Below are 288,358 nucleotides of genomic sequence, written 5' to 3'. Positions count from 1 at the left end.
TTTTTTACCATTATCTTTGAGGTACAAACAAAAATTACAACGAGTTACTAAGGAATGCAAAAAAAAATTCATTTTCGAAAAAGTGGGTGCTAACTTCACGGACACGTTATTTTGGTATGAACTTGTTTCGTGAATCAAAATTTACAAACTGTGAAGACCCACAACAGAAATCTACTAGATAATCATTGATGGGGGTTCATTCAACCCGATTATTGGATCAACACAACCTTATTGAGATTTTATACTGGGGAATTTCTAAAACATCACTGGATAGTAAATGATTCCTCGGATTGTTTTATTGATTAATGTGTCCCAGAATCCTGCAATTAGCCGAACGTGCTGTGAAACACCAGGAAATCAAAGTGAACTAAAAGAAGATTTCCGAATGATTATTTCTGGTGAAAGTGAAAGAGGTATTTTTATATCTAATAGGACCAATTAACCGTAAAAGACTGTATCGTGTTGTTGCTCATTGTCTTATCATAAAATTGGTGTTATTAGGTACATGTAATCTTATATACGATTGTAGACTCGCTGATTCTACTTTTAGTAGAAAAACTTCACAAGTACAATACAATACAAAATCTCTGCATTTCACAATGAAATTCATTAAAATTCACAAGAAAACGAAATGAATTCCACCCCTACTTCACCATTTAGTAGGGTTCCAGGTCCAGCAACATCCGAGAGAGTTCAACATTTTTAAAATCTTTTCTGAAGAATAAATAACAGGCGCTGGTAGCAGAAACCGATTTTTTCGGTTATTTTAAGGTAGTGACAACAGACCTCTCTGAATTGAGATTTTTGCAAGATAATATAAAATATATTCAAGCACAATATGACAAAAATTCGACAATTGCAACCTTTTTTATATACTTATGTACAATTCCGTGATCTCTAAGGAAGTATTTGCCTCATGAATGGGAGATTTAATTTTTCTGATTATAGAATTTTAAACCTAGTGTTAGGATCATTGTGAGGTGGTCTACAAATAGCCATTAGTTTTAGATATTCTTTTAACATTTGTAAAGTTGATAACTTAGGTCTTTAAAGTTATCAGTTTCATTATATGAAAGTTAACGTTCCTTTCAACCGTTCCGCCACCTCTAGAGTATTTGCAATCGAAAAAAGTGACATATAATTCTACAGGGTGTTAGTGAAGTGAAACTTCAATAGTTGATTCTGCTTAAGGAATAATGACATTGATGTGTTAAATGTTTCACTGACTATTTATTGTTCTGGAACCGGTCGAGATATGCGAATGTATAGGGTGTTTTTCTTCGAGGTATATAACTTTAAGTTGGCATTACTGTTCAAATTGGCGATTTAACAACTGTTGTGTGATTTATTCTCAGTTTGGTTTGGCAATTCATCATGAATAGACTCACTCCTGAACAACGCTTGCAAATAGTGCAATTTTATTTCGAAAATAATGGTTCTATGCGGAATACGTATCGCGCACTACGTCCATTTTATTTTGTTTAGCGATAAGGCGCACTTCTGGTAGAATTGCTACGTCAACAAAGAAAACTGCCGCGTTTGGAGCTAATCCTCAAATGTATGTCGAAACACCGTTACATCCAGAAAAACCTGCAAAAAAAGTGTCTTGTTTGAGAGAATACAAAAGAATTCGAAGTTAATCAGTTTTCAGCGAATAACGGGAGTTGTAATTTTTAGAATATTCCGTGGAAAATGCAGGAACATCCAATTTCTCAGTTTGAACGAACAAGCATAGTATCCCTAAATCAAGAAGCTTTGTCGAACCACCAGAATATTCCACGGACTTCTGTAGGGGCATAGTGGCTCTTTTCCTGGAAACTGGCAACGTTACCCGGAGACCGGTGCCTGGTTGACCCAGAGTAACTTCTGCAAGGAAAGAACATTATATCGCAAATTCTACTCGAAGGAATTGAACGGTATCTGTAACAGCCCTTCGAAGTCGTTTTTTGAGGACCTATAGAAGGGAAGTCGCAACCAGTACTATAAGGAGATGGTTGCATTCCCCAAATTCAAGGGCAAGAAGACCACCAAGAGTACCTCGGCTATCACCTGGCCATAGAGCTACCCGTCGGCAATGGACAAAACACCACCAAGATTGGATTTTATCACAATGGCACAACGTACTCTTTTCGGACGAGTCAAAATTCGTTTTACAGTGTGATAATCGATGAGAAAGGGTTTGGAGAGGTCCAGGCAGACTACAGCGACTCAATTTCACCCAAGAAGTTGTACCCTTTCAAGGCAAATCAATAATGTGCTGGGAGGGTATAATGTTCGATCGCTGTACCCCTCTTATTATCGTTTAGCTACAATGACTGGTGCCATCTACGTAGAAAATATCATTGACCCAATTATTCTTCCTCTGAGCAATGAATTTTAGGTTATTCCATTTATCAGGATGATAACGCCCAACCACACCGTACTCGAAGGGTTCACAACATTCGTCAAGAGAACAATAGCCTGAGAATGAACTGGCCAGCAAACTCACCAGACATGAATCCAATTGAGCACGTATGTGATTGCTTACGGAGAGTAATATCCAATCGCCAAAACCCACCTTTAACTTATCAGGAATTGAGTTTAGTCGTTCAGGAAGAATAGAACGACATGCTTGAAAATATAATTAATGACTTCATTCGTGAGATGCATAGGCGTATTGGTCAGTTGATTGAAAGAAGAGGTGGTAATACCATAGTATAAGGAATCCTTATACTGAAGGGTGTTTTTTTAGAGCTATAGAACTTTAAATTGCAATAAAACAACGATGGATTATTCGATTGACATGAATTTTATTTATCCGCAAGATAATCTTGTGGCATTACATTTTGAATATGATTTCTGGCATATGACCGCCACGGCTGGCTCGGATGTGGTGCAATCTGGACGTCCAATTTTCGATGACTTTTCCCAACATTTGTGGCCGTATATCGGCAATAACACGGCGAATGTTGTCTTCCAAATGGTCAAGGGTTTGTATCTTATCCGTATAGACCAATGACTTTACATAGCCCCAAGAAAATAGTCTAGCGGTGTTAAATCACAAGATCTTGGAGGCCAATTCACAGGTCCAAAACGTGAAATTAGGCGGTCACCAAACGTGTCTTTCAATAAATCGATTGTGGCACGAGCTGTGTGACATGTTGCGCCGTCTTGTTGGAATCACAGCTCCTGGACATCATGGTTGTTCAATTCAGGAATGAAAAAATTAGTAATCATGGCGCTATACCGATCATCATTGACTGTAACGTTCTGGCCATCATCATCATTTTTGAAGAAGTATACGGACCAATGATTCCACCAGCCCATAGAGCGCACAAAACAGTCAGTTTTTCTGGATGTAACGGTGTTTCGACATACACTTGAGGATTAGCTTCACTCCAAATGCGGCAGTTTTGTTTGTTGACGTAGCCATTCAACCAGAAGTGCGCTTCATCGCTAAACAAAATAAAATGGACGTAGTGCGCTATACGTATTCCGCACAGAACCATTATTTTCGAAATAAAATTGCACTATTTGAAAGCGTTATTCAGGCGTTGTTCATGATGAATTGCCAAACCAAACTGAGAATAAATCACTTGACAGCTGTTGAATCGATCGCCATCTTGAACAGTAATGCCATTTTAAAGTTATATACCTCGAAAAAAGAAACTCGTTTTGATTAAATTATAATACGTACTATTGAATTTGGATTCAGTTATGGAATAACTCTAATTGGTCGAAATTAAATAATCGATAAATTTAGATTTTTTCTCATATTGTCTCATCCTGCATAAAGCAAAGAATAACAAACAAATATTTTTATCGAATATATTTCAGTTGAAATAGAGGAATATTTGACTCATTTTCAGAACATAGATTGTTTAGTTCTTGAGAAACCTAGGGGGGAAAGGCTTTTGACGATGTGTGTATTACTCATCATGTGTATCTAAAAAACTGATCATAGTAAAGCAAATATTGTTTGACATTATAATAGTGAACTCGAACTAAAAGTAATGACAAAATTTTAGAAAATTCTTCGGACGACTTTTTCAATTACAGGGTGAATTCTGAAATAAACATTTTGAATAATTTCTATTCACCTCGTATCTAACAATTATTAGTATTAAAAACCAGTCTGAAATTATTGCTTTATGAGTAAGCAATATTTTTCGCTCAAAAGAGTTTCATCCACGATGTTTTCCTACGAGAAATGCTACTCTTTGAAGAAATGCCATTTTCCAACTTCGACACCCTGTATCTCGAAAACTAGTCATATGATTGAATAGAATCTTTAGAATTTCTTGTTCAGGAGATCATATTCTACAACATACGAAAAATTCACAAAAATTAACCTACTAGAGCTTCACAAAATATACCTAGGAATTGAGCTCAATTCATCAAAGTGAATCTCAGCACTTCAAGACCATCAACTAGAGATAATTTCCCACTTCTCAATTGATGTCTCCTATGATGACGGAATTTGGCATACATCCAGCCGATCGTTACTTTGATTTTTTTTTGTAAGTAAACGGGTTTTACTTTTGTACGACCGCTATTTTTCGGTCGACTACGTCACTCCAATGCGGCAATTACAGCTGAAGAAATTGGTAATCGTTGGGAAATGATTCATGATTGGTACGATCGAGTGAATATCTATTTCCAAGAATATTTCGTTTCGCTGTTATTAAAACCTAAAATTGGGGCGTATCTTTATGCAATCTAGCGAATAATGATATTTGTTCACTTCATATTTCTGCATTAATAAAGAAATTTACACATTCCTTTCTGGAGAATTCGTTGAAAATTGTATAACTTCGAAAATTAATATTTGGAATAATCCGAGACAAATTTCATCATTATGAATGAGAAAATAGTATCGTGAAGTCTAGAGCTTATTTGTTATGGTCCAAAGCCTAATTCAATATAAGTAATTCAGTATTTAAATAAAAAACTTTTTGGTCCTACGTCTAATCTAATTTAGGATTATCAAATGAGAAAAAGTTGATTACTTATCTATTTATTTATTTGGGTATACTCACAAAATTTAAATGAAATCTGGATGAATGAACTCTTAGAGAAAATTTGTTCTAAAAAAATTATGAAAAAACATTATTATTAATGTAGGATCCAGTTATTGTTCCCTGTAAATAATTGCGATGGTCAACCGGATGCTTGGAGACCTATTAGTTTCTTCGAGTGTCGAGGGCATGACACTTTCAATGAATTTACAGGGAACGAATTGTTATTGTACATATAATATAAAAGGGATGTGTAATTCTTCGGGGTGAAGATATGTCGTGGAGTTGTAAATCTTGAAGAGATTCATTGGGGGGTTGAGAAATTTCGAAGACAACACGGTTGTACCAGATGTGTCTCATCTGTGTATCAGGTTCTAGTCCTTCGAGAATATTCGATTTCCAGGAATCCGCGAAGATCTTTGTGGGCGGTACGGCAAAGCTCTTATTGGACTAGGGAATGGTACTTTCCCCTAAGGGTGTGGTCAAGCAGAAAGAAGGGAGGTCGATATTCGAGACAGGGTAGTTCCAATCGGCGGAGAGAGTTCAAATTAAGCCGAAGACGAAAAAAGTTCAAGGCAAGTCTAAGACGAGTCAAGTTCGGTCGGTCAACTTAAGACGTAAGACGAAAATACGTTTCGCGGACTAGATTAAGACGAGTCGCGAACAAGTTAAAGACGAGTTGCGAACAAGTTAAAGACGAGACGACCGAAAACTTGAAGTACGACGAAGACGTGATAATCCAAGATGTTTCGAGTAATTAAAACTAGAGTTAAAGACGAAATTCAGTACCCTAGTGAGAAACTTGTAATTAAGACGTAATTAAGATCTTCTCAATACTGAGTTTGTACTGTATAATTGTGGCTTTGTATATAGATGTAAATAATTCAAAAGAGTTTAATTATTACAAATCCAACAAAGTCACGGAAAAAAAGACGAAAGGCCAGGTAATCGAATCATACCTCTAGACGATCGATCAACCAAGCCTACATTAATGGAAGCAAATTTGGAAATCATTTGAAAAAAATAGGGGAGATAGCTGCTGATTGCAGAGGGTGAAGTTTGGGATTCCAGAATTGAAACCTTCGAAGCACAAATTGACTTGTTTTATGAAATTTATGATCCCACGTCTCTTTTAGAGTTGTAGGGGGGTGAATATTTCATTGAAACACCCTCTATCTTGAATGATCACTCGAATATTAATGGCGAATTCAAGCATGAACGAATCATTTCAACACGTCATCTAGATAAACTAACCGACAACAATTATATCATATTAATTTATATTCCATATATAGGAATGTAGTCTCAAAGAGCTCAAGAGGCGCGTAAATTATTCAAGGTTCAGAAGCACTGGGCGCCCAAGGAATAATTGGACGTTCTGCTATTTCCCAAGGTGAATCAAACCCTTTTTTTATGTTTCGATCTATCGTTTTCATAGGTCTCGTGATAAGACGTATAATGATTGGTTTTACGAATAAATATATTTGATTGAAAGATACTCCTGATAAAAAAGAAAGCTAGATAACAGGTATTCCAAAAAAGGACTTAATATAGACAGTGTTCCTCCCGTTTCTTGCGATTCCTTACAGAGCAGTATCACAACTTCAGGAACTTAGGTACAGTATCTATTGAAATTTAATTGAGATTTATCTAATACTGTATTCAGTAAAAATTGAACAGGTATTTGTTTTGTTTAAATATAGTTATAGAAATTTTGAATTCAATAAAAGATAACGGCATACTTCTATCTCCTCATACTTCTATATTTTTTCATGAAGTTTCATTAATAATTTCTAGAAATTTAAAAAGTTGAAATTTTTAGCTATTGTTTTTTAATGAGTTTTTCACCTACAACTGCGATAGGCATCTTGATAAATTTGCTGATCATAGATTGTAGTTGCTGTTCCTATGAAACATGAGAAACTAAAGAAAAATGAGGGATTTCTTGGATAATTTTAAAAGAAAATTGTCACTTAAATATGGGCCTGCAAATTCTTTGTTTTCCAGATACAGGGTGTTCCTTGTAGTCCTACTTTTTTGTGGTGATAATATCAATTTTTGAATCTTTATTAATTTTCCCTAATATTTGATAAAGGAATACAAGAACGTAATAATTTATAATAAAAAAAAACTTGTGAGGAATGTTGACAATGCTTTGATTTTTCTCAGAAGTTTACTTCTACCAACGAATATCTTTATAATAATTCGGATATTCCTAAGGATTACTAGCGAAATGTTTGAATTTTTTTCTAAAAATCGGTAGCAGATACGATAAAACTACAGAAACCAAAAAGTGAAGTATACTAGACCGAAGTTTTTTTACATTTTTCTAAACAACTTTAAAAATATCACTCTGCAAATTTGCACTCGAAATTAACATGTTGAGAACTTTAAATTAGAATATCTATGTTGAATTTTTCATGAAAAGAAGGCGCTATGAGGAAAAAAACTTGAAAAAAATAAAATTCAACACCTTGGATCTCGAAAACAAAGAGTTTTTGGAACCATTTGTATACAACTTTTTTTTTCTAAAAATGATCCAAGGAATTTAACCTTTTCCTTCATTATTTAGGAACACCCTGTATATTCAGACTTTATCAAGATAAGTTCATTTAATCAAATGAAGATCACTTTTTTTGGGTGCAGAGAATTTGGAAATCAATAGTAACACTTTTTTGAATGAATAAGAGAATAACAATGAATGAACCTTCACTATCTGATATATCTTTTTATACCAAATTCTCGGAATGTTAAAGCCAACCAAAAGGGAAGTAAATTGAATAATTAAATCAACTTAAAGACAGACATACGTTGAGTCATTTTTGGATTTTCAAATACAGTATTTCCTCATCGGTGTTTTATATTTCGAAATATAAATACCGTAGGCTAACGGAAGTAAGTCTACTGATTTTATGAATGTAATGACACAAATGGCTCTTGAATTTCATATATCCAATAAGTATTCTCAATATTTAGAATTCTTGTATCCAAAACTATGTAAGTTAGAATGCCGGTAAAAAAATTTTTCGTTACTTCTTACTATCCAATGCAATACTACTTATATATTGAAAGATATAAAAATAATTTGTGCAATAAGGGACCATGATTTTCTACAAACTATTTTTCTGAAGCCTCCTAAACAATATCTCTCTGAGGGAAATTACTTTTTATCATGCTGGTGAACCACTTCATTTATCATTTACCAAATCAGGAATAATTTGATGTTTTTTCTGGTCTTTACAATTGCTTCTTCTATCAGAATGATGTGTGCAATGGTCGATTAACTGGAATGAGGAAGTTATATTTCGGTATTTTCCAAATGGTTTAATCTGATGTCAGTATTGAAAAGATATTGAGAACCAGTTTGTCTTTATCACACTATTGGAGCAGGGAATACACATCATACGTGCACTTTTGAATGCAGATATTGGTACTAACAAAATATTAGTAAAAGAATTAAATTTGGATATTTCTTTTGATATCAGTTGCGAAGCTTGCGAGAACAAGTTATGTGAATAATTATACAGAAAAATATGATATTTAGTATCAAGACATCGAAAGTATTTTACAATTGATTTGAATTGATAACAAAAATGTTTCCAAACAGAAATTATTGATTTCAAATTTCTAATCAAATACACCGAAATTGTTTTCTTGTAGACAGCGTGCCAAAAAAGGAACTCAATAAGTCTCTAATTCTTGTTCGCAGAGATATTAAGCACCCGTTGTTTTATTTTCAAATTCGAAATAAGTCACGCTTTGCATTATTATATTAGGATGGTGATATATAAAATATGAAAGGCCTTTCGAATATAAAGGGTGTTTTTTTTAGAGCTATAGAACTTTAAATTGCAATAAAACAACGATGGATTATTCGATTGACATGAATTTTATTTATCCGCAAGATAATCTTGTGGCATTACATTTTAAATATGATTTCTGGCATATGACCGCCACGGCTGGCTCGGATGTAGTCCAATCTGAACGTCCAATTTTCGATGACTTTCTCCAACATTTGTGGCCGTATATTGGCAATAACTCGACGAATGTTGTCTTCCAAAGGTCAAGTTTGTGATAGCTGAAAAGTATTAAATAGTCACCAGTGTTGTTTAGTATGGGAAAAAAACGGCTCATTAGCCTGTTTGAGCACTACTGTAAGCACTGGCTCGTTGGTCTAGGGGTATGATTTCCGCTTAGGGTGCGGGAGGTCCCGGGTTCAAATCCCGGACGAGCCCATGTTATTTTTATGCTAAACAGCACCAATTCCTTAGTTATTTCATAAGTTGCCAAGTTGTGGCTTATCCGCATAGACCAATGACTTTACATAGTGCCACAGAAAGTAGTCTAGCGGTGTTAAATCACAAGATCTTGGCGACCAATTCACAGGTCCAAAACGTTAAATTAGGCGGTCACCAAACGTGTCTTTCAATTAATCGATTGTGGCACGAGCTGTGTGACATGTTGCGCCGTCTTGTTGGAACCACAGCTCTTGGACATCATGGTTGTTCAATTCAGGAATGGAAAAATTAGTAATCATGGTTCTATACCAATCACCATTAACTGTAACGTTCTGGCCATCATCGTTTTTGAAGAAGTACGGACCAATGATTCCACCAGCCCATAAAGCGCACAAACAGTCAGTTTTTCTGAATGTAATGGTGTTTCGACATACACTTGAGGATTAGCTTCACTCCAAATGCGGCAGTTTTGTTTGATGACGTAACCATTCATATCATTTTGTCGACGATAAAATGGACGTAGTGCGCGATACGTATTCCGCACAGAACCATTATTTTCGAAATAAAATTGCACTATTTGCAAGAGTTGTTCAAGCGTGAGTCTATTCATGATGAATTGCCAAACCAAACTGAGAATAAATCACTTGACAGCTGTTAAATCAGTCGCCATCTTGAACAGTAATGCCAACTTAAAGTTATATACCTGGAAAAAAACACCGTTTACATTCAGTGGGTGTGACTGAAAAAAAATTCATTGAATTATTAGGAAGAAATAAACAATTTTTGATTGAAGAATACTGCAATCAGACTATAATTCTTGTACAAATAATTATTGGGAAAAATCCTCCCACCCGTCAATCCCTATTTTCAAAATTAAGTGAATCAATGCATTTTTGAATATTGTATATTTGAAAACGATCTTACTTATAACCCCTCTGTATATCATCTCTACAGAATTTCGAATGATATATTATTTTGTAGTCGTCGAAATTGAATTTTCAAATTCTACACAATCCAAAACTGTAGAAATTCGAAAGGGGTCAAAATTTCTCTTGGACTAAGTGTCCTTTGAGATATCTAAATGTGTACGTTCGTACACTTTTCAAAGATATTCTCGAAAAAATAAGAGGTAAGCATGCCATTTTGTTCGATAATTAGTTGCTATTATCGCAAACTTCAATGATTTATGTTATAAATTTCCGTGTTTCACGAATTGCTGAAGCCTCAAACTTACGAATCAATCTTTCATTTTACTCTTTTTGGTAGGTTGATAGGATGAGGAAATACTAAAAACCACATTGCCAATGTACGATGCAAAAGAGGAGAAAATAACCTCCCATATTGAGTAGTTGAAAGTAAAAATATTCTTGGATTACCTGCTTCGAAATCGATTACATACGAACGACGAATTATGTTTCATATTGTTGTTTGCGTAATATGATTGTTCCACGATTTATTGTACCGACTTGCATGATAGTCGATTTTAGCGCTGTTGAATCGGAAAATTGAATGTGAAATTGATTAATATCTATTCTGACCCACCAGGATGTTGTTGTGGATATTCAGTGATAAGTAGTTGCACGGCATCAAATTTGATTTCAACGGTTTACTTTTAGAGCATTTAAAAATTTGACATAACACAAAGTGATTTGATACCAATGAGCAAAACGAAAACTGGAAGAAATAAGCATCAAATTGAGACGACTGGAAAATATATATGTCAAAAAAATATTATACACACACAAAGAACGGATTTCAAAAGTATAGAAATTAAAATATTTACAAAAATTGGAATATAATGAGTTCTACCCCAATCTCTATCTCATTGCGCTATGTTATATGAAAATGATCGTTTGAATAATTCACTAAAATGAATAGGTGGCGTCAAGGTGCCCTTGAAACGAATCCTTTTTTTTTTCATTGTATAGGTACGAAGGGGTCTTAATGTCGATAATTTTCATGAACAAAGCAGTAAGGTGCAAAAGTCTTCTATTCTTCATGTTGAGCCAGTTGACGATGCGAAATATGTAACTGATTCTTGCATATTTCTTTACACCAAAAATCAGGCGTCAAGGTGTCCCTGAAACGAATGCTCAAATTTTCGATGTCAGAACGATAAGTAATTTTATTGTATATGTACAAAGGGCTCTTAGTGTTGATAATTTTCATGGACAAAGCAATAGAATGCAAAAGTCTTCTATTCTTCATGTTGAGCCAGTTGACGATGCGAAGTGTGTAACTGATTCTTTCATATTTCTTTATACCAAAAATCAGACGTAGGCATGAAATTTGCAATTTATTAATTTAAACAGATTGTTTTTAACTTTTATTCAAATTTTCTGATGTTGAAATAGACTTACCTCGAACGATGATGCCTGAAAAAAATTATGTAGAGAGTAGCCAAGAATGTCGTTTTTGTATAAGAAAGAAATGGCTCACGTACTTGTTTGAGTACTACTGTAAGTACTGGCTCGTTGGTCTAGGGTAGGGTTGCCATAAATGTTGGATCGTCGACCGGGACAAGTGACACAAAAATGGGTTGAAGTACCATACAAAAATTCAAAACTCATCTGATATATATGAATTTAATAATTACACGAGGTCTCTAATATTTTCATCAAAAGAATCTATAAACAAACAAAAAATATAAACTCGAAACAAAAACAACATTAAATCACAACAAAAACAACATTAAGTCTCAAAAATAAACAACATTAAGTCACAACAATAATCAACTTCCCTCTTTTTATTATTTTTTAGTATTTTTCAGAAGTTTTGGCCTTCTCAAGTAATTCTTTTTCTTTTCTTACATAATTATAAAATTCTATGCATGTCATTTCATAATTATAAACACATTGAATGATGCTTTCCACTGTGCTTACACTTAATGCATTTCTTTCTTTTGTCCACTGTGCAGATATCATCGAAAACACCCGTTCCACATGAGCATTGTGTCCCGGAATTGCAAAAATATACTGGCACATTTTGATGAGATTTGCCTTTCTTTCCTGCTCTTCTGTTTCATTGAAAAATGATAACCATTTATCATGCATGTTTTTCACTTTCCACTCATCGGACATTTTTTCATCAATGAAAGATTTCAAATACATAAATTCTTCATAAATGGAATCTTCAAGGATAATACCCTTTTCATTCAAATACTCAACAGTTTCTGCAACTAGATTCCATTGAGGAAGATCATCCAACACCATCCATGCAAATGAATCAAATTTTGACATGGGCTGAGTCCACTGTTCAAGATATCGGGCAGCCGTGGTAAAAAAATCACTAACTTCACTGTCAAATTTGAGTAATTGCGTTTTATTAATCGTACCATCATTCTTAAGTTTATTATATACTTGTCTAGTTTGATTTCCCAAAAATTTATTCAATAATCTTTCATTTAATTCTTTTTTCGTATCTTCTAAAACAATTTTTACTTCAATCACAGTAATCGATGATTTTTCAATCCTTTTGATTTGTTTTTCTATCAGAAATGCTTGACTATGTACAAATAGAGTGAAAAGTTCTGAAAAAGGATCATCAAAAAAGTCAGTTATAGCTTTTGGGGCCCTTTCTTCAGCTGCGAAAAATTCTTTCAATGGCACCCACAGCTTTAGCAAACGTTCGATAGCTGGAAGTAGTGAAAGCCATCGACTTCTAGAATGAGAGAGTATATTGCTATAACTTATTTCTGCAAATTCACAAAAACCCTTCAGTCGTTCAACCCTCACAGTAAAGATCGAAAAATATTTGTAAATTTTGAGAACAATGGACTCCACATCAATGGACATCATATCGGCTGCAGTGGAAGCAGTATTGTGGAGTATATGTGCTGGACAACCAATACCTTCGATGTCTTTGGACAAAATTTCTTTCAATTTAAAAAAAACATTATTCACTCCTCTCCTTTCTTTTCCTCCAAAGTTAGTATTCGTGTTATCCGCGCTAAAAGCGACAATATTTTTCAAGGAAATATTAAGATTCTCTAAAGATTGAATACAAAATGAAGTTATTGTATCAGATGATTCATTTGGCAATGTGTCTTATTTCAATAATTTAATTTTTAATCCTTCAGTTGCTGAAAAATAATGTATTAGCAACGGGAACATTTTTTCGGCTTTATGGTTACTGGAATCAGTTGAGATTCCATAAAAAGGAATGTTTACAATTTCTTTCTTTATTTGCTCAATGGAGTGTGGAGCCAAAATATTTTTAATTATTGCTGTAGCCTTGGTTCTGGCAGTTGACTGTTTTGCGGCAATATTCGAATCGGGATACATGACAGCATTCAGTTTTGTTGTACAATCCAACGAACTAAATGATTGGTGGTGCTTCACAACCTTATAAGCAGTGGTTAGTTCGGCAGCGCATATCAGAGTATCTTCGGTCGAATTTTGTTTGATCATAAAAGACGATATATTTTTAGACGTTGATGCAACTGACAACCTGGACTTATGATTTTTGCTTTGAATATGATCTTTCACACTCGACTTACCCCCATGACTGACGGATATGTAAAGTCCGCAAATTGAACACAAAGCTTCATGATCGTTTCTTCCTTTTTTAATGAATGACCACTCTTTAGTGTATTCATCGGAAAAACTACACTTTCTTTTAGGCATAATGTCTTTTGAATGAACTATTTCGATTATCACTGATTGATTATAATATATACGTAAAACTATGCAGCGCATGTGCAATACGACTGAGAAGTGAATACTGACTGTTCGCCACGCCGGCGCTTGGTGTGTAGTCTGGGCGCTGGGATACATAGGGGAGGTGAGTGGGGAAGATAGGGGCACTACTACAGGCGGACTGCGGTTGGTTGACATTCCTTACAGACTACAACTGCGTAGACCACGACCATTGGACTACCGCGAAGGCGTCGGCAAAGGCCTCTTACCTAATATGTGTAAGGAAATATGAATCTCGATAACGACCAAATTATTGACCGGGACAATTGAGTAACTGACCGGGACACCGGGACACAATGCTTCAAACCGGGACATGTCCCGGTGTACCGGGACGTATGGCAGCCCTAGTCTAGGGGTATGATTTCCGCTTAGGGTGCGGGAGGTCCCGGGTTCAAATCCCGGACGAGCCCAATATATTTTTATGCGAAACAGTCGTTACCAAAGCCTTAAAGTACTGCATAATCATGTTGTCAATTGAAATAGTTTATTTTTCAGTTTTTCAATCTGTTATTCAAATTTCCTAATGTTGAAATAGACTTACCTTGAACGATGATGCCTGAAAAAAATTATATAGAGTAGCCAAGAATGTCGTTTTTGTATAAGAAAGAAATGGCTCACGTACTTGTTTGAGTACTACTGTAAGTACTGGCTCGTTGGTCTAGGGGTATGATTTCCGCTTAGGGTGCGGGAGGTCCCGGGTTCAAATCCCGGACGAGCCCAATATATTTTTATGCGAAACAGTCGTTACCAAAGCCTTAAAGTACTTCATAATCATGTTGTTAATTGAAATAGTTTATTTCTCACTATTTCAAACTGTTATTCAAATTTTCTAATGTTGAAATAGTCTTCCCTTGAACTATGTTCAAGTTTAAGAACAAATCCTCAAAAGATATTTATGGCTTTTCGGTGAGATTACTCAAGGAGACGATTGACTATTTGGTGGACCCACTCACACATCTGATGAATGCTTGTCTTGAGCAAGGATATTTCCCGGATGAATGTAAACTGGCAAGGGTATTACCTGTGCATAAGAAAGGAGAAAAAAATGTATATGAAAATTATAGGCCCATATCTATACTGCCAGCCATTTCTAAGGTTCTCGAGTCCCTAATCAAAACAAGATTACTCTCGTTCTTGGAGGAGAGCATGTTGCTTTCAGGTCAGCAACATGGCTTCAGGAAGGGAAGATCCACGATGACGGCCATGATCCAGGTGACAGAGTTCATTATGGACGCACTAGACAGCACAGATGAAGTGATGTTAACCTGCATGGATTTGAGTAAAGCATTTGATTGCGTGGAACACCAAAAACTCTTATCCAAGTTGAAGTATGTTGCGGTCCGAGGGCCAGCTCTTGGTCTGATAAAATCTTAGGCCCAGTTTCACCAAACAGCACTTGATCCCAGATTGATTAAACTCCGCTTGTTACTAAAGCAGGCTTAACAGTGTTTTCTGTTTCACCATGCATCAACCCGTCCAAAGATGATCGCGATTAACCAAATCGCGATTAAATAGTCAGACCATTTGGCAACGTTGTGAACAAAGAGTTATAATAGTGTTCTGTATCGTATTAGCAGTGATGACCACCATTGACGCTAGGTGTCAGGTGTCATTCATTCATAACTCATAACATTTCAAAACATTTGTCATCTTGTAAACAAAAAACAAAGTTAATTTTTGCCGAAAATGTCGAGTGATGTGCTTCGAAATGTCGGAAACTTGCAGAAGTTAAAAAGAAATTATCCCATTTCACAAAACCACACATTCTGAAAAAAAAACTATATAAGTAATTTTATTAACTTATTTATTTTTATTAACAAGTTTAACTGCTTCTTAAATAATATTTCAATCAAACATATGAATAAATTATTATTTGCAATAAATTTCATAAAACACAAAAACAAAGTTTATTTTAAATGGGAAATATTGAGCCTCAGCCTATACATATAGTCATATTTTGATAAAATTTACCCAAAAATTAGAAATTTCCGGAAAAATAATTACATAGACAGGAGTTCCATACTGATAAATAATTATTAATCTCAACTTGAAAGGTTATAATTAAGATGCATAGGTATTCTATGCATCTTAGTTATAATCCTCCAAAAATGGCCGATTAGTGCTAAATCGCGATTGGTCGATTAAATGGCGCTTTGGAGTGTGGTGAAACGCTACATTACATTAATCGTGATCTAAGGCCTCACTTAAGAGCTAAGTCAAGATTAAAGCATTTGGTGAAACTGGGCCTTACTTACACGAGCGTTACCAAATAGTGGACCTTGATGGCAAAATATCTTCCAAATGTAGAGTCACCCAAGGAGTTCCCCAGGGATCGGTGCTTGGACCAATTTTATTTGCCCTTTACATCGATGACTTGGTACATAATGTTGTGGTGGATGACATAGTGCTCTTTGCGGATGATGTCTCCTTTCTAAATAGAGATAAAGTGGAAGGTTTACTTCAGGCGAAATCTAAAAAATCCATAGATGATGCTGTTGGGTGGTTCATATACAACAGTATGAGTGTGAATGCTGATAAAACGAGAGAGCTCGTAATTACAACCAAACGATGGAACAAAGAAGTATATCCCTGCTTGGATTATCAATCAGCGGAAACCTAGGTTGGGATCAGCATGTGAACGAATTGTCTGGCAAACTTTCGACAGCACTCTCAATTAGAAACATAAAGAACTTTCTCACAGAATGACCTATGGCATCATTCTTTGGGGGGCGTCCTCGGAAGCAGGAAGGACATTCCTGAAACAGAAAAAGGCTATCAGAATAGTAGCAGGGGAAGGTCGGATGACAAGCTGTAGACCATTTTTAAAAAAATATGGTATACTTACTGTTCCGTGCTGTTACATCATGGAGTGCCTCTTATATGTGCATGGGAGTGGAAACAGATTCCAGAAACACTTGAGCGTTGACGGTCACATCACGCGAATCAAGGACAAATATGTACTTTCTTTACATAGACTGGAGAAAACGAGAAACATGCACATATATAACAGCCTAAAACTCTATAACAAACTACCGGATAGCCTGACATCACTACATTATAATACCTTCAAGAAAAAAATAAAGAGCTTGCTTGAAGAAAATGTATTCTACTCGATGGATGAGTTTCTGTCCCATAAATTCTAGTCATTCCTATGAAAAAATTGTTTATTTTGTCGTTGATTATATCAATTGTGAAATTTGTAACGTGTGAACATGTACTTTTATTATTTATTTATTATATAATTTATTATATACATTTATTTTGACAGCATCTGTAAATACTTGAGATGAATATATCTATCTATCTATCTATCTATGATGCCTGAAAAGAATTAAGTAGACTAGCCAAGAATATCGTTTTTGTATAAGAAAGAAATGGCTCACATACTTGTTTGAGTACTGCTGTAAGTACTGGCTCGTTGGTCTAGGGGTATGATTTCCGCTTAGGGTGCGGGAGGTCCCGGGTTCAAATCCCGGACGAGCCCACTATATTTTTATGCAAAATGGTACCATATCCTTATTTCATTTTACAACCGTGTTGTCGAGATTGACATTAGATAGATCAATAATTCTTTTTGAAATTCTATCTCTTATACTCTTATTACCATTTTCTAATACATATATCTATATAAACTGAAAACTCTATATTACTGAAAACTCTAGAGGATGTGGGGATAAGAGGCATAGCACAAGATCTTTTCAGAAGCTATCTACTAAATAGGCGGCAAAGAGTGAAAATTGGTGACGGTGTGAGTTATGAAAAAACTATTGAATGTGGTGTACCTCAGGGAACGGTCCTAGGACCAATACTGTTCAATATTTACCTCAATAATCTATTTTTATTAAATACCCACTCAAAAGTTATTAGCTTTGCCGATGATACAGTCATATTCTGCGAAGACGACGACTGGTTCCATCTAAAAAATAACCTAGAGAACGACCTGAGCAAAATAAAGGAGTGGTTTGACTATAGATTGCTATCAATAAATTTTGAGAAAACATCCTATCTACCATTCAGTAGTTATGATATATCCCTGCCAGAGTATGACAGAGAAATATCCGGAATGGCCGTCGTCAAGCCTGCAAAAAAAGTTAAATACCTCGGCATTATTCTAGACAACCACTTAAGATGGGACCAACATCTTGTAAAAAAGCTACGATGCATTCTGTACAGGTGCAAGACAATAATCAATATATTAAACAATGAACAAAAAGTAATTTTGTACAAAAGTTTGGTAGAGTATCATTTGAAATACGGCATAATTGGTTGTGGAGGAGTCTCTAAAATGCATCTGCGTTCCCTTGAGGTAATTCAAAGACGTTTTTTAAGATGTATTCTGCAGAGGAGATACGACTATCCTAGCAACCTGCTATACTCGGAGACTGAAATATTTTACCCAAGACAACTATTCTTCAGTGTTGCTACAGTTCAATATATTTAAGTACAAAAATGAATTAATCACCTACAGTCACAACTTTAAGACCGCCATAAAGAAAGTATTGTAATACCAGTCATGCACAAGTCGGTCGGCCAAAGGAACTATAATTATTTGGGTCCCAAACTTTTTAGCAGTCTACCAGATGCACTAAAATGTGAGCTCAACCTCAGAAAACTTAAGAATAAACTTAAACGTTATGTTCGACATGCTTCCCGTTCTGAAATACCCGAGATGATCGATAACTGAAAGTGCCTTTTTCTCATATATGGATTGAAACAGTAATTTTATATTTTGTCGTCTTTTGTCTGCTTCGGGATATTTGATTTTATCATGTGATAATTGTATGCTCCGATGTATTTTAATGCTTTTTATATTTATATATTTTGTAATTTTATATGCTCGTATTTAGTCTTGCGTTTTGTGTGTTTACTATTGAAATTTTTGTTCATGTGTATCCTTTTTGGTTTTTTATATCTCTGATCACACTATATGCTAAGTTATATATATTCTTACACACAAGCAGACGTGCTCTGCTTCGTAAGTATGTTCATTTATTCACCATTCAAAGAATGTAATTAATTCAAGATGTATACTTCAATTGAATAAATGATATATTATTATTATTATTATTATATTATATGGATTGAAATAGACATACCTTGAGGCTTAAAAGGATTAAATAGTCAACAGTCCTGTGGTGGGATTCTGTAGCAGCAAAGCGAAGCGAAAACGTGACGAAACGACAGTTTTGCTCGGTTCGGTATTCTGTAAAGGGATTCGGCAATAGTCGTGTTTGCCGAAGCAAAGAACGACCTCATGACGATAACGAAACATTTAAGGGTTCGTTGTCATTACGAAAAGTCCGACGACGTTTTTGATTGGTTTACTTTCACCACGTGACCAAGTCTTAAGCGTCATATTATGACACTTGAATGATTTCGATTTCGAGGTTATAATTTTGAATGTTTTGCTTCACAATATCACAATTCTTAATATTAAGTTTGAAATTCATTCTATTAATTATTGAAAAATTGCGTTATGAAAGTTATCTTCAAGAAAAGAACACACACATTTCTCAAAAAATTTCCCTTTATTTTGGGTCTTCTCAGAATCATTAGGGAATTTAATTCTTCCTTGGAATACATGGTTAATCAATTTAGTCACTTCACTAACACAACGACTGACCATGGGTTGACTTACTGCTAGCAAATATTCTTGTAATATTCTTGTAATATTCTTGTAATATTCTTGGTAATTTCCACTGGCAAAAAATCTCAGAGTTATCAATATTTGCTGTTCAAATGGCGTTCTCGTGTTCCTCCAATAATTATCCATAAATGGTTTCAATTCATCGAATAGAACGTGAACTAAATGTTTCGACAAACGGAAAACGTCTATGAATCTCTCATCCGTTAAGTTAAATGGATCACTTCTATCTCGAAGAAATCTATTCTCCTCTCTTGTAAGAGTTAGACGAACTCTTCTTGAGATTTCCTCGTCGATGATCAGAATCATTGAAAACATGATGAATATTTCTTTATACCTATACACACTATTAGTTGACTCCCCGAACTTATTTTGTAGTATGGGTAGGTTTTGTAACTGGAATAAGAATGAAGGTTTTAAATTATAATCCATTGAACGAGGTTCCATTTCGAATTTCTTCCAGTGCTCAAATAAGACTTTTTGTAATACTCAATATTTGCATTCAGGTGCTGTATTCAATTAGCTAATTCATTCTTAATGATAAACTAAACAGTTTAAAATGGTATGAAACCCTTTGTTAAGTAACTTCCAATGAGAGTCATAAATCAAAATATAATTTCTGACAATACTCAAGTTAAATACTGTGGATTATTCAAAAGACATTACAGCTAGAGTCCATAAAAGGGACTCTTATCTCATTGCTCTTATTACAGATTATCTCAGGTACCTCATATGTCAAAACCTGCAGAATCCTACAGTAGCTTGAATATCTACTTATTTGCAACGTTGCCAATGTTCCTTCGTGTAAAGTCGGTAAGCTCCGACAACGAAACTAAAAGCGTAAAGATAACGAAACGATAAAGAAAAAGACGCTTACAGAATACCGCATTCGCTTCGCTTAGCTTCGCTTCGTAACGTTATCGCTTTCGTTTGCTATGATAACGAAAGTTACAGAATCCTACCCCTGTTTAGTATGGAACAGAAACGGCTCATCAGCTTGTTTGAGTACCACTGTAAGCACTGGCTCGTTGGTCTAGGGGTATGATTTCCGCTTAGGGTGCGGGAGGTCCCGGGTTCAAATCCCGGACGAGCCCAATATATTTTTATGCGAAACGGTACCAAATCCTTCTTTCATTTTATAACCGTGTTGTCGAGATTGACATTAGATAGATCAATGATTCTTTTTGAAATTCTATCTCTTATACTCTTATTACCATTTTCTAATACATATATCTATATTAAATCTTCTCAGATAACATCCACCCCCAGTCTCAATGAACAATGTGCCCATACCAAAAACAAATTCGGTCAAATACCTCGGTATGCATATTGACCAAAAATTAACCTGGAAACACCATATAATGAAAAAAAGAAACAAATGGAAATCAAAATGAAAGAATTGCAATGGCTAATTGGAAATAAATCTAGACTTTCCATTGAAAACAAGATCTTCCTGTATAAGTGTGTCATCAAACATCAAACCAAAGACGTATGGAATTGAACTTTGGGGCTGTGCGTAATGTCAAATATTGACATTATACAAAGATGTCAGTCAAAAATTCTTCGACAGATGGTCGGTGCTCCTTGGTTTGTTACACACCATAACACAAGGATCTAAACATCCCAAATATCCAAGAGACAATCCGAAGCAGATCTGAAACCTACCATCAGAAATTAGAAGCCCACCAAATTGATCTGATGCAACCTATGCTGATTCCTATAAACAACAAACGATTAAAGAAAATATGGCCAATCGAATTAACAAGTTTGACCAGGTGATGCTAAGGGGCATCAACCTGCAACAGTCTTTTTAATCAATTTTTTTGTTTTATTTTTTTTATTACTCTTTTAATTTTTTCACCACTTTAGCTTATAGATTTTTCTTTTTATTGTATCTGATTGCTGAATGAAGAATTCTAAAAAAAAATATATTTATATCTATATTATTATATGGATTGGAATAGACATATCTTGAGGCTGAAAAGAATTAAGTAGTCAACAGTCCTGTTTAGTATGGGACGGAAACGGCTCATTAGCTTGTTTGAGTACTACTGTTAGCACTGGCTCGTTGGTCTAGGGGTATGATTTCCGCTTAGGGTGCGGGAGGTCCCGGGTTCAAATCCCGGACGAGCCCATGTTATTTTTATGCGGAACATTACCAAATCCTTAGTTAATCCATAAGTTGACAAGTTACAAAATTTATTTTCATCTTCTATCTGTTATTCTTCTTTTCTATGGTTGAAATAGACTCTTACCTACTTTGAACGATAAAATATTTGAATTTTTTTTCGACACAGTATCGTTAATGCTCCATTAAAGCTTCATTTTCAAATTGTATGGAAATAGACCAAAAAAGTGTTAATGACCCAACATATGTTTTTTCTTATGAAACGCTTTCTTTTATCAAATTTTTAGAATGAGTATTTGGAATAAATGAACCCAAGTTTGTTCAAAGTTTCATTTGCTTAAATAAAACTTACCGGTTTTGGGGATTTTTCGATTTTTCATAAATTGAGGTTCTCGAGAAACCTAATAACTTCGAAATAAATCAATTTGAATGAGATATTTGAAGGGAATACTAGAAGAACGGAGGTAAGTGGGTACTGACTTTTCGATAATCATTGATGACTCTACTGACGATACTTTGCTGACTCATTCAAACGTTGATGTCGAGCTCATTTCGAATTGCACATCATATATTTTATTTTCTTAGTTGTTACATGAGCTTTTAAAGATAAAATTTTTGATGAAGAAATAAAATACAGGGGGTATCGTTTGGAATGATCCCGATATGAACGTTTGAATCAATGAATGGTCTCACTTTGAACACCCAGTAGATATCTTAATTATCTCAAACTTGGGCACATTTATCCCATGCTTTCTAATAATACCATGAAAAGAGGGCGTTCAATCAAGAAAAATAATATAATTGGTCATTTAAACCCTTTTGGTGAACCGTTCCGCATAAAAACAATTAGGGCTCGTCCGGGATTTGAACCCGGGACCTCCCGCACCCTAAGCGGAAATCATACCCCTACACCAACGAGCCAGTGCTTACAGTAGTACTCAAACAAGCTAATGAGCCATTTCTTGTCCCATACTGAATAACACTGACTTCTCAATCTCAATTTCACCCATCATCGTTCAAGGTAAATCAATTGAAATCTTATATTAGATTGATGGAATTGATTGGAATGGAAGCCTGGACAATAAAACAGGATATTAGTAATCGCTTGGAGGCCTTCGAAATGTGGACATACACGAGAATACTCAAAATAAGGTGGATAGACAAAGTATCAAATAAAGAAGTGCTCAAAAGAATGGGTAAAGAGAGAGAAATACTGAACGGGGTGAAGATTGGAAAGTTGCAGTATCTGGGTCATGTGCTGAGAGGGGAGAAATATACCTTATTGCAGATACAGGGAAATATACAGGGAAGAAGGAACATTGGAAGAAGGCAAATCTGCTGTTTAAACAACTTGAGACAATGGTACAAGTGCAGTTCTGTTGAGTTGTTTAGGGCTGCAGTGTCAAAGATGAAGGTAGCCGTTTTGATAGCCAACCTTCTGAGAGGAGATGGCACCTGAAGAAGAAGAAGAAGATTAGATTGATATATTAGAAAATGGGAATAAGAGATAAAATTTGAAAATAAATTATTAATCTAACTGACTGCATAAGCAGTCCTTGACGAAATCCCTTTAAAAAAATTATCAATATTAACAGCGCGGTTATGAAATAAAAAAAGGATTTGGTTCCGTTCCGCACAAAAATTATATGGGCTCGTCCGGGATTTGAACCCGGGACCTCCCGCACCCTAAGCGGAAATCATACCCCTAGACCAACGAGCCAGTGCTAACATTGGTACTCAAACAAGCAAATGAGCCATTTCTCGTCCCATACTAAATAACACTGACTACTCAATCCTTTTCACCCATCATCGTTCAAGGTAAGTCTATTTAAATCTCAAATTAGAGAGATATATTAGAAAATGGAAATAACAGATAGAATTTATGAATAAATTATTGATCTAACTGACGGCATTAGCAGTCCTTGACGAAATTCATTTAAAAAAAATAATCAATATTGACAGCGCGGTTATGAAATAAATTAAAGGATTTGGTTTCGTTCCGCACAAAAATAATATGGGCTCGTCCGGGATTTGAACCCGGGACCTCCCGCACCCTAAGCGGAAATCATACCCCTAGACCAACGAGGCAGTACTTACGGTAGTACTCCAACAAATAGATGAGCCATTTTTTTCCTATACGAAAAAAAAATGTTGACTAGTCTACTTAATTCCTTTTAGGCATTATCGTTCAAGCTTAGTCCATTTCAACTTTAGAAAATTTGAATGACAGTTTGAAAAAGTTGAAAAAATAGTCAAATTAAAACGACACTTTGGGCTAACAAATCCTTTCCAGGCATCATTATTCAAGGTTAATCTTTTCCAGAGTAGGTAACAGATAAAAGTTAAAAATAATGGTAATGGTAATTTTTTACTTTATCCCATACTGCTCTGAACGAAATTTTTCCAGACTTGCCAAACAAACTCTGATCACCTTTTAAAAAAAAAATAAATAAATAAACAAATATCCACTTAGAAGCTCCCATCAAAATCATTTCAACCTAACCTAACGTTTTTTTTAAATGTAGGGAAATCCATCCAACAAATCTCGACAAGTGTGAATCTGCTGCCGGCACCTGTTGGGCAGTGTGAGGCGCTCCATAAGGGCATACTCATTAAAATCCTCCATTACACCTCCGCTGAACCCGTAGAGAAAGGTTCCAACCTTCCTCTAACGCGTTCCGCCTCAGTGCAGCCGACTCATCCAAGGGTTTGGTACTCTACAGCGGAATTTCCTTCTTGTAATAATAATAATAATAATAATAAAGTTTATTGATCCTTTGTGAGTGTTACAGTATAGGACAGGTCATAATTAATACAATTTCTAATACATAGGTATATAACAATTGACTAAAACAAAGGTATATGTCACTCAACTTTACAAGACCACAATTCCAACGATCCATCGCTAAGATAATCAGCAGTCGAGTAATAACATTTATTCAACAATAATTTTTTCATTAAAATTTTGAATTTTATTTGATTTTCATTCTTGAAAGAGTCTGGTAAATGATTAAAGAGCTTTATGCTCTGATAAGACGGTGAACGTTCAAACCGGGAGGTTCTATGACTAGGTAGAGTTAAAACATTTGTGTTCCTTGTGGAATAACAATGAAAATCAGATAATTTTGTAGCAGAATTAAAATTTTTCTTCATATGAAGTAAGCATTTGAATATGTATATACAAGTCACTGTCATGATTTTATTCTCAATGAAATATGGTCGACAGGAGGATCGAGGATGTATATTGAAGATCATCCTTGTTATTCTCTTCTGACATATCAGAACTCTGTTTAAATCTGATGAGCTTCCCCATGTCAAAATATTATATGCTATGTGAGGATAACTTAGAGAGTAATATACATCTAGAATAGACGTCAGTGGAAACAAATTTTTTATTTTATTTATAGCGAAAAAGGAAGAATTCAACTTTTTGCACACCATGTCAATATGATAAGACCATCTCATTCCATCGTCCATGTAGACTCCCAGAAATTTAGTCCACTCCCTTGATGTCAATGAGATGTCCCCACAAAACACAGAAATGCGCTCTCTGTTCCAAATTTTCAACCCGAAATGAATATGAACAGTTTTTTCAACGTTAACCATTAACTTATTCATTCTACATCAATCAGTGAATAACCTGATTATATATGAGGTCGACTCCGTGAGCTCCTCAGGGCTCCGAGCCGTGACAAGTATCGAGGTATCATCTGCGAATAGTGTAATTTGGTCTGCGTCGATACAGACCGGTAAATCATTTATGAATAGTAAAAATAGCAATGGCCCCAGAACGGAGCCCTGAGGAACCCCCAGAACCACCTCACATTCATCCGAACTAGCACCATTCACTCTGACTTTCACAGTTCGACCAGTCATGTAATTTCTCAACCAATCCAAAAATATACCCATGAATCCCAAATTATAACACTTACTCAACATGAAGGAGAAACACAACGAGTCAAAAGCTCTAGACAGATCAAAAAATAACCCCGCCACACACATACCCTCATCCAGACGTCTGTAGACAATTTCGACAAAAGAATATGCCGCTGTCTCAGTTGAACGTCCCGGTCTGAAGCCATGTTGAGAATCCGTGATTACATTGAATTTATTCAAAAACTCGAGTATTCTGTTGAACACAATCTTCTCAAATATCTTCGAAAAGTTAGTGAGAACTGATATAGGGCGATAATTTGCAATGTCCTGCGGATCACCTCTTTTATGAACAGGAGTGACCATACTTTTCTTTAAACAATCTGGAAACCTTCCCGTAGATACAGATAAATTTATTAAACTAGCAAAATGATCAGAAATGGATTCATTTATAGTCTTTAACAGTCTTGTAGAAATAAAATCTATACCTGTGCTGTTTTTATTGTTCAGCTTGTTAATTACATTCATAACTTCATTCTTCGAAACAGGATGGAAAAAGAAGTTTGAATTCAGCATTTTTGAAGTTGTACTTGATGGAGACAGATGTTTACCAAAGTATTCATGTAGCTTCATTGATGTTATAGTAGAAAAATATTCAGCAAAAGATTTCGCAATTAAAGTTGCATCAGTACACACATTTTCCCCCAGAAGTAAAGAGATTTCAGAATCCTTTGATTTAGTCCTCCCCGTTTCTAAGTTGACCAGATTCCAAACAGTTTTATTCTTTTGACTTGAATTTTCTATTAGTTTCGCATAATAATTGCTTTTTGTGTTATTGAGTATTTGATTATATTCCTTTTTTGCAGATTTATATAATTGCAGGGAATTTAAATTTTTCAAGTTGGAATGTAACCAAAAAAGATTTTTCAAATGATGGCTACTCTCTCTAATTTCAGTCGTTATCCAACCTCTTGAATAATCCTTTTCACCACAGACGCGCTTAAGCGGACAACATTCCTCAAAAACGTATCTGATGGTATTCACAAAAGTCTGAAAACAAACATCAACATCAGACTCACCGTATATATCCGCAAATATTGTATCATGAATTGACATATTGAATGTATTCAAATTATTCTGAGAAATATCCCTTACATATTGTGTTTTATTATCTACTTTTTTCACAGCTGATACGTAATAGTAATCAAGCGAAATTACTTTATGATCGGCAAGATTAGCCTCGAAAACCCGCGTTTTACAGGATTTCAGATCAGTATTTGTCAATATATAATCTATAAATGAACTAGAAGTTCTACCAGAAATATCGGTGAACACTCTAGTCGGTTCAAAGCATGTAATTTTAAAATCGAAACAATTTAGAAAATCAACAAAAGGATTTTTCGTTTTTGAATCAACTTTATTGAAGTCAATGTTAAAGTCTCCACACAAGAACATTGAATCCACTCTATGAATGCACTGTTGTAAGACATACGTGAGTTTATCAAGGAATGGGAGAATATCATTCATTGGTGACCTGTATATACTAAAACCCCTAATTTGAGGTTATTGGCTATAATTTTTACTCCACATATCTCACAATTCATTTCTTCAGATAAATTGGACACATTAAAATCCGATGCTTTTAATCCATTTTTAACATATACTGCCGTGCCTCCGTTTCTGTGTGAAAGACGGCAAAAGTACGCGACTTGTACGTATCCTGGGAGAATCATCAGTTTGATATTCTCCTCTACACACCAATGTTCAACGATACTCAGGATATCAGGCTGTTCTTCCGCCAAGAAAACTTGAAGACTATTAATCTTGTTCGAAATACTCTGAATATTCAATTGTACAATTTTTAGGCTACTAGAATTGAACAAACTATCATTATTGGCTACTAACCCGGTGGTTTGGTCGGTCTGCGTTGAAAAAAATAACGTACACTTGCACGATTTGGCCAATTTGATGCTATAAGGGCCTTTTCGTATTCACTCGCTGGAATTGTGACCTTGAAAGAGGAGTAACTATCCGGAAACCGAGATTTTAATGATTCGCATTTCACTTCATTTGAAAAGTTTTTATTCAAAAATGACAACAAATCCTCCGCCTTAGTGTCCGGTTTTAAATTAGAGACATGAAGAAATTTCATCTTCTCAATTCCCTCCACTTTTGATGATCCAGAGAAATCACCGACCACTAATGGACGATTAAATTTTTGTTTCGGCCTTCTATATTTAACTTCCGTCCACTCATTTACTTTTGAATGTGATTGTTTCGTATTCTCAGATGAATCAACCGCTGCGATCGGTGAAATATTTTTCGTATCTTTGGCAGATGGCATTTTTGTACTCACGTGTTTACCCAGATCTCTCGTTACACCGCTCATATGAGAATTTTCAGTGACAATAATCTTCTCCTTGACAGGTTTTTGTGCGTTTTTGATGGAAACATTTGCACTTTTTTGTTGGAAATTTCGTTGGCTTGTGTTGATTATTGTCGCTGGTGAAGCATTATTTTTATGCTGATCTTTCATCAATAAATTATTTAGATTCTTCAACGATTCAATTGCTATGGCCTGGTTTGCGATAATTGAATCTTTTTGTGTTAGAAGTTCTCTCAAATATTTAACTTCAATTTGTAAAATCTCTGTAGAGTTTTTTCCATTTTCAATATTTATATCACGGATTCCCTCCGAACCCAAACAAATGAGATCACTATGATTACTTTTTTCGCTGAATTTTTTACGAAAAGACAACAACGCATCATTTGTAACATGGTCCGGCAAAGTAGCACTGACCAACAAATCAATCAAATCATTTTTAAGAAGTTTATTCAACTCGTTAATCACGACGTCTGTTATCTCTGACATCTTGAACTCCAAATCACGCTATCCTGCCCTTATGGAGTATGGGATAGGGCAGGAACAATTCGATAAAAGTTGTAGAGACATTCAATAGGTAGCCCAAAAGGCGTGAGGCAACTAGTCACCTATGAGCTCCCTCGTTCTGTGATTTCCCCCTAGGCTCTGATTACAGAATTTAAGCCTGAGGTAGTTCCCCTTGGGGACTTAGTCAGCAAATCTCCTCCCTTAGAACTTATCACCACGTGGAGACACCTCTTTTTCCAGGTCTTGCGACCTTTGAGAACTTGCACAACTAACGCTAACCCTTAGTCCTCATAGCATAGTATAAACCTTAGTGTGTGCAGGGAACTTATAAGGATGGGGTTTCTTGAAAGGAGTTCAGTAGTTTTGGCCTTGAACTATGGGGTGAGCATGGTGCTAACATACTGTTTGTTATCCTCGTTTCCTAAGATTCGAGGGCATTATAGTCATAGTTTCTTCTCGAATAGTGAACCGAGAATTACACTCTAAGTCCCCGTGGAAGCATGAGTAGCCCCTATTCTACCACGTACTCACAGCCAGATGAAGGAATCTTATTGCTTCCTTCTCAGCCTCTTATGTCTCGTTCTGCTAGACCTGTCAATGTTATCTTCCTTCCTTTATGGTCTCTATCTGATCGGTTGCGCTCCTCTATGTACTCTTTGGTGGTCCCAGCCCTCTGCTTCTTTTCTCGGGTGGCTCGTTCTGCTAGAAACTTTCGTTTGGAGGGGTAGAGAATTGAGGGTGTTTTTAGGATTGGGCGAGGTATTGGCAAAAATGTGGTGTTTGAGGGAACATGAGATTGTTGAGGTATGGGGAATGTAGCAGGCTTGGATAAGCCACGTCATATTTTCTAGTCAGTCGTAGTTTCACTATCTACTTTACAGCAGGCAGTTACTGCAAGCTCTCCCACTACGGCAAGGTGCTGACCTTGGGAGATAACTTAACCTAATCTATCCTAAACTAACGTATAGGATAAAGTAAATAATTACCATTATTAATTATTAATTAATAATTAAGATTATTAATCTGGCTAGCAGTAGATGTCGGAATTCATTGAAAAAACTTTCAATTTTGACAATGAGATTCTGAAATAATTCAGGAGACTCTTTCTCACTGAACCTAACCTGATGTTTGGAATATATGGGTCATAGACTCCTTTATCCAGATGTGAAAGTAGCTAAATGTTGGAAATTGGTATTGACTGTCACATTTCATGACCTTTCAGTTGGGGTGTTCCGTTGTGGCAATGTTGGTTAAAAATGTACAGGGTGTACCAATAACTTTGGCGTTGAAAAGAGCAACTCTTTCAATGAGAAGAAGTTAATATAATCATATAATCCTAACAAGCTTCGTTTTCAATATTCAAAATGTTGAAGTTTGCGATAAAATCAGGATTCTACTTATAACTCTAGTATTATCACATACATTGTTATAATTTTTAGGGATTGGAGATAATGAATTGTTCTGCATTAGGTGAGTGACTTCTGCCATAATTATCCAGTGGCGTGAATACAGTTTCGGTTTAAAATCTACACCACTGCCTTTTTCTCGAAAAAATTATTTTATTTCTGAAAGTTTTCCGAGTTTCAATAAAAAAATGATTTTTTGCATAGAATATACCGTCTTCGAGATAATCGGTTACAAAGCAAACACTGTCCAATCCTTCAACCGCAATACTGGGGTGTAGGTGTGGTTGTCGGTTGTATTGAAAAATCGAAGTAAATACCTACTAAAGAAAATGAAAATAAACTACTTTCAATGATCAGTTTTCTTTCAGATGTTCCCAGCATATTTAATCATTCTCAATATCGAATTCAAAATCATAACAAATATTCAACAGAGCGAGCCCTCAATCTCTCACTTCCCATTGTACTTCTTGAATATGTTTTCAGTCTCTTGAAGGTGAAATAAGTTCTTTTCGGTGTGGCTGTCGATACTGGTAACATACAACATAAAATCCATTTCGCAGCTAGAAAAGCCTTCCCTTCGCTAGTGGGTGACAGGTTACTGAAGCACTTTTCATAATAATATGGGAAAAAATGAAAACAAGTGAAGATTTGTAGCAACGGGCGTTCAAAAATCATCACAAAGTGTGCATTTCCTCGAATAAACAATGCATTATTATTTGCATAATGCACGACTTTTTCTAATATTTTCCTGATGACTATGAAGTATGGACTTTGCCTGGTACCCGATTCCGGCTTGACGTCGACTTCTGGGACAGCCCGTATATTAGAAAGCAGGTATTTTAGATAATTTTGGCAAGGAAATTACTTCAAAAAACAAGATACGGTTTTCTAGAAATGTCCAGAGACACTAGCCTCACTTTTTACCAAAAAATTCGAAAGAAACTAAGTTACTTCAAAGTTACATGCAGTAAAGTTATTTAAAAAATTAACTGAGATAGGTACCTACTTTCTTGTTACTCGATAACCAATTATCACATAAAATCGGTCAATTTTTTCTCTCGACTATTTGTGGCTCATTTTCAGTCGATAAAAGATATAAAAATGAACTCACGATTGAAAATGTGTTTATAAAATGTTGAGGTGAATAAATTATTCGCTATCGCAAATTTTTCAAATCGGCATCTTCAATTTTAATGAATAATTACCTCTGTTTTCAATTGACTAGTTCCGGTAATTTTCTTACAGACTGGTATATTTGAAAAGCTGTAAATCTGAAGACCAAGTGTTGCAAAATGGAATGTTTATGAAAAAATTTCAGCGCTTATTTCAGAGAGCATTTAAAACATAGAAGCTTAACAAACATTTCACTTCCACATATCTAGAGCTTGCTAGATCCAAATTGATTTAAGATAACGAACTAATACGTATACATATCAATTTCAAAACCAATACTCAATAACAATCGAGGAGAATTACAGTAAATAACAAGGAATTGTTGTGGCAATTAAAGAAAAAAATCTAAAAATAATTCACATGTCTGAAACCTTATTATCTACGTAGTTTCTAGCGATTCTACCTCCATGCTTTAATACCTTGTTCTCTTCCCCCACCAACGTCACATTCTCTAACTTACCTGTTCTACCTGCAAGTAGCCCGCACGTCAAGCTACGTGGATGACCCAGCGTTGAAATCACCGCTGAATTCCCTTTTCAACAGTTTTCGATCGCCCTTTAAGATCCGTGAACAGAGATTCCGACGAAAAGTACCTGTCCTTTTTTTTCCAATTCCTTGTGAAAAACCTTTGTGTTAGTGCGATCGACTCAGCGTTCAGAACTCGTTGTGTAATTGTGTATCCAGTAGTGTTCTTTGGAATTTAGGTGTGTTTCTTGGCCAAATTCCTTCGATTCGAGCGGATTTTCGTCGATTCCTGCAGAAAAATGGTGTTCAGCTGGTGAGTTTCTCTCTCAGTATTGAATTCGGACGTTCTCAAAGAAATTCTCATATGTGATGCTGTGTGTTTGTAACCTGAATATTTTGTTCGGATAAAAGCTCATGAGGTGTCACGTGAGAACTTTCGTATCCTTTTTAATTGACGATGAACAGTTCAATTCGAAATATTCTCATTACGTAATAATTATAATCATTATTATCTGCCTGTTTCCAATATTGATTATGTTTATTGTTGGTGCCTCTTCATTGAAATCATGGAATAGACTTAACAAAACAAGAATACCTTGTTTCATATACTGCTCAACTTATTAGAAGAAGCAGAAAATGAAGACATAGATACATTTAAAATTTTATAGAATAACTAAAAACAATGCTATTTCACGATGAACATGATTATCATTGAATAGTTTTTGATTCTGTCATCTTTTATATTGTCATTAATTTCATTTGCAGATCGAAGGACGATCTATAATCGCAATGTTTTATGGAAAAATAAAACAATAATACCTATAGAGCGTAAAAAACTTACTTTTTTCTTTAGTAAAAAAAGTTTGAAAAGAAGAAATTTCAAATTTAAAAAAATCTGGATGGCATACAAACCTAATTTCGATTAACATGAAGACTGATAAATAAGGGTAGCCATATTGCCTTTATGAAAATCGAAAATGTGTACTCGCATTTCCTACTTCTATAAATATTGTAAAAATAAGTGATGACACTATTGAAGAATCTGCTGCAAAAATAGTGGAGAATGTATCGCCACAAAATTGGCGAATCATTGAGACTTGCACCAAAAATTATTCAAAAAGAACATTTGCATTTGCATTTGCAACATTTCTCTAAGGAAAAGTGTTGAATATATGTGTCTTTAGGAAGAGAAAACATAAAAGAGACATTTTTTTGTGAGTTTTACTAATGTTTCACAAGTAGGTAAAAACACTTTTGGAGAATTGCCGAACAAAATAGCTGTTTACTTCTTTCGGCGCTTATCAACATGTTTACTGGCCGACACAGGTTCTGATATTAGCGTTATAAACGTCATGTAGGCTGGAACACCTAGCACTGATGTTGCAGAGAGATATGTTGAATATTCATTTAGTTAGGGAAATGGCTTTCCATGTATTTGGCTGAATTTTTGTTGTAGTTCTTGATCAAAAATTTCCATAGTCACCAAGCTCAAACATGAACAGTTTTCGATATATGGAGCTTTGAAAATGTTTTCCATTTTTGGCGGTATTTGCTGATCAATCGAAGCCCTCTTCCTCAGTTATATTAGGCACCACTGCTCCACACTGGTTTGGAAATGAGATACAAATTCCAAGATTTTCCATACATCTTTTCATGTGACAAGATAACCCCTGAATAATTGACACTTTCGGGAAACGTCATATTTTGGGTATTTTTTAAGAAAAAGCCATCATTACTAAATCTGATTGTATAACTCATGTTTTAATAAACCAATAGAATCCGTAAATTTTCCATAGTTACGGCGTATTGATAAGTGAATTTACCCTTAACGACGTAGTATAATCGTTTTGGTGTTTCGCCTCCTGCCATATTGTGATCATTTTCATAGTAACATTCTTAGACGTTTGCCAAAAAATAAAAGTCAGACTCAGAGAAATGTCATTGAATCATCAAAATGGAGTGCTTTGGTTATAATAATTGAAAGTATTCGTGATATAATCGTAACGAATACCAACTCGAGCATAGACAATATATTTCGATTATACGAACCTCTTCACTCGACGTAGTTCGCGAAACACTCGAGCTCTCATAAATCGGTGTATAATCGAATATTGTCTATGCTCTTGTGATAACTTAAGATATCTGATGCTCAATGATGTTAAATTTGTTTTTCAAAATGTTCATGATGAGTCTCATGGAGCTGTAATGAGAAAATCATAACAATACATTCTCAGAGGAAATAATTCTGATACGTTAATCTGACAATAGGGTGCTAAGAATTTTCCTCAGAATGGCTGGAAATGGATGATAGCATCTCACAAAAGAATACGTGAAAATGTCTTTCGTTCTTCATTGTACTTTCCAAGTAAAATAAAAGGATGTTGAGTCGTTTGAAGCATGCTATGAATGGAACTTACAATATTTTACTCCGAATTTTCCAAAATATCTTTTTTGAAGTTCCATTGAAGTTCAAACTTTCAGAAAATTTTCGATGGCATTGTCTAACTGAGGCAGACTATTTCTCAGTCCGGTCCTGTGCGCCAAACATCCAAATTGGGTGCCAACTATTAATGAGAGTTCTCAGATTGATGAGCAAATCATGGAAATCGAAAAATCCATTTTCAAAGCTCCATAGGTATCTCGAAAACTGTCGATTTTTGAGTTGTGTAGCATTTGACATTTTTGATCAGCCCATTAAGAACTAGGTACAATATGCCAAAAATTCAGCCAAATTCACGGAAAGGTATTTTCCTAACTGAATGTGAGGGCTACTTTGAAAATGATTAATGAGAAGATTCTTGTGAATATGTGCGTGGACATTCGAAAAAAGACTAAGTAGATAGATAGATATCAAACATTGCAATTAAGTTACAAACAAATCTGTTCAGTAGTACCAGTGGTCAAAATATTATTCCCAAGGGTATAAAAGACTCACTTTACTCCCGCTTTTGAGGGAGTAGAATAGCTTGTATTAATTAGCCTGCAATCTTTTTCTTATTTGTAAATTTCCTTTTACTATTTGCATTCAAGCTATTTTTTATTTTAGACTAACTCATAATTTGAATGGAAATTTGGTTCTTTCGAACCTTCAGTTGAGAATTTAATTATTTCATTAAAAATAAGAAAAAAAAACAGTTTTCATATCCGTCCATTTGCATCGAATTGCTTACAATAACCGAAAAAAAAACAAAGTACCCATTCTGCCACTTCAAAAATGTTTGTAGATGAAGAAATGCCGTGAATTACGTGATGGTACAATGAGAACAGTTAACCGAGGATGTGAGATCCACCGATAAAGCCGTTTCATGTAATTTCACATCAGTTATGAGAGCTATTCAAGATCAAGAACGGAAATTCACATTTAGAATGCTGATTGCATTGGGAATAGATTGCGATGCTGCTAGAGATTGAATATTTGAAGATGTATGATGATTATGCATTCATTAATATCGACTATTATATAAGGAAGGGTCCAGTATTTTTCTAAAGAGTGGGAATATAAATATATTTTTTTAACGAAAAAAATTATGGAATACGGGTAGCACTAAATCAATTAATTTCCTTGTTTTCATATTCAATATTTCAAGAGCAATAGAATAATAATTGATTCACATTCACACAAGAAGAAGATACTACAATATTCCGATACTCTAGTTGAAGTGATGTTTGAAAATATAATTCAATTCATTACTACTTATGTATGTGTTCGAGGTGTGTGAAAAAAACTAAATTTTCGTCCTTTTTTATTGTCTCATGACAATTATATCTCTTTAAAACTTGGTTTCTTATAGAAGAACTTTATTGATAAACATTATCTAATCCTTCGTGGATAGTGGACATTACAAAGCGTTTTCCAATAAGAGTTTTCATTTTCAATAGCCCGTTATCTGGGCAGCTGTCATCTTTTGACATTTGACAAGTAAAAACTACACCATTACTAAAAATGAAACTATACACGCTTCAACAACACATTAAATTTGTTTAAATTCACAACAAAAATGGTGCAAATTTTGCAGTCACAGTTCTAAAAGTACTTTTGGGTCGAATTGGGTTCAGAATTAAAGAGTATTTACAAAATTTGCAAAGTATCTAACAATATTAGGATTAGCACTTGAAAGACCAGCCTGATATAATTTATATACTAAAAAGAAAACAAGAAAAAGGTCTCTAACCTTGTTCAAGAACAAATGTTCATAATCGCACTGCCATAGTATGACACAGAAATTGAGATTTAAACAGAATGAAATTATCATAATTGCAAAATCAAATCGAAAAATATATGTATGGTTGATACTATGTTCATCATTCTTCTTTCACTTGAAAATTAGTTTTAGTTCGATTATCTTTTAATGTCAAATGTACATAATGACAAAATGAAATGTTTTAGTGAGATATTAACGTGTTTTATGAACCAAACAATTAAGTACCATGTTTGCAGTTGTGTGAAATTTTCAATTAGTTAATTGTATTTGTGGTCGTTCAATGGGAGGAATGTCATTGAATTTTCTAATAAATGAGATAAAGTTGCGACCTGGAGATTGTTGCACAAAACTATTTTATGCACTTGTCACTTTTCAATTTTAAATGTGTGAAAAAAATCATTTGAAAGATGAAACGTTGCAATAGGCTGCTGCATTCTGTACATGAAGAAAATACAGAAAAAAGTAGGAAAATTGATGAAAATTCGAAACCGTTATCCGACTCTCACTACTTTCAAATGATTTCTGGATAATGTGCATGCATATTCGTATTTACGTCAAATCTGAGGTCAAATTCTGTAGGGCATTCATAAGAGATCTTTACATATACACAACTTTTTGAATCCTAAAGGATGAGTAAACAAGCATCTATAAGTTCAGCTCAAGTGTTTATTCACAGGTGATATGGAAAATTCTCTATGAATGGGTCTGGGAATGTGCTTCCTCGTCAATTAAAAAGCAAAATAGTTCTATTTTTATAAAAAAAATTTTTAATTGTTATAAACAATTTTTTATCAATGGAGGATTATGTCTTATGTATTATGTATTCTCAAAGAATAAATGTTTTCACGATTTTTATCATTGTTTCAGACAGTCCACTATAATCATTTCAAGAACCAGCTATGTATATCTATTATCATCAAATTGCTCCTTCGAGCTGGATATACCTGGAACTAGAAAAATTGACTGGGTCACTAGTTACTGTATACAATTTTCAATAATAATTTTTTGTTCTCAATCACTCACCACAAGAACGGAGATTTCTTTGAGAGTTTCTGAATGCATAATCTTTGCTTTGTGCCGAAACATTTTATGAAAGATTTAGGTTTTATGAATCTGAATTATTGATTTCAGAATACGCGTTATTTTAAAGGTAACACATATCAATTAGATAAGAATGAGAAGTTTATAATATCCAAAAAATTTCTTTACATTACTATGCTAATATAGGTAAAGAAAATCAATTTTCGAATAAAACGATTCCATTTATTGCAAAAATCCAGAATTAATTGTTAATTTCATATTTAACGAACGATTTGATCTCGATTTCACAACGCTATCCTCTCTCCATTGTGTTCAAACAGATGTCAGTTCGGTTTCGAAAACCTTTCGAATTTTTATGACGAAGGAGAGTGATATTGTGTCGATATCACGTTCACCAAGGACTGGGGACCTCATGAACTCTCAAAAGTGCAGATTCGGTGACTCAGTGTCGACCTTGCAGAGTGAATTTGTCGGCATGAAACTTCTCGAGTTTCTTGTGAGGGAAAATCTGGGCTTGAAATCAAGGCACAGTACAGGGTGGGCAAATTTCGATGTTTTAGCACTACAACTTTTGAACCAGAGGAGATAGACAAAATCTGATACCCACTTCTCGATCTCTTTTTCTGAGAAACTAACAAGGGTAGTATTCATTTTTGGCCACCTTCTTTTGTTTTCGAGTTATAAGCGAAAATTGGAAAAATGGCGATATCGAAAAACATTTATATCTACTAATCATCAGCTAATACTGATGATAGAGCTCTGAAATTAAAACATCTCACAGGCACTTTTACTTAGAATCCAGTGGCGTGCTCGTATTTTCAAAAGGGTTTTTAATTACGAAGCTATGACTCAAAGTTATGTTTTTTCAAATGGGAACACTAGATTTTTGTGCTATTTTCTGAAAGCTTAATTTTTCCTGATTTCAAAAATATATAACATCGTATGATTCGGATCAATATAAATAATAGAAAATGGCCAAAAACCTCTTTTCACCTAAGAGTCCCAATATTTCTATGGTTTCAACTGTTGATGAACACAGAAAAATTGAGCTTTCTATAACAAGAGCAGTGTCCTTCCGTCAATCTGATTATTTCTATGCTTTTCACTCATTTCTACAAAATTCGAATCTAGATATGTTTTATAAATTTTTTATCTAAAAATTGATTTGAAAATAACGGAGAAACCACAAGATCGAATTTTTCAATCGAAAGAGTTGTATTGAGATGCATGTATCAGGAGATTATTTACATAGGTCTCCAGAATCAATACGCACAAGTACCAATCCATTTTAAACAGCATATGAAACAATGCATATATGATTGAACTCAACATTTTAATTACGAAGGGACAAACAAGAAATAATATTTAACCTAATAATGACAACAATTGCACAACGCACAGTCGACACCTCTTCTCGATATTTCAATAGATGAATATTTGAAACTGTGTTCAAGCTACCTAGGAAAATTTTTCCAAGTTCGTTTATCTTTTCGAAACTATTTGTATAAAATAAATATATAGATTCGAATTTTGTAGAAATAAGTGAAAAGCATAGAAATAATCAGATTGACGGAAGAACACTGCTCTTGTTATAGGAAGGCTCATCAACAGTTGAAACCATAGAAATATTGAGACTCTTAAGTAAAAAAAGGTTTTTGACCATTTCCTGTTATTTATTTTGATACGAATCATATGATGTTATATATTTTTGAAATCAGGAAAAATTAAACTTTCAGAAAATGGCACAAAAATCTAGTGTTGCCATTTAAAAAAACATAACTTTGGGTCATAGCTTCGTAATTAAAAACCCTTTTGAAAATACGAGCACGTCACTGGATTCTACGTAAAAAAGTGCCTGTATAATGTTTTAATTTCAGAGCTCTATCATCAGTATTAGCGGAGATATAAATGTTTTTCGATATCGTCATTTTTCCAATTTTCGCTTATAACTCGAAAACAAAAGAAGGTGGCTAAAAATGAATACTACCCTTGTTAGTTTCTCAAAAAAAGAGATCGAGAAGTGGGTATCAGATTTTGTCTATCTCCTCTGGTTCAAAAGTTGTAGTGCTAAAACATCGAAATTTGCCCACCCTGTACAGGAACTAATGATTTCTCGTTCCAACGTTCAACCTTACTTTGCATTTTAAGGTCCACTTGGAAAATTTACGTATGAAATTAAAGTCGAGGAATAATCTTCAAAAATTAGCTACTGTTCATCAAATTGATGCAAATTGTGGAGATTTATATACCCATCCTTGGTACAGGAAGACGCGTTGCTCCAAATGATCTTATCAAAAAAATCTGGATCTGCATGATGTTTTCCAAAATTTTCCGGCAAAATTGAATTTCGTTGAGGTGAATAATTATGCGAGTAATATTTTCGCAAGTAAATAATTGCCATTGTTCACTAAGTAATGCAGCATAGAAGATTTCTCAACAGAATAGACAAACTTGATTTTGTCAGAAACGTACCCATTTGGATAAAAAAAAAAAATATATATACATATATATTGTCTCCAGATAACAGTCGTACTATAAATATCGTGAATCTATTAAGGGAATTCGACTGATAAGAAGGATTTCAGTTTTACTCTTTATTCATACCAAGCTTTCGGAACTGGTTAGTTCCTTCCTCAGGGTTACTACAATTTTAACAATTAAAATTAAAATTACATATACATGATGGACCACATATACTATGATGGATCACTAGACGAATAAAAATAAGAAGAAAAAGTAAACCAAAGTTGACGCGATGCGATTCTGTGATATGTACCAAAGAAAATAATTAAGTTAGGTTAGACACACTGTTTATACTTCACATCCAATTGACAAAGAAAGATTAATCCAACTGATAGAGTATTTGAGACTAATTTACTTAAAAATTTGCGTTAATTGATGAATTTTAACTTATTAAGGAGACAACCTCAAATTCTGTAAGTGACTGTTTTTAAAGATTTGGGATAGTTCTTTTTGTATATGTAATTTTAATTTTAATTGTTAAAATTGTAGTAACCCTGAGGAAGGAACTAACCAGTTCCGAAAGCTTGGTATGAATAAAGAGTAAAACTGAAATCCTTCTTATCAGTCGAATTCCCTTAATAGATTCACGATATATATATATATATTTTATCATATATTTTTTCTTTGAATAACAAATGACTTGTGTGTACCTCTTTGAAATCACTATAAAATAGACAATTTATTTGTGTAATGTGCAGCAGTAGCTCGGTACATTTTTTTTCCACTACGATGGGCTAAACCTCATGAACAAAATAATCCACTACCATAATTTCCAATAAAAATATTTCTCATAGCCCCCCTTTAAAACGTTCGGAGGATGTTTTTAATGTAAACGTTAAAATCATTCTTCAGCAATATTCTACTGAAAAAATTAACCAGAAAGATGTAAAATTGTAACAACCGTAGCGGCAAAACTATTGAAAGGGGAAAAAATTCATTATTTTCAAAAAAAAAAAAATATCTCGAAAACGGTAAGACTTTTATAATGGGAATTTTGTCATAGCAGGTGGGTTATCCTTTGATCTACATTCTCCCTCGGTTTGACGTGGTCTTCACGGGACACCGTGTATATGTAGGGTTTTTCGATAAGAAATTTCATTTCGATATTGAATATAATATATGAGTATATTTTAACATAAATTAACGGCTGTTTATTTCCTTGTGAAATGGAAGGTAGGTCAATAACAATGGAAAATAATATCAGCTCAATGACTGCCACGGCTACAGTTGCAGTTCCATATCCTTTCCATGAAATTTTCCATCACCAATTCGCACATTTGTGGTCGTAAGTATGTCCTCGATAACGACACGAATTCCATCTTCAAGGTCTTGAATCGGATATGAAGCATTATTATATACCTTATCTTTCACCATGCCCCAAATAAAAAAAAACTGCAAAGATGATAAATCAGAAGAGTTTACAAAATTGGGATTGTTCGTTGCTTGTGTGGCACGTAGCGCCGTCTTATTTCGACGAAAAAAAATCATTAATCATCATAGCGCAATCCATTCACTCTGTGTTACATATATCACTGAAGTATCATAAATTACAAAAATTGATATACTGAATAATGAACGGACATAAACTGAAATTATTCGGCATTTCTTATTTTCATATCATTAAAACACGAATTCCACGTTTACCTCACACCATAATCAGCCATGTGAAGTGGTAAAAATAGCTCATTAGCAATAGTTATTGAATTTTCCACGCAATATACCCAACAATTCCTGAATTGCGTCATAACCCAGAGATGGAGACGCCAAAGTACCATCATTTAATGACTGAATTGAATAATCATCGATAAAAAGATTCACCATGAAAAATTACGCAAAACAACAACATCGTCTGTCACAATCCCGATTGTAGGAATATGTAGCTCATTTATGATGTTTTTGTGGTGAATTTCGTACAATTGATGCTAGAAGAATTGCTACAATAACTAGTAATAAAATGCTGAGAATGTGCTCAGTATAGTAAAATAATTCAACTTAGGTTTTCATTAGAATACGATATTCTTACAAATCTATCTTAATTTTAAAACAAAAAATATGTATATACAGGGTGTAACCTTGAAAGAGTTGTTAGTATCACTCATTTTTCTGTCGTTTGTGTCATATTTACTGATAACCGAAAATCAACAGTTTGCGAGATATTTGAGTTCTTGTTTTTTTTGAAATATTTCTCACCTTACTTTTTTTCGTCAATTTTTCTACGTTGACTAAGTTTGATTTAAATTTTGGATTATTCTCATCAGAAAAAGGTATGATATGTTTGACCAAATGAAAACTATGCTGTATTAGATGTTGATTGAGAATGATAGGTAATGATTTGAAAGTTGGTACATGAAGAAAAAAATAGTAAATTTCTAATATAAATTTGCCTGCAACTTTTGGATTATTTTGAAAACTTTCCAAATTTCGTCTTTATTTCCTAAAAAAGTTTTCGTTAGAATGTAGAGACTAGTTTTGTTTCAGCAGATTTTGATTTGAAAGGAGAAAGAAGCAAAGAAAGGAATGTGCTGAATCAAATATTTTTTTATTGCAATTAAACTCAAAATTACAGTAGACAGTAGAGATAGTTCTCAATCTTCTTGCTGCTTCATCTATTTTAACAGTTCTAGATCCAGATTTCTCGCTTCTCGAAAATAAAACAAAATTATAATCAGATTCGGTCAACGTAGAAAAAATTAAAGTAAGGTGAGAAATCTTTCAGAAATAACAAGAACTCAATATCTTGTAAACTGCTGACTTTTGATTATATGGCTCAAACGACAGCAAATGAGTCGTATTAACACGTCTTCTGAAGTTCACGTCTAATTTGGAAACACCCTGTATTTTTTGAAATATCACGAAAACCATCAGATCCGAAACTATTTGATGCACAAACTCAACTAATCTGCTGATTTTTTGTTCTGTTAACTTCTCTGAAAGAAAAATATTCAGATTGACTGCCAGTAAATTTGGTGAAGCATTAGAAGAAAACAACCTGTGAGAACCTTAATTTGATCAATAACTTTCAGCAGATAAATTCTATTCGATCTAGTTTTATGAAAACTGGGATTGAAAATGAAAAATAAGCAGTATGTTAATTCTTAAAGGAATATCCCCATTATAGGTAAGGCATTTAGTTCTCTTATATGTATGAATACTGGTGATGCTTTCCTAGCTGCATGCTCTGATGGAATAATACTCTTACAAAGGTATATCCTCAGAAGAAAGAAAACAAATTTCTTTCTTCTAAGGATATAGCATGTTCTAGACATAAAGACATTGGGAAATGGAGGATTTTCACGATTATATTCATTTGTGAATGCCTTGAAATGGGTTTCACACCATTTTGATAAGTAAATAAACGTGGAGAATTTCATCTTGAAAAAAAATCCCTAGGATTTTCAGGTCCAGCGGTAATTCATGGTCAATAGTTCCATGGACATATTCATAGAGGAAGTGATGTGCAGAGAGTTTAGTATTTTCAGTATATTCTGTTCATAAGAAAAAGAGGAAAAATTTTGCTTTGGCGAAGAGCTTTTCTTCTCAATATTCAACAAAATTAAATGAAAAATTCACTTTTTCATTCCTGCATGTCAATCTGTTAGGCAACGGCCTCATAAAACACTAAAAAAGATACTACAATTTAAGAAGCTATAAACATCACTTGTAATTACCCGAGGATACTAAAAATGTTCATTTTCTTCAGGTACACTAATGTAACTTTGAAATTGTTTCGCTATTATATTCTTAGGTACGTCATTTACAAACCTTCCTGGTTGCCTTATTTCATTGAAAGCTCCCAGCAAATTTGAGAAATATAAATACTACATCGAATACTTACAGTCACAATATTATTTTTGATACTAAAACAATTATGAACTCAATATCAATTGACGTTTTCGTATCAAATGCAAAAGATCGCAAAGCGAATCTCACTCTACATTGAGATTACTAAAAGAATTTCCGTCACACCTTTTACCTAGAGGTTAAACTCTAGTCTATCTACTTAGCATTGGAATGAACTTCGTCGAGTTTATTCAAAACATTCTTTGAATGACTGATGAATATTCTACGTTATTTCTTTCCACTGAAGAATGCAGCAGACGCCCTAGTTTGAGCATTAATCTTATACATTGTGAAAGACATCAACATAATTTATTCTTGCGTTGAATTGAAATCTCCTACTTATATAGATAGAATCCAAAATTAGATCTAGTGTTCAATATAATAAAGATACAATTTTTCATTTCATTGTGAAATTTTATTTTCGAAAAGTACAATATTATTCAATGTTACTTAGATTGATAGTTACTTAACTTGAAGCTTTAAAACGCAATAATACAGGAATTCAGATACGACTAAAAAATCCTATAACCTTTTTGACAACGTTTGATGGTGCTGCATTGAGTGATAACTTGAAAGTTTGTCATTCGATAGATTGATTTATGATTTTGTCTAAATAATCCAATTTTGATGACTGTTTTTCCCAAAACAATTGGTAATCGCACTTATGCAATTAAAAAATATCCGTTGAAAAATTTTGCAAAAATTATTAGAACAGAGACCAAACTGTAATTTCATCAAAATTTATAAAATGACTCGTAAAGTATTTCCTTCACCGAAAGTTGAAATTATTTTAATATTCCTAAGTTCTACTGATCATTCAATCGTTCTGGCAACACCGCACGTTATTTTTGTCTCTATTTATTTGGGAAAATATTGACAGATCACGAGAATGCCACATGGTGGTGTTCCCTCTTAAGGGTGTGGTCTACATATTTCAAAATTTTCATTCATTTTGATTCTATGCGAAAATTCCTTGATCGATATTTTCATTTTTTAGGAGAAACCTTCGTAAGGCAGTTTGGAATAAATTAACTGATTTTTTTTGCAAACAAATCAATAGTTCTCGATTCAATTCACTTCGGAAATTTAAAAGTTTTTCAATCGTCTCTCAATTATTTAAATGATGAAATTTATTGATATTCTGAATTTTCATTACACGAAAATGTATAATATTTTTTAAAAAACTCTAAATAGGTTGTATGTATTTTTCAACAGAATTTAAAACTTCCGAAATAATTGAGATACGATTGAAAAATGTTCCAAAGTGAGCTGAGCTGATTCCAAAAATGTATCACATGTTGAATCCAATTGGTACCGGGTGGAATAAAATACAATAGATTTGTGTGAGTTCATAAAGTAACGCGTAACATTCTTCATTAGTCGAATTAACAATATTATCAGAAATACTTATTGTGTAGCGGCAATAAACAAATAATGACATTTGACATAAAACTAGAAGACTATGTTTTTTTTTTTAAATTGATAAGAAATAATTTGAAGAACCAAAAATATTTGGAAACAGCTCATTTTTATTAATCTAAAAATGTAACAAACTACAGCGTGTTACTTTCTAACCAGTTGCCGCTAGACAATAAGCATTTTTGATAATATTGTTAACATTTTCTGATTTATTGTTCGAAAAGAGATAAAAACGATACCGATCCAATTCCATAAGAGAATGACAATTACATAACTATTGGATTGGCAATCGATTTTCATCGAAAACCTTGATTTCTTAGACGTAAGATCACGTATATAGTAAAGTCATCTGATTTTATGGCGAGTGAAATCAATTGTGAAATTGATAAAAATATTTACCGCTTTGCGGTAGTTCAATAATTGTTGTATAATAACAAGTACCAATTAAATTTGTAATGATTTTCCTTATTTAAGGTCACGAAAAAACATTCAATATGTCCGTGAGTCTATAAAGAAGTTTTTCATTAATCGAAAGTCCTTGATGAAAATACCCATCTTCTTAGAATATCCTAAACAAATTCGACATTTTGGAATAAAGAATATGAAGAAACATACAGGGTGATTCCGGAGGAGATTTTGGGTGAAGTTTACACCAGTCAAGACAGTTTGGAAACAATGTTTTAGTTTAGCCTCTCATAAGTTTTGTATGTTTATTCAAAATTTGTTTTCATTTATGTTGATTTTTTTAATTTATTTGCATATGAAGTAATTTTCTGAATTAAATGATTTTATTCAGAATATGAGCAAAGGAACCTATATTTCTTAATTCTAAAAACTATTTCGGAACAGATTTTCATCCTTGGACGATAAAGCTTTTCTAACTAGATCAGAATATTCCCGCTGCTTTGGAGCGAAATCACCATATTGCTCTTTTTTTAATTCTGTGACAAAAAACCACCAAAATAATGACTTATTATGGAAGAATCTGAAACGAATAGTGAAGTTCTAGAAACGCAATGTACAAGGTATTTTTTAACCTGCACAAGTTACCTGGAATTACAACCAAACAGTTTATGTTGGGAGTCTTTACCAAGATTTTTCCTCGTCCTGTTTATACATAAAATCAGCCTTTTCTTCTTCATTAGGAAAATGGTTCTCTTAATTTGAAAGAACTTGAAATCAGAATAAATCAGTAATTTTTTGTGTGTCAGTCAGTTTTTTTACAGTTTTTGTGTTCACAGCTGGGCGGACATAATTTGATGTCAGCACAAATTCTTCATACCTTAGTGTGATAAATATTCGCACACATTTAAACCAAATGAACTACTGTTCTCTGGAATTGTTACAAACGTCATTACCAATAAAAATACTGTAGGTACTCTGACAAACTGATATTTTTACCAATAGCATTAAGAACATTCGCATATTTACAATTTTCAACAAGTGGTTAAGAGAGATTAACACCACGTTGTTTTTCGCGTATCAGTCAAACTTTGGTAACCAATCATTTCCCTTCTGGCGCTCCTGCGATGACCAAATTTTGAACGGTATACGAAGTTATATATTCACTTCATCTTCGTTCTTTTGCACTGCAGCACTGTACGATGACTTTCACGAAATTATAATTTAACCTCTTCTGTAATGATTTTCGGTAATTTTGTTTCCACGAATATTCTGAAAATATACCAGTGTACAAAGTACATATCGTCAATTTTTTGTCAAAAATGAAAAGTTACCAAAACTTTTTTTTTTCATTCGCAATTCAAAAATATTAACTTTTTTCCATGAAGATTATTGTTTGAGCAAATCATGTGAAAAGCTTATGAAAATCAGTGATTTGCAAGAAGAAATATCTCTAATTTCATTCTGCACTGAGCAACCACGTCATGGTGTTCCCTCCTAAAAGAAATGGTTGAATTCTGTAATTAATTTGATTACGATGCTCTTATATGTTCTCTGTTTTTTTTATTCCAAATAATTTACAAGTTTTATATTTCCAACGACTGGTTTAGGCTTTCAAACGTCAATATAACACCAAAAAAATGTATTTAGGCTTATCTCGGAGGCGTCTGGTAAGAAATAACCATGTTAATCTATTTTATTGAATTGTGAGCCAAGTTACTGGTGGCTTAACTCGGGTCAGATATTTTCTACTTCGTTATTAACGAGCTGCGGCTCCTTGATCGTTAGCTCATCTCATTCCGTAGATAGCGGAACTTTTGATGGTGAACGAAGCACCTGTTTAGACGAAATCAATCTCGGTCGAGGTGTGTATTTTGCGTTTAGTTATTGTGGAAGTGGAGTGTGGGAATCTTGTTTTTACAGAGGATGTATTCGAACTATGATGGAATTTAATCATTCTTGTTATTTCCATTCGATTGATGAAAGATGATTCTTACCTAATTTCATTGCTCTGTTGAAGTACAAAGTGTTAATATGAAGTTATTAGTCTTCTAGTATTACCTTACGATCATTTCTATGCTTCCACCTTATATCTCAAATTTTAACAAAAAATGATAACAATAATAATAAAGGGTGTTTTTTTTCGAGGTATATAACTTGAAGTTGGTATTACTGTTCAAGATGGCGACCGATTCAACAGCTGTCAAGTGATTTATTTTCAGTTTGGTTTGGCAATTCATCATGAATAGACTCACGCCTGAACAACGGTTGCATATAGTGCAATTTTATTTCGAAAATAATGGTTCTGTGCAGAATACGTATCGCGCACCACGTCCATTTTATCGTCGACAAAATCGTCCATCAGAGCAGTTAATTCGATTAACCATGGAACGTTTTCGCACCACGTTTACTCATATTGATAACTCGCATCCCCAGAGACGCCGTACGGTGCGTACAGAAGAAGCTATTACTGCTGTAGAGCGTAGCATTGAGGAAGACCCGAATGAGTCTATCCGCCATCGAGCACAGGAATTGGATTTGTGTCCATCCACTTTATGGAAGATTTTGCGGAAGGATCTTGGTTTGCGTGCTTACAAAATCCAACTCGTGTAAGAATTGAATCCAAACGATCATCAAGTAAGGCGTAGATTCGTCGAATGGGCCCAAAATGAGATTGCCGTTGTTCCCGATTTTCATAAGCTAATTTTGTTCAGCGATGAAGCGCACTTCTGGTTGAATGGCTAAGTCAACAAACAAAACTGCCGCATTTGGAGTGAAGCTCATCTTCAAGTGTATGTCGAAACACCGTTACATCCAGAAAAACTGACTGTTTGGTGCGCTTTATGGGCTGGTGGAATCATTGGTCCGTACTTCTTCAAAAACGATGATCGCCAGAACGTTACAGTCAATGGTGATCGGTATAGAGCCATGATTACTAACTTTTTTATTCCTGAATTGAACAACCTTGATGTCCAGGAGCTGTGGTTCCAACAAGACGGCGCAACATGTCACACAGCTCGTACCACAATCGATTTATTGAAAGACACGTTTGGAGACCGCCTAATTTCACGTTTTGGACTGTTTATTGGCCTCCAAGATCTTGTGATTTGACACCGCTAGACTACTTTCTGTGGGGCTATGTAAAGTCATTGGTCTATGCGGATAAGTCACAAACCCTTGACCATTTGGAAGACAACATTCACCGTGTTATTGTTGATATACGGCCACAAATGTTGGAAAAAGTCATTGAAAATTGGACGTCCAGATTGGACTACATCCTAGACAGCCGTGGAGGTCATATGCCAGAAATCATATTTAAAATATAATGCCAAAAGATTATCTTGCGGATAAATAAAATTCATGTCAATCGAATAATCCATCGTTGTTTTTTTGCAATTTAAAGTTCTATAGCTCTAAAAAGAACACCCTTTATAATTTGAAAAATTCTTACGAAAGTGTATTGTCGTAGATCCCTCAGCATGTGAAACTTTCAATTAATATACTGCAAAGATTAATGTCAAAGTTGAACAAATAAATGTACTAAAAATATTAGGAAATCACTTTCGAGGAGTCAAAAGCTTTAGAATGCTCGTTGATTCATGCCCCCTTGATACCACATTTACCTTTATACCATTTCTAGCCTACAGAGGCGCAATCGGCGCATAAATTTGATTTTGTATCAAAATATTTCAGCCGAGACTAGGGAAATAGTCGCTACCTGACCCCACTGGTCTGACCAAACGGTCGAGTCAACTCCGGGAATATAGCCGACTTCATGTCCACGTTATTTAAATTTTTTCAATTAACTCTCTTCGTTTCTGAGGTCATACTCAACACGACATTTTGCACGAAACTTGGAATTGTTATTCTATACACTGTGTCCGTGAAGTATGGAACAAATTCATTTTTAGCTAAACAGACCATTTTAAGAAATAATCTTGAAATATGTCGATTTTTGATTTCAAGTTACCGTATTTTAAAATAATAACCTAATATACAGGGTGAATTACTTTCGAGTAATGACATGACCGTCATTTTTTAAAAATCACCCCCATTTTGTCTCAATTTTCCGATTATTCTAGCTGAGCTGATTCCTAAAATGTGTCACATGTTGATTCCAATTGGTACAGGGTGGACTGAAATACAATAGTTTTGTGTATGCTCATAAAGTAACGCGTAACATTCTTCATTAGTTAAATTAACAATATTATCAAAAACAGTTATTGATAGAAATATCAGACATACAATGAATTTTTTTTCGTCTTTCTACTTTGTAATCATTAATGTTCTCAATATAATAATAGAATTGTGAATTTACATGTTGCTAAAAAGTTTTATGTAATGATCTGCTACAACGATTGATTAAAGTCTTGTCGAGAGGAGGACTTCAGAATAAACCCCTAATATTGATATTTTGTTACAGATTTCCGATAATGCCATGCGGTCATCCTAATTTTAGTGCAAAAATATAGAAAATACAAAAATGACTGAAACCACACCCATCTGCAGATGTAGGGTGCTGTACCTTGGCAGCTCGGTACCACAACAAACCAAAGATGGTCTTCAGGGGATCCAAGAACCCCTACAGGAGCTATATCCTGACCAAGGTGCCACAGGAGCTAAAGGAATAGATAGCTGGTTGAGTGTTTGGAGTAACGGAATCCTATTGGAGAACGTTGACGAGAATCACAAAGCTGTTACTAGGTTTTTCCCCATAGAAAGTTTGCACTACTGTGCTGCAGTGAGGTGAGTTTTAGCTAGTTAAAATTTGAATTCTTTGTTTCTTAGGAGGGGCTGCATCCTGAACGCTCCTCTTCCCGCTAGGGAATTAGTAATCTTACAGGAGATAAAGCAATGAAGCTGCCAATAAAGCATCTTTAGAAATTCCCTTCATATCTAAGAAAAACCATATTTTCTCAAGAAATATAACGGCATATATCTCCATGAATTCTGAAATTTTGGTACAACTCTTCGCGTGTAGAAGTATGACACATAACTCCCACATAACGGTGGCAATAATTACAATACCGTCGTTTAAACGTGGCTCTAAACGTTGCCGATAAATTCTAAAGTAAATATAACTGTGGCGGTTAACAGTAACGTCTATAGTAGGTACGTTCATATCCACACATGACTGAGCTGACCGAAGAATAGAAGTGCATTTTTAATATTATTCAAGACTGTCCTATCCGATTGCAATGAATGACGAGAAAGGACGATTAAATAAATAGTAATTCGTCACCCATTAATATTCACTACATTCCAGAAAAGGAATGAGGAAGTTTTTCAAGAGATTGTTTATATTACTACATATCCGAAGCTTATTCGATTTCAAACTGGGTTATCTGATTCGAGTAATGAATTCATTCATTATCTTTCAATGTATTATTGTGATTGGTGGTTATTCGATGCAATAAATTAAGGAAATCATTTTCGAAATAACTCAGGACAATATACATATATTCAATGTTACTTCAGAAATATATACAAAATTATATTTTTTCATTTGAGTTATTTTCAAGAAGAAAAGTCATTAAACATATAATGAAAATGTTGAAGGTTATTTCACGATTCAAAAGATACCTAGTAATTTTTTCGGTGAATCAAGGGGAATCCTGATAGACGAACTACCCTTACGAAGGGTCAAATTATTTGGAGAATACGTCCTAGCCAATATACGAGTATTCAACTTGATGTTTTTAGATTCCAGGCATCTATCTATTCATTAAACTTTTAAATCTTTTTGTTTATACCTCTTTGACGCTTTCTATCTGTGTGGTTTTCATCGGAAAGTAGGCATCTTTTTTTATATTTGAAATTAATATTACTCAATTTATGCCCCTACGTCAGGGTGTTTCGTAATATGTAGGCATCTTAACCACATCTACGACAACGTTGAAGTCAACTAGTCTTATTAGCTTGTTATTTGGATGCCTTGCTTTGTCAAGAATCTTCTTCACCTTTCTCTTCAAGAAATCTATGAGAGTTTCACGTTCTAAATCTCGTCTCTGTGGACTTATTTGTTCCTTACAAACCAAGGAAGCAGTTTATTTTGTCTCTTTATCTTCTTGATATGGCCTTTGACGGCATATCCCCATGTTTCCAATTCATCTGTTAGTTGAGATCTTGCAATTGATTCGATTATTCTCAGTTTCGTACTTTGGTTCATTTGGAATTCATTTTTCCATTTCATCATTTATCCGTTTTAGATCTCTAGTCTCTTTTTCTGAAGGAGAGTAGCACGGCTCTTTTCGTCGTTTATTTGAATTTTCCATTCCATGAACCATTTCTTCATATTTTCCAGTGCTTTTTGCTATTTTCAGTATCCATATCCAACAAATCTCGTCCTTGCATTCAACTCAGGAAATAGGGATCTTGGCTTCAGGACTGCTAATAGGGTGAATAATACACTCAGTTTCAACTGTCAACGTTTCGATCCTATTTGGGATCTTCTTCAGGACTGTAAAAGTATTTATTAAGAATTATTGGACAAATGAACAATCTGGTTACAACAATACGAAAAAAAATACACAAAATCATTTAAAAAACGGTCTTATAGGCCCATACTATACTTCTATATACAATCATCAATAATAGTGAAAGACAAGAAATGACTAGGATTCAGGTGGAATTAGGTTATTTTCTTTTCGATTTTTTATTATATAATTATTAGGAAATGAATCATACTTTTTCCTCCACGGTACGAATAAATATAAAAACTCACCAATTTAGTCATATGTATTACGATGCGGGTGGAGTTGTTGAATTCCATTAGACCTATGTTGAGGTTTTCTATTTCGTCAATAATCTTATTTTTAATAGTTGGTTTTTGCCACGAAACTTATGCGGTTGTTCTCTTTGCTTGGCTGATATGATACTGGTGTTTTGTATTCGAGTATAAATATGTTATCATTGGATTTTCAAACATGTTCTGATGATATTCTTACTGACACGAATTCATTATATTTATTTGATTTCTCTTAATAAATTGTTGTAAATTATACTTAATTTTTGAGTATCTGTTCTAATATTCATTGTGTCATGTATGGAAATGTGTATCATTTCACTGATACATCTTTTATGATAATTGCATTCTTTATCCAAAATTTTCACTTCATCAAAGTCCAAATTATGATTTTCTTGGAAGTGGTGCACAGCTAGAGCGGTTTTCTCATTTTTGTCTATATTCTTTCCCTGGCAATCGTACTTATGTTGACGTATACGATTTTTTAGGTACTGTTTAGTCATGCCCACATACGATAGGTTGCAATCTTTACAAGGAATTTGGTAAACCAAATTAGATGTCATTAATTTCGGAACAGAGTCTTTTAATTTTGTGTATATGTTCTCTAGTTTTGTGAGTGGATAGAAAGCAAGCTTGATGTTAGATGCTTGATTTTTTATCAAATTACCAACTTTTTCCGATAAACCTTCAATGTATGGAAATTTATAATAGATGATTCCATCTTCTTCCCTCCTTTCTGTATTAAAAGACTCTGTTCCGAAATTAATGACATCTAATTTGGTTTACCAAATTCCTTGTAAAGATTGCAACCTATCGTATGTGGGCATGACTAAACAGTACCTAAAAAATCGTATACGTCAACATAAGTACGATTGCCAGGGAAAGAATATAGACAAAAATGAGAAAACCGCTCTAGCTGTGCACCACTTCCAAGAAAATCATAATTTGGACTTTGATGAAGTGAAAATTTTGGATAAAGAATGCAATTATCATAAAAGATGTATCAGTGAAATGATACACATTTCCATACATGACACAATGAATATTAGAACAGATACTCAAAAATTAAGTATAATTTACAACAATTTATTAAGAGAAATCAAATAAATATAATGAATTCGTGTCAGTAAGAATATCATCAGAACATGTTTGAAAATCCAATGATAACATATTTATACTCGAATACAAAACACCAGTATCATATCAGCCAAGCAAAGAGAACAACCGCATAAGTTTCGTGGCAAAAACCAACTATTAAAAATAAGATTATTGACGAAATAGAAAACCTCAACATAGGTCTAATGGAATTCAACAACTCCACCCGCATCGTAATACATATGACTAAATTGGTGAGTTTTTATATTTATTCGTACCGTGGAGGAAAAAGTATGATTCATTTCCTAATAATTATATAATAAAAAATCGAAAAGAAAATAACCTAATTCCACCTGAATCCTAGTCATTTCTTGTCTTTCACTATTATTGATGATTGTATATAGAAGTATAGTATGGGCCTATAAGACCGTTTTTTAAATGATTTTGTGTATTTTTTTTCGTATTGTTGTAACCAGATTGTTCATTTGTCCAATAATTCTTAATAAATACTTTTACAGTCCTGAAGAAGATCCCAAATAGGATCGAAACGTTGACAGTTGAAACTGAGTGTATTATTCACCCTATTAGCAGTCCTGAAGCCAAGATCCCTATTTCCTGAGTATTTTCAGTATATTACGTTTGTTCGCCGATATCTGACTACTATTTCCGTATCATGTGCATATAGAACTAACAGATTTATTGGGTTTTTTGGGATATCGTAGATATAGCTCTTGTAGAATTGAGCCTTGAGGTCTTTCTGCTTTTTCTTGTCTATTGGTAGATAATGGGTCATCTATTTTGACATGAAAATATCTCTCAGGATGATTCTTATTATCCTGCAGGTTTTGGTAGTAAAGCCTGCCATCCTCATCTTGTAGGCTAATCCTTCGTTTCAAACTAGGTCGGAGACTATCAATATTCAGTATTGTTCTGTTCTCATCACTCCAGTTTCTATGATGGTAAGCACTGCTATTCCTTTTTTAGGAATCATCTGTTAGATTAAATTCATTTTGTCCTTACCTGGAGCTTTTCTCTTTTCAAATCCTCAATGACTTCCTTGATCTATCTCTATTGGTGTTATTCAATTTTGAATGGTATTGCAATCCTGTGATTCCAAAACCAATCATTCATTTTCTTCTACTTCTTATAAGTCTTTATTTTCATCGTCTCCTTTATAGTTAATTTTGGCTTCTCTTTCTATTATATCAGCAAGAGCTTCGGCTTTTTCCAGCTCTGAATATGCCATCCATCTTGCTCCGTCTAGTGGTGGAATTACAGTTTTCTCACTCTTGAATCTTTCAGGCCTCCCTTTTTTTCAATTCAAATTTCTTCTTCTAGTTCTTCGGGAGTTTTTATCAGTGGGATTACTGTGATTTTCTCCTGTTGTGTTTCTCTATACATTTGCCAGTGTATGATGTCTTTTGTCCGAAATTCTTCTGTTCAAAGCCCATGTACCAATCTGAGTTTCATTAGATTAAGGTCCGAAGAACCATACTATTCTATTGTGTCTAGCGTAAACTCTTGAGTAATTTTTTAATGGGTACGATATCTAATACGTCTGGAAGCTTATTTCAGGTAAGTTGGAGTTGCAGGTCCTATACTACGACATTTTGCATTTCGGCGTAGGTTATGAGCTCCTTCCCACTTTGGTTTTGTGTTCAGCATCTTTTTCATTTATATCATTTCGATATAGTTTGTATGCTAAAGTTATTTTTATGTGTCCTCGATTGATATAACTAAAAGATTCCGAAGTTAGCTCACGTCTTCTCAAGCCACCATACTTGTTTCAATGAACTCTTCTCAAATAACGTAATTTGTAGACTTTGTTTCAATGTATTCCACACATAAAATTTAGAGGTCAGGGCTTCTGTGTGCCATCTTATCCAATCGTATTTCCCAATAGGTACATACTTTCTCTCGAGAATGTAACCTAGTATATTTCGCTTTTTATGAACTGGACAGTTATCCATTGATGATCAGACATTCTGTATACAACTTCTGCAAATATTTCCTTTTTGTTAATACCATATACGGTGAGTTTCCTAAACATTGTGAACAAATACATTATGTGTTATTCTTTGAGTGATTTGGAGTCGGAAAGGTTTTAGGGGCCTATGTCCAAAAATGATTTGTTTCGAAGATACAAAACCTTATTGTTTTTGCAAGAGTTTGGTAAGACATGAGAAGATCATAGGAGTATCATATGTGGAGGTGATCATTTTCAACAATTGTTGAATTTTGACATCTAATAAAATTCATTGTTAGAAATGGTTCTGAATGTTTGCACCATTTTCATGAAACAGTTAACAGCTTTATTTTTTCCAAGAAAAAAATGGTTTTAAATTTTTGATGGAAAAATGGTGAGTGCTAGCAAAAGAACCCAAGAGATCTGTTTTGATTTTAAAATGTCATTGGCGTACTATTTGTTTCATGAAAAATATGAAAATCAATGCCCGTATGCACGCTATTAAAGTAGAGACATGTGCTTAACATAAATCAAGCACCTTAATGTGATGCCTCTTCTCATCAAATCTAGTTCAAATATCTCGAGCAGTTTCGAAATAATTGTGTAATTTGCTATTTATTTTGGAGACAAAGCATTGCCGGATATTGACCTATAGGACACTTTCGACTACAATTCACTCAGAGAATAATACCTCAACTAAATCTATTCATATTATTTAGGGAGTACCCTATACATGGTCAAAGTTGCCTCTGGCCAATTTTTCTCAAGGTGATTAACCATTTCACATTTTCCTTTCTATACTTTTTGTTGAATATCACCATTTCTACAGGGACCACAGTTGTCCCCGGTTAATTTTTTACAAGGTGATTTCAGATTTCAGTTTTTTATACTGTAACTCTTAATAATAATAGTGCCTTTATTGTAAGAAATATTAATAATACATGACTTAGGGGCGAAGTCCAGCTTAAGCTACTCCACTTTTTCCCAAAATTGAAAAAAAAAAACAAGAAATCGAGAAAAATACCAACAAAAAATGGAAAAAAGAGACAATAATATTGAAACAGCAAAGATAACAACAGTAAACTCATTTCATCTGTTTCCTTAACAACCTTTCCCTCCAAATTTTTCTCAAAGATCTCACATGAAATTTAATAAACATTATGAACTTTCAGTGAATTGTAAGTGAAGGAGCGCTCTATAATGTCTATTCTATACCGTGCTCCAAAAACAATTTTTTAATTTTTTATTTCTTCGTATCTTTTCAAATATTTGGCATGAATGGATTAATCTAGCATTGCAACAGATTTTGCATCAAATGTACGAAAATAATTTTTTAATAGTTGCTCAGTAATTTGTACAATGGCGCTTAAATTTCAGATTTTCGAATTTTATGCATTCTTAAGAATATGGGAATTAGAAGGAAATAAAAAGATTTTTTTTTCATATGATTTCAAAGGTTTATAGTTAACAATAATAATAAGATGAAGACATTTCCTAGATCTAATTACGCGAACAGAGTGTAGTTCTATGATTTTATGATTCATAAATAACGTTTTATTTTCCAACAATATATTTATTATATTTTATGATCATTGTGTGTATGTTCACACAGGAAACCGTAATTTCTTTGAGAGCCCAAAGTCTTTGTATTCTTACGGTGTCTGGAAAATATATAATAAGGAGTCTGTTCGAATGAATCAGGTTGAATTAGGTTCCCAGAAAGAAATGAAAGGAATCACTGAATTCTGCCTTGTGACGTTCTTCGGAAATTAGATATGACTACATTGTATTGGCTCAGAAATATTTTGGATGAATTCAATAATGGTGCGCCATTTTCTGATCGTGTCTTATAAAATATAATATTCCATGTGAATATGCAAGTCTTGAAGAAATGGTTTTTCCTCAAAGATAAAAATTGTCATACTTATGATATCCGTGGATGACTTGAACAGTGCAAACTACACTACAAAATAAATCCGAGAAATATATATATATATTTTTAATATGGTGCTCTGACGTAGTGTGTTCCAAAGTTCTGGCACAAATTTCTTCCTACATTTTGAAAAAAAAACATGGTTTTCAGAATGAATTCAATCAAAAGTTTTATATACAATAAAATTGTCATTTTAAAGAATTTTGAAGTTCTGCGATCTTCAACAATAAGTTTACTGGGTACATCTAAGATCAAGCCTTGGACCGTTCGAATATTAATCTACGAATTTTACTAAAAATTCGCCGTCCCAATCATTTCTCGTTTTCCGCTTCATAGCCTCTATTATTATTCAACTAAATTTGACAGTCACGTTCAGGATGACACTAAGTTAAGTCTGTCTGAAGCATAATATCATCTTGAGCACGATTCTGGCGGATAAAATTAACCAATTCTGTTGAGCAATTGTGGATGTAACTTTGAATGTCTACGGCTTCGCTTTTAAATTGTCCCACATAAGGCCTGGGAATCCCACCACTTGATATCAAGCAACGGACTAAAATTTTGGCAGCAAATTTGTCTTTTTGCTTGAATTTCACATTGTCTGAACAATTTTCTATGTTGTTGGTTTAGAATACGTCGTTCAATTTTGGTATTACTCAGAGTAAATTACTTTTCATCATCCATGGCATCCTTTGCAAAATGAATGCACCTTAAAACACGGCGACATCTTGGTATTCGATGTAACTGATTTGGCATATATGAACATGTGAATAATGGTTCTGATACTGTAACAGCCAATCATGCGCAATTTCCGTTCCGGTAATTTTGATGTCAAAGATGCACGCAGTGGAAGGCCAATTGCCGAAAATGTTGATAAAATCATGGACATTGTCGAGTATTATCATGTAAACACTGTTTCGATTACCAAAGAGCTGAAAATTGCACAAAAAACCGTTTTGAACCATTAGTATAAGGCAGATCTCAAGGAGTAGCTCGATATTTAGGTACCACACGAGTTGATGCAAAAAACCTCATGGACCGAATTTCCATCTTCGAATCGCTACGAAACCGCAACAAAATCCACCCATTTTCGAAGAGGTTGGTGATTAGTAATGAAAAGTAGATCACCTACGACAACGTCAAGCGAAAACGGTCGTGGTCGAAATGCGGTGAGCCGCAGAAAACTGTGACCAAGCTAGGATTGATGACCAGAATGGTTTGCTGTGTTTTTGATGGGACTGGCAGAAAATTATCTTTTATGAGCTGCTCCCCTACACAACTGTTAACTCGGAGCTGTACTGTCAACAATTGCACCGCCTGAAGGAAGCAACCGCTCAGAAGCGGCAAGCTTTGGAATTGGCTTTCCTATAGACCAGAGCATTGGGATCCATCAGGACAACTCCAGGTCACACACGTCTACAATAACTTGGCATAAGCTCCGGGAGCTTGGTTGAGAGGTTCTTATGCATCCACTGTATAGTCCGGACCTGGCAGCAAGTGATAACCATTTGTTACTGTCCATTGCGAACCATGTTGCTGGTGAAATTTCGCTTCAACAGAGGCTTGTGAAAATCGACTGTCTCAATTTTTTTCCAATAGGGATGAGGGCTTCTTTGAGGTAGGCATAATAATATCATCCTCAAAATGGCAACAAGTGATCGAACAAACGGCGCATATTTGACCTTAATCGGATCATTCTAATTATGGTAATTAAATCCATGTTTTTCATGCAAAAACAATGGCTTTCATTTTACTACACCTTATATTTTGGACATTTCTTCCTTCTTCGATATTCTTCACCTCATCTCCTCGATTCTCTGGAAATTGTATGTTTGAAAAAAATCCATGGTAACCTTCCCCATATTCTGCTATTGCAATATTGGAGATATATCGTTCTACTCGAAAATTTCTAATTTTCGAAAATTTGAACTTTATGAGCTTAAGGCATCTGAATAATGAACAAAATTAATAAGACTCTTAATGACAAATAATTGAATGACTGCTCTTTTTAAAGCTGACTCGATGTTTGTAAAATTTGAAGGGGTTATGTATTTTTTCCCCTTGAACGGCTAGTAATAACCAAATTTATTCTATCCTAACTGGAATGCTCTTCCAAAATAAGATTCAAACAGTTTTCTTACGAATTTTCAGGAATTGAGTTAAGTGCTCTCCGCGAATTATTTTAATGGCTCCAATGGCGAAAATGGGTGATTAGAAGTGGTAGGTAATTTGAGTATGTTCGAGTATGCGTATGCAGGGAATACCTACTGTAGTAATTGTTCGATAAGATTTTTGCGTCACAATGATTATCTTGTGGAAAGTTTCGTTATGAAGACGCAAATTCCTTGAGTCATCGAGAAAACGGTCGCATTCGATCGACTCGAATGTACTTAATTCGCGTTCAGCTATAAGTAAGATGGAAGTGGTCGTTCCAAAACTAGGTGACTAGTTTCCTTGTCATACAACTAGAAAACCCACGTTTGATAACCTGTTACAGTGCATTTTATGAATGTGATGATAAAAATGACTCATATATCATCAACGAATTTTGCTCAATTGAGTTTTTAAAATACGATTTTCGAGTACTGAGCAACGCATTTAATTGTCAATCAAACTGCAATTTTCATCACATTTGCCACATGTACTCACTCCAGATGAACCCCATCCAGAAAACAATGACACAGAAGTTGAGTCATATTTAGATATTGCCTGCCAGATGTGTCTTCTAAAAAAACTATTCAATCAATCCCAAGGATGTCTTTCAAGAAATAAGGAAATTAAAAAATAAAAAAGCACCTGGGTTCGATCTGATAACAGCCGAAATTCTAGAACAACTGGCGCAGACTGCTATTATATTTATTACAACTTATCTTCAGTAGATTGAAAAAGATCGTGGACCCAAACAAGCTACTACCCGAATATCAACTAGGTTTCAGAAAGAACCACTCAGCAATACAATAAATACATCGTGTTATGAACATTATATCAACAAGCTTAGAAGACAACAAATATTGTACTGCTGCATTCTTGGATTCATCTCAAACTCGACAAAGTTTGACATAGTGGTCTACTCTTTAAATTGAAAAAACTTCTTCACCAGCAATATTATCTGGTCTTGAAGTCAAATATAACCGAACGATACTTCGCTGTGAAATATGGTGATGCTATATCAAATCCTAATAAAATAAAATCAGGGGTTTCACAAGGAAGTATACTGGGTCCATTGCTGTACCTAATTCTAGAAAGACCAAACACCATATTAGCCTCTTTTGCAGACGCTAACATCTCATGAAAATGCACATATAGCCTCAATAAAAGAAACATATGTCCTTCAGTCAAAATAAATGAAAATTATAAACCAATTGAAACAGAAGTAAAATACCTCGACACCCATCTGGACCAATACCTCACTTGGAAACCACACATCCTAGCCAAAATGACACGAATAAACATGAAAATCTGATTGATGTATTAGCTCTTCTTCTTCAGCTTCCAATATTTTCTATGCTCCTGTATGACCATTTCTCCAAATTTTGCCTTGCTACGTGTGCTACCCACTGCTGCCCCCTAAGCCTAGCCACTTCATCTATGATGTCGGTTACTCCAGTTCTTCTATGTATTTCGGGGTTTGAAATTCTGTCTCCCAACCTCACGTCCAGCATAGTCCTTTCCATGGCTCTTTGAGCTACTCTCAGTTGTTCTGCCACATTTCTCCTCACTGCCATAATCTCTAGACCATAAGTTGTCAATGGTAAAATACAACTATCGTTAGATCTTCATTTTAACTGTACTGGTACATTTTATAATTGAAACTGAGATTGCCGAATGCTGCCCACATTAGCCGTATTGGCTCATAGAAAGAAAATCAAAGTGTCTCTTCTGAAAAGATACTGATCTATAAGCAATTATTATACCTTCATTGACATACGTTATCCAATTCTAGGGAAACCCCAGGAAAAAAAATGAGAGGAGAAATTTTTGTACAAGCTCTTAAACGTACTTCCTATTGACGTGCTTTTCTGGGTGCACTTCATCGAATAAATCTACCGTACGATTCTCGCCTTTGTTAATTTTGAAAAATAAAGGAATCATTTCAAGTATTTCTGCCAAGGGATGAACAATATTTCCTTAATGGTTGATGAAAGTAATAAACAGTAATTATTTTACGATTTTTACGATAATTATCATAACCACAGAATAAACTAAAGAAAATTTTATTAACATGCATAGCATTCTTGACAGAATGACTAGTGATGTAGAAAATTTGAATTTCAATGTCTCGAAGACGAATGGATTGAATAAAAAAAAAATTAATATGCTGAACTCGGAATAAAAAGATCTTTCAAATGAAGTATCACTGACCCCAGTGTTTTAGAACTAAGGGTTGAGAAAATATGGTTGAGAATTTGGTCTTAAAAGTTATCCCCTCGAATCAAAAAATCGTTTCCGAGTATTTTTCCGAAATAAAATCATTCCGTCTGTTACCTCGTCTGTTTAGTTTTCAGAAGCCCACCGTGTTAAAGCCCACCTAGTTAAAATAAATACAAATCATCTTCTGTTCTTTCTGTAGGTGTTGAATGATCTAACGGAAGGACTGTAGACAAATCACTAGGAAATTGTTAATTTCCTTCGGCAGATATCAAAGTCTTACATAAAAGCTATATTTCGTAATATCGAAATGAATTACAGTTTTAATTGGACTCATTCTTCATTTCCTTTTTCCACAAACCGAAGTACCTGCAATAAGAAATAATTGTACTGGATTAGTTGCGAATCTTATAACACGCTATTTGTTGGAGCGCAGGGTGGTACCAGGAAGGAAGAACTGTCATTTCAAATGAGAATCGCCGTTTCACAGTTCAACGAAAAATCCCAGAATGCTGTTAACGTCGTAATTATGATATTAAAAAAAAAACAATAACAAAAAGAATCAATGGATCATTATTTCCTTGTGAAGGGAAATGTATGCCATTAACAATGGAAAACGATAACAGTCAAATGGCCGTTGTAGCATAATATAAGATTAAGACCTAAGTCTTTATGCAAAATAAGGAGAGATATCGTTTGTTTTCACCATTTTCAACATTTTTAGTAATGACGTAGTTTTTACTTGTAGAATTTCAAGACATGGCAGCTTCAAAAGTGACAGTTGCCCAGATAGCGGGCTATTCAAAATTAAATCTTTCATTGTGAAACCCGATATATGGAAATTAAATGGGATTGTACTGAAAGGTTGCAAAGAAAGGCATATAAGACGGTTGATACTCCATACACCTAAGAGCTACCTGAGATGAGTAATATGTTCGAATGCTCCCACCTCCTCATACATATTTCAAGTTGTACACTACCTTTCCCACTAGCTTCCCATCAGATTCATTTTGATTCTGAGCGAAAATCTCTTGTCGATTCTTTCAATTTTTGGCAGAAACCTTCGAATGCCAGTTTAGAATTAATTCACTGAGAGAAATTTATGGTTTTTGTTTTATATCATTTTGAAAATTGAAAGGTTTTTGAATAGTATCTTTATAATTTCAATGATGAATTTCAAAATTTTTGAATTTTTAAAGTTTTTCGAAAAAAATTATACTTTCTCGTGTATTTCAATTTGAAAATTCAAAATATAAATGGAAATATAACCAAATATGAAAAAGACGAATGACAGTTGGATTGAAGCAGTGATTTAGGAAATTTGGTAATTCCGTCTGATGAAAAAATTTTGATATTCACCCTTCAAAGTATTGAAGGGTGTTTTTGTTAGAGCTATAGAACTTTAAATTGCAATAAAACAACGATGGATTATTCGATTGACATGAATTTTATTTATCCGCAAGATAATCTTACATTACATTTTAAATATGATTTCTGGCATATGACCGCCAAGTCTGGCTCGGATGTAGTCCAATCTGGACGTCCAATTTTCGATGACTTTTTCCAACATTTGTAGCCGTATATTGGCAATAACACGGCGAATGTTGTCTTCCAAATGTTCAAGGGTTTGTGGCATATCCGCATAGACCAATGACTTTACATAGCCCCACAGAAAGTAGTCTAGCGGTTTAAATCACAAGATCTTGGAGGCCAATTCACAGGTCCAAAACGTGAAGTTAGGCGGTCACCAAACGTGTCTTTCAATGAATCGATTGTGGCACGAGCTGTGTGACATGTTGCGCCGTCTTGTTGGAACCACAGCTCCTGGACATCATGGTTGTTCAATTCAGGAATGAAAAAGTTAGTAATCATGGCTCTATACTGATCACCATTGACTGTAACGTTCTGGCTATCATCGTTTTTGAAGAAGTACGGACCAATAATTCCACCAGCCCATAAAGCGCACCAAATAGTCAGTTTTTCTGGATAAAACGGTGTTTCGACATACACTTGAGGATTAGCTTCACTACAAATGCGGCAGTTTTGTTTGTTGACGTAAAATAAATAAATGGACGTAGTGCGCGAAACGTATTCCGCACAGAACCATTATTTTCGAAATGAAATGGCACTATTTGCAAGCGTTGTTCAGGCGTGAGTCTATTCATGATGAATTGCCAAACCAAATTGAGAATAAATCACTTAACAGCTGTTAAATCGCTTGCCATCTTGAACAGTAATGCCAACTTAAAGTTATATACCTCGAAAAAAAAACACCTGTTATAAGCAAAAGCTATAAATTTCTGTTGTGAACAAAATCATTGAGGTTATTCTAAGCTGCCAAATTTTTTTTTCAAAAATTGAAAGAATCGATCAAGCGTTTTTCGTACAGAATCCAAATGAATCTCCACTTTAGAGACCTAGTGATGAAGGTTACGCGGAATAGGATGGACTTCTAATCAAAAGATCTTATAAACGGGGTTTAAACTGATATCAGTTATGGCCCATGCAACTTTTAGCTGTCTCACAATAAGCAATCACGTATCCCCAGTCTATTAAATGGAATAAATAACGATGAATTCAAGCCAAATGTAACGGGCAAAAATTATAAAGTCCTGATAATCATGGTAATAGACATCGAGTGAACTTTAGGACTTTCAGCTTCAATAAACATTGACAGGTTCGAAATAAGTATAAAACTCTCTGAAAGTTTGGAGACCAGCTCAATTTGTATTTAATTAATTGCATCGATGCACTCAAGTACAAGTATTCACAACCAAGGTTGTTATTATCTTGAATATATATCTCGAACTGCTCTGACTTTCATCACTACCAGACTCGTCATGATGGTATTATAGCATACAACGACACAATACAAGTAAATATGAAACATCACCTACTTTTGCTGGTATTCAGTTGTTCAATCATTTGTCGAGCGAATTGAAATCGTTAGATGACAAAACATTTGAGAGGAGGATCAGGTTAATATTAATTGCAAAAATGCTCTTAATGCAATGTGGACTTTTTCTCTGACACATTGAATTAGTTGTTCATCAATGATTTATTCGTTGTTCATTTTGCTTTAATTATTTTAATTTAATTTTATAATTATATGTATTTTTATTGTACTTATTCTCATGTTGACATGTCCTTCACATTATACTATTTTGATTGATTTGAATGATTGATTGAATTTTCATAGAATGAGGAATTTATCTGAAATGCATAGATTAGTAGATCGTTGAAATATCGATATGAATCGGAGAAGAAGCGAATGTTTATATTTCTGGGTAATTACGATAAAAGAAACCTTGTGAAGGTCCACTTCTATAGGTAAATCTGTATGCACGACAGATATCACAGAGTCCTCTCTTTTTCCCTTGACCAAATTGTGTACCATTCTAGGAAATATCAATGAATTATTCGTAAATTTAGTCCAAATATAAATAAAACATTTGTCAGATAAAGAAATTGACGGCTAATGATGTTTTAAAAGATAAACTACATATTTTTTCACATTTTAGTTTGCTACCATCGCGTCGACCAGTAGGCGATATGGAATGCGACTACAATCGAGCATATCACTGAGTTCTATTTTTGAATTTTCATCGTGGACATATCTACATGCGAAATAGAATTATTATAAATCGCGTGAATTTTGTTTAAAACGTGTTCAGAAGTCTTCTGGATCTTATATATACCACACCTCAAATAATTGGGATATTCCTCTTTCATGCTTCTTGTGTTCCTGTCTACTACTCGTACTATTACGTCTCTGACCCTGGGAAAAATTAGCTCGAATATTGGAATTATAATACACGCTTGAAGGCCTTCCAAGTCCAAGCAAGAAAGTGCATAGTCTCACCATATATAATGAGAATACCTAGATGAAATTGTTTGTTTCCTTTCCTCAATTACGTCGACTACGTTCGGACAAATCTCCTGAGGGTGTCTAATCATCCGGTATATTTTGATTTATTACTTCTTACAAGGGTTAGTGAATAAGTACGATAAACTTCAAATAGTTATTCTGCATGAAAAATAATGACAGTTTGATAAAAAATGTTTATTAACGACAATAAAAAAGGGGCAATAGAAATAATAATAATAAATTGCCTTTATTTAAGCAAAAATACATATCAAGAGGCGAAGTTTAGCATGGCTACTTTTACTTAACCTCTTTGAAATAAAAACAAAAAAATTTATAAGTAATGGGTGTTTTTTCGAGGTATATAACTTTAAGTTGGCATTACTGTTCAAGATGGCGACCGATTTATCAGCTGTCAAATGATTCATTCTCAGTTTGGTTTGAGAATTCATCATGAATAGACTCACGTCTGAACAACGCTTACAAATAGTGCAATTTTATTTCGAAAATAATGGTTCTGTGTGGAATACGTATCGCGCACTACGTCCATTTAGCGCACTTCTGGTTGAATGGCTACGTCAACAAATATAACTGCCGCATTTGGAGTGAAGCTTATCCTCAAGTGTATGTCGAAATACCGTTACATCCAGGAAAACTGACTGTTTGGTGCGCTTTATGGGCTGGTGGAATCATTGGTCCGTACTTCTTCAAACACGATGATGGCCAGAACAGTCAATGGTGATCGATATAGAGCCATGATTACTAACTTTTTCATTCCTGAATGAACAACCATGATGTCCAGGAGCTGTGGTTCCAACAAGACGGCGCAACATCTCACACAGCTCGTGCCACAATCGATTTATTGAAAGACACGTTTGGTGACCGCCTAATTTCACGTTTTGGACCTGTGAATTGGCCTCCAAGATCTTGTGATTCAACACCGCTAGACTACTTTCTGTGGGGCTATGTAAAGTCATTGATCTATGCGGATAAGCCACAAACCCTTGACCATTTGGAAGACAACATTTACTTGTGATACTACTAATACTTCTTAAACGTTGTACCAAGTAAAATAGCGGAAAAAACCTTTTTTTTCCGCTATTTTCAGTATCTAACAGTCCTCTGCCAGTACTTTAATTTACAAACCACCTGCGAAGGAAAACTCCAAAATTTATTTCATCGTCTATTCACGTCAGAACTCATTAGGAAACATGAAGATGCATATGCCCATGACATCATCAGATATATAGTGACTAACGATGAGTTATAAGGATATATTCCAAGAGCACTGACTTATTCGACGATATAGAGAAAAGTTTATCGGTATGAGTTCCAGTATACTACTTACATACAAGTTCATTGATGGGACAAGCAAATTTTTCATTCAATTTAGAAGACGTGGAGTAAAACATTTTGCTGTTGTTATTTCTCTCAAAGTTAAGATATCGCAATCAATAAAACGAAGGAAATGTTCTGAACAGATGAGTCAACATCTGAGCGTTCGTAAGCATTATCTGCTGTTATTGATTTACTTCACAGGAAGTTTTGAATAAAGCCTTACTTTCCACTTTTGTTATTCGCCCATGTAAAGGGTGTTTTTTTTAGAGCTATATAACTTTAAATTGCAATAAAACAACGATGGATTATTCGATTGACATGAATTTTATTTATCCGCGAGATAATCTTGTGGCATTACATTTTAAATATGATTTCTGGCATATGACCGCCACGGCTGGCTGGTCCAATCTGGACGTCCAATTTTCTATTACTTTTTCCAACATTTGTGGCCGTATATCGGCAATAACACGACGAATATTGTCTTCCAAATGGTCAAGGGTTTGTGGCTTATCCGCATAGACCTATGACTTTAGGTCTTTCAATAAATCGATTGTGGCACGAGCTGTGTGACATGTTGCGCCGTCTTGTTGGAATCACAGCTCCTGGACATCATGGTTGTTCAATTCAGGAATGAAAAAGTTAGTAATCATGGCTCTATACCGATCACCATTGACTGTAACGTTCTGGCCATCATCGTTTTTGAAGAAGCACGGACCAATGATTCCACCAGCCCATAAAGTGCACCAAACAGTCAGTTTTTCTGGCTGTAACGGTGTTTCGACATACACTTGAGGATTAGCTTCACTCCAAATGCGGCAGTTTTGTTTGTTGACGTAGCCATTCAACCAGAAGTGCGCTTCATCGCTAAACAAAATAAAATGGACGTAGTGCGCGATACGTATTCCGCACAGAACCATTATTTTCGAAATAAAATTGCACTATTTGAAAGCGTTGTTCAAGCGTGAGTCTATTCATGATGAATTGCCAAACCAAACTGAGAATAAATCACTTGAAAGTAATGAAGAGTAATGCCAACTTAAAGTTATATACCTCGAAAAAAACACCCTATATATAACAAAAATCGAGGTAACTGAGGACGCCATCTAAACAGTTATGATAGCAAGGAATCATGATGCAATGCAAAAAAATAATTGCTAAAATAAGATGAAATATTCTAGAGATTTTATCGGTTCCCCCAAATTTGCCGATGTGTATGAAAAATCCCTCTTCAAAATAGGCAATCAATATGGAAACAAAATACAAGATTTGTCTACATGCATAGACACTGTTCAAATAATTAGGAACTTGTTATATTCAATTAAAAAATAACACGAGCTAAGCTAAAACCAATTTTGCAGGAAATACCTGGTTTCCGGTTTGGCAACATTGCTTCTTTACTTGGAACGACTTGTACGGAGTTCTAGCGGTACTTGTATTCCAAGGCTGCTTCAGAAGACCACATTCTTGATTGGATAAATATACTATTGAAGGAAAAACAAGTTCGAATACGAATGAGAAAGATTTACTGATTTTTTTTGGTTGAAGTAACCGAGTCGATGCGGAAAACTATTACAGAGCTTATTTCCTGAAAAACGGTGAACAGATAATTTCTTAGTGCCATCACAAAAACTCAGGTACCTATGCTTCAAAATCTGCCGAAAAGTAGTTCAACTTCGTCAACGTTAACTCTTACCGTTATTATTAAAGCAGAATTATTTATTAGGTTATTGGAAACTTTAATTGCTTTTTCATAACCGAAAACAAAGCATTCATGAATTCTAAAAATTTTTCACATTCCACAACTGACAAGCTGAATAGTAGTTAATGGTCTATAAATATTTCAGTGACTTCAACAGTTCATGATGCGCATTTTTATTGAGCATTTAATTCAGTTCATAATTATTTTATGGAAATAGAAAATCCTTCAGAAATAATGAGTTGAGAACATGTTCATCGAATTGGAGAAAATACAGAGTTCTATTTTAGTAGGTGGACAGAGTTCACCAACAATTTTTTTTAATGTAATAATAAGGTAAGATTAAAAACAATATCTGACTTTTTTACCTTCATGAATTTTTCACGGTTAATCAAGTTGGTTTCCTTGAAATTTCAGCAAATATACGATGTGTTTTGCGCATGCGTGAATAATATATTCTCTGGAGATAATATTGAAGGTGAAAAAGTTACTTCAAGGTGCATACACCCCTGCTCTTCCATTCAAACCCTTGCTCTTCCACTCAAACTCTTGCTCTCCCACACCCTAATACCGGGTGTTTTTTTTAGAGCTATAGAACTTTAAATTGCAATAAAACAACGATGGATTATTCGATTGACATCAATTTTATTTATCCGCAAGATAATCTTGTGGCATTACATTTTAAATCACATTTCTGGCATATGACCGCCACGGCTGGCTCGGATGTAGTCCAATCTGGAAGTCCAATTTTCGATGACTTTTTCCAACATTTGTGGCCGTATATCGGCAATAACACGGCGAATGTTGTATTCCAAATGGTCAAGGGTTTCTGGCTTATCCGCATGGACCAATGACTATACATAGCCCCACAGAAAGTATTCTAGCGGTGTTAAATCACAAGATCTTGGAGGCCAATTCACAGGTCCAAAACGTGGAATTTGGCGGTCACAAAACGTGTCTTTCAATAAATCGATTGTGGCACGAGCTGTGAGACATGTTGCGCCGTCTTGTTGAAACCACAGCTCCTGGACATCATGGATGTTCAATTCAGGAATGAAAAAGTTAGTAATCATGGCTCTATACCGATCACCATTGACTGTAACGTTCTGGCCATCATCGTTGTTGAAGAAGTATGGACCAATGATTCCACCAGCCCATAAAGCGCACCAAACAGTCAGTTTTTCTGGATGTAACGGTGTTTCGACATACACTTGAGGATTAGCACCACTCCAAATGCGGTAGTTTTGTTTGTTGACGTAGCCATTCAACCAGAAGTGCGCTTCATCGCTAAACAAAATAAAATGGACGTAGTGCGCGATACGTATTCCGCACAGAACCATTATTTTCGAAATGAAATTGCACTTTTTGCAAGCGTTGTTCAGTCGTAAGTCTATTCACGATGAATTGCCAAACCAAACTGAGAATAAATCACTTGACAGCTGTTAAATCGGTCGCCATCTTGAACAGTTATGTCAACTTAAAGTTATATACCTCGAAAAAAAACACCGTATAGAAACATTTTCGCCTTTTCTGAACAAAATTAGAAATATTTCTTCTTTTAAAAAAGCGATTTTTTTGTGGATTTCACATGATCTCCTTAAACAATAATCTACAAGCTACCAAACATATTTTGCATATTCGTAACTTATGGTACACATCAAATGAAAAGTTTCAACAATCTTCTTTTTTTTTTCCAGATATGTTCTAGTCCCAGAAAAAAATACCTTACATAGTCCCAGCCCGAGATTTCTACCCTTGGATTCACCATTCGCTCGCACGCCAAACGTAACGCACCCCCCACTTTTTGCCGCCATATTGAGGAGGACCACAGGCATCAAAGTACTTGAATGCCATGCCTTCATCTGTAAAAGGGAGGTTGCAGCGAATGCCTTGGTGCGGTGTTGCTTCCATGCTTATGCTGACTCTTCGTATGCCAGACAAGTTGATACTGCTGGTAGTATCTATGGCACGCTGGCATCTGAAGGAATAAGTAATAGAGATAAAGTAAGTTGAAAATTTTTAACAAAATACTAAATATTAATATTGTCTCCCAAAAGAATAATAATAATTCTTCAATATAATGACTGATATCAATCAGAACTCCTCGCGGCTCTATCTCAGGATCCACTCTTCGTAGAGACTTAAGGTAAAAGTTTTTACCATTAATGTGTACAAAAAAACACACTGGAAATTGTTTTGAAGTTCATACCTCTATCGCTAGGGGGCCTAATAGCTATCGTCGAGTAGAAAAATTTATTTTACTCGAAAATGTTCCATATGAAGTTGAAGAAAAAATATCATCACTGTAATCCTTGGAAAATTCTCTATTTTTTCGAATTGTCACTTTCGATTTTACGACATCAAATAAGGGTAGGTGGAAGGGAGAAATCTGACTGATTGAAATGCCTGTAACTTCAGTAACTGCAAGTTTTTTCATGCAAATTTGATGGAATTTCTGTTTCTGTTAAAAAAATCCTATCATTACATTCGAAATTTCGGAGTAAAATGAACAAAACAATGAACTTATGACTTAGCGCCCCCTTTCGAAAGCAGCAAAAACAAATTTATCATGAGTATATTTTGTCCTCCATAAACAAGATATTATCTTTCAGACGAGATATAATTTGCTCAAAAATGTTAAGTCAAACTGAAGTTACAGGCACTTCAATTAGTCAGATTACTCCTTTTCATTTTGATGTCGTAAAATCGAATATGACAATTCAAAAAGATAGAGAATTTTACAAGGATTACAGTGATGATATTTTTTCTTCAACTTCATATGAAAACATTTTCGAGTAAAATTCATTTTTCTACTCGACGATAGCTATTACGCCCCCTAGCGGTAGAGGTATGAACTTGAAAACAATTTCCAGTGTGTTTTCTAGTACACTTCAGTGGTAAAAATCTTTACCGCAACTCTCTACGATGTGAGGATCCTGAGATATAGCCGCTTACCTCGCTTATTTGCCCACTCTGTACAAGACTACTAAAAATATCCCTAATGCCATATTTAACTTAACTTTCTTGGTTTCAGTTGCAGGAATGGAAAGCGAACCGGTCGTCTTCTGGTTCCACAATGACGATAAACACCATAGGAAATAACCAAGAAGAAGAAGAGAGTATATATAATGAAGATGAAAATCACAAAGTTTGGGGAGGATCTCAGGATAATATCGACGGCATTTATGATGTATATAACAATACATCCACTTTGAGCCGGCCGTCAAGACCAAGACAAATCTCACAGCCTGTAGCTGTTCCTCCGCCACCGATAAAAGAAAAGAAGAAGACTAAGGAGAAGAAGAAGAGCTTGAGTAGCTCCAGGGAAGACCTCTACCACCCGCTTATGAATGGAAAGATGCACAATCCTGCTAAAGCTAGCAGTATAGCCGGTAAGACCGATTTGATTAGAAGAATTCTATAAACCAATTGACTTCAGATTAGATTTAGATTGAATTAAGGAGGTTACGTTCATCAGAGCTTCATCTGTGATAACCAATTGACACTTTTTGTGCTATTGGATCCACTCTTTCACATGGAAAGTGAAAAATAATAGCTACCATCAAGTAGCCACCTTTTAACTGACTGAATATTGTCAATCATTCAACCTCTCTAAATGATCTCTAGAGGCATTCGTCATTGTATTTCTTCAGAATTTCCATTCGAATTATTGGGATATTTGAGATATCCCATGTCGATTTGAAAGTATTTGACATATTTTAAAAATTGACTAACTGAAACGACACATTCAACGAAATGATAACAAGATATTCCCTATAGCAAGTGGGAAACAGGGTACAGATACTATTGAAACACATTTAAATACTTCACAACAATCTCTTCTCACTTTGGGACATCAAAGTCATTTGAAACACAAACATTTTGCCTAGACGAAATGTTCTCCCTTCATTAAAAACACCAACTGGGTAAAAAAATCTTGTTTATTGAATTATATCATTCAAATGTAGTCGACAAGTTCGTTAACAATAGCTTTTCTTTTTTGAAGCAATGTAATCCTCATGTACGAACTACCTTATGAAAGGTAGAACATTGTGAGACTCTGACACACAAAACCTAACCTGCTGTTTAGTATATAAGAGTCATAGACTCCTCTATCCTAATCAGAAAGGGGTCATATGACGGGAATTAAGATTACCTGTCACCTTTCACGGACTTTTAGAAAGGATACATTGGCTGAACGAGCCTTTTTAGGGGAAACAGTATATCATTCACTGACGATCATCGAACAATTCGATTTGGAGTATAAGCACGGGACGCCTGTATCTGGTGGAAGATCTACCAGATTCCAGGCAGCTTACATCGTCTTGAAGGTATTTGGTTCCCTAATCGGAGGACTTTCGACCTGGACATGGCAGCAGTGTCATCTGCGTATATAGCTAGAGAACTTCGATCAGACTTCAGGATATCGACTGCAGAATATAAAAGAAAAGACAGCACGCTACCTTGGAAGACTCCAACTTGAATTCATTTTGGTCAGAAGGTATTTTGGAGATTTTTGCTCAGAATGAGCGATTTCGAAAAAAAAAGTTGATCAATTGACAAATCGAAGAATTTTCGCTCCATGAAGTTTAAAAATGAAACCCTCCTACCATACGATGTCGATAGCCTTAGAAATATCGAGAAGAATTTTACCATTTACCTGCTTTCATTCGAAATAGGTCAATGCAAAGTATTCTACGACTCTGAGCAGCTGATCTGTGGTGGAGTTTTTGGGACGATATCAAAACTGTTCGTTTGGGAGAATGCTCTCGAGTCTTATGAAATCAGCCAAGCAGAAATGGATGATACGTTCGGTGATTTTCCCAAATTATAACAAGAGGCTGATAGAACCTTTGACAGTAGAGAATCAAATAAGTCTAATTCATCGTGACTTCCAAACTTTGAGGTCGGTATCTTACTAAATATATTTCCAGCAACAACAACAACAACAACAAATGCTATTTATTGACCAAAAGGCCCATTCACGCTATCGACAGTATTAGTCCTGCAGCTAGGTTTACATTTGGTTTTCAACGGAAATAAAGAAACAATCTCTTACATTTGAATTTATGGTACATGTATACAAATGGCTTTGAAGCATTTACTTTTTAAGGTTCACTTGTATCATAATATAGCATTATAAGTATAAAACGAATAATAATGAAATGAAAATACCTCACAATTGGATATGAACTCAGTTTAGAATTCCTGTACTACATTACTAATTGATTCACTAGGTAGATCCATTCAGGCTAACATTAAAGTCATCAAAGCATTGATTTCCATACTAAATTATAATCATTTCGCAATGTTTACATTTGGTTTTCAACGGAAATAAAGAAACAATCTCTTACATTTGAATTTATGGTACATGTATACAAATGGCTTTGAAGCATTTACTTTTTAAGGTTCACTTGTATCATAATATAGCATTATAAGTATAAAACGAATAATAATGAAATGAAAATACCTCACAATTGGATATGAACTCAGTTTAGAATTCCTGTACTACATTACTAATTGATTCACTAGGTAGATCCATTCAGGCTAACATTAAAGTCATCAAAGCATTGATTTCCATACTAAATTATAATCATTTCGCAATGTTGACTGTTTCTTGTTATTCGACCAACAAAAATTCGTAGATAATTGAACATTAACACAAAAAAAAACATACTTTCATTTCACTTCCAATAATATTCTGATTTAATCAAACACCATCCATCCTAGTGGACATTGTGTGCGCGTTGTAACATTAAAATTGCCCACTTGGTCAAAAATTGTCGAGCTGAGACTCTAAAACAAATGTCTAAGGGCGTTTGGCTTATATGGCAACAAAACTTCTCCACGGGTTTTCACAAATATATTAAAATCAAAATCTACAATAGTTGACTTTTTAACAAAATAAGACAATTTATCTTGAAAAAAATCGAGGTTCACTGTTTCCTCGAACTATCACAATAAATTAAATCAACCCTTTCTAGCAGATGATTTTGCAGCATTTGGAATGCCTGATCTGAACACAAAACTACAAAATTTCAATTTCCATTCACCGAGGTGGCTGTTAAAACGTCAGAAACTAACTTCAGATACAATTCCATCCACAGGTATATTCTCAATTTGAACGAGGATGTATTTCAGGAACAAGAGTGGTTTCATGTATGTACTATTCCAGTTGCAAGGAAGGTTCTTCAATCTCAATGGATGTTCTGTCCTGTAATATCTCAATCTCGAAGTAGATTCTTCTTTGCAATATTTCAATGATTGAATCTTCCAGAAGATCTCCACTCAGTTCTTTCCTACTACGCGTACTCTTCATCGGCCACCAATCGCGTACGACGAATGGACAAATTACCGCGTTTTAGCAAATTCCATCAACTAACATAAATAAGAAGCATGCAGAGTCGTTGCAGAGTGTGTTTGTATTAAAGATAAAACTTCAAATTCCAGGAACCATGATGAAATCATCCCGAGGACCTCCAATGCCTCAACAGCCAATTTATATTATGGCTCCACATCCAGGGACTCTTCCAAACCCTAAGTACCTCAAACAGTACGGCAACACCTTTTCTCACCGACCAAGAGGGAAGATGCTCATACCTGCCCGCCCGGTGCCTCCACCTATGGTACCTTTAGCGCCTGTCATCATACCTACAACCCTCCAAAGGAACAAGAAGAAGTCTAAACATATGGAGGAGCCGATCTATATGCCCAGCACTAGAGCAATGTCTCCGGTAGCCAGCTATCAACCAGTTAATTTTCCTCATGAAGCCTACTTGATGCAGCAGTACGCGACCATGGAGTCACAGAGCAGCAAATCTAAGAAGAAGGACAAGAGTCAGAAAATGAACAAAAAACTGACGCAAAGCATGAATGGATTAGATGATCCTAACCTTGGAGACGAGAGTCCATTCAATACTGGGATCTATAAGAAGAAGGGACATCTTAATGAGAGGGCATTTTCGTATTCCATAAGACAAGAGCACAGGAGTAGGAGTTATGGTTCATTGGCTAATTTGAAATTTGCTACACCGATACCGAATGGGGTCCATGATGTGAGTTTTGCTCTTTAACTTTTCGATTTCCTCAGAATTAGTTATCTTAACATTTGACATAATTCACCTCCCAATCTTACCATCTCACTCGAATACTGATTTCTCAAACTTTTTAAATTTCAATCCAATTTTCAAAATCTACACAGCGCATTTTTAAGTTGAAATTATTTTAGAATAGGATGAATCAGACAGCATTCTGTTTTGAATCTAGAGTAAATCTAGAATGCTGGTTCTGGGCATTTCATAATAATTAAAAGACCATTTTTGAATTGATTTTTCAAGAGTGCTATGTTGCCAATCTGAAATTTCATTTTCCAGGTGGAAGACAGAGAGGATATAAAAAAAGAACGTGAAATAATGCAGATGGTTCAAGATTTAGATCTTTCGGGAGACGAAATTGAGAGATCTGAGGTACCAAGAGGAATGTATGAACCAAGGAATATACCACCTGCACCTGTCCTAGTGACAGCTCCTCAAATGAACGGAATGAATGGTAGGAGTTATAAAAGATGAAGAAAAAGGACGACGGCCTGTCCGAGAGCCAACAGTTAACAATATTCGAGAAAAATCCGTAAGAAGAGGTATTCGGTGATTGACAAAGATAGGTGAATAGCCTGGTGGCTGTATTGCAATGCAACAAGATTAAATTAAACGAAAAAAGAATTTTATATTCAATTTTATCATTTATATGTATATTTTTTTATTCATTACTTTTAAAACGTTTTATCTGAGAAGAAGACGGGGATCATCACAATTTTGATTCTCTTATGATCATTATGATAAGGAAAAGATGTCACCTGTCATTAATATTTTCAATATGATTTAAGATTGTGTATATATTTTAGTTTCATTTACACTAAAATATTTCCTTTATAGGAATTCATTCAATGAGTAATATTTGAATATCCTATTCCACTAGACCATCTTTCTGTATAACACCTAGATTAATTAGTTTTTAGAAATTCAAATTTGTTCTTAAATTTTGCCTTCATATTCACGTAAGAATGAAAAGTTGGGTAACTAAAAAGAATTTCCTCAAGTGCCATTTTAGTTTTTGTTTTTCATTTTGAGGAACCTTTTTATATGTATGCTAATGAAATATTGTTGAGACAGATTTGACGTAGTAATCGCATCATGAAATTGTAACTGTAATTTCATTGACTTGTACATTTTGAAGGTTTATTGATTTATTCAACTGATGTATATAATAAATGATTATTGAAAATTTTTTTTTAACACTTGTTGAATGAGTGAATTTATTTTAGGGTTATAAAGTTCAGCATTACCTATGCTTTGGGAATAACAGTTGGTTTTATCTAAAAAAAAATTTTAACTATGTTCTATCATTCCTGGTAGAATGACCTGAATTAAAAGCGGGTTAGCAGAATGAAGACATATATAATATATTAATTTAATGATGTTTTTGATTTCATGATTGTGTGAGTGGTTGCGAATTTTTTTTAGATTTTATTCGCTTGATTTTTGCTTGAAAAAAAGTACACATCAAGATATATATTCCTTTTAGATAGAACAATTCAAAAACTTATCAACCTCAAACAATAAAATATGTGTAGATGAAATCTCAGTATTAGCAGAGGAAATGTAAACGAGCCATCATACACTTGAACGTGTACAGATGAAAACATAAAAACCACAGCAAATATTCTGTCCCCCAGTATCGGTGTAGTGTCTGATTTGTGTATTTGTTTACAGAATAAGCTGACATTCTCATATTGAAGGGCATCCTTTTCATTCAAACAAAATATTCTACATCCTTTCTTTTCACCAACGGTTAACAACTTTATAATTGAATATGAAAACAAAAATGAAAAGAACCAAAAATGAGTAATAAATGTTAGTTTCCCTTATATTGATTTGAAGTTAGCAAACCATTCTTGAAAAGAATCTGAAACTGAATGGATAGCTTGTAAACCACCATGAAATTCACAAATTGGATAAGTATTCACCAAGTGGTCAATGGTTTCTTCTACACCATACGTCCCCACTCGCATAGTGGGCTAACAATGGAAAGCCATTTGAAGAGTATATACTATATTGCAACGACCATGACCAGTCCTAAGTCTAGTTAAAATACACCAATTTGTCCTAGGAACCTCTGAAACTTTGAATGTCTCAACCTTTGTTGAAGACAATACAAGAAATCCATTCCAAACACCAAATTTCCTTGTCACTTTCATTAGATTGAAGGCAGGTATTAACCCAAAAAGGTTTGCGTGACTTTAATCTGCCACTTCTAGTATCTGGACCAATGAGAACCTGCAACATTTGTACACATTGAATGATATATGAGCCTCAAATCTTTTTGATAATTTCAAATCTCTTAATCCCTTAATTTTTTGAAAATTCGATCGAATGAAACAAAAAACCGCTCCATGGATTGAATTGAAATTCTCTGGGATTTTTGTGATGATATTGATGTGTAAAACGCATACTTAACATTGATGGTTTTTTCGATATTTTCAATTCAGCGCTTGATCATCCAAAAAGCCTCCGAAAGCCCTTTTTTATCAACTTTTCAAATTAATTTAGAGAACGAAATGAAATTCTTCCCGGAAATCCAGTAGCTACCTCTTGTAGAGAATTGATTTAAGATTTCAAAACATCCCTTAAATTTTCTGTGCAATCATTGTATTGATTGTATTGATGGTTAAAGGCAAAAAGGTCCTTTTCAATTCAAAGTTCGATATTTCAGTGAGAAGTGCTCGCATCGAAATTTTGAAAGAAGTATAATAAGCTGAATGAACAAGTTATCTCATCCATATAGTGGTTATGTTGGAAAAAAATTACCAAGTCTGTATGCCAAAAATGAAAACTGAAAAAATTTCACAGAAATTTTAAATTCTGTATTCATCTGGATTGAGCGGTACACGTTGCTTGAAAATTTTTTCGTCATGAGATCTCAAAACTATTAAATCCAAGCTTCAAAAAGTTTTTTCTCGAATTGAGATACGAGTACGAACATTGTTATCGAAAATACATAAAATTTCGAATTTTATTTCGATCCTTTAATTAATTCGACTAGTGTATTCTAATGAATGAATGAACTATAATAAATTTTAGGTGATCTTTAGACATCATTATTTTCTCATGCAGGTGTATTACTACTGTTTGGATTTCGTGATCACATTTATAATTAAATTTTCTTAGTGAGTTAGTTTATCATTTCAACCGTCACTGAAACATCAATAAATCATACTTTGTAGTAGTACGTAGATGGCAATTCAAGGAATCTCTGACTTGGAAACGAGAAAAACTTCTCCTGCACCAAGATGAGAAGGGTAAAAATGTGAATAGTGAAGCTTAAATCGATGCTCGAGGTAAAGGCTGCTGCACACTACTACATTGGCATTAATTATGGGAGCAAGAACCATAAAGGCAAAAATGTAACAAATTATCATAAAATATATTTATGAATAGAAAATATCCCGCTTAGTGATCAGAACTAAGAATACCAATGAATTTTCTGAAATAATTGAATACTGAGGTAAGTATGTGAACAAGGAATTTGATAGAAATGGACAAATTTTCTAGAATTTCGTTTTAATTATTGCATATCGTCATTATTCTTCTGTAGAGTGAAGTTTTCAAATCACGCATTCTACTATTCAAGTTTTTTTTAAATGTGAGAATTTCAATCTTCCATTTGGAACAAAAGTTCATGCTTCAAGGATGAGATATCGCTAATTTATTCACTCAGTAGACGAACTAGTACTAATTCTTTCTCATCTCATATTTCAAACCGTTATTAGAAGCTGTCACCAATCAAAGAAATGAAAAGACTTTTATGCCATTCCTTTTTTTTTGTTATCATCGAATACTTCGAAAATTCTTCACATCAGATGTCCCAAGTGTTCTCAATGTAAATATTCAATGTGACCTCTATATGAAGAATCTATATATTTCGCATTCACGTAATTACCTGCATACAGGTACTGCAATTGCATACAAGAATTCATTACACTCATTTACAAGTGATTGTAACATCCATATGGCGAGAAAATTTTTCAATCTGACATTACAGAAATGGCGAACTGATGAAAGATAATAATCCATTAATGTTCACATTATCACTGAAAACAAAATATGTATAACTCCAAATATGGAAGTTCGCTTCAACCTCGTTTACTTTTCAATATATTAAACAATTGAGGGATGACCTTGGGGGCAATGTGTCAGAGTCATAAGCAAATGTGAAAAAATATCCAATAATTGTTTCTAATCTAGCCTATGAATATCAAATAAGTGGACTGCTTCCATCCCGAAAATGCTTTAAAGCTCAATATCATGAAACTATTCATGTCATCAAATTCTAGCGGAATGGAAAGAACCTATTTAACGTATGTCTCAAAAGTGTAAGCGCAAATTTGTTCATTAAATTTTGCAAACAAGTCGCGTTTTACAGAAAAAAAGAGACGAATCCCAAGTATTTGAGTTTTTCAAATTTCATCATTCAATTTTGGTCGTTTCTGCTATAAAGAATGAATGCCTGACTAACTCGGCATTTTATGCCAAAAGTTAGCCTCTCAGGTAAAATTTTCGATAAAATATCATTTTCAGGTTGACACAATGAGGAAAAGAAATATTGACATTTTAATGAAAAGGGATTTTCATTTCTAGACTTTTCTATTTTATTATTAATATGATTTAAAGTCAATGTGTTAATATTGTTAAATTGAATGTTAGAATTGCTTGCCACTGGCTTCAAAATAAATATGACATCTTTTCAAAAATGATCGCTTTATTTGTCGTGCGCATCCGGAGGCATTAAATTCTTCAACAACAGCATTAATTCTTTCTCAGAATTCTATTTCAATATCAATCGGTTTGTAATACACCTCTTCCTTTATTTATCCACAAAAGAAAAAATCTGATGGATTCAAATCTGGTGACCTAGAAGGCCATAAAATGAGACCAAGGCGCCCGATCTATCTTCGTGGATAATGTTCGTCCAAATAACTTCTAACTTGGTGTGCGTAGTGTGCCGGATAGTCATCATTTTGCAGCCACATAAATCCACGTGTAGCTGAAAGTATTTCTTCTAAAAGATGCGGTAGGTTAGAGTTTCAGGTGCCTATAGTAGCAAAACTAGTCTAAAGAAAAACTTTTGCCTATTGAACTTTCTGTTTCGAATGAATTGGACTAAAACATTGAAAATTTAGCTAATTTGATAGGTGGTCACTTTCCCTACGTAACTCCTGCGGTGTCATTTTTATGAAAGAGATATGGTGCTGCAACCGTAGCCATGGTGGTCATTTGACTGATAATATCAGGTGTGTGAATAAGTCTTTCCCGTTTTTTGTAAGAGATGGTGCCACCAATACTGTGCGAGTATTTAATGGTTACATATGTCATAATCAAAGCTTATTCATCTGTCAACAATTCCACACTAACACATTAGTTGAAATTTCTTCGCATCATAAATTTTTGAAATCGTGAAAATGTCGAAATTTGCTTGATGAAGATTCGTGTCAAACGCAAGAAGAACTTGCTGAAGCATTGGGAGTTGACCGAACAACCATTTCCAAGCGTTTGAAAGCCATGGGAATGATCCAAAAGCAAGGAAATTGGGTGCCGTACGAACTGAAGCTGAGAGACGTCGAACGGCGTTTTTTCACTTGCGAACAGCTGCTTCAGCGACATAAAAGAAAGGGTTTTCTGCATCGTATCGTGACTGGCGATGAAAAGTGGATCCGTTACGATAATCCGAAGCGAAGAAAATCATGGGGACTACCCGGCCATGCATCATCATCGACGGCCAAGCCAAATATTCATGGCGCCAAGCTCATGCTTTGTATATGGTGGGACCAGCTAGGTGTGGTTTACTATGAGCTTCTGAAACCGAATGAAAGGATCACAGGCGAGGTCTATCGACGACAATTGATGCGTTTGAGCCGCGCACTGCGAGAAAAACGGCCACAATACTCCGACAGGCACGACAAAGTTATTTTGCAACATGACAATGCTCGCCCACATGTTGCACAGCCGGTGAAAACATACTTAGAAACGCTCAAATGGGAAGTCCTACCCCACCCGCCGTATAGTCCAGACATTGCTCCGTCTGATTACCATCTCTTCAGATCGATGACGCATGGCCTGGCTGAACAGCACTTCCATTCCTACGAGGAAGCCAAAAAATGGGTGGATGACTGGATAGAGGCCAAACCGGTCGAATTTTTTCGCAACGGGATTCGTATGTTGCCAGAAAGATGGGGAAAAGTTGTAGCTAGCGATGGCCAATACTTTCAATAATTCATTTGTAACCATTTTTTCACAATAAAGGCTCAAAATTTGAAAAAAAACGGGAAAGACTTATTCACACACCTGATAATAATAATAATAATAATAATAATAATTATCGTACAACCACCAGACAATCCAAGAAAAACTGCAAAGATGGAGAGAAAAGCCCCTACATGGACGACATTTCAACGAGGTGAACCAGGAGCATGTCGACATTGAAGCGGCGAACTGTTGGCTCACATCAGGTGCGATGTATCCAGAAACGGAAGGATTTCTTTTAGCCATCCAAGATCAAGTGATCTCAACAAGAAATTACTGCAAGCATATCACAAAGGATCGAACTATTACTGACGATCGATGCCGTTATGGGTGTCCAACGAATGAGACAATCCAACATATCACGGGAGGATGTCAAATGTTTGCAGGAAATGAATATAAAGAGAGACACGATGCAGTAGGAAAAATACTACACTAAGAAATGGCAACTAAATCAACACTAATTCATTATGAAAAAGTGGCATACTACAAGTACCGACCGGAAACCACCCTGGAAAACGAACGCTATAAACTGTACAGGGATCGTACAGTTTTGACTAATAAACAGTCCCTCCTAACAGACCAGATATACTGCTAGTTGATAAACATCAAAAGGCAGCAATACTCATCGACGTAGCAATACTTAATAACAACAACATGCGTTAAAAAGAGGTCGAAAAAATTTCAAAATATAGGGACCCCGAATTTCAGATAAAGCGCCAGTGGGGAATGATATTAACGAGAACTAGTTCAATTATCATCTCAACAACAGGAATAGTACCCAAAAATCTTAAGAGAAATATCAAGCAACTAGGGCTTAGTGAGTATATATGTAATATAATGCAAAACGCTGTTCTTTTAGGTACTGCAAGGACGGTGAGAAAATTCCTAGGATGCGAAGGACAGGTCCAAGGATCGCGTGTAAGAGGACCAGAAGTTCGACGAGAACCAGGGGGACCACAAGGACCGAACACGACCGAGCTCTACCCTTCTGATATTTTAAATATATGGGATTGAGTGAATGTTCCTCTTAGCGAGGAGTGAGAAGCCGACGGCGAGGAGAAATCCTACGCGTATAGGCAAAAGTCGGGATAATAATAATATTGTTAAGGTTCTCTTTAAAATGGAATAAACATAAAAAAATTGATTTCTCTTCAAATATACCGTTTTCTTATATCAAAATGAAACTTCCCATTGGAAAACCCTTTAGGATATACAGTACCTATTTCTATCGTCAATTCAATCGAATTTGGCTAGAATAACTTATATATCAATTCATCGTCAAGGAGCTGAATCGGGATATGTAGTAAGGAGTTTTTTTTCGAACGGTAAAACAGCTGGGCAGTTTTTCATATATGGATATATGTAATACTAGAAAAAAATTCCTTTCTTCGAAGTTATTAGATAAGTAACGATTTCATTGATTGAAATAACACGATACTATATAGACCATTCAAAACGATTTAGACATCTTCATCTATTGAATCGTTGTAAGAACGTGGTATTTTATAAATTGGATAGTAAACAATTGACTATTTTTGTGTTTTTCCTTATAAGAACTATAGATACGGTACCAGCGATATACTTCTTTCTTTTCATCGAACTGCTAACTTGTCCGATATGTGTTCGCACAGACCGTTAATAGATGTCGTTAAAAATTCTAACATGTCCGACTCTTGTTGATACATTCTCAGAACCTACTGGGAATTAATTGTCACTAGAGATCTTATATAGATGCGTAGAGAATTTTAAAACGAATTTTTTTCACAATCAGTTCATTCATTTAACCAAATGTCGGTAATGTTTAATGAGTAGTCTCAAGGGATCGGTAAAAGAAAAAGAATTCTTGTTCAAAATAGATTCTATCTGTCCATTCGGTCCGCCGGCCGCCATGATTATATACGAACGAAATTTGCTAGAGACTTGAAATATTCAAGTTCACTGTCCGAATATCTCGGTTAACTACGGTGAAAAGCAAAATTCGTTTGATGATTCCAGTAATGTACCCATATAAAATGTTATTTTCTCATAAATGGAAAACATAGGTTGATTAAAAGTGAAATATCTTTGTTTCGCAAAATACCTTTGCAAAAAAATAGTTTTATATTATACAAGGAAAGAAGTATTAAATTCAAGCTCGAAACTAAATCTAATAATATTTTTTTGGTATATGATACACTATTTTTATCTGTCACGAGAAAAACAAGGATGTAATATTGAGAAATCATATCATTACAGTATATTTAAGTCAGAAAATTATCGATATGAAATATGAAATTTCAAAATGGTAGGTGGTTGTACGATAAGGCTTTTGACACTATCAACCATGAAATATTATTGGCAATTTTGCGGCACATTGGATATTCTGCCGTGGCTATTGCATTCATTGGGAGTTATCTGGAGGACCGTCAGCAGTATGTAGAAACAGATCGAGGTACGTCTGGGGTGGGAAATGTGGATTGTGGTGTCCCGCAGGGTTCTGTGTTAGGGCCTCTTCTGTTTTTTCGGGACTTGATCTTATATCAGTTTTACTGCCTCAAGTTCCTTTCTACAGCATTGAAAATGAGCTTATCTCTTGATATAATGTTACTTTATTGTATGTTGTGGATAAATAACGATTATTATTAGACATGCGTTACTAAGGGCACCTCTGAAGCAGTGTTGACACCCCCCCCTCCGTCCCCCTGGAGCAAGACCAATACCCTCCCGGAGAAAAAACTATCTCTCAAAATCAAGACGAATTCCTGAGTGACTATCCCCCCTAGATGTTGAAATTCCCCCCTGGAGGAAATTCCCTGGATTCTAAACTGCTCTGAAGTAAACAATGATACCTGTCAATTCATTTCTGTAATTCGATTCACAAACTGCGATCCTACTGGTTCTTTAGTATCTAGATATTTTGAGTACTATCAAGTTGAAAAATGTCTGAATCTGTGTTGCGCATTCCCATTCAAAAAACAAGGTGGTATTGGCACTTTCAGACAAGCCTGTAGATCCATAATAATTAGAGCTTAGGCGCTGAGTACTGTAGATTGCGTCAATATTCAAATCATTCTCCTACTTAGTCCATAAAATACAGGAGTTATCGACAGATCGAGCACTATTGACACACCCTGTATATGCACGCAAAAATTCAAATTGTATTTCGATAATCTTTTTCAATTTTCCATCGTTCTAATTATGTTATCCACTTGGAATTCAGTACGAAGCTTTAAATGGTTATTTTGAATATACACACAAAATTTGAACTTGATTAAGTTCCAGGAATATTCCGTATTCATTTAGTCATTCTCTTGCAATAATCACCTTGAATTTTCTATGATTTTAATGATTTGATAGGCATTTCAAAATTTCGAATGGAGCTTGAAATAGTTATTTCTTATGAACACAGAAAATCACAACTGCGTCATATGCATATTGTGGTCACAAAAATGGGAAATTTTTTCGATATTATGCTTACATTTTTTATGGTTCTGTTTATGCTATACACAAGCAGGGCCGCCACCAGGACCGGCAAACCGAACATTTTGCCGGGGCCGGGGCGCCAAATTGTAGTAGTCAGTTGAAAAAATAAGACATACTTTTTGACACAAAAATGTTTTCTTAGTAGTAAAATCACAAAATTTCCTAGAGCCAATTTTTTTAAAATCAATTAGGCGCTCTCAACTAGATGCCTGCAAAGACAAGCGTATGGCATATTTGAAAAGACAATTGAATAACCTTTATAACAAGAGGTCACGAAACCCCCCTTTCCATTTAAGATTTTAGGGATTGCTGTCATCACGCGACCAGGGTTGAAACAAATTGATTGGAACCAACCATATAAAATGTCCCCCTGAGAATGAAAGTCCACCTCTTTTCGCATTTTTTCTGATTTTGCATGAGGGCAGAGATATTAGGGATGTCCCCCTCTTTCAAATCGTCACACTTTATAGATATACAACTCGATCTGATATGTAATCATGCAAATTTTCAGTATTTAGTATTTCTTCACAAATATTCATTCATCTTTGGAATTATCGTTCTTTTTTCATTGTTATCAAGCTACTGAAAAGTTAAATTTTCTGGGTCGAATTGAAAATGTGGAGTATCAATGTAAATAGCTGTCAATTTTCTCAATTTTTCAATTTTTGGACATTCCAAAACTTAAAGCCTAAAATAGTGAATTACAGGCGCTTTCGAAAAAAAAATAAATTGAAAAATAAATATATAAATATACTATTATGAGATGGGATGAATAAATAATGTACGCTCTACCTGTTACTCAAAATGGAGTGACAAAAAATTTCAAGCGGGAAATTTTTCTTCGAAATATCAAAAAATAAAATAAATGAATACAGTTCGGATTCCTTCAATCGAAACCACAACGTTAACCATAAAAACAGAATGTCGATTTTAAGAACCAGTACGTCTCGTCTTCCTGGAATTCAATACAAATATATTTCGTGATGAAAGTTGGAAGGAAAATTCGAACATCTGTTGCACTCTCAAGCGTAACTCCGGTACACTTGAGCAGAATGAGAATCTTTCACGTGCACTACCTAGTCTTGGTCTGCGAGGTGTCGGAAATAATACAAGGTAGTATATCCACTAAATGGTGAATAGTGAGAATGACAGTTAAGTGCCAGTGGAATTCGCAGGAGTTTGGTGTTTCTATTTGCGCTTTTACGCGCAAATAAAGCGTAAAAAAATTTTGTGAAACATCTTTGGAGAGTGAAAACTTTGAAAACAGTTCTATTTCTTTGAAATAATGCGTGCGTTTAACATTTTCTGATAGTGGTGACTTATGAGATCCGCAAAAGGAATTGATGCATTATTTATTTTTGTGGGTGAGTTATATTTGATCACTCTTACCTTTGAAAAAATTATCAATAACTTCAGACCATACATTTTTGTTTTCCAAATTAGATAAAAATAAATTAGTCATGTAAGAAATACATGAATGACACTTGGTAATAACCTAATGCGGTGAATTTTTTTCGGAATTTTGGAAACCAATTACTGAAGCCGTTGCTAGTTAAACTGTTGCCCTAAGCCTCCGCTAAGGACAGCAGTTTTTAAGGGCGGCAATTCGAAGCTCTACCCAAATTGCCACCTTCAAAAAAGCCAACTCAACAGAATGCAAAAAATTAATATTGGGTATAATCAGGGACTTCTACCAAGAGAGGAAAAAATTGAATGCATCTCTTTGAAAATTTCGATAATTACATAGGGGAAATATTCTTAAAAAAAACAACAATTTCAAATATGTACAAAAACTCGAATTCATTTTAGGACTGGTGAAAAAAATAAACCTTTCTTTTCATATCACTGGCATTATCGTATCCCTCTGTACTCTCATATTTTTGAGTGGTAGAGACATTTTTTCTAGTTCGCTCAATATAACTTCAGCAAAATCACCTTAAGCCGTTTTTCCTAAAGGAACAAATTCTGAAATTTTCTTCCTGATTCTCATTTTTTTTTCGCCAGTATTAGTAAAGTGATACTGTTGTAAAAATTTGAGGTATTGTAAAAAGTTGAAGATGTGAAGAGTCGAAACCGTGTGCGTCGCTCAAGAACGTAGTATTTTGGAGCTCGGAAAATCCAAGAATCCACATCCTCAACTCTTTATTACTGTTTGGTGCGTCTTTTGGGTAGGGGGTGTGATTGGACCTTACTTATTCTGAGGCTGGTGCAACTCTTCCGGTGAATGGGTTGCGCTACCGAGATATGATTAATGCCCCCGTAGCCAGTGGGGGGTTTGGGGTTCAAACCCACCGCCCCCAAAATGTTTAAGATGTCAAAATTTATTAAAACGAAACAAGTTAACAGGAGTATACACTGTGTCCGTAAAATATGGAACAAATTCATTTTTAGCTAAACAGACCATTTTAAGAAATAAACCCTAAACACGTCGATCTTTAATTTTAAAATTTATATATTATAATATATTTTAAAATAATAATCTAATATACAGGGTGAATTACTCTCGAGTAATGACGTCACCGTCATTTTTTTAATGGAACACCCCCATTTCGTCTCAATTTTCCGATTACTCTAGTTGAGCTGATTCCAAAAATGTATCACATGTTGATTCCAATTGGTACAGAGTGGACAAAAATACAATATCTTGTGTGTGCTCATAAAGTAACGCGTAATTTGTTTGGATGTAACACCCTGTAGTTTGTTACATTTTTGTATTAAGAAAAATGAGCTGTTTCCAAACATGTTTGGTACTTGTGGTCTACCAGACATAATATGAAAGAAATGATTTCTTATTTTTATACATTTTAACTACAGGGTGTTACATTAAAACCAGTTGCCGCTAGACAATAAGTATTTTTGATAATATTGTTAATTTAACGAATAAAGAAATGTATTCGATCTAATTTAACATACTACTTCAGATCGTTCACTTTGAAACTTATTTTTTTTTTCAAATCTCGAAAATATTTTTTAATGGAATTTGTAAAGAGTGATTGAAATTATCCCTCTCAGTTTGATTCATTTGTAATCTGAATTAAATTACCTCTACGTTATCTAGTCTATTTGTGCTCACATGTGCCCCTCAAGGGAAAGTTCTTGACGGAACATTGAAAAAATACAAAAAAAATTTAATCTTCTGGCGTTTTCTTCCATCAAGTTTTTTGTCCGATAAACCTGGCTCAAACGATAGTTCAAAATAGGCGTATTTGATATATCTCTGCTAAAACCCAGTTGATGGGGTAGTTTTAATTTCTTCGATTTATTTATTTTTTTTTTGTTTCTGGGGTACAGAATTCGAATCTGAGGTTTGCCACCAAAATTTCATGATAAAACATCGAAAAAAATGCAAAAAAGGTAAAAATTTTCATTTTTTGTCGGTTTTTTGCATATAAACTTTGTACACATTAATTTGAATTTGAATACTCTGTTGTATAAATACTACGACGGTATTTATTTCCTAAATATATTCATAGGAATCGATGTAAAGAAATAAACTGAATTTCAAAAAGTGATTTTGAAAATGCTTTTTTTCTCAAAACCTACTTGAGAAATAAAACTAGTTAAAATAGATGGGTTAGCTCTCATGAAGTTGATATATTCAAAAAGAAAAACAGATGACTTTTTTATAATATGCAAATAAAATCGAATGTTCTCATTCTTTTTTGTTTTATTATATGGTTAAATATATATTTTATGATAAATATGATTATGGTTATGTAAAGCACTTTTATTCGCTTTATTATCTTGAGCCAGTGGCATATACAGAGAAGGAGTTTGATATTTTTGCTATACCATGTAACGGGTGTTTTTTTTCGAGGTATATAACTTTAAGTTGTCATTACTGTTCAAGATGACAACCGATTTAACAGCTGTTGAGTGATTTATTCTTAGTGTGGTTTGGCAATTCATCATGAACAGACTCACGCCTGAACAACAAATAGTGCAATTTTATTTCGAAAATAATGGTTCTGTGCAGAATACGTATTGCCGTTGTTCCCGATTTGCATAAGCGAATTTTGTTTAGCGACGAAGCGAATTCTGGTTGAATGGCTACGTCAACAAACAAAACTGCCACATTTGGAGTGAAGCATATCCTCAAGTGTATGTCGAAACACCGTTACAACCAGAAAAACTGACTGTTTGGTACGTACTTCTTCAAAAACGATGATGACCAGAACGTTACAGTCAATGGTGATCGGTATAGAGCCATGATTACTTACTTTTTCATTCCTGAATTGAACAACCATGATGTCCAGGTTCAGGAGCTGTGGTTGCAACAAGACGGCGCAACTTGTCACACATCTCGTGCCACAATCGATTTATTGAAAGACACGTTTATTAATTTCACGTTTTGGACCTGTGAGTTGGCCTCCAAGATCTTGTGATTTAACACCGCTAGACTACTTTCTGTGGGGCTATGTGAAGTCATTGGTCTATGCGGATAAGCCACAAACCCTTGACCATTTGGAATACAACATTCGCCGTGCTATTGCCGATATACGGCCACAAATGTTGGAAAAAGTCATCGAAAATTGGACGTCCAGATTGGACTACATCCGAGCCAGCCGTAGCGGTCATATGCCAGAAATCATATTTAAAATGTAATGCCACAAGATTATCTTGCGGATAAATAAAATTCATGTCAATCGAATAATCCATCGTTGTTTTATTGCAATTTAAAGTTCTATAGCTCTAAAAAAACACCCTTTACATGTAGGCACAATCCAAATACTCATTTATTCCTATGGAAAAAATTATTATTTCTCCCATTATCCTTTCTGTATACGCCTTTGTCTTAAAAACCCCCTTCCCCCGAAACTGCAACCTGGCTACGCTTGTGGAAAACCCTTTAAATAATGAAATCTTGTGTCGCAATATCTCTCTATACTAAACTAGGGCTGTAAATTTGTGGTTGATAGCTGACATATATTTTCAACTTGAAATGACAAAATGGAGTAAAAACATTCAAACATTGAAAAGGTTACTACAGAACAAGCGCATTAAAACTTCTAGCATCGGTCTGCTGGAATTTCCATCTTCTGAATTCAGAATTATATCATTCAGTCTTCGACTTCACTTCAACGGAAAGTGTTCAGTTCAGTTCAACTGCAGCTATCAAAATATTTATTTGCGTTTTCTAGAAGTGGATCTGAATAAATATGTATTATTCATACTTGGTAATTACCAATGATAACAGTTATAAGATATTAAGAGTAAAATTAAAGTCACTTAAATTTCATCGATTTAACATTCCTTATTTTATGTGATACAAATCTTCAAACGGTGTGGAATTTAATACCTTGCATTGCATCATCTGATTGCAATGAAACTCATTACGAATAACAGTAAAAACGAAGTTCGAAAATACATCGTTTAGTCAACAGAAAGAGTTTCATTTGAATTCTATAAAATTGAAACTTCAGGAGAGAATTATGTAAAATAAGGAAACATATGGTGAATGCAACAAACTGTGAATTGGTATAGTCGAGAATTTTTTTGAACTAACGAATGCAAATCTATAACACACGTTTTGAGCAACTAAATTGAGTTACGAGGGGATTATTTTGGGACTCTTGATTGGATCGTTGAAATATATTTGAGAATTATTCATAGTTAGCTCAATAAAACCACTGCTTTCTTATAGAACTCAATTTCGATAATAAATTGGAGATCAATATTCATTCCTTTCACCGGGTTTCAAAAAAAACTTTTAGGTACCTCCTGAAGATCATCATTAATTCTTTGTTTCTTATTATGGAAATGGTCACATTTTTGTTCACTGAAGTGGCATGATATCCACAGAAAGTTGATGACTATTTTCGGATTATGCACAGTTAACGATTTTTATTATTATTAATTATTTACGTTTAACCTATAGTTCCAAGAGAAGATAATTAACTTGAGGGGAGGAACAATACGCACAACTTTAGAGGCCTGAATTTCGATTTTACATATTTAAGAAAAATAGAAATCTTGGAAATCCTAACCTCCCATACAAATCTCTGAATAATACACTTAGCTGGATTAAATTAAATTTTGACTTGAGTATGGTTTTCTTGCACGGCGACCTTACTGTTTATTGTGCCTAGGTGCAAGGAATATTTTTTTTCTACATTCATGCAAAAAGCAAAACTTTATTGAACTATATTTAGTGGAAAAAGAAGTTCTTCATTGCACTAGTGCAATAAAGTTTTTATTGCACTCATCTGTGATACTACTTCAACGTGCTGTCATCATGACAAACAAATATTTCAACCTGAAGGAATTAACGATGTACAGTTACCAAGTACTAGTACGTTTACAGCAGTAACAAATCAAGAAGTGGATTTAAAAAGTACTTCACTACGAAATATTCATATTGAAAATTGCACCAATTGTTCATTCACTTTCAACATTGAGGGTAAAAATAAAGTTTGAGTTAAATTGTTCGTAACGTATTAGTTCCTGTTTCAATGCAAATCGATATCAATAATAAAGTATTCAAGTTGCGCTTTTCATTTTCCTACACCTAGTGCCGCACCTCAATAAATCATTTTTTGCTTTTTGCATGAACGTAGAAAAAATGTTGTATGCAACTCGTGCAAAAATTGTTTATTGCACTCGACGTGTTGTCCAACTCGACCTAACGGCCTCGTCGGACAATTTCACGTCGAGTGCAATAAACATTCACTTTTTGCACTTGTTGCATAAATAACTATAATCAATTCAATAATGCCATCTTTATCTCTTAAATCAATTTCATTTTCAATATTATTTTTTTCTTTAAAGTCGAAAACTTTTTGTTCTATAATTTGATATGAATTGAAAAGATAAGTACGAGGCTGAGTATTAAGGGAATTTCAATGGAGTTGGTCTAGAGTCTAGGTAAAACCATGTCACAAATCAATGACCGGTTCCTAGATGCAAAAAAGTACTGGAAATGAAGCAATGAAAGGAAGCAATTATTTATTTATTCAATAAACGGTACGAAACCTTTTTAAAAGAAAAAAAAATACAATATTATCTTCTACGATAAAAAAATCATACAATTATGAAAAAAAATTACAGTTTTATCAGGGCCGGCGTTAGGGGTGAAACAGTGAAGCGACTTTTTCAGGCGCCTCTTTTCGATGGGTGGCAATTTAGCCCAGTTTGTGGCCGCCCTTTCAAGTTTCTGAAAAATTATAGTCTTGATATTTAAAAACAACATGAAGTTGGTCCGTTTTGCTGCTTTTATCAACATTCCCTGCAATAAAAATCTCCAAACCGTCTTCACTAAGCCGCCTGTTCAATAAATAACACAACCAATATGAGCAGCATTGCCTATTACCCTAATTGAATGAGGGATGTAATGTATTTCACAAAGACGAAAAACAATACTTCGAATTAAGTGGAAGTTGTTCACACATTCAACATATGGAAAATTCCTACGATTCTGAATTCGAAACTAGTTACTGATAAATGCTAAATGTTTTCAGCGGAACATATGTTTTTAATCCCATTTAGTTTTTGAAGCTTTGCATGCGTTACCGCCCTTTGTATCTTGTGGTGTGATAGGTGATCTTCCATCGATCGTATGTGATCGATTGTGAATGTGAGAATCAGTTATATTACTTACGCATTGTTCATCGGCGCCGGCCCTGAGTGTTTTATAATGGAAACTATTAGGTACAGTTATTACTTTTTTGATTTAATTATAATATATATGTCCTCAACATTCAGTGAAAAGGAAGGATGGAAAAGATTTTGTTTGGATGAAGAAGATGCCCTTCAATATAAATATGTCAGCTTATTCTAACTTCTTCATTATTCCTGGAAAAAATGTATTGTAAGGAATAAAATGCATAAGAAGCAGCTCAGACGGTCTATAATGCATAATCAATAATCATAATGAATTTGATTCTGTAATACAAGAGTCAAGTTATAGGTAGTGGGTTTTTGAGGCACCTTTGGCCGATATCTCATAGTTAGTTGTGATTGTGGAATGGATGTAGAGTTTTTGTTCGATTTTCGTTTCCCCTTCTGGTAATGGTGATGGTGCTGTCTCGTAGCTACAATGATGTTTATAAATTCGAGTGACATGTGACATACGAGCTTATGCTCAGGTCATAAGGTCATCGTAACCTTTATTATGTAATAAAGTTGTAATTTTTTTTATGAATAAACAATTTGAGTTTCGATGAATAATATTCTGTAAACAAATACACAAACCATCAAACCAATCAGTACACCTACAAAGGGAGACAGAGTTTTTGCTGAGGTTTTTATTTGTACTCTTCTACCTCTCATACGCTAGAAATTGAGATGTTCGATGACCCGTTTATATTTCCACTGCTAATACTGAGATTTTATCTACACATGTTCTATTCTATTGTATAAAGTTATCATTTTTATATTGATCTATCTCAAAAGAATATATATTTCCATTTTCTTGTAACAAAGAAATCATTAGATAATTCCTTCAAGTTTATAAAAATTCTTCAACAACTAACTAAACTAACTAAAACCGCTTATTCAAAATGAAAAATTCATGAATGAATAATAAATTTGCAGATTTCAGGAATTTAAGAATAAAATTCGACGTAATAATGTTCGATCTCACAATGAGAGAACATCTAAGACAGTCATTAATATTTTCATTTGAAAACGTCACCATCGTAAATAATCAAAACAGATGTCTCTAACACAGATAATATCAAGATCATAGTGCTACCGTGGTTCCTTCAATTCAAATAAAATCTCTTGCTAGCCTGCCAATATACAAGATTTCTGGTAGGTACCTAGTTAAACAGACCATATAGCATAACATGAAATCTAGGTCACATACAGCATTTTGATTGTTTTAATTCTGAAACTTTCAATAACCACAATGAATTCATGACTTTATATTCACAGCATGAAATTAATTGAGCACTAGAGATGAATAACCGCAGCAGCTTTATTTGAATTTTAAATATTTTGCACATAACAGAATCATCGTAAAATATTGTTTGTAGGTTGAAGTTAACTGAAAAATTAATAGTATTTTTATAGTGAAGATCCCTGGAAACAGAAACAAATCATAAAGCGTTCTGAACTAATTTGAATTCGAAATCAACCTTAGCAAAATAACAAAAAATTTATCTGTAGAACAACCATTTTGGCACTTTCTCATTCAATAAAGACATTCTCAATGAAACATTCATTATCACTCTATACTATACTAGTGTTCCCATCGGTTATAGCATACCTTCCTCTTTATAATGAGGTAAACATATATTGATTTCTCCTAAAATTAACTCCTTCTTAATATCCAAGTGAGACCTCTATACTTCTTAAAGTAAAATATTTAAAGAAAATTTTAGGTACCTATAAAGAGCGATCTACAATAATACCAATAGTATAGAAAACATTAGAACAACGTAGCTTTAATTTTTTTCATTACAAGTCTTTACCTGAGTGAAGAAATAACGGGTGTTTTTTTTTTCGAGGTATATAACTTTAAGTTGGCATTACTGTTCAAGATGGCGACCGATTTAACAGCTGTGAAATGATTTATTCTCAGTTTGGTTTGGCAATTTATCATGAATAGATGAACAACGCTTGCAAATAGTGCAATTTTATTTCGAAAATAATGGTTCTGTGCGGAATACGTATCGCGCACTTCTGGTTGAATGGCAACGTCAACAAACAAAACTGCCGCATTTGGAGTGAAGCTAATCCTCAAGTGTATGTCGAAACACCGTTTCATCCAGAAAAACTGACTGTTTGGTGCGCTTTACGGGCTGGTGGAATCATTGGTCAGTACTTCTTCAAAAACGATGATGGCCAGAACGTCACAGTCAATAGTGATAGGTATAGAGCCATGATTACTAACTTTTTCATTCCTGAATTGAACAAACATGATGTCCAGGAGCTGTGGTTCCAACAAGAAGGCACAACATGTCACACAGCTCGTGCCACAATCGATTTATTGAAAGACACGTTTGGTGATCGCCTAATTTCACGTTTTGAACCTGTGAATTGGCCTCCAAGATCTTGTGATTTAACACCGCTAGACTAATTTCCATTGGGCTATGTAAAGTCATTGGTCTATGCGGATAAGCCACAAACCCTTGAATTGAAATTCTCTAGGATTTTTGTGGTGATATTGAACTGTGAAACTCACGCTCAACATTGATGTTTTTTTTTAATATTTCCAATTCAGCACTTGATTATACAAAAAGCCTCCAAAAGCCCTTTTTTTATCAACTTTTCAAATTAATGTAGAGAACGCAGAAAATTTTTTCCGAAAATACCATAGCTACTTCTTGTAGAGAATGTATTCAAGATTTCAAAACATCCCCTAAATTTTCTGTGCAAACATTGATTGGTGAGATATTGATGGTTAAGGACAAAAAGGTCCTTTTCAATTCAAAGTTCGATATTTCAGAAAGAAATGCTCATATCTAAATTTTGAAAACAAGATATTGAAGCTGAATGTACAAGTTATCTCATCCATATAGTGGTTAAGTTGTAAAAAAAAATTTCAAATCTGTGGGCCAAAAATAGAAACTGAAAAAATATCGCAGAAATTTTATATACTGTATTCATTAGGATTGAGCGCTACACGTTGCTTGAAAAATTTCGTCATCATGAGATCTCTAAACAATAAACTTCAAGTTTCAAAAAGCTTTTTTTCTAATTGAGATACGACCATTGTTATCGAAAATATAGCAATTCGAAAAACCGCTAAAAATTTAGAATTTTGTTTTGATCCTTTAATTTATTCCACAAGTATATTTCCTCAAAGTTATTGGCGAAAATGAAAGTGAATCCAAATAAATAATAGATTAAACAATATTTTTTCCTTACCACACAACTTCATCCAGGTGAGCATGGTGATGGTGGCAATTAGCATACTCGCCGGATACATATTAACGGAAATTGAAATGTTTTGCATAGGTACCTACTTGGAATCATAAATTCAACTATAGATATGATGTACAACCGCTACCTACCACTATAATTTCTATCTCAAAATAAATATCATTGATTTATGTCCAACCTCACTATTTTCAGTACATATAATTAGCGATTGAGTAATGAGAATGCTCATAACTAATTAACCTCAGGGCACAATAAGTTAAAGATAAAACACTAGAGTTGCTTTTAATGCTATTACCTGTAAATTTTTCCATATTATCCAAAAAAAAAAACAGCAGATCAAATTCATATTCTACATCCTTCATACAATTTCTGAAAATCAATATTAGCCCAATAATATAATAAAAACATCAAGTAAATGGAAGGGACAGGATATGCATATAATCGTTCAAAAAATATCTCGTATAGGTAAGGGATGTTTAGAATTATTTCATTCATAAAATTCGGAATCGTCTGAAAGAAAGGAAATATTGAGAGTGAGTAATTTTCTTGTATAGATATATTTCGATAAAATCGTATTACAAAATATAAAAAAAATACTATTGTATAATAACAATCTCAACAATTATTCTTAAAAAAAAACATTTCAGTTCTGAAATATACTGGCCGATTTGTAAGCATTTCTCAAACCTTCTCAGGTATGAAGTAAATCTTGGAAATATCTGCAGTCCACTAAGAGCTTACATACAGGATGGTCCTAAATTGGTAGTACAAGTGAAAATGAGAGATTCATTGAATAATTCTTCGAAAAAATATCCTATAAAGTATACACTTTGTTTTCGAGACACAGGGTGTTTCTTGTAGTCCTACTTTTCTGAGATGATTATACACGAGTGTCGAATCTTGATGAATCATTGCTGAAGATCGGGAAAATAAGCATTTAAACTAATTATTGATTTATTCATCACAGCATGGTAACTGGATTTCGGATATTCCTGAGGATTTCAAGAGAATTATTTGGTTTAGACAGTGCTCCACCAAAAACATTATATCAGCAAAATGTTCTCGAGGAAAACAGCTGGCACTATAATATCACTCTGCAGATCTTCAATCAAAATTGACATATCACGTAATATAAATTCTGAATTTGAATATTCATGCAAAATTTCAGTTTAATATCTTGTAAGGTCCATGTGCTATGATCTTTTGCACCTTGTATCTCCTGAACAAGACATTTGCGGCCCATGAAGAGCTTTCTTCTTAGAATTAATGGAAGAACCTCTCATTTCCGTCAATATTTCCAATTTAGGATCACCCAGTATAGCTTAAACCATCTGCTCCACAAACTGATCAGATTTTTCACATTAAATGCAATCTATGACAAGTTTGAAATTACTTTAGCATTCGTTTCATTACAGTATTCGATACAAAGTTCAGAAAATAAAATTAAATCAGATTCGAGTGGAAACATCATCTTTTTTCTGAAAAATTCATAGATGTACTGGCAAAATTTCTTTTTTCTTGGCGAACAAGGAAAGAAGAAGAACGAATAAAATCAAACATAAAGCAGCAATTATAATACCTAAACCAGTCCAAAATGTTGCTTTCGTTATAACTAAACCCTCATTAGGCATCGAACTAGGGCTCTCCTTTTTGACAGTGGCGTTACTGAAAGTTTTCAATAGTTCATCCAATTTTTTTGAATTTTTCTGATTTTGTGTGATCAACGAGAAAGATACCATATTAAATTTACCTTCACTGATGAGATCAGTGTAATTTTTGGTTCCATCCACACAACAAATATCTCTTATATGTTCCCTTTCTCTACACTTACCCTTTTCAACTTCAATGGCGTTGTTATCGAAGAATCTCAAGGTTTCTATCAAATTCTCACAAAACAAAGAATTTCCATCAATATTTATTATCCTTAAATTTGGAATATGCAATGCCAAAGAGAAATAATCTATTATTTCTATCTTGTTGTTACTCAAATTCAAAGCAGAAAGTGATTCTAACGGAATCAACCTTTTCACATTAAAATTAACAATTTCATTATTGGAGAGATCCAAATGCTGCAAATTATTCAGTCTTGCGAATGTACCCGATCTCAAATAGGACAATTTATTGTTATTGAGTTTAAGTGTTTTCAAAAATGGAAACCATTTGAGGAAGTTGAATGGTATGTCATCCAAAGAGTTACTTCCCAAATTCAAATATTCAATTTCTGTAGTTCTGTAATTTTCTGTTGTTGGTATTAACTTCCTTAGTTTATTATTTGCGATTGAGAAAATTTTTAGTTTCGGAAAATTCAACAATATTCTTATTGGAATGAATTCTATGAAATTATTATCGAGAAGCAGTTCTTGCAGATTAGGACGTTCATTTTCGAAATATTCTTCCCTTATTTCATGTATAGAGTTGCTAGTCAGGTTCAGAACCACCAGGTTTGGAAAATGCTGCAATCCTGACAAATTTCTGATGATGTTATAGGAAACATCCAAGTATACCACGTTTATCAAAGTTGAATCAAGTGAAAAATTCTCGATTTTATTATGGTTCATCACAATTTCTTGCAAATTCCCGAAAACTTTCAACTCTTTAGGTACTGTATGTAGGTGATTATCGTGCACATTGATTTTCATCATCTTTTTACTTTCCGTTTTGAAGAAAGTCAAATTATTTAATCCATTGTGAGACAAGTCAAGAAGTTGAAGATGCTTAGGAAATTTACCTTCACTTTTAAAAATATCTGATTTTTCGAGATTAAGATTCGATAGTTTGAGATATTTCAAAGACTTCAGAGATGACAAGCTATCATCATCTAACACTTGGAGTTCACCAGATATTTGCAATAATTTCAAATGGTGTTTAGGTAGGAGATCCATAACTTTTTTCGTAAGTCTTCCGTTTGCAGGGATTCGTAAGTTAAGTGCACATTTGTTAGAAGTCAGTCTTTTGATGTCACCAACATCCTGGATAATCTTGAGATCAAGTAATGTCCAATTTTCTGAGCCGCATATTTGTTGAACGTCCTCCGTTGTCAAAGTAAATCCAGCCACTGAATGGAGGAAAACTAGGAGCAATTGGGAGATGATGCAGATCCGCATCTGCAAAAAATATTCAGTTATTAGATATTTTAGGTACTTCGTATTATTTAAATTAATCAGGAATTGAAAAAAAAGTTACCGTTTAAAATCATTCAATCGAAAATGAGGCAAGCTGAAACAAAATTTTGCACGAATTGGTTATTATATATATCCTCGAAAATATTAGGTACATAATTATTTTCCAATACCTTCTTGAATTTTTAAACAATAAATATATTCAGAAACAACCCTGAAATCAAATTTCATCATACAATAACAATTATAGTTTGATAACTCATAAAATTTCTAACAGTTTCTTGGAAAAATATCAGATATATTTATATTATGGACAGTGATAGAGACTCAAAAGTACTTACTCCTTCAGAAAAAGGGAGGTAGCAAAAAATATTGATTGTCAGAATATGACGAATGTTTTATTCGCATTGAGAATAATCATTTTGCTGCCTAGGCAGGAAAAGTAATATTTTGCTGATTGATATGTGTCTGCAACATTAATATTTGTTGTCAATCGGCGAAAAAATTAATTTTTTCTATTCGTAGGAAAAACCCTCGCTGCAGGAATAAATTCGTCTATTCGTATGTGAAAAACCTGGTCTTAAATATATCTCCAAAAATTGTGTTTTACTTCAGTGTCGGATCGGTTAAAGGATAATATGACACCTAGATCAGGTGGCAAATATTTATATTCTTATCCAGCAGATTACCTAACCTACTCTCATGACACTCAAGACAAACGATATTGTCATTGGTCATGGATCAGTCATTGAAATTCACTATTAACGATAATCGAAGAAACAATTACTAAATCGAAATATGCATATTCATTAAAAAATAAACAATATCCTGATATCAATGTTCATTTCATTATTCATTATTGTATGTTATCAGGACAATTGTACGTTGAAAATTAATGAGTCATTAATTATATTACACATAGCCATTGGATTTTCATTTCTACATCATCATATCAAATCGAAAATTAGCAACCAAATATATCCTTGCAATAATTTTATTCGCACTTAGGTTTTGGTGTATGTAGAACCTAGAGATTGAATAAAAAATCCGTCGATCCGATGTGTACTTTACAATGAAATTGCTTATAAAATAAAATATTGTGTACTAAAATCTGTTTTTATAGTGTATAGATTATTATCCATGCTTGGGAACTCGATCCATGAAATTTATAGGCTGAAAATCGGAAAATTATGAAGTTTTGACGCTACTTGCTTATTTGTTTGAAAATTAAATTGGAACTTTTGAATAAATAGTTTTATGATCTTTCAAATCTTGCAGCATGATTTAATCAATAAATTTTCAGTTTAATAATTTTTGAAAGCTTTCAATGAAGAATACATGAATATCTATACATATATACAATTTTGTGATCTCCAAGGTTGCACTTGGCGCATAATTGATAGAGCGCTCAAAAGCACCTGACTTCATGTCAGTATTTTTCTCTTGAATTATTGGAATATTATGCTATCATCATATTCAAATTCAAATTCTGCGGTGAACACGACATTTCACATAAAGCCTAATATTGTTATTTTATATTTACTTGCAAAGTCTCGACTGTCGGGTCTGTTTTAACGGAATTATTGAGTAATTTTTTTTTAATATTCAGCCTAATTTTACTGATTGAAAATTCGGTATTCTTCTTCTGCTGAAACTATTAGGAACGCATTTGTCAATTATATTTTCGATGGAAACAAATGATTGAAAACCGCAGTCGAGTACACTACCCCTTTTTTTTTAAAAAACATAGTATGTATGCTATATAGTAGCTATGTACGAACTGTAAATTCAGTTTCTTTTGATGAGGTCAAATATGATCAATTCGCCGACACGTTGCTAAATCGATTTATCGAAAATTCTAAGTAACGAGAGTCTGCTCTATTTACATTTTAAAATGTCTGTTTATGCTAAAGAGAATGTAACAGAATGGAAATCAGTTCCAAGTTATCATGAATATGAAACCAGAAATTCTTAAATTCTTCTTGTGCCAAAACATAAAAAACTTAAATTCGAATGTTCTCATCTATATCAGAGCATTAAATTATAGAATCATTTACCATCCTTTCTAAAGTCACTAAATATCTCGCTAAATATGCATCAATCCAAAAAATAAATTAAAAATATGCTATCATCGAAATGTTTTTATTCAAAAAGAATATTTCTTCGATTCTCAAGTTTTCAGTAGGTACTTAGCATTAGACTTTAATGCTTCGTAATTATTTTCTTTTTGATCGATCCTATACACTTTGTATTATCTCACAGGAAAAATACACTGCGCAAAAAAATTAACGCACATTCTGAAAATCTCAATTTTAATGAAAGTTAACTACATTGACTTATTACTTATTTTTTATGTTCTCTCGGGAAGCTTTTGAACGAAACAAGACACATTAAATGGAAGAAAAATTCAGGATTTCACCGAATCTTATGTGAAAAAAGAGAAATAAAAATAAACAATTTTCAAAATACTGGAATGCTGATAAGTGATTTAATACTTGGTATTTCCACCCCTTGCGTTAATTACAGCTCGGCAACGACGGTTCATACTCAAAATGAGTGATTTTAAAATGTTCTGGTCTAATCCTTTCCAGATTTCTCTGAGTTGGATTCCTGAGTCATTAAGAGTAACTGGATGATTTTCTGAACTTCCCAGCCTTCTATTGAGGTTGTCCCAAACCTGCTCAATCGGATTGAGATCTGGCCATTCCATTCGAGAGACTTCAACCTCTTCAAGGTACTCCTGAACGATGCGCGCACGATGGGATCTGGCATTATCGTCCATAAAAATGAAATTTTCACCAATGTATGGGGCAAATGGCACTACATGCTCTTCAAGAATGTTCCTTATATACCTATCAGCATTCATAGCTCCATTATCCACGACCACTAGGTCTTTGCGAGCAGTCAAAAATATTCCACCCCATACCATAATCGATCCTCCCCCGAAACCAGTAGTATTCAGGAAATTGCACTGAGCATATCTTTCATGTGGGCGTCTGTATACATGGGAACGTCGATCACAATGGTAGAGGTAGAATCTAGACTCATCTGTCAAGAGAACTCTTTCCCAATCAGCCTCTTCCCAATGGATATGCTCTCTCGCAAAATCCAAACGCGCCTTCGATGGGCTGGGGTAAGAGCTGGGCCTGTTGCCGCGACACGAGGCCTTAAATCATATTCTCTGAGGTGATTTCTTATTGTCCTAGTACTAATTTGCACAACATGAGTTTGCACAAGCTGATTTTGAAGGAGGCAAGCGGTTGCAAACCGTTGTCTCAACGAAGAAACTCTCAAGTAACGTTCTTGAATGGCAGTTGTTACCCGTGGTCTACCCTGTCCTGGTCTTCGGACATTCATACCTGTCTCCCTGAATCGCTGCAACATTCTGGACACACTTGTATGGGAAACTCCAAACCTTTCTGCAATTCTTGTGTATGTCCACCCTTCTTCTCGTAAAACTACCGCTTGGGCACATTCCTCTTGGGTCAAATTGCGTGTTTCGCGTTGCATAGCGATCGAGTGTAGAAAATCAAACGAAAGAAAAACTATTGATCACTAGAATTGATCGAGAATAACTGATTTCAGAATGGAGCCAAAACATTCAAAATCTGATAATCTCATCTTTTTTATTCCTGCTGGGGAAAAATATCTGTATTGAAGAAAGACGTTGAAAGTGGATAACATATGCATGCATAATTCTGATAAAAATAATTATCATTGAAAACACCTTCAGTTGTTGAATAAATTTGAGATTTCCATAATGTGCGTCAATTTTTTTGAGCAGTGTAAATTATGTTATTTCATGTTATGTTATATGTGCCCTTGTTGTGATTAAATGAAAGTGCAATCGCTAAAAAACTCAAATTTTCAGTGACAACAGATCGCAACTGGTTGAAATTTTCCGAATAGATGAATGAATTACACAATTCACACATAGTTGAGAAAATTTCTAGGCAGTTAACAGATAATTTATTATAAATGAAATGAAATAAACGAACCCCGAAAAAAGTGTTTTATTTTATATGTTTAGCGCGGGCCATTTTGCGCTTTCGTTGGAACTATGAGGGCCCTTTGGAAGATATTCATGTTCATTCCATCTATTAACTTAAAAAAAAAACGATCCACGAAACTCAAAGCAATAATTCAAGGAAGGATATTTCAATATTGATTTCTCCAAAAATACTTATACATCAAAAAGTAATCATGGAATAAACTATGCGTAATTTTAAGTTCAAATAAAATTTATTATTGATAGGATATTTTCAATTGGAGTTGTAATTTGTAATCCAAATATTTCATTCGAAAAAATTAGTCTTCTACATGATATTGTGTTTCACTGTATCTAGGATGAGATTAAATTGAATTTAAGTTGAATTAAAGGCAATAATACGCTATAGCATTCCTTGTAATTTATAATTCTTGTTTTATATTCTTCGATATATTGTTATTGATAGGTATACAATTGTAATGTTTTCATCTCAAAGGAGCAGGTTTTTTTTTCAATAACATTCTTCAACAATGAGTACAAAAATTTACTCACCGTGTTCAATGTTAAAAACTCACAGTTACTAAAATCAAAATTATCTTCGTTATTATATCTTTCTCAAATCACTTGTGAACCCCCAAAAATAAATATCGAGAAGATATTGCGCGTAGATTCGAATGAGGATAACAATTGAGAATAGCTCGACTCAACAATCATAAGTTTACGTTGGGATCGACGCGGAGTTTGAAGGTTATGTGCTAAATCAGGATAATATCGGGACTGGCGCCCATCCGACTATAACATAGAGGGGAAAATTAACACACCAATAATCAGGTCAGAGGCGTTTCCATCATTTCCTCAACTCGGATCAACAAGTGAATTCCGCTAGAAATTTATCTCCTCCTGGAAACATAGAAACTAAAAGGAGTTTTTTTTAGAGCTATAGAACTTTAAATTGCAATAAAACAACGATGGATTATTCGATTGACATGCATTTTATTTATACGCAAGATAATCTTGTGGCATTACATTTTAAATATGATTTCTGGCATATGACCGCCACGGCTGGCTCGGATGTAGTCCAATCCGGACGTCCAATTTTCGATGACTTTTTCCAACATTTGTGGCCGTATATCTGCAATAACACGGCGAATGTTGTCTTCCAAATGGTCAAGGGTTTGTGGCTTATCCGCATAGACCAATGACTTTACATAGCACCACAGAAAGTAGTTTAGCGGTGTTGAATCACAAGATCTTGGAAGCCAATTCACAGGTCCAAAACGTGAAATTAGGCAGTCACCAAACGTATCTTTCAATAAATCGATTGTGGCACAAGCTGTGTGACATGTTGCGCCGTCTTGTTGGAACCACAGCTCCTGGACATCATGGTTGTTCAATTCAGGAATGAAAAAGTTTGTAATCATGGCTCTATACCTTTCACCATTGACTGTAACGTTCTGGCCATCATCGTTTTTGAAGAAGTACGGACCAATGATTCCACCAGCCCATAAAGCGCACCAAACAGTCAGTTTTTCTGGATGTTACGGTGTTTCGACATATACTTGAGGATTAGCTTCACTCCAAATGCGGCAGTTTTGTTTGTTGACGTAGCCATTTAACCAGAAGTGCGCTTCATCGCTAAACAAAATAAAATGGACGTAGTGCGCGATACGTATTCCGCACAGAACCATTATTTTCGAAATAAAATTGCACTATTTGCAAGCGTTGTTCAGGCGTGAGTCTATTCATGATGAATTGCCAAACCAAACTGAGAATAAATCACTTGACAGCTGTTGAATCGGTCGCCATCTTGAACAGTAATGCTAACTTAAAGTTATATACCTCGAAAAAAACACCCATTATAAGATATAGATTATAGATTCTTACTAAGGAATCCAATCCCGCACCAAAATATCAATCCGCAAATCCACGGGATAAAAATTATCAATCCCGCGGATCCTTGTAATCAACCTATCAAACATGCTCATAAAAAGGTTTTATGCTGTTTAAAACATACTATGTTATAAAAGTGTTTATTTCATGTCAACAGCTGTTAAGTTATGCCGCGGGTAAACTCGAGAAATCTGCCGATAAGTGCTATCTCTCAGTTTTTTCGACTAAAAACCATTTGTTTTTCAAATTGACCGTTTGTGATTGGTAGGAATTAAGTCGAGAATCGGAGTTGTAACAGCTTCGAAGTATGCACCCGTACCCCTATTCCATCTGCATTCAAAAAGGGTCATTCCATGTTTTAATAACTGGTCAAGTGTAGTTCGTACTCGTGCTGGTTCAGCCATAGAAGGAGCCTTTGATTCTGGTACCCACGCAGTAATAATACTATATGTTTCGATTCCTTTTCTAAAGTCAAATGCAATGGATGGTTCACATTTCGTTGCTAGATTAGATAAAGGTACTTTATCTTCATCAGCATAAGTGCCAAAGGTGCTTGCGAGGTCGAATAATCTTTCTGAGTTGCTGGTGATCAAATTCCTTTGTAAACAAAGCTGCTACAAGAACTTAACGCTGTGCTTGAAAGAAGCCCTAATGCTGGAGAAGCCAACTCCACCATAAAATATGTAGGCTTGGTTAATAGATCGTCTAGAGGAATGATTCGATTACTTGGCCTTTGGTCTTCTTTTCCGTGACTTTGTTCGGGTTTGTAATAATTAAACTCTCTTTAATTATTTACATATATTTACACAATTACAGTACAAACACAGTTTATACGGTACTGAATTTCGTCTTTAACTCGAGTGTTAATTACACGAAACGTCTTCGATATGTCACGTCTTCGTCTTATTACAAGTTTCGGTCGTCTCGTCTTTAACTCGTTCGCGGCTCGTCTTATTCTAGTCCACGAACCGTCTTTTCGTCTTACGTCTTAAGTTTCAACCGACTGAACTTACTCCTAACTCGACTTAGGCCTGACTTCAACTTTACCCCGACTTAATTTGAACTGACTCCCGACTTGAACTTACTTCGTCCCCTGACCGCAACTGAATATCCTTCCCTCCTTCCGGCTCGACCACACGCTTAGGGAAAGTACCATTCCCTATCCAATAAGAATTTTGCCGTACCACCCACAAAGATCTTCGCGGATTCCTGGAAATCGAATATTCTCGAAGGACTAGAACCTGATACACAGATGTGACACGTCTGGTACAACCGTGTTGTCTTCGAACTTTCCCAACCCCCCAGTAAATCTCTTCAAAATTTACAACTCCATGACATATCTTCGACACCTCGAAGAATAACACATCCTTTTTACATTATATGTACAATAACAATTCGTTCCCTGTAAATTCATTGAAACTGTCATGCCCTCGACATTTGAAGAAACTAATAGGTCTCCAAGCATCCTGTTGACTATATCAATTATTTACAGGGAACAATAACAGGATGCTACAAATATACCAAGGGTGTTTCTACAAGAATATTAGATCATTCTAGTATTCTCAAAAACTAGCATTACTTTTGAAACAATGGCCAGTAGGTATATATTTCAACCTAGCTTTTTTAACTTTTCAACGAAGTTAAATGAGCTTCTATTACCAGTTGAATAACATGAGCCCTGTCTCATACTGATCATAGAAACGTGGCTGCATCCAGAAAAGCCTAATATCATTGGTAACATTCCTGAAAACTAATCAACGTGTATACATCATTCAGTTTTGACTTGTTGATGATTTAATTTTTGTAGCCTTGTGAAAGGAATCACCTGTTTGGTATTTATGGCCCATACTTAAACTGTTCGAATTTATGATGAGAAAAAACAATTTGAAACTGTAACACCCTCTTGCTCATAAGTTAAGAGGTTTAGGTCATAGAGAGTTGCTTAAGAGAAGCTTTTCCTCTTGAAATCATCATGTTGTCTCTCACAGACAACAATGACATCTACACAAATCATATCTTATATATACCTACCTACATGAAGTTCTGTGGTGTTTAAGGGGGCAATTACTGTTTCTCATCGATGACAAACCTGACTGAACAGATATGTTGCCCATGAGATTAATGAGATTGAAACCAGTTGACAAGCCGACAAAAATTCCTTTAAAAAGTGTTCCCTCTCACCATAAGACTAAGTAGGTGTTGAGTTTTCTGAGGGGGTTTCACCAGTAAAGTTAGCCTAGGCGAACAGAATATGTTTATTCCTGCTTCCATCGACATGAGGAGCAACCAGTAAATTCCAGTAACATTTAAAGGTCTCATATTCAACAAAATGGTAAAAAAAAATTAAAACTTTTGGAACACTCTCAAAATGTCTGAACTTCCTCAAGTTTTGTGGAGCAGTATATTTTTTTGCTGGCTTTAATAATCATAGATTGCATATTTGAGCAACAGAGGGACAAATTTTTTAACTTTATTTACTCATTCGAAATATATTCTGAAAATTTCTTAGATGATTGAAAAATTTTTGATTTTGAGGGTTTAATTTTGTAAATATCATATCAAATAATTTCGCTCGAGTTTATTACTTTATGGAGAATCGGATCTATGATTTTTTGAATTAAATCTCAAATGAAGGAATTCAATTGAGAAATCCATTTCTCAAAACTACGAAATTTGAGTAACTTTGGTTTACCACAATTTCTTAGCCTTGACTGTGTCGGATTTTGTAAAAATTAAAATTGTCATCTTGGGTCAAATCCTTTTACAGAAAGAGAAAGGGTGATAATAATAATGGAAATGGCTAAATGGAATTATAATAAAAAGAATTGTGGATATGCATTATAAAGGTAATAAGTAAGTTTCATTTGTTCGATATTCTATATAGGTGAAACCGATAAATTTTCAGCTATTACATGAGGTGTCAATTAATATTCAAATATCAGTTATTTATTATTCCCATTTCCGCCCAACATGAAATGAAACAAAATTAAATTCTGAAACGTTATAGTGTAATTGTCAATTGAAATGATATAATTCAGTCCAATTAAATATGGATTTTTGACAGGATGTCGATAGATGGCATCTCATTATACCATTCCTCAAAACTTGATTTTCTGGTGAGAGTTAGGCAAAAAAAAAATCGGTTTTGTGAAAGCAGAAAATAACAAGTCTTCTTATAGAATTGTTTCATTGTTCTTACTCTTATTCAAGTGACCTACAATCTTCAAATTGAAAATCACGGCAACTTCACAAAGAAGCTTTATGAATATGAACCTTTTTTGAAATTCATCAAATACTTTCCTTCATAAACTATCGATTACAAATTTTTGAATCTTGATTTAAAAAATCTGCACGTAATATCTTCAAATTCACTGTGGCCTTGAAAATATCAAATTTACCTGCCTTATTATGTAGTCCTTCAAATATTTACAATTTCGTCATTAAGTCGAAGATACATTCCAACGATTTGTTATAATATAACGGTCTCTTCACTACTTGGAGTGAGCAGATGCTCAAACAATTGTTGAGCTTTTGGAATTTCAGAGATCGTATAGCGGTCGCCAAGGATGCGTTCAGACAAATGGATGTAAGTATGTTTCACTTTGCATAAAAAATACCCTGTACTTCTTTATTGCCTTGATATCGACAATGAATTATTAGTTAAATTGAACTTTCACCATGTGGAAGTGAAATTTTTTCGTTTGTAACGCGAGTCTCATTATCAGTTCACAAATAATTTATCAGCAGGAATTTTCGGCAGGAACACCATGACCTACGTACACATATGATATGGATCTCAAACTATTTATAATCAAGTTACAGTACTTTTCCGATCGATAACGATGAAAACCGAAAATAACTTATTATCCGGGAAAATCAAAATATGCGTAGTTGATATGTTTTTTTTATAAGAAACAACCCACGCACAGGTTTATCCTTTTGTGGGGATTCTATATTATTTATCATTAGCTAAAAGACTATTGTGTATCTAAAATTGAAATGGTAAATAATAATAATAATAATAATAAAATGGTTTATTCTGTAAGCTACAGGGTATAAACATATATATATATATATATATATATATATATATATATATATATATATTATCTCTATCTCTTGATATTACTATTCATCCTATAAATATGAGAAGTCTAGTGAAGATCGACTGAGACAGAACCAAGATTATATTAGTGCTCGATCGGTCGATAACTCTTGGAAATTTTGGACTAGGAGAATGATTCTAATTTTGACGAAATAGACAGTACCCACCGCATAAGTTCATATTATTTTTGACTCTACAGTCTGTTCCGAAAATGATGAAACACGATACCGCCCTGTTTTTTGAATGAGCATGTCCAAATTTGATATCATGCTAATAATTTCCGTGAAATTCTGATTTCGAAATACGCCACCCTTCATATGTGGTATTTCTTGACGTAGACGATTTTATTGGCGAATTTCATACATATAATATGATTCAAATGTAAGATCATATGTGAAAACCATTCGAAATAATTGTACGATGGTTCTTATAGAAATTAATTAATAGAAATTAAGGAGTGCGAACTGGACTGGATATTTTCAGCTAAAAAGTGTCATCAATATTTATAGCTCACATGATCTGCTCAGATATCTGAAAACTTTAATAACTTTAATAATTCCTTCTTCTTCTCAATTTAAGCCTAGGGCTTGTATATTCCACTTTAGTCCTAAGTGGATATAGATATCCAGGAGTCTTTCCAGCCTTTAATAATTTCAATATACATAATTGAAATGATATCCAGTCGGATTTGAAAAATTTTTTGCATATGGATGATAAATATTGGTGACATTTTTTCATCTGAAAATATACAGTCCCATAAGGAAAAAGGAATGAGAAATTCTTTTCAAATACTTGAGTTTTTGTAGTCACATAATATCAGCAGATTTATTCCTCGCGAGATTCATCAATAACTATTGGAGTTGTTCCAAAAAAATCATGACTCACCCTCTAAAAACACCCTTCTTGTTATATCAGAAATGTAGTAGTGTAAAAGAAATATGTTTCAACATACATTTATGCAGAAAATTTCAATCTGGTGCCATTCACCGTTTAGAAGTTATGCGGAGATTTTTTTTATTTCAACAAGTTTGGAAGAATATATCTCTCTTAATATAAATAACGGACCATAAGTTATTCACCAAAATATACTTATTTTTCAATTTACTATCACCCCCAGAAAACTCGGTAACCATTTTTAACTCACCCTGTAGATCTACATGCAAAATTTCATTTTCACTAGAATATTCAGTTCAGTGTTTTTTTCAGGTATGTTTCTAGGGTGGCAATGCTTTCCCGGAGCTGTGCTATGTGCACCCGTAAAAAATTCAGGGCGCCTAAATTCAGTTGCGGCATTTTACTCCACAAACACAAAATTCCTACATATGTTGAAAATTCAAAGTGCTAAATGAGAAAGCAATTTCTGCATGTTCGGACGTTAGGAAACTTTGCTCCCCAGGAACTTTGAACAGCCCCCTCGGTGAAAATTTTCTAAAAGAAACGTTTTTTCATTCTACTTGAATTTTATATGGTTCCAGTTGATCTGACGATCACCACGAAACTTTAAATTTGAATTTTTATACAATAAAACGTCTGTTGAGTTCGCTAATTGGCAAACCTGTACAATGCTTCTGAAGTTATAGTCAACTGGACTTTGATTTTCTCAATTACTTAAAAAATTACGATTCAGTCGACTTCAAACTAAAGAAAAATTATTTTTCAAGAATAGCACATGTTAGAAATTGCTTCCTAAGTTTTGCTTAAATATTATGTCAATATATAAAGTATGGATAAAATAAGTACTATAAAAATTCATTTTCCTAGATCCTTCATCACCAAAATCAGATTAGAAATTTCGTTAAATTCGATAGACAAATAATCGAAAAATATCTAGAATGATGATGTTTTATAGAAATTTCATTAATATATCTTCTTAGTAGGATTTATTTTTTCATGTTCTTATTGAAGAATATCGACTGTCCTAGACAAATCCGACGGCAAAAAGTGTTCCAGACCTAGAAATTATACGAAATCTATGAAAAACACACTGATCTGAATTAAAAACCCAAATTCCGAAAACCAGAAATGTGAACCGTTAAAATTGTTTGTTATATCGCTACAATGTCCAAGATTAGGAGAAGGCCGTTTCAAGAAAACGAGTTTGGCATATTTTCGGGGCCGTTTGTCCGAAAGGACCATCTGTTCCTGCTTAATTATAATATCCAATCGGAACTGCATAGAGTTATCGAACAAGTTTAGATATTCACGATTTGATTGCATCGAAATGCTTTCTTGAATTTGAAAACTCTTCGATAACCTTTAGAAAATTCGACCCATAATTTTGATACATAAAAGAAATGTTATTTTGAGACTCAAAAAAAGATATTGATATTTCAATGAAAAGAAAACTCGTTCTATGAGTTTTTTTCTAGACTTTTATTAGCAGTATTTATTTATTATCAATGTGTTGATTTTGTTTAATTAAATGTTAGAATTGCTTGCCACAGGCTCGAATGGAAGCAAACATGATATATTTACAAAAATGATCGCTTCATTGGTCGTGAGCATCCGGAGGCATTCAGTTCTTCAACTACAGCATTAATTATTTCTCAGAGTTCCATTTCAATATCAATCAGTTTGTAATACCCCTCCTCCTTTATTCAACCACTGGTCAGTACTCTTTCGCCAATTTTGTAGTCGTAGCAAATTGGTAATTGGTTTCTTGTAAATGAGATGACATAGCGTTTATTAATATTTAAAAAGAGATCATTCAATGAACAGAATTCTGTTGAAGAATCTAAATTTTTCTGAATGATTAGGCAGTTGTACAATGATATGACCAAAAAAATTAAGATAGTAAGTACTAAAAGCAGTGATGCTTGGCAGCTTGACGTCCTGCTACTATTGGATAGTATTTGAATATAATGTTATAACACAATACTATTTCGAGAATAAAAAATGAAGTAAACCATGTGGGAGTTTAGTTTATATTCATAGAGTAATTTTATAATCAATTTTCAAAAGCAACTTTTGGGTAAATGAAATAATTGATTAAGTTAAGGAGAATACCTATCAGGTATCAGGTTTAGGGATATTCGTCAATTTCATTCTTCCATGTATCATCTGACAATTCTTCCACTGACCAATGAAATGGCTGATTAAAATAACATATAAATTGAATATAAGTTAGTTGTGTCGAACATAATGAACAAACTGCTTCTGTGAATATACATTAAACAGGAAATATGTAGGTAGATGTAAATTCTATACATAAAGTAACTCCGAGCACGACATCAGGTTTCCTCTAGAAACGAAAATTTTTGTGTAACAGATAGTTAATAACGAAACAAAAACATTCGAGAACTGTTAAGAATATGGGTGCTACATTCCCTTATAAGGGGTAGTATTTTTCAATTACAGACTTTGTTAGGAACGTAATTCATTTGTTACAAATATTCATTAACGATTGGGAGCAAAAAAATTGTGATTTTGAGAGGATGTAGGTAACTCCGCATTTCAGGGGTGTTATTTTTCCATTTTAGGTTAGGTTAGGTTAGGAAATTTTTGTATTACGAATAATTACCAACGATGTATTCTCAGAAGCAAAAGAGAAATATGGAATTCATGAAAATCTGTCTCCTAACTCCGCATTTTAGGACTGTTTTTTTACATTGAAGGTACACAAAAAAACTAAATTTTTTTTTTGGGGAAATCGTAAAAAAGTCAGCACTCCAGTGTAATGTGATATTTTTCTACCAGTATCCTTGAGGTACAAACATTTTTGTGTCACAAATAGTTACTAAGGAGTTACTAACGAATGCAACAACAAAATTTCGAAAAAGTGGGTGCTAACTTCATGGACACATAACATTCTCAAAATAAATTTCACATTACCTCTTTCACTATTTTGGCTATTATTCCATTATTGATGGATATTTTGGGGTCAGATAGTAATCGATTCGATCTTCAGAATCAGTTATCGCAACACCCCTCATCCCTATTCACAATCGAGGCGTTGTGCTCATCCTCTTTGGGGGGTTGAAGTTACAAGGATGAAAAAAGCGGAAAAGTTCTTCTCGCTCGAATCAGAAATTGACGGGTCCGAGCGAATTTCCACGAAAATCGAGGTGTTAAGTTTTCGTTGGACCACCCTGTATATTCATTAGCACCTACTTATAATATAATAATAATTTGGCTTTATTAAATAATAGAAGAATACATATCAAGAGGTGAAGTTTATCACAGTTATTTTTACTTAACCTATTGAAAATAAGAACAAAAATTTTTAATAACAAAAAAAGTACAATTCTTGAGAAAAATACGATAAATAGAAAATAAAATTATATTTTGTTGAAATTATAGGTTTATTATGGCTACTCTAGGACACCCTGTAGATTTATTTCTTTGCTCTTCCTCCATCTAAGGGGTTGTCCATTAATCACGTGAGGCTTGAAAGGGGGGGGGAGGGGTTTGATAAAAATCACGGAAATATCAAAAGGGGGAGGGGGGGTGTAGTAAGATATCACGTGTATTTATTTTTCCGTCAAACGCGCGATTTTTTAACAAATATTAAGCGGCACGGCGCGGCGTGTAGTGACCTTGACTACATTAAATATATTCATGTACTAGTACAATACATGTTTTTCCTATGATTACACTTTTCGTTTATTATTATTGTTATGGCAATCAAAAAAAACTTGCAACCTGGTGTAGACATTTTTATTATGGTCCTTAATTTCAGAAGAAAGATTATAGTTTATACCTGTATTTAAATTGAGTTAATATTCAGAAAATTTTAAGATTCGTTGTAGGTACTAAAAATACACGTGATGTTGAGAAGGGGGAGGGAGGGTGGTCTTAAACCTCACTACGTATCACCAATGGGGGAGGGGGGTTTAAAAATGCTAAAAAAAGATCACGTGATTAATGGACAACCCCTAAGGGGCGTTGAGTGATATTTCGCATCCATAGTGTGTTGTGGCTTTTCATTCGTATAACGTTTGGACATTTCTTTTTTTTTTGTTAAAGCAGGGGGAATCCATTTACAGACGAACCTTATCCAAAGGAACAAGTGTGAGGTCCTAACTTATCAAGAGCGAGAATACTCACAAAACCTAACCTGCTGCTTCTTAGGTTTCGGGCATAAAGCCTATAAATCATTTATCTCTTGATCGGATAAATTTCACCTTGCACACTATTGTGCTGGGTTATTTGGGAGTCTTTTTCATTCGGATTGTTTCTTCAATTCTTGATGTATTTTCTTGAGTTTCCTATATATTTAGGTCATCGTTTCGCAATTGATCCCTGGGTCTTTTGCGGTATGTATTCATTCTTCTAGCATCTTCGGCAGGATCGTTATCAATTAATCTTTTCAATTCTTCGTTGGGATGTTCTATCAATTTTTCGAATATTCTTTCGAATTTTTTTTTCATGAAGTCAGTTATTCTGTCCCATTTTAGGTCTCTGTGGATTTGAATGTTTCTAACAAACCAAGGGGCATATATTGCCCATCTTAGATATTTATCTTCCGTTGATTGAATTCTCTTGATGTGGTTCTTTGCCGCGTATCCCCAAGCCACTGAGCCGTACGTGAGTTGGGGTCTGGCAACGGCTTCGATTATCCTGAGTTTGGTGTTTCTGTCCATTCGGCTTCTTCTTCCGATGATTGGGTATAGACGGTTCATCGCTTTGTTGGTTTTATCCACCGCATACTCAACATGTTATTTCCACGTTAGTCCCGTATCCATGATCACACCTTCTTTTTGCTTCTTTTTGCCATTCAACTTCGTTGCCGTCAATTGATAATTTTTCCACCATTTGTAATATTCTCTTTTTTAGTAGGAAAGCTTGACTTTTCTGTCCATTTATTTCAATCTTCCATTTAATGCACCATTTGGTTAATTCATCTGCTGCTTTTTGTAATCTTTGGAGTTTGATATTTGCTCTTCGGTGTTTGACTGCTATTCCTGTGTCATCCGCATAAAGGGCAAGCAAATTTCTCGGATTCCTTGGTATATCGTGTATGTATATATTATACAGGAGAGGTCCTAATACTGATCCTTGTGGGACTCCTGCTTCTAAGTGTCTTAGAGTTGATTTTTCATCTTCTAATTTCTGTAATTTCTGATGGTTCGGCACATCTGTTCGGCCACTGTTCTCATCTTATAGGCTAGTCCTTCACCCCTTCGTGCCATACTCTGTCAAATGCTCTTGTTACATCTAGTAATAACAGTCCAGTAGCTTGTTTGTTTTGAAAGCCTTGGGTGATATACTCTGTTAGTCGGAGAAGTTGTTGTTCAGTTGAATGTTTATCTCTGAATCCGAATTGTTCTGTCGGTAGAATATTCAGATTTTTGGTTTCTTCCTTGAGATTTTTATTAACTCTTTTATTTCTCTAGGGTTCTCTCCTTCTTTGTGTCTTGGTGTTGGTTTGATTACTCTCTTCGTGCTGTCCTCATAAGCCTTCAGTATGTGTTCTTCTAAATCTTTTACTCTATCTTCGAGTTCTTCTGGCGTGTCAATCTGTGGTAGTTTTGTAATTCTCAATTTCAAATTGTTACTGAATTTCTTCCAGTCGTATAATCTCTCGTTTGCAATTTTTCATCATAAGGTTCTGTTCCTAGAATAAATTCGATAGGGTTATGATCAGAAGTTCCATCCTTTATGGTTCTCAGTGTGAAATCCTGTCTCACATTTTTCATTAATACTATGTCAATCACATCCGGTAGCCCTGTACCTTTTGGGAGATATGTCGGTGTTTCAGGTCCGATTACAATTGCTTCATGTTTATCAGCATATTTTTTCAATTTCTTTCCATTCGGGTTCTCTACTCTGCTATTCCATTCAGGTGATTTGCAATTCAGGTCTACTATAATTATCCTCGGGTGTTGTCCTTCTAATAGACTCTGTGCATTTTTTTCAAGTAATTGTACATCTGGCGTTTTATAAGTTGAGATTATACTTATTACCAAAATGTCTAGCGGCGGCTCTGGATATTACTACCCTAAAGCTATAAGAGCAAAAGCTCCCAACGACTAGAATCCGTCCCTGGGTTGTACCTAGTGACTTAAAAAGCACTCTCATCTTAAAACGTAACCAACAACGGTTCATATCGTTTCGAGGAACGATTACAACTTTTACGGCAATCGCGACAGTTTGAGCGTGGAATTAATTGAACTCATCCAGCAGATAGAGGAACGGTGGGAGATGCAGAAATTTTGAATTCAACAGCGCTCAAGACTTCCTCTTGCGATCCGCGGCTCTGCATCGCGCGCTCCGCTCATTTTTTACGACGAAGACGGTTGTGAAGACTTTTTCGCGCGGTGTTTGTTTTTCTGTTAGGGCGGCTTAGATTATTTATGTGTTATGCATGTTAATGAGTGGGTGATGGAAAAAAGTGAGCTTTTGCATATCAATTTCAACTGGTAAGTTCTTCATTTTAGCGGCATGTTACGAATTTGAGCGCACATTAGCAATTAATTTCAGATTTTTTTCAGTAAAATTTTTTTTTATTTTTTTTCTATAGCAAATGTTGTTATAGCAATTTTTTTAAAAACATAAAATATCACTTTAACCGCAAGGGTAGATGAAATGTTTCAACTTTTATTCCTTTGTTTGTTTGTGAGTCATACATGTTGATAAGTCGATAATTAAACGATGCAAGGTCTTCCTTATCGACTTCAATTGATGAGTTTTACTATTTTCACATCTTCCGCAGTTTTTGAGTCAGCAGAAGAAAAAGAAATCATCCTGTTGTTTATTCCTAATAATTTCATGAATTATTAAACTGAACATAACTTTTTTCTTCGTGTGTTTCAATTTAGATCTATACAGATATACAGGGCTTTCCTTAATTTGAAGTACAGGCAGAAATGACAGATTCCTCGGATCATTTCAGAAAATAAAGTCCAACAACAAACGCTGTGTTAGAGATACAGATTGTTAAAATTTGTCCAACTTTTTCTCATGGCATCTTCCCTTCAAACGGTTTTCAACCTAAGTTTGGCAAAGATGCTCCAATTTGAAATTTTCGTAATGTGATATACTAATTTTTAGTGCAAATCTATAGGGTGATATTTTTTCTGGAACAGTGCCCGCTTCTTTCCTCCAGAATTCTTTTTTGATGGACCACTGTTAGTTTAGAAAAATTTAAAAAGAAACTTTGATCCAGTACTACACTTTTTGGTATCCTGTAGTTTTGTCGTATCTGATTTCGAGACAATTATAGATAATTAGTATTACTAATGATAATAAATATAAAGTTTATTCATGATTCAATACATTTACATAAATAAACATGATTACCATAGAGGTAATAATTTATTGCTAAAAAATTACCTGTACTATAGTAATACTCAGGAAAATCCAAATTATTATAAAGATCCAGTTAGTAAGCTGTGATGAATGAATTAATCATAAATTTTTATACTTATTCGCCCAATCTGTCGCGAAAATTAATGAAGTTTCGATAAACTGGTATAACTATTAAAAGAAAGTAGGGCTACAAGAAACTCCTTGTATCTCGAAAACAAGGCTTCAGCGGGCCCATGTTTATAAGACTTTTTTTCATAAAATTAACCAAGGAATGTCACATTTTCCTATATAAACCAATGGAGAAACACCCTGTATATAAATATACTTATTTTAGAATTTTTACAGTGTTTGCTTTCTGCCCAAATGGAGTTTAAGAAAATCTTTTTTTTTTTGAGTCATGCATGTTGATAAGTCGATATTAAACGATGTAAGGTCTTCCTTGCCGACTTCATATTGTTCATGAGTCTTTAAATTTTTGCACCCTTGTCAGTTTGAGAGTTTACAAAAAAGTACGAAATCATCCTGTATTTTATACCTAATCACATATGTTCTTGATTGTTCATGATTAAATTAAAAACAACTTTTTTCATAGTGGGTTTCTATCAAGATAAGTGCAGATATACTGCATTTTATCAGCTTCACACATCAATATTTATGAGGTTTTCCATATCCTCTGAACTTTATTTATTCCTCGATTCATTCTATGCAAATATATATGGCCAAAAATTTTACCATATCAGAGACCCAAATACTCAATACACATATTTTTGCTTTTGACAAAGACTGAAACGAATTTTCCATAAATGCTACTTTACATAATTACAATTATAATTACTCGTGATTGCTTTGCCGTTCGTTAAAAGGCACAATAGACCAAAATATTATTTTTTTCAATTTATATAGGTATGATATTACAAAGTTGAAAAAAAGGAGTTGCAATAAAGAAAAAAATGTATTGGAAATTCAATTTACATTTACGTTAATCGATAGGTTAATGATCTAAGAACGTTACTTATATGTAAGTATAGGTTTTATGTATATGTATAAAAACTTTCAGTACCATCGTCGCCAACCAGATTTTTATCGATGCAAATATTCCAGAAATTAATTCGAAAATAATCTTACGCAACTCACTAATTAGAACGTAAACGTGTAATAATGTGAAAAAAAGATCATCAATAAACCCATTACATGGGTTCGATCAACTTACTTTAATGATTAGAAAATATATATAAAATATTTTCCACGTTCGATGAAAATTATTTGACTCAATCGGTACTTGGTACAAGATAATGAAATTACCAAGAGTCAGTGAATTATTAAATATAAGTTCTGATTTATTGGATTAGACACTAATTTGAAACAAGATCTGAAGTGGTGATCCAAAAATTTTACTTCACTTTAGATTGGTGGTGTAGGATCAAAGGAACAGGAAAATGATACTCTGTTAGTTCGCCAACCTTTTCGAAAAATTTCTTTCCATCCTCAAGGCTCTACAAAATTTACGGAAAACATCATTTGTAACATTGATTAAGGTGTTTACAAAAATAAAGGAAAGATGAGCATTACTAAAAGTTATTGACTAAAAAATATCACAGAAAAGATGGTCTGGTATAATTCAGATATACAAAGAAACATTATATAATTCAAAACATTTTAAGTTTAAAATAAGAATAAAAATAAAAAGTAATATACACATATATAGGTACAAACAAAGTACTTACAAGCTAGACTCATCTTTCCTTTATTTTTGTAAATATAATAATAATATAATTTGTTATATCAATGTTACAAATGATGTTTTCCGTAAATTTTGTAGAGCCTTGAGGATGGAAATAAATTTTTCCAAAACGTCGGCGAACTAACAGAGTATTATTTTCCTGTTTCTCTGATCCTACACCACCAATCTATAGTGAACTAATTTGAAAATGTGTTTCCAACTCATTTTTGCGAATTGGCAACCAAACTAAAAGAGAAAAATTCAACAAAGAGTCCATTATTCCCGGATGGAGTCAATACTGCATATCAAACATGGATTAGATAAGTGCAGATATATAAAATAGGATCTTGTTTGAAGAAGCAGAATAAATGGTATTATAACCATCGAATTGTAATTTATAAAAGGGAACCATAAAAAATATCGAAGTCAATTTCATGACCTCTGAACCAGCTTGGGATAGATGAAATTCTGTCTATGTTAATGTGGCAGAATAAGGATTTGAGGATTCAAAGAAAACAATTCATTTTAGCTATACACGAAATTCTGTTGATTCAGTGAATAAATTAGGAAGTGTATTGAAAATTATATGTGGTGCAACCTAAATTGTAATTGTAATTTTCACTTACCTTAGTTGAGTGACTTTTAATATGTACAGGTTTCTTTAGTATTTTAATAGTTTATGAATTTCATTTTATTTTTGTAATTTTGAGTTTATGGGTGAAAACCTCCACTGTATTCTTTTGTAAATAATAATAATAAAAGGTAATATATAATTGGCTAACACCTGCACTTGGTAATGAATGAAGAAAATACAAAAAGAAAAAGAAGTACGATTTTCAAGTGTGTAATATCATACGATATTAATTACCTATCTGGTTAATGTATCAACAAAAATGCCATCAACATAACCATTGTCAAACAGAAGATTTCCACGTTATTCATAGGAATCATAATCGAAAGTAAACCAAGGGGAATGCATGTCATCAAGGGAGAGTAGCGATATACCGGTTTCACCCTCATTAGGGATCATCAGTACCGCATAACTCAACCCAAGATGACGAACAAACGAAATAGCAGGCTTGATAATTGTCATTCCACCGGTGATAATTGTCGTAATAAAGTTCGACTAATATTTAATTTGATATTATTTCGATTACTTTCATTTCACTGCTCCTATTCGTAAGCGCTCGTTTTCTGAACTAAAATCATTCGAAAGAGATACATCCAATATCTCCGTGACAACAGGTTGGATCGAAACGAGAATATCGAAAAAACTAATATTTCACTGACATCAGATCTGACCTTATGAACGATATCTACTTTGCAAGTAGATGTATAACAGAATTTCGAAAAAAATGAGGAAGGAAAAATAAGAATAGGAGCCTTGTGTACCATCGAAAACTACAAAACAGACAGACCAAGGGCGCAATTGGCACATGAATGAAAGCGCTAAAATGTGCCTGACTTCACGTCAGTGTTTTCCTTCTTTTTCGTAATTCTGCTCAAATTTTCTATAATTGTGACAACCAATTGAATATTTGCAGGAAGGTTGATAATGTTATTCGTTACATGTATACAAGCAAAATTCGAATTGAGGAATCTAGTACATTATACCTATGAAGCTACTTAATTTTTAGTAGTTTTATTGTATAGTGAGCACATCAATAAGAAAAATTATGGAATAAGAAGGAACCTTGCGAAATACTTTCATTTATGAAACTTATTTTATATAAAAACCCAAAATATCAGCTATTGTAAAATGGAAACAGAAATAAAATCACTATAAAACACTAACAAATATAAAATATAAAAAAAATATATAGTTTCTTAATATCATCTAGACATATGAAACATCTTATGGATTTTTCACCTAATCTATTGTGGGTTCTTGTAACAGTCCGAGCAGCTCTGGACAATTGTCTTTCAACAGGAGCTGAAGATGCTGACGTTGATAAAAAATCTTCGGCCATTTTAGTCAAGTTTAGAAAAAAGTTCTTTTGCTTCATCCACCATTCTGAAATACATATATTCAGAACTGTCAGCACGTGGTTCAGTGAAGAATTTGTCTATTTCATAACGCCAATTCATTTGCTCAATTTACAGGAGATTTCTTGAAAAACACTTAGGAGATCGATGTCAAAAACACCTATTTATCCTTTGAAGAAAATTATTTTGTACGAGCGCAGACGAACTTGCAGAAATATATACCGTGCATCTCGTTCATATCAAGCTCAAGTAATACCAATTAGCTTGATATCAGGTCAAGCAATGAATATCTCAAATCAAGTCAAGTTCAACCTAATCAAATTGATCAATTCCGATCAGTGACTCGAATCGCTTAAGAGCTTTCCCAGATCAAAAATGCGAAAAAAACATTTCAAAAGGAGTCAATAACTCAAAAGTTTATTCGGAGTCTAAACAATACATGTATTGCATCGATATATGTTCTTCACTGTAGATGAAAGATCTGGAATCAGAAATATCGCACAAATGTTGATTACCTAACTGTATCGGAATCGCAATTTGGTTCCGATAAAAAATAGAAGAAATGCCTGCTTTCTTCATGGCATTCTACTACTGTTACTCGAGATTTCTAGTGAAGACATATGTCTACCGCTAATAGCTCATTGCCCGGCTATTATTTCAAGTTGCTCCTATGCTACTCTTTGTCTCTTTCTTCCAGATGTCTTGGCTGAGTGTCCTCACGGTCAAATTCGGTGAATAAATGAATAATGATCCTATGATAATACTCTTCACTCTTAATCACTAACGTATTCATATAAATCATAAATGTTGCAGTAGCGGATTTACCATCAAGCTGAATAGGCTGGAGCCTAGAGCGGCAAATTTTAAGGAACTCATCAATTTTTCATTCTGATTTACAAAATTGTAAAAAACTTATTATACACCCACAAAGTACGAATTTCAAAATTGGTGGAAAAATTTTAATATTTAATTGAAATATGTATTGTCCTATATACAGAGTCAAATACCCAATATTTCGAAATCTCTACACGAAAAATTGATAAATGCTTTGTAAAATATACTATAATTATAAGATTTCGTACGATGATATAATTAATGATTTTGCAAAATTAAATTCTCAAAAAAAGGTATCATAAAGCTTTTACAATAATTTTACTCAAACCGTGATACTAACAGGTAATTAAGAAGCGAAATTTATTATATTGTTCTTAAACTGCAAATGTAAAAAGAAATATATATCAACGTTCGCCAAATTCATATTATCTGTGTAAGCAAAATTTTATCTCTACTGAATTTGTATTTTTGAAATGATCAAAAATAAAATATTTTAAACGTCCCTATTCTCAGTATCCCTATCAGTATGTTACCCATTAACGAACTCAACCATGACATTTGAAATCCGAACCTAACCTGAAAATTTAAACTTTCCGGCTCTGAATTGGTTTGACATTTAACTACGGATTAGTCAGTAAGTCAAACCTTATCGTTTGAGACCATTTCCGGCCCAGAATTGGAAAAATATCGACATTGTAACGAAATAAATGGAGTGATATATTTGTAGAACAAGCGCTCCAAAAACACTGCAAATATTGGCCAATAGATTTTTTTTATTCTACATTTCATTCATTTTTCATTGCGAAATACATTTCTATACAAAAAATTATAATGAAAATGCAAATATTGTTTCCGTAATTTCTTTCCTTCGATATTAATGAATCGAGTTATTCGAATATCTCATTGAAATTTTATTATTTTTATTTATTTATCAATTTTCATAACTTAGCAAAGTATCAAAGTCGTTCATTCAAACATCTTTTTGTGACTCATATGTTTACCGCAAATTTCAGAACTTTACTCGTTCTATATAAAAAAAATAAATATTTTTATTGCAGAAATATTTCAAATTTAGCTATTTTCTCGTAGTTTATAGTTGAATGTTGATTGCAATGGCGGATTTAGATACCAGCAGGCTGATTAGGCTGGAGCCTAGACCAGTAGATTTTAGGAATATGGCCTAAATTTTTTATTAAATTTGAAGAAAAAATTATCATTTGAATAATTCCTAAATTATGTAAAAAAAACTCTCATTGTCAATTCTTTTAGTACTCCCTCATTAAATTTGAAATTTTCCTATTGAATTATCCCATAAAATTAAATTTTCTGTTCGACATTCTACGCCAGTTGAATGCCAGGACCGGCAAAGCGGTGGGGTGCAAAATTGTGGGGGCGCAAAATCAGTTAATAAAACAAGACATCTTTTTGACACAAACATATTTTCTCATTGGTAAAACAATAAAATTCCAAACTAATTTGTTATAAATCAAATAGGCGCTCTCAACTATAGTTGAGTAGATATTACATAAAATGTACCTTTAAGAACTACTACTTTTCAATATAAAGCGTCCTACTTTAAAACAATTCAGGACGTCTTTTGATGAAATCGACTAAACGTCCTTTGATAAATCTTACATGTTGAGGATTTTAAGTTAAAAAAGACGATTTCATATGAAATTGAAGTAATACCTGAGACAAATAACATAAGCTCCTTCAAAAATAATTCAGATAAATATATAAATAAGGCAAAGTGTTAGAATATTACTTCATCCGAACAAATTACGAGAGAGACAACCAATCCTACACTTGAAGTTTTACTTCATGTCGTCACGGTGGCGCTGCGAGTCTGCGCGTGGCGAGGCCATCGAGGGCCATCGAGAGAGAAAACAAGAATAGATCTTCGATGATCGAGAGCAAACGACAGGGACATAACCTTAGAGATTCAGTCCTTCGAAACTGCCCTTCTGAACTGTGCTTGCTTAGAGACTTACTAGAGAGTTTGATAATGAACGATTGAAATCATCATCTGTGTATTAGTGAATACTCTGTATTTAAAACCCATATATATCCAACACAAAGCAAGGCGGCGAAATTTTATTTTGCCGGGGCACCAAAATGTCTGGCGGCTGTTTATTCAGTGAAAAATTGTGAAGTTTATTTTTTCAAAAATATCACGGCTTTCTTCGTGTTCAATCTACTAAAGTTATACTAAATTGATAAACGACCTTTGTTGTAGGAAATCTAATTTCTTATAAAAAATTTATCTTTCTCAATTTGTGTTTGGAACGCATCCCTTTCTCACAATCATTCTAATAACAGAAAAAAAGTGATGCAATTTCATTGACAGAAAAATGTAATCAATATGATTGTCGAATTACAGCGGTCACTAGAGGCAGCAAAAATTGAATAACCTGCTGCCGACAAATGTTCGTCACTGATCGATTAAGTTATTCAAAACATAATATCTTAAGAACTGCACTGAATACAGACATGAAACAGAAAATACTAAATGATGAAAAATGCGTTAATACAAAGTATTGGAATCAAAAGTTTTAATTTTTTTTTATTTCGGACGGAATAACCCCAGCTCCATACACTGCAGCGTAATATTTCTTCATGCGAGATAGACATTCGATGAGAAAGGAGAATATAATAAAAAATTCTATGGAATTCATAGTATAGAGCTTGAATTACATCCATTAGTCTTCAAAATACAGAAATTCCAACTGGCTTAATATCTCTCTGGAGCAATTCCGTTAAGAAATAAATCAAATCTAGACTTTATATTCATTGCGCCACAGCCTTTGATTGCTAGACAGAAGCACAACTGACAATATTTCATCAACCAATAAACAAATTGTATGTCATTAGTGCGGCTGCTAACCAATTAGTGTACCACTACTTGCAGAAGTATTGAATAATGCATTTTATATACGACCAGTCTGATTGTCGTTATTTATATCCTCGATTATTTTATTATTGTTCGGAGCAATCCTAAAAAGTTTAAATCTCTACTTTGACATTTGATTTCATTATTCATCATGATAAAACTGTCATAATCTAGTTACGTAACTATGATTTAATACAAATTTGTACCGATGTGAAATGTTCAATAAAACTTTTCTCTGGCGCACGTATAAATGAATATGTATTTATTAGAATGATGACAACTTTCAATCAATTATACCATAAAAGAATGGGATGATGATAATGAATTTTAGTCATGAACCACATCCTCTTCAGACTTCATTGCACCTAATATGTGAGAAAGTTAAATGTTGTAATGAAATAATAGATGAGTATGTTATAATTGTACACGGTGAATTTATTGCCTTTCCACCGAAAAGGTTTATGTTGTGGTGAGTTTCACCAACACCTCTGGGATAAGGTGGTTATAGCACTCATCAAGAATATTAAAAACAGAATTATAATCTATTGTTGCAGCCGAAAAAGTCAAACTATGACATTCAACATTCACTTGACAAATTGGCAATTACTTTCAAATTTTGTTCTATAATATTACATCAGGAAAATAATGAAATATCTCAAAGGTATGCCATTGACAGTTGAAGATTACGGCATGACGATGATACTTCTTGGTTTTTTTTGAATGGATGAGAAAAAGTGATTAAAAATTTATACATTTCTTTGGTTTTGGGGTCTTTAGGAAATTAACTACAGGAAACGCAACATGTCACATAGCTCGTGCCACAATCGATTTATTGAAAGACACGTTTGGTGACCGCCTAATTTCACGTTTTGGACCTGTGAATTGGCCTCCAAGATCTGGTGATTTAACACCTCTAGACTACTTTCTGTGGGGCTGTGTAAAGTCATTGGTCTATGCGGATAAGCCACAAACCCTTGACCATTTGGAAGACAACATATACGGCCACAAATGTTGGAAAAATTCATCGAAAATTGGACGTCCAGATTGGACTACATCCGAGCCAGCCGTGGCATTTATATGCCAGAAATCATATTTGAAATGTAATGCCACAAGATTATCTTGCGGATAAATAAAATTCATGTCAATCGAATAATCCATCGTTGTTCTATTGCAATTTAAAGTTCTATAGCTCTAAAAAAAACACCCTTTATAAGAAACGACTATATTTCAATAGAAATCGATGGATGTTTACTTCATGAATATCGAAAAGCAACATAAAATATTTCATGCAATAATTTCAAATTGGTAATTTCCCAAATATTGCAATCAATGACAACTTTCTAAATTCTATAGCTTTTTTGACTATTATTATCTACTATATTACTATTTTTCTTATCAAATTATTCACTTCTACATATTTTGTTTTATTTTGATTTAATTTTTTTTAAGTTAAATTATGTTTCAAAGTTTATCTGAGGTGATTAAATGTTGTGTACCTGATTTATTGGTTTTGAATCGTTACTACCCCATCCATGAAAGAGAGCTATATCCGCCCTTGTATATTCTCGATAATTTCTCGAATTCCATCATCAAGGTCTTCAATCGATTGTGCGGAGCATTGGCATAGAACTAATCTTTCACGTAGCTCCTTGAAAGCCTAAAGGTGTTAAATCACAAAATCTCAGTGGCCAAGTGTGATCACCCCTTCTTGCAAAATTGAGATTTTTTCGTTGCTTGTGTGGTACATAGCGCCGTCTTATTGCTTCACGACGTTCCAAAAGTGCTTTAGTTTTGCGAAATGTGACTGTAATATTTTCATCATTTTCGTACTGATTTTAATAATTTCAATGTGTTGTTGAAGCGTATATCGTTCCGTTATAAGTAAGGAGTAGCTTTTATTCGAAAATCAAGCTCGTGACAAATTACTTGACTTGATTCGAGATATTTGACTTGATTTGACTCTATATCAAGCTACTCGATATTACTTGAGCTTGATAAGCACGAGTCGCACGACATATATTTCTGCAAGCTCGTACGCGCTTATACAAAATAATCATCATTTCATCACTTTTTTTTATTGATGTGCACAATACCCAATAAAACTGGTGAAAGTAGCTTGATTTTTCAAGTACTCGATAAATAAATATGTATTTGACTTGACCTGACATTGAAAAACTACTACTTGAATTGAACTTGACTTGATTCAAGTCCAGCCAAGTCAAGTAGTTTGAATATCAAGTCAAACTGTGGATCTCTTGTGGTGCATATTCTCTCATAGAGCAAATAAATTAAGGAAAACTTTCGTGGCAATGTTAAAATATGAGGCAATTTCGTAACCATTAAATGAAAGAGATATTACACTCTTGTTAGCGTTACCAGCAGAGTCAACCCAGTATAGCATGTATCTTAATGAAAACGAGACGTGCATCACCTTGAAGGATGATATACAAACGATCTCTTTACATAAATCAAAACCGATGATAAACTCTTCAAAAAGTATAATTAAACACTCTTTACACGGAGATCTTCCGCAGATAAGTGAAAATCACTTAAATAAAATCCATTTCTACGATATCACAGTAGAAGTAGGTCGCCCATCTAGGTCTACCATGGAATGATATGTTTCGACTCGACAGAAGCTTTGGAAGACAGAAGAGAGAATACTTCTTAAGCGGACACTATGGATTAATATTGATGGATTGCCAATGTATTGAATCGAATGAGGAAATTAGTTATTGATTAGCTTTGGTGTCGAATGAATACATGATCTGGACATTTTCAGTTATGATGACTGATTGAATTTAATTGTATTTATAAATCCTTCTTAGGTTATTTGATTGATTTGAGTTATAGGCGATTTGTGTCTGCATTCCAACAATTCCTTCAAACATCAACATCAACTCATGGTTGTTATTGTAATAAATAATTATACAATGATTTAATTGAGGTGGTGGACTAGACAATTTCTTCTTAAGATTCCCTGGTAAAAGAGGAATTTGAAAAATATTGGTGAGAGGATATCGATTTTGTGGTTCCGAAAGTAAACGTAAATAAAAAACACTTCCACATCTCATCTTGTTCCATATCATTAATGCAGGCAAAAAAAAATGGTCGTTGTTGTTCAATCAGTATACGTTCTGCACGTTCAATGGTCAGGTATACATTCATGTGTCAACATTGTAAGAATGGAGATGCAATCCAGATGAAAATACGCTATAGCGTGCCGCAAGGAAGGCCCAAATATTGTGAGCGCCAAGATATGAATAAATTTGGTTCTTCTTCGTCACTTTCACTTACAGTAACAATATTTTTGGTAGAGCGAGCATTTCAATGATGAACCTATGGGCCTTGACATCAGTAACTGATCCAGTCTCTTCAAATTTTTTCACTAGTTTACCAATTTTACGCTCAAATGGACGATTATATTCGGCTGTAATGCATGAAACGTACTTACTACGGACTCTTTTTTTTGCAGTAATTTTCCACAATTTTTACCCGTTCAGAAGTAGATAAACGATCCATAATTTTAAATGGCTGACATTCAATGGCAGTTCTGTTTGACATACGTCATTTAAACAGGGCTGCGAAATCCGAATCACCACATACACATCCCAACACAATCCGGCCATTCAAGCTGTCAACACTATACGTTACGAATACTTTCATCTCTGAAACCATTGTGTAGATTCTGCTCATTCATGGATCTCAACCGTCAAATATTGATAGCCCGGCAGAAAGATCCAAACTGCACAAAAATATTATGTGTTCATACAAATTTGCTGTCGCCGTTTTGCAATAGATGGCTATAGTGGAAAGTGGTAGTCAAAGTAAATAGATCGTAGATGTCATACAAAAAGTTTAGGTATTTGTAAACATAACGCCATCGAAATATTAGTCGATTTGTGTGTGCATCATAAAGTTATTCTCGATTAAACAGTTCAGCTTACGAGACAAATTCTCATCATTTGCGGGAAGTTTTAACTTTTTGCTTTAATATGAAGACATCTGCGGCTGGGGCTCATCGAATACTCTCAAATACCGTTAGTGAGGCCGTTATTATTGGAAGAACGATACTCATGTCAAACCCAACAAGAATTGGCAGGATTATTGAGAGTGGCGCAGAAAACCATTTCTAAGCGTCTGTTATGGGAATCGACGCATTGTGATAGGAGATGAAAAATGGGTTCATTACAATTATCTCAAGCGCAGAAAATCATGGGGATATCTCGGCCATATTTCCACGTCGATGGCCGAACCGAATATTCACGGTTCCAAGGTCATGCTTAGTATTTGGTGAGACCAGCTCGACGTAGTGTATTATGAGTTGTTAAAACCGACTGAAACAATCACAGGCGATAGTTATCGAACACAATTAATGAATTTGAGCCAAACATTGAAAGACAAACGATCGCAATACAATGAGAGACATGATAAAGTGATTTTACAGCATGACAATGCTCAACCCGATGTTGCGAAAGTTGTCAAGACAAACTTGGAAACGTTGAAATGGGAAGTCCTATCTCACCTATCTCACTCGTTTCGATCAATGCCAGACGGCCTGGCTGGCCAGCACTTCCGGTCTTATGAAGAAGTAATGGCCAGCGATGGACAATACTTTGAATTATAAATGTATCACCAGTTTTTTACAATAAAGCCTCGAATTCTGGAAAAACGGCGGAAGCAAATTGTTCGGCTATGTATTTCATCTGCTAGTGGAACAAACATCTTGAAAAACTCGAATATTGAAAATATATACACAAAAAGTCTCTTCCACTAGCACAGGCTCAAAAATAAGATACAAATGAAAAAACATCGAAATAAAAGACCTCAACGAATTCACAACATATTGCATTCAACGTCATGTCTCGAACAAACCAAACAATCATCACGTTCTGTCTATGATTCATTACAATGTTCAATTACATCCAACTCGAACAATATAAAGACTCACTCATAACCAGAATAACAATAATTCATAATAAGGCAAAGTAACAGTAGATGTTCTATCTGAGAGTCTAATTTTCAACAGAACCAGCTGAATGCGTTAACTGTCCGACACGATTCCTGCTGAACAGATGCTCAAAATATTACCTATATACCGGTTACTAAAAGAACTTCGGCAGCAGCTTGTCTTCATGCTGGCGGGGTCTCGTTACTAACGGTTTGGTCCTGATGGTTATGGGCTATCAAGATAAACTCGGGTACGTTCCAAGGTATGAAATGTACTTCTCATTGTTGTAAAAACAAGGAAGGCCTCGAGTGATCGTATGTTGCATGGGAAATGTGTTAGTTCGAGCCATTCGAAACGACCATCTGCGCTTTTGGGTAGGTGAAAAAGATTCCTGAATAGTTATTCAATAAAAGTGCGGGACTGCAGGTGGTATTGATATTCTTGCACGAGTTCAAAAACAAGCCACGAACGTGCGTTAGAATGAGCCTTCTGTGCCAGTATCACACATTATTTTTTATATTTCACTGAATTTTTATTGAAATCAATGGAATATTTCGATAAATATCGTTCAGTGATTCTTGCATTTGAAAATGTTGCTTGGCTGAACTACTTTCTGTATCTCAAACTTGACAGATAATAGATAAATTCGTTATGGGAGAGCAATGATCATAGATGCGCCTTTGAGCGATGGAGCAGTGTAGAGCATTGACTCCAACATTTAAGGGAAAAAAATAAGCTCTAGGTCTCGTGACCACGAGGAAGAGGATAAAGATATTTGAATTTCAACCAATGATAAGGGAAGCCAAATCACGTGATCTGCAAGGGTTCAATGATTCAAAGATCAATTTGTTCAATATGTTCAACCAATCAAAACATCGGTTGGTTGGTTAGGCTTTTGGTCTCTCTCTCTCTCCCTCTCTCGTAGTACCAACAAATAATAATGAATATAATCACAAAATCTTTTTGAAACTGATATATTTCCTAACATATTAGATATGGCAGAAATCTGATTAGCAATAGAATTTGTTACGTTACAATTGCCCACTTGAGCAAAAAAAAAGTCGAGATGAGTCTCAAGACCAATGGTCTTTCTTCCTTGTGATATTTCAATCCCAAGCAAGGGTCGAGAATCCCAACAAAATTTTCGCCGAAAAATCAATTTATAAATCACAAAAACTGTACAAATATCTTCTGTTTCGAATGGGCGAGTCATCAGATAAAATTGGCAGTATCTGTGAAGGCCGGTTAGCATAAGTAGAATGGCGAGTAGTTCAGTAACTAAACGTGTCTGAACAATTAAAATTCAGTCGAGTAATTTAGCAAGTACTTCAGTTGAGTCGGTCCATTCAATCTAAAGGATGTTTTTTTTAGAGCTATAGAACTATAAATTGCAATAAAACAACGATGGATTATTCGATTGACATGAATTTTATTTATCCGCAAGATAATCTTATGGCATTACATTTTAAATATGATTTCTGGCATATGACCGCCACGGCTGGCTCGGATGTAGTCCAATCTGGACGTCCAATTTTCGATGACTTTTTCCAACATTTGTGGCCGTATATCAGCAATAACACGGCGAATGTTGTCTTCCAAATGGTCAAGGGTTTGTGGCTTATCCGCATAGACCAATGACTTCACATAGGCACACAGAAAGTAGTCTAGCGGTGTTAAATCACAAGATCTTGGAGGCCAATTCACAGGTCCAAAACGTGAAATTAGGCCAAAACCAAACGTGTCTTTCAATAAATCGATTGTGGCACGAGCTGTGTAATATATTGCGCCGTCTTGTTGGAACCACAGCTCCTGGACATCATGGTTGTTCAATTCAGGAATGAAAAATTAGTAATCATGGCTCTATACCGATCACCATTGACTGTAACGTTCTGGCCATCATCATTTTTGAAGAAGTACGGGCCAGTAATTCCACCAGCCCATAAAGCGCACCAAACAGTCAGTTATTCTGGATGTAACGGTGTTTCGACATACACTTGAGGATTAACTTCACTCCGCAGTTTTGTTTGTTGACTTAGCCATTCAACCAGAAGTGCGCTTCATCGCTAAACAAAATTCGCTTATGAAAATCGGGAACAACGGGAATCTCATTTTGGGCCCATTCGACGAATCTACGCTTAACTTGATAATCGTTTGGCTTCAATTCTTGCACGAGTTGGATTTGTAAGCACGCAAACCAAGATCCTTCTGCAAAATCCTCCATAAAGTGGACGGACACAGATCCAATTCCTGTGCTCGATGGCGGATAGACTCATTCTTCCACAATGCTACGCTCTACAGCAACAATAGCTTCTTCTGTACGCACCGTACGGCGTCTCTGGGGATGCGAGTTATCAATAAGAGTAAACGTGGTGACGTTCCATAGTTAATCGAATTAACTGCTCTGATGGACAATTTTGTCGACGATAAAATGGACGTAGTGCGCGATACGTATTCCGCACAAAACCATTATTTTCGAAATAAAATTGCACTATTTGCAAGCGTTGTTCCGGCGTGAGTCTATTCATGATGAATTGCCAAATCAAACTGAGAATAAATCACTTGACAGCTGTTGCATTGGTCACCATCTTGAATAGGAATGATAACTTGAAGTTTTATACCTCGAAAAAAAACACCCTTTATTTAGTTACTAAATTACTCGCCACTCGACCAAAATACCTGCCCTAGCCAACCAGCTTTAGTCCCAATTTGCACATGTGAAGTAGCTAAAGCAAGTTACTAAATCAAGTGAAGATTCTACTGAATGCAGCACTTTTTCAAGTACTAAATCAAGCGGTTCGTACGATGCATGTAACTAAATTTCTTTACTTGATTCAGTTTACACTTGTAAATTGTGTCTTAAGTTCATGAGGCATTCAGCTAATATTTTTCCGTGACATGAGACAAATTTACACATATATAGGACAGGTCAGAAATTAAGTAAACAGGAAAAAAAATCACACTCAATATTCAAACCAACTTTAAACAAACTTGAAATATTTTTACCAATATGTACTTCCATTGTTTTTTTGTTAATTTCAGTGAGAATGTGTCCTTTACTAATTTTTCATTTGGAACGTAGGTATTGTAGCAGTACGCTCTATTCTACCAGAAATATTTTCGGAAGTAAAAATAAAATTATAGGCTAAATATACGTTTCATTAGGAATGGTGATTGTTTTTCTCTATCATATAAGATCAAGTCAAAAAATTATACCTATAAGATAAGAATTAAAGGAAATTCCCATGAAATTTTTAGGGTATTATATTAAATAAATATAAACAATAATAACTTATATTTATTAATACAATACTAATACAATTTTCAAAAATACAGTACATGTGCTTATTACATTCAATGCTGAATTGCCCCAATTCCATGATTTTCATAATCATCAGTTGCGTTTCATTAGGAATCATCAATAAGAATGAAAGTAAATAACCCATACTCATAAACAATAATAACCAACATTTATTTATCAAATACAATTTTCAAGAATACAATGCATGTGCTTATTACATCCAATAGTGTATTCACTTTACTTACATCGTATTTTTGAAAACTTTTTAATATATCGAAAATTATGTCTCCAATTCCACTTGAATTTCTCTCAAAGTCTTGTCTTTGGTTTCAGTTATACAGAATTTAACATAGAAAACTCCAAACAAACAGCTCACTGAATAAGCAAGGAATAAAATACCGACATCAAGTTTAGCGAAGGTATAAGCTGAAACCGAAAATAATACCCAATTGGTAATTATACAAGCCGAAGTCCCGGCAGATCTCAAATGTGAAGGAAATATCTCCCCAAGATATACCAGAGGGATCGGATCCAACCCTGAGTTATACAAAATTACAAATGATACCATAGCAACCAGTGGTACCCAGTTAAAACCGATGAAATCTTTCGCGTAGAGAAAGTAAATGCCAAGGATGAAATCGAAAAGGCCTGATCCTAACAAAGAAAATATCAATAAAGATTTTCTAGGGAATTTTGTCGACGTAAAAGTTGTAGCACTTGACGCCAAAACTTGAATGATTCCTACTATTATCGAACACTGTTCTGGAGGTAAAATTCCAGCACTATTCATAAAAATCTGCTGACTGTACGCCATCAAAATACCAATACCTGAAAATTGCTGCAGAACTAGTAGCATGGTCGCCATGACAAAAGGCTTCATGTTCTCCTTAGATCTGAAAACGTCAAAAATTGATGTTTGTGTCTCTTTCGTCAAAGCCTCTTCGATTTCCAACAAATCTTTTTCCACATCTACTCCTTGTAATTTATTCAATATATTCAATGAGGCTTTCTTGCCTTTGGTTTCCAATATGAAATACGGACTTTCAGGGCATCCGAAAGTTATCAAAACAACCGATAACAATGTTATGACCAATATGATTGCGTTGAAAATAGGAACAGGAAGATACCGACCGCTAATGTATGAAAACAGTACTCCTGCCTGCACAGAAGGAGAGTTTATTGCCAAATATGAACCTCTTTTTTTTTCTTGGAAAATAATTTCCGATAGATATGACTGTGCCAATCCACTTATAGGACCTATAGTTATCCCATTCAATATCCTTGCTAAATAATACATCTCCACTGTTTTAGCAAACACCAAAATCCCATTACCTAATACTGATGGAAGTATGCACAATACTAGTGTACTTTTTCTTCCAAAGGTTTCGCAGCTTCTCATAAACAGTAGGGGTGCAAATGCTGCGGTGAAAAATAGAAGAGATCCTATGAGTTCAATCTGTTGGAAAGTTATTGGATGACCTAGAGGACTGTCATCTCCGCTAGCGAGTTTCACCAGAACTGTTGAGGACCATGCCATTGTCATCCCATTGGCAAAGATAGATATGTTCACTGAAAAAGAAACATAATGTAATGGGTGTTTTTTCAAGAGCTTAAGAACTTTGAGACTAATTTTAATTCTCGGTATTTAAATTATTTTTTGGTTGAAAGTTGCCTGCTGCTTACCAAGCCCCTATTGCATTGTCAATAGAGTGTGTTGGAATTTTTTAGTTGACCCAAATAATCGCATGTAGGTGCATTCGTATAAGAACTATAAAGTTTGTTTTATTTTTGTGATTGAAAAGTTGCCAATGTGCGGGGGATCTAAATAATTTTACAAGACAGATGGAATTTTGAAATAATGATTTTTGGTCCGAAAATAAATAAGGCAATATATATATTTAACATTTTTGATTCCTGAAAAAGTACCTCCTCGAACAGGAATTGAACCCGCAACCTCCGAATAACTAGTCCAGTGCTCTCACCAAGTGAGCTACCGAAGAAGCTGAAAGTTCCAATTGCATATCGAGGAACCCCTTCTCCCAGAACCAGATGTTAGTAGAAAATTAATGTTAAAATTGAACTAATTCGGTAATGGTGATTATCACGATTCTATTCGTTTTTTTCTCGTCGGCGACGTCAGCAGGATTCAGGTTTTTTCAATCTTCCGACATCCGAGCAATATCAAACCAGAGATGAATCATTATCATTATATTATAGATAAATTTTCACAATTCGGGAGCGTTTTTCTAGCTATAAACGATTCATGATCAATTGTCAAACCTTACTGAACAGAAATGTTAACACAGTTTGACATTCTTAACTTTCAAACCATAGATAACAAGCATCAAATCTTCGCATAGAACTCAAAAAAACTCACTATAAATTGTGAAAAAAATGTCTCAACACCAGAAAAAGATTGGCATGTTTCAAGAAAGCTTGGCAGAAATATACAAAGTAAGGAAAATGTAGTTGCCATTAGATTCCTTTAGATCAGCTGAGTAATACCTTTTTCAATCACTATATAGGGTGGTCAGATAATAACGGAAGCTTCTCAAGAGCTATGCAAAGTACATTCCGGACACATGAAATGTTATTTTTTATTGATAATAACTAGAATATTTCCGATTTCTGCGTTTACTTCTCTATCAATTCTCCTTCCCTAAAACATCTCAAATAAATCAACGAACGACGTAGAAAATGAAAAATTTGATCTCTCGTCTATTTCCCTCTATCAAGCAGACTGTACGTCTAATAAGTTAAAGTTAGATTTGTCATATCAGATTACTAATTCCCAAAACCGTTGGGAGAAGGGCTTGGCGGAAAAATATTCTGTTAAATCGGATAAAAAGGATATTTTTAAATTTCTTATCTCGGTTATCAGCCTTTTAAAATCATTTATTATGTTATCAAACTTGAGGTATCAACCAATTTTTTACACATTCCAGAACGTGAACTGAAAATCGGAAAAGGATGGAATGATTTTTTTGTTTACTAAACATATTTTCAAAAATCAATATAATAAACCAAATAACATTCAGCAAAATATCGAAAATATTTCTGAAACTACAAATTTTATACATGTGAAATAACGAGTCGAATAAAATAACCATATTTCAACATCATTTCTCAGGATATTTCTAAATAATTATTATAAATATAAAAAAATTGACAACATTGGGTCCCCTCCCTTCACAATGATCTTTATGATATATGTATTTGGTTTATTTTTGTGGAATACGATTCCGATTTCAAAAATGACAAAATATTAATAACCAACCAAAAGAAAATTTGATATAACTAAACCTGTACAAGTTGACTAAACGGTTATCAAATTTGAATAACTAAATTAACATGAAGATAGACGTACGTCTGTGCCTTGTAGTTGAAAAAATTACTGAATTTACCAACTCACCACTTGTATATCTACTTCACAAAATTGCAATTGAGGAACTTCTAACTGAATGAACCTCTAGTAAAATTTCTAAGGGAAAACAATCACAACAGGTAGTCATATATTTCTTTCAAATCGACATTTACAATTGAAAAAAACAACAAATATCTTATTGTGGAGACACAATGTTGTCAATTTTTTGTTATTTATATTGAATTACCTTCATCAAGAAGACTCATTCAACTTTAATAAATATTTATTATTAGATACTCGTAGTGACCTTTGAGAGGATTTTTACCTCTTTTTTCCAATACTAACAACCAATCTATACAATGAAATTGTGTTATCGATTCTTATACAAATCTTTGAAATATTTCAAAATCCACTTTGATTTTACAATCATCCATAAAAAAAAACCTGTATTATATCGCACCTTATTTCTTTCAATTAACAGTTCTTCCGATGAACGAGCGCCCAAAAGCTTAGGACTTATGTATATTTTTTGTCATTATTTACAAATCGATAAACAACTGAATTTGTCGATCAGAGCCGAGTCTTGATTGAAGACTCAAAGAAAAACTTCAACATTCAAATCTAACGAATCTTTATGGTCAGTTTATTCAACCAGGTATTCTTTGTTGATCTTCACTTTCATAAATTAAAATTCTAATTATTTCAGTTTTTTATACATATAATATTCACGGGGAAAATAATTACTTTGCCGGCAAGTTTATTGAAATCAAGTCTCAACCTGGTACGGAATCTTTCGAGGAAATAGTTAGGAAGCACCATGGTAATTTGTGCAATGGCGTTAACTCAACTTCCTTAAAAGGATCGCATGTACCCTATTCTAAACATCTTTCTACTTCATCATAAAAATATTAACTTTTTTAATCGTATTTGCGGAAAACCAACTGAAGATATTGCACGACAACTAGAAATTTATGTGTTCTTATCTTCAATAGAAAAAGTAGTACCGAATCGGTAAATACAACTTGCTGGAATACTAATTCCTACAACTTTCAAAATTTGTCGTCTGCTCTCGGGAAGTTTTATGTATAAACTTATATTTGCATTGTTTTCTTGGTCGATACATTTATTTATTGCCCTTTCAACGATTGTTGAATGACGAATGATGGATTTTGACCATTTTGTGGGTTAATTATTTTGTCCTTCAGATGAAAACAGACCGATAAGAGTGTCCTAATTTATTGATATAGAATTGAATAAATAAGCCAAAATTGGAACAACCTTCAAAGGCTGATTTCATGTCAGTTCTTTCCTCATTCTTTGGTAACTCACTCTTTGGTAAATGATGAAAAATATCAACAACCCCCTTTCTATTCCAATTTCAAAATGAGTTGTATCTAAATATTGAATAGTTATTTATAAAACAAGTGTAGAAGACATTGATAGTTTTCCACGAGATCAAAATTCAAAACCGAATGAACGAGTGTAAGAATGAGCTTTCTGTTCTGTACGAATATAATTAATTATTTCCAATTATTCAAATATCTCTAATAATTTCCGAAAAAACTACTTACAGACCGTTTTTATTAGATTTTTGGTTAATGTTTACAAAATCGCCTCCTCGTATCTCTCACTTTTTTATCATTTTTTCAATGAAAATAAGCATTCTAGAATGATTCTTGATGGTTTTCGATGATGGCAAACTGGTATATATGCAAATTTGTTTAAAAGGGATAGGTAGTGAACAGAAGAGCTGAAAATCTTTGAAAGAACGTTATGAAAATGGTGAATTCTAATCACTTTTATCCTTAGAAATGTCTAAAATGTAAAGACTGATGCATTCGTTCTAGAAAACAATTCAAAAAATTTAATATATTTTTTATTTGAAGAAAAATCGTGGAAATCTGCATAAAAACTTGTTCGCCATAATCAAAAATCATTCCTAACTCAACCTGACCTAACAGATAATAGGTTTGCTTAGGTTATTCAAGTCATTATTATTAAGTTAGGTCATTCTCCAAGAAAATATCTAATAATTTTTTGAATTCAAGAAGAATTGCGAAAATCTGAATAAAAACTGGTTCGCCATCATTAAGAACCATCAAAAATCATTCCTAACTCAACCTAACCTAACAGATAATAGGTTGGGTTAGGTTATTTAGGTTATTATTATTAAGTTAGGTCATTGTCCAAAAAAAAAATATTTTTTTTAATTGGAGAAGAATCGTTGAAACCTGCATGAAAACTAGTTCGGCTCCATGAAGAACCAACAAAAATCATTCATAACCTAACCAAACACATAGTAAATTATGTTAGATAAGGAACGATTTTTTATGGTTTTAAAATTATTAAATGTTTTTTCTTGGACTTTAACTTAACTAAATAATATCTAATAACCTCAATAACCTAACCCAACCTATTATCTGTTTAGGTTAACTAAGTTATGATTTGTGATGGTTTTTAATGATGGTGAACTAGTAATAATGCAGATTTCCATGATTCTTCTTCAAATTAAAAAGAATTATTGAAGGAAAATAATTTTTGAGAATTTTAATTGAATTTGGTAACGAATACTCAGGGTGCCAATCGAATAATTTTTGTATATCAATGTTTCATATAATATTTTGCACATTCGTTGAAATATTCTGCGTGAGAAGAAGAAATAATAATATTGCAAAATTCCAAGTAGTTCTTGTGTTAGTCTGTAAATAAATTAGGATTTTAAAGAATAAGTCAATGTTTTTTGATTAATTTAAATCAACCGTTTTGAATAGTGAAATTAAAAAAAACCTAAAGCTTATTGAAGTCTTGGGATAACATACAATTAGTGTCACTTTACGGACTTATATCTATCTAGAATATTACTTTTTGCAGAAGATGCATATTCAAATTAAATAACTTCCTATTTTAATTTCTTACACTCACCTGCTATGACAATGAAAATTGTATAGTATGAACGAAAAAATCGTGCAAAATATTTCCAGACAGCCATTATCAACTCATCAACTATACAAATTAAACTATAATAAAAGTTGACAGGAAAAATTTTCCCTCATAAGTGAATGTATAAATAGCTGATATTATCTGTACCTAATACTAATTTTAGTACTTTTTAACCTTAACGTCTGTTTTCACATTCCTATCTAGGTTCCCGGGAAAACTCAAATTTAGATTGTGTTTTTTATCAGAACCTTTATTTATTGACCTTTTAACAATATACAGTGAACTCATGATAAATTTGTAATTACTTTTTTATCGGTTGATGATTGAAATTGCCTGATAAGGGTATTGGGTATTTCAAAGTAATGGGTGCTTTTTTCAAAGTATATAACTTTAAGTTCGCATTACTGTTCAAGATAGCGACCGATTTAACAGCTGTCAAGTGATTTATTCTCAGTTTATTGGTTTGGTAATTCATCATGCACTCACGCTTGAACAACGCTTGCAATGGACCCAAAATGAGATTGCCATTGTTCCCGATTTTCATAAGCGAATTTTGTTTAGATATGAAGCGCACTTCTGGTTGAATGGCTACGTCAACAAACAAGACTGCTGCATTTGGAGTGAAGCTTATCCTCAAGTGTATGTCGAAACACCGTTACATCCAGAAAAACTGACTGTTTGGTGCGCTTTATGGGCTGGTGGAATCATTGGTCCGTACTTCTTCAAAAACGATGATGGCCAGAACGTTACAGTCAATGGTGATCGGTAAAGACTGTATAGAGCCATTACTAACTTTTTCATTCCTGAATTGAACCACCATGATGTCCAGTAGCTGTGGTTCCAACAAGACGGCGCAACATGTCACACAACTCGTGCCACAATCGATTTATTGAAAGACACGTTTGGTGACCGCCTAATTTCACGTTTTGGACCTGTGAATTGGCCTCCAAGATCTAGTGATTTAACACCGCTAGACTACTTTCTGTGGGGCTATGTAAAGTCATTGGTCTATGCGAATAAGCCACAAACCCTTGACCATTTGGAAGGCAACATACGCCGTGTTATTGCCGATATACGGCCACAAATGTTGGAAAAAGTCATCGACAATTGGACGTCCAGATTGGACTACATCCGAGCCAGCCGTGGCGGTCATATGCCAGAAATCATATTTAAAATGTAATGCCACAAGATTATCTTGCGGATAAATAAAATTCATTTCAATCGACTAATCCATCGTTGTTTTATTGCAATTTAAAGTTCTATAGCTCTAAAAAAAAGACCCTTTATATACCCATATATAGTTATGTGATCTCCAAGGTCGCATTGAAGATTGAACTGATGAGCTCTCAAACGCTTCTGACTCCACTTCAATGCTTTCCTAAATTTTTAGTTTTACCAAAAATTAGTTAGGGGTAATACGTAATTGTAACGACAAAATATAACGATTCAATTAATTAATTCAATAAGAGTGCAATATTTAGGAGTTCAATGAAACATAGTTTGTGCAACAAAGTATTGTTATAGTCATATTGCAATCTGAATTGATTCAACAAATAGGTAGTATCGAATTAGGAAATTATTGAATACCAACCTAATTTTTAATACTGTTAGATCGACTGTAGAAGAAACTCTATTATAATCTATTGAATTCATAAATCTTCTCAAATCTAACATGAACAGCAAATTTCAGAAATATGTGAATTCAATATCTCCTCGATAATAAGATTTAGGAGATATGTTAAATCATCACGACCATATAAATAGGTAATATATTATAAAGTATTTTTTTATTTGAAGAAAGAACTATTAAATCATCTCAAGTTTGTCGATGAATCGTGAAATAATTTGTAGCTACAGTTTACGTAAGAGAAATTTTTTTCTCATAGTATTATAGGAACGCTTCGAGTTGACAATGCGGAATAATTTACATTATTTCCTTTTAAATCACTTTCTACCTCCATGAAAATGAAAGTTTATCGTTTCTTACATGAAACAAAAGGCCATAAAGCATCACAATGATAAGCATCATAAATTACTGAAGTAAGCGTGAAAACCATATATTTTGGGATGGGACGAAAATCAGTTTAAATTGAACGAGGATCGCACAATGAATTATGAGATATACAGGTAGTTCCTAAATTGGAGTTACAAACGAAAATTATTACAGTTTGAACCTTCTCAAGAAAACATATTTATAAACATGGGCCCGCAAACGCTCTATTTTCGAGATACAGAGGGTGTTAAAGTTTTTTTTCTCATAACAGATTCCCTTCTCAAGAAAAAGGGGGAATCATTTCAAAACCTTAATAACTATACAAGAAAAACTGTCCTGATAAATAATACATTATTTTGTTGAAGATTATACTTTGTTGAAAACATAACAGGTGGATAATTGTTCCACAATTTGCAGTTCAGTAGAATAAACTGGAGTTCTGGAAGTTATTGAAATGAGTATTTATCTTCAGTACCTCGAAATCAGTGTTAATGCTGTTCTATCAAAAATATTATTTCATCAAGTGGATGTGAAAATTTTGTAATAATCATAAAATAATTATAATAAGGATGTAATTTTTCTGCTAAACAGTCATCTTCATTATCTACCATCGCTAAAAATACGTTGTTTCCATTACACAGGGCAAAAATTTTTTTTTCAGTTCAATAGCACTAGCTCCCTCAACGAAACTGAAAGAAGAATATAATACCATCGCTTTGGTCTTGTATAAGATAAAGTATCACGAACGTGATTTGTGTTGACTTAAAAATGGTCAACTTTCTTCTTGGGCAGCAAAGTGGTTATACGAAATATCCGTGTTTTTTGTACCTCTGGGATAGTAGGGTGAAAACAAAACATTGGGTTAGAAAATATTGGTCTCAGAGAGAAAACATGGATGTTGGGGAAAAGAATGTCATTAACGACGCTTTGCTTGAAAGAGAAAAAATCATACTGATTGGGAAAGAGTTCTCTTCACAGATGAGTCTAGATTCTTCCTCTACCATTGTGATCGACGTTCCCTTGTATACAGACGTCCACATAAAAGATATGCTCAGTACACTCTTTTCCAATCAGCCTCTTCCCAATGGATATGCTCTCTCGCATAATCCAAACGCGCCCTTCGATGGGCTGGGGTAAGAGCTGGGCCTCTTGCCGCGACACGAGGCCTCAAATCATATTCTCTGAGGCGATTTCTTATTGTCTGAGTGCTAATTTGCAACTCATGAGTTTGCTCAAGCTGATTTTGAAGGAGGCGAGCGGTTGCAAACCGTTGTCTCAACGAAGAAACTCTCAAGTAACGTTCTTGAATGGCAGTTGTTACCTGTGGTCTACCCTGTCCTGGTCTTCGGACATTCATACCTGTCTCCCTGAATCACTGCAACATTCTGGACACACTTGTATGGGAAACTCCAAAACCTTTCTGCAATTATGTCCACCCTTCTTCTCGCAAAACTACCGCTTGGGCACATTCCTCTTGGGTCAAATTGCGTGTTTCGAGTTGCATAGCGATCGAGTGTAGAAAATCAAACGAAAGAAAAACTATTGATCACTAGAATTGATCGAGAACAACTGATTTCAGAATGGAGCCAATACATTCAAAATCTGATAATCTCATCTTTTTTTATTCCTGCTGGGAAAAAACATCTGTATTAAAGAAAAACGTTTAAAGTGGATAACATATGCATGCATAATTCTAATAAAAATAATTATCATTGAAAACACCTTCAGTTGTAGAATAAATTTGAGATTTCCATAATGTGCGTTAATTCTTTTGCGCAGTGTATTATCATCACATACATAGCCAAGTACATAGCCAAAATATCTACAAAATGTAAAATAATGCTTCTTCATTTTCTTCAAATGAGGCGTAATTTAAAATAACTGTTGAGCTTAATTATTTTAATTATGTTAATAACTCTGATTATATTTGTGGAATAGTGGCTACAGTATTTTCCAGGAAGAAAATGATCCATGGTATTCTCTATGATCTCACTCAGACTAATTTATACATATTTACATGAGCATATAATCTTAAAATACGAGTAGAATATATTCTTCTGACTAAAAAAGTATTTATTGTTTCAGATGATAAATTTTCTATCATGAAGATCTCGGAGACAACCATTCAGTGATGCTTATGTGCACCATGGAGACAGCCATCATTCCCAGACCACCAGCACTTCCTTCCCTTCCTGGATTTACCTCTTCACCCCCTCCACCGCCTCTCCCTGAACCAAATCAACCAAAACCGCCTGAAATTCCTTCAAAGTCACCAACGGGTCCTCCTCCTCCAAAACCTCCTAATTTAACATCACCAGAAATTACTTCTTTCAAACCTCCTCCAACTCCTCCAAAAAATTCGTCTTTCTGCACAAGTACCCAAAATTATTCCAAAACTACTTCAAATTCATCAAAATCCCACGACTATTCGAGTGTGAAAAGTAGCAAAAGTACGGGTTCCAATGGGTTTCGACTTGTGGACGACAACTGTGATTCCGGTAGTGTATACAGTGCTTACAAACAGAAAATCGATCAAATGTTCGATTCCGACTCTAGTTTGAACACTAAAAATAGTGCGCAAGTCAGGATTGACAAGATGTTTTCCGAAGTTCCTAAAGATATCAAGATAGAAGAGGATAGTGTTGGTGTGCACAGTTTCACTGTTGACTATTTAGGTTCGGTACCTCTGAACGATAAGGTGACTAGTCTTGCTGGTCTTCAGGGGCCCTTGAAAGATCTTTATTTCGCTTATAAGAAAATAACTAAACCTAGAAAGATGCTCACTGGGAGATTGGAGATATCTAGTCAGGGACTGAGGGTGCAGTATCAGGGAGAAAAAGGTGAGATATCTTTGAATTTGAAATATACTGAAACTATTGCAATTAGTCAGAAAAACTTGAAAAGGAACACCGCCACGTGGCTCCTCTGTTCAAAACGTAATTAAAGATATTTCTTCTTACAAATCAACGATTTAATGTGGTTTTCACATAATTTCCTTGAACAATAATCTACATTGTAGGAAGTGAATATTTTTAATTTGTGAATGAAAAAAAAATTGGTAACTTTTCGTTTTTCGCAAAAGAATTGATGACATATACAATGTACAAAGCACTTCTATATTTTTAAAATATTCGTAAAAATAACCTACCAAAATACATTTCAAAAGATTTAAAACTCCAATTTCATGAAAAAATATCGACGGTCCCACAGTGCTGCCCTCTACTTTGCTTCGAAAATAGAAAGAAGATGAGTACTTCGTGAACCGTACAAAGTTTGATCATCGCAGGAACGCAAGAGGGAAAATGAAAAGGTACCAAAGTTTGATACTCTGATGATAAGAGGAGTTTGATTTTTTATTTTCTATTGATCTTGGGAATTAGGCATTTCACAAAAGGCTTTGCACAGTATTTTGCATAAAGACTTAAATCTTAAAGCTTTTAAAGTTAAAAAAAGAATTCAAGCCGATCAATCACTAGCAACGTCCAGTGGCGTACCCAGAAATAAGCCTTGGAAGGGATAAAGAAAAAATTTTTCGAATTTTCCTTCTTTTAAAACAATTTTCCAAAGAAATTTGCTTACTTATAATAAGATGGTGATATATAAGGTTGTTACATATAATGGATATTCCTCCTGGGGGGATATATCCCCTTATCCCCCCCTTGGGTACGCCACTGGCAACGTCGTATCTTCGCTGATTGTATTTTTGCAATGCATTCAAGCAAAATGTCTGAAACCAAAAACCTAATATTTTACATAGGCGTACAACAAAAAAAAACTTTGTTTCCGCCGTTTTTTTCCGATATTCGAGGCTTTATTGTGAAAAACTGGTTAAACATTTATGATTCAGAGTATTGTTCATCACTGGCCACTACTTTTTCCCATCTCTCGGGCAGTATACAATTTTTTAGTTCTTCATAACATAAGTGCTGGTCAGCCAGGCCATGTGCCATTGATCGAAACAAGACCGAGGGAGCAACGTCTGGAGAATACGTCGGGTGGGGTAGGACTTCCCATTTCAACGTTCCCAAGTATGACTTGACCACTTTCACTACATGGGGTCTAGCATTATCATGCTGTAAAATCGCTTCATCATGTCTCTCGTTGTATTGCGGCCGTTTGTCTTTCAATTCTCGGCTCAAATGCACTAATTGCGGTTTTCAGTCGGTTTTAACAACTCTTAATACACTACGCCGAGCTGGTTCCACCAAACACTGAGCATGACCTTGGAACCGTGAATATTCGGTTTAGCCGTCGACGTAGAAGCATGGCCCATGATTTTCTGCGCTTGGGATTATCTTAATGAAACCATTTTTCGTCTCCAGTCACGATCCCTTCTTTTTTTATCTAGCTAGCAGCTGTTCACAAGCAAACAAACGCCGTTCAACTTTTCTTGGCTTCAACTCGTACGGCACCCAATTTCCTTGTTTCGGATCATTTCCATGACTCTCAGACGTTTTGAAATGTCTTGTCGCGTCACTCTCAATTATCCTGTCAATTCTTGTTGCATTTGACAGAGTCTTAATCAAGTAATGTCTCCAATTCTGCATCTTCGAAAACATTCTCTCTTCCACTGTCTTCGACTTCAAAATCACCGTTCTTGAAGGGTTGAAACCACTCTCGGCACGTTCTTTCACTAAAAACGATCTCACCATAGGTATTTGAGAGCGTTCGATAAGCCTCAGTCGCAGATTTCTTCATACTAAAGCAGAGAATTGAAACAACTCGCAAATGACGAGAATTTGACTCGTAAGCTGACATGTTCAATCGAGAATAACTTTATGATGCAGACACAAATCGACTAATATTTCCATGGCGTTATGTTAACAAATACCTAAGCTTATTTGTATAATATCTAAGATCTATTTATTGCGACTTTGTCTTTATCACGGTACATTTTGTCAATGTTCAAATCAAAGAAAATAATTTCGAGCGAATTTGTCTTATTAGACAAATTCGCTCAAAAGCAAAAATCACGACATTGATGAAAATTATATGCGCTGCTTTTCAAGAAAAGCTGCTGATTGCAATATAGCATCATAGTTTTATGTTATATCGGGTGTTTTTTTTTCGAGGTATATAACTTTAAGTTGGCATTACTGTTCGAGATGGCGACCGATTTAACAGCTGTCAAGTGATTTATTCTCAGTTTGGTTTGGCAATTCATCATGAATAGACTCACGCCTGAACAACGCTTGCAAATAGTGCAATTTTATTTAGAAAATAATGTGCCGTTATTCCAGATTTTCATAAGCGAATTTTGTTTAGAGATAAAGCGCACCTCTGGTTGAATGGCTCCGTTAACAAACAAAACTGCCGCGTTTGGAGTAAAGCTAATCCTCAAGTGTATGTCGAAACACTGTTACATCCAGAAAAACTGACTGTTTGGTGCGCTTATTGGGCTGGTGGAATCATTGGTCCGTACTTCTTCAAAAACGATGATGGCCAGAACGTTACAGTCAATGGTGATCGGTATAGAGCCATGATTACTAACTTTTTCATTCCTGAATTGAACAACCATGATGTCCAGGAGCTATGGTTCCAACAAGAAACATGTCACACAGCTCGTGCGACAATCGATTTATTGAAATACACGTTTGGTGACCGCCTAATTTCACGTTTTGGACCTGTGAATTGGCCTCCAAGATTTTGTGATTTAACACCGCTAGACTACTTTCTGTGGGGCTATGTAAAGTCATTGGTCTATGCGGATAAGCCACAAACCCTTGACCATTTGGAAGACAACATTCGCCGTGTTATTGCCGATATACGGCCACAAATGTTGGAAAAAGTCATCGAAAATTGGACGTCCAGATTGGACTACATCCGAGCCAGCCTTGGCGGTCATATGCCAGAAATCATATTTAAAATGTAATGCCACAAGATTATCTTGCGAATAAATAAAATTCATGTCAATCGAATAATCCATCGTTGTTTTATTGCAATTTAAAGTTCTATAACTCTGAAAAAAACACCCTTTAGATCAATCCTTAGGCTAATTAAAAACATATCTGGAATTTACTCACCTTACTTCATTCCTAAACATCAAATTCAATATTCTCATAAGTAAAATTGTAATATTCATTGTATTCAACAAAGTTTTTATTTGCATGTCAGGTGACTTGGAGCAGATGAACTCATTTCCTACCATAGCCGTTTGGTCAGCTGTGAAATTTGTGATAAACGACCACGACTCCTCTAGGATATCATATGCTTTTCTTCCCCTCATCACCGATCCAGATAATATCGATAAAAGAACGCTTTTCAGAAATCTGGACATACACGAAGGAAAATACATAAATGTCGATGACCATTCACCTCTATTCGCTGTGGTAATGAGGAAGATCGGCATACATAAGCAACTAGAGTGCCATGGGTGAGTGTGTAAATTGTTAATTGCTACTTTATAAACCTTCTCTGGCCTTCCGGTAGATATGATAACTTTCCTGAGGGTCAAGGATTAAGTATGTTCGATAATTAGGCTTTGTTGTAATATAAGAATGACGTGAAGTATCTACAGGGTGTCCCGTAAAGACCACGTCAAACCGAGGGAGAATGTAGATCAAAGGATAACCCACCTGCTATGACAAAATTCCCATTATAAAAGTCTTACCGTTATCGAGATATTTTTTTTTTGAAAATAATTAATTTTTGCCCCTTTCAATAGTTTTGCCCTTACGGCTGGTATAAACAATTTTCAAAATACTGGAATGCTGATAAGTGATTTATTACTTGGTATTTTCACCCCTTGCGTTAATTACAGCTCGACAACGACGGTTCATACTCAAAATGAGTGATCTTAAAATGTTCTGATCTAATCCTTCCCAGATTTCTCTGAGTTGGATTCCTAAGTCAATAAGAGTAGCTGGATGATTTTCTGTACTTCTCAGCCTTCTTTTGAGGTTGTCCCAAACCTGCTCAATCGGATTGAGATCTGGACTTCTTGCTGGCGCTGGCCATTCCATTCGAGAGACTTCAACCTCTTCAAGGTACTCCTGAACGATGCGCGCACGATGGGGTCTGGCATTATTGTCCATAAAAATGAAATTTTCACCAATGTATGGGGCAAATGGCACTACATGCTCTTCAAGAATGTTCCTTATACACCTACCAGCATTCATAGCTCCATTTTAAACGACCACTAGGTGCGAACAGTCAAAGATATTCCACCCCATACCATGATCGATCCTCCCCCGAAACCAGTAGTATTCAGGAAATTGCACTGAGCATATCTTTCATGTGGACGTCTGTATACAAGGGAACGTCGATCACAATGGTAGAGGCAGAATCTAGACTCATCTGTGAAGAGAACTCTTTCCTAATCAGCATCTTCCCAATGGATATGCTCTCTCGCAAAATCCAAACGCGCCCTTCGATGGGCTGGGGTAAGAGCTGGGCCTCTTGCCGCGACACGAGGCCTTAAATCATATTCTCTGAGGTGATTTCTTATTGTCTGAGTGCTAATTTGCACCCCATGAGTTTGCTCAAGCTGATTTTGAAGGAGGCGAGCGGTTGCAAACCGTTGTCTCAACGAACAAACTCTCAAGTAACGTTCTTGAATGGTAGTTGTTACCCGTGGTCTACCCTGTCCTGGACTTCGGACATTCATACCTGTCTCCCTGAATCGCTGCAACATTCTGGACACACTTGTATGGGAAACTCCAAACCTTTCTGCAATTCTTGTGTATGTCCACCCTTCTTCTCGCAAAACTACCGCTTGGGCACATTCCTCTTGGGTCAACGAAAGAAACACTATTGATCACTAGAATTGATCAACTGATTTCAGAATGGAGCCAATACATTCAAAATCTGATAATCTCAACTTTTTTTTTTCCTGCTGGGAAAAAACATCTGTATTGAAGAAAAACGTTGAAAGTGGATAACATAAGCATGCATAATTCTGATAAAAATAATTATCATTGAGAACACCTTCAGTTGTAGAATAAATTCGAGATTTCCATAATGTGCGTTAATTTTTTTGCGCAGTGTATTTGTTCTCAATAAATTTTTCATTCCAGAATGTGAGATTTTCTAATGAGAGAAAAACGAGCATAAACGAAATTAAAGCCTCAACGTCCATATCTATTGTGAGGAAATGCAGCATTCTTAAGGTAAACCATCCGTTAACCTTCTGTGCAATAACTGACTAGAAAATCGAAGAAAAAGTTGGAAAATTGAACCAATTTTCTTTCCATAGCAGATACGATATCGCGAAATCGCACGAATAACAAGATATTGCCTCAGATGAAAGTACGCCTCAATTGAACCGTTAATGTGCAGATTGTATCATTATTATAGCTCATTTAATGATTGGAGTCAGGTAGATACTCTCTTGATTTTACGGAATTCTTCATACTTCAAGAAAAATTCGTTCACGCACTGATTTCTAACTGATCGCTACTGAATAATCATCGAGTTAAATCATCGTGACTTCCAACCGCTAATATGTACAGTGTGTTCTTCAATCTTCACACAAAGTCTTTCTTAACGTCTTTAAAACTGGACATATGTGTATCGAATGCATTTATCATTAATTTTTATACACTTTCTGTTCGCTCTAGAAAATTATTAGAAAAAAGTAATAAATAATATTTTGTTGAAAGTATTAGGTGTAGATAAAAGAAATCCATTAATTTTCCCAAGTGATGGGTTTAGTTATCTGTATCTTACGATTGGGTTCCACTAGATGGAGTTAGAAAGATGAGATTTCGTACTACAAAAACTTTCGTGACAGTTTTGTGATTAGTTGACTCAGTTTAGTTTCAGCGCGTGTCATAGATAGACAATATCAAAGAGAAAGATTCTATGTATATGGAGAGTAATTATCGAAAATTTCCCTCCACCTTCGGTGTCAGGCTTTCTCCAAAAATGTAAATGAACTCATGCAAAATTATCGGTAATTTTGATCCAGTTGTGCAATTACTTACGAAAATATCAGCTATATTTTACAATTTTTCTTCGCTAAAGACGAAATTGTAAGCCATTCGACTGAAAAAGTAATTAGTGTTAATGGTCCTGATAAAATAACGGCCAATCACGCACAATTTTGGTTTCCTTAATTCCGTTCCGGTAATTTCGATGTCAAAGATGCACCACGCACTTGAAAGCTTATTGTCGATCATAATGTCGATGAAAGTATAGACATTGTCGAGTCCGACTGTTCTGTAAGTCATGTTTCGATTGCCCAAGAGCTAAAGATTGCACAAAGATCCATCCAGAACCATTTGCATAAAGCTGGTCTCAGGAAGACGCTCAATATATGAGTACCACACGAGTTAACGCAAAAAACCTCATAGACCGAATTTCCATCTGCGATCACTGCTGAATTCCAACAAAATTTGGTGACACTTACGACAACGTCAAGCGAAAACGGTCGTGGTCGAAACGCGGTGAGCCGTCGGAAATGATGGCCAAGCTAGAATTGACGGCCAATTCTGCCAATAATTGGATTGTCTAAAAGAAGCTACGCCCAGAAGCGCTAAGTTTTGGCCAATAGGATAGGACAACGCCAGGCCACACACATCGATAGTACCTCGCCAGAAGCTTCAGGAGTTTAGATGAGAGGTTCTTATGCATCCACCTCAAAGTCCGGACCTAGCACTAAGTGATTACTATCTATTCCTGTCTATGGCGAACAATTTTGCTGGTGAGAAATTCGCTTCAGCAGAGGCTTGTTAAAATCGACTGTATCTATGTTTTGTCGATAAAGACGAGGGTTTCTATGAGAGAGGCATAATGATATTACCTTCAAAATGGATATCTTTTTACTACATCCTTTTATCATTCCATTTCTTCATGACATATCAAATTGGAGCTTTTTGTATAGGAAAAAAAGTCAAGGGAACGACGAAATAAGCGTATTATGCGGGAAAGCTTCTTAAACAGGAGCGTATCTCCAAAATTATAAATGTTCTCGCTATAATATACGACCTACAAACATCTGAAGATTGCAATGTTAGTTAACAACGTAGACAGAATGTCAGATCAACAACCGACTAGACCACTGCTAAAAAGTATGGTATTTTCAACAAATCAGTATGAAATAGATAGAAATATAATACACCGGATCCTTTTCAGACAAAGTTTCTTTTAAATTTCGTGATCATCTGAATATGTTTCCTGAACTGAACTTAATTTTCTATTTCCAGTTTCGTTTGCCAAACATCCGAGGATGCGATAGTTATAGCAGCAACTCTATATAAGTCCTTGATGTCTCAAATGAAGGCCAAAGCAAAGAAACCCAAGAACAGAAACGGAGTGACTTGCATGTCGATAGCTTCAAGTGTATACAATGAAAATTGCAGCAATGGACCTCCTGTTAGGCCGCCTAGAAGAAAAAGAAGCACTACCTCTTCCATTATAAGTGACACAGAAATGTCTAATTTAGATGTAAGTACAAAGTGTGTGATCTACCTTAACAAGATAGAAATTCAGTTTCATCACTGAACATCGTAATAGGAGGTAATAATTATTATTGATTTTAATGAACATGCATACCTATAATTATTGCTTGTGTTTAGCCAACTTTCATATGCAAATTGAAATCTTTCGACTTAATTGGGTATCGACATTTCGATATGTCAGTGAAATCTATATTTTTTATATGATTGAGGATTAATTCGTCTGAATAAAGTCATCAATGAGAGATATTAAAATTTCATTTTGATATCTCATCATTCATTTACATGATCTAGAACTGATTCAAAGGTCCACTACAAGTCTTCTGCTTAGGTACAGAGAGTACTTTTCTTCTAAATCCATCTGACTGAATATATCAATTTCAATATTAAATGCTAAATGTTCCTGTGAAGAAATTTGATATATTAGGTACCTATTATGTGTTAGATGAAAAATTGTTTTCAACATTGTGTTATCCCCTGAAAAGTTTATCGAGAGCGAATCGCGCCTTGTGCTTACGCGAATTTAACTTCTTCTTCTTCTTTTCTTCTTCTTCTTCTTCTTCTTATTCTTATTCTTATTCTTATTCTTATTCTTATTCTTATTCTTATTCTTATTCTTATTCTTATTCTTATTCTTATTCTTATTCTTATTCTTATTCTTATTCTTATTCTTATTCTTATTCTTATTCTTATTCTCATTCTCATTCTCATTCTCATTCTCATTCTCATTCTCATTCTCATTCTCATTCTTATTCTTATTCTAGTACTACTTCTACTACTAATACTACTTCTACTACTACTGATACTACTACTACTACTACTTCTACTACTACTACTAGTACTACTACTACTACTGATACTACTACTACTACTACTACTACGACCACCATTATTACTACTACTACTACTACTACTACTACTTCTACTACTTCTACTTCTTCTTCTTTTGAATTTTTCAAAGAAGGTACCATTTTCAAGATAATCGAGTACAAAGCAAATACCATCCACAAAAATTAATTTTTCAAATTTTTCCATTAATGATGAATGAAAATACAAAAATCGGCCTAGTGTATTATAACGCTTGCATTCAATTGAACAATTCAGAAATAAAATTTATCAGACACTTAAACAATTAAAAATATTCACACAAATTTTTTTATTGTTTGAGTGTCTTTGAGAAATGTTTAATTCAATGCCATCTGAAAGCGTTAAAACACTACGTCAAAATTTGAACTTTTATTTATCACTAATTGTTACATTTGAAAAATTAATTTTTGTAGATTTTTATGAATATTATTTGCTTTTTATTCGATTATATCAAAAATGGAACATTCTATGAAAATAATTCAAGAGACCTTTTTTTTATGAAGCTCTGTTGATTTTAGAGATGAATCAATTTTTTCGAAAAAAGACAGTGGTGTTTGGCAGGAAACTTTTGTCAAGACTTCAATACCTAAAAATCAAAACATTGAATGTACCTAATAATACTAGTATAAAGTATAAGTAAAAAACTTACTTTTTCCAAACTTTAACACCCTGTATCTCGAGAACGAAGCTTGTTAGGATATATGTTTATAGGATTTTTTTTCATGACAGTTCTATCCGATGCTAAAATTATTGCACTTGAACCTGGACCACCCTGTATATGGGACAAATCCAAGCACTTCATCATGTTTCATAAATATATCATGGTTGAGTGGATCAGGGAGTCTCCTAGGGACTCACCTGGACTTCGCCATATTTCTTGCTCAACACGTATATCAATTGTATTTTTTGTTTGCTTTTCTTTAATTGATGTAAGTTTAGCTGGAAATAAAGACAATATACATACAAACATACATACATATCTCAATTGATTCAGCAGAAACCATCTGGGAGTAATCGTTCGGGATTATAGCTACCAAAAGATGCATTTTCAAATAAAATTCTTCAGAACAAACTAAACTTGATTTTCGATACCTACTAACGGGTGTTTTTTTTTCGAGGTATATAACTTTAAGTTGGCATTACTGTTCAAAATGGCGACCGATTTAACAGCTGTCAAGTGATTTATTCTCAGTTTGGTTTGGCAATTCTTCATGAATAGACTCACGCCTGAACAACGCTTGCAAATAGTGCAATTTTATTTCGAAAATAATGGTTCTGTGCGGAATACGTATCGCGCACTAAGTCCATTTTATTTTGTTTAGCGATGAAGCGTACTTCTGGCTACGTCAACAAACAAAACTGCCGCATTTAGAGTGGAGCTGATCCTCAAGTATATGTCGAAACACCGTTACATCCAGAAAAACTGACTGTTTGGTGCGCTTTATGGGCTGGTGAAATCATTGGTCCGTACTTCTTCAAAAACGATGATGGCCAGAACGTTACATTCAATGGTGATCGGTATAGAGCCATGATTACTAACTTTTTATTCCTGAATTGAACAACCATGTCCAGGAGCTGTGGTTCCAACAAGACGGCGCAACATGTCACACAGCTCGTGCCACAATCGATTTATTGAAAGACACGTTTGGTGACCACATAATTTCACGTTTTGGACCTATGAATTAGCCTCCAAGATCTTGTGATTTAACACCGCTAGACTACTTTCTGTGAGGCTATGTAAAGTCATTGGTCTATGCGGATAAGCCACAAACCCTTGACCATTTGGAAGACAACATTCGCTGTGTTATTGCCGATATACGACCACAAATGTTAAAAAGGTCATCGAAAATTGGACGTCCAGATTGGACAACATCCGAGCCAGCCGTGGCGGTCATATGGCAGAAATCATATTTAGAATATAATGCCACAAGATTATCTTGCGGATAAATAAAATTCATGTCAATCGAATAATCCATCGTTGTTTTATTGCAATTTAAAGTTCTATAGCTCTAAAAAAAAACACCCTTCACCTATAAAATTTCGCTCACATCAAGAAACACCTTGTACGTCGTATTGCCATCTACTCCAATATCTGGAGACCATGCTCCATAAACCAAAATCAAGCATTTCAGATCAGTAAGACAAATCTATAAAAAGTGCACTCTTTAAGTGTAGTTTTAACCCATTTATCTGCACTGAAAGCTACACTTATTCTCACCATTAATCTGTTAATATCTGCCGCAAATGATATAATAATAAGGCTTTTTCCTCATGAATTGGCACGCGACAATAATAGCAGCTTTCATTGTTGCTTGCATCCATTCCAAAACGCATTTATCATTCGAAGTTAAACGAATAATACTATTTCCGGTCGTGTGTTGTCTACCAGAAGTTTCAATAGCGTACTTTCTGCGGTTCATACATGTTCTCCGTTGTACACCTTAATGTGACTAGTTTTTCGATAGAATTCTCTCAGCACTACTTCTTATCGGTAAACATCCTTTAGTAATCAACGCCGTTGGGTTCAAGTTTTCTTAAGGAACATTACCAGGAGAAATTCCATATACTTCAAGTGAGTTGAGTGTTTATCTGTTTTTAAAGTTTATTCGCATTTTTCGTATTATAATGATTCGTACTTGATGAAAGCTCTTTCATTATCTTTAATAGTTACATAGGGGAACAGCTGTGTTGGTGTCGAGGTTTTTTGAGCTGATTCTATATCAATTTGATGTCCTGAATTCAAATAACGTATTCATTTTTACCTAGGAGCTCAAATTTTCAAGATACACAATTTTAGAGAAATATAAGTTAAATTATTCTAACTCAAATCCGTAAGTGTAGTAAACAAAAGTAGATACGAAATTTTTATTTTAGTTATACACTGCGCCTCCTTCAAAATCAGCTTGAGCAAACTCATGGGGTGCAAATTAGCACTCAGACAATAAGAAATCGCCTCAGAGAATATGATTTAAGGCCTCGTTTCGCGACAAGAGGCCCAGCTCTTACCCCAGCCCATCGAAGGGCGCGTTTGGATTTTGCGAGAGAGCATATCCATTGGGAAGAGGCTGATTGGGAAAGAGTGCACTGAGCATATCTTTCATGTGGACGTCTGTATACAAGGAAACATCGATCACAATGGTAGAGTCAGAATCTAGACTCATCTGTGAAGAGAACTCTTTCCCAATCAGCCTCTTCCCAATGGATATGCTCTCTCGTAAAATCCAAACGCGCCCTTCGATGGGCTGGGGTAAGAGCTGGGCCTCTTGCCGCGACACGAGGCCTTAAATCATATTCTCTGAGACGATTTCTTATTGTCTGAGTGCTAATTTGCACCCCATGAGTTTGCTCAAGCTGATTTTGAAGGAGGCGAGCGGTTGTCTCAACGAAGAAACTCTCAAGTAACGTTCTTGAATGGCAGTTGTTACCCGTGGTCTACCCTGTCCTGGTCTTCGGACATTCATACCTGTCTCTCTGAATCGCTGCAACATTCGGGACACACTTGTATGGGAAACTCCAAACATTTCTGCAATTTTTGTGTATCTCCACCCTTCTTCTCGCAAAACTATCGCTTGGGCACATTCCTCTTGGGTCAAATTGCGTGTTTCGCGTTGCATAGCGATCGAGTGTAGAAAATCAAACGAAAGAAAAACTATTGATCACTAGAATTGATCGAGACCAACTAATTTCAGAATGGAGCCATTACATTCAAAATCTGATAATCTCATCTTTTTTTATTCCTGCTGGGAAAAAACATCTGTATTGAAGAAAAACGTTGAAAGTGGATAACATATGCATGCATAATTCTGATAAAAATAATTATCATTGAGAACACCTTCAGTTGTAGAATAAATTTGAGATTTCCATAATGTGCGTTAATTCTTTTGCGCAGTGTAGAATACAGTGAAGACTCGATCATAATTTTAATGAATATAAACCAAATGTAATCTGATTTGAAGTGTAACAACTCTATATTTTAATTAAAGTACAAAATTAATTCAATCTCAAAAATAATTATTGAACGTACAGTTTGTGCAATTATTGATATTAATTTCTGCTGTTGAAGAAGATGCATAAGAAGCATTAAACATAACTTAAAACATTTTACCTTGTGCAAAAAATAAGTTACATCTGGGACATCACAAAGAAATTTGTTTATTTCATCTCGATTATTATCTCTAGATTTTTTCGATTTGCACGAAAAATACTTGCTTTCAATGATAGTCGATTTTTTAGTCGGAAACTATGACGTAGGATGAGTACCTAATCGTGATTTCTTACAGCAATCTTCAGATACTCAACCGCTGCTGCAATCGGCCACAACAAAGATTCCGAAGAAAAGTACAAAGACGAAGAAAGCGCCCAGTGCTCCTTCGACGAAACAAGAAGACTTAGATGCCATAACTCCCTATGAGGAACCCGTAAAAGTAACCGAAATGCGCAGCCAAAGTGACAACGCCGACAATTCTAACGAAAATGATGAGATCAAGGAGATCAAACCTCCAACATTCACTGGTAAAAAAGTTACATTTTTGTTGGAATTTACCTTCGACTGATTGCATTTTTTTTTCGTTTCAGATAAAATCAGTACGTTCATGAGCCGGGAACAGAAGCAGATCACAGCTGAAATAAAACAGATGATGGGTGGAAACAACGATACCCAGACGGGTTTAAAAAGGCTACAGAGTCTGAGGAGAAAAAACGAAATAGTGAGAAAAAAAGAAAACTCAGGGGATATATTGACCAAAGTCACTATTCCAAGATCTGGCAGTTTTCTCAATGCTGGTGGACTGACCAGATACAAATCTAAAGTGACGAGGTGAGTTTTTATCGCATATACATTTATCTTAAGTTATCTTAATGATGAATATAGTATCAAATATGATTCAAATAGACAACTTCTATAGTTCTCTAATGGAATATGACATTGAGACTAATTCTGATTTTGACGTTCAATGCGCTGGATTTGATTTTTGTGAAGGGAAATATACTTTTTCCTACAACTGCTATGAAAAGTAGCGTATTCTTCATAGCTTACTCAATTTCAGAACTCTGTATTGCTCATACTGTGGGAAATATTATTTCTCACGGCACTTTGCCCACACCTCACTTGGTAGATCAATGAAATTGAGCTTTTGAGTCGTTTCTATGGAAACGCAATAAATTAGCGCATACTGTCAACGAAGGCCATTTTGATTTGAATCAAGTCCATTACTTGAATTATTGAAATTTGTGCAGTTGTAGGAGAAGTATAGTGTGCCACATGTGGAGAAAGTCCTTTTCTCGCTCGTGTGTTTGCGGCACTCGCGTTTCAGGCTCGTGCCACACTCGCGAGAAAAGTTGGACTTTTCCCACTTGTTGCACAATGTACTATTTTTTAATTTGGAACCTTATTGAATAATTGGACTCCTTACTACATTTTTAGTTTTTGCATGAAAGTTGCTCAATAATCCTTCCAGTATGATGAATGAATCCTTGAATTTCAAATCTTAAAGGTCATAAGACCAAATTGAAGAAAAATCACGTCATAAGACTATGAAATTTTGAAATGATGATATTCGATATATTAGGTGTACAACTTTGCTTCCCCCGTTTTGCCATAGATGTTTTTGTAGCGGTAAATGGTAGTCGAAATAAATAGATCGTAAATAAGCTAAAGTATTCGTAAACATAACGCCATCGAAATATTAGTCGATTTGTTTTCGAGACATTGTTTGGAGACATTACTTGATCAAGACTCGTTTGAAACGCAACAAGAACTGGCAGGATCATTGGGATTGACAAACACTTGTTTCGATCAATAGCACACGGCCTGGCTGACAAGCATTTCCGGTCTTATGAAAAAGTAAAAAATTGGATCGATTCGTCAATTGCTTCAAAAGATGACCAGTTTTTTAAACGCGGGATTCGTATGCTGCCCGAAAGATGAGAGGAAGTAGTGGCCAGCGATGGACAATACTTTGAATCATAAATGTATACCCAGTTTTTTACAATAAAGCCTCGAATTTCGGAAAAAAAACGGCGGAAGCGAAGTTGTACGCCTATGTAATATCTTCCAATATCAAGAAGTATAGTATATACCGAGATCGGCAATGATTCTGCTAATTTTCTGATTAGTGATTGAAGTATAACTGAAATTTATTCAGTGATTCAGTTATAAGAAGAAATACTTCCTCATTTTTTGGCAATTTGCAATAAATTTGATCATCAAGTGATACACGAAAATATAAATGAGTTTGGCGATCCTATAGCTTAGAACACTCATGTCTAAACACCGACAAAAAGTGGATGTGTAGATACCTGTTTGTATTCCTTAGGCAAATCTTGGAAGACGAAATGAATCTATTGATTTTAATATATAAAAGAAGTGAATGATTCTAGGGAATAAAGCATATCGAGTAGATAAGAGGAAGATGAACTGGCTAACAAAGCCATTATCACCCTGTTGCAGGAACCTGAATTAAAATTTAATGCTTTCATTAAAATTTCAATCCTCCAGTAGGAGAAGCCTATTGTCTACCTGCACCGTTTAATGGAGGATTAAAATTTTAATGCGACATTAAATTTAATGAACTTTCCTGCAACTGGGTGTTAGTCGCATAATATCCCCCTTAATAACAAAATAAATATTCGTATTCTACAAGAAAGATGGAAAAGAGTTGTAGATAACATAATAATGGCAATACTTTGAATGATTCATTTTTCAACCATTTTTTCACAATAAAGTTGCATTTTCATCGAAAAAACAGCAGGAACTTAGTTGCACACCTTATGCATGTACACTGTACAATAACAAATACGGTTAAGTCATATTCTTCGTAGCCTATATCTTCGAATACTTCAATCTTACAAACTATCATCTAGCTTCATTTCTGATACAACCCTTATTTCATAAAATATTTTATTACATTGTAGAAGAACCCTCTTTTCCAGAGCAAATGGCCAAGCAAGCGGTGGATCACCTATAGGGTTCAACGAGCTCTTCAGTGAGTTTCGTCAGCACGAGGGCCTCCACTCCATGGACGAAATACTTGGAGTAATCATCGACTCCAATGGAATGTCCTTCAACGATCTCAAGCCCATATACAAGGAGTTTCTATTAAAACTATCCGTGACACTAACAAAAGATGAACTGTATCAAAGATCAAAATCCATAATGAGGCGACAGAAGAAAAAAATCCTCAAGAAGACTCAGGTCAAATCTCACCGCTTGAAAATTGGAGGGAAATTTAGAAGACTGAAATTGATACTGCGAAAGAATTTCAGGCTGAGGTTGTGCAGAAAAACGAAGAAACACAAATTGAACATAGAATCTGCCCAAACGAAACTACCGGAGAGTTCTATATCGTCATCTTCCTACGATACTAGGCATTTTACACCTAAAGAAGAAATACAAACCACGAAAAAGCAGGTGCAGAAGAAGAAATCTCATGACTCGAGAGCCAAGAGAGACAGGTTAAGTACATCCGAAGAAAGTGATTTTTTGTCAGTGAGAAGGCCTAAAGCACCGAATGCACTTAACGTTAACCCACATAGAAACTCTTCTAGCGGTTATGTTTCCTGTTCAGATTGTTCATATGACAGTGACAGCTGTACGTGTACTTCAGCAGATAAATGTTACTGTAGTTTGGGAAACAAACAGTACAATAAGAAAAAGTGCAAATCCAAACAAGACAACCTACCTAACGATAATTGTCCCTGTCTCGATGGTACCTTGACATTTTGTGGCTGCGATACAGACAGTTGCACCGAGAGCAACAAATGTTATTGTCCAAGATCCCAGAAAACAACACCCATACTTGAGCAACTCAAACAGAAAGGCATCGTACCCCAACCTGAAAAACATAGAAAATTATGCAAGAAAAGCTCCAACACAAAAAGCACCAAAAGTTTAGAATACCTTCGTTACCCTGGTGATTCTTACTACGATAGACTGAAAACATTGTCAAGACCAATAGACCCCTACTATAGTTATAACTACAGCCAGGGTGGCAACAGAGGACAAAGGTATAGTGAACCTGTACAGTACGACCTATTTTCTAATTATGAAGACTTCCGGAAGTACAAAGGTGTTGGAATGTTTCCTAGAGCTTTGAGCGAATCAGAACGAATTGGATTGCTTAAACAAAGTTCTTCGAGAGCCTACAAGTCAACCAAATATGGATCCAACAAAAGTAAGTACTCCCGGATTGTTTTATTTCTTTTACCTTTCATAATTTCTAAACTTTTGAAGAAGAACATAGCGCATAATGCTCGAATAGTATTAATTATTGTTAGCGTTTTGGAAACAACGCAATGTGTGCAACACCACAATAATCGACAAAATTGACAATATTTCAGCATAACCGTTTTCGTCATTTGTTAAATAAACTTGAATTAACTCTTAGTTCTTAGCCTGTGAGCTCATTATCATGCTCTGAATTAACGCTAATGTAGATTAATATACACTGCGCAAAAAATTAACGCACGTTCTGAAAATCTCAATTTTAATGAAAGTTAACTCTACATTGACTTTATAACTTATTTTTTATGTTCTCTCGGGAAGGTTTTGAACGAAACAAAATACATTAAATGGAAGAAAAATTCAGGATTTCATCGAATCTTATGTGAAAGAAGAGAAATAAACAATTTCAAAATACTGGAATGCTGATAAGTGATTTAATACTTGGTATTTCCACCCCTTGCGTTAATTACAGCTCGGCAACGACGGTTCATACTCAAAATGAGTTATCTTGAAATGATCTGATCTAATACTTCCCAGATTTCTCTGAGTTGGATTCCTAAGTCATTAAGAGTAGCTGGATGATTTTCTGAACTTCTCAGCCTTCTATTGATGTTGTCCCAAACCTGCTCAATCGGATTGAGATCTGGACTTCTTTCTGGCCATTCCATTCGAGAGACTTCAACCTCTTCAAGGTACTCCTGAACGATGCGCGCACGATGGGGTCTGGCATTATCGTCCATAAAAATGAAATTTTCACCAATGTATAGGGCAAATGGCACTACATGCTCTTCAAGAATGTTCCTTATATACCTATCAGCATTCATAGCTCCATTATCAACGACCACTAGGTCTGTGCGAGCAGTCAAAGATATTCCACCTCATACCATAATATATTCCCCCGAAACCAGTAGTATTCAGGAAATTGCACTGAGCATATATTTCATGTGGACGTCTGTATACAAGGGAACGTCGATCACAATGGTAGAGGCAGAATCTAGACTCATCTGTGAAGAGAACTCTTTCCCAATCAGCTTCTTCCCAATGGATATGCTCTCTCGCAAAATCCAAACGCGCCTTCGATGGGCTGGGGTAAGAGCTGGGCCTCTTACCGCGACACGAGGCCTTAAATCATATTCTCTGAGGCGATTTCTTATTGTCTGAGTGCTAATTTGCACCCCAGAGTTTGTTCAAGCTGATTTTGAAGGAGGCGAGCGGTTACAAACCGTTGTCTCAACGAAGAAACTCTCAAGTAACGTTCTTGATTGGCAGTTGTTACCCGTGGTCTACCATGTGCTGGTCTTCGGACATTCATACCTATCTCCCTGAATCACTGCAACATTCTGGATACACTTGTATGGGAAACTCCAAACCTTTCTGCAATTCTTTAGTATGTCCACCCTTCTTCTCGTAAAACTACCGCTTGGGCACATTCCTCTTGGGTCAAATTACGTGTTTCGCGTTGCATAGCGATCGAGTGTAGAAAATCAAACGAAAGAAAAACTATTGATCACTAGAATTTATCGAGAACAACTGATTTCAGAATGGAGCCAATACATTCAAAATCTGATAATCTCATCTTTTTTTATTCCTGCTGGGAAAAAACATCTGTATTGAAGAGAAACGTTGAAAGTGGATTACATATGCTTGCATAATTCTGATAAAAATAATTATCATTGAGAACACCTTCAGTTGTAGAATAAATTTGAGATTTCCATAATGTGCGTTAATTTTTTTGCGCAGTGTAAATAAGGTACGAATATTTGTTCATCGTAAACTATATTTCTCTTCTAGAAGAAATGAAATTACAAGATGCCACCATAGCTTCTTCAGCAACTTGCCACGAAGCTCTGTCAGTCAAGAAAACTGCAGAAATAGCAGCTCTTTTTGCCGACTTGAAGCTGAACCAAACAACGGACTTGAAACACTTGGACAGGTTCGAAAGATCAATGAACCCTGTTGTAGCGTCGAATAACATTTACAATAGTTTCAAAAGCCACGGTTCCGTACCTTGCAGAAACTTAACATACGCTGACATCCAAACTAAAGCACATCATGGACGTATGATACAAAACACTCTGTACAGCAGCGGCAGGAATTTCTACAAATCAACAAACCCGCAGCTGTTCAGCTCAAAAAATGGTTTGTATACTATTCAGAGTCAATCAGATGACTCGAGAAGATCTAGTATCGGTAACAGAAAAGAGGACCCAAGAAATTACCTCCATGGAAATCATCATTATCATATGTTGGATGGTGACATCAATAGCTTAGAGAATTCCCTTGGGTACTTGCCATGACATATTTGGAGCTTTTTATCGAGTGTAAAAAATTGTAAATCAAATGGTGAAAGCTCTTATATAATTGATTTTATTAATTCTGAAATTGTCAATTATTTCTCTCAACTTTCTTCAGAATCCTTCAATAATTTTTGAAGTTGTACACTGTATATTAGTATATTAATAAAATTTGATATCTCATGTATAATAATAATATGTAGTCCGAAGTTTATGTTGAAAATATTTTATGAAGGTTACTTGTATATAAAAATTGGGGTGATTTTTTGGTGATTGGACGGGATTCTTAGAGATTAAATATAACATATTATGTTTACAATATAATCTCTCTATTTGTTGATATTGAAAATTTATTCCATTTTATTGAAGGAGTTCATCGTTCTTTAACAATTAAAAATAGGGAACCTGGTGTTTACTTGCTCGCTTTTCATATTACCATGTTCATTCTTCTAAGACTTCTCTTATCTGTAATCTGTATCTAATCTGTATAATATTACGATTCTTTTATTATATTAGTGATAATTCTACTGTGCAATATTAAATCAAAGATATTTTATTTCAAATTTTGGGACAAGTGCAATTTTTTGTCAATTTTTTCCAATAAAAGTTTACTTTATTTACTTTGTTATGACTATTAAAACCATCACATCCTAAAGAAATACTCGAAAAGAATAATATCCAAAGCAGCCTTGGAAATATGTCATATAATAATTTCTGAAATATATCAGTGCTTTCTCGGGATACCATATATCATCAATTCTTCTGCAAAAAACGAAAAGTTATCAGACTATTTTTTTTATTCATTCTCAAATTGAAAATTTTGAATGGTTACGTCAACAAACAAAACTGCCGCATTTGGAGTGAAGCTAATCCTCTAGTGTATGTCGAAACACCGTTACATACAGAAAAACTGACTGTTTGGTGCGCTTTATGGGCTGGTGGAATCATTGGTCCGTTCTTCTTCAAAAACGATGATGGCCAGAACGTTACAGTCAATGGTGATCGGTATATAGACATGAATAATAACTTTTTCATTCCTGAATTGAACAACCATGATGCCCAGGAGCTGTGGTTCCAACAAGACGGCGCAACATGTCACACAGCTCGTGTCACAATCGATTTATTGAAAGACACGTTTGGCGACCTCCTAATTTCACGTTTTGGACCTGTGAATTGGCCTCCAAGATCTTGTGATTTAACACCGCTAGACTACTTTCTGTGGGGCTATGTAAAGTCATTAGTCTATGCGGATAAGCCACAAACCCTTGACCATCGAAAATTGGACTTCCAGATTGGACTACATACGAGCCAGTCGTGGCGGTCATATGCCAGAAATCATATTCAAAATGAAATGCCACAAGATTATCTTGCGGATAAATAAAATTCATGTCAATCGAATAATCCATCGTTGTTTTATTGCAATTTAAAATTCTATAGCTCTAAAAAAAACACCCTTTACTATGGTAGAAGGGATTCATATTCCAAATTCCTCCAAACTCGATTTGATTAAAGGGACTAAAACAAACATAGTGGTGACAAAAGTAGTCCTATTTTTGATTGGCTCATCCGACATTTTCAGGAAAAATTCTTCTATTTCACCTGATTTTGGGATTTCATTCAAAATATAAGGGCCATTTAGTGAGAAAGTAAGTAAATTTATGGCATCATTGTTATCTGAAACGGATACTTTTGGCCTAGTATCCCTTCAATATCAAACTTTCCTTGTCTGGAGTCTTCTCAGCTAAGGTGGTAAGTAGTATTTTTTATATATGGATGTTTCTTACATTTTCTTATATGATTTGTTATTTGAATTACTCTAAAATCTTCGGTTCTTTAGCTAGTATATGATATCAAAGCCATAACTTCGATGAAAGAAGATGCTATTTTTTTAGATCAAATACATTTTTACAATACCCGATTGTGCTGCAGTAAATAGTATTAATTCTACCAAACAACATCCCTTGATGAAACTTTTTCACGCAGGCCCATCAAGAAGAGCTATTGAAATGAAAAGAGAAAATTGGAAACTCCCAATTTCTGTTCATATCAAGGACGTAGAAATAGGGGGTACTGGGGATAACTGAGCCACCCCCCCAAGGTTTCCAAAATATGAAATAGGATTTTCTCAAAGACGAAGAACGAAAATTTTTCCATAAAATGAACCAATAATATATCTACCTTTCTTTAAAATCGACACGACAGCAAAAAATCGGAACCTTTTACGGTTTATAAGTTTATTTTCGCCTTCAAGATGATTACTTTTATTGCACAACGAGTACGTCTATGTCCGAGGTTTATTATTTTCCTTTATCCACCCGCTTTGTCGGTGTCCCCCTTGCTTTGCCGTGTATGATTTTTGTCACAAAATTTTAATACTGCAGTTATCGAAGAACTGAGCTAGTTATTCGCATCGAAAAATTGTCTATGCTATGTTTTACAATTTAATGTGTTCAATTCAAATTGCAATTTATTTGAGAAAACACCCATTTTAAATTGACTATTCAGGGTGTTCCTTAATTGGAGGTTCAAACGAACAATAATCAAATAAAGTCCTATGACATGATTTATTGGATAATAAATTTTTATAACAGATACAGATACAGATGTTAAAGTTCAAGTTTTTCTTAAGCTGTGATGAATAAAAGTGTTGGTACTTATTCAACCAATCTGTTTAGAATATTTACAAAGGTTTCATAAAATGTTATAAGCATCTCAAGAAAGTAGGAGTACAAGAACACCCTTTATTTATAAAACAAAGCGTTTGTGGGCCAAGCGTATAGGACATTTTATTCTTGAAAATTTTCAAGGAATCTCTCATTTTTCTTCTTACTTACAATTTAAGAACACCCTATATAAGGTAAGAACAATCGAATCGGTAATCAAAAAAATTCTATTATTTCGAGTAACTTGTGGTTCAAACTTCGTTATCAAACCTTTTTTCTCACATTACATGTTGTCGTCAAAAATTTTTTTTTCGATTACCCCCCAAGAAATAAGAAGATCTAGGCCCTTGGTTCATGTGAGGTAGGTATTTATTGAGTTTTATTTTGGTTAACTTTTATTTTAATATTCATAATGAAGTGAAGGTTATTGGAATTGACACATGTTTGTTTGAAGGAATTATATTGATAAAACTACTACTGCTATGAAAAGTAGCGTATTCTTCATAGCTTACTCAATTTCAGAACTCTGTATTGCTCATACTGTGGGAAATATTATTTCTCACGGCACTTTGCCCACACCTCACTTGGTAGATCAATGAAATTGAGCTTTTGAGTCGTTTCTATGGAAACGCAATAAATTAGCGCATACTGTCAACGAAGGCCATTTTGATTTGAATCAAGTCCATTACTTGAATTATTGAAATTTGTGCAGTTGTAGGAGAAGTATAGTGTGCCACATGTGGAAAAAGTCCTTTTCTCGCTCGTGTGTTTGCGGCACTCGCGTTTCAGGCTCGTGCCACACTCGCGAGAAAAGTTGGACTTTTCCCACTTGTTGCACAATGTACTATTTTTTAATTTGGAACCTTATTGAATAATTGGACTCCTTACTACATTTTTAGTTTTTGCATGAAAGTTGCTCAATAATCCTTCCAGTATGATGAATGAATCCTTGAATTTCAAATCTTAAAGGTCATAAGACCAAATTGAAGAAAAATCACGTCATAAGACTATGAAATTTTGAAATGATGATATTCGATATATTAGGTGTACAACTTTGCTTCCCCCGTTTTGCCATAGATGTTTTTGTAGCGGTAAATGGTAGTCGAAATAAATAGATCGTAAATAAGCTAAAGTATTCGTAAACATAACGCCATCGAAATATTAGTCGATTTGTTTTCGAGACATTGTTTGGAGACATTACTTGATCAAGACTCGTTTGAAACGCAACAAGAACTGGCAGGATCATTGGGATTGACAAACACTTGTTTCGATCAATAGCACACGGCCTGGCTGACAAGCATTTCCGGTCTTATGAAAAAGTAAAAAATTGGATCGATTCGTCAATTGCTTCAAAAGATGACCAGTTTTTTAAACGCGGGATTCGTATGCTGCCCGAAAGATGAGAGGAAGTAGTGGCCAGCGATGGACAATACTTTGAATCATAAATGTATACCCAGTTTTTTACAATAAAGCCTCGAATTTCGGAAAAAAAACGGCGGAAGCGAAGTTGTACGCCTATGTAATATCTTCCAATATCAAGAAGTATAGTATATACCGAGATCGGCAATGATTCTGCTAATTTTCTGATTAGTGATTGAAGTATAACTGAAATTTATTCAGTGATTCAGTTATAAGAAGAAATACTTCCTCATTTTTTGGCAATTTGCAATAAATTTGATCATCAAGTGATACACGAAAATATAAATGAGTTTGGCGATCCTATAGCTTAGAACACTCATGTCTAAACACCGACAAAAAGTGGATGTGTAGATACCTGTTTGTATTCCTTAGGCAAATCTTGGAAGACGAAATGAATCTATTGATTTTAATATATAAAAGAAGTGAATGATTCTAGGGAATAAAGCATATCGAGTAGATAAGAGGAAGATGAACTGGCTAACAAAGCCATTATCACCCTGTTGCAGGAACCTGAATTAAAATTTAATGCTTTCATTAAAATTTCAATCCTCCAGTAGGAGAAGCCTATTGTCTACCTGCACCGTTTAATGGAGGATTAAAATTTTAATGCGACATTAAATTTAATGAACTTTCCTGCAACTGGGTGTTAGTCGCATAATATCCCCCTTAATAACAAAATAAATATTCGTATTCTACAAGAAAGATGGAAAAGAGTTGTAGATAACATAATAATGGCAATACTTTGAATGATTCATTTTTCAACCATTTTTTCACAATAAAGTTGCATTTTCATCGAAAAAACAGCAGGAACTTAGTTGCACACCTTATGCATGTACACTGTACAATAACAAATACGGTTAAGTCATATTCTTCGTAGCCTATATCTTCGAATACTTCAATCTTACAAACTATCATCTAGCTTCATTTCTGATACAACCCTTATTTCATAAAATATTTTATTACATTGTAGAAGAACCCTCTTTTCCAGAGCAAATGGCCAAGCAAGCGGTGGATCACCTATAGGGTTCAACGAGCTCTTCAGTGAGTTTCGTCAGCACGAGGGCCTCCACTCCATGGACGAAATACTTGGAGTAATCATCGACTCCAATGGAATGTCCTTCAACGATCTCAAGCCCATATACAAGGAGTTTCTATTAAAACTATCCGTGACACTAACAAAAGATGAACTGTATCAAAGATCAAAATCCATAATGAGGCGACAGAAGAAAAAAATCCTCAAGAAGACTCAGGTCAAATCTCACCGCTTGAAAATTGGAGGGAAATTTAGAAGACTGAAATTGATACTGCGAAAGAATTTCAGGCTGAGGTTGTGCAGAAAAACGAAGAAACACAAATTGAACATAGAATCTGCCCAAACGAAACTACCGGAGAGTTCTATATCGTCATCTTCCTACGATACTAGGCATTTTACACCTAAAGAAGAAATACAAACCACGAAAAAGCAGGTGCAGAAGAAGAAATCTCATGACTCGAGAGCCAAGAGAGACAGGTTAAGTACATCCGAAGAAAGTGATTTTTTGTCAGTGAGAAGGCCTAAAGCACCGAATGCACTTAACGTTAACCCACATAGAAACTCTTCTAGCGGTTATGTTTCCTGTTCAGATTGTTCATATGACAGTGACAGCTGTACGTGTACTTCAGCAGATAAATGTTACTGTAGTTTGGGAAACAAACAGTACAATAAGAAAAAGTGCAAATCCAAACAAGACAACCTACCTAACGATAATTGTCCCTGTCTCGATGGTACCTTGACATTTTGTGGCTGCGATACAGACAGTTGCACCGAGAGCAACAAATGTTATTGTCCAAGATCCCAGAAAACAACACCCATACTTGAGCAACTCAAACAGAAAGGCATCGTACCCCAACCTGAAAAACATAGAAAATTATGCAAGAAAAGCTCCAACACAAAAAGCACCAAAAGTTTAGAATACCTTCGTTACCCTGGTGATTCTTACTACGATAGACTGAAAACATTGTCAAGACCAATAGACCCCTACTATAGTTATAACTACAGCCAGGGTGGCAACAGAGGACAAAGGTATAGTGAACCTGTACAGTACGACCTATTTTCTAATTATGAAGACTTCCGGAAGTACAAAGGTGTTGGAATGTTTCCTAGAGCTTTGAGCGAATCAGAACGAATTGGATTGCTTAAACAAAGTTCTTCGAGAGCCTACAAGTCAACCAAATATGGATCCAACAAAAGTAAGTACTCCCGGATTGTTTTATTTCTTTTACCTTTCATAATTTCTAAACTTTTGAAGAAGAACATAGCGCATAATGCTCGAATAGTATTAATTATTGTTAGCGTTTTGGAAACAACGCAATGTGTGCAACACCACAATAATCGACAAAATTGACAATATTTCAGCATAACCGTTTTCGTCATTTGTTAAATAAACTTGAATTAACTCTTAGTTCTTAGCCTGTGAGCTCATTATCATGCTCTGAATTAACGCTAATGTAGATTAATATACACTGCGCAAAAAATTAACGCACGTTCTGAAAATCTCAATTTTAATGAAAGTTAACTCTACATTGACTTTATAACTTATTTTTTATGTTCTCTCGGGAAGGTTTTGAACGAAACAAAATACATTAAATGGAAGAAAAATTCAGGATTTCATCGAATCTTATGTGAAAGAAGAGAAATAAACAATTTCAAAATACTGGAATGCTGATAAGTGATTTAATACTTGGTATTTCCACCCCTTGCGTTAATTACAGCTCGGCAACGACGGTTCATACTCAAAATGAGTTATCTTGAAATGATCTGATCTAATACTTCCCAGATTTCTCTGAGTTGGATTCCTAAGTCATTAAGAGTAGCTGGATGATTTTCTGAACTTCTCAGCCTTCTATTGATGTTGTCCCAAACCTGCTCAATCGGATTGAGATCTGGACTTCTTTCTGGCCATTCCATTCGAGAGACTTCAACCTCTTCAAGGTACTCCTGAACGATGCGCGCACGATGGGGTCTGGCATTATCGTCCATAAAAATGAAATTTTCACCAATGTATAGGGCAAATGGCACTACATGCTCTTCAAGAATGTTCCTTATATACCTATCAGCATTCATAGCTCCATTATCAACGACCACTAGGTCTGTGCGAGCAGTCAAAGATATTCCACCTCATACCATAATATATTCCCCCGAAACCAGTAGTATTCAGGAAATTGCACTGAGCATATATTTCATGTGGACGTCTGTATACAAGGGAACGTCGATCACAATGGTAGAGGCAGAATCTAGACTCATCTGTGAAGAGAACTCTTTCCCAATCAGCTTCTTCCCAATGGATATGCTCTCTCGCAAAATCCAAACGCGCCTTCGATGGGCTGGGGTAAGAGCTGGGCCTCTTACCGCGACACGAGGCCTTAAATCATATTCTCTGAGGCGATTTCTTATTGTCTGAGTGCTAATTTGCACCCCAGAGTTTGTTCAAGCTGATTTTGAAGGAGGCGAGCGGTTACAAACCGTTGTCTCAACGAAGAAACTCTCAAGTAACGTTCTTGATTGGCAGTTGTTACCCGTGGTCTACCATGTGCTGGTCTTCGGACATTCATACCTATCTCCCTGAATCACTGCAACATTCTGGATACACTTGTATGGGAAACTCCAAACCTTTCTGCAATTCTTTAGTATGTCCACCCTTCTTCTCGTAAAACTACCGCTTGGGCACATTCCTCTTGGGTCAAATTACGTGTTTCGCGTTGCATAGCGATCGAGTGTAGAAAATCAAACGAAAGAAAAACTATTGATCACTAGAATTTATCGAGAACAACTGATTTCAGAATGGAGCCAATACATTCAAAATCTGATAATCTCATCTTTTTTTATTCCTGCTGGGAAAAAACATCTGTATTGAAGAGAAACGTTGAAAGTGGATTACATATGCTTGCATAATTCTGATAAAAATAATTATCATTGAGAACACCTTCAGTTGTAGAATAAATTTGAGATTTCCATAATGTGCGTTAATTTTTTTGCGCAGTGTAAATAAGGTACGAATATTTGTTCATCGTAAACTATATTTCTCTTCTAGAAGAAATGAAATTACAAGATGCCACCATAGCTTCTTCAGCAACTTGCCACGAAGCTCTGTCAGTCAAGAAAACTGCAGAAATAGCAGCTCTTTTTGCCGACTTGAAGCTGAACCAAACAACGGACTTGAAACACTTGGACAGGTTCGAAAGATCAATGAACCCTGTTGTAGCGTCGAATAACATTTACAATAGTTTCAAAAGCCACGGTTCCGTACCTTGCAGAAACTTAACATACGCTGACATCCAAACTAAAGCACATCATGGACGTATGATACAAAACACTCTGTACAGCAGCGGCAGGAATTTCTACAAATCAACAAACCCGCAGCTGTTCAGCTCAAAAAATGGTTTGTATACTATTCAGAGTCAATCAGATGACTCGAGAAGATCTAGTATCGGTAACAGAAAAGAGGACCCAAGAAATTACCTCCATGGAAATCATCATTATCATATGTTGGATGGTGACATCAATAGCTTAGAGAATTCCCTTGGGTACTTGCCATGACATATTTGGAGCTTTTTATCGAGTGTAAAAAATTGTAAATCAAATGGTGAAAGCTCTTATATAATTGATTTTATTAATTCTGAAATTGTCAATTATTTCTCTCAACTTTCTTCAGAATCCTTCAATAATTTTTGAAGTTGTACACTGTATATTAGTATATTAATAAAATTTGATATCTCATGTATAATAATAATATGTAGTCCGAAGTTTATGTTGAAAATATTTTATGAAGGTTACTTGTATATAAAAATTGGGGTGATTTTTTGGTGATTGGACGGGATTCTTAGAGATTAAATATAACATATTATGTTTACAATATAATCTCTCTATTTGTTGATATTGAAAATTTATTCCATTTTATTGAAGGAGTTCATCGTTCTTTAACAATTAAAAATAGGGAACCTGGTGTTTACTTGCTCGCTTTTCATATTACCATGTTCATTCTTCTAAGACTTCTCTTATCTGTAATCTGTATCTAATCTGTATAATATTACGATTCTTTTATTATATTAGTGATAATTCTACTGTGCAATATTAAATCAAAGATATTTTATTTCAAATTTTGGGACAAGTGCAATTTTTTGTCAATTTTTTCCAATAAAAGTTTACTTTATTTACTTTGTTATGACTATTAAAACCATCACATCCTAAAGAAATACTCGAAAAGAATAATATCCAAAGCAGCCTTGGAAATATGTCATATAATAATTTCTGAAATATATCAGTGCTTTCTCGGGATACCATATATCATCAATTCTTCTGCAAAAAACGAAAAGTTATCAGACTATTTTTTTTATTCATTCTCAAATTGAAAATTTTGAATGGTTACGTCAACAAACAAAACTGCCGCATTTGGAGTGAAGCTAATCCTCTAGTGTATGTCGAAACACCGTTACATACAGAAAAACTGACTGTTTGGTGCGCTTTATGGGCTGGTGGAATCATTGGTCCGTTCTTCTTCAAAAACGATGATGGCCAGAACGTTACAGTCAATGGTGATCGGTATATAGACATGAATAATAACTTTTTCATTCCTGAATTGAACAACCATGATGCCCAGGAGCTGTGGTTCCAACAAGACGGCGCAACATGTCACACAGCTCGTGTCACAATCGATTTATTGAAAGACACGTTTGGCGACCTCCTAATTTCACGTTTTGGACCTGTGAATTGGCCTCCAAGATCTTGTGATTTAACACCGCTAGACTACTTTCTGTGGGGCTATGTAAAGTCATTAGTCTATGCGGATAAGCCACAAACCCTTGACCATCGAAAATTGGACTTCCAGATTGGACTACATACGAGCCAGTCGTGGCGGTCATATGCCAGAAATCATATTCAAAATGAAATGCCACAAGATTATCTTGCGGATAAATAAAATTCATGTCAATCGAATAATCCATCGTTGTTTTATTGCAATTTAAAATTCTATAGCTCTAAAAAAAACACCCTTTACTATGGTAGAAGGGATTCATATTCCAAATTCCTCCAAACTCGATTTGATTAAAGGGACTAAAACAAACATAGTGGTGACAAAAGTAGTCCTATTTTTGATTGGCTCATCCGACATTTTCAGGAAAAATTCTTCTATTTCACCTGATTTTGGGATTTCATTCAAAATATAAGGGCCATTTAGTGAGAAAGTAAGTAAATTTATGGCATCATTGTTATCTGAAACGGATACTTTTGGCCTAGTATCCCTTCAATATCAAACTTTCCTTGTCTGGAGTCTTCTCAGCTAAGGTGGTAAGTAGTATTTTTTATATATGGATGTTTCTTACATTTTCTTATATGATTTGTTATTTGAATTACTCTAAAATCTTCGGTTCTTTAGCTAGTATATGATATCAAAGCCATAACTTCGATGAAAGAAGATGCTATTTTTTTAGATCAAATACATTTTTACAATACCCGATTGTGCTGCAGTAAATAGTATTAATTCTACCAAACAACATCCCTTGATGAAACTTTTTCACGCAGGCCCATCAAGAAGAGCTATTGAAATGAAAAGAGAAAATTGGAAACTCCCAATTTCTGTTCATATCAAGGACGTAGAAATAGGGGGTACTGGGGATAACTGAGCCACCCCCCCAAGGTTTCCAAAATATGAAATAGGATTTTCTCAAAGACGAAGAACGAAAATTTTTCCATAAAATGAACCAATAATATATCTACCTTTCTTTAAAATCGACACGACAGCAAAAAATCGGAACCTTTTACGGTTTATAAGTTTATTTTCGCCTTCAAGATGATTACTTTTATTGCACAACGAGTACGTCTATGTCCGAGGTTTATTATTTTCCTTTATCCACCCGCTTTGTCGGTGTCCCCCTTGCTTTGCCGTGTATGATTTTTGTCACAAAATTTTAATACTGCAGTTATCGAAGAACTGAGCTAGTTATTCGCATCGAAAAATTGTCTATGCTATGTTTTACAATTTAATGTGTTCAATTCAAATTGCAATTTATTTGAGAAAACACCCATTTTAAATTGACTATTCAGGGTGTTCCTTAATTGGAGGTTCAAACGAACAATAATCAAATAAAGTCCTATGACATGATTTATTGGATAATAAATTTTTATAACAGATACAGATACAGATGTTAAAGTTCAAGTTTTTCTTAAGCTGTGATGAATAAAAGTGTTGGTACTTATTCAACCAATCTGTTTAGAATATTTACAAAGGTTTCATAAAATGTTATAAGCATCTCAAGAAAGTAGGAGTACAAGAACACCCTTTATTTATAAAACAAAGCGTTTGTGGGCCAAGCGTATAGGACATTTTATTCTTGAAAATTTTCAAGGAATCTCTCATTTTTCTTCTTACTTACAATTTAAGAACACCCTATATAAGGTAAGAACAATCGAATCGGTAATCAAAAAAATTCTATTATTTCGAGTAACTTGTGGTTCAAACTTCGTTATCAAACCTTTTTTCTCACATTACATGTTGTCGTCAAAAATTTTTTTTTCGATTACCCCCCAAGAAATAAGAAGATCTAGGCCCTTGGTTCATGTGAGGTAGGTATTTATTGAGTTTTATTTTGGTTAACTTTTATTTTAATATTCATAATGAAGTGAAGGTTATTGGAATTGACACATGTTTGTTTGAAGGAATTATATTGATAAAACTAAAAAAAATCATTTTCAGTGTTTCTAAACATATATTATGTATTAGATTATCTCCTATATTTACTTTGACTGAGCTCTTACTGTTTTCGACAAGTTTTACTTGATGTTCGTGGAATTTTATATCCTTGATATTATCATCCGCTATAAAATATTCTCGTATAGAAATATCTTATTCAATTCTTCTTGAACAATAAGTCAATATGTCAATATCTTTCTTTATAGCGAACTTGTCAATAACTCTTTCATTAAATTCCGGTACAGAGCGAATAAGTTTTTGCTCTATTGACAAACACCCTAAAGCATTCAGTCGATCCTGTGACATGGTACTCTCCAAAAATGTTTTAATCCTATTCAACGAAGAAACATTTCTTTCTGCCTCTACGGTGGTCATCGGTATTGTGACAAGTATTTGTAACAATTTAATTGTTTCTGTAAAAACCTCCTGAAGGTTATTTTCGAATAAAAAACTGAGGAGCACTGCACATGAGGAAAAACTACGATATTCAATGCTAGAATATAAAATAGATAGCTCTGTCTTTAGCCTTCTTTTTTCGAAAATTGGGTACGACTCCATGGTTCTCACAAAAAATTCTTGTGGAAATGCACAGTCGTACCACTCGAATCTTTCACAAAGGAATAAGTTAACTGCATTCAATTGATTAGTATACGCAAAACGATCTTCTGCCACGTTGATGATGACATCACATACTTCAATCACAGACTCCGTCCAAATGTCTTCATTTAGTTTTCTTCTTTTAGTTTCTATAACGTGTGAATCTTTAGCTTCATTCAAAATATCATAGATTTTAATATTTTTTATGTCGTTTATACACTCCTTGAATTTTCTTAATGATCTACTTATTTCTACAGAATCGATAATACGTTTTTGTAGTTCGTTGTAGAAAATATCCACTTCCAACATTACATAATGGAAAAATGTAAGCCAAAAAATAAACGACTTTTCCTGTAGAAGTCTTCGGATTGCACCTGCTTTGATTTTAATTGCTATTATCACACCAGATGATTCCTCAATTGTCTCCAGACACTCCAGGAGTTCTTCTTTGTTTTCGAAAACTACGTTTACTATCCGACTTTTGAAGTTCCATTTTGAAGATGTGGACTTGGGTTTCACATCAAGAAAAGAAGAAACATGTTGATTCGAGAAGAATTTTTCAATTTCACTTAAATTTCCAAAAAACAAACGGACATCATTATTTCGTGAAGCTGCCTGACTCATTATATAATTCAATTGATCGGCAAAACAGTGCACAAAATGAGCAATGGGATATTTTTCCTTAATTCTAGATTGTATTCCCCGTTTTCCAGTCATTACAGCTGACCCGTCATATGTTTGTGCAACTAATTTATTGGGATTTTCAGCAACTAATGGTTCGATTTCTTTCAAGATTTGGCGACTAAGATCTTCAACTGTTTGGTGTTCGCTCGAAAAAAATCCCCAAAATCTTTCGACTGGTTTACCACACTTGACGTAGCGAAGGATTAAAACCGTGTACAACTTCGATGCAGCATCTGTTGTTTCATAAGCCATTATTCCTAGAAAATCCGTATTTCGTATTTCTGTTGAAATAACTTCTCTATAGACTTCGAAAATACAATCCAACAAGTCTTTTTGAATTTCTTCAGATGACCCTTCAAATACAGTTGATCGATCCAAATGTTCTTTTAAGCTTTTGTCAATTTCTGCCGTATAATTGACGATACCTCTCGTAATGTCTTGAAAAATGTCTGGATTTAAAGAATTTTCACTTTCGTCGTGACTCTGAAGTGCCAGTTCGAATGTACCACAAAATTTAATAGCGTCTATAATTTTGGATAGTAGAAACCTGTTTTTAGCAATTTTTTCATTATGAATTGCGATGTTAGTCCAATATGCAGTGTCCAGCTGTTCTTGAATATTTTCTTTTCCTAATAAAGTCAATTGCATTTGATTTGTGAGATGTTGTTTGGAGATTCCATGCGATCTGGCCTTTTCAGCAATATGCACTAAATCATCAATACCAAATACAGTCCAATGTTCTTCACCACCAAAAAGGACACATACAAAACAATAAAGTCGATTTTTTATTTCACAGCCACATATCCACTCGTATTTCTCATAAATATTTGTATTGAATTTTCTTGTATAGTTTTTTCCACGACTTGAAGAAGACACTTCGAAATTCAAGTTAGGCATAGGTCGTCCATTGCGTTTAATTTCTAGTTGTTCATCAATGCTCATACTGGGAAAGTTCTTATATTTCGAAATCAAATCCATTTTGTCAATCAAAACACGATTTTCACTACTGGTAACCAAGCGAAGCGTGCATCGGATCGGAATGAACGCTGAAACACAATATTCGTTGGAACAATCTAGCCCTCTAGATTCTGGGAATAATAATTCTCAATTGCTATTGGTCGGTTCAAGGTCAAACGCCTCAGGAAGACAGAGCTGTGCCGGATTGCTGACGTAAGGTCAATACAGGAGCGTATCAGGTAGGGATGAATATACATTATACCTTCTATCTAAACTGAATTAGTTTCTCAAGTATCAAATGCCCTGGGTCAGAGGCGTAGGTGATAGCTACCGGAATAACTTCAATAATTTCAATAAACAAGGCTTCAATTACCGTAATTAGAATGATCCGATTTAGGACAAATATGCGTCCTTTTGTTTGATTACTTGCCATTTTTAAGATAATATCATTATGCCTCTGTCATAGAAGCCCTCATCCCAATTTGCAAAAAATTAAGACAGTCGATTTTCACAAGCCTCTGTTGAATTTTTCACCAGCAAAATACGCTCTATTAGTGTGACGTCACACACCGCCATTTTTGGTTCTGCTGTCAGTATTCGGAATTCAAACAAATAAATTGTCATTCAAATTAGTACGGTGTAGGTTGAAGAAATTGGCTTATTTTCATAAATGAGAGTATTTGAGGAACGATTTCGGTATTAATTGATAGACAGAAAGAACGAGGTTAATACCAGTAAGTTTGAATCCTGAATCATTCCCCAGTTTTTGTAAAAAGCCGTGTTTATTAGTTGAACTTCAAGTTCGAACTTACTGGCATTAATCTCGTACCTTCTGTCTATCAATTAATAGTAAAATCGTTCCTTAAATAATCGTATTCATCAAAATAAGCCAATTTCTTTAACGACAACGTACTAATTCGAATGACAATTTGTTTGTTCGGATTCCGAACACTTACAGAAGGACTAAAATGGCGGTGTGTGACGTCATCACTAATAGAGCGTATTGGTCGCCATGGAGAGGAACATATTGAATTCACCTGGTTCCAGGTCCGTACTATTAGGTGGATGCATAAGAACCTCCCAACCAAGCTCCCGGCTAGTCACTATCGATGTGTGTGGCCTGGCGTTGTCCTGATGGAATACAATTCCTCTCCTATTGGCCAAAGCTGGCCGCTTCTGGGCGATTATTCCTTCAGGAGGTCCAACTGTTGATAGTACAGTTCCTAGTTAACAGTTTTACCGTAAGGAAGCAGCTCATATAGTAGATAATTTCCCTCCAATCCCACCAAATACAGAGCAAAACCTTCCTGGACGTCAATCCCATAATCGTTTTCACTTGACGTTGTCGAACCTAACTGGTCCAACTCACGAAACGCACAGCAAAACCGTCTTACCGTCAATTCTAGCTTGGTCAACGTTTTCGACGGCTCACCACGTTTCGACCACGACCGTTTTTGCTTGACGTTGTCGTGAGTGGTCCATTTTTATCACCAGTCACTAACCGCTTCAAAAATGGGTCGATTTTGTTGCGATTCAGCAGGGATTTGTAGATGGAAATTCGGTCCATGAGTTTTTTGCGTTAACTCGTAAAATACCCATACATCGAGCTTCTACTTGAAAACAGCCTTATGCAAATGGTTACAAACGATTTTTTTATGTTTCAGCCTTGCTTTTTCGCCTTTACATTTGTCGGACTACCTTAATCTGAATGATGAAACCATTTAATCATGAAAAATTCCGAATTCATAATGTGTTTAATCCCCAATCGGTCAATAAAATGGAAAATTTTCCCGCAAACACAAATGTGAATCTTCTTATCTCTACAGATCCTAAAGAATGTAACTTCAAATCGAAAAGTCTAGATATGGTATGGATCGAAAATCGAATAGAAATGCATAAGTTTCTGTAGATCAAATAGTGTTGTTTCACGACATCGTCGACATCACTGATCTCAGGAATCTTCGGAAACGGGATGCCACATGTTGTCTACTATTTTTATGCCGGTACTGCTTTTTGAGATCTATTATATCCTTGAATGTTAAAGGCTGTAAATCAAATCCATTTCTCCAAAACAAATCGCTAAGTCCATTAAATTAAAAAATTCTGTTTTGTTCTGAACGATTCTACTACAGTTATTCCTCAGAAGGTTATTTATATCAATCATCATACAATGGACTTTGAAATAATTTCAGTTTACTTACTTACTACCTAATTACATGCCTAGAATATTTTCGAGGCATCATACTTTCGACGGAAACAAAGAACAAAGAATTTGCGAAATTTGAATGGGAATTCATACACAATTAATAATTGTTGGTTATATAATATAGAATAGTTTCCAGACTATTGGTGAAAAGCGGTGACGAACATTTCATAAGCCGATCAAATAATCATTCATAAAGACTGTATACAATGCACTTTCGCGGCTATCTATATCTACTCTCACTACTATCATAATTTATTATCAGAGATTTAGAGTGGCTTTTATTATTATTCCCTATTATCGTTAATCATATAACAATATTTATGCAAAACAAAACCTATCTAACAAATCAGTACTAATTGGTTGTCTTGTCACATTTCTAGTAAATCTACGACGTAGTGATGTGCATTACATTCATTGAAACAAATCCTAATCCTAAAAATGGTGAATATAGGTTAATTATAGCATCAAACCGAGATGAATTTTATAAACGACCATCCAAACAAGCTTTTATCTGTCCTGATACTAAAATTATCGGAGGTACGTTTGAATAGAACATAATAATAATTACATAACATGAATAAGATCCCGTATTAATTAAAGTTAATTCATATTCTTCTCTCCACTTTTTATCGTCAAAAAATGCTATACCTACATTACCCACTTTTCAGTATTCTTCATCAAATAATATAGAAAGGCCAAAATAAAATGGAAATTGCAAAATTTGGCTCAAAAAATAAAAAAAAATTGAATCCAATGTTATATTGAGGTTAGGTTAATAACCTACAGGTAGGGTTGCCCCTGCCTACAACATGTGCTTTTATCTTGTTTGGCTGCGTTTTATTTTTAATGGGCTGAGGATCTCGTATTGTACAAAATGACATCACTTCCATCGAATTTCTGTAACAAGTTGGTCAAAAATTTTATGAATTGTTGAATTTTTGCTCAGATGAAAAATTTCGATTTTAATTTAAAATAACTAATTCAGAACCTAGAAAATCATGCACGTATCGATTCGTTTCGAGAAATATTCATTAATACATTCGATTTACCTAGTTGGATTTTCTACAGCAATAGAATAGGTAGTTGAATAATTTTCAATGTTCATTATTGAAACGTATCACTTCGAGAAAACCTTCAAAATTGAAGCATATCGAGAATATTTTATTTTTTGTTAAAAAAGACACCAGCTTAAATATTTTACAAATAAACTGCAGTTTTACCATGATGATTTGCAGGTAGAGACCTTGAAGAAAATCGAGAAAATGGCATGTGGTTAGGTCTGAGGGTAGATGAAAAAAAGCAAATACTACGCTTCGGTTGCCTATTGAATGTTACAGGCGAGGAAAAGAACGCCAATGTGCAAAGCAGAGGATTTATTGTTCCGAACTACTTAAAAACCAAAGATTCTCCAATACTCTTCTTTGAGAATTTATTGAAAAGCGGTGAATTTAACGCTTTCAATTTGGTCTCTGTAGAATTGAAGTGAGTTATTCAATCAATTTCTTTTCCCTTAATTGAATGTTAGTCTATCTGATAACTGGGTTCTTACATGTTCTATATTGAATTCCTTAAGCATAAATCTTTTTTCACTTAATTTTTGTTGCCACTTATTTGGAACCTTTCATTCGCTTTTCCAATTTTCAGCAAAAAGGAAGTTACCACTTATTTTTTAAGCAACACTCCAAATCAAGTTTGCAAATTTTCGGGAGAACAAACACTTGGTTTTGGTAATTCACCTATTAATCGACCTTTAACCAAAGTCAGAAATGGCCGATATAAATTTAAAGAGATAATACAAACCTCTAAATCAAAGGAAGAACTTAAAAACGCCCTTTTGAAGCTATTGAAATCTAGTGAAAAGTAAGTATAATAATGAGCTCTAAACAGACCCTAATTTTTCTGTTCTGCAGAAATCTACCAGATCCTGAATTACAAAGAAGAGCTCCCCAAGCTTTCGAACAGTTATCATCTATCTATGTAGACATAAAAAAAATGTATGGTACAAGGTAATGACTTGAAAACAATGTTGAGGATTTCTAAGAATTTTGAAAACTGATATTTTCAGAACACATTCCATAATTTTAGTGGATAAAGATTGGAATATAGAATTTCACGAAGATACCATGGATTCGCCTATCAATCCAGAAGATATAATTTGGAAAACTTCTTCGATTAAAAGCAATTTATGAAAATGCTTCTGTTATTAATATTTTTTTCCTATCCAAGACGATACCTTCAAACACATTAGGTCTCAAATATAAACATATCAAATCCAACAAGAGTGAATGAAACTAATTTTGAGCGATTATTTTTATTGGATATTATGTATTTGCAGCCGGTAGCAAATTCCTATACACTTATCACTTTTAGATATTACCATACGGTGATGGTCAAAGATGGCTCTATAATGAAGTTTGAAATGTTCCATCAATGTATCCGTTCGAATAATCGTTCACCTGAAATTTCAGTCGTAAATTATCCAGCTATTTGTTGAAGCGAAAAACGTTGTGAGCATAAAGATAAATGGCTTGATGGAGATTTCTACTAGATTCCGAATAACCTTTCAATTGATACATCCTTATTAATTTATGGGAAGTATTTTGAAACAAAAACAAATAATTTCGCTATTTTCAAATGATCAATGACAGTTCATGTATTGAAAACAAAGAGTTCAGCAGAAAACTTGTATGAAGAACCATCTGTGAGGATTCGTGAAAAATTGTTCCTACAAAAATTTTGTATTTCCATTTGAAATTTCAAAGTTGACCCCCGTACCCCTCACAAGGGGGAATTAAATGGAAGAGTTTCTGACTTAAGTGGACTTCCCCTCAAATCCATCAATTCAAATTCATTTGATATATTTTCCTGCAAGATATTTAATTTTCGAGATTTTTTGAATGTTTCAACTTAAAAAAACCACCCGGTATATTGGGAAAAAAGGACGTGAAATATCTATTAATTTGAGACACTTTTTTACTCTCAACCGTGAATGACAAAGGTGCAATAACTGAAAATACCTTTATAGATTTGATATCTTGAACCGATTTTTACACAAAAAAATGAGATAGAAAATTTTATTTTTGCAGAAAAATATAAAGAATAAAACGTTGAAATTGTTACCATACATTCATCTTATGAATATGAATAAAATCCAGTTTGTTTTTGTGAATCAATTCTAGAGGATCGTTTTTAAAAATATTAAACTAAAAATGATTTATGTTGAAATATTTAAGAAGTCAGTTGAAGTTCAAGCGTGATTTTAGAGTAAAGAATATTCCTATTTTTATGCAGTTTGTTGGGTATATCTGTAATAATCTTCGTAGAATATTTAATAGTACACAATTAGAAACTTGGTAACAATATAGGTACAAGCTTTATTTATGAAATGGCACCATAATTACAAATACAAAATATGAAAATATTATGTAATCACTTTTGAAAACTTTAGATTCTGTTCAATTAGAATCGACATACTAGTTTGAAGCCTTCAAAAATGATAAATTCATACTAAAATTTCTTAAAAAGCACCATGATACTTCAAGATCCCCCACATACTTGTGAAACAAAGATCTAAATAGATAAAATCATAGACTAGGCAAATAATTTCATTAACCTTAACATTTATAATACAAAATTTTCAACAATATGTAATATCAATACATTGAAAAACTTATTATCTTTCAGGGAAATCGCAGACGAACTATTAAGATATTTTTCATTACCTGAAACTGAAAGTTTGACTGCAACTTCCGCAAACTCTTAGAATAAGATCGTCAAGATTCAAATCAAACTTTACATTCTTTGGTGTAACTTAAAAACGAAGAAACCAGATTTTCACAATGCCACCATTTAATAACAATATACACAATATAGAGGCTTGATCACAAACATTGCATCATATATAATAATAGTTATTATTTCACTTTATATTAATATAAAAGTTTCAAAATTTATTGTATTTTTACTATATTTTTATTAAAAGTTATTGATAGTAATACTTTTGCCACTGAATCATCTCACGATAAACCTTAAATATGAGAATATGAACATAAGGTTTCCGACGAATTTAAATAAAGGATTTAAAATAATAACAATCTAACACAGCTGGAATCTTTAACTAGGACTAACTAAAACTAAAAATAGAAACCATAATATGTAATCTCATAACAATAGAAAAAATGGTTAAAATTATGGTGAAACTGAGCAAATTTGTTCGGTATAGCAGGATAATATTTCAAGATCTGGCAACACTAGTTTGATCTTCACTCATCTGTGATTCAAATAACAATTTTTAATATAAATCCATAATTTGTCTTTCCATTTTCTGGTAAAGCTATAGTTCATTTGAAGAAACCTAATCCTTTTTCACAGAAGATTTCATCTCGTATTTCAAAAACTTCCATTTCAACCGATACAAGGTTGAAACCAAGCAATTGACATGAATATCAACTTCCATTCGAATAACAGATGAGGCAATATCAAACTTATGCCGAATGACAAAAATTGACGAAATAGAAAAGGTCAGACATAATCCTCATCAATAACCAACCAATCATTTTGATAAAACAAAGAAGTCAACATCAAACCAAATCGATTAAACTAAAATTCCCTAGATACAACAATAACATTTTGATAATAAATAAACTGTCATAGAGATTTTCAATACTTCCGATAACACAAATCCGTAACGAGAATAAAAATGGATTTAAAGGATCAGTAAACTTAACATACATTTTTGAAAAGAATCTGGCAAATATGCAAGATAATAGTAAGTGCATCAGACACCAGCAGATAGAACTCTAAAGCTGTTGCTAACATTAATGATAAGTGAAAAACAGGTGAACACACTAGTTGCCAAAAAAAAGTTAATTTGAATTTAATTCGACAAAGTTAGCTTGAAATCAGAAAAAATTCACGATTTCTACTGGCAATATAATATTGGGAGAAATTACACAAAATTTATATCAAGAAGTCAAAAGATTATTCACCTACTGGAGCACATTGGTGAGAATATAATATGAACATGTGCATAATAAAATTTTACCGATATCTCCTGGTGTCTATTTTTAACAAAAACCAACCGTTTTTCACGAATAAAAGCGATTTTTTCCCGAATAACATCGCGATAATCATAAGCCTACCTACCTCAAAAAACCATACTTCTACTGAATAGCGCACAGCTGTTTGCGCAGCTCGGATTCGTTCTCATCAAGCTCCACCTCCTGAGGAAAATGGGGCTGTCCATTGCCGACTACTTCGGGCAAGTAGGGCTTATAATCGAGACCCGATCTTTCGTAAAAGAGAATATAAGCGGAACTGGTGTCAATCTTGGGAATTTTAGCATCGCTATAGGCACATTTATACGTGTTTATTGAGGATTTAGAACCGTGCAACGAAGATCTCGATCCCGCCCTTTCTCTACTCAAGCTCAAAGAAACACTATCAGTTCTCGTCAAGTCCACCTCGGAACCTGAAGGCGTGTTCTTTGCCGATATGGGGTTGGCGACATGGGTTCCAACAAGGTTCTCTCGAATTCTCGAGGTTCCCTCATCTAAGCTGTCCGTATCTGCGAACGTTATGTGATTGTCCGATTTCACTGATATCGAATCCAGATCTTTCTCTGCCAGATGTAGATTTCTTCTTCGAGATAAGGGGGTGCAGCCAGTCCGATCTTGCTGTAGGGTCTTCAGCTTACCGGAATTTTCTACGTCCGCCAAAACTTCCCTACAAGAGCTGTCATTGTAACAGTACCAGTTTCCGTTCGGGTTGCATGCGTAGGAGATGTAGTGTCCACTCGTGAGATTACCGGAATGACTCTAAAAATAAAACAAATCCAATCTTTAGTCTGAGACAGACGGGTCTCAAACAATTCCAAAACTCACCACGACTGCATACAGTTGATATTTGAGATCGAAGGGATCCTGCCCCGGTAACATCTTGTGCTGATGATAATCTTTGAGATGCTCATCAATAATCGGCGTTTTCAACAGACTCGTAGATTCCAATCTCGCCCTAACCTTGCTTGTAGTGTTGGCATGCGACCTCATCTTGTGCGCGCCTGCGCCTGTTTTATCGCCATCTCTCGGAAAGGTATTGGATTTAGATGTCGGGTCGTCATCGTTCAGGAGTTTGGAATGTTCGTCTTTCGTCTCCTCCGGAGTCTCCTCTACTATTTTCTCGTTGTTATGGTTTTCAGCGTTCAAACAGTCCTCTAGTTCCTTGTTTTTGCGCTGCTCCAATAGTTGCCTGTGTCTGAGTATTGTCTCTTGCGGTATGGAGGCTAGGTAGGCAGTGGGATCGAAGTTCTTAAAGGAAAAGTTCACCACCTTTTGAGTTTTCACCCATTTGCTATTCACATAATCGAACCTTTTGAGATGAATTATCTGGAAGAAATAATGCAAAACCATTAGATATTCGAATAATATTGATCATTCAATTAATATCTCGAACAGTATTATTGAATGATTCAAGTTGTAAAGCTTGCACAAACATACACACTGTTGATTACAAAGAATATACCCAAAAAAAAATTCATACACTATATAATACTAACAATAATGTGTTTATTTCCAGCAAATATAAGTGTAGTAAATGATTATAACTGTGAGTTAGAAATTTCTGTTTCAAATATTAGGATTTACGATATATCTTGGTTTTTTCAGTAATTTTTATGGTTTATAAGATTCAACATAACAGATTATAGAAATCAATTACCGTTTTAGAGATATAGAGGAGAGTTGGTGTTTTTGAATGGGACACCCTATATTTCTCAACGCGGTTTTTCAGGCGTAAAGTCAAAAAGATAACCGTTACCTGTTTTTCAACATAGTGTTTTTCAATACTCACCAAAATAGGTGGCAGTCTCCAAATTTGTAATTTTTTAGTTGCGGGTTGTTTATCCTGGCAGTTTGAACAATGATATTTAGCCTCCAACCTCTCCTCTGAAGTAAATGCCTTTAAGCAGTAATCCAGGTCAATTGGTTCCGTATGAAGTTTTCTACATACTTGCACACTCTCATCTTCAAGCCACACCTTTTCCCGATTACTCTGATATCTAGGAAATTACAAAATTGTTAGGTATATAATTGCAATTTACATTATTTCATTGAGAAGTACCTCAAATGAAGAGCAGTTGGGTCCCAATCTATAGCAATCCTCATTACATTTTGTCCTCCTTTGCAATAATCAAACAAAAATTCTTCTGTACAAGGCAGAGTGCAACCTCTGCAAAATTGTGTCCAATGACATAAAGCACATATTTGGCCACCTTGCAAAACTGCTTTCAGTGTGAAAGGAAATTCGTATTTCAAAGAATCATCACTGAAAAGAGAAGGAAATATACCAATAGAAACACATTTACAATGTATAAATCTATAGCCTAGAACTGTTATTCATAATACAAGTCCAGAAGGCATTGATATTCTTTTAAGAGTTCAAAAGTCACGAAGTGGCGAGTTTTTGCAGGAACGAGTGTCAGAGTGAACCTTCTGTACGAATATCATACATTATTTTCTTTAATTCACTGACCTTTTATTGAAATTAATGGAATATTTCCATAAATATTGTCTAGTGATTTTTACGTTGAAAAATGTTGGTTGGCAGAACTGTATCACAAATTCGACAGATAATAGATAAATTCGTAACAGGAGGGTCATGAGTACCAACAAATAATAATTAAATAAAACCATGAAATATGAGTGAAACCATAGAGTAATAAACATGTTTCTCTATTTCTGTATCGTAATGAGTTCATTACAGTTCTAAAAAACAGTGCTGTAATGAACTCATTACAGCATCGTTTTCAGATATATTTTTCGTTTTGTGGTTGTCTATGCTGACTTCCAATCCTATCAAATTTCAACAAACGTCAATAATTGTCAATATAATATAATTTGGGGATATAGAGAAATGATTTGCTACATATTCGCAAATTCTCATAATTCAGGTAGTGTTCAATCGATTTCGTCAGACATAATTCACGAATTTAATGTATAATTGTACATTATGTCTAAATTCGAAACATACGATTCATATTCAAATTCCGTAATCTGTCAATTTTCGTAACAGTCACACCAACTGCCAAGATACAATACAAAAGTCACTAGGATATATAATCTGAATTTTTCATTGAATTTCGACAATATTTCGCAAAACTTGACTGAAATAGAGAAAATATCGTCTAATACTCGTTGCAGAAGGCAATTCCAACACTCATGCGTTCCAAAACTCGCTCCTTCGTCGCTCGTTTTCGAATTTCGCATTCGTGTTGGAATAGAAGCCCATTCTGCAACTTGTTTTAGAATATACGATTATTACTCTGAGAGTGAAAATGAAATATTCCCACACGATTTTGTTCTACAAGGTATAGCCAAATGAGTTGATTTCCCACAGAATTAGATAAATACATAATATACTAAATAGATTATGAATTTAATAAATCTTATTACTGAAAATGGAGTTTTTTGAGTTTACAGTGGACATAATATCACACTGAAATTGTAATACCACACTCTAATCCACAGAACCTTTATAAGCGTTCAACAAATCTTTTCGACAATTATTCTCAAATCATCTCACTGTTCTCAACCTCAGAACTGATCTTACTAGAATCTAGTAGAAAGTAGAATGAGTCCGTCATTTTTTATTATTGAATGCGATAATACCAACCAAACAATGAAACGTTTTTGAGGTTTAATTAATAATTTTTTAAAATTGATCACTTACCAATCCATTGCATGATTCGTTTGATCCGACTGGGGCAGAGGACTTAATAACCTAGTCACCTGTTCCCAAACTGTCTCATACATGCTCTTGCATGTACTCCTCGGCCCACATCCTAGCAGTAAGGGTACACCAAATAAACTTGGCTTACTCTTTTGTTGAGATAGAAAATAAGCTTCCTGTCTCACACATTTTCTATGTACAGCGATAAGAAATTTGGGGTATTTAGAGGATGAAGATGATCCCTCTGAAAAACAGAATACAGTGTAGAAGACAAAGTAAATTACAGCAGCAAAGCTGGGATTATATAGCCAGGAAAAAGGAAAACATTTTGGAATAGAAATATTGTCATTATACTCACCAGAAACTGTTGTTGCTGAAGAAATGGAATGGATTGAAATAGAGGAACTTTTGAAATTGAGACCATTGGGCAATTTCCTCAGTTCATTCTTAGATTTTGTCTGAAAAACAACTAAACTTGAGTGAAACGAAAAACAACATATAAAAAATCAATAAAAAAATATACAGAAAATAATACGGACCTCGATTTTATCGACTACCGAATTCAATAATATAATGATAACAAATCTCAAAATTCTATAATTATTTTGGTTCTATAAAAACATTCTCATTGTTAACAATAGCCACTCTGATTCGGCGTAACAAAGCAAAATGTAAAAATGAAAAACAAAGGTCAGTTAAAATAAAAAAAATCAATAAATGAATCTACAAAATCATTTTCTGATGTTAATAAACTACCATACACACAACTTATTTGCCCTAGTTCTAATATAAATGCTATTCATTCCAAATAATATGATTAACACACTATCTGACTTCTAATTCTAAAACACTTAAAAATGTACAACTCCACATATATAAACATCCCTTTAAATCTCCCTACATACAACAAGTAGAACACTGTCAAGTTTAATATTCAAAACAGAATAAGCCCCACGAATATTCTGCAAAAAAAAAGAGAAAGTGTTCATAATCAGTTAGAAGAATTTTATTTAAATTATTCGAAAAATGTATTCATCAGGAACATTTAACTAATCGAAGATAAAAACAGAAGAATTATAACCTATATTTTCATAATTAGTCTTGGTCTTTGTTGATGTTACAGATGAAGAAGTCAAAATATTGTCAATAGTATGATCCTATTCTCTCATCTAAAATCTCATGCGAAAAATAATGATAAATATTTAAAACAGAAATAACAGATAATGAACACTTGCCCTCATTTTATAGTAAAAATTCGGACCCTCCAAAATGTTTATTTACCACTTTATAACCAAGGAGTTCCAGAAAAAACTGATTTTGTTGAGTTTGAAACTATCTCAAACCTGAAATAACTCAGAAAATAATTTATAACACTCTAATAACTACACTTGAATAAATGATTTGTGAAATACTTTGTGGATTTTAAACTGATAATTTTGAAAAATTATATCTTTGATTGAGTTATCATTTCAAGTGTAACTAAAATATCCTCATTGTATAATATTTTTTGTTATACCAAAAATCAGAATATTTATATCCTCATCTCATAACTAAATGAACAAAAACAAATTATTAGGCTAAAACAACCACGTGAAAGCACACGAGGTAGCTTCTGGAACGCGTGCATACCTTAAAGCAAAGAATGTTGGGCATGCAAAGGGCCGAACCACCTCTTACCTCTGGACTATGGGACAGCGGTAGCTCAGAAACTGGCAATTCTGCCTCTGAAAATAAGAATATAAACATAAAGTAATGATAAATAGAACCATAACCTTGAGGAACTGAACGAAGAAAACCTTTACAAATTCAGTAATAGGGTTTAATATTTCTTTTTGTATCCATAAATTCGATACAAATAAGACAATAATTCTGAATATGAATCATTTAAAATTATTTTTATAATAGGAAGAGCATGTTGAGATAAATTCGAATCAATAGTATGCTGCTTAAAAATACAGTGGACTAGACTAGACAAACCAAGTCAAGATGAATTGTGAATGTCAAACTGAAGGCGATAGATGTTTTATCTTTAAATGCTATGGCTGAAAAGCCTTTCAAGAAAAGTTTTCTTGCTTTGTAAAAATTGTCTAATTGAAACAACTGTTATCATTGGGCGCGTTCAGCAGAAAGGTCGGTAGCGTAAGAAGCTCCGCTACTGATAGGTATCAGTTTGGTGACGTTAGTATTCTCTGTTGGACGGGTTGCTCCTTTTCTTGACAGCAATAGGTTCTGTAGGTCCTTCTTGAAGGTTACGTTATGACGAGAGACAATTTTCTGTTATAATATCGATTTTTATTTCCAATTTTACAGCATTATTACTTTTTTATTCTTCAATACATGGGAAACTTATTCAAAGTAAGATTTCAGAATGTTAATAAAGGTATATGTTTCAGTTTCCATTATTGCTATATTTGAAATTTAAATTTCGTCCCAAAATCACTGTCACTAATGTCAGTTACTCAACATGTTACCAAAAAGTAGCATAAAATAAATTCATAAAAAAAAAATGGCGAACGCTCCGTAGCGGAAACTGATAGAATGCGTTCAGCAGAAAATTCATAGGATATTGACAACTGTTCCACAACTGTTGTGCCTGCTGAACGCGCCCATTGATATGAGACAGAAAAACAAATAAATACTTCAAAAGGGAAGAAATTAAAATTAATATATGTTAAGTAAGAAACATTGAAGAAATCTAATCAAGAACAACAAATATATAATATCATTGGAAAAACCAATGACAGCCGAAGACTATCAAAAAGAAATACTAGGATTGAATATAAAGAGAGAAAAAATTGAAAATGCAATGAAAGACGTTCTACATAAAAAAGAACATTAACAAAGATTTAATATAATCTGATGAAAGCTAACAATACACTGAAGTAAATCACAAAACAAGAATCAACAAAAGAGTTATGGCAACAACAATCCAAAGTTGAAACTCCAAAATACAATCAGGGGAAAAACCACTGATCACAGAACAGCTCAATCCAGAAGAAGGCACAATTATTTCAGAAATGCAGAAACTGTTTCAGAACTTGAAAGAAAACTTGAAGCAAAACTTTCTTTTATATTAATTTACTTACCACAAACATATTGCGTTTCATAGGAGAAGCTTTGTACTATTTATTATTGACCTATAGATTTATTTTGTTTAAAAATATTCATTCTGTACAACAAAATTATGTATGATTATGTTTAATTGGTCAATTACCAATGAATTAAGTCTTTAGTAACCAACAAAACAGACAGACTTTTTATAATAACCAATCAAGTAAACAAATATATGGGTATAAAAAGCTGTTTCCAAGATCGTAAGGAATGAGAATTCAGTGGAAGATGTTCTTTTCCTTCTTACTAATATAAATTCTAAATCATACCTGAGTTGCCATCTATGCTATCCTGTTCAGATTCTTCTTTGCAGTCAGGCAGCTCATAAGCATACAGTTCAGTAGCAGTTAAAGTACTTATTTTTGTTTCATCTCCCAATATTTGTTTGATCTGGGAATAAGCTACTTCAGCAAGCAGTAACCTTTCTGGTTCAATATCACAGAGGTCTTTCAATTGTTCCTTGAGCTCCAGATATTTGGCCTCGGAATTCAACCTGAGTCCATATTTAATAGGGGTTTCCCCGCTAAGACGTATCACTGAAATAAAACAGTTTTAGGTTTCTCATAAAACACTCCAGAAGATAGGCAATAGTGAAACTCACCAAGTACTTCACACAAAGTATAACTCTCCATTGGTAACGGTAAACTCAACAAATTGAAAGGATCGAATCGGACTGATTCATGTCCACAGGTTTGACAAGTAACCTGAAACATTCATTTTCTGAAGTGCACTCTTCTAAAATTTCATATTGCAATGAGTCTTAATGTATATTATTAATTAATTTGGATTTTTTATTCATGAAAAAATTTCATTTATCACAGAAAACAAGAAAATGTGTTTTTCAGAAAAAGAAAAAGTTGAATCATTTTATGCCCATTATTCGAAAGAGAAGTTCTAAGTTTTGGAGAGAATAAGTTGTGAAATATTGATTTAATGTAATTGCAGAAAAATCTGCGGCTTTGTTCAAGTATCCAGCTGTATTAATACATAATAATAAATCTGGATTCACCTCTTCGTATATAAATACTCACTTTACTCTTCAGTTGTCCATAAAACAAATCAGTTATTATAGAGTGGTCTCTTGCCAAGTGTTGCTGCCAGGCTTCATCGGCTACAATTTCATCAGGTCTTCCACCTGAATCTTTCAACTCACTGTACAATTTTTTTGGAACCCTGTTCAGATCTTCGTGTAAAGAATCCAGAAGCCACGCTAAAAGCTCCTATAACAATATGTCTCAATAAAAATGAGGACAGCACTGATGTGTAGTCAGGAGCTTTTGAGCTCTCGTCATTCATGCTCCAGTATGGACCTTGAAGACCACAAAACTGTATATCGGTATATTTGTTCTCCATATTAGATTCTTTTTCGATTTTCTGTTTGAATTTGCTATGGTTTTGACGCCTCTCTCAATAAGAAATTCTGCACGAAACTTGGAATTAGTATTCTATGTACAGAGTGTTCCTAAATTGGAGGTACAAAGTAAAATGAGATTCCTTGGATAATTAAAAAAAAAACACAGACCCCCAAACGAAGATACGACAAAACTATAAGAAACCAAAATTGTAGTACTGGACCAAAGTTTCTTTTCACATTTTACCAAACTACCAGTGGTCCACCAAAAAAAAAAGGTCTGAAGGAAAGAAGCAGGCACTGTTCCAGAAAAAATATCAACCTGCATATTTACATTCAAAATTAGCATACCACACGATGGAAACTTTAAATTGAAATATCTATGCCAAAGAAAACCATATCAATAAAAAATCAATGCTTAACACCCTGTGTCAAAACGTTGCGGGCCCAGGTTTATAGGACTTTTTTTTTAATGATTCGTTTTCGCTTGTATGTACCTCCAATTTAGGAACACCCTGTGTACAGGAAAAATTTCGACTTGATGGAACTGTTGTCACTGTTCTTTTCGATATTGTGCTTGAATCTTCTATAGTTCTGATGATGCTATTCAGACAAGTCTACCTTAAAAAGTTTCTAGGTCTTTCCGTTCGAGAGTTATCGTTATCGGACAGAATCGAATTTGAGGAAGGCTTTATAGTGTGAACATCACCTGAACGTCGTGCTCAAAAATTATTATATCTTGGTATGTAACAGTCCGCATATAATTCTGAAACTCAAACACGTATGAAATAACACTTAAAGGACACATTTGGATAATAAATTGATAGTATTCTGTACTCGAAACGGAAGTTAGAAAGAAGATAAACACAGGGAAACCCCCATCACATGTCAGTCCTTGAGAGTCACGTCCATTTTTTGCGGAACTCTATACAAATTAAAGGAGACCATACACCTCCACTAAAAGGAACGTGGTAAAATGAATGAAAATGAACAATTTGGCAAACTTCTGAACGAAATAGTTAACAACAGAACTGAACTGAGAAATGTAATAGAAGCCAGTGAAGCAAGAGTTGTATTGAAAATTGAGTCATTGAAGGAGAAAATTAGATATTTGGAAAGGGAAAATAAAGAATTGAAGAGTAAGGTCGAAACGTTAGAGAGAAAATCGAGAGAAAATGGTATTGTCATATTTGGAATGAAAACAAAGGAGGAGGGGATATCCTTGGAATTTGTTTTCGAGGAAATTCATAGACTACTGGGTGTAGCTATATCGAGGTCGGATGTCAACAATTTTGTTTGGATTAAAAATGCTCGAAACAACCCGATCAAACTCAACTTAGTATCCAACCTAAAGAAACAAGAGATTTTTAGAAACTGCAAGAAGCTGAAGGGTACCCAGATCAGCATTGCGCACGACCTGACGTTTGAACAGAGAGAAGATAACAAACTATTGAGATACCACTTGAAGAATGCTAGGGAAAACACTGGGATAATTAAGTTATATAAGAGGAAATAGATTGTTTGTGGATGGGACCGCCTATACTGCAGAAACATTGAGAGAAAAGAAAGAGGAAGAAACTGCTGAGAAGCAAAACCACAGTGCACCCGCAACACCAGACACCAGGACCCGAAATAAGGAATCTGACTGTGGAATAGAGACGAAAACGCAAATTAAAACACAAAAGAAAATAACAGGCATCCAGCAAATAGAGAACGTACAATTATCAACAAACCAAAATTTGCCCAGGAAACCACTGAAACCGAACCCAAACCCAGGCCAAGCATCCACGGAAAAACTTCAACTTCGCTCAGCAAGCAGAAAATAACTCCACAGACTCATTTACATCTATAAAATTAATTTTTCGTTTTATTGTTGTCGCAAAACTTTACAATCAAATACAATTTACTTTTTTTCTTTATCCTTTGTATTGGTTGGTGATTGAATGGGGTAATAACATAATTCATCTAAGCAATTTGTCTGTCCTACATTTCGAGTATTCTTTCATTTTTCGTGTTGGCGTGATTGTGGCCCCGATGATATTGTGTGTACATACGGTGTCATTATACTGGGTCTTGAATTGGGGAAGCTGACCGGTGATCTACAGTTTGTTGAGTTTTTCGGAGGTAGTTCAACATGGATGATTATATCAGGGACTTCAGAGCAAGTGAGGTGGAAACAATAGTCCTAGAAAATTTTTACGAATGCGATGAGGTGCTCAGGGTTAATCAGAATAGTGATAATTTTAAAATTTTACACAATAACATTAGAAGCGCTTTCAAGAATCTTGGTCAGCTGTTATGCTGCCTCGAACAGTTCTCAGACAAACCAGAATGTATAATCTTGACTGAAACCTGGCAAATAGATGATATAGATATTTTGAATATAGATGGATATAGCTTGGTATACAATTATGGCACTTTTAATCAAAATGATGGAACAATGGTATATATCAGATCATCCTTAGATTATACCTACAAAATTGTTTCTCTTGATGATGGTAACAAATTGATACTTACGACAGTGACATTTCATGACAAGCTGGTCGGGATTCTATCAGGCTATCGATCTCCATCAAACCCACCAGCAGAATTTATACAAAACCTAAGAAGCTACTTAATGAAAGAAAAATTTGATGAAACGCATCACTACATTTTAGCGGGTGATTTTAATATTGACCTTCTTAATGATAATGATGGAGACGCTATGGACTATATTAATACACTGAGCGAGTTTAATTTTGTGTCCACAATAAATGAACACACTCGAGTAACTGAGAACTCAAAATCCTGCCTGGACCATATTTTTCTTCGCACGAGACATGACTTAGAACTGCTTTTGCCTTTTGTCATAAAATCTAGAATAACAGACCATTATTCCGTTCTATTACAAGTTATATTTCCTAATACAAAAACTACCACCACCAAAAACAGGGCAAACACATACAAGAAAATTGATTACAAAAAATTATCCATGAATATGAAAAATACTAATTTCAACCCTGTTTATGACATCACAGATATTGACACAGCAGTGGAAAAATTTATAATGTTGGTTACCACAAAAATTAAAGATTGTAGCTACACGGTGAAAAATAGAGAAAGAAAACGCAAGAGTTGGATAACCCAAGGATTAATCAAATCAATAAATGAGAGAGATAAAATGTATCAAACTCTACGAACAAACTTCAACTACGAGTTGCATCGAAAATATGTGGAATATAAAAACAGACTTAACTTCATTTTAAAGAAAACCAAGAATGATTTCTATAAACAGAAAATTTCTGAAAACGTTAATAATAATAAGGCGATGTGGCACACAATCCAAGAAATAACATCCAGCAAACAAAATAGGACATCAATTAATCAAATAAGAAAAAATGGTCATATTGTCACTGATGGAAAAATAATATCCAATGTATTCAATGAACATTATATTGCAGTAGGCCCAGACCTAGCTAATCGAATTGAAGTGGATCCAAACTATGCCCTCCCTAAAAGGAAATATAATAACTCAAGCTCTTTTTTCCTTTCACCTACTACGCCTACAGAAATAGTGAGAGTCATAGAGGAATTGAAAAACAAAAAGTCTCCGGGAGAAGATGGAATAACTGGTGAAACACTAAAATGTATAGTGAAACATATCTCTGAACCGTTAGCAAATTTAGTGAATAGAAGCCTAGAAAAAGGATATTTTCCTTCTCTGTTTAAGATATCTCTGGTGAAACCAATATTCAAATCCGGTGATCCCCTAGAGGCTATTAATTATAGACCTATCTCACTTGTGACTACATTTGCCAAGATATTTGAGAAACTTCTGAAAGTCAGGTTATGCTCCTACCTAACCAAATTCAATATTTTGTCCAACAAACAATATGGATTTCGAAGTGGTGTTTCCACACAGGATGCCATATTGCACCTAACATCCAAAATGTATAATGCAATGGACACTGATAAGATGGCTTTGAGTGTCTTCATTGATCTTTCGAAAGCGTTCGACACCGTTAGCCATACACTATTGCTAAAATCTTTGGAGGATGTGGGTATCAGAGGCGTTGGTCTACAGTTATTCAAAACATATCTTACAAGACGATATCAGTTGGTACAAATTAATAACATCAGGAGCGAGCAAGAGGAAATTACCTTCGGTGTACCCCAAGGATCCGTGCTGGGACCGATCCTTTTCAACATTTATTTGAATGATCTTTTCTCGGTTCCTACGGCCGGAGAAATTATAGCCTACGCTGATGATACTTGCATCTTCTATGAGGAAAAAAACTGGAAGGTGGTCAAAATACTGGCAGAAAAGGATCTCATTATGATTCAAAAATGGTTCAATAGCAAATTATTAACCATTAACTTCACAAAAACATCGTTCCTTCCCACACATATTGACAGTAGAACATCACCAGATTTCCAAACAATAAATATTCTGAATAACGAATATATAAGTGCTGTTACAGAATTCAAATACCTGGGTGTTGTCTTGGATACAAACCTAAAATGGGATAAACACGTCAAGCATATTATTAAGAAAGTTAGATTTCTGATATTCAAGTTCAGAGTTTTACGAGAGATTCTCAATCCTGAAATGCTACACACTGTCTATATCTCACTTGTCCAGCCCCATCTGATGTATGGTATAGTTGCATGGGGTAATGTTGGTAAAACTACTTTGACCAATCTTGAAGTAGTTCAAAAAAGGATCATCAAAGTAATGTATAAAAAAGATTTTACCTATCCATCGGACAGTCTATTTCGGGAAAGTTCTATAATGGACATACGGCAGCTATACTATTATTTTACAAACATCTACCAACATAAAAATAGATATCAGCTTAAGAATTACGACCATGATTACAACACAAGAAACAAAAATAAAACATACGTACTGAAGAAGACAAAGAAAGCGACTGGCCAAAAATGTTACACTTATCAAGCCCCCAAACTATATAACTCACTACCAGACCATATTAAATGTGAGAATACATTGAAAAATTTCAAAAGTCTACTGAAAAGTTATATTTTTGAAAACTCTAGAGAAATGATTCACAGAATGATAGAATGAATAAGAATATAATGCATGCACTATCCTGGTTGGAAATGTTTACACCTGCTTTGTTCTCATGATGAGCTTTTTGATGGCGCTTCAGTAAATGACCGACTGAATTTTTATATAATTTGCTCCATCAGTTCTGGGCTAAATTATCCCCTCACCGTGTTTTTTATTGAACTTTGGTTTAACTGTTTATTGGTCAGTTCAATAAGTTTAAATAGTTATGTTATTGTTATTTTTATTGGGTATATATTATCATTGTTGTAGTTTTATCGTCTTATATTCATGTATTCATAGGTATGTCACGTACAGGTATGACCTTTAGTGACTTCTTTCTTGGTTTATTTATTGTCTTTACAGATACATTATATTATGAAAGATTTTTGTAGTTTATAATGAATAAACTTATTATTATTATTATTATTATTATTATTATATTATTCGTCAGTCGAATTTCCTCCAATGGAATAATTCCCCGTCATTAACTTTATGAACGGTGTTTGAAAAAATTTTAAGATTCACAAAATGAATATTTAAATTATAAAATGAAAAGTATATATTCCATCTAAAAACTGAGCACCAACTCAAAACTCAGTTTTCTGTACCATTCATTATTAAGAGGGAAACTTTCGATTAACTGGTGATTCTCATTACTTGTCTTCAAAACATTTTATGAACCAGTTATTATTATTATTTGAACTGGGGTGGTTTGGGTTCGGTAAGCCTTCCGGGAACTGCGACCATGCAGATCTTTTGTTCACTTCCCTACTCATTCATAGGTCGTTCAGGGAGGTCGTCAACGACATTAATAAAATTGACAACCTCCTTAGGGGCCTTGGCCGTTACCTCTCTGGTATCAATAACCGGCTTACCCATGTGAATGGTTCTTAGGCCAGCCAGCTCCGGACACTTGCATATCAAGTGTTCGGCTGTTTCTGCTTCCGATCCACAGAGCCTGCAAATCTCGTCTGCTGACTTTCCCATACGGTATAAATGGTGTTTGTACCGACAGTGCCCGGTCAGCAGTCCCTCCATCACCCGAAGCTCGGCTCGCGACAGCTTCAGGAGCTTTTTGGCGTAGGTAGGTGAAATCTTCACGAATTTCTTTGCCTGAACAAGTCTAGGAGTGTTAGTCCAGTGGATTGTCCTGCTGTTCAACTCCCATAACTGAACCGCAGCTTTATATTGGTCTTTTCCTTTCCCACAGAAAGGCTCAGGTCCAGCAGGTGTTAACCTTGATGCACTTTCTGCAAGCTCATCAGCTCTTTCATTTCCTTCAACCCCACAGTGCCCTGGTACCCATAGTAGAGTCACCTTATTTCCTCTGGCCAGTTGCTTTATGGTGTTACGGCAATCCCAAGTCAGCAGAAACCCCTGACAACACGTTTCCAGGAATCTCAGTGTGGTTTGGCTGTCCGTGGTGATGTAGATATGCGCCTCCTTGAGATTCATTTTGAGACACTCCTGGGCGCATATGTAAACAGCCATTATCTCGGTCTGTAGAATCGAGGGTTCACTTCCCAGGGCTTTAGTATGAACCAGATATTTTATACATTAGCTGACGAAGGAACAGACCACCGACTGAGCTAAAGAAGCGTTGCCAATTACTGATACTGGAATAATATCTAGTTTTCTGAAAGCCAAATATTTCAAATAACTCAAATTTGGAAACACTGGCTCAACTCCGAATCAATTCAAAAGTCATCAGCTACTCGTCAAACTAAGCGATGGCAGAATCGTTATACTAGTCGAAATCTAACTGCAAGAGGCATCAGCTTACCTGAGAGTCGTGCTGCCCTCCCCCACCCAAATGCGGCGCATGCTTGGTAACGCAATAACGAAGCTTCAACGGTGCCACACTCCTAGTAGAGCCCGCCCACAGTTCCCTACAAAGCTCGGCATATCTTCTAGCCACCATGCCTTTGGTTCCTAAGGGGTTGGTGCTGTTCAGTTCGCAAAGTTGGGCATCCCTCTGAAAATAGAGGGTCAGAGGTCTTGTGTTGGACACGGCCTGTAACGCGGAATTCATGAAACAAGTGTTGCCCAAGTTGTGGAGTCCGGTGGCACCTGAAACGGTTTCAAAAATAGCGTTATGTGCTTCATTCTTGCTATAATAATATGAGACCGGCAAAATTAGGAGAAAGGACAAAATCTCAATGAAGTCTGTAGTTCATTTTCTCTTCAACTCTTTGGCCGATTTTAGAAATTATTTTGTTGAATTGTGGCTTGATTCTTCGGGAACATAACTGTTCAGATGCAGTCCTCAGCTTCTTTGTTTTTGTTATATACAGGGATGAGAAAAAAAAATTGCCAGTGGATTGTCCTGCTGTTCAACTCCCATAGCTGGACCGCAGCTTTATATTGGTCTTTTCCTAGCCCACAGAAAGGCTCAGGTCCAGCAGGTGTTAACCTTGATGCACTTTTTGAAAGTTCATCAGCTCTTTCATTTCCTTCAACCCCACAGTGCCCTGGTACCCATAGTAGAGTCATCTTATTTCCTCTGGCCAGTTGCTTTATGGTGTTACGGCACTCCCAAGTCAGCAGAGACCCCTGACAGCACGATTCCAGGGATCTCAGAGTAGTTTGGCTGTCTGTGGTGATGTAGATATGCGTCCCCTTGAGGTTCATTTTGAGACACCCCTGGGCGCATACATAAACAGCCATTATCTCGGTCTGTAGAATCGAGGGCTCACTTCCTAGGGCTTTAGAGATCCTCAGTTTAGGTCCATATATCTCAATGTCAGTGCCCTTCAATGTCAATGTATGACATCATACGTCTAATGAGCAAAGTTCTTCTATGCAATAAATATTCCATTGAAACCACGAACACCCAACATCCATTTCAAAATCCTAATATCAATAAACAGGGATTCATAATATGAATAAGTGTATCATTAAAGAATGATTTCATTTTATAGACGAAAAAGTACAATGTATCAATTTTTTTTCAGTGTATTGAAACCATTCAAAGTGCTGTAATTTCTCCCAAAGTTGAGATATCGCTATTGATAAAAGATGAGGCAACATAGGTGTTCATAAACATTATTGTCTGTCAACGAATCACTCCACAGGGTGTTCTGAATAAAAGCCTACTTTTCATTATTTTTGTTAACCCCTGTATATAACAAAAAACAAAGTAACTGAGGACGACATTTGAACAGTAATGTTGTCGAGGAATCAAGCTACAATTCGAAAAATTAATTGCTAAAATCGCAAAAAAAATTGCAAGAAAAAATGAATAACAAACTACGTTGAGTTTTTACCTGTTCCTCTAGTTTTTCCGGTGAGTATTTATTTACTAACTAGTAGCAAAACTAACCTGGTGGTAAAGAAATCGTTGGTCGTCTCTCCGAACTGAGCATTGTCTTTTCCGAATTACCAGCCGCTAAAGCTCCCAGTTCCTCCGGCCAAGTTAAATCTTTATTCCTAACCTCCAAAAGTATCTGATCGCAGTCGACAATTCCCAGATCTTGCAACATGGCATTCTCGTCTTCCAACAAGATTGTCTGGGCGTCTTTGATGTGCCACAACCGCACATCCTCTATCTTGAGGGCCAGACGAGAACATAGGAATTCCATAACTTGACGAATGTTTGCCAGCCTACTGAAGGCTGCCGTGTGCGCTAGATACCTGCGTGGCGAAGTCACAGGTCCTGTGGTTAAGCCCGCCGTACTCAAAGCTGCCGCCCCATAGCCGCCCACAACGGTAGTCCAATTTGACTGACTGTTGATTAATTGTGTGTGGTGTCTTAGTATCTGAAGATTCGGGGGATAAAGCTCGATTTCTACCTCGTGTCTGCCAGATGGTCTTATAACCTGCCTCGGTAGAGGAAGTGGACCCCCATACCATAAAGCCAGTGCTTTCCATAAGGAATCTGGCACTAGTTCAAAGTCTCTATGTTGCACTAACGTAACATCTCTTTTCAGTCTTCCACCTGAAATATATTTTTTTTACGTTATGACACCAACTGAAGTTCCTAAACAAACTGAATCAAACTGGGTATTTCTGACTGAATAGTTCAACCACTTAGCCACTGAGGCATGTGGATGTAGAGAGGTTACATACAGTCACATACTGTTGTATTCAGAGGGGATTGATTTAAAATACATGTACTGATACTATTAGGGTAGGGCTTTGATTCAAAAAAATATTGTATTTAGTACAACAGTGGCAGAAGGTATTTTGAATTTCGTTAAATTTCGGAAATATGAATTTTTCAAAATTGGATTTTATTTTTTCATTAAAATTCATGAATGGTTGTGTTCTCGGACTAGAAGGATCAATGCGGAATAGCAATCTCTGGAATAATATTTTTTATTTGATTCTTGGATTCTGTACAGGTGGGCAAATAAGCGAGGTAAGCGGCTATATCTCAGGATCCACTCACCGTAGAGACTTGCGATAAAAAATTTTACCACTAAAGTGTACAAAAAAACACACTGGAAATTGTTTTGAAGTTTATACCTCTATCGCTAGGGGGCGTAATAGCTACCGACGAGTAGAAAAATGAATTTTAATCGAAAATGTTTCATATGAAGTTGAAGAAAAAATATCATCACTGTAATCCTTGGAAAATTCTCTATCTTTTTGAATTATCACTTTCAATTTTACGACATCAAATGAGGGTAGGTGAAAGGGAGAAATCTGACTGATTGAAACGCCTGTAACTTCAGTTTGGCTCAACATTTTTGAGCAAATTAGATCTCGTGTAAGAGATAATATCTTGTTGGTTGAGGACAAAATATAGTCATGATAAATTTGTTTTTGCTGCTTTCGATAGGTGCGCTAAGTCAGAAGTTCATTGTTTTGTTCATTTTACTGCGAAGTTTTAAATAGGATTTTCTTAACAGAAACAGAAGTTCCATCAAATTTGCATGAAAACACCTGAAGGTCGCAAAGCGATAATTTCATGCGTTCTGAAGTTATGGCCGAAAGAAGATATTCTTCAACTGATGCACTGCGAAAAACCAAAATGTGTCTTTAGGTGCTGACAGAAACAGAAATCCCATCAAATTTGTATGAAAAAACCAAAAGGTCACAAAGCGATAGCTTCAGGCGTTCTGGAGTTCTGGCTGAAAGAAGACACAATATAGTTTTTCAGTGCATCAGTTGAAAAATATCTTCTTTCGGCCATAACTTCAGAACGCCTGAAATTATCGCTCTGCGACCTTCAGGTTTTTTCATGCAAATTTGATGGAATTTCTGATAAGAAAATCCTATCATTACATTTGAAATTTCGGAGTAAAATGAACCAAACAATAAACTTCTGACTTACCGCCGCCTATCGAAAGCAGCAAAAACCAAATTATCATGAGTATATTTTGTCCCCAATCAACAAGATATTATCTCTTACACGAGATCTAATTTGCTCAAAAATGTTGAGCCAAACTGAAGTTACAGGCGTTTCAATCAGTCAGATTTCTCCCTTTCACCTACCCTTATTTGATGTCGTAAAATCGAGAGTGGCAATTCAAAAAAATTGAGAATTTTCCAAGGATTACAGTGATGATATTTTTTTCTTCAACTTCATATGAAACATTTTCGAGTAAAATTCATTTTTCTACTCGACGGTAGCTATTACGCCCCCTAGCGGTAGAGGTATGAACTTCAAAATAATTTCCAGTGTGTTCTCTTGTACACTTTAGTGGTAAATTTTTTTACCGCAAGTCTCTACGATGAGTGGATCCTGAGATATAGCCGCTTACCTCGCTTATTTGCCCACCCTGTACAGTCCACATCATAAACTGTGAAGACATCAGGGTGTATTTTTATTCTAGAATAATTCTAATATTGGAATAAACAGAAGTAAAGAATGAATTTCAAAATTTAGAGAATTTTATCAAATTGAACAATTCAATAGCGTGATTTTTGCTTGTAGAACGATATGAAACAACTTTACCTTCTCCTGTGAGTGTTGTAACCTTCACTGAAGGTTCCACTACCAAATTAGAATTATCAATTGGTCCCGGAGTGCTCTGGCTCCTCTTTGATCCAGTTCCAGAACTGCTGGACACTCCAGAACTGGAAACTGACGCTAAACTACAGCTATAAAAAAATCGCCATTTAATGACAATACAACATTCTTCGATATCGCATCCAACATACCTATCACCCCTACTCAACAAATCACCCATCGATTCCATACTGTTAGAGTTGAATTCGTTCGATGTCGAGGTGTAGTCAGTACAATTACTGATCAGGCTCTCATCGCAAACGATGCCCTCTTCGATCGGTATCCGCGACGTATCCAATCGACAGCTACAGTGATCGATGTTTGTTTTAGGGTTGTTTGTATAATTTTGCCAGTTCAGCCACCATTCTGAAGATATTAGGTACCAGAATTGACCCACGTGGAATCCTCGCCTTTCCTCACGTTTTAACCATCCCATAACTGTGGCAAAAAAGATGGGGATGATATAAAAAGATTCACCAATGATATTTTCGAAGAATTTTCTCAAGATGATGCGTTAAGTTAGTAGCTTAATACATAGTTAGTTAGTAGTTTAATAGCTTACTGAATTTCAAAACTATGTATTGCTCATACTGTGAGAAATATTAGTCCACACGGCACTTTGCCCACACCACAATTGATAGACCAATGAAATCAGGCTTTTGAAAAGTCGTTTCTATGGAAACGCAAGAGGTACTGTCAATGAAGACCATTCTCAATTGAATCAGGTACATTACTTGTATTATTTAAATTTGTGCAGTTGTAGGAAAAGTATAGTATGCAACAGGTGGAGACAGTCCTTTTCTCATTTGTGGGTTTTCTCACAAACTTGCACATGCATGAGAAAAGTTGAACTTTCCTACTAGTTGTACTTTTAGTACATTATCATTTCTAGTTGAATTGTGGTAGTTGGAAACATTTTCTGTTATTATGCTTTGAATGAATGTAGGATCCAGTTATTGTTCCCTGTGAATAATTGAGATGGTCAACAGGATGCTTGGAGACCTATTAGTTTCTTCAAGTGTCGAGGGCATGACAGTTTCAATGAATTTACAGGGAACGAATTGTTATTGTATATACAATGGAAAAAGGATGAGTAATTCTTCGAGGTGTCGAACATATGTCATGGAGTTGTAAATCTTGAAGAGATTTACTACTAGGGGGTTGGGAAAGTTCGAGAACAAGACGGTTATACCAGATGTGTCACATCTGTGTATCAGGTTCCAGTCCTTCGAGAATATTCGATTTCCAGGAATCCGCGAAGAGCTTTGTGGGCGGTACGGCAAAACTCTTATTGGACTAGGGGATGGTACTTTCCCTAAGGGTGTGGTCAAGCCGGAAAGAGGGAAGGATATTCAGAGTGGACGGGATAAGTTGCGGTCAGAGGACGAAGTAAGTTCAAGTCGAGAGTCAGTTCAAGTTAAGTCGAAGACGAGTAAAGTTCAAGTTCGGTCTAAGTCGAAGTAAGAGTAAATTCAGTCGGTCAACTTAAGACGTAAGACGAAAAGACGGTTCGCGGACAAAATTTAGACGAGTCGCAAACGAATTAAAGACGAGACGACCGAAACTTGTAATAAGACAAAGACGTGAAATATCGAAGACGACTCGAGTAATTAACATTAGAGTTAAAGACGAAATTGAGTACCGTAGTGAGAAACTTGTAATTAAGACGTAATTAGGATCTTCTCAATACTGAGTTTGTACTGTATAATTGTGACTTTGTTAATAGATGTAAATAATTAAAAAGAGTAAAATTATAACAAATCCAACAAAGTCACGGAGAAAAAGACGAAAGGCCAGGTAATCGAATCATACCTCTAGACGATCGATTAACCAAGCCTACATGAATGAATTTGAATTCTCGTTCAACAATGGTAGCATTTAAAGTTCTGTAGTTTCCCTCAAAATCAAGATATCGCAACGGAATACCTACAAAGAGTAATTGTTCAGAAAAGATGAGGCAACACTTGAGTGTTTGTAAACATTCACGTCTGTCAGCGATTTACTCCACAGAGCTTTTAATTTTTTTTTTTGTTTACCCCTGTATATAACAAGAAAACAAAGTAACTATCTGAACAGTCATGTTCCAAAAAAAATCAAGCTACGGTTCAAACAAATAATTGCTAAAATGGGCCAAAGGATTCTAAAGAAAATGAACTACTTCGTTGAGATTTTGTTAGTCCCCCTAATTTTGCCGGAGTGTATAATCAAAAATTTCGTTAAATGATAAAATCAGAGTTTTGAAACTAGTTAAGCCAAATACTTACCATGCTACCAGATTATTTCAAAGGAGGCACCTACCTATTTCGTTCTCATGATGCCGGCAGTTAGGTTTCAATCCCAACGATACATGACACACTTGAAATAATAGCTCCAACAGAGGAGCAACCAACGTGTTGTCCTCCACACTCCAGACCAAGAATTCTTCCTGACTCAGTCCTCCGAATTGATCTAGTCTTTTGCTGAGAGAATTCAGCGTCCTCTCGTGTACATTGTTTCTATTTGAACCATCTATCTCGCCAATGAGAGAAGTGTCAGAGGTAATTTTGTCCAGGGAGGATGTTGAGGATTTCGAGTGTAGGTTACTTTCACAAGCGATATAAATCAAGGTTTGTATCATGTGCTTCAGTTCCTCTGAATCAAGATAGCAGTCTCGGTCCATGTCAAATATTTTGAAACAAACTAGAGAGAAATAAAAATAGTAAGATACTTTCTCTGATGTAAGTGAACATTTTTCACTTACACTTCATGCGTTCTGCAAGAGGTCCTCTACAAGCAGCTGATATACCACAACAGAGCTCTTTAAAATCGATATGTCCATCTCTGTTGACATCCAAAGCTAAGAATAACCTAAAATAACATAATGACATCAATTATCGTTCTTTAAATAACTGAAAAGGTCTCGACTTACCCTTCACAAGCTGTATGAGGTACTGGCGGACACACCAGAGACCTAATGCAATTGATATCTAGATGTCCTGTAGGTGACGAACTCTGCAATGCCCAGAAGCACTTTTCCAATTCACAAATATCTTGCTCCTCCAAATGTGTCACCCCAGCCAATGTTTGATAGAAAGTGGGGGTTTCAACCTCTGAACTCAATGATACACACGGATTTGACAATAACCTAAAACAAAAATAACTAATATTTTCTAATTTTAACCTAATATAACCCATGATAAATAATTATCACAATTGTTTATATTTAGGCCATATAAGGGAAAAATTCAATGATTCTTTTCGGTACAGGCATCTTCATCTAAAAATTTAGTGACAATTTTGAAGGTTTTTTTTAGTGTTTGTTCCAATAGTTTTCGTTTTCTCAACTAAAATACAAAATTTCTTACCATCTTGAAAGTATTGTTGCTTCTTTATTATACTGAATCCAGGCCCGAAAATGATCGAAGCCAACTCTATCCTGTCCAAAACCAAATAAAGATACAATTGTTCTATCGAGAGCCAGATTTGGCTTATTGGAAGGCTCACAAGGTAGAGTCCCTTCGGTTTGAAGAGCAGCTTGGAACTCACTACGGAGGATGTGGGTTCCTGAATCATTGCAGTATAAAGACCAGAGAAACCTAGAGGCGAGAAAAAACAGAGGTCAAGATATTTTCAATGAAATTAAAATATTGTAGTACAAGTACAATAATTGAATTATCAAAACCTTTTTTTCATAAATCAATGCAGTTAAGCTGAAAAATCATAGATGAATCTCATCCAGAAACATTTCTTTTTATCATACCCAACAATTTTTTCATCACAGTAGGTAATAGACTGTTACTTTAGTTTCAATTTTATTATTGCTCATTGCTTTTTGATAGCAGTAGTTGATGAAAACAATTTATTGAATGACAGGTGGAAAAAAAATTTTCAAACTGACCACAATTATTTTTCTCAAATTCCAATAATACATTTACAATGTCTTTCTCGATAAAGGAGCAATACAATACAACAATTGTATTGATAATTATATTGGATAATTTCAAGAAAAAAAGTCCTATAAACATGGGCTCACAAACACTTTGTTTTCAAGATACAGGGTGTTTCTTGTAATTTTTTTTGTGATGATCATACCAGTTTATCGAATCTCTATTGATCTGCATTACAGATTTCTTAAATAAGTACCAAAACTTAAAATTAATTTAGTCATCATATCTTACTAACTGAATCTTTACAATAATTTGGATTTTCCTGAGGATTACTAGAGAATTGTTTGAAATTTTTTTCTCAAAGAACTAAAAAAACCAAAAAGTGTAGTACTGGATCAATGTTTTTTTTTACATTTTTCTAAACTACCTGTGATCCACCACTGGTTGTGGCGGAAAGAATCGGGCATTTTTTCAAAAAAAATATTACCCTGTAGATTTTCATTCAAAATTAGCATACAACATGATAAAAACTTAAAATTGGAATATCGATATCAAATTTAAGTTTAATAACTTGTGAAGGGAAGGTGTTATGAGAAAAAAACTTGGAATAAATTAAACTTGAACACTCTATATTGAAAACAAAGCATTTGGGGGGACCATGTTCATAGAAATTTTTTTTCTTAATAATTCGAAGAATTCCTCCTGTTCTTTTGTACCTCCAATTCAGAAACGCCTGTATAACAGAGCAATAGAAAGGTATCTGTTGACTCATTAATTAATGAAAAATAGAGTAACAGAACACAAAAAAGTATATATATTTTTTTATTCATGTCTGCCAATCTGCATATACATGTTAATCTCCAAAACCACTACCCGGATTTGATTAAACATTTAACAGTTAGATTAAAAATTTAATAACCTTTCACACGGAGGAAGTCACAGATTTAAACTATTAATTAATAAAAAGAATAACACATTCACATAAATGTCAAAACATGGATGATAGAACATCCCATTACTATAATTCATATAAATACATAATAACTGTTTTCTCAAACCAAACAACCTTCAATTCTTAAAAGTTTCTTCTACATGATAAGTGAATCAAAATAATTATATGGCCATTATACTGAAAAGTGGATTTTGAGAAATAATTGTTGAAGAAGTGACATACTGAATTTCCTTCAGATCACCATTTCCAATCAAAAAAAAAATTTTTTATTTGAATTTCTGCAGTATTTTTAATTCCCTAAAAAGAATGTAAAACCCAAAAATGAATGATAATTTTAAATCTCACTCAAAATTGCTGAATGAAATTGATCCAGAATTATCCAGTATTATAAAGTATATAAAAATGAATTATATGGATAGGTAAGAAACCGAATTAAAATGAAAAGTTGTAATTGTTTTCATTATCTAACCACTTTTTCATCACCCCGTGTTTTAATTTTGAGATTTCACATGCTTTTTAGTTCAAAGAATTAAAATTATGATTTAGGAAAAAAAAGAATACTGTAATTTACTGAAAATTTAGATATCAACTCAGATACATAATTATTATTATTCAGGAAACAATTTTTTTGTACATTTTAAGGAATAAATTAACACATTCTGAATAATAAAATGAAATAATGAGAATTATAGTGAACTTCAATTGAAAAATAAATATTGGAATTGTCAAATTCAGATAAATTAACTAACTTATATAGAATTGTATATAAATATATTTATGAAAAACATGATCTTCAATGAGAAGCTGACGCCCTTTTGCTGGTCTCCCCATATTAAATTAACTAACAACATTCTGTACTCAATTAACACAATAGTGGATGAATACTCAATTGTGGTGAAATGAATTGAATATAATATTTCCCACAATAATAGCTAATATAAACCATCAAATATAAAACTGCAACAAACTGAATGACAAAAACTTACTTAATTTTTTCATCTTGTGTGCCTTTAGTTAGAAGAACCAGCCCACATATTAAGTCTTTCAAAGCAATACCCCTAGGTCCCCCTCCACAAGCTGTATATAACCATTCTCCAATGGTACTTGGTACCCCATCCCCAAGAACATTCTGGGTAAAGGCTGATTTACTTAAATACTGACTTCCTCCAGTTAATCTCTTGAATGCTTCACATATCCTTTTGAATTCAACATCTGACACTGAAAATGTGGAGCATTTTGATAATTAATTCAATTATTATCTCAATTCTTATATTCCTTATCAACTTTGGAATTGTTTCAAACTATAAATAATACAAGTTTGTTTATATACCTTATTAAATATACCTTGAAATTGCATCTGTTTATTTACCTACTTGGATAGAGGTATTAAGATCAAGATCACAAATGAAAAGCGAAATAACAGACATTTAATAAGATCATAATTAATTTCTATGTTATCAATCTTCATAAGTTAGTCACTTGAATTGAGAACAATTAAAATTATTGAGTTGAACAACGATAATTCCTTATCCAGAAACGTATTAAATAAATGAGGAAGTAGGATCATGAAGAGAGGGTGTTATAAAGGGGAGATAGCTCTTATAATAACGACAATTACATGATTAATTAAATAATAAAGAAATTGTTTATTATTTACGTGTATGCAATATCACATGACATAATACAAAAACTGTCAAAAGGTTAATCAATTTCTTATAATCAAAGTACATACTTCGTTTAGCTGCATCTTCGTAGCTCAAACATAATCTTTTAGAATCTTTAGCACCCATTTTTAAGAAATTCTGGTATTCCCTGACATGTTATCAGATTTAATCACTAGAAAAATCAATTCATGAACGTAACAACATTCGCAATTGGAAACAAATTTTCAGATTGGATGAATGACGTTTGACAAATTGCATCTGACAAAGGACACTTGATTTTTTCTACTCCTTTCGTCCTTGCAACCATAGAAGTAATTTATGTTTGAACTACTAATTTTAAAAATTATGCAATCAAATTAATCTATTAAAGAGAATTATATGAGTATAGAATAAAGTAGATCTAATATCTTTTAAAATATATGAATTTCATGTTTTAAATTTCATTCGTCATTGCTGTGCAATTATTAATAGAACACTATTTTGTAGTTTCCCAGCTGACGACACTGTCAATAGTGTCAATGTCAATTGTGTTTCGTAATAATTTGCAGAGGTAATAGGTAATTGCAAAGTGAATTATCCCTATCGAATTTTCCATTGAATTCCAACGAAAATGAGTTTGGGAAGTTCTGTTTACAACTTGGTCTTCAAGAGGACATCCACTTTCGCATTGGCCTGTGCTGTATCTGTACTCTTCTTTGAGAGAACCTTTGATCTAGCTTCTGAAACAATTTATGATAAGGTCAATGAAGGGGTAAGGACATTCCGACAATTTTTTAAATTTATTATTTACCATAATGGCGTTATTTGTATAGAGTATAACTATTAAATGTATTCCTCATTTCAGAAACTATGGAAGGACATCAAGCACCGATATGAGAAGTGAATGAACTTTGAATTATTTGATGCATTAATGTATATAACTTAATAATAATAGATGAAATCACAATAGTAGAAAATATGTTTTTTAGTTTTCACTGAAATTTTTGCCTATTACGAATATAATAAATTGAATTTTGGCAATAAAAAATGTGGAAATTGAATATCCTTCAATTCGAACTGCTCTCGTTAAGAGCAAAGTCTTCTAATTAGAGAATCAATTATCAAATTAAAAATGAAAAAGTAAAGATGCCGTGATTATCACATTAATATTATAGTAGTTTTGTGGAATTAGGTCAACAAAACAGATAGAAATAATATAGGCTTAGAATAAGGAATTTTGTTGTCTAGCCCTACTCATCCTAAAACTTTCATAATTGCTAAGTATTTTCAGTATTCTTCAGAATTGTAGGGCAAATGTTCCATGTTTTCATGCTACCACAAATTCATTTTCCAAGAAAAATTAGTGCTCGGTAATTCCAATAAGTGCTTCAAAACTCTGTAGAACTCGAGAGCACTTTTGAGGTTTACTAAGAGCTAAGCCTTTTTGGAAAATACTTAAAGCTGGTTCAAAGTAGTGCTTTCAGGAGCTCTCAGCAGGGGGATGTGGAACTGCTCTGCTCAATACATCCATGACTATAAAACTGAGTTGCGATTTGGATATAAAATAACAAAATAAAGTTTCATACAAAATTTCAAGCTGATTGTCAATATTTCCTTAATTACATAACTAATCGGGTTGAGATTTTGCGAGTATTTGTGGGTAGCTTCATCAGATCCATAGAAAATTCAAGCTAATATCTAAAAACAAACCTAACATTCCTGTAACAATTGATCCGAACAAGTTAAAATTTTAAGTGTATATTATTCACTTATACAGGGTGTTATCAAGTTGAAGGATTCCTTAGATAATTTTAAGAAAAAAAGGTCTTATTAATATGTTCCGCAAATCCTTTGTTTTCGAGATACAGGGTTTTTTTTACAGACATTCTTTTTATACAATTATACGCGTTTATCGAATACATTTTTAGAGATAAATATATTATAACCGTGACGACCGGTGGCTAGAATTAGTGAAATACTTCTTATTTTAATTTTTCGATCTGGCAACGTAGCGGTTTCGAAGGTCTCTAGGTCATATACCTATTCTACATGTTTACCCCTTCTAATTGGTCTATAGTTATTGATTATGGATCTAACACCAGACTTGTAACAAGGGTTTGATTGTAATACATTTCTACTTCCAAGTAAAGATGCCAAAAGCCTAAGATTTATTACAATTGGGACAGTTCCCGTTGAAATTATTCCCTACTGACGCTATATCTGAAACTCGAAGTCCCTATTTTGAATGTTTAAATTTTTTCAACCTTTTTTGGACACATATGTTGTTATTTGGTATTTCTACGTCGATGAGTATTGTTGTCTTCTGATTTGAAATCCACCTGTGATATGTTGGATAGGATTCTAAGTTGGATTATTTCCTTTATTGGACATATAGGTATATCGGCATCGATCTTAATCAGCTCAACGCTAGAGTCAAGGATACTCTCAGAAAGGTCCGAAATGATCGTCGGGAAGAGAAACTAATTCCTCTTTCCAAAGAAGACAACAGTGTTTGGCAAATGACATAAGCACTGCGTTCAGATAAGAAGCCAACCCCACCGATTCACGGTCTACAAGGAATGGTATGGTACGTATATAGTACGTATGGTACGTATATAGTCCAAAAGAAATGCGCACAGCTACCACGGCAGCGCTGGAGGTCATACTTGACTTGCCTCCCTTACACCTACATGTGAGGAAATGCAGCCTGCTTGAAGTAATAAGAATTTCTATTAATGGGAAGCTCCTTCCTGGAAACTGGGTTGGACATATGAGGATACTGAATCAATTAGATTCAAACCTCCTCGCAAAACCATCCGATATTATGCCAATCACCTACGATTTTGAAACGCCCCGTCCTAGTGCAATAAGTCTCGTAAATCGTCTGGACAAAAAGTCATCCATATGGTTCACAGATGGATCAAAAGCAGAGAAGGGCACCGGCATTGGGATATATGGACCTAAACTGAGTTTCTCCAAAGCCCTGGGAAGTGAACTCTCGATTCTACAGACCGAGATAATGGCAGTTTATGTATGCGCCCAGGAGTGTCTCAAAATGAACCTCAAGGGGGCGCATATCTACATCACCACGGACAGCCAAACCACGCTGAGATCCCTGGAATCGTGTTGTCAGGGGTCTCTGCTGACTTGGGAGTGCCGTAACACCATTAAGCAACTGGCCAGAGGAAATAAGGTGACTCTACTATGGGTACCAGGGCACTGTGGGGTTGAAGGAAATGGAAGAGCTGATGAGGTTGCAACAAGTGCATCAAGGTTAACACCTGCTGGGCCTGAGCCTTTCTATGGGATAGGAAAAGACCAATATAAAGCTGCGGTCCAGATATGGGAGTTGAACAGCAGGACAATCCACTGGACTAACACTCCTAGACTTGTTCAGGCAAAGCCAAAAAGCCCCTGAAGTTGTCGTGAGCCGAGCTTCGGGTGATGGTGAGACTGCTGACGGGGCACTGTCGGTACAAACATCATTTGTACCGTATGGGAAAATCAGCAGACGAGATTTGCAGGCTCTGTGATCGGAAGCAGAAACAGCTGAAGTGTCCGGAGCTGGCTGGGCTAAGAACCATTCACATGGGTAAGCCGGTTCTGGATACCAGAGAGGTAACGGCCAAGGCCCCTAAGGAGGTTGTCAATTTTATTAACGTCGTTGACGACCTCCCTGGGTTTCTATGAATGAGTAGGGTAGTGAACAAAAGATCTGCATGGTCGTAGTCCTGAAGAAAAGGCTGAAGCTTTCGCAGATAACCTCGAAAGCCAAAATGTAGCCCTAATTACAATTATGCGGATTTAGACCACATCGGGGACGTCAACCTGAGTCAAAGTCAGAAGTGACGTCAAAGTGAGAAGAGACTTGAAAAAGAAAGCGACGAAAGCTATTAGTTTCGCAACCGTTCAGAAAATTCAGGGACCCTGTAATGTCAAGCAAAGTGAAAACGGTAGCAGGACCAGACGGCATCACTAACTTGACGCGGTGAAACCTCCCTCGAAAAGCCTTAGTAGCACTGACGAATATAGTCAATGCTATTCTACGACAAAGGCACTCATCGAAGGAACAAAAGAAAGCCTACGTGGTTTCAATCAACGAGGCCGGCAAATACGCCAAATTCCCGCAGAACTACAGTCCGATCTGTCTTTTCTCGTGCATAGGGAGATTACGGAAGCGGTCATTTTGAAAAGATTGAAGGCAATAACTTAAGAAAAGAAGATCATACAGTTGGAACAGTTCAGTTTTCAAAGCCAACATTCCACTGTGCAACAAGTGCTCCTAGTTGTAGAACGAATTACGTATGGATTTAACCGCAAACAAGTCACAGGGGCTGTGTTCTTGGATAAAGCCAAAGCGTTTGATGAAGTATGGCAAAATGGACTGCTATACAACCTCCTTGCGGCATGGTTTCCTACTCTCCATGATTCAACTTGTAGTCTATTACCTGCTTTCTTGCAAGCTTTGAGCAAAAGTTGACAGAGTACTGACTTCAGAGAGGTATCTTTCAGTCGGAGTGCCACAAGGATCTCTACTGTCTCCATTATTGTTTACATTATATGTATCCAGCATGCCGAAAATGGAGAAAAGTTTAATCTTGGTTTGCCCGATGGAAAATTGAAGTAAACCCTGAGAAGAGCGAAGCGGTTTTTTTCAGCCAAAAGAAAAAAGATCCCCAAGGACACGTCGTAATGTTCGGTAGGAGGAGCGAATGGAAAAACTAGGTGCACCATGGTTTGTCAGCAACATACGGATACATGAAGACCTCTAAATACCATTCCTAGACGACCATCTAATAGACCTAAGTGGGAAGACCTTCAATAAAGTTAAAAATCACGCTAATCCCCTTATAAGGAAGGATTGTTACTATGACGAAAAAGCCCTAAGGAAACTCAAGATGCCAATGATGGCACTTCCCTAGGATGGTAGGAAGTGTGTGTTAAGGCAAACATCGTCTGGCACTAGGAGTTTAGCGGCGTCAAGCGAATCATAAAGAGCCCAAAGAATCTGCCTGGGAAATTATTCTCCTAATTGTAATCTGCTAATCCTAACATGTTGATCGGACACCAGCGATCAACATCAACACGATATAAATTTACCCAACTTCCTCCATGTTTGTTTGCAGTTCTGTGACATTATAAGCTTATATTTCTCAATTATGTTACTTCATTTGAATTCTCATTTTTTATATTAATTAGGATATACAAAAATTTGCATTATAGATATTATGCAATTTCACACACATTCAAGTTAAATAGTTCTAAAGTTACTTGAGTAGTTCAAACTTATTCAAGAAAGAGCAAAGAGGCAACTTTCATGTTTCATAGAAAAATATATTAGTTTGTTTATGTTTTTGTTTTGTAATTGTTTTATTTTTATCATATTTTGATTCAATGATAATTTGGAAAAATAACTAAATAATGAGAGATGCATTGAGATGTCGCATTTGCTTATTAAAAAATGAACCTCTTCTTTATTTGAATGATAAAGGTTGCAAATTAATCTCCAAATTAGAAACTGTTATCCCTGAATTGGTAAAGTATTTATACATACTACATGTATTGTAGCATTTCTAATTCAGAATTTTTAGCTGTGGCATGAAAGTTTTTGCATATGTGAGGAATGTTCTAAAGAATTAGATGTTGCTTTCAGTTTTAAAACAAAATGCTTACAATCTTATGAGAAAATCGTATCTGAGGCTGAATGTAATGAAACCAATGAAGCAGAGACAGATGAAAACAAAGTTGATGAAATAATTGATCCCCCTTCTCCTCTTTCTGAATCAAGGGAAGATGATGTTGATTACAAAATAGAAAGTGTTAAGCAAATAAGAAAAGCTAAAACAAAAATCAAGCAAAAGAAATTAAAAAATGAAATTCCCAAGCAGACCAGAACCAGAACTACATTTTATACATGTCAAGAATGTGGAATTGAATGTAATAGTACAAAAAAATTTATTAAACACTGTGAAGATACTCACGATATGGTCAAAAAGGATATCAAACCTTATTCATGTCCAAAATGTGATAAAAGATTCAAGACTTCTACTAACCTTAAACAACATTTAAAGTATCACAAGGGTACACGTTCTGAAATTTGTACATACTGTGGCAAAGGATTTATAACAAAACCTGATCTTTTTGTTCATGAAAAAATTCACTTCAATCAGAAAACATATTCTTGTGAATTTTGCAACAAAAGTTTTAATACTCATAAAAATTTGGGCACTCATAAACTTATTGTGCATACTGATCCTAGTTTGTGGAATTATGTTTGTAGTTTCTGTAATAAACGATTTCCTCAAAAATCAAATATGACTGCTCATGTAAGACGCCATAAAGGTGAGAAATTATTTGAATGTCATTTGTGTCCGAAAAAATTCTGTGAAAATGGCACATTGAAGAAACATATCTTGACTCATTCCAATGTTAGAAATAATAGATGCAGTGAATGTGGAAAAGAGTATAGGGAAAGAAGAGTAATGGAGCTTCATAAAGCAAAAGTCCATGGTATAGGTGATATCGTCGTCCCTGTTAGAATTAAGAAATATATTTGTCATATTTGTTCAAAGGCATATTATGATAAGAATAAATTAACAAGACATTTATATACCCATACTGGAGAAAAACCGTTCCGTTGTGAATTTTGTGATAAAGCATTTACTGATAAAAGCTATTTAGCTAATCATATTAAAAATACTCATATAAATAAGTCTGTTACAACTGTTCCCATTCCAGTTCAAGTTTGACATTCAGCTTAATATTTTCTTATTTATAACATTTTTGTAATCTCAAATATTTATTTCGAATAAATCATTATTCAGTTTTTGTTGTTAGTATTTTTCAATATTTTTGTAAGAAAAAGTTTGAACATCCTGTTATGTTTAGTTAGCTCTTCGAGGAATGCAGAATAATCTATTCATGTGTTTTCTAAGAATTACAAAGTTTATAATATAAGCTTTCAGTTTTTTAGTGGATTATTACTAAATGCTCAATAATTTGAATATTAACTCAAAGGCTTCAAAAATTGGTAAATCCAGTAAAAGGAGCAGCTAAAAATTACCATCTAACATGAAATTTATAACTCTCTTAATAGAGATTATGGCAAGGAAAGGTTATATCTACTAAATTTTTCTCATTATCATCATCCTGGAGGGAACTATATTCCAAAATGAGAAAATATGGATGCCTTCAGCCATCAATACTTGATAACAACAAGCCACAACTTCTTAATTGTGGCTTATTTGTTGTTCTTCTAATTTTTTTTATATAAATTACTCAGCTACTATTGAAAGAACATATGGAACTAGAATTTTATAATTGTTGAAATTTTATTTATCAAACAAATGAAAATAGTAATTTGATATAAAAGTGATTCTCAATTAATAATTCCTTTCTTCTGGTTTTTTATAAGGAAATTGTATATATTCAAAAATTTCTTCTTCGGAATTAATTGGTACAGCTTCTCCAGGAGTGCCTGAAAAGGAATAATAATTCATTTCATCAATTTCATTTGGTCATTCAAGATTTCAGTATTTTTTTGTAAGAAAAAAAACTTAATTTTAGTTCACTAAACTGAGGAAAGAGCTGAGCTACTGAGTTGTTAGAACCAACTGAATTATAGTCATAATCAAAAGTAACCTATTTTGTTCAGCAGTAGAATCCTATATTCCGAATTACCCAAATTAAATATGCATTTTAAAAAAATTTTTATTACCTAAAGCACCAATAGGTCTAACACAATATTCATTAATTGTATGTCCATGTTCTAATGCATGAGCTCTCATAGCCTTATTAAACATATCAGATCCTGTAAAATATAAAACTCCACAATAATACTGATCCTGTGGAAGTAATCGAATATCCAATCTTCTAGTTATAGAGTCTGGATGTAGTCTGCATGCCCCCTAAATACATATGTTTTTCAATAAATCATTATGATTTTATAATATCAGATTTCTATTTTATTATCCACAATATTGAACCATTAGAATGATTCAACTAAAAAAAATTTATCAAAACCTTAATAATTAATCAGTAACAAGATCATTTTTTTTATCCAACATTAATCTGTAAGCCTAAGGATTGAATTAAAAAATTCATTGTGTCATCACATTGATTTACTCAATTTAAAAATCTTTGCCCTATCTGCACGAACATAAATGTACATGTTTTCTTGATATAACATACCACTAATTTGAACTCTACAAGCAACATCTTATTTAGTCAATTAATTCATTCAAGAAGAGAATACTGAGAATGTGCATACCATAAATTTTGTTTCTCCTAAAGATAATGTGTCAGTAACAAGGCCACATTCTTTGAGAGTGTCGATTATTTTATGAAGAAGACTACTTGGTCCATTTTTGTCATTTTTTTTTCTTTTTTTATTGTAAGAATAAGAAGGATGTGTAATAAGAGTATCTATGTCACCACTCTCTTGTTTTCCTCTTCTGAAAAAGAGTTTTTGCTGAATTTTAAATACATAAACAACTACAGGCCAATAACGCTACTGCCAACAATCGGAAAATTATTTGAAAAAACCGTGAAATTCAAACTATCTGAAGCAATTGCAGGGCGCATTCCTATTCACCAGTTTGGTTTCAGAGAGCACTGCTCTACCCTCCATCCACTTACAATTTTGTCATCAAATGTACAAACTGCCAAACTGAACAACCTGAAATCCGCTGCTTTGTTTTTAGATATCCAAAAGGCGTTTGACAGTGTATGGTACAAGGGGTTACTCTACAAGCTGTACAAACTCGATGTACCCACATATATGATTGAAATCATAAAGGAATTCCTCACTGCCAGAAAGTTAAGGGTAAAAATAGGGAACAACAAATCTCAAACGTTCACCATCGAAAAAGGTCTTCCTCAGGGTTCACCACTGTCACCTCTTCTGTATAAAATCTACTGCCATGATATGCCCGCTTCAATCGTTGACTTCCACCAATACGTTCTCCAGTTCGCTGACGATACAGCCTTAGTTGCCCACAAACGAACCCTACCACAAGTTATTAATGCTCTACAAGAATTAATAGAGGCTACAATTGAATGGCTGAAGAAATGGAAACTACAATTGAACCCCCTTAAGACTGAGTTAATAATATTCAATCATAAAATTACGAGTTATTCGCCAAGCATCACAATCTTCCAGCACAACATACAGCCTAAAGCTAACCTAAAATATCTAGGATTTCAATTGGATCAAAAGCTGAATTTCAAATACCACAGTAATTCAGTTAAAAAAAGGGTAATTTCCAGAGCTGAAATATTCCGCAGTCTTACCTACAAGGATAAGGGCATTAACAGACAGACTGCAGCCATTATCTACAAAAGTATATGCAGACCTCTTATGGATTATGGGCACAACCTTTACTTGGGCTGCAGGAGACCAACCATTAGACCACTTGAAACGGCAGAAACAACAGCAATGAGAAAAATAACCAAAATTCGCCATCCAAATAATCCGTTACACAATCCTCCAAACCCATTGCTGTATAAGTTGCTTAAGGTTGAGCCTATAGCAGACAGAATCAGGAAGCTGTCCATGAAATTTGCCCAAAGGCCGAACAACTGGGAAATCCTGGAACCACATTTAATCCAACGAAACCAGCATTCCATGCCCAGAGCAAAATATCCTCTAAAGACCATCAGAGAACATCTTGAGGAGTTCAGAGACAGTCCTGCCCACTGAAGATGCCAATCAATGATTACCACTTCGAAATCTAGTTGATTCACCACTATAAGATAATGTTTTTTTTTTTTTTTTGCTTTCCGTCCAAATGTTAAATCTCCAAAATATTTATCTACAAACATTGTTTAATCTCATATTTTTCTCATATTGTAAATTTACCTGGCTGTAGGACTAATACTGTCGATGGCCATTTGGCCCTTGGGTCAATAAATTGCGTTTATTATTATTATTAAATACATATTCCACTTATTGATAATCTTATGACATTAAATTATATATTATCATGAAATCTGCTTGTTAAAAAAAAATCATTTTTTATTTTAAATTATGAATACTATTTACTTAATGGTTAATCTAATACTTAAATATGAAAATAAGTAGGTTTTAATAAAATTGACACCATGCTAATTGAATGACATCATAACGAGATTCCTTGAATTTCGTTTCTTCATAGATTGTACCAATGAACAACTCATAAGTTAATAATCAATAATGATGTATTAACTCCACATTCAATATAAATAAGTATTAATTAAAAACATTCATTATAAGCAAAATAATGAAAGGACACTATGATCACACAAAAATGAAAACTGAATTTGATGTGTTAATACACGAATTCTGGAAATATTTATTGAAAATCATTTCTCGCACATACCTGTAACTTCCACAAATAGTTATTACAATATTTTCATCAAGTTTTAAAATATGTTTTCTTATGATAGCTTCAATCTGTTGAATTTCTTCCCTCGGAATTTTCTTCTGAAAGTCTTCATAATACCTTGGAGATAGAAATTGTTATAATTAATCAATTTAATTAAAATTTTCTTACTTCAAACCTATCTGCTGGTGATGGTTCAATTTATCTAGATTTTGTCGCAACTCATCAATTGTTGTTATACCTTCATCATATAAACTTTGAGCTTTAACTGGACCTATTCCTGATACATTAGCAAGTACATTTATGGCTTGACTTCTACCATCTTTATGTATCTAGAATAAAAAAATACTAAGAACCTTGTGAAGCATAAAAAAGAAAGTTTACGTTCTCCAATTTCTCTAATTTCCCAGTTTCATAATATTCATCAATTTTTTTTGCAATTTTAACACCAATGCCCTTCAGTTTTGAAGCTTCAGCACCAGAGTTTACTCTTTTAGAATGGGATGCTAAAACTGCAGCGGCTTTTTTATATGCTTCATATTTGAAAATATTTCTATTAGTATTTTTTTCATATTCTGCCAACTCTTAAAAAGATAAATATATTATTCTGAATGGAAGAAGGGATTTTAAAATAATAGCTTACCCAGCAAAATACCACAAATTTCTTTATTATAGTTAAATCCGTTTCCTACAGCATCAACGTTTAATTTTTTATTGTTCATAATGAAATTAAAAGTACAGCATTTAAAAAATTTAAAAACACATGAAGGTTTTTGACAGCTTTGTCCTTGAAATTTAGTTGAAAAGTAGTTCAAATGGATCTGACATAAAAGTGAGGTTAATTTGTGCATTTAGAGGTTAAGATTTTACATGTTTATTTTCATTTGAATTTTATGTTAATTTAATTTGTTTAATTTCCTGATCAAATTGAGTTCAATTTCATTCTCAAATTACGTAAGACTTTCGAACAAAATTACCAAGTCTTATCAGATTCCCGAAATAGAATGCTAGAAAATGTTCAAGAATTTGAGAAGATTGATTTCGAATAATATATACCTTATATTGGGGTTTTTGATTGGTGTTTACATGCAATTATCTTATTTCAATATAAAATACGTTTGCGAAAGTGAAATACAGAATATAGTTGAGAGTAAAGCAGTTCCACAAACAGAGAAAATCATTTCCAAACCATTTGTTTTGAATGTTACAAAGACAAACTCTACAGATGGCAAGAAAAAAAAGAAACTAATAAGACCAAGATATTACTCCACTGAGTTAGGAATACGTGAGAAAATATTTGTTGGAATATTTACAACAGAAGAAAAAGTGAATACTCAAGCTATTCATATAAATAGAACTGTTGCCCACTTAGTAGACAAAATTAAATTTTTCATCACTGCCCAATATAAATTGAAATCAAAATTTAACCTTACCGGATTAGTGGGTTTCACAGATACAAGATCCAAATATAGGCCTTTTCAAATATTTAAATATATAGGAGATAACTTTGGACAGGAATTTGATTATTATTTATTGGCTAATGATTATACTTATTTGAATATACATCGTATTAAAGATATAGTAAATGCTATAAGCGTTAGCATGAATGTATATATGGGAACAAAAGAAGAAGATAGTAGTTTTTGTAGTCTAGGTAGGTTCCTTTTTATTTTACTATGTTTTTTCAACATACCAAGTTTTATTTTTTAGAGGCTGGAATAATCATTAGTAATTCGGTTCTAAAATCAGTAAGAGAAAAGTTAGACTGGTGTGTCCTCAATGCTGTATCAGATAGTCACAGTGAAAATATTGGAAGATGCATTTACAATAGTATTGGACTCAATTGCCAAGAAGCTGTTCAGGTAAACATTTCAAATACTTATTTTCAGAACAAGTGCTACTTATCTTGGAAAATATTTTCCCTGAAAATTTCTTGTTACACAATTTCACTTGTTGAAAATAATTCCAAATATCATCTCATATTCCAGAGTCAGAAATTAACAGCATTTAGAATAAAGCATTTTAATCTGGATAAATCTCTTTACAATTTGTCTCAGAGGAAAGATTTTAACAGTGCAGCTACCGTTTATCCCGTCCTACAAGAAAAAGACTTCTATACATTGAATGTTTATTTTTTAAAGGTTTGTCAATTTTATTTCGTTATAATAATAAATAATTAATATAATACAGTTTTAATTCCTGAATTAAAATTGTAGCAAAGATTAACTGGACTAGAAGAGGTGGAAAAGGAATTATCAGAAGGTTTAATAGAATCATGGCCCCCAGGACACAAACCAAGGTCTAAACCCGCAACAAGATTTGACCTTCCACGCCAATTATACTTCAACTCAACTCATGTGTTCTTTCCTGATGACTTTATAACAATTCGAAAACATGAAAAAGATGAATTAATAGATATTAATGTAAGTTGGGATTTTGACAGAAAAGGAGTTACTACACTGAATGTTCATGTTGTTATTACATATGAGCTCTTTTTCAGGATGTTCTGAATAATGTTATAAATAAAGCAACAAACGATAATAAGAACCTTACATTCAAAAGATTAATGAATGGTTATAAAACCTTTGATGCCAATAGAGGAATGGATTATATACTAGATCTAGAATTTATTGATGAACACTCATTCAGGCCGTTAAAAAAGAGGTTATATAAAAAGAAAATTGAATTGAAAAATGCAGTGATTTTTTATTTGTTTTTACAGATATCATGTTTGCAAGCCTCTAAGTAAAGTTGAATATGTGCAAGTTCCTTATGTAACTGAAAATAAGCGAGTTACTATTTTCCTGATTATTCAAGAACATGAAGTCAGAGAAGCAAAAGCATTTTTAAATGATTTCCTCAGTTTAATGAATGATAAGAAAGATGAAAATTTTCTCATGTTAGTACTTTTCTACCAAAACAACTCAATGAGTCAAGGGAAGAATGATGTTTTTGTTGAAATAAAAAATTTTGTGAAAAAAACATCGGCGATGTTCAAAGATGAAGTTAATGTGGCATGGGTGTCAATTAGATTACCAAACTTAGTTTATACTACAAATATTGAGGCAAAATCTCTGAATTTTGTTGCTGTGGATCTTGCCTTGAAAAAAGTTGGAGCTAACAATCTAATACTAATATTGGATTCTTTCTGTAATATTAATAAAGACTTTTTGAACAGGGTGAGTAAAGATTTTCTTTCATCTTTTTTATATTTATCGATGAATAAATATATTACATTTAGTAAAAACAAATAAATTTTTATAGGTACGAATGAATACTATTGAAAAATTCCAAGTATTCAGTCCGATTCCATTCAGACAATATAATCCAAAGACTAGTGATTATTTAAAATTAGAGGTGAACAAAAATGCAGGACACTTTGATAGAGAAGAGTATAAATTTATATCGTTTTATGGAAGAGACTATGTGGAAGGTAAACATACCTCTTGTTTATTCTTTGTAGTTACTTCATATTCAACTTTTTGAGCTTGTTCTCATCGCTCTATCATTTCTTCACAATGTCTGTAATTTTCAAATTTTCTGGAAATGATCTGAAACGATGATCGACTCACTCCTGATGAACCCTTCTATAATTTGATTATGTCCAGTTGGCTGTAAACATGATAATCTTGTAACTAGAAACAGAGAAAATTCTAGAAAAATATGAAAAAAAAAATGTATCCAACAAATACGTGATATCAAAACCGACGGAAAAGAGAATTTGAGTGTAGATATGAAATGAAACTATTAATTAATAGTGAGTTTCAATATTTCTGTGATATCAGATCAGATGGGTTTGAGATTTTACATGGAATAATCATTTCAAGCATCATGCAAAATTTCGTGTTAATAGCGTCATCAAAACTAAAAAAAAAAATTCAAGCAGGTTATCCAAAACAAAAGTGGGGAAATCACTGATTTGATATCAAGAGCTTTAGAGTGCTCTCTCAGTCATGTACCAATTAAGCGCTTGAAGATCACAAATACCTTCATACAGTGCTGTGTTTCCAAGGTAATAATTGACATATTAATAAAAGAGCGCTCAAAAGCTCCTGACATCACTTGTCTGATCCTCATTTGCCTTTTTCAGTTCTTTTATTTTCAATTTCTTTTTAGCTAGAAAAAAATATCAACAGAAAATGCCAATAATTAGAACTGATACAGAAATAGCAACAGTTCTGAAAGATCCATTCAAAAGCCGAGGAAATTTACTTGAAATGTTTGTGGAAACTATGAAGAGCCTCAGACATATGAGAGCAACCGATATGAACCTATTAATTCGATATCATGAAGAGTTAGACCAAGAAAAATGCAATAAGTTCATAGGAAGTAAAAGTCAACTAGCCAAGTTGTTGTTGAGGATGAAAACTAAGATTTCTTTGCTCCAGTGAGGCACATCTGTAATGATTCTTATGTTAATACTCAAAATAGTATTGAAAGACTATTTCTTCATTTTTTCAAAATATCAGGAAATATCAAAAGAAACTATTACAATTGACAAAATTTGTTATTAATAATTTTTTTAATCAACAATTTTATTCTAAAGCTGTTGTCAACATTATTAATTATATTTGTTGTGTGTTATACAATTTTTTTCACTTCCTTAGATAAATTGAAATTTTAGTCATAAATGAAGATTAATTTAAATTTATATTTTGAAGTAAAAAACATGACATTTTTTTATACGTTGTTTGAATTTTTGATGAAATCCATATTTGAAATCATGGTGATAACTCGAATTTCAAACCATCTTATTTGTCATTTTTTGTTTTAAAATTTTTCATAATACTATTGAATGATTCATCAGCAAAAATGAAAAAAAAGCAAAGTTAAAAAAATTACATCAATTAATTTCATTGTGCAATCATTTCTTATAACAGGGAATAAATTAAATGAAAATTCTCTACTTTTCCTCTTTGTTGATGTGTTTCATGAAAATATTCTGTTTTTCAATATTATTATTTCACTCATTTCTGAATAATGTATCGAATTACAATATTAGTAAGGAACAAAAAAAATATTCATTCAGATGCAAACAATTCAAGATGAAGTGTATAATCCTAAATTCAAATTGTAAAGAAACAAATAAGCACAAATTATTAAAAGAAAGCAAAGTATTTATTTTCACAATGCAGAAAGTATTGTGAAAATCAATACTTTGCTTTCTTTCAATAACTTGTTCTTATTTGTTTCCATTGACTAAGAAAGGATTATTTTTGCAGATGTATCTTATTTTACATTGAATAAATTCTATTTTAGTTTCTAGTCGAAAGCTTAAGGTTGTGTGGCAAAAGTGAGAAAAACTACATGACAGCTCAAGAGAAAATGAAATGTTTTAATTTCTGAGATTAACAGTATTGCTCAAGACAATATTTTAATAGTTATGTTTTAAAAATATTATGAATTTTAACTAGTTATCAATGTTTTAGTTCCTAGACTTGGAAGATGATTTGGTTAAACTCTTGGAGTAACTAATACCATATTTTATTGTCAGATTTCTCTTATACCCTGGAAAATTTTATTTTATTTTCAGTATTCAACTGACTGCTCTCAAATTGTCGAAATATTCAATTTTAATATCTATTCAGTGTGATATTTTTGAAATGTTTTTTTCCTGAAATTTTACATCAAAATGATGAATGACTCCATTATTGAATCTTCAATTATTTTTCTGTTGTAAAATTGTTATTCTAGCTTTTCAATTTTTAGGGAAGTAGAATCAGAGTGATAAATGTTGCATTTTGCCATTATTGTGCCTTATCAATGACATTTTCAATATTGTTATGTGCTTTAAAGTATAAATGTCCAATAAATGTTTCCATATTATTGTTGACCCTTTAGTTATTTGTATCACCTAAGTACCATTCAAGAATAGGGGGGGGGGAGACAAGATTTTTGGGAGGGAATAAAAAATTCAAAGGATAATGGGAAATATTAAATGTATCCATGAATATTTTCCAAAAGTAGCTAGTGTTTGTAATAAAAAATATTTTTTTTTAACATATAAAAAAAATTTTCATGAAACACTTATACACAATGTATAATGCGATATTTTAGGGGGACCAGTAAAGTTAGGGGAGATCGGTCCCCCTTTATCGTTGCCACTGACATTCAGAGGTTTTTTATTTCAATTTTCCTTAACCCCTGTGAGGAAAATGTGGACCATACCTAATTGTCAAAACTGATTTATTTCTCTTGAAAAATTTCATCACAACATCTTCAATATTGTCTTAATATTTTCTTGGTGATCAACTGAAAATGTTTCATGAAACATTCGTTGATTTGAAGTTCCTGGCTATGTCTGAAATTGCTTTTTAAAACGTTACATAATATGGCTTTCAGGTAATGAAGAAAACAATATTTTGATTGAAAATATTCTAATTTATAGATACAATAACAAAATATCAGTAAATATATTTAGCAGCATTAAATAAATATGGGCCAGATCAATTGTCCATATCTGAAGAAGATAAGGCACAAAGAAATGAGGAATAAATTTTTCAATATAACACAAGTTGTTCCTTAACAAATAATCTCAATTGATGACCATAAAAAACAATACTATTTTTCATAGTATACAAAAGTACATATCCCTGAAACAGAAAATCTGTAATTAGACTATAATAAAAACATATTTATTCTATTTTTCCAAATACAGACTATCCTAACCAAAATAAGGTGGATCTATACAAAATTCCCTTGAAAGAAATTCAGAATATTTCTTACAGGTTTTCAATCGGAATCAGATCCGGACTCAGAAAGGCACAGATCTTCCTTGAGCAAGCGGCTTGTTGGCACTGAATTGAATTTTGGCGCGGTGGAGTTCTGGATTCCATTGCAATGACCATTATTTCTATCGTTGCTTGTGAGATTTCTTTCAAGGACAGTAGAATTAGCCTCATCTTCTGAATCACTGTCTCCATCACTGCTTGATGATGAACTGTCACTGATCTCTCCGATTTCATCTGGTGTTATGTGGAAAGTTGAAGGTTTTTCTATTGGTATGCTAGAATTGTTTTGTTGGGAAGATGTTGTATTCATATGAGTGGAATTGTGGTGAGAGTTACTGACAGGTAAACGAGGTTCAGGGAATTCATCAAGACCTATCATTGGCAAACTTGCAGATGCACTAGTGTGATTGCTGTGAAAAAAAAGTTTGTTTATTTTGAGTTTTCTTGAATCAGAAGATGAAATTGTTAAATATTTTGGACTGTCCATCACCAGATATTTCAATAATTTTGTAGTGAAATTATCTATTTCGGTGAACAAAATCAAATATGAAAATATTCAATTATATTAATCACAATTAATACATAAAACCTAAATTTATTACTTACTCATTATTAAAGTTGCGTAATTCATCTTTGGGACTTTTGTTTTGCTGATTTGGAGATGGATAACGAGGACTGGACTGAAGTGGCGAGTGTTTAGGAATTAAATTTGTGATTGGTCTATCAGGTCTTCTACTTCCACTGGTCACTTTAGTTTTGCTTGAAACACGCTGCCCAACTGGCGGTGTTTGTGATCTTGCAGCAAGACTCGAGGAACTGTTACGTTCATTGGAATTAACACCTAACCTCTCTGTGGAATGATAGAAGGAAAATATAAATCATCTAATTATGTATAGCAGACAGTTAATAATAATAACAAGATTAAGTGAGAACCAATTCAATAAACATATTATATTAGAACTAACCTGATGGATGAGGTACTTTAGAGGATTCATTACGTGTTTTTTTAACTTGTATGTTACAAGATAATCGTTCTAAAGTTACTTCGCCGGTTCTTTTATCTATTATTAAGACACATTCTTTTGTATATGGCCTTTGTGATCCTTTGAATACTGTCTGAGGAACTCCTGATCCATCTAGAATAGTAAGTTGATAAATATTCCATTGAGCTATTTTTAATATCCTTGTGAATCATGGAGATTATTCTTTAAATAACCAAAGAGCACATGGTATCAAAATTGTAAAAATGAAAGTTAGATGTACTCAGGAATATTTTAAACAAAATTTATCGCAATATCCATATTAAACAGTGAATTAAGCCTATACAAAATTTAATACATACTCAAACCTCATATTGAGCAGAACCAATATTCGATTGCAATTAAACATTTATTTTCCAACTCACCTAGGTGGGGAACAGTAACTGCGACTTGATGATTGTTTCCTACATCTACTGTAGCAATTTTATTTTTGTCAACTGATGCAGGCTTAAAGTCATCTAGAAAATAATTTACCAATAATTAATATCAATATGCAAGGTCCTCTAGTTGCCATATAACTTACATTTTATTGTATGAAATGCCGTCGACTTTGGATTTGTAAAACTTTGACCAATCTTTAATTCTCTTACTTCATTTCCAATTTTGATACCTAATTTTTCTGCCATATTTCAATCTTATCCTTAAGTTTTTGGTTATCAGTGAATCTGCGAAATATTTTTAATTTAATAAGTCCTGTTCCTACATATCGATCACAAACTCCTAATTCATTTCATAGTCATTTCAGATTAGCAATTATGGGAAAATATTCAAATGACTTCGTAACATATGAGAACTTGAAAACACGTATTGAAAAGTAGTAAATTATTGACCTACTTCTCGATGAATTTGACACTTTGACGGATACAAAGAGCAAGGGGAAAGCAACTGGGTTTACATTCGAACTACTAAAGCTATAAAAGTCAAATTAGTGCTAATGTACTTTCACCTTCATTTACCTTGTATTCAATTTAAACGATTGAATCGAATCACTATATTGAACAATATCTATCATTCTTCGAAACAATATTCAAAACTCAACAATATCAAAATATTTCAAGCAAACAGTTATTAGTATTCTGTGCGTGATATCACAGAACACTAATATATGATCTTTTTTCATTCCATGAAGAAAAATTTTGGAGCATTAGCCAGAATTTTGGAACATTAGCCAGCATGCGGTTGGCACTCTAATACTAATGTTTATTTTATTATTCAAAGTTATAAGTATATCCTTCAAATAACTTATAACAAAGAAAACATTTTTTTAGTGATGATTTAAAAATGAAGAGACGAATTCAATGACAGAATATTTCACTTAAAAGAAGTGCCCTCTGAGAACAAGGTATGAACTAAAGATCAACCGCGAAAAATTAGAAACGCGGCACCATTCCCAGTTTTAAAAACAATTTCAATTTCAAATTTATTTTTCGAAGAGCTGTTATTTTCAATGATAATTTGACAAATTATCGTAAACGATGCCAGGCATGCCAGGGATCAGCACCTTCATGCCTGATATACCGACATGTGGAATCTGATGTCTGTGGCAGTGCTGCCAACCCTACCTAAATTTAGGTAGATCTACCTAAATTCGAACTAATCTACCTATCTACCTTTTTTGAGCTCGATCTACCTTAATTCAGCTCCGCGCGAACTTTACGGTTTTAGATCAACGAAAAACCGTTTTACCGGTAACGTGACTATGAAAAAAATTTATTCCTTATTAACGATTTCACATCTTAATTTTTACGCACGCCATTGGATACGAAGATCTCCGGAGATCAGTGGCGGAGTTTCAGAAACATACAGATGCAAAGAAAGGACCGAAATTGGTAATAAACTGATAAATAACGATGGCTGCGCCTCAATACGCACTTGCTTGATAGAAAAATAGCGATAGTAAATATGGTTGCATGTACGTAGGAAAAATAGATAGGTTCGTATTGCTCGCAGATTAATTGAATCGATCATTATGCTTAAAAAAAAAACCAGAATAAAATAAGATCGTCGAAAGGAATGAGATGAGACCCTCTGAATGCATCGAAGGCTGCTGTCGGGAAGCAATAAAAGACCCTTTTGGGTGTTAAAATAATAAAAGTTTTGGACAACAAGCGTTTTCTTGCAAATTATCCACATCTGTTGAAATGAAATATTTGAAAGACTATTTATTCTTTCGTGTTCAAGTAGTAAAGAGAACAACTTTCTTTAAAGCAGGCTGCTTTAGTAGAATTTCTGAATCGGGATATTGCGATTTTGACGAAACAGAAAAGGTGTCGTTTTGTATAGGTAAGTTTTTTGCTGAATTTATCGAAAATATGAGTGCCAGTGATAGTGGAGGCGAAGGAACAAGTCGTGGTCCATTACCGAAGAAAAGAAAGTATTACCAGACCTATAAGAGTGATTGGGAAAAATTATCATTATTTTATATATATTTGAATTTTAATTTTAAATTATTACATAAATATATTTCTTTGTTTTTCAAATTTTTCTTATTATGTGAATTCTTATATTTTTTTATTAATTCATCAATATTTATCATTAATAAAGTATAATTCTATGGACTCAGTTCTTTCAAAACTCCTAAAAAAAAAGAAGAAAATAATCTACCTAAATTTGGCAACATCTACCTAAATTTCGAACCTCTATCTACCTTTATTTGAGCTCAGTGGGTTGGCAGCACTGGTCTGTGGTCATGTCTCGCGAGCAGAGGACACATGCCGGGGGATTTGGCTTAACTGCATGAACCAAGTGTATGAAAGACACAATAAAGACTTTCCCCAAGACAAGGTGGAACAGCGTATGCCGAAGCCTGCATGGCTAGTGGAAGGATCTAGTTCTGAATATGCAAACTCCAGATACCAGGCGAACTCTGATTTAATTGGCATTCCAGGAGCATGCGGAGCTCTGCCAGGGCTCAGCCCTCGGGAGCTCCCAAGGCTCCTGGACAAGGTGGTCCCACCTATAGCCAGGTTACTGCTGGTCTGAAGGTGGGTATAATGGATAGGAAGTATCCAGAGGTGATTTTGGAAATGGACCAATTGAAGGCCACCAAAAATTCGATCATGGAGCAAATCATTGCGCTGGGAAAAGAGGACGCTATAAAGCCTACGTTCCAGCAATTGCACATGAGGCCAGTCTGGCTTGGTCTGACATGCTCTGATAAAGCCACTGTTGAGTGGCTCAGAAGCATACAGCCAAAACTAAAACCCTGGAAGGGAGCTGATCTGAGTATCGCTGAAGAGGCAGAACTGCCTCACCCGGAGATCCTGGTCGGCTATCTCCTAGACAGTCAGGATCTCTCCACCGAGGAAGTTTACAAGGTGGTTGAGAACCAGAACGCAGGGTTCAAAACCTCTAGCTGGAGAGTCATTCGAAGGGGACCATCAGGACCCATGCTCGAGTTTTTCATCTCGGCTGTTAGAGCATCGGTCGAGAGACTTAAAGCACAGAATTGGCGAATAAACTATCTATTCGGCCAAACAAATCTTCGCCTTAAGGGACCAAAGGCAACGATCGAGAGTAGAGAAGCACCTCAGGCCTGAACCTCTAGTCCGGCGCTGAAAAGGCCTAAAGGGGAGGTAACGGAGAAGGTGGTGAAGCCTCCAGGCAATGAAGAGGCCTCAAAACCAACCACCAGCTCTGGGAGGAGAGCTGTTCTTCGAAGGCGTGAGGAGGGGGGGGGTCCGACGGGGTAAAACCTGCGGTTCCCTCCGAAGAGCCTAGCGGACATCCAACCTCATAAGGGGCAGATGTCTGACATGCCTTCAGATGAACCTCCAGCACTCGAAGGCAGCCTCTAGTGCCTTATGCTGGAGAACGTTTAGAAGGCATATTGATATAGGGCTGATACAAGAGCCCTGGATCAATGGAGGCCAAGTAAGAGGCCTACCAAACAAAGTATATCAGACGATATACTGTGATAACTCAGTAAGTCCAAGAGCCTTAATTATACTCAGAAGGGGACTAACCTGTCTTCCATTTACAGAGTTCCTGACAAGGGATCTTGCTGCGGCATTGGTTGAGGTGCGAACTGAGAGCATCAAGAGGCAGCTGGTTATCGCCTCAGGATAATTTACGAATGATCCTCAAGAAAGCCTAAGAGCTCTATTAGAGACTCATTTTCCTGGCTTCAGGCAGACGACCAGTGAAGATGGGGCCCCCGCTGGGGAAGTATACAACCTCACCAGGCGGGATTCTCAGAAAGCCGGTAACTATTCACACCAGAAAGAATTGAATGGGCGATAAAGAGCTTTCAGCCCTTCAAATCAGCAGGCATGGATGGTATTTTTCCAGCCATGCTTCAGAAAGGTGTTGAAGTTCGTATGGTCCCGATAACTGAGATCTTTAAGGCCAGCTTTACAAGCGGCTATATCCCGAAATCATAGAGGGAGGCGAGGGTAGTATTCATACCCAAAGAAGGTCGAACGAAAAGGCTCCCCGGAGCCTAAATCCTATCGACCCATATTCCTCACTTCTTTTCTCCTGAAGACCATGGAGAAAATAATGGAAAATAATATAAGGGGAAGTTTATTAAAGCTCCACAACAAACAGTTTGCCTATAGGGCGGGCAGATCTACTGTAGACGCCCTTCATCATCTCCTCAGAGAGGTGGAAGGCACCCTCAAAGCAAAAGAGATTCTGCTTTCAATGTTTGGGGACATCGGAGGGGCCTTTGACAATACCCTACATGCCTCCATATGCAATGCAGCCAAAAGGAAAGGGATAGAGTCCTCCACTGTTAAGTGGATATCAGCTTTGTTGAAAGGACGAACTGTTACAGCCTATCTGGGAGAAACTGAAGTGACCGTGCTGACGTACAGGGGATGCCCTCAGGGAGGGGTTCTATCGCACTTGCTGTGGAGCTTGGTCATGGATGGCCTCCTGGAGAGGCTTACAGCAGGTGGCTTTAACGTCCAGGCTTACGTCGACGACATAGTGGTGACTGTTAGAGGCAAGCATTGGGGGCCCACTAAGTAGCCGAATGCAACTTGCTCTCAGAATTATTGAAAATTGATGCGAAGAAGAGGGGCTTACTGTCAACCCCTCGAAAACATCAATAATTCCGTTCACTAGAAGAAGGAATCTCGACCTCAGAGCTCTGGTCTTAAATGGCCAGACTCTGCACTTCTCTAGTGAGTGTAAATATCTAGGTGTTATCCTGGACAGTAAACTGAACTGGGGGAAACATATAGATGAGACTACAGAGCCACGGCGGCTATGTGGGCATGCAAAAGACTCTTTGGAAAGACATGGGGAGTGAAACCGAAAATGGTACTGTGGTTATACACATCGGTGGTACGCCCTATTGTCACCTATGCATCTCTAGCATGGTGGACAAAAACCGAGGAGGTCACCACACGTAGCCGGTTGCAGAAACTGCAAAGGCTGGCGTTGAGAAGAGGATTGAAGAATTTCTTATTTTTGAGCCAGTTACAGATTTCGTAAATGATATTCATTTTTGATTTTTGATAATATTCAAGTTGTATATGAATTGGATTCATTAATGTTGTATTTCTTTTTATTAATTTCTATTTTTGTTTTTTTCTTTATTTGTATTTTGTAGGAGACATTATCTTTCAAGCTTGAGCTGTTGGTGTAGAATTAAAGGTTGCAGAAGCACTTTTCAGGATATTGCGGGGAAAAGTAGTGATTTGTATCAATATTAGTTCAAAGATCATCACAGGGCGTATATTTTCTCGAATAATAAAATGCAATATAATTTGAAATATCCTATTAATTATGGAAATTAACAACATTTAAGAGGATAGAATGGATATCAGCGAAAAATAGAAAAGTAACAAATGTCACTATAAACTATATATAATTGATAATATATTTCCAAATTCATAAATTTTTCTTTTTAATGGATATTTTGCAGATAGCAGTAAAAAAAAGTACGTATCTATACATATAGAAATATATCAAACTTATAGAAATATTATTATTTTACGTATTAATTGATTCCCTTATGGAGATACCTACCTGTGAGTAATACACAAAGAGCAGGCATCGAAAACAATAATTACATACAATATAATGATATAATAATAATGAAATTTTCTAAAATTTTCACTGCTTTGAATTGATTATGTTTGTGGGCGATTTATTTTTTGTGGAATATCATGAAAAACAAAATTGTACTAATGACTAATTGTATAAATAAAAAAAATATAATATTCCTACCGAGTTACACAATAATTAGTGTCAATATAAGCCTCGTATCCACTTTTTTATCCTATTATATCGAGATATTTTTTGATTAAGTGTTTTATTGATGAAATCAGCGAAATATGGAACCCTAGAGTAAACACCTGGATTATCTGGATTGCCACAATCAAACCCCCATGATACTATTCCATAAATAGTTCCATTTATTATGAGCGGTCCACCAGAATCCCCCTGAAATCATACAATAAACACTAGATAAGTCATAGGTAGTGGTTCTGGTAGATGATGGATAGATTACAAGTCCTTGAGATCATTAGATTATCATGTATTCTTGGAGTTCTAGAAAACTCCAATTTTTTTTGAGAAGTTGGTCTTATCTGATTTGAAAGAAAAGCATAATAAACATTTTATTGAATATTCTGCCATATACACATTTATTCAGAAAATTTGCTTCAGCCTGTGAATTCATTTCAGGGATCTCTTGAGAACTTTTTGCCATTTAGTTGAAAAACTGTTATCATGTGGATAATACATTAATTTCATGAATTTTATTGGAAAACATCTAATTTAAATTAAGTGTGATTCTAGTCCGCTACAATTTTTATTACTTGAATAAGGCTACTCCTAGATATTTTTAGTGGCCAAAGAAGGGATTTCTCAAAGTACTGATATTGCTTTCTAGAAAACCAATGTTTACCTGTTACACCTAGTAGTAACGGGTGTTTTTTTTCGAGGTATATAACTTTAAGTTGGCATTACTGTTCAAGATGGCGATCGATTTGACAGCTGTCAAGTGATTTATTCTCAGTTTGGTTTGGCAATTCATCATGAATAGACTCACGCCTGAACAACGCTTGCAAATAGTGAAATTTTATTTCGAAAATAATGGTTCTGTGCGGAATACGTATCGCGCACTACGTCCATTTTATCGTCGACAAAATTGTCCATCAGAGCAGTAAATTCGATTAACTATGGAACGTTTTCGCACCACGTTTACTCTTATTGATAACTCGCATCCCCAGAGACGCCGTATGGTGCGTACAGAAGAAGCTATTGCTGCTTTAGAGCGTAGCATTGAGGAAGACCCGAATTAGTCTATCCGCTATGGAGTACAGGAATTGGATCTGTGTCCATCCACTTTATGAAAGATTTTGCGGAAGGATCTTGGTTTGCGTGCTAACAAAATCCAACTCGTGCAAGAATTGAAGCCAAACGATCATCAAGTAAGGCGTAGATTCGTCGAATGGGCCCAAAATGAAATTGCCGTTGTTCCCGATTTTCATAAGCGAATTTTGTTTAGCGATGAAGCGCACTTTTAGTTGAATGGCAACACCAACAAACAGAACTGCCGCATTTGGAGTGGAGCTAATCCTCAAGTGTATGTCGAAACACCGTTACATCCAGAAAAACTGACCATTTGGTGCGCTTTATGGGCTGGTGGAATCATTGGTCCGTACTTCTTCAAAAACGATGATGGCCAGAACGTTACAGTCAATGCTGATCGGTATAGAGCCATGATTATTAACTTTTTCATTCCTGAATTGAACAACCATGATGTCCAGGAGCTGTGGTTCCAACAAGACGGCGCAACATGTCACACAGCTCGTGCCACAATCGATTTATTGAAAGACACGTTTGGTAACCGCCTAATTTCACGTTTTGGACCGGTGAATTGGCCTCCAAGATCTTGTGATTAAACACCGCTAGACTACTTTCTGTGGGGCTATGTAAAGTCATTGGTCTATGCGGATAAGCCACAAACCTTTGACCATTTGGAAGACAACATTCGCCGTGCTATTGCCGATAAAGTCCACAAATGTTGGAAAAAGTCATCGAAAATTGGACGTCCAGATTGGACTACATCCGAGCCAGCCATGGCGGGGTCATATGTCAGAAATCATATTTAAAATATAATGCCACAAGATTATCTTGTGGATACAGAAAATGCATGTCAATCGAATAATCCATCGTTATTTTATTGCAATTTAAAGTTCTATAGCTCTAAAAAAAAACACCCTTTATATGGGTTTAGAAATAACTAGTCATAGAGACCTTATCAGAGAAACCCGAATGCAACAAAGCCTCAAGAATTGTCGGACATCTGAGAGACATACTATGGAGGAACGACTATATGTCATCTGGGAGTAAAGTCAGAATAAATAAGACAGTGGCGAAGCATGTGCTAACATATGCTGTAGAAACAAGAGCTGAAACGGCGAAAACAAAAAGCATCAGCCGAACAACTGAAATGAGATCCATAAAGATTAATAGCGTATTCGACTGGCTGCACCAGTTCGAATTGATTCAAGCTAATTATGTCCTTCAGTTCTCCATAAATTCGAATTAATACGCACTAGTAGCGCCAGTCGAAAACGCTTTAAGAGATCAGATTAGGAAAGATATCATAAGAGAAGAACTCCAGTGTAGTAAAGCGGATATTTGAAAATTATCGAAATTATTAGAAATTATTATGCAGAGAGAATATACGTTGAATTCAAAAGAGTGATCGCGACTTGTTTAGACTGATCTTATCTTAGCATAAGGATGTTTTATTTTCCAATCAATGCTTTTCTTAGTAACCGTCTCACGGCGTTGGTGAAATCGATATATTTTTTACGGATAAGAAAAATAATAATAATCTTGACTTATCTGAGTTCGATACATGCGAAAAAACCGTCAGGGTCTTTCTCAGATGACGCAGCAAAAAGGTCTTAGGCGGAGTTGAAGTATGTTTCTTGCTGAGATCGACAGAAAAATTTAGTTTGAAGTAGAGGTAAGGACTCTTATTGAAAAAAGATGAAAAATGTTCTAACCAATGATCTAATTGACATGGTATCATGAGGAGTAGTTAGGGCGGTCTTAGAGAAGTATAATGTTAGGATTTTTTTGTGGAGGTCAAAGGAGTTAATCAGTATCGCTTAGGGTCTCTTATTGAGAAAGGTTGAGAATTGGAACGTCGGTCGCGAAACCGGACTTAGAGCAAAACAATTCCTTTTCAATATCAGAGTAATAAATTTAGTAGATGATAGACAGTTGAATGAATTTCAAGTTTTTTGGAAGAAGGAATTGTTTTGGCTCTGAGAAAGGAAGTTAAGTATCGCTTAGGGTCTCTTAGTAAGAACGGTTAAATTAGGTCAGAAGTAGAAAACTAGGAATTTTTGGGATAAAGTTAGAATTTGTTTTTTTAGAATCTCTTTGGAATAAATTAGGTCAGATCGGAGTTCGCGGATCGGGAGTGAAGTTTTATATAAGAAATTACACGTTTTTCGAGTGAGCCGTTTGTGAAAAATTAAAACTAGGTTTAGGCAGGGCCTAAAATACTTACCTAGCATCGCGGGATAAGGGCAAGTCTTTTGGTTAATTAATTTCATTTTATTTGTTGATGTTTGAATGTTTTTTTTTTCAATGAAAATAAGTATTTGAGTAGTCCTGATTCTCCCAAATTCAAAGTTGATATATTGTTTCGTTTGTTTGAATAACAGATTATTTGAGACATTTTTTTGTTTTATAAAATTTTGGCCGTTGAGTCAACATTTCAAGGGATATGGTAACTTTGGTTATTTTTTTTTATTTTCTTTATTATATTTAGTTTTAAAATTAAAATCGATTTTCATTGACCCAATAAACTAATTCCTGTCCCTAGAGAAGGAAATTCAACTAACAAGACCTGTCCATTAAAGCGACAGGCCGGACTCACATAACATCTTAGTGAATTCACATAATTATTAATTCTCCGAGACCTCTGGAAAGCCGCTCTTCCAGGGGTTAAAAGAACATCCCAACCGGAGATAAGTGAACGATTGGTCAACATTCGCTGACCAACCCGTTCATGACAAATTGGTGACAGCTTAAGGGATATTAGTTGATTTTTGTTTCTCTGGGATAATATGACGAATTGGTGATAGCTTAAGAGATAATTTTTTTGTCTGGGATCGGATATTTTTCGAAAAGTTAATTTTTGGTAGTTGAAATTTTGAGGATTGATAATATTGAAGTATTAGAGTAAAGTTTGAGAAAGAAACTGTTGAATTGGGAGACTTTTGGATGAATAGACCTTGTATTCTTTGTGTATGGTTGATATTTTTGAATTTGAATTATTTTGAGCGTATTGTTGTTTTTATCAGGGGCGAAAACATTTAATTTTGTTGAGGTGGAGGAGTGTGTCGGATTCTAATAGTTTTATATTTTGGTATGTTATTTAGGAAGTTGGAGAAAATCAGCTGTTGGGCCTGAATTATACTTAGTTAATTTATTTCGTTGAACGTTAATTTTCTAAATCTAGAAGTAGAAGTGAATAAATAATTTTCATAATTAATTAGAGGTATTTGTTTTGGGACATTTTTTTAATTGAAGTGATTTTTCTCACAAAATTATTTTTAAGTAAGTTTTGATCCATTTTCTAATTTTCAAAATTTGAAAAAGAGTTTCAAGTAGACATTGACGTCAGATTTGTGCTAGTTTTGGAATTTACTAGTTTTCGGTGTAAAAAAGAAATTTAGGGATTTTCAGGTAAAGGTCAGACAGTTGATCAACGTGGGATACCAAATATATAAGGGTAAAGGTAAATTATTGTATTGGTTGTGTTATTGTTATTAATTTTTGGGTATTCAAATTTAATTGAAAATGTCGATTACACCTCCTCTACCTGGTACTTCAAGTTCAGTTAATGCGCCAGGCGGAAATCCACCTGTGAATCCGGCAATAGAAAATATGCAACGTTATTCGCTAGGAATGATATCGACTACCTTGGAAAATTTTTCAGGAAAAGAAGCTTTGAGATATTTTGATAAATTGGAACTAAGAGCAAAATTGGAGGGATGGAGTGAGGACGAAACCCTCACTCTATTGAAACTAAAATTAGTAGGCGAAGCATACAGCTATTTTCAATCAGATGTTACTTTAAATTTATTGACTTATGCAGAATTAAAATTGAGACTAACTGAAAAATTTATGTCGCAAAAATTACCGGGGGAATGTCATTGGAATTTGAGTAGATGTATACAAAGACAAGATGAGGATGTATCTTCATTTTGTACCAGATTAAAAACTATTGGCGCAGAATTATTAACTGAAGATTTGATCGGAGCGACGAAAGAGGAAGAATTGGGTATAAGAAAAATGAATACGAATTTGATTTTAAATCAATTTAAAATGGGACTTCGAAAAGATATTATGAAAGAGGTTGGTATGTTTTTGTTACTAGAGAAAAATTTGGATTTAGAAAAAGCGGAAGAATTGGTAAAATTACATGAAATGAAAAATAGAATTATTCAGGGATACAGGTCATTTAATTCAAAAATATCGGTAATTGAATGTGAAATAACTTGCCAATTATGCGAGAAGAAAGGACATATTGCGAAAAATTGTAGGAATACTGGATTAAGTGGGAGAAAAAGAGGACAAAAAGTTGAGAATATTTGTTTTTCGTGTGATCAATTAGGTCATTTCGCAAGAGAATGTAGGAATAATGCGAGAGCGACACATAAAACTCAAGGAGTGCGAAATATCGATAATCAGCCGGGGCACTGGGTAACGGAATGTGCTAGGAATGATCGTGAGATAGAACCAGGAGGACGAAAAGATTTTGACATTGGGACGATACATATTAATAGAGATTTTTCACGAAAAATAAATTTGCCATTCGAAAAGACGAAAAAGACTATAGAGATGAGAAAGGAAGTTGAATCGTGTAATCAGGGAACAAGTAATATGGGATCATGGGGAAAATTTGAAGAGAATCGTGTAAATCGAGTTAGGTCGGAGAAACTAAGCGAGAAAGAGAAATTGCCGGTAAATACGTGTAATAAGGATGTCGATACTCAGAACGGATTGCGTTCTCCAAAAATGCGGCTACCTAGAAGAGAAATTAGGGAACGTACGGTCCTGGTAATTCCGGAAGTACATTCGGCAGGAATGCATGACGTACCACATTTGATAAAATTAAGTATCAACGGAAAGATAGGTGTTTGTTTGATAGATACAGGGGCAGCGGTGTCTCTCGTAAAAAGAGGATTGATTTCAAGAGACGAGGTCAATGAATACGGTGTTGACTGTGATTTAACTAGCGTATCAGGTGATTATGTACGTACCTGGGGTACGGCGAATATTGCGGTGAGTCCAATAGGAGAAAGATTGAGGATAGATTGCACGGTCATATTAGTGGATGATGAAACATTAGGAAACGTTGATATAATAGTAGGTAGGGATTTTCTTAAGGAAAATCAAGCGCATATTAAGTATGAACACGAACCATCGGTAATTATGTGGGGAAGAGAGTTTAAATTTCTGAATAAAGATTTGAATGAAGGTATATATACAGGGGATAGATATACAGAGGAGAAGAAAGAGGAAATACAAGTTAATCACTTCAGGGTTAGGCAGGTTAGTTTGGAAAAACAAGGTGAAAGAGAGAAATTGCAGGTAAAGACGGAGTTCGGTACTCAAACGGAAAATTACGAGGAGAAAAGAAATTTGGCGATGAGAGATATAGGCATTCAATTGGAAAATATAGCGGAATTTGAAACAAAGGGTTTTTCAAAACGAGAAGAGATTAATCAATCAGATAGCGATATTGAAGAAATAAGCGTTGACGAAACGATAGGGATGACAGAAAGAGATGAGAAAAAAATCCGTGGAAAAGGAAAAATTTCGAAGCAAAATATTACAAGTACGAAATCTCGGGAATTAACTGAGCCAATAAAAAAGGTAAAATCTTATAGGGTTGAGAAATTTGACAAAAATACAGTGGATCCTCAATTTGACGTAGGGGAATTAGTTTATTTGAAAAAAATGTCGGCGAAACAGGGTATATCAAAAAAGTTAATGGAACCTTGGGTAGGACCTTGTAGGATTGTGGAATTGCTTGGTCCGATGACCTATAGAATTAGGAAATGTGGGGGTAGAGAGGAACAAGTCGTTCATGTAGATAGGTTAAAACCGTATACCGCGAGAAATCGAGAGTTTGGGATTGATATAGAAGAATCCGACGGTTCGGAGAAATTAGATACGGACGGTAGAGAGACTGAATCTGATGATGAACGGACTGAGATACGAACATTTTCGCCGATGAGGATGATTATGAGGTTGAATCGAGCGCAATTTGAAAATGAGGAAATAGAGGAGGAAGAAATCCCTCTAGGTAGATCGACTAGAGTACGTCGCCCACCGGATCGATGGGGTTGGGATTAATAGATAACGGTACATACAGATAAATCCATTGTAATATAGATTATTCATATTTTGGTAAATTTTCGACATTTTGGATAAGTAATGGAAATTTTGGTGATTTTTTTCTTATAGGTTTGATGAATTATGGAAAATTTGTTTTTTTTTTGAGATTTTTGATAATTGCGTAAAATGATTGATAATTGATAATACTGGTAAAATTTGATTAATTTTATTTCAGATTAAGGAACTTGAGAAGTATAACGAAGTGAAATCAGAATAAGTTTTTTTGGGATTTATGATAGTTTGATTCTCGAAATAGTTGAAGAGACATATAAGTAATTTGGGTATTATAAAATTATTTAAGGAATCAATTTATGGAATCAAGACACTTAAGGAGTAATGATGATAGTTTTTTTGAGTAGGTTTTGGAATTTCAATAAAAGTTTTGTGTGAGGAAACATTAGTTGTTTTTTTTTTCATTTCGGGATTTTATTGAGATGATTCTGAATACGAATATTTTGAGTTTAGGAAAAAGTTGACTCCAGGAAAAATGAATTAGGACTTTTTTAGTTTTGACAGTGAAAGGCTTGAAAAGATAATGAAGTAGATAAATAGTTTGATTTTGAACACAAAGAAAGAGGGAGAATAGGCATTTCGGATTATAACTACAGTTTCAGTTTTTGGGAAACATTGTACTAAAATTATTCTAGAATTATGTGGAACTCAGGATATTGAGTAAGAACTAGAACTAGAAGTGAGGTATATAGAGAGTTGCCAATTTTACGTTGATTTATTTTGTTTTTGAATTCCATTTTTATAAATATTGAGGTGAAGAGTTGCAATTTTTGGATGATATAAAACAGAGTTTGCTTTCAATTTCAAAATTTACGGGTAACGTGGGACACAGGTCCCTCAGGGAATTGAGTCGACCCTGCCCAACGTGAGATTCTAGTGGCTCCTTCTTCCAAGGAAGTCACTACCGGATATAGGGTCCCCATTTTGGGATGTGGATGTCTCATTTTTTTGTTGATGTTTTTTTTTATTATTATGTTATGTTTCAGAAAAAAAAAGGAATTTTATAGAGTTTTATTTGGAAATCGGAATAGATAATTTGAGATAATATAAAGGAGACATTCAACCCAAGGGTTTGACAGTAAAATATATGGAATATTTTTTTTCTTTTTTTTTGGTAAATTTAATGAACGTTTATGGTGGTTATGTTCATATAATTAGTTGGTTTGAGATTTTTTTTAATTTTTTTTTTTTGATTGATTATGAAATTTTAAGGGATATAATGATATTTAGTTAGAGCGAAATAATGCACAGATTTTTTTTATTTTGTAATATTTTATGGAAAATTGCAAATTCAAGAGTCTACAACGAAAGATGGAAGTAACTTCAGGAAGATGTATGGATCGAATCTGAGTTAACGGAATAACCTTACTTCCAATTATGTGTGTTGATGTCCAAAAGTGAAATGCTATCATGACGTCAGACAATACAGATCAATGTGGATTATAACTGAATATTACCTGAGAAGTGACGATCACCTTTCGATAAACTGGTTAGAGAGTTGATCAATCAATGAGCTTTAGAGAAAAGCTGAGAAGAAGACGAGGAAGAAGATATGTTGACTGAAGAAGATTATATTATGGAGGAAGAAGAAGATGGGATTACGATGAAACTGAGGATGAAGAAGATACTCAGAGAATCCTGAATCTTGAAACCAAGATGTAATGGTTGAGGTATGCTAGTGGTTTAGCAGTACAGTAGACGTCGTTGGACGACGAGTATGTTTAATTTGGGAGAAATGGCTCCCTCACCGAAAGTCGACTATTCATGAGTGGACTTTGGTATTCAACGTTGTATTTCGTATGATTAAATATGGCCTTGGAATTATATGACCGACAGTCCTTATATGAAAGTTTGTATGGAAAAATAAAGCTAGCCAGTCTATGAAGTATAAGTCCTATGAGAGAAATGAATCGTCATCAAGCAGAAGAAGAGCAGATTACCAGAACTATGATGGATGTCGAAGTAAAAGGTTATTTCCGTGACGAAGATGAGATCCATGGAAGAAATACAGTACCATTCCACCAGACAATCCTATGAAGCAGTATAATGGAAGCAGAAAGTGCCGCGATAGTGAAATTTTGAAATCCCGAAAAGTGAACAAACTCCATGCTGGAGTTAGTGAAGTGCATAAGAGAAAAATATTTCGAATTGATTTGATTGTTTTTGATTTTTTTTTTGTTTTATTACATATTAGGATTTGGATTTTATCTTTTTCATTTTATTTGAGTAAATAATATTTGATATGAATTATTGAATAATGTCGGAAAACATACCACCATAGACTTTAAGATCTTAGGGTAGGTAGAGATGATATAGTTTCTCTTTAAGGTTAGCTTTTGAAAAGTTTGGTTGATAGGTTTTTGTTTTATTTTGTATCTGTTAGTAAGCAGTTTGATGATAGTTTAAGAATGAAAAATTTAAATTACTTTGAGCCAGTATCATTTTGATATAGGAGTTACAGTTATTGTGATTATTGGAGAGGAAGGACTATTAAATTAATAAGGATGAAAGTGAGGGAAAAGTTATGGCATCCGATGCCACAACTTTTTCGGATAAGGGTGTGATGTAGTAAAGCGGATATTTGAAAATTATCGAAATTATTAGAAATTATTATGCAGAGAGAATATACGTTGAATTCAAAAGAGTGATCGCGACTTGTTTAGACTGATCTTATCTTAGCATAAGGATGTTTTATTTTCCAATCAATGCTTTTCTTAGTAACCGTCTCACGGCGTTGGTGAAATCGATATATTTTTTACGGATAAGAAAAATAATAATAATCTTGACTTATCTGAGTTCGATACATGCGAAAAAACCGTCAGGGTCTTTCTCAGATGACGCAGCAAAAAGGTCTTAGGCGGAGTTGAAGTATGTTTCTTGCTGAGATCGACAGAAAAATTTAGTTTGAAGTAGAGGTAAGGACTCTTATTGAAAAAAGATGAAAAATGTTCTAACCAATGATCTAATTGACATGGTATCATGAGGAGTAGTTAGGGCGGTCTTAGAGAAGTATAATGTTAGGATTTTTTTGTGGAGGTCAAAGGAGTTAATCAGTATCGCTTAGGGTCTCTTATTGAGAAAGGTTGAGAATTGGAACGTCGGTCGCGAAACCGGACTTAGAGCAAAACAATTCCTTTTCAATATCAGAGTAATAAATTTAGTAGATGATAGACAGTTGAATGAATTTCAAGTTTTTTGGAAGAAGGAATTGTTTTGGCTCTGAGAAAGGAAGTTAAGTATCGCTTAGGGTCTCTTAGTAAGAACGGTTAAATTAGGTCAGAAGTAGAAAACTAGGAATTTTTGGGATAAAGTTAGAATTTGTTTTTTTAGAATCTCTTTGGAATAAATTAGGTCAGATCGGAGTTCGCGGATCGGGAGTGAAGTTTTATATAAGAAATTACACGTTTTTCGAGTGAGCAGTTTGTGAAAAATTAAAACTAGGTTTAGGCAGGGCCTAAAATACTTACCTAGCATCGCGGGATAAGGGCAAGTCTTTTGGTTAATTAATTTCATTTTATTTGTTGATGTTTGAATGTTTTTTTTTTCAATGAAAATAAGTATTTGAGTAGTCCTGATTCTCCCAAATTCAAAGTTGATATATTGTTTCGTTTGTTTGAATAACAGATTATTTGAGACATTTTTTTGTTTTATAAAATTTTGGCCGTTGAGTCAACATTTCAAGGGATATGGTAACTTTGGTTATTTTTTTTTATTTTCTTTATTATATTTAGTTTTAAAATTAAAATCGATTTTCATTGACGCAATAAACTAATTCCTGTCCCTAGAGAAGGAAATTCAACTAACAAGACCTGTCCATTAAAGCGACAGGCCGGACTCACATAACATCTTAGTGAATTCACATAATTATTAATTCTCCGAGACCTCTGGAAAGCCGCTCTCCCAGGGGTTAAAAGAACATCCCAACCGGAGATAAGTGAACGATTGGTCAACATTCGCTGACCAACCCGTTCATGACACCAGATACAGGATGTGGTGCAGTTCGACAGAGAGGGTAGACGATGTTGGAGAGACCAGAATGAGTGGGAACAGATGGGCAAAATGAGCTAAAGATCAAAAACCCAACTCAAAAAGACCTCCTGGCAGATCATATTAGGGATGGTATGAAATCTGGTCATCAGCTCCACAACTACGACCGAAAAAGCATCGACGTGAATCAAGAGCTTCTGGGCGCTAATTGCGCCCTTGAAGAACACATAACCTTCCTCTAAGGAGAATGGCGTATGCCACTCAATATCACTCATCGTCATGTCTTCACGTTCTTTCCTCAATTGTTTGTTAATTGCTTTTTTTATAATTAAGGATATTCTATAAGATACTAAAAAACGAAATAGTATATGAAATGTTTGTTTTTACCTGACAAGAATCCTTGGTGCCTTCATCATCCTTCGCACAGAACATTCGTTCTGTTACCAAACCCTTCGGGTAAGATTGAACGCAATCTTTGTCATCTATAATTGGTATTTCAACAGCTCTCAAATCATCACTAGTGCTTGCTCCATAGCCTGTAGCACCCCAGCCCAGAACAGTGCCTTTCGTTAGAGGAATTTCTTTGGAAAAGGATGGCAATTTGACGGGTTGTATCATTTTGGAGAGCTTCACCGGTTTTCTTAGCTGAGCAATTGCAATATCGTAATCCTGGCTCAAGGCTTTATACTGAGGATGGTATATCACTTTGTTAATGGGCACAACGCATCCTCTAGAATCCTTAAGGCTGTTGGAACCTGCTTTGACTACGAAATTTCCTGTGGATCTGAAGCAATGCGCTGCTGTTAAAATTGTGTTGGGTGCTATCAACGTTCCACCGCAAATGTGCATCCTTTGGCCTCGAAATAACATCTGGACGGACACCACATAAGGGTAATTTCTGATATCAACCTTGTTTCCTCCTAGAATTCTGAAGATAGGTACCGCTCCATCGGCATCTCCTGGATTTAATTAAGTATTTTAATTTTTTCAAGAAGTGGATTGTTGATATTATTCATATACCTACATATATTTTTTGCCGTATTCAGCATGTGTTGGATTGAAGCTTTTCTGTTGTTAAGTCTTGGAAAGACTTCCTGAATATTATATAGAACTGCATAGATTTTTTCATTTTTCGTCAATTTTTTCCACGAGGACTAAATTTGATTATAATTTTGGATTATTTTCGTGGCCAGCAAGAAGTCCGGATCTAACACCGTTATAATAGATGCAGTAGCGAAAAGATTGAGAGTAAAGGCGGAAAGTAACAACTGTAGAAATGAGAAAGATGGCACATGCTTGTATAAGGCATGATAGAGGTCATTTTAAACATAATTTATGAATACATTTCCTACTGAAATTTTGAGTTTGATTGCAATGAAGAAATTTTTAATTCATTACTTCCCTTTCTTTGCCTTTTCCCCTTTGATATCAAAATCTGCAGAAACAAAACTAGTGCCTGCATTCTATTGAAATATAATATTAATTTGACAAGTTTTTAATATAATTTTGTCATACATAAATTGTGAAAATCGAAAGTTGCAGCCAAAATTTTATAAGAAATTTATGATTCTTTTCTTCATGTACCAACTTTTAAATCATACTAATTCTCATTCAACATCTAATAGAGCATAGTTTTGCTTTTTTCATACACATCATATTCATTTCTGATGAAAATAATCCAAAATTTAAATCAAACTTGGTCAACGTAGAAAAAATTGACAAAAAATGAAGTAAGGTGAGAAATTTTTCAAAAAACACAAGAACTCAAATATCTCAGAAACACCCTGGAAACCCCCTGTATTCAGACTTAATCAAGACAAGTTCATTTAATCGAACAAAGATGATTAGTTTGGGTCTAGACTGTCTAGAGAATATTGTAAATTGACACTAGCACTTTGTTGAATGTATAAAAAGTAAGAAAGAAAGACATACAAACTAATAAGACTATACTAGGATATTGTAATCACTGCCAGAGCAAACTGTTGAGTGTCAAAATAGAGACGATAAAATTTAAATATATAGAATATATAGGTTTAGTCCAAAGGAATAAGGACTAGTCTAGGTCCAACTCAATCATTTTCGAGATATAGGGTGTCGAAATTGGAAAATTGCATTTCTTTGAAGTAACATTTCTCGTAAGAAAACATCTTGAATGAAACACTAATGCGCGACAAATATTGGTTACCCCTACCCATAAGGTAATAATTTCAGAATGGTTTTTAATAATAATTATTGTTAGATACGTGTTGAGTGAAATATTATTCAAAATTAAATTCGTTTAAGTTCATAATTCACCCCATAGTTAAAGAAGTCGTTGGTGGAATTTTCCAATTTTTTGTCATTACTCTTAGTTCGAATACATAATAATAATATCAAACAGTATAGGCTTTGCTTTGACCAGAATTTGAGATAACACGCAGAGTAATATATTAAGAAGGGCGCCCGTTATTACAAAAGTTGACAAAAAGTTATATACAATGAAAATTTTAATGGAGTAAACGGTATGAAACATGTTGGCGTCGAGGTTGGCGTTTACTTATTGTTATTGTTATAGATCTCCCGATTAAGGTAGATTTTTTCATTTTCATATTGATAAATGTTGGTCTTCAAATGTGATCAAAGGAAAAAATCTAATGGTGTTGAATCCGGAAACCTTTGTGGCCACCGAATATTTCAATTATTTGAAGTTCACAGATCACCATAGATAGGCCCTTGGTTGATTTGCTGCGTGAAAGTGAAACTTTTGATGATTTTATAGTTTGATAAGAAATTTATAAATCATGTTATCTACATATATGTTTTTGAAAAGAGAAAAAAAGCGACTTTATTTGTGGAAGAAATTTTTATGGTTTACACTTCGAAAAGTTATGTTTGTACAATAACTTTAAAACTAATTGCGATAAAAAACAATTCACTTTATTATTTTAGCACAATATCTGTAATTATCGAATTCTGAATCGGAAATGAATTGAAATTTCTGTGGTACCTACTACCATAGTTACCACAGAAAATTTAATAAGAATAACGAAAAAATGACTCAATATTCACGTGACACAATTGAAATTTTAGGTGTTGATATAAAATGCAGAAGAATTAATGAGGGAAATTGTTTATGAGCAAAGAAAAAATACTAGTACATACACTAACACATCCCTCAAGGAGGGATATATTGATATAAAATGTGAAAATCAAATAAAATGATCATATAATCGAAATCATAGAATTTTCAAGGAGAATATCATAAAACAAATACCCAATATTTTCAAATATTTCAATATTCCCGAGGTTTCAGAATTAGGATAATTATGAATTTTAGGATAAAATTGAAGAAAAATATTTACTCACCTGTAATAAATGCGATCGAAATGATGCATACCCATAGCATTTTTATTACAAATAATCAAAATCAATATTTCACAGTAATTTATATATGGAGGTAGATTTTTAAATGAACAGGAACGTATTAGCGGAATCATGGAAAATCATTTCATTTATGGAATAAGTCATGTTCAGATCATTTAACTCTATTGAATGAACATTGAGCATTATATGAATATAATTATTTCTATTTACGAAGTTTACAAAATATGGAAAAATTGTTTTAAAGAAAAATAAATATGTACCTAATTTCACCATCAACCGTTATATGAAGAATATAAAATGAATTCTTGATTCTTATTAAGATATCTCGATTAATTTTTCCTACTACGAATATTAGATACGTTGTTGTCGATGTTGAAAAAAAGGGCCTGATACATACAAGAATACTTGTATTGAGGAAATGCGTGGGGCCTTTTTGTAATCATATAGACGCGTATATTAGATTTTTCAATTGTTTTTCCACAATTTTTTATAAACTGGTTATAAGGCAGCTGAGTTGGTCATTGAATGTCAATTCCTCATATACTGTTCATAATATTGAAATATTAGGATTAATAAATAAAACTGTTTTGAATTATCAACCAATATCTCCTAGAAGATTGGTAGAGTACAATTTATTTTCTGTTGGAATATTCTTTAAAACACGTGAAAAAATTTCATGTGGAACACCTTCTTAATTTGTATAGTGTGCAATAAAAAAATGTATGAAAATGAGTATTATATTATTAAAATTTCATTTAACATTTTTAAACTGATGTTTCAGATATCCAATTCCAGTGGCATTAACACTTATAAAAATGATGGTGCAGTTCTTCTCTCTTTATCGATTCCCCATATTAGGTAAGTATTGTTGTCTAATAGGTTCAAGATATCTCTTATTGGTGAACTTGTTATTTTGGTTATATTTTATTTTTCTAGCATTAGGTATTGCGATCATTTCGTATAATTGTTGTTCTGAGGAATTATGCCAGTTTATGTGATGTCTTAATTTGGTAATTCTCTCTTTTTTTCAATGAGATCAAAAAGAATTTGGTTCAAAAATATTTGCCAGTCCATTCATTATTTTACCTGGAAAACTCAAAACAGTATTGCTTTATTTTCTATCAAATTTTTCGAAAGCTCGAAGTTCTTATTTATTGTATATAATGAACACGTGCTAGCTGAATAACAATTAACCTACTCATACCTTATTTCTCAGAGAAAAAATACTGTCCTGATATTATGACACTGACTTCTTATCATATTGTCCCATATGCATCTAAAAAAAAAACGTTTATTGGCAAATCGTGCCGATTAGTTCGCTATTAAATTATGATAGTAAGAATCAAATAGGTAAAGCGACATATATTTTTCTTTGTTCGCTCTCATTTCATCAATCTTGTGATATTCTCTTACAATCAGGTGGGTTTTTACAGTTTTCACACCCAAAATACCGTTTTTAAAATTATCTTATCAAATTGTAGGTAATCTCCAGGCAGTATTTCATTATTAGAACTTTTTATTATCGATGATATCTTTTTGGATTTGTCAGAGTAAAAAGAAAATATGAAAGATGTACAGGGTGGAGGAATTTCGATGTTTTAGCAATATACAACTTTTAAATCAGGAGATAGACAAAATTTGATACCATGTAACACATTCTGGTTTTTTTTTTTAGGAATTAACAAGAGTCGTATTCATTTTTGCCATCCTTTTGTTTTCGAGTTATTAGCGAAAATATGAAAAGAGGCGATATCGAAAAAAATTGTATCTCCGCTAATACTTATGATAGAGCTCTGAAGTAAAAACATTATACAGGCACTTATTTTACGTAAAATCCAGTGGCGTGCTGGTTTTATTAGCAGGATTTTTCATTAGGAAGCTATGACCCAAAGTAATGGTTTTTTTGAATGGGAAAACTAGATTTCTGTGCCATTTTTGAAAGATCAATTTCAACTGATTACAAAAATATATAAAATTGTATGGTTTGTATCAATATAAATGAACGAAAATCCATCTCATTACAACTGTGTCGATTGAAACAGTTATTCATGTTGGTCTTTTCGTTATTTCCGAATAAAGTTTGGCTTATAAAATATATCTAGATTCGAAATAATGATGTCGACGGCAGAAGACTGCTATTGTTATAGAAAGCTCTATTTTCATTTGCTCATCAACAGTTGAAACTCTTAGATGAAAAAAGTTTTTGGACCATCTTCTATTATTTATATTGATGCAAACCAAACGATGTTATATATTTTTGGAATAAGTAAAATTGAGCTTTCGAAAAATGGTACAGAATAGTGTTCCGATTTAAAAAAAAAATAACTTTGGGTCATAGCTTCGTGAGCAAAAACCCTGCTTGAAAGAGGAGCACGTAACTGGATTCTACATAAAAAAGAGCCTGTGTAATGTTTTAATTCCAGAGCTCTATCATTAATATTAATTTTTTCGATATCGCTATTTTTTCAATTTCATATGCACCCAATCGATTTAATCCTTGAAGATGGAATTTGTGAAGTCTTCGAGGACATACAACTGTAAATGTACAAATTGGTCATGGAAAATTTCATGAAAAGGCTATGGAGCTCCTTCGAACTAAATTGATTTGTTTGGGGGATTAGGCAAAAAATTTTGTTAAAAGAAAACAATCGATTATAACATATAATTCTTTATTGAAACGATTATGGCTATTTCTATTCCATTCATGAGTTCCACTGAAGAACCACATGACAAATAATGAGATAAAGTGTTGTTACCATCAGCGTTAAAATAACAATTGGAATACCAACTCTGAAAACACAAAAGAGTCAAATGAATCAATTCGAAAAATTCAATGGAAATCTTTCAAGTGTATAAGGGGTGTAGTGATTGAGTTTGACCGAAAGATGGCGTTATGGGCTTCGCGTCACTCTCTAATTCGACACCCCTGGGATATAACCCAACTGCAATACGTTCAAGGCAACTTACTCCCCTATGGAGTTCTGACCCACGGCAGGCAGGGTCTCCACTTTGGTGTGATGAGACGGAAAGCTGCGACCAGTATGCAAGCGCTGAACCAGGGTTGCCGTTCGTACGATAATTATCGTTTTGTACGATAATTTGCTGCTCAATACTATGTATGATACCGCATGTACGATAATAGCGTTTTGTACGATAATTTCAGTGTACCTATCATTTGAGCTAAAGTGTCCATAGATACTCAAAATATAATGAAACTCAGTATGACCAGATTTGGTAGATATCCAATTTTTCAGTAGATTATTGCATTTTCAGGAAGTTTTTAGTAGGAAGAAATCATTTGATAGATTTTAGTAGTTTTAAAAAATCTAACCGAGACGGTTGGGAATGTCTAGACTCAAGAATGTTCCGATGAATCAATTCATTGTTCATTGGGGTTCTACGTTCTACGTGAATCTAGGAGAACGAACCTACTTAAACATAATAAAATCATAAAACTTCTTTGGTGACTGTTGGCTGAAAATAAATACAAAGATTCATGGAATATCCGAACTCCGGAGGGATGAAGGGTCCTCATTAAAAACAGATGGTGTTCAAAATTCAGTTGAAAATATACCAATTACCATTATCTCTCATTTGATATTCTGTTTAGTGAAAAACAATTGTTGTAACTGGAATTTCATTGACAAATTTGTGTGGCTGAATATTTCAGATTTGAATATATTCATTTTATATAAGAAAATCGTTTTTTTGATGACATTCATTTTATAGAGAATTTTTACGAAGATATATCTCTGTATTTCCAATCAATTTAATTATTTAGATTCATATTATTTTATATGTGGTTATGGGAGCAAATGTTCAATTGTTAATTTTTTAATTTTTTGCAAGTTCATTGTACAATCTTATGTACATATTAGAATTATAAGATGGATGTTTTTCCGTCACCGACAGTCTGTGAATAGGATAATGCAGGTTGTCTGATCTTGCCTAATAATTAATTAATTATTCATTTACCGTTTTGTTTAAATAAAAAATATATTACTTATTCGATATATTGCTTGTTTTTTCATCCTTGTCCACAAATTATCATATTCTCGCAAAAATTTCCTTTATTTCGAATGTGTACGATAAAAATCAGTGGGATACGATAATATGTACGATAATGTACGATAATTTTGAACACGCGGTACGATATTTTCGGCTTGTCGGCCTGGCAACGCTGCGCTGAACTGAAGCAACTCACCGCTCACTCAACGTTGATCGGAAACAAGCAACCAACATGTGCAGCGAAGGGCACTAGTCGCTGCTCCCCCACATGTTGCGGATCGTAGCGACAGTGCCGATGGCACGCTGGGCCTTGCTTTTCCATCTTCATAACTCGCTAGCGCTTTCTCTTTCTCTGCGAATAGATCTTCGTACCTCCTCCTCTGGGACGAAGTCGGTACTGGCAGGGAACTGTGCTTGCCCGAGAGGTGCAAGGACTGCGTTCGAGTGATCATACTCCCCTATGGAGGTGGAGGGTGTATTTAGCAGAAATCACTGTGTGCAAAACTGATGATTTCATCAGTGATCTCCGGATGAAACAGCCTAACCCTCAGAGAGAGGGAGCACTTTCGAAATTGGCTAGAGAACGCCTCGCTAAATAATGAAATATTGAAGAAGGAATCTCCCCTAAATTTTTCATTGCAAATATGTAGATTGATACAATCTTTTTCTGGTAAGATGTTAGCAAAAATTCCTTAAAACATACACATTCTTTTGAGCAACTAAGGTCGATTGATTCAGGACATTCAGGTGAATTTTTTTTCTTAATCATTTACTTACTTGGAGAATTCAGTGAAGGAGAATTTGTATCCATGCTGTTCAGCTACACCAGCACAAATTATATTCGAAGAAGAACCAAAAAGACTCCCATTTCCTATAAAAGGAACCCAATTCATTTTCCACACTAAAAATTTTAAGTGAATTTGAATGCTTACCGCCAAGACAAGCTCCGAAAGATAAGGCCCATATGAGTGGTTGAAACGGTAGATTCAGTTGAGGGTCAGTGCAGAGATTGTTGACTATCTTAATCATCATGGTGGTAAGTGGTAGGTTATCGACAAATGCGGAAGCCAGACCGGAAACCCACAAAATAAGAACAATAGCGACTGTCAATCTGTACTCGGGAACCACTGAGTTGATTATAAACTGCGTTTTCTTTCCTATTGCGTCGATAAGGCCTAATTTCGAGAGAGCCTGAAGCAATCACAATATGTTATAATATTTTTAGATTCATTCATGAATGAAAATCATATTATGAAAAATATACCGTCAAACTTCGGCATGAATGTTAAAAAAATACACGACAAAGTATTTATTCATTAATAACGGGTGTTTTTTTCGAGGTATATAACTTTAAGTTGGTATTACTGTTCAAGATGGCGACCGATTTAACAGCTGTTAAGTCATTTATTTTCAGTTTGGTTTGGCAATTCATCATGAATAGACTCACGCTTGAATCATATCGCGCACTACGTCCATTTTATTTTGTTTAGCGATGAAGCGCACTTCTGGTTGAATGGCTACGTCAACAAACAAAACTGCCGCATTTGGAGTGATGCTAATCCTCAAGTGTATGTCGAAACACCGTTTCATCCAGAAAAACTGACTGTTTGGATCGCTTTATGGGCTGGTGGAATCATTGGTCCGTACTTCTTCAAAAACGATGATGGCCAGAACATTACAGTCAATGGTGATTGGTAAAGAGCCATGATTACTAACTTTTTCATTCCTGAATTGAACAACCATAATGTCCAGGAGCTGTGGTTCCAACAAGACGGCGCAACATATCACACAGCTCGCGCCACAATCGATTTATTGAAAGACACGTTTGGTGACCGCCTAATTTCACGTTTTGGACCTGTGAATTTGCCTCCAAGATCTTGTGATTTAACACCGCTAGACTACTTTCTGTGGGGCTATGTAAAGTCATTGGTCTATGCGGATAAGCCACAAACCCTTGAACATTTGGAAGACAACATTCGCCGTGTTATTGCCGATATACGGCCACAAATGTTGGAAAAATTCTTCGAAAATTGGACGTCCAGATTGGACTACATCCGAGCCAGCCGTGGCGGTCATATGCCAGAAATCATATTTAAAATGTAATGCCACAAGATTATCTTGCGGATAAATAAAATTCATGGCAATCGAATAATTCATCGTTGTTTTATTGCAATTTAAAGTTCTATAGCTTAAAAAAAACCCTTTAGAAAGGTACAAATATTGAGTAATTCAATGATTTTTAAACTGAGACAATGTTCTAGAATTTCTATATTTTTTCTTGGAATATTGAATTATTCTGAGGAGAGATGCTGAGAATAGTTGTGAGAAAGTATTAAATAAGATTAATAAAACTGGTTATATTCGTTTATGAAAAAACATTGTGGATATGAAGATCATTTTGGGAATCATGGGTACAAAAATAATAATGAGAAACGACCTCATTTTCACTTCAGTTTTGCACCTATTCAGGAGGTCAAAATTATATTAACATAAGAAACTAAACTAGTCGATACCTATAGAAACATTAGAAACCTTAAAATTTGTAATTACCAAATATTGTCCAATATTCAAATTGGTAAGGGAAAAAACTAATTTTATCCTTACCTCCATCAGAATAAATAGTGCTGCGAAATATAGGAGTGTTGACCATTCAATCCGGGTAAATATTCCAACAACGTCATCCTTGTCATAAAGTAGGATAACTAGGAGAGCACCAAGAAGTGCAGTCCATGCCATACCTAAAGTATCTGTAATGATAAATAATATAATTTCGAAGTTATCGTTGATGTGAAGTCGAGAGGAATAATAATTCAAAATAGGAATAATGAAATTAAGAAAGCACTAAAGTGGAGTGAGAAGTCAGGAGCTGTCTTTATTTATCATTCAAGTCCCAAGAGCTTCCTTGGAGAGCACAGAAAGGGAGCATGATTAGCGCACAAAAGCTCCTGACTTTACATCAGTGTCCTAATTTTTTTTAGATATTCTGCTTGAATTGTCTGTGTTCTAACGATGTTATTACCACGAAATATTTCATGATGCTTAGAATTATTCGAATATAATAGATGTATATAGCCAAATTTCGGATATATTAGGAGTAGTAAAAAGAAATCCGGAAATGTAGATAAAATCATGGACATTGTCGAGTCAGATCGTCATGTAAGTATTGTTTCGATTACCTAAGAGCTAAAGATTACACAAAAACCGTTTGGAACCATTTGCATGAGGCTGGTCTCAAGAAGGAGCACGATGTATGAATACGACACGAGTTAACGCAAAAAAACCTCATGGAGCTAATTTCCATCTGCGATTCGCTGATGAATCGCAACAAAATCTACCCATTTTTGAGGTGGTTGGTGACTGGTGATGAGAAGTGGATCACTAACGACAACGTCAAGCGAAAACGGTCGTGGTCGAAACGGTGGCCAAGCTAGGATTGACGGCCAGAATTGAAATTGGCAGGGAATTATCTACTATAAGCTTCTCCTCTACTGCACAACTGTTAACACGGAACTGTAATGTCACCAATTGGACCGTCTGAAGGAAGCAATTGCCCAGAAGCAGCCAGCTTTGGAAAATAGGAGAGGAATTGTTCCATTAGGACAATGCCAGGCCACAAACATCGACAGAGATTCGCCAGATGCTCTATCAGGAAAATATTGAATGTCTGAGTGTCTCATGAATATTTTCATAAGAAACAATTCTATCTTGATCTGGAATGCTATAACCATTGGAAGGATTATGTTACTTACTCCAAGATGGAACAGATTGAAGCAGTAGGGCCACAATGACTAACATCATTGTTCCGCCAGATTTAATCAGAAGGCACAAGTCTTTTATGGGATACTGAAAAACACAGTCTGAATAATGTTACGAAATGTCCACAATGACGAACTAACTTGTTTTCTAAGGTCTTGTAGGTTGTTGCTGAATTCATCTTCAGTTATCGTTATGTTGTTCATACTTTTCAATTTTCCCATTAACTTCGCTGTTCTACGCTTCAAATTTTCTTTCACAAAACTTTCATCTCTACTGTAGCTGCTGACGGATGCTGTTGTTCGTCGCCAAACAGCTATCTTGCCCTTCAATTCTAGAAAATACTGTATACATCAATTTGCCTCATATTATACAGGATGTGAGTTTTTTGTTGAAAACAGTTGAATATTTTTCAGTTTGTTTCAGCAAAATGAAATTGCTCATAAACGTATCCAAGATGAGTTGATTGAACGCAGTTTTTGACTGAACATAAGCTGTATCCATTTTTCAAATATTCAGCTGTCTGGTCCTTTCGAAATGAGCTAGACGCCAATTCAACCTGTAGGTACTTGAATTTTTGTATAACGTTACCGAAGATTTGACCAGGTATAGTTTGAATTAGGGCTGGGAATCATGAATGAATGATTTGAATATTCGAATAATCATTGAATAATTATCCGAATAATTGCATTTTGCATTATTCGAATAATGATGAATATTCACTGAATAGTTGAATAATCAATGACTACTTTTCTATTCATGAATAATCAGTGAATAGTCGAGTATTCACTGAATAGTTGAATAATCAATGACTACTTTTCTATTCATGAATAATCAGTGAATAGTCGAGTATTCACTGAATAATTGAATAATCAATGACTACTTTTCTATTCATGAATAATCAGTGAATAGTTGAGTATTCACTGATTATTCAGTGAATAGTTTTCTATTCAGTGAGTAGTTGGATATTTATGAAGTTACGAATGAAAGTTTGAATGATCACTTGACTCACTATTCAGGAATGATTAAAACAAGGTTTTGTGATTCACTACGGACAAATCGTTTTATTAATATTAAAATTACTGGAAATTACATAATATTGAAATTGATAGATACAATTGAATTAAAATTATTCATTTATTAGTATTAGAAAAAGGTATTCAGCCAAAAAAAAATTAATAAAATTTGGATTTCATCATTAAAAAAATATAAAAATGGAATATAAGATTCTAACATATGAATTTAGCAATAAAGAGTTCTAATAATATTATAAGATTCTACATTCGAAAATGTAACCTTGCCTTCCTATTCCGTATGTATTGCTATTTCTAGACATTCTCTATTTCAGTGGTCAAATATTGTTTTATGTATATTCTAAATTGCGAACCGACGAATCTTTATATTCTTTTAAATCTATGGTCTTAAAATGTACACACATCGACTGAAGTAACATCCTTCCCTAACAAAACTGAATCAGAAAACAAGTGTATTCTTGAAGAATTTAATGTTCTCAGAATCCGCTCGATCATTCTTTTTGTACCTCTAGACCTGTAAAGGGTCTATGTAGATTGTATTTTCCCAGCGAAGGTTTTACTGCGTCTATTTAAGGATCTATTGTATTTTGTACGTTGTCATGTGATAAAAAAATTTCTGTATTTACCAAAGGACAATTTGATTATAAAAAAGAGACCGTACTAATTTGAATGACAATTTATTTGTTTGGATTCCGAACACTGACAGGAGATCCAAAAATGGCGGTGTGTGACTTCTCACTAATAGAGCGTATATGGCGAGAGGCAAAACACCAAAACGATTATATCACGTTGCAAAGGGTATATTCACTCATCAAAACGCTCGGATTCTATTGGTTCATTAAAACATGAGTTTAATCACTGAATATTCATTGAATAATCACTGAATAATCATTGAATAATCACTGAATAATCATTGAATAATCACTGAATAATCATTGAATAATCACTGCATAATCAACGAATAGTTGAATATTCATGACTACTCATGAATAATCAAGCATGAATATTTGTTTGAATGAATAATTTGAATAATCGAATGAATTTATGGATGAATATTCGAATACAAAAAGGCGAAAAAGTCCCAGCCCTAGTTTGAATTGTCCATCAATAAATTCTATTCATAAATTCTTTGAGATTTATTGGTCTACCTTCTTCAATGTCAATCGTTTAAAGACGGAATGTGTTGCACGTTATGGGAACACATTTCCATTTAATGGCAATAATCAGTTTCAATCATTCACTAATGTGAACTTATTTTACAAAGATCTATTAATATCAATGTGTGCCACTTGAAATGGTAAAGTATAATCTAGAGTTTTTCGTTAAATAATCAGCGGCGTATTCCAAGAAAAGCCTTTTTGGGCAACATACAAAAAATTAATTACTAAAATAATGATTATGAAAAATTAAAGATTAAGAAATATCAGACGAAAAATAAAAAAAATGAATAAAACGAAAATACCACTGCAAGCTAGATTGTATGTTTGTGAATATGTTAATTTACATACAGTCAAAAACAAATTGACTAGTTAAGTGTTTTGAACGAAGAATTTGAATACATCTGGTGCGCGAAAAATATTTATATTTCAAAAGCCAAAATAATCTACTTAATTCACTGAAATCTTCATTGTCGCCGTGTTATTTTGCAACCCTGGTCTAAACAGTCGAAGATGATTTTATGTGAAAAATATTCAACTGTTTCAACACTTGAATCATTAAATCAAATAAATCTAGTCGATACTCACGTTGAACCTCCGGCGGTTCTGGATGTCTGAAATTCTTCACATTCCTGTAGTAAAACCTCAAATATCCGTAAGTTACAATAAAACAAATAGAAGTGCCAAGTCCCATGTGTAAAGTAAACGACATAAAATTCACACCCTGTTAAAAAAATAATGTGATCACCAATATTATAATTTTAATTTGTGATACATATTTGGGTATTATAATATACACAATTTAATATAATATAATTATAATTTTAATTCATGATACACATTTGTGTTAATTTTTAGTTTTTTTATGGGTAAAAACATTACGTACTCGTATTTCATTACAATGTACCTTCTTCAGAATGATGTTCGCAAACAACTTGGAGAAAAATTGATTACATAAAATGTTTGAATGATGGAAGTTTCGTTTTTTTATAATAATTGACTAGGTTTTTAGCTGAACCAAATCAATTGAAGGCAATTCGAAAAATATTTAATTTCTGCGAAACACCAAATACGATGGTTATCCAAAAAATTATTGAGCTAAAATATCGAATTATTTGAACACATTATTATTATTTTATATTTTATATTTTATATTTTATATTTTATATTTTATATTTTATATTTTATATTTATATTTTATATTTTAAATTTTATATTTTATATTTTATATTTTATATTTTATATTTTATATTTTATATTTTATATTTTATATTTTATATTTTATATTTTATATTTTATATTTTATATTTTATATTTTATATTTTATATTTTATATTTTATATTTTATATTTTATATTTTATATTTTATATTTTATATTTTATATTTTATATTTTATATTTTATATTTTATATTTTATATTTTATATTTTATATTTTATATTTTATATTTTATATTTTATATTTTATATTTTATATTTTATATTTTATATTTTATATTTTATATTTTATATTTTATATTTTATATTTTATATTTTATATTTTATATTTTATATTTTATATTTTATATTTTATATTTTATATTTTATATTTTATATTTTATATTTTATATTTTATATTTTATATTTTATATTTTATATTTTATATTTTATATTTTATATTTTATATTTTATATCTTATATTTTATATTTTATACTGGGTGTAACAGGATCATGGTACAGTCCCCGTATCTCCGTTAGTTTTGAATGTAATAGATTGAAATTTGGGATATCCCATATATCTTAAAAGTGGCACTTTTTGATCTATAAATGATTTTTTTTTCACTTCCGGTTTCGCCAGTATCACAACACATGCAATATACTCACAGCTTTCAAGACATCTGGATTCGATGCAATAATAACATTTGGAGGGTCTCCAAGGGGAGTGATGGCCCCTCCAATATTGGAAAACATAACCGTACACATTAAGACTGGTACAGGGTTAAGTTTCATAACTTCTGATAACCTGTAATAGATTCTGTGAATATGGTTACTTAAAGGGTTATAATTTATATTCACCTTATAGTGACTGGTGTTATTAAAAGAGCTGTTGTTACGTTATCCAAAAAGCAGGCGAAAACAACAGCAATCAAGCATAGGATGTTTACCAAAGACCATATTTTTCCATCTGTAAACTGTAGACAATAGTTTATGAATTAAAAGTGTTCATCAGGTAGTAGAATAACAACCTATTATAATGATACATTCACTGAGATGATTTTTACATTAATTGCTTCGAAACATCTCAAGGAAATAATTTTTCGTCAACCAGAAAAATTTAAACAGGATGGAATGAGAGGAATTCTAAAATAGAATGAAAATATACTGCAATTCAAAAAAAAAATTGATTCCTCACCCCCAATGATAAACCTTTGAATTGGTCAAGGAAAAAACTTTTCAATATTAGATAATTTTATGATATTATAAAGATTTAATTGATGAAATTGAAATAGGTACGATGTTTCGAAGATTTTCATAGTTTAAGTTTTGAAAATTATTCACAATATTGCACTAGTTTCTCTGGATAATCCAATCCACAATTAACGAAGAAATGATTTCCTACCGCAAAATCCTAAGGCTAATAATATTCTTATTTACATCAAGAACTTAATCTACTGCGCTGTGCTAGTTTAGAATGTCAGCAAAAAGTTTTTCGAATACTGCGAGCAGTTTTCCTTTAATGATTTGTTATATTATCGAGATAGAGATAAATGAAAAAAGCAGAATTTTTATTATGCGAAAAACTAAACTATTTTAGACTATGACGAGTCTATCATTATTAAGGAAAATATATTGTCTACCTTGTAAGTTTGAACTGCCATGTAGTCGAAAATACCAGTTTCACTAATAACTGTCACTAGGATCATCATCGAGAATAAGAGCATAAGAGTGTCCATACTGATCCAAGATACTATCTCAGCTATTGAAGGTTTTGCGTTGAAAGCAGCTAGAATTGATAAGGATAGAATGCAAGCGAATAATGCTGCAACAGTCCTGTGTAATAACTGTAAATAACATAACTTTTAGTTCTCTTCGATACATAAATAGATAGAAATATATATAGAGTTTCTAAATAACAATATGCATGAATATGATACTGATAGATTCAAACCTCCTCGCAAAACCATCGGATATTATGCCAACCACCTACGATTTTGAAACGCCCTTTGAAACGGTTATAAATGACCGTCCTAGTGCAATAAGTCTCGTAAATCATCTGGACAAAAAGTCATCCATATGGTTCACAGATGGATCAAAAACAGAGAAGGGCACCGGCATTGGGATATATGGATCTAAATTGAGGATCTCTAAAGCCCTGGGAAGTGAGCCCTCGATTCTACAGACCGAGATAATGGCTGTTTATGTATGCGCCCAGGAGTGTCTCAAAATGAGCCTCAAGGGGGCGCATATCTACATCATCACGGACAGCCAAACCACGCTGAGATCCCTGGAATCGTGTTGTTAGGGGTCTTTGCTGACTTGGGAGTGCCGTAACACCATAAAGCAACTGGCCAGAGGAAATAAGGTGACTCTACTATGGGTACCAGGGCACTGTGGGGTCGAAGGAAATTAAAGAGCTGATGAACTCGCAAAAAGTGCATCAAGGTTAACACCTGCTGGACCTGAGCCTTTCTGTGGGATAGGAAATGACCAATATAAAGCTGTGGTGCAGCTGTGGGAGTTGAACAGCAGGACAATCCACTGGACTAACCACTCCTAGATTCGTTCAGGCAAAGAAATTCGTGAAGATTTCACCTACCTACGCCAAAAAGCTCCTGAAGCTGTCGCGAGCCGAGCTTCGGGTGATGGTGGGACTGTCGGTACAAACATCATTTGTACCGTATGGAAAAGTCAGCAGACGAGATTTGCAGGCTCTGTGGATCGGAAGCAGAAACAGCCGAACACTTGATATGCAAGTGTCCGGAGCTGGCTGGCCTAAGAACCATTCACATGGGTAAGCCAGTTCTGGATACCAGAGAGGTAACGGCCAAGGCTCCTAAGGAGGTTGTCAATTTTATTAACGTTGTTGAAGACCTCCCTGGGTTTCTATGAATGAGTAGGGTAGTGAACAAAAGATCTGCATGGTCGCAGTTCCTGGAAGGCTTACCGAACCAAAACGACCCCAGTTCAAATAATGATAATAATAATATACACACACACAAAGTACGAATTTCAAAAATAGGAGAAAAGTTGAAATATTTAGCAAAAATGATGGAGCACAAACCATAAAGTTAAAATTTTATTTATAGAAAATGTAATTGATATGATTGTGAACTATGGTATCAAAATTCAGAAGCGGCAAAAGTCCAATTTACAGGCGGCAAATCTGTAAATCCGCCACTAGTTTTCATGTTTATCACCTCACCAGACCCGTGGAAACTAAACAATATTAAAAACTGATGTTATGAAGTCGATTGGAATCAATATTATGTTTTTAAGAAATGAATACTCACTTCGAATATTATAACCACATACAATCCAATGAGTACCAATCCAGCATATACAACTCCGGCATCGGGATCGATGGGTTCAGTATCATAACCCAGGGAAATCGGTAAATTTACATTCAGATTTGTTCCCAAACAGATCTGCAGCAAGTAGTTTTTTGCTTTGACTATGCTGGTTTCGTTCAACACAAATACTCTTTTAGTAGATATTTCAGGAACAATACCAATTAGACTTTCTGTTACTGTCGGAATTTTCCAAACCTGGGTGACGTTCTGCAAAAGTAAAACAAGTTCTATTCGTTGGTTTCACTAAAAATCTTATGAGCATTCAAAACATTCAGTCGCTTTGAGGTGTTTATTAAAGCTTGAGAACTTTTAATAACAATACAGGATAAATAACGGGTGTTTTTTTCGAGGTGTATAACTTTAAGTTGGCATTACTGTTAAAGATGGCGACCGATTTAACAGCTGTCAAGTAATTTATTCTCAGTTTGGTTTGGCAATTCATCATGAATAGACTCACGCCTGAACAACGCTTGCAAATAGTGCAATTTTATTTCGAAAATAATGGATCTGTGCGGAATTCGTATCTCGCACTACGTCCATTTTATTTTGTTTAGCGATGAAGCGCACTTCTGGTTGAATGGCTACGTCAACAAACAAAACTGCCGCATTTGGAGTGAAGCTAATCCTCAAGTGTATGTCGAAACACCGCTACATCCAGAAAAACTGACTTTTTGGTGCGCTTTATGGGCTGGAGGAATCATTGGTCCGTACTTCTTCAAAAACGATGATGGCCAGAACGTTACAGTCAATGGTGATCGGTAAAGAGCCATGATTACTAACTTTTTCATTCCTGAATTGAACAACCATGATGTCCAGGAGCTGTGGTTCCAACAAGACGGCGCAACATGTCACACAGCTCGTGCCACAATCGATTTATTGAAAGACACGTTTGGTGACCGCCTAATTTCACGTTTTGGACCTGTGAATTGGCCTCCAAGATCTTGTGATTTAACACCGCTAGACTACTTTCTTTGGGGCTATGTAAAGTCATTGTTCTATGCGGATAAACCACAAACCCTTGACTATTTGGAAGACAACATTCGCCGTGTTATTGCCGATATACGGCCACAAATGTTGGAAAAAGTCATCGGAAATTGGACGTCCAGATTGGAGTACATCCGAGCCAGCCGTGGCCATCATATGCTAGAAATCATATTTAAAATGTAATGCCACAAGATTATCTTGCGGATAAATAAAATTCATGTCAATCGAATAATCCATCGTTGTTTTATTGCAATTTAAAGTTCTATAGCTCTAAAAAAAGCACCCTTGGGATGCATTTTTTATTTTTATTATCTGGTAGATTATTTTATGGCATTAAGTTTTTGAATATGATATCAGACAAATGTTTGCCGCAGCTACGAGTGACATAGTTCACTCGATCAGTCCAATTTTTCACTACTTTCTCCAATAAATTTGACCGTAGCGTAGGGTGGCTTGAATATTGGCTTCCAATGCTGCAGGAGTTGGTGGTTTGTAGCATAAACCAATAAATTAATAAAGCCCCAAAAAACTAACAAGTCTTAAACATTTCAGTCATCTTCAACCCTTCGCAGTACGGCAGCAATATTCTCTTAGGTACGCACATTTCTCTGTCTTATTGATGGTTTTGAATCGTGAACAATAAAATTAGAACGAAAACGAACAATGACTCCAAGAATTTCCTACTCAGTAGGTCGATTATGTTGATCGTAAAGTGCTCTATGAACTTCCAGAATAGATTTATTTTTCAAAGTAAATTTGCACAATTTAGAAGCGTTGTTTTCGCGTTAAACGATTCATGATGAATTGCCAAACCTTACTGAACAGAAATGTCAACACAGTTTAATATTCTCAACTGTCAAACCATAGACAACAACTATTGAAACTTTTCAGGCACCTAAAAAACACCCAGTACTTGGTTATTATGGCTCACCTCTATTTTCTTGACTTTAGAAGATGTAAGGACAGTGTCTTGCATTGGACAACCCACAGTTTCTATCATCTGTAAATGAACATTAACCCATCGTGTCGACAAATTAGCATAATAAGCTGGAAGAAAAGCACCTCCAAGAACCACCTTTATTCTTCCATCCTTGGGAGAATTGTTGACGATGTATTCTGTCGAAGACAAAAAGAAGATTGTTTAATTTTATAAAAAGGTCAATTTTTTTACCTGTGGTAATATCTTTCTGTATACTCAGCTGATGTATGGGATGAAAGCTTTCCCTTGAGGACGTCAACAAAATGCAGCATCCCAACCACATGCAAAAATAGATGAAGTATTTGAAGGAGCTGAAGTTGAGGTTGAATTTACACTTTCTATGTATCACGGATTTTTCAGATCTGCAGATAAAGGTCTCATTAATAAAGAAAATTGACTCCAGTTGCAAATGTAAAACAAACTAAATCGAAATGCATATGCATCCAATAGGTAAATCCATCCAAACTCTATATTTTATTTCTTCTTTTCAGCACTGCTTACTTTTCACTGAAGACATCGTCTTGGTGTTCTGTACTATTTACACTTTTACTACAATTAGGTGAAAAACATGTAGGTGGAAGAACAGCTATGGTGATATGTTGACAGAAACTGTTTGCATTTGCAGACATTTTAAATATTTTTGTGTCGAACAAAATTATTATTTCTCATATCATACGTTCTTCAGACCTGAAACGTAAACAGATGTTCGATTGAAACATGCGATGAAGAATGACTTACATTACAAAAAACTCGATGAAGGAAGTTATTGGATAGGTGGGAGAAGAAATGTATAAAATTTCCATTCGCATTTCTTTTTCTTAATAATAACGATAACTATGGAATTGAATTACGCTAAATAAAATAATACTTATTTTATAATTTAATTAATGGAATTAATATGAAAATGGACTTTCTACATATTTTCAATACAACCAATTAAGAATGATCGTAACAATGGTACCAATGGTAACAAAAATAACAATTAATTTCAATTAAGGAAGGAATTTTGAAATTGTGAAAATCATTTTGTTTTATTTTCTTCAATTCTGAAATTGAGGTTACAATAATAAAATTGAAAATCGTATGATAATGATGATAAATTTTATAATTATTAATACATACTATCATATTGAAATAAGGGAACTATTGAAATATTTGTTGACATTTATAAAGTCTAAAATTTATTTGTTTGTTTTAAAGTTCCTTCCTTATGCAAATCGCAATTTTCGAAGCATCTTCACAAGTTGAAACATGTTTGATTTCTGCTATGCATTTCAATAGTTCTTCATCTTTCATCCATAAAAATAGATAAACCTGTTCAAATTTTTCAATTACTACTGTCCCATCCCTCTTCAATAATAATTTCTTCTCTAATAAGCATTTGAAAAAACATGAGAATCGATTATTGATCTCTTTCATAGGCTTTTCCACCTCCATGAAGTCATATACATCCTCCATACTGATACCATAGTGTTGCGAGCAATATTCGAAGTCTTTCCTATGATTAACTGAATGCTGAAATGAAAAAACAATATTTATGTTTTGGTATGAGTCTTTTATTCTGATCCCCAAAAAGTTAAAGAAGCACATTTAGTTAGAGGGTTCTCTTCAAACGAATTACGCCAAATTGAAAGCAAATATCATATGTTATTTGTTGAGGTAGACAGGATTTGAAAATTTGAAGCGAGTCGAATGTATTATTTTCGAGTATCTTATTGCAATGAATAAATAGCATCGAATTTAAAATTTTTACTCGACTACTCTGTTGTACCTACTTATATAATTTATTGAAGATGCTCTTTAACTTCAACTCTTATTATATTTTTTCATTAGGAAGCTAAAGCTTTTTAAAACTGTTCAAGTACTGTTTAAAATGTCAAAAAGTGATTTTCACTGCTGAATATGAATATTCTAAATTAAATTGACACAAATACAAAATTGATAGAATAGAATGGAGACCTAACGAAATCTAACCATTTTTATTTTAGGTTTCTTCAATAGTAAAATTATAGGAACCTAATTTATGGTATGATTCTACTTGCTTTAGAGCCAAATGAATAATTTCATACGATACTAGATACTATAGTTCTAAAGTGAGCACATTTTCATTGATACAAAACGGGACAAATGGGATAAAATGGGAATTATAATTTAGTTATGAAAGTTATTTATAAAAATATATTTTGTTTGAGGGATTCCATCTTTATTTGATGGAAATTCATTATAGGAATGATAAAGCAAGAAAATTTCCACTAATGTTTTGAAGTCAAAATGTAACCTAGTGAAACAACAGTGTTGGCGAAATAATTGCCACAACATAAAAAAATTAGAGGAAATTATATTATTTTTTATTTATTGTATACTTGTTTCTGAAGATACACTTTAAAAATATATGTAAAAATCTATAAATTGAATACTATGATTTTTGATGAAATTAATTTTTCCATAAAAGCAATATGATTTTCTTTTACGGTAACACTTATTACTTATACAATTTGAATTCCGATTAAATTCAAAAAATTTATTAATAAAATGTCGTGAAACTATACTTTTTTCATAGTATTTAGATTTTGAAGTTTTAATGTTCAACTTATTTTTTTAGTTTCTTATATTCATTGATACAAGAAAAAACACTTTCTGTTGCTACATTTGTTTTTGGAAAGGAGAGTGCGTATCCTACAATTTTCAAAATTTTTTAATAAGAAATATTATTCTTATTGCAGACAACGAACATTTTATTTTTTCCTTCGAAATTCTTCTTATCAATTCTTCCTGGTAATTTTTTTTCAAATCATTGATTTCATCTAACACTTTTGTAGATGTAGATGAAGGGGAATTTTAAAAATAGGCGTTGTGAGTAGAGGCAATATCTCGACTCCACTTATTTTTTTGAAATGTTTCTTCAAACCTCAAAAAAAATTATAAAAGGCTCGAAATGACGAGAATGAGTAAATGGAAGAAAATAATGAAGTAGGGACTGAAAATAAAAATTAGATAGAATCATCTAGAGGCTAAGAAATTATTTGGAAGTGAATTCAAAGTGAAGATTTTTTATGGAAATTTGTCAGTAGAATAAGGGGAAAACTATCTTCATATTAAAAAATATGATTTAGTGGATTAAAAGCGCAAACATTGCTTGAGCTAATTGAATTTTCTATATTTGTCGAAACGCCATTGGAATGAAATTTTGCAAGATAATTCTACATTTGAATGTAATTTTCATCCCGCTGGAATGTTGTTGTCAATGATATATTGAATATTTTTTTTTATATTTTTCTAAAATTTTCTTTGGTTCTGTTAACTCGATAAACATGAAATCTCGCAAATTTCACACAATTTCCAATAAGAGATTTCATTTTTGAATCTGTTATCTTTTGACATTCGATAAGTGAAAACTACGCCATTATTGAAGATAGAAATACACGCTTCAACAATTCATTGAAATTTTTAAAATTCAGAAAAAAAATTTTGAAAATTTTGCTGACATATTTCCCAAAATTAGAACCTTTTTAGATCGTCGTGCAGCACATTCTCGGCCGACAATGGTAAAAATGGTGAAAATATTAAGTAAATGATGCGAAGAATCAATACCGTGTGCATCGCTCATGACCAACTGAGAATATTGCTGCTGTAGCTCGTATTGTAGACGAAAAACTCAGGTTTTCTGATTCCTTTGATGAATGAATTTTTATGGGCTTAATTGATATGGACGAAGATTATTTTCTACCAGACAGCCACATAAAGCAACGAAACAATCGAAATTTTGCGAGTAATGTTTCCTGGCCTTGATATTTCTAGAAGAGGTGATCACATTTGGCCATCGAAATTTTGGGATCTAACACCTTTAGACTTTTATCTTTGAGGCCACGTGATGGATAAGGTCTTAATGCCCATGCTCCACAGTCAAAGATAAAGTTTTTTCTAATATCAGGATGAAGACTTCCATTGGAATAATCTTTTAGTAAAGGATCTTACAAGGATTTGTGGACATGTGTTTTGGCGGTGAAAATTTTGAATTCAGAGACATCTGTGTTCTCTTACTAATCTACTTATCCTAATTACTATTTAATACTTACTTCAGTTTGTTCTCCCAAACTTTATAGAATACCTATCATTGAATTTTTCACTATCTCTTATTTGAAAATAGCAAATTAGAAAACTCTACAAATATTTCTACTCTTTCGTAACATTTGGTTAATCAAAACTTCGATTAGAAAAAACTCGGCTGATCAAAAGAAAAATGTATTGCTTTATAATCATTAGTCTTTAGTGAATAAAATTTTACATTTCATGAATTCTTTTATATCTCCACATTGCTTTATAGCATCAATTTTCTTCAAGCATTCGCTGAAGTCTTCCTTCTTAAGGATATTTTCCATCAGCATCTTGTCCGTCATCATTTTGTCTACATCAATTTTGTCATCCACGAGCACTTTTCTCTTTTCCAGTGCGCATTTTGAAACGCACAAAACATCCTCTGATATGTCGTCTAGGTTTTCTAATGTGGCATCCTTCAGTGCTTTCAAATCTTCTGGTTTTACCTTTCCGTCCGTTTCTTTCAAACAAGCAGCAAGGAAAGGACACATTTTTCCTTCCTGTGAATAAAAATCTGGTTGACATAAATTTCGAATTTCTCTCTTAAATGTTAATTTTCAACTAATGAATCTCTTATCGAAAATTGTGTATGTTTTCTATTTATTTTTATGACGTATAGGTATTCATTTTGTGTTCTTATTCTCAAAAGGATATTTTTCATAAATTTTTCATATGCGAGTATGGCAGAAGTGACAAAAAAGAACCAGTGTAAATATGTAGATATTAATTATCCAAATTTATTGTTAATTCAAGCTGGGCACCTGACGGAATCATATACACTTCCCCGAAAAAATTGCCGGAGCAAGCAATTTTGGCGTCTGAAGCAAAGAATTTTTTGGCGCCCTTGCTGAAGAAGTATCAACTCATCGCTCCCACTCTGCGTTGGTCTGTTAGGCCCAGTTTCACCAAACAGCACTTGATCCCAGATTGATTAAACTCCGCTTGTAACTAAAGCAGGCTTAACAGTGTTTTCTGTTTCACCATGCATCAACCCGTCCGAAGATGATCGCGATTAACCAAATCGCGATTAAATAGTCAAACCATTTGGCAACGTTGTGAACAAAAAGTTATATAGTGTTCTGTATCGTATAAGCAGTGATGACCACCATTGGCGCTAGGTGTCAGGTGTCATTCATTCATAACTCATAACATTTCAAATCATTTGTCATCTTGTAAACAAAAAACAAAGTTAATTTTTGCCGAAAATGTCGAGTGATGTGCTTCGAAATGTCGGAAACTTGCAGAAGTTAAAAAGAAATGATCCCATTTCACAAAACCACACAGTCTGGAAAAAAAACTATATAAGTAATTTATTAACTTATTTATTTTTATTAACAAGTTTAACTGCTTCTTAAATAATATTTCAATCAAACATATCAATAAATTATTCTTTGCAATAAATGTCATAAAACACAAAAACAAAGTTTATGTGTATTTTGAATGGGAAATATTGAGCCTATACATATAGTCATATTTCGATAAAATTGACCCAAAAATTAGGAATTTCCGGAAAAATCATTACATAGACAAGAGTTCCATACTGATAAATAATTATTAATCTCAACTTGAAAGGTTATAATCCTCCAAAAATGGCCGATTAGTGCTAAATCGCGATTGGTCGATTAAATGGCGCTTTGGAGTGTGGTGAAACGCTACATTACATTAATCGTGATCTAAGGCCTCACTTAAGAGCTAAGTCAAGATTAAAGCATTTGGTGAAACTGGGCCTTACTGTTTATATCTTTAGTCCTGGATTTCTTCGACGCCGATGAACAATGCATAAGTAATAAATCTGATTTTCACATTCACAAGACAGGATCGATAAAAGTTTACCTATTACCAATACAAGATACAAAGGGCGGTAGGGCATGCAAAGCTTCGAAAACTAAATGGGATTAAAAACATATATTCCTCTGAAAACATTTGGCATTCAACAGTAACTAGTTTCGAATGCAAAATCGTTGGAATTTTCAATATGTTGAATGCGTAAACAACTTCCACATAAATCGAAAGTGAAATAGTGTTGTTTTTCGTCTTTGTGAAATACATTTCATCCCTCTTTCAATTAGGGTAATAGGCAATGATGCTTATATTGGTTGGGTTGCCATGTGTTATTTATTGAACAGGCGGCTTAGTGAAGACGGTTTTAAGATTTTTATTGCAGGGAAAATGTTGATAAACGCAGCGGAGCGGACCAACTTCATTTTGTGTTTAAGAACTATATATTAAGACTATATTTTTTTAGAAATATGAAAAGGCGGCCACAAACTAGGCTAAATTGCCGCCCCTCGAACAGAGGCGCCTGAAACAGTCGCTTCACTGTTTCACCCCTAACGCTAAACTTTGGATATAAGAATGTAGATTCAGAAAATAATGAATATTCTGCATACCTACTATAAATTCGACAATTAGGAAAAATTTCGGATTCCAAATATTCAAATTTGCATATTTATTTGGGAATCACTCAAATAAATATATTTCATTCAATATAATATACATATTATAGTAAAATTGTGAATTTGTAAATATATAACAATCCGACAACGTAATCTTACCATGTTGGGTACATGTGAAAATTGCGTATACTTTCTCTATCTATGTTTATTACTCTATGGAATTTGTCATTATTGACAGCTCAAAGTGCTTCGAGGTTTATTGAAAAATGAACACAAATCGATTCAGTGCAAAAATGAAAAAATAAACAAAATTCCTTTGAAATTGTTGAGAAAAAATCTTCGTTCATCAAATTTTATCAGATAATTCTTCATTTTCATCACTCAAACTTGTTTATTTGAGGCAAAAACATTCAAACAAACCGAATTCAGAAAAAAATCAAACATTCTAGCGGATTCAGGATTTGATCAATCGCTTTGTTCTCATATTTTTGCTGAATGAAAAAGTTTATGTGGAAAAACAAATTGGTGGTTTTAACTAATAGCAATGCATTATTCTAGCCAATCATTCTAATGATAAAACTGCTTTTTTACCGAAAATATCTTGTTTGCATTGAAACTTTATAATTTTACTTTGGATTTGCCATTTTAACCAGCTTAAAACTCCTAGAGTTTTATTGAAAAATGAACACGAATCGATTCAGTACAAAAATGAAAACATAAAGCAAAATTCTTTTGAACTGTTGAAAGAAATAATCTTCCCAAATACAACTCGTTCTTCAAATTTTATCAAATAATTTTTTATTATCTTCATTCAAACTTATTTATCAATTGTAGACAAAAACTTTCAAACAAACCGAATTTAGTTAAAATCATTTGAATTTTATGAATCTGTTTGTTTTCATATTTTCGCTAAAGAAACAAGTTTTCATGGTAAAGAAAAAATTACCGATGAAATTTTAAGCACTCGTGGTATAACCCTTGATAATGTATTGAATTTGAAAGGTGGCCACGATTTTGTAGTCTTAGAATTACTCAATACTCACCTCACTTTTCACCGATAAAACACATATCGCTGAAAGAATAAAAATCATCACAAATTTTGAATTCATTTTGGCTGTCAGTGGGGAGTTATGTTAGTTGAATTACGTATGAAAATCAAATTCAAATCAACTTTTATATCGCTGGAAATTCAAAACTAACCAATCATCTGCGGTACAAAAATAATCACATGAATTATATAAGATTGTTCAGATAAAATGCAACCTATTTAATGGATGACGTGCAATATTCATGGAAGCTTTAAATTTGCGGAATTTTTTTTTTTAATTATATAAAATATTCCGGATGTGTGTGTGTGATTTCAATGTGAAAGGATGTTGATTTGTTCACTCATTGTTGACAATAATTGTGGTTGAATGTAGTTGGATTAGTGCGGACACTACATTGAATTACAGGTGCTGTTTCCTACTTGTCATCGCTTCTAGAAACATGAAACATTATTCTGTTTCATCCTTTCGCGAGTTCATTCGTTTTTTGGCTAGTGTTCCTATCTTGAGATTCAATTTAATTTTTTTTTCACAATCTAGTTCAATAATCGGAAGTCATTCATAGATATATACTAACTGACAAAGAAACTGCAACATTCAGAAGAGCTGTTCAAATTTTGAATTTTTTTTGGTGAAACATAGATAGTCTACCAAAGAGTAAATGATTGAATTTGGAGAGAAAAATTGTGAATGTTTTGTCATGTAAACAATTTTTGTTACTTGAATATTGTAGTCGTTTTTTGAAAGTTTTTTGAATTTTACAATAAACGAGCTGTTTGAGGAGATACAGAGTCGATGTTTAGTTGTTGTTAAAACGCCTAGAGCACGTGTACGCGGAATTTATCGCCCGCTTAGTGAATTTGAAAGAGGAAAAATCGATAACCGTAGGAACAGAAATCCAAATACTGTTATGAGATGTTGTCAAGCGTGGTTTGATGATGCCCAAAATCGAAGAAGAGCACCGGATTGAACTGCAGCAATATCGATCCCATCTTGTGTGTCCTCGGACGGTTGAGCATGGCCGGCAACGATTTCAGTGGTACAGAGAACGTCAACATTGGAAAGTGTAAGGCCATCAGGTCGTCTTTTCTGAATCCCGATTCTCCTTGGATGCACATGATGGCCGAAGATAGGTTAGACGACGTCGGGGAGAAAGGCGTGAATCTCAGTTTGATGTTGAACCTCATGTACACTGGACAGTAGACGTTATGGTATGGGGTGCTATTGCACGTGCAAGTAGGTCACCTTTAGTCTTTATTCGAGGTAACATGACAGCGCTGCGTTACTTTCAAGAAATAGTAGAGCCATATGTTCTTCTATACCTTAACCTGCTCGAGAATCCAATATTCAGCAAGCAAGATAATGCTTGACCTAATGTTGCCAGTGTTAGTTTACACTTTTTCGAAGCGACTCATGTTAATATTTTGCCATGGCCACCCAGATCTCCCGATCTTTCGCCCTTAGAGCTTGTTTGAGACATCAAGGCTTAGAAATTTACCCCAGGTCCCACGGACTTTGGTGGCTCTGAGACATGAAGTACAGGTAGCTTGGGATAATATCTCTCAAAAAGAAATAGACCATCTTATTGCATCAATGTCGAGACGCGTTGGGGAGTATTGATAATCCCGGTGGACAAACACATTATTAACAAATTTATTGAAAAAAAATTGTATACCTTCCGTTTTTTTCTCTAATTTTCAATAATTTACTCCTTGCTATACTATCTATGTTTTTCCAAAAGAGTCATTAGTTTATAGGTATGTTATATTTATGTTTTGTCTGTTTATTATGATAACAAATTTATTGAATGTTTTCTTACTGGAAAAGTTTTGTTGTTGTTTTAAAAATGTACTTTGTTGTGTATAAACCCACATTTTATAAGTTTTTATTTCTGATAAATAATCGATGAAATTTTTTTTTTCATTATGTTTATATCGAAGAATATTGTTGAAAAAATAATCAAAAAATATAATTCATATATCGTGAAAGAAAAAATAGTAATAGATTGAAATATAGAAATACATATTTATTCGAAAGCAGTTGTTTGTTTTAATACTCTGGTCAATGATGTGCATGAATAATTGTTTATGATATTATGTTTATAATCTATAGTTATAAACCATATCTATAGCTTCAAAACAGTCTATCCACATCAAATTCCATCAAAATCGGATAGAAACTGTAAAAATAATGGCTGATACAAGGGTTTGCGAACACACAAACTGACAAACAAACACCCTTGAATAAAGGTGTATCACGTGGTATCCAAGCGTCTCAATACAATATATGGAGGAAAGAGGGCGTAGTTCTAAAAATATATCACCCTATAGATTCACAATCGAAATTGGCATTTCACGTTATGTAACTTCTAAATTGGAATAACTGTGCCAAATTTGAGTTGAATATCTTGTAAAGGTAAGGTGCTATGAGAAAAATCAAGCTTTTACACCTTGCATTTCGAAAACAAAACGTTTGCGGGCCCATGTTACATATAGGTTTTTTTTTAATTAATCAAGGAATCTCTCATTTTCCCTCCATTTAAGGAGCACCTTCTATGATTATTTGAACCGAGAAAAAATCTAAATGCGTTATTAACATTTTTTTTTCTGTTTTACTGATAGTAATATAAACAAATAAAGAGGAATGTCTATAGTCAAAAACAGTCTATCCACATCAAATTCCATTACAATCGTATAAGAATTATGAAAATTATGGTTGTTACAAGGATTTGCCGACACACAGACTGACAACCACACACACTTGAATTCCGCCTAATTGTGTATAGGTGTGTATTTGGTCTCCAAGGGTCCCAATAAAATATAAGGACGAAAGAAGCGGGATTTGTTCTTAAAATACTCTATAGAATTGGCATATCACGTGATGTGAATTCTAATTTGGAATAACTGTGCCAAACTTGAGTTGAATATCTTGTAAAAGTAAGGTGCTATGAGAAAAAAAAACTTAGAAAATCAAGCTTTAACGCCTTGCATTTCGAAAACATAGCGTTTGCGTGCCCATGTTACATATAGGATTTTTTCTAAATTGATCGAGGAATCTCTCATTCTCCCTTGTACCTTCAATTGAGATTATATGATTATGAGTGAAAAAATACAAATTCGTAAATAATATTTTTATTCCCATTTTATTGACAGAGAGGATTTCATGGTAGCAGGTTATTGTTTTTACAAATAATTTCAGATATCAATAGTTTGTATACAATATATTTATATATTCAAGTAGAAGAAGATATACCATAAAGAACATTAGTACCTAATCACGATTGCTTTTTCTTGCAATTCCATATTTTTGCAATATCATCGCATTCTTTGATTTCTAAACCTTTCAAACAATTAAAGTAGGAGTCCTTGTCCTTCACTTTGGAAATGATAAACATATCCTTTGCTGCTTCACTCATTGATATTTTCCCATCATTATTTATAACCCCTTTGTTTTCCAGAGCGCATTTTAGCACACAATGAAACTTCTTCTTATTGCGAGGAGTTCGACCCTCTGATGCTTGTGTTGTGTTGTCGTTGTTGAGTTTCAGTTTTGATGAACATTCCTTTAGGTAGCTAGATCCGACATCCTGTAGAAGAATTTTATGAAAAAAAAGTATCATTTCGATTCATAAATAGCCATTGAGATCTTTCAATATAGTTATTTTTATATCAAGACCAAAGAAACCTGCAACGATTTTGCACGCTTCATTCCATGTTACGCTACTGGAATTTTTGAAGACGCGGTAATTTGTCAATTGATCGTATCATATCGTGTGCTATCGGTCGGAACGCAGATGCGCGTTTCTGGAGAGAATTTTCTGAAAGATTTTCAATGATTATTGAGACTCCAGCAAGAATAAGTACCTCAGATTTAGATTTCAGTCATTATTTATTTAATTTGAGACTCGGAATCTTATTTATCGGCGAGAATTGTGTCGGGATTCTCGGTAAGTGTTGACATGAATATTTGTATTCAACAAGTAATAATCTCACCAGAATGAATCAATTTAATTTGAAACAGTAGTTTTTTTTTAGAGTCATCCATCTTGTCGAAACGTATTTCAGGTTTGGTAGAATTCTTTTTGTGTCAAATAATGTCAGCAAAACTCCTTCTCAGGTTTATTTGATAATAAATGTAATGATTTCTTTGTAATTTCTTGGTTAGAAATCCGAGAAGGAGTTGTAAATTCAGTTAACATATTCTGATATCATTTTTGTTCATTTTCTCAAAGCACCTCCCGTGGGATTAGAACGAAGAAACCTCCCGTAGGATTAGAACAAAGACAACCTTTCTTGGGATTGATAGATATCAAGAACTACTTCCTTGAGATACAGAATTTGGAATAGTACGTATGTTAGACCACTTTAGTTCCTGAATCTGAGAGAATACCTGCGAAATACCTGGCATTATCACATCAACTTCGTTGAATGGGGATTGGAGTACTATAGCTTCCTGATAAGAATTGGTGTTCAGAAGGCTGAAGATAGTTTACAGAAGAGGTTCCATCCTAGTAGCAGAGTGGCTCATTTAAAATCGTTTTAAGTTAAGTTTCTATTTTATTATTTGTTTGGAGTGAAAAGGATCGATCATTGTAGATTTTAATTTTATTAAATTTGTTAAAACCTGGGTAGGAGTTTTGTTGCCAAATAAGCCAAACCACCCCTAGAAATTAGTCATTAGAGTCTCATGGGCAATTGTAACGTTACAAACCCTTCAGCAAGAAGTAGATTTATCGCTGAGGGTAGCTTAAGGCCGAGTCAAAATGATCTCGAGGTTGCTCAAGAATTTCACGGTTTGGAATAAATTGATCCATTTTTCAGTCGAAATGAAAATTTAAAAATTTGGCCTAATGTCGATAGAATGTGTTGATTGGTAGATATTGAATATTATTAGGTGTAGTAAAAAGAAATTCATTATGTTTTCAATAGATGGCTTTAGCTATCTGTATCTCGCGTTCCGCTGGATGGCGTTAAAAAGATGAGATGTTGTACTACAAAAACCTTTGTGACAGTGATTGGATGACTCAGTTTAATTTGAGGGCGCGTCAAAGATGGACAGTAGCAAAGAGAAAATAAGCTTTATTTCACAGTGTTTCTACGATAAAGGGCAAAATGCATGCCATGCAGCAGATAATGTAAATACTGTTTATGGTCCTAATACTGTTACATACAATCAAGCGCAATTTTGGTTTCGTCCATTCTGTTCCGGTAATTTCGATGTCAAAGATGCACCACGCACTGAAAGGCCAATTGTCGAAAATTTATATAAAATCATGGACATTTTTAAGTCCGACCGACATGTGAACACTGTTTCAATTTCCCAGGAGCTAAAGATTGCACGAAAAACCATTTGGAAGGCTGGTCTTGAGAAGAAGTTCGATGAATGGATACCACACGGGTTGAAAAAACCTAATGGACCAAATTTCTTCCTGCAATTCTGTGCTGAATCCCAACAAAATCGATCCATTTTTGAAGCGGTTGGAGACGGGTAATGAAAAGTGGTTCACTTATGACAACGTTAAGCGAAAACGGTCATGGTTGAAATGCGGTGAGCCGGCGGAAACGGTGGCCAAGCTGGGAATGATGGTCAGGAAGATTTTGCTGTGTGTTTGGTGGGATTGACATATATTTAGTATGAGTTGCTCCCCTACAGCACAAATGTTAATTCGGAATTTTACTGTTAACAATTGGACCGTCTGAAGGAAGCAATCGCCCAGAAGTAGCCAGCTTTGGCTTCTAGGAAGGGAATGCCAGGCCACACACATCGATAGTGTCTAAAATACTGATGTTTTTACGGTTTTGATTTTGTTTGAAATAATCCTGGCGAATCGGCTCGGCATGGGTCCCTTTTATTTTTTCTTCTTCAAGTTGGTATACAAAGAATCATTTCAATTCGTTCTGCCAAAAGTAGTTTATTATTGATTTAACCTCAAAACGGCATTGACAGAAAGATGACGTGAGCGCCGCCATAAAAAAAACGATGAGAAGGGACCAATAAGTCTTTTTTTAAATATTCAAACGTAGGTATTTGCCAACTAATCTACTGAAAAATTCGTCTCATATTGACATTATGCTCTTGTAAGTTAATTGAAAACATATTCAATCGTATTGAATCGGCAAAGTTTACGAGAAAGTATTCTTCAGAGTATTCATCAAATATTGTTTTTCGACGACCAGTAATATAAGTTGTTGAGTATCACAATATAAAAAAATAGATTTCCTTACAAATTCACATTTCCAAATTTTTTTGTAGTCCTCGCATTCTTTGACATCGATCTGTTCCAAGCACTTCTGGTATTCTTCAGGAGTTTTCAGAAAGTTGAAGAAGGTTATATGCTTTTTATATTCGCTCATATCAATTTTACCATCTTTCAGATATCCTTTTTTCTCATGAATACATTTTTTTACACAGAGGAACTCTTTCGGGGCATCACCAAGTTTTTGAGGGTTCATATATTCCTTTTTCGATGCCAAAAACTTCTCTTCGGTGAATCCATTTGCATCAAGACATTCCTTGAAAATTATTTTAGCCTTTTCTCGTCCTTTTCTTTCATCCTAGAAAAAGTTCGATATCAATATACATAGTGATTTATTAGCTAAACGACAAAGTTTGACATATGAAAGATTATGTGATTAGTGTTCTTCATGATGTTTCTAAGATATCTAATATACATTCTCAATATCGAATTCAAAATCAAAATAAATGTTCAACAGAGCGAGCCCTGTCAATCTCTCATTTCCCATTGTACTCCTTGAATAAATTTTCATCTAGAGTAGAATAAGTTCCTTCTGGTTTGGACGTTGATTCTGCTAACGTACAAAATATTTTGTATATTAGGTAAAACGACCATGACCAGTCCTTAGTCGATTTGAAATACATAAAATTTTCCTAGTAGAATTGCAACCTAGAACTTTCTCTGAAGGATCAACGATTAGACTTTCGTTGGAAACATTCTGAATGCCAAAGTTCCTTGTCACTTTCAAAAGATTGGAGGACGGTTTTAATCCATAAAGGTTTGCGTGATTTTAATCTGGCAGTTCTAGTATTTGGAAAGTAAGATACAATTGGAAATATGTTCGGGTTGGAATGAAATTTTTCTTCTTTTTTTTTTTCTTGACTGAGACCTGTCTACGAATATGAGGCGGAAGTATATGTGATAGCACTGGTGATCAATGTAAAGGTGTAGATATAATAGTTCCACTGAATAGAAACGTTAAGCTGTGCATCAATTCAATGAACATGAGCACTATTGAATCAAACAGAAGCTTATCCTTCAGATCTGGCCTCCAGTGGTTACTGTCTTTTAGCAGACCTCTAAAGAATTCTCCAGGGAAATAAATTTGGCTCTTCGGAAGAAGTGATTACTTAGGTTCAGGTGACTTTCTAGAGCAAAGACGAATCTTTCTGAAGAAAAAGTATTGAAAAGTTGAAGGAGTGTTGGAATACTCTCTTTGAGGTGATTACCTTGATGAATTAATTCGATTCAATAAATGATATGTTTTCACTGCTTAGATCCGAAACTTATTGATTGAAAATTTTTTCTGATCATACCTAATTTTTGAAAATTTCTCGAAATTTCATGCAAATTTTGAGCCCGATTTGTTTCACCCAATTATACCGAATGAATAAATTTCATAATCTTGAGGCCAACAGAACAAGCATAATATGATATACCTAATATCTCAACTTTTATCTATCGAATTATCACAAGAACTATTTTTATATCTAAAAATGTTTTTAAACATACCCCATAGCAGTTGCTAATGGTAACCAGTACTGCGAATAAGGTTGAAATGTGGAAATATAACATTTTGTGGCAACATATGTGACACTGAACTCCTGGATATCTTATATAAAGCAGATTATTTCCACAAAATGTGTCGATTAATTCGGAAAAAACTATATTGAGTGAATATCAATCGAATAACGGAATAACAATATGATATACATATAAAAATTGGCGGTTTCCGTTACTTCTTTTCCAATGCAATTGAATATGTTTTGATTAAGAAAAAAAGTTATAAATGATAGATATCCGGGAACACTTTAATTTCAGAATATAGAAGATTATGTTCGGTTAATCAGTTTTTGAACTGCTATGGTTTGAAATGATCATTTGGAGATAAACGAACCAGTTGAGGATTGTAAATATGGAGTTGATACCAAGAAGAGAACAAGTTACAAGGTATTAACCTACCATGTATTTTGTAGATAAAAAAATGATGTAAACCTTCAACATTTAAGACTTTGAAGATCAGTTTTAAATTTTGCACGGAGCTAAAATTGTTATTTCATATAAACCCATTTCCAACTCGTTCGGTTTTCTGACCAAAGACATTTTTTGTATTTTTTTCAATATTCTTCTTGAATTTTCTATGGTTCTGATTGAGCGGTAAACACACAATTTTGTACGCGGCTCTATATCGTTATTCTACATCAAAATGTAAATTTTCATCTCAGTCAAACATACAGTTTTGAAATTAACAGGAGCATACAATTTCGAACGAACATATCTGTTAACTGAACTCAACGTCATTCTAGAATATTCAAAGTTTCTAATTCCTTTCGTTCGAAAGTTAGCGTGCAGAATAGTCATCAGTTAGTCAACGGCTAACCTTATCATTTGAAAACACTTCCGGTTCAAAATTCAGAAATTACAGACATTCTGACAACAAGATACAAGGAGATTAAGCCCTCTAAAAGTTATCAAGAAAACTAAAAATGAACTTATTCATGAAACACCTTGTACCTTTTCGGATATAATATTATATTATATTATTATTATATTATTATATTTGATCAACAAAACAATTTAAAGAAAAAAGAACAATAATCTCTTCTAGTTCAGCCGCAGACCATTTATGTTTCATATTACTATATTTAGATTGTTTCCTATTTGTTCTAGTCTTGACCCATAAACTGGAATAAGATAATTGGGGGAATTTCTTTTCAATCTCTACCTTCAGAAAGGACCAGGCAATGGCCTAATGGAAAAATAATGAGAATAATTAAAGATACTTACATCATTTCCTCCCACATGAAAATTTTTGAGGTGATTGTTAATATACTGCTGTGATAAATAAACAAAATCAGCTAGCAGTAAGTCGAGGGAAACCTGGTCAGCCGATGTATTCAAATGGGCAAGAGATGCATCCGCTTAACTTCTACGAAATAACTTTCAAAGTACCTATCAGCTGACGGTTTTTCCACCAAGATACAGCTGATATATATATTTATCCATAGTTGCATATAAGCTATCATCCGGTAAATTTTTGTTTGAGAGGAAATCATTGAAAATATAAATTTTTTCTTTCATGTTTGAGTCATCAGCTGACGTATACACTATGCTACAGTGGCGACGCTAGGCTGGGCCCAAGGGGAGCCCAGGCGTCCCCTGAATTTCTTCTGCCACCCCTCCTAAAATTTGAAATACTAAGGTTGAAATAATTACAAGAATAAGGCTGAACTACAATTTCGCTTCACTTTGGCCATCCAAAAAAAAAAAAAAAATCCGGCCCTCCTTGGCCAGCCATGTTTTTGAAAGCTGGAGTCGTCACTTAGCCAGCTCATTGTTTTTTTTCGTTGAGATATTTGGTGAGCTACAATTTGACAAATTTTCAGTTGGGAGGTAATGATTGAATGTATTTTTTTTCTTCGTGCGTGGGGGGCTGCCACCACTCATCCCCCCAGGAGACTATAATACTATTTCTGATGCATCTCACCAACAATCTCTCAAGAAGAAATAATTAACCAAATTTGCACCTGACTCCTGGAATATTGTTTTTAATATTATATGTATATTGGAACATTTCAATATTCTTCATTCACTAAAATTCAATTAATTTTTTTGGTCACGATTGCAAAATTCTTCATCGGAAGTTCTGTATTATTATCGGAGCAACAGCTAATTCTTTTGGGAGGGGGTTATGTTTCGCTTCAGACCCCAAAATTACTCGCGTCGGCCCTGCATTGAATTAGAAAGGAAATATGATTGCGGTTTTAGACATAATATATAACGGAATTCCTATTAAAATTTCAAAAAAATTGTGGCGTTTCTATAGTTTAACAGAATAAGAGTTGTGGTATAAAAATGCAATAGTGAGAATGAAAATCTGCTAGATACTACATTAACTGCATTAACATTTTGCGTTGAGTCCATATATTCGAATGCCTACTTGGCACCATATTTTATCCCAGCGATGCCTGTAAGTGTGGCGAGTTCTGAGAGGAATTTTCTACATTGAAGAGGTTGAAAACTTGGCTCAGATCAATTTTGGGTTAGGAAAGATCGGCAGGTTTGGTTTTATTATTATGGAAATTTAACTCGAAATTGATTCTATGTGATCGAAAGGTTTGCGAATAGGAGGAAAAGGTTTTTGAAAGTGGTACTAACTGTATTAGTATATTACTAGTAGATGATTTTATCTCCCATCCAGAACAATTGTTTTTGAGTCATTATTTTGTAAGCATGTTATATTTATGTTTTTTCTGTTTATTATGATAAAAAAATTTATTAAATGTTTTCTTACTGGAAAAGATTTGTTGTTGTTTCAAAAATGTTCCTTGTTGTGTATATACCTACGTTATATAAGTTTTTATTTCTGATAAAATAATCGACCTGTACCTGACAAAATTTTTCTCGATTGAAAAATATAATTGATATATCGTGAAAGGAAAAAGTTTGAAATGCAGAAATAGATATTAATTGCAACCAGTTGTTTGTTTCAAGAATCTGGTCAATATTGTGTATGAATAATTGTTTATGATTATGGTTATAATCTATAGTTATAAACCATAGTAATCTAAATAAAGAGGAATGTCTATAGTCAAAAACAGTCTATCCACATCAAATTCCATTACAATCGTATAAGAACTATGAAAATTATGGTTGTTACAAGGATTTGCCGACACACAGACTGACAACCACACACACTTGAATTCCGCCTAATTGTGTATAGGTGTGTATGTGGTCTCCAAGGGTCCCAATAAAATATAAGGACGAAAGAAGCGGGATTTATTCTTAAAATACCCTATAGATTTACAAACGAAATTGGCATATCACGTGATGTGAATTCTAATTTGGAATAACTGTCCCAAACTTGAGTTGAATATCTTGTAAAATTGAGGTGCTATGAGAAAAAAAAACTTAGAAAATCAAGTTTTAACGCCTTGCATTTCGAAAACATAGCGTTTGCGTGCCCATGTTAAATGTAGGATTTTTTCTAAATTAATCGAGGAATCTGTTATGTTCCCTTGTACCTTCAATTAAGGAACGATTATATGATTATAAGTGAAAAAATACAAATTCGTAAATAATATTTTTATTCCCATTTTATTGACATAGAGGATTTTATGTTAGTAGGTTAGTGGTTTTTCAAATAATTACAGAATAATTCCAGTTTGCATGCAATATATTTATATATTCAACTAGAAGTAGATATAAGGAACAGAAAGATAGTTTTTGTAAGGAAAAGATTCAGTACCTAATCACGATTGCTTCTTCTTGCAAGTCCATATTTTTGCAATATCTTCGCATTCTTTGATTTCTAAGCCTTTCAAACAATTAAAGAAGGAGTCCTTATCCTTCACATCGGAAGTGATAACCATATCCTTTGCTGCTTCACTGATCAATATTTTCCCATCATTATTTATAACTCCTTTGTCTTCCAGACCGCATTTTAGCAAACAAAAACCCTTTCTAAACCTATTGCGAGAAGTTCGACCCCCTGCTGCTTGTGTTGAGTTGTCGTTGTTGAGTTTCAGTTTGGATGAACATTCCTTTAGGTAGCTGGATCCGACATCCTGTAGAAGAATTTCATACAAAATAAAGTGTCATTTCGATTCATAAATAGCTTTTGAGATCTTTCGAAATAATTATTTTTTTATCAAGACCAAAGAAACCCTTTAGCAAGAGTTAGATTTATCGCTGAGGGTAGTTTAAGGCCGAGTCAAGTTGAATTCGAGGTTGCTCAATAATTTCACGGTTTGGAATAAATTAATTCATTTTTCAGTCGAAATAAATTGTAAAAGTTATGCATATTGTTGATAGAATGTGTTGATTGGTAGATATTGAATATTATTAGGTGTAGTAAAAATGAATCCATTATTTTTCCAATAGATGGCTTAAGTTATCTGTATCTCGCGTTCCACTTGATGGCGTTAGAAAGATGAGATTTTGAACTACAAAAACCTCTCTGACAGTTTTGTGACTAGTTGACTCAGTTTAGTTTGACCGCGTGTCAAATATGGACACTGGCAAAGAGCATATAAGCTTTATTCCACAGTTTTTCTACGATGAAGACCAAAATGCAAGCTGAAAATGTAAATACCGTTTATGGTATTGATACTGTACCAGCCAATCATGAGCAATTTTGGTTTCCTCGATTCCATTCCGGTGATTTAGATGTCAAAGAAGCACCTCGCACTGGAAGGCCAACTGAAGAAAATTTTGATAAATCATGGACATTGTCGAGTCCGACCGTCATATAAGCACTGTTTTGATTGCCCAGGAGCTAAAAATTGCACAAAAAACCGTTTGGAAATATTTTCATATGGCTGATGGTCTCGAGAAGAATGGATACCACACGAGTTGAAAAAAAACCTCATGGGCTGAATTTCCATCTGCGATTCTGTGCTGAATCGCAACAAAATCGACCCATTTTTGAAGCGGTTGGTAACAGGTGATTTGAAGTGGTTCACTGACGACAACGTCAAGCGAAAACGATCGTGGTTGAAATGCATTGAGCTAGCGGAAACGGTGGCCAAGCTAGAAATGATGGTCAGGAAGATTTTGCTATGTGCTTGATGTGGTGATGTGGTGGGATTAGCATGTAATTATCTACTATGAGCTGCTCCCCTAGAGTACAAATGTTAACTCGGAATGTTAACAATTGGACTGTCTGAAGGAAGCTATCAGTGTTTTAGACCTTTTAGATGTGATAATCGCAATGTATGTATATGAAATATTTCAACTGTTTATGTAGCACAAAAACAAAAAAATTGAGAAAGTCAAGATCCGAGATTTATCATGTTCATTAATTCAAAGAAGGTCTAAGTTTTTCTAAAATATTCAAACGTAGGCATTTGTCTACTTTTGACTTGGAAAATTCGATTCATATTGTTTTTCTTGTTATTTCCCAATTTGAAATTATGCTCTTTTAAGTTAATTGAAATCATATACAGGGCATTCAATCGACAATGTTCACGAGGAAGTTTTCTTTAGAGTATTTATCAAATATAGTTTTTTGACGACAAGTAAGTTTTTGAGTATCAAGATGTAAAAAAATATATTTCCTTACAAAGTCACATTTGAATTTTTTTTTGTAGTCCTCGCATTCTTTGACATCAATCTGTTCTAAGCACTTCAGGTATTCTTCAGGAGTTTTCAGAAAGTTGATGGTGGTTATATGCTTTTTATATTTGCTCATTACAACTTTACCATCTTTCAGATATTCATATTTCTCATCGATACATTTCATTACACAGAAAAGCTCCTTCGGGGCATCACCAATTTTTTGAGGGTTAATATATTCCTTTTTCAATGCCGAATACTTTTCTAGGGTCATTCCATTTGCATCAAGACATTCCGTGAAATTCAATTTACCCTTTTCTGGTCCTTCTTTTTTATCCTAGAAAAAGTTCGATATCGATATACAGGGTGATTTATTAGCTCAACGACAAACTTTGACAGATGAAAGATTATGAAATTAGTTTTTTTCTGATGTTCTTAGGATATCTTATATACATTCTCAATATCGAAATTTTTTTCTGGTCATTCCTAATTTCAGGAACCTTCTCAAAATTTCATTTTAATTTTTAGTTCGTTCTGTTTTAGCCAATAATCGTATGAATAACTGTCATGATCTTGTGGCCAACAGAACAAGCATAAGGATATTAAATATCCAAACTTTTTTCAATCAAATTATCGCAAAAATATAATTTAACATACCCCATAGCAGTTGCAAATCGTAACCACTACTACGAATAAGGTTGGAATGTGAAAATATATCATTTTGTGACAAAATATGTGGGACTAAACTCCTGGATATCTTATATAAAGCAGATTATTTTCACAAAAAGTGTCGATCAATTCGGAAAAAACTATATTGAGTGAATATTAATCTAATAACAATATGATATACATATAATGATTGGCGGTTTCCGTTACTACTTTTTCAATGTAATTGAATATATTTTTATTTAGAAAAAAAGCTATAAATGATAGATGATATCCGGGAACAGTTCAATTTCAGAAAATAGAGGATTATGTTCGGTTCATTAGTTTTTGGACTGCTATGGTTTAAAATGATCATTTGGATATAAACGAAACAGTTGAGGATTGTACCAACAAGAGAATAAGTTACAAAGTATTAACCTACAATGTTTTTTCTGGATACACAAAATAATGATATGAATCTTCAACATCTACGACTCTGATGAAGTAATCAGTTTCAAATTTTGCACGGAGCTAAAATTGTTATTTCATAATAAACACATTCCCAACTTGTTCGGTTTTCTGACCACAGACATTTTTTGTATTTTTTCAATACTCTTCTTGAATATTCTGTGGTTCTGATTGAAGCGGTAAACATAAAATTTTGCATGCGGCTCTATATCGTTATTCTACATCAAAATGCAAATTTTTATCTCAGTCAAACATACAGTTTTGAAATTAACAGGAGCACAAAAATTCGAACGAACATATTTGCGGAACCCCTAGTCGGATTATTCCGATTACGAACTTAACTGTTAACTCAACGCCATTCTAGTTCCGAACTACCCAGAATATTACAAGTTTCTAACTAGAAACTTAAATTTCGAACGAAAGGAACTCCTTTCGTTCGAAATTTAACTTGCAGAATCGTCATCAGTCGGTCATCGGCAAACTTTATCATTTGAAAATATTATCGGCTCAAAATTCTGAAATTACACACATTGTGACAACATGACACAATGATCTGTTCGGAGAACAACCTCATAATGTTATCAAGAAAACTGAAAATGAACCACCCTGTATCTTTTCAGATATAATCTCTTCTAGTTCTGGTTTGCGGGCTCGTAGACCATTTATGTTTCATGATACTGTATTTAAGTTGTTCCTTTTTTGTTATAGTTGATGCTTGATCCATTAATTCGTATCAGATAATTGTCAGAATTTCTTTTCCACCTCTACCTCCAGACATCTGAGCGTACGCCAATGCGTATCTTCGTGCATGTGTACCCGATACAGTGAAACTGTCATATCATTTTATATTCCTGGTTTTTTTAATTGAATGTTATCGATAGTTATCGCAGCGAAATTTAAACAATTGTTTTCCTCTATTGTTTCCATAAAACCCTCAAAAAAGTTTTTTTTTTGGTATTTTTTCGTTACTAAATTCCTGATTGGTGTTCCTGATAAACGCTGAAAGTTTGATTTTTACATTGAGAGTCCTTCGTCAAAAGACTTCAATTGTCAGCTTACAAGCCGCAGTTTTTACTCTCCTTACTATTGAAGAACTATCAGACCTAAGTTCTTATCAACTTCGGTGGAGGAAGATTGGCTCAGTATAAAGCTGGGACTTTTACCTCTTCGGGAAGTAATTTGTGAATTCGAAAAATTACATTCTTTATTCTTGTATATTTAAAAGTTTCGGATTTACTTGTATATGCTTTCCATTTTGTAAAATATTGTTTGTGAATTTTTCTGGTACCAGATATTTTAAAGATTCAGATTGTTAAATACTTGTGTAAATATAAGAGGTGTTTGATCGACCTGGGTTTTTGTTCCTTCCGTTTGGTGAATTCAGAGATCAGAATCACGACTCAAAACAAACGACTGTTCTCAGGCATTTCGAGTTGTAAAAAAGAGGTTACACATAATTTTGGCGC

The 288,358-nt window shown here is 34.2% G+C and overlaps 17 protein-coding genes, 1 long non-coding RNA gene and 8 other non-coding genes across 29 annotated transcripts; 13 read left to right on the top strand and 13 right to left on the bottom strand.

Moving 5' to 3' along the window:
• Positions 1–9,160: 9,160 nt before the first annotated feature.
• Positions 9,161–9,232, top strand: Trnap-agg. Its single transcript has one exon. It is a non-coding gene; the product is annotated as a tRNA-Pro (tRNA).
• A 5,347-nt stretch (positions 9,233–14,579) lies between these two features.
• On the top strand, positions 14,580–14,651 carry Trnap-agg. Its single transcript has one exon. It is a non-coding gene; the product is annotated as a tRNA-Pro (tRNA).
• Positions 14,652–17,344: 2,693 nt separating this feature from the next.
• Positions 17,345–17,416, top strand: Trnap-agg. The gene has a single exon. It is a non-coding gene; the product is annotated as a tRNA-Pro (tRNA).
• A 3,182-nt stretch (positions 17,417–20,598) lies between these two features.
• Trnap-agg lies at positions 20,599–20,670 on the top strand. Its single transcript has one exon. It is a non-coding gene; the product is annotated as a tRNA-Pro (tRNA).
• A 968-nt stretch (positions 20,671–21,638) lies between these two features.
• Trnap-agg lies at positions 21,639–21,710 on the top strand. Its single transcript has one exon. It is a non-coding gene; the product is annotated as a tRNA-Pro (tRNA).
• Positions 21,711–22,553: 843 nt separating this feature from the next.
• Trnap-agg lies at positions 22,554–22,625 on the bottom strand. Its single transcript has one exon. It is a non-coding gene; the product is annotated as a tRNA-Pro (tRNA).
• Positions 22,626–23,352: 727 nt separating this feature from the next.
• On the bottom strand, positions 23,353–23,424 carry Trnap-agg. Its single transcript has one exon. It is a non-coding gene; the product is annotated as a tRNA-Pro (tRNA).
• A 296-nt stretch (positions 23,425–23,720) lies between these two features.
• Trnap-agg lies at positions 23,721–23,792 on the bottom strand. The gene has a single exon. It is a non-coding gene; the product is annotated as a tRNA-Pro (tRNA).
• Positions 23,793–31,490: 7,698 nt separating this feature from the next.
• Positions 31,491–76,221, top strand: LOC123675557. Its single transcript, XM_045610927.1, has 6 exons — positions 31,491–31,824; positions 49,362–49,684; positions 69,642–69,948; positions 70,979–71,336; positions 74,395–74,999; positions 75,318–76,221. Exons 2-6 carry the CDS (start codon positions 49,422–49,424, stop codon positions 75,510–75,512), a joined length of 1,728 nt encoding a protein of 575 aa, XP_045466883.1. The 5' UTR covers positions 31,491–31,824; positions 49,362–49,421; the 3' UTR covers positions 75,513–76,221.
• Positions 76,222–96,115: 19,894 nt separating this feature from the next.
• On the bottom strand, positions 96,116–103,467 carry LOC123675556 (leucine-rich repeat and death domain-containing protein 1-like). Its single transcript, XM_045610925.1, has 2 exons — positions 103,248–103,467; positions 96,116–98,692 (listed from the first exon to the last, which is right to left on the bottom strand). The coding sequence occupies exon 2, from the start codon at positions 98,690–98,692 to the stop codon at positions 97,076–97,078; it is 1,617 nt and encodes a 538-aa protein (XP_045466881.1). The 5' UTR covers positions 103,248–103,467; the 3' UTR covers positions 96,116–97,075.
• Positions 103,468–115,799: 12,332 nt separating this feature from the next.
• On the top strand, positions 115,800–134,847 carry LOC123675555. Its single transcript, XR_006746785.1, has 3 exons — positions 115,800–116,051; positions 118,544–118,546; positions 134,837–134,847. It is a non-coding gene; the product is annotated as an uncharacterized LOC123675555 (long non-coding RNA).
• Positions 132,637–139,150, bottom strand: LOC123675554 (facilitated trehalose transporter Tret1-like). Its single transcript, XM_045610924.1, has 2 exons — positions 138,906–139,150; positions 132,637–134,188 (listed from the first exon to the last, which is right to left on the bottom strand). The coding sequence occupies exons 1-2, from the start codon at positions 138,970–138,972 to the stop codon at positions 132,900–132,902; spliced, it is 1,356 nt and encodes a 451-aa protein (XP_045466880.1). The 5' UTR covers positions 138,973–139,150; the 3' UTR covers positions 132,637–132,899.
• A 3,854-nt stretch (positions 139,151–143,004) lies between these two features.
• LOC123675552 lies at positions 143,005–163,315 on the top strand. Of its 3 annotated transcripts, none has more exons than XM_045610922.1 (7): positions 143,005–143,756; positions 147,031–147,289; positions 151,062–151,302; positions 156,461–156,692; positions 156,756–156,996; positions 159,111–160,351; positions 162,193–163,315. In XM_045610922.1, the coding sequence occupies exons 1-7, from the start codon at positions 143,048–143,050 to the stop codon at positions 162,696–162,698; spliced, it is 3,429 nt and encodes a 1,142-aa protein (XP_045466878.1). In that variant the 5' UTR covers positions 143,005–143,047; the 3' UTR covers positions 162,699–163,315. The 3 variants fall into 3 exon arrangements, with proteins under 3 accessions (XP_045466878.1, XP_045466877.1, XP_045466876.1); XM_045610921.1 differs by having other exon boundaries at positions 159,093–160,351; positions 162,196–163,315; XM_045610920.1 differs by having other exon boundaries at positions 159,093–160,351.
• Positions 163,316–167,751: 4,436 nt separating this feature from the next.
• LOC123675553 lies at positions 167,752–171,970 on the top strand. The gene is made up of 2 exons (XM_045610923.1): positions 167,752–169,006; positions 170,851–171,970. The coding sequence occupies exons 1-2, from the start codon at positions 167,851–167,853 to the stop codon at positions 171,351–171,353; spliced, it is 1,659 nt and encodes a 552-aa protein (XP_045466879.1). The 5' UTR covers positions 167,752–167,850; the 3' UTR covers positions 171,354–171,970.
• A 7,125-nt stretch (positions 171,971–179,095) lies between these two features.
• Positions 179,096–181,137, top strand: LOC123675551 (transport and Golgi organization protein 2). Its single transcript, XM_045610919.1, has 5 exons — positions 179,096–179,482; positions 180,181–180,427; positions 180,590–180,805; positions 180,856–180,951; positions 181,011–181,137. Exons 1-5 carry the CDS (start codon positions 179,344–179,346, stop codon positions 181,132–181,134), a joined length of 822 nt encoding a protein of 273 aa, XP_045466875.1. The 5' UTR covers positions 179,096–179,343; the 3' UTR covers positions 181,135–181,137.
• Positions 181,138–182,299: 1,162 nt separating this feature from the next.
• On the bottom strand, positions 182,300–209,878 carry LOC123675550 (ubiquitin carboxyl-terminal hydrolase 32). Of its 2 annotated transcripts, none has more exons than XM_045610916.1 (20): positions 209,688–209,878; positions 208,942–209,173; positions 206,482–206,712; positions 206,046–206,261; positions 205,878–205,984; positions 205,436–205,816; positions 203,290–203,575; positions 203,084–203,229; positions 200,504–201,118; positions 198,965–199,251; positions 191,812–192,000; positions 191,382–191,484; positions 191,050–191,316; positions 189,299–189,393; positions 188,028–188,127; positions 187,670–187,913; positions 186,062–186,265; positions 185,792–185,999; positions 184,828–185,328; positions 182,300–184,761 (listed from the first exon to the last, which is right to left on the bottom strand). In XM_045610916.1, exons 1-20 carry the CDS (start codon positions 209,743–209,745, stop codon positions 184,108–184,110), a joined length of 5,124 nt encoding a protein of 1,707 aa, XP_045466872.1. In that variant the 5' UTR covers positions 209,746–209,878; the 3' UTR covers positions 182,300–184,107. The 2 variants fall into 2 exon arrangements, with proteins under 2 accessions (XP_045466872.1, XP_045466873.1); XM_045610917.1 differs by having other exon boundaries at positions 189,347–189,393.
• Positions 209,879–214,909: 5,031 nt separating this feature from the next.
• Positions 214,910–216,424, top strand: LOC123675547 (zinc finger protein 93-like). The gene is made up of 2 exons (XM_045610914.1): positions 214,910–215,133; positions 215,190–216,424. The coding sequence occupies exons 1-2, from the start codon at positions 215,020–215,022 to the stop codon at positions 216,345–216,347; spliced, it is 1,272 nt and encodes a 423-aa protein (XP_045466870.1). The 5' UTR covers positions 214,910–215,019; the 3' UTR covers positions 216,348–216,424.
• A 521-nt stretch (positions 216,425–216,945) lies between these two features.
• On the bottom strand, positions 216,946–220,754 carry LOC123675549 (DNA polymerase beta-like). Its single transcript, XM_045610915.1, has 7 exons — positions 220,603–220,754; positions 220,344–220,543; positions 220,131–220,291; positions 219,957–220,079; positions 217,868–218,051; positions 217,316–217,505; positions 216,946–217,075 (listed from the first exon to the last, which is right to left on the bottom strand). Exons 1-7 carry the CDS (start codon positions 220,679–220,681, stop codon positions 216,981–216,983), a joined length of 1,032 nt encoding a protein of 343 aa, XP_045466871.1. The 5' UTR covers positions 220,682–220,754; the 3' UTR covers positions 216,946–216,980.
• A 48-nt stretch (positions 220,755–220,802) lies between these two features.
• Positions 220,803–225,785, top strand: LOC123675546 (chondroitin sulfate synthase 2). Its single transcript, XM_045610913.1, has 8 exons — positions 220,803–221,613; positions 221,670–221,821; positions 221,948–222,100; positions 222,176–222,382; positions 222,460–222,623; positions 222,682–223,138; positions 223,224–223,392; positions 224,076–225,785. The coding sequence occupies exons 1-8, from the start codon at positions 220,974–220,976 to the stop codon at positions 224,348–224,350; spliced, it is 2,217 nt and encodes a 738-aa protein (XP_045466869.1). The 5' UTR covers positions 220,803–220,973; the 3' UTR covers positions 224,351–225,785.
• Positions 225,786–226,319: 534 nt separating this feature from the next.
• On the bottom strand, positions 226,320–228,573 carry LOC123675545 (ell-associated factor Eaf). The gene is made up of 6 exons (XM_045610912.1): positions 228,254–228,573; positions 228,096–228,188; positions 227,656–227,826; positions 227,297–227,540; positions 226,686–227,100; positions 226,320–226,552 (listed from the first exon to the last, which is right to left on the bottom strand). The coding sequence occupies exons 1-5, from the start codon at positions 228,354–228,356 to the stop codon at positions 226,692–226,694; spliced, it is 1,020 nt and encodes a 339-aa protein (XP_045466868.1). The 5' UTR covers positions 228,357–228,573; the 3' UTR covers positions 226,320–226,552; positions 226,686–226,691.
• Positions 228,574–230,417: 1,844 nt separating this feature from the next.
• On the top strand, positions 230,418–231,795 carry LOC123675544. Its single transcript, XM_045610911.1, has 2 exons — positions 230,418–231,654; positions 231,713–231,795. Exon 1 carries the CDS (start codon positions 230,622–230,624, stop codon positions 231,267–231,269), a length of 648 nt encoding a protein of 215 aa, XP_045466867.1. The 5' UTR covers positions 230,418–230,621; the 3' UTR covers positions 231,270–231,654; positions 231,713–231,795.
• Positions 231,796–233,493: 1,698 nt separating this feature from the next.
• LOC123675543 (trypsin-2-like) lies at positions 233,494–248,619 on the bottom strand. The gene is made up of 3 exons (XM_045610910.1): positions 248,470–248,619; positions 245,512–246,083; positions 233,494–234,126 (listed from the first exon to the last, which is right to left on the bottom strand). Exons 1-3 carry the CDS (start codon positions 248,507–248,509, stop codon positions 233,932–233,934), a joined length of 807 nt encoding a protein of 268 aa, XP_045466866.1. The 5' UTR covers positions 248,510–248,619; the 3' UTR covers positions 233,494–233,931.
• Positions 248,620–251,139: 2,520 nt separating this feature from the next.
• On the bottom strand, positions 251,140–265,685 carry LOC123675542 (P protein-like). Its single transcript, XM_045610909.1, has 14 exons — positions 265,453–265,685; positions 265,144–265,313; positions 264,904–265,088; positions 262,929–263,195; positions 261,276–261,479; positions 260,494–260,609; positions 260,302–260,440; positions 259,028–259,163; positions 256,392–256,582; positions 256,245–256,338; positions 255,100–255,242; positions 253,428–253,686; positions 253,273–253,366; positions 251,140–251,277 (listed from the first exon to the last, which is right to left on the bottom strand). The coding sequence occupies exons 1-14, from the start codon at positions 265,578–265,580 to the stop codon at positions 251,190–251,192; spliced, it is 2,214 nt and encodes a 737-aa protein (XP_045466865.1). The 5' UTR covers positions 265,581–265,685; the 3' UTR covers positions 251,140–251,189.
• A 3,492-nt stretch (positions 265,686–269,177) lies between these two features.
• Positions 269,178–272,613, bottom strand: LOC123675541. Its single transcript, XM_045610908.1, has 2 exons — positions 272,486–272,613; positions 269,178–269,546 (listed from the first exon to the last, which is right to left on the bottom strand). Exons 1-2 carry the CDS (start codon positions 272,549–272,551, stop codon positions 269,211–269,213), a joined length of 402 nt encoding a protein of 133 aa, XP_045466864.1. The 5' UTR covers positions 272,552–272,613; the 3' UTR covers positions 269,178–269,210.
• Positions 272,614–275,702: 3,089 nt separating this feature from the next.
• On the bottom strand, positions 275,703–280,364 carry LOC123675540. The gene is made up of 3 exons (XM_045610906.1): positions 280,236–280,364; positions 278,713–279,042; positions 275,703–276,074 (listed from the first exon to the last, which is right to left on the bottom strand). The coding sequence occupies exons 1-3, from the start codon at positions 280,296–280,298 to the stop codon at positions 275,763–275,765; spliced, it is 705 nt and encodes a 234-aa protein (XP_045466862.1). The 5' UTR covers positions 280,299–280,364; the 3' UTR covers positions 275,703–275,762.
• Positions 280,365–283,818: 3,454 nt separating this feature from the next.
• Positions 283,819–286,546, bottom strand: LOC123675539. The gene is made up of 3 exons (XM_045610905.1): positions 286,437–286,546; positions 285,787–286,116; positions 283,819–284,290 (listed from the first exon to the last, which is right to left on the bottom strand). Exons 1-3 carry the CDS (start codon positions 286,497–286,499, stop codon positions 283,976–283,978), a joined length of 708 nt encoding a protein of 235 aa, XP_045466861.1. The 5' UTR covers positions 286,500–286,546; the 3' UTR covers positions 283,819–283,975.
• Positions 286,547–288,358: the final 1,812 nt, after the last annotated feature.

Source organism: Harmonia axyridis, chromosome 3 (assembly GCF_914767665.1).
Source record: "Harmonia axyridis chromosome 3, icHarAxyr1.1, whole genome shotgun sequence".
In the NCBI taxonomy this organism is placed as follows: Eukaryota; Metazoa; Arthropoda; class Insecta; order Coleoptera; family Coccinellidae; genus Harmonia; species Harmonia axyridis.
The sequence above is the reverse complement of the archived record's forward strand: the minus strand, read 5'-3'. Positions and strand labels throughout refer to the sequence as shown.

Coding starts and splice junctions, on each gene's coding strand:
- LOC123675557 (XM_045610927.1), top strand. CDS start 49,422: ATGACTGAAACCACACCCATCTGCAGATGTAGGGTGCTGTACCTTGGC. Junction 69,949..70,978: donor GAATAAGTAATAGAGATAAA/GTAAGTTGAAAA, acceptor TCTTGGTTTCAG/TTGCAGGAATGGAAAGCGAA. Junction 71,337..74,394: donor TAAAGCTAGCAGTATAGCCG/GTAAGACCGATT, acceptor TTCAAATTCCAG/GAACCATGATGAAATCATCC.
- LOC123675556 (XM_045610925.1), bottom strand. CDS start 98,692: ATGCGGATCTGCATCATCTCCCAATTGCTCCTAGTTTTCCTCCATTCA.
- LOC123675554 (XM_045610924.1), bottom strand. CDS start 138,972: ATGGCTGTCTGGAAATATTTTGCACGATTTTTTCGTTCATACTATACA. Junction 134,189..138,905: donor AATTTTCATTGTCATAGCAG/GTGAGTGTAAGA, acceptor TTTCTTTTTCAG/TGAACATATCTATCTTTGCC.
- LOC123675552 (XM_045610920.1), top strand. CDS start 143,048: ATGCTTATGTGCACCATGGAGACAGCCATCATTCCCAGACCACCAGCA. Junction 143,757..147,030: donor GCAGTATCAGGGAGAAAAAG/GTGAGATATCTT, acceptor TTTGCATGTCAG/GTGACTTGGAGCAGATGAAC. Junction 147,290..151,061: donor AAGCAACTAGAGTGCCATGG/GTGAGTGTGTAA, acceptor TTCTATTTCCAG/TTTCGTTTGCCAAACATCCG.
- LOC123675553 (XM_045610923.1), top strand. CDS start 167,851: ATGGACGAAATACTTGGAGTAATCATCGACTCCAATGGAATGTCCTTC. Junction 169,007..170,850: donor CAAATATGGATCCAACAAAA/GTAAGTACTCCC, acceptor CTCTTCTAGAAG/AAATGAAATTACAAGATGCC.
- LOC123675551 (XM_045610919.1), top strand. CDS start 179,344: ATGTGCATTACATTCATTGAAACAAATCCTAATCCTAAAAATGGTGAA. Junction 180,428..180,589: donor TTGGTCTCTGTAGAATTGAA/GTGAGTTATTCA, acceptor TCCAATTTTCAG/CAAAAAGGAAGTTACCACTT. Junction 180,806..180,855: donor CTATTGAAATCTAGTGAAAA/GTAAGTATAATA, acceptor TCTGTTCTGCAG/AAATCTACCAGATCCTGAAT.
- LOC123675550 (XM_045610916.1), bottom strand. CDS start 209,745: ATGGGTGCTAAAGATTCTAAAAGATTATGTTTGAGCTACGAAGATGCA. Junction 188,128..189,298: donor CCAACATTCTTTGCTTTAAG/GTATGCACGCGT, acceptor GTTGTTTTTCAG/ACAAAATCTAAGAATGAACT. Junction 184,762..184,827: donor ATCAACTGTATGCAGTCGTG/GTGAGTTTTGGA, acceptor TTTTATTTTTAG/AGTCATTCCGGTAATCTCAC.
- LOC123675547 (XM_045610914.1), top strand. CDS start 215,020: ATGAGAGATGCATTGAGATGTCGCATTTGCTTATTAAAAAATGAACCT. Junction 215,134..215,189: donor AAACTGTTATCCCTGAATTG/GTAAAGTATTTA, acceptor CAGAATTTTTAG/CTGTGGCATGAAAGTTTTTG.
- LOC123675549 (XM_045610915.1), bottom strand. CDS start 220,681: ATGAACAATAAAAAATTAAACGTTGATGCTGTAGGAAACGGATTTAAC. Junction 220,080..220,130: donor CACCAGCAGATAGGTTTGAA/GTAAGAAAATTT, acceptor TCTATCTCCAAG/GTATTATGAAGACTTTCAGA. Junction 217,506..217,867: donor TAGGAGAAACAAAATTTATG/GTATGCACATTC, acceptor ATATGTATTTAG/GGGGCATGCAGACTACATCC.
- LOC123675546 (XM_045610913.1), top strand. CDS start 220,974: ATGTTCAAGAATTTGAGAAGATTGATTTCGAATAATATATACCTTATA. Junction 221,822..221,947: donor ATTGCCAAGAAGCTGTTCAG/GTAAACATTTCA, acceptor CTCATATTCCAG/AGTCAGAAATTAACAGCATT. Junction 223,393..224,075: donor TGGAAGAGACTATGTGGAAG/GTAAACATACCT, acceptor ATTTCTTTTTAG/CTAGAAAAAAATATCAACAG.
- LOC123675545 (XM_045610912.1), bottom strand. CDS start 228,356: ATGGCAGAAAAATTAGGTATCAAAATTGGAAATGAAGTAAGAGAATTA. Junction 227,541..227,655: donor TAAAGTACCTCATCCATCAG/GTTAGTTCTAAT, acceptor ATCATTCCACAG/AGAGGTTAGGTGTTAATTCC. Junction 227,101..227,296: donor TTACGCAACTTTAATAATGA/GTAAGTAATAAA, acceptor TTTTTTTCACAG/CAATCACACTAGTGCATCTG.
- LOC123675544 (XM_045610911.1), top strand. CDS start 230,622: ATGCGGAGCTCTGCCAGGGCTCAGCCCTCGGGAGCTCCCAAGGCTCCT.
- LOC123675543 (XM_045610910.1), bottom strand. CDS start 248,509: ATGCTATGGGTATGCATCATTTCGATCGCATTTATTACAG. Junction 246,084..248,469: donor TTCGATCGCATTTATTACAG/GTGAGTAAATAT, acceptor AATTAAATCCAG/GAGATGCCGATGGAGCGGTA. Junction 234,127..245,511: donor GCACCAAGGATTCTTGTCAG/GTAAAAACAAAC, acceptor GTATGATTTCAG/GGGGATTCTGGTGGACCGCT.
- LOC123675542 (XM_045610909.1), bottom strand. CDS start 265,580: ATGTCTGCAAATGCAAACAGTTTCTGTCAACATATCACCATAGCTGTT. Junction 265,089..265,143: donor ACAGAAAGATATTACCACAG/GTAAAAAAATTG, acceptor TGTCTTCGACAG/AATACATCGTCAACAATTCT. Junction 251,278..253,272: donor TCCTTCACTGAATTCTCCAA/GTAAGTAAATGA, acceptor TTGTGTTTTCAG/AGTTGGTATTCCAATTGTTA.
- LOC123675541 (XM_045610908.1), bottom strand. CDS start 272,551: ATGAATTCAAAATTTGTGATGATTTTTATTCTTTCAGCGATATGTGTT. Junction 269,547..272,485: donor TTTTATCGGTGAAAAGTGAG/GTGAGTATTGAG, acceptor TTTTATTCACAG/GAAGGAAAAATGTGTCCTTT.
- LOC123675540 (XM_045610906.1), bottom strand. CDS start 280,298: ATGTTATATTTCCACATTTCAACCTTATTCGCAGTACTGGTTACCATT. Junction 279,043..280,235: donor CCATTAGCAACTGCTATGGG/GTATGTTTAAAA, acceptor AACTTTTTCTAG/GATGAAAGAAAAGGACGAGA. Junction 276,075..278,712: donor AAATTTGGAAATGTGAATTT/GTAAGGAAATCT, acceptor ATTCTTCTACAG/GATGTCGGATCTAGCTACCT.
- LOC123675539 (XM_045610905.1), bottom strand. CDS start 286,499: ATGATATATTTTCACATTCCAACCTTATTCGTAGTAGTGGTTACGATT. Junction 286,117..286,436: donor CGATTTGCAACTGCTATGGG/GTATGTTAAATT, acceptor AACTTTTTCTAG/GATAAAAAAGAAGGACCAGA. Junction 284,291..285,786: donor AAAAATTCAAATGTGACTTT/GTAAGGAAATAT, acceptor ATTCTTCTACAG/GATGTCGGATCCAGCTACCT.